Here is a 288,358-nt window from a genome sequence, read left to right on the forward strand (position 1 = left end):
CTGTGTACCGGGTCGATTGACAGGAGCAACCCATTTCTTATCTTTTCATCTCTTCCGCCACCACATCATCAGCCGCCAGGTCGTCATAAACCATTTATGCGATTCCCACAGCAGAATCAAAGGTAGAAAGTCTACTAGCCTTGACCAAGACGCGAACATTCTGTGACAGTCCCCTGATGTAACACTTGATTCTCTTGGCTTCAGTGTTCACCATGTCATGCACCAGCCTATACATGCGGTTGAATTCAGTAGTGTATTTGCGGTGTGTCATCTTACCCGCATTCAGATTCAAAAACTTCATTTCAGCCCTCTCAACCTTAGCATCAGCACATAATTGTTTCATCACCATCTCTTTCAGGTCCTCCCACCTCATCACCTTAATATCTTCTTGAGTCTCCCTCTCCTCCACAGTCTCCCACCAGTATATAGCCTCATCTCCAAATGACTGAGTGGCATAACTCATAGCTTGATCAGGACGGCATTCGCTAATTCGGATATCCTTGTCCATGATGGTTATCCAGTGGAGAGTAGCGATTGCATCCCCTAAAGCAGTCAGCTTTGGCGGGTCGCAACCCTTGAACGACTTGTAGTTACACCCACCTCGGCCTCTCTTTCTGTCATCAACTTTCACTAACCTAACCTCACTCGACTCTCCTTTCTCTCTCTCATCATCCTTCTTACCGTTCTCTCCTGTCTTCTCAACAGTCCTTCCATGGCTCCTAGAAGATCCTTCTGGATGCAGTGTCACACCCCCATCTAAGGTCTAGGAGTATGACCAACAGTTGGTACCAAAATTGTAAATAAATCAGAGTTACTATAGCGGAAGTCTTTATAAACATGTGGATTTATATAAAATATTTACATTCACAAAAGACGAGATTTAAAAGTTCCCGTTTAATGTTTAGGATTACTTGTTTTAGTTTACAAAACCACCAGTCATTAATATTTAAGTTTATCAAAAAGATCCGAGCCATCGGATATCTTGAGCACTTTGATCTTCAAGCTCTAACTTTGATCACCTACAAAATGTTAAGAAAATACGTCAGCAACGAATGCTGGTGAATATGATGGCGCTAAGAATATTTTCTTTTTACTTTATTACCCCTCGAGACTATGCCTGCCTCGGCCCATCGTGGCTTAGGAATAACAAAGTTAAAACAACGCAATTATGAAGTCGAGTCTCTACACTAAATATCTCAGCAAACACCACAGCGTTCGACTTAGTTAAGTACCTGTATGAATACATATGGTCGTGCTCCCCGCAGGAAAGCATCCTACGACCAGGTGTGGTGCGATGTGCCCACCGTGTAATACCACATATGTAAGGATCCAGACAAACGTATACTACAGCCTGAGGGCTAGGTTTATACTCTTATTTATAACGGTTTTAGAGACACAAAGTCCCTTGTAAATCATTTTCATATAACACATTTGACTCATTTTAAAACAAGTTTGTAAAGTTGGGGCGTATTCACCTTTTTCAATTTATATCGGCTTCAAACACTTTCCGAGGGTCTTTCCCGTTGCTATCTCGCACTTATAGTACGAATATAACCATTTGTTAGTCGGATATACAATCTGGCTTAAGACATTTAGTCTTATTTTATAAACTTTACCTCGATGAACCTTTAGTTCAAAATCTCTTATACTTTAAAACCGTTAGTTAAAAAAATATTATAAACCTTTAGTTTATTTATAACACCCTACGTTTCTTCTTCTCTAAGAGACGTATTATTTTCTTTTTTTATTATTTAAGAACAGTTATTATTAATTAAATAATATTTTCATAGCAAAGAATTTCATATAATATAATTACACATTGATATATATATAGATATAGATATATATACACACATTCATAATTCTATCTTTTTCTTTTCTTTGTTATGTTTTCTTTTATTTTATCGAGGTATCGAGTATAACCTCGACTTAAGGTTTAAAGCTTTTATAATACATTATTATTATTTTATTCATGCATTATGCCTACCTTTGCTCGGCTTATAAACCCTAAATACTCGAGCAGCAACTCAACACCTTTTCTCCTTCTTGCTCCACTTCTTCTTCTCGTCACTTTTCTTCAGGTCGCGAATCGATGAACTAGCATGCCAATCGATGAACTCCAATATTTCACCACTTGTCGGCACGCTTTACGAGACCAGTCATCATGATGTCGGGGAATGACAAACTCCTTCTTGGTGAGTACGTTGGTGGAATGTGGTACGAACAATCGAGGAACGACACGATTATCGAGGAATAGGGGCAAGCTTTTCGAGGAGGATCGATAATATGATTGTGGGATTCTAGTGAGATGTTAGAGAGAGAGAGGAGTGAGCTGATTTGGTGTTAAGTTATGAGATCCCGACCTTGCTATTTATAGGCCAAATCAACAACGTCATCGCGATACGTGATGGCCTTAAGAAAGCCCGTCGCGTATCGCGACGTACCCTTGCTGTGTCATCCCGTAGGTCTGCCACGTTGCAGACGTTGTTCCACGTGTTGACACATGGCGGACGGTGTGCCACGTGTGGCCACCTGGTGGGACACGTGGCAAACGGTGTGCCACGTGTGGTGACGTGGCAGGCCACGCGTCTCGCTGTCAGACAACCCATCGCGATACGTGATGGGTTTTCTTTCTGATCCATCGCGTATCACGATGGGTCAGGAAAACCAGAATTTTTATTTTAAACCCTAAAGTTTGGATTTTGTCAGTTTTGGCCCTTGACCTAGAAAACTTATGATTTTGAACCCAAAACTTTCACAATGTTACATCATCCCCACCTTGAAACAAATCTCGTCCTCGAGATTGCTTCTTTAGAATTGATGGGGGTATTTCTTTCTCATTTCGGATTCAAGTTACCAGGTATACTCGGGTCCTCTTCGTGAGTCTCATTTGACCTTTACAATTTTCAACGTTCGTCTTTTTAATTTCTTTGTTATCGAATCTTCTATTTGAATTGGTTTTTCAATAAATATTAAATTCTCGTTTATTCTACATCCTTTAAAGTCATCGATAGAGATTCGTCGGCTAAACATTTTCGTAGATTTGAAACATGGAACACGTCGTGTATCCCTTGCATTTCCTCAGGTAGTCGCAAGCGGTATGCAACATTACCAATTCGTTCGAGTACCTAGAAAGGTCCAAAGAATCGAGGACTCAGCTTTCCTTTCCTTCCGAAGCGAACACCGCCTCTCCACGGCGAGACTTTCAAAAGAAATTTGTCACCAACATTAAATTCTAACGGCTTACGACGAAAATCGGCGTAACTCTTTTGGCGATCACGTGCCGTCTTAAGTCGTTCTCGGATTTGAAGAATCTTGTCGGTGGTTTCTTGAACTATCTCGGGTCCAGATAATTGATTGTTTCCGGTTTCAGACCAGCACACGGGCGTTCTACATTTACGACCATATAATGCCTCGAATGGTGCAGCTTGAATACTTGTGTGATAACTATTGTTATACGAGAATTCCATTAGGGGTAGGTGGTCATCCGAACTTCCATCTAAGTCAATAACACAAGCGCAGAGCATGTCTTCCAACGTTTGAATTATCCTTTCGCTTTGCCCATCAGTTTGTCGATGATAGGCGGTGCTAAGGTTTAGCTTGGTGCCAAAGGCTTGTTGGAAGCTTTTCCATAAGTGAGACGTGAAACGACTGTCTCGATCAGAAATTATAGAAAATGGTACTCCATGCAAAGCAAAGATGTTGTTCACATAGATACGCGCTAATCTATCCATTAAGTATGATTCATTGATGGGTATGAAGTGCGTGGATTTTGTTAGTCAGTCCACGATAACCCATATAGCATTATGTTGTCGAGTCGTTTTCGGGAGTTAGTGATGAAATCCATTGTTATTAGCTCCCACTTCCATACGGGAAGTTCGGGTTGCTGAAGCAATCCTGAACGCTTTTGGTGTTCAGCCTTTACTTTCAAACACGTTAAGCATTTTGCCACATGCGAAGCGATGTCCTTTTTCATCCCATTCCACCAGCAGTTTGGTTTGGTATTTGGGTACATTTTGTCACTACTGGGGTGCATCATGTACTTGGACTTATGAGCTTCACTCATAATTTTCCCACGCAAGTCCCCAGCGATTGGTACCCAAATCCTATTACCGAGTCTAAGGATACCATCGTCACCCTTGACTAGCGAGTCAACGGTGCTGTTACGTTTTTCATCGGAGATTTTATTTTCATGGATCGCTTAAGTTTGACCAGATTTGATTTGTTCGAGAAGATAGATTTGAAGTTCTAACCTTAATGCTCTGACTCTTTTTGGCTTTTCATGTTCTTTAAGACTCAAGGCATCAACCACAACGTTAGCTTTGCCTTAGTGATAGATGATCTCGCAATCATAGTCGTTTAAAGTTTCCATCCAGCATTGTTGGCGCATGTTAAGCTCTTTTTGATCGAAGATATGCTTTAAACTTTTATGATCAGTGTACACGATAAATCTTACTCCCTAGAGATAGTGCCTCCATATCTTCAATGCAAAGATTATGGCACATAACTCTAGATCGTGAGTTGTGTAGTTCTTTTCGTGCCCCTTGAGTTGACGAGAGGCATAAGCGATCACTTTCTTTCGTTTCATTAGTACACATCCCAAACCAGAACGAGACGCGTCACTAAAAACAACAAAGTCCTCAGTACCTTCTGGCAAGGCCAGTATAGGTGCTTGGGTGAGTTTTTGCTTAAGTATATCGAATGCCTCTTGTTATTTAATTCCCCATTCGTATTTGACATTTTTGCGAGTTAGAGAAGTTAGGGGAACGACTATACGAGAAAATTTTTCAAAGAACCTTCGATAATAGCCAGCCAAACCCAAGAAACTTCGAATCTCAGTTGGCGACTTTGGAATTTCCCACTTCGAGATAGCTTCAATCTTAGCGGGATCCAGTTGAATACCATTGACGTTGATGACGTGCCCAAGAAATTGTACTTCATGCAACCAGAATTCGCATTTTGAGAACTTAGCATACAATTTATCGGTTCTAAGTATTTCAAGTAAGGTTCGGAGATGAATTTCATGATCAGCTTTAGACTTAGAATAAATATGTATGTCGTTGATGAATACGATAACAAATTTATCCAAGTAAGGCTTGCAAATTCGATTAATCATATCCATGAACGCGGCTGGAGCATTAGTAAGTCCAAATGACATGATCGTGAACTCACATTGTCCATACCTTGTTCGGAATTCAGTTTTCGGAATATCTTCGGATTGAACTTTGAATTGATGGTAACCAGAACGAAGATCGATTTTAGAAAAGAAACTGGCACCTTGGAGTTGGTCAAAAAGATCATTAATTCGAGGAGTGGATAACGGTTCTTGATTGTAACTTTGTTGAGAGCACGATAGTCGATACACATCCTCATGGATCCATCCTACTCTTTGACAAAAAGTATTGGCGCTCCCCATGGCGATGAACTCGGTCGAATGAAGCCTTTCTCAAGAAGCTCGTCGATTTGTTTCTTTAGTTCCTTCATTTCAGTCGGCGCTAAGCGATACGGAGCCTTGGCGATCGGAGAAGTACCGGGAATAAGATCGATCCTAAACTCTACTTTACGATCGGGAGGAATTCCAGGAAGTTCATCAGGAAAGACATCAGAAAAATCGGAGACTATAGGTACGTCCTTTATCTCCTTTGGTTTGGAATCTTCGGTGACGTAGGCCATGAATGCTAAGCATCCTTGATTCAAACATTTTTTAGCCCTAATCATTGAAATTATGCTAACTTGGCCTGCGTCTTTGTTCCCTTCAATTCGAATGGTTCGTTTATCAGGGGCTTGAAGTTCGACGGTTTTGCTATTGCAAATTATACGTGCATGGTTGTTGGATAACCAATCCATACCAAGTACAATATCAAAACCAGCAAGAGTCATTGGTAAAAGTTGGATAGGCAGAATATAACTAGTTAAGAGAATTTTTCTGTTTTCAAGGGCTTCGGAGATTTTGACTATTTCGTCGCTAGCAGTCTCGATGCTTAGAGTTTTATTTAATTTTGTTAAAAGTTCGTTTAATAGACTACAGAATCTATAATCTATAAAACTTAAATTGGCACCCCGAATCAAACAAAACTCTAGCATATGTGTCGTTGACTTGAAACGTACCGGTGGTGGTTCCGACATGTCAGCAGCCTTTTTCGTGTCCAAAACAAAGACTCTTGTGTTTCCCTTTTTGTTTTGACCACTTCCACCAGCACCACCAGTTGCGGGTTTCTTCTTGGGGCATTCAAAGCTCAAATGTCCCATTCTTTACAATTATAAAAAGTCATCTTCTTTTTCCAGCCGTCAGCCGTTGCGTGGCTGGGTTGTTGACATGATTCACAAGATGGAGCGAAGTTACATCGACCCTTGTGGTATCTTTTGCATGTTTTGCATGGCGTGGCACTAGAATTGAATCGAGTTGGATGTTGGTTTACGCATTTGGCCTTGAATCGGGTTCTTCCTCCAGTCCTTCTCTGGTTGTTAGTTGATACGACCTTCTTGTCTTCTTCCTTATTGGGAATCATGCCGCGCATCAAGTAACCAGCCAATTCCATTGCGGAGTCGGCGGTTTGTGGCAAGTGTGACCTCGACAGTACTCGTGAAATTTAGTGTTATACTTCCGAAGGTTTGTTCCTACAACCTTATGGTTTAGAAATTTGGTTTGGATTTGATCGGTCTCTTGCATAGGACAAAACTTCGCCATCAGCATCTCTTTGAATTCTTCCCAAGACAGATTATACAACATTTGTCGACCTTTGCTCATTATCATCGTGTTCCACCACTCCAGTGCTTCGCCCTTGAACATCTGAGCAGAATATTGAATCTTTTCTTGATCAGAACATTTGCTTATGATTACAATTGATTCCATCTTCTCAAGCCATCTCACGGTCGTAATGGCTCCTTTATCACCATGAAACTCTTTCGGTCCAAAGTATTTGAAATATTTGAACGAACAACCACTGATCTTCAGTTTCTTAAATTCTTGCCTAATTCCACCATCAACATTCGACTCGTGAACAATTTCTTCTACATGGGATGGTTTAGGTCAAGATTTAACGGATTTATGGGAGAGCTCAACGGATTGAGAATGTTTCGATTGTTTGTATTGAGATCTCGCTTCAGATTCAGCCCTAACGGCTTCTTTTATCATTCTTTGAATTTGATTCATATATTTATCAGGAATTGGTTAATCTTGTTCTTTCTCGGGGTCTTTCCCCTTTTCTTTTTGATTATCAGCTTCTTTTCGAGCTTTCTCAATATTATTACTTTGTTGAGACATTATTCTTTCTTTCTTTTTCAACTTTTCTTTTTATCTGAAATCTTAACAATTTTCTTTCTTTAAACACATATTTTATTTATTTAACATATGTATATATCGTATATGATATATACATAGATTATTACATCATACAAACATATATATATATACATCCATACTTGGTGTATATATATTTATTCTTATCCATACATTTACACATACATCACACAAGGTTACATTTAACACACACTTCCTTTCCATCACCCATCTTCAATTTCTCATGAACTTTCTCACCACCTTGGTCAACTTGTTACATTTTCGAAGAAGCTTGTATCCTATCTTCTTCTTCTTCTTCTTCTTCTTCTTCTTCTTCTTCTTCTTCTTCTTCTTCTTCTTCTTCTTCTTCTCATCCATTGATATTTTCTTCCTCAAGTCATCTGTTTCGTGCAAGGCTCGATTCAGGTGCTCTTCCGGCGATTGAGGAATTTCATTGGGATATCCATATCTTGCGGAGGGTCGCGGTAACCCATCATGACTACATCGAAATGGTTCTTTGGCTCCGGATATGGAGATGCGGTCACATCAGATGAATAGTTGAAAACGCCTCGGCAGCTTTGTTTTGTTGGCGGATTACATCTGCTTGCTCTTCCTCTGTGGGGATCGTGCCATGGTAGGGTTGAAAGCTTGATGATGCTTTGTTTCTCAGTTCCTCAAGGTATTGCATATAAGGATCGACAGAGCCATAAATCGGGTTTGGGGGAGAGAGTGATCCTCCATTAGGGTTGATACTTCATTTAGGTTCTCAGGGTATTCCTCTTTCGGGTCCTCTTCAGATTCTTCCTTTGGATCCTCTTCTTCATCAGGTTCTTCTTCTTCCTCCATTAATTGAACAGTGTCTTTCACAATGGGGGGCATTCGGAAACTCTCGTAGGGCATCATTACTCTCATCTTGGGCTTGCCGGATGGTCCTTCGTCTTAGTTGGGACGGGATTCAACTGAGTCAAAGGCAGAGCTTCCAGTGTGCCATCTACGCTGATCAGAATGGCATTGTATCTAGTCAGATGAGGGAGATCTTGGTTCCTCCTTGATTGGTCGGTTGGAGAGAAAAGCATATGATGGGTGAGGATTTGGTGGTAGGTATGTCGAAACTCCAGTTGGGTAATACGGTGGTACTTCGGATGGTTGATATTATTTTTTTGTGGTGCCCTCTACTTCTTTCATTATCTGATTCTGATCGGGTTAAGGTTGGGCTCTTTATCTAGATGATTTGCGGTGGTCTTTTCTTCTGGTTGTAATGACTTATTTAAAATGCCATTAAAAACAAATTGGTAATTAAAATATAATTAACAATTTCACAACTAAATTTGTGATGAGAAGAAAACCCGCCACCATACCATCAAACCGTTTTCCACTGATTCCTATAGCTACTATTTTTGTTCGTTGTAAAATCAGTTATCATATAACTGTATTTTATAGACTGTGTTACTTATTTGTTGGTGAATGCACTAATTACATATCATTTCTTTTATTTCATCTTCAACTTTAGGTTTTGCTATTGTGTTTTTTAGCTTTTCGTTATTATTGATAAAGTAAATGTATACATATGGTTGTATGTGTAACTTTTAGTATTAGTTTTATGTTTGATGTTGTATGTACCTGAACTACATTTTAATTTATGTTATGTTGTTTAAAAGTGAATGGTTTGAAGATGCACATAACCCGCTCGAGGAAGTGCTTCAACCAGCCATGCTTCTATGTAATTTGCATAATCCCTATTATCCCTCAACTTTTCTTAGCTGTAGATGTTATTGGTGTTGCGCAAAATGTATCACCAACAATGACCATTGGAAGGAAACTTGATAACGAGCGAGTTCCAAAATGTGATGTAACTATAGTAGATAACACGTAAACCCAATATTGTTTGTTGCTTTAACATTTTTATCCTTTTTTACATACGTGAAGTTTAATTATGCGTCTTTAGGAACAAGTCAGTAGTTGTCTCTTTGTGGGACCCACTTGCCACCGATGTTGGTTAAAAACTACTAGACATGGTTGAAGCCTCATCGAATGTTGTAACCAAATCATTAAGAGTATCAGATTTCTGAGGTAATCAACAATTACATCAAATTGCATTTTAAGTATACATGGTTTCTCTTTTAACAATCCTGTACATTTGATCATTTGAAGCAGGTGTATTAACAGGAGATGAAAACACAAGTACGGTCTAGCTTCACCATAGATGATCTTGATTTGTGGGCACATATACAAGCAAGAGGTTGTAGGACCCAGGTAACTGGGATTAAATTTTCGGACCTCAACTACCCAGTGAGCGGGGGACTGGACCATCTTTTACCAAGTACATTCAATCACTAAAAAGGGTATGCTATTATTGTAATTATAATTATGTAGGGGTGTTCTTCAGGTTTATTAGTTGGGTTTCCGATATATTTCTAACAATTCTATGAATTACATAAAATGAGTAGTGTTCATTTTGATCACTCTTTCTGTTTTGTAACTTAATTGTCTGATATAGTCTACCTTTGTATATATTGCAGAAGAAGCAGATGATGAGCGAAATGATCTAAAGCTTCTTTTTGAGGATGTCTCTCGGTGTTTGGCTGAGCCAAAAGTAAGTTTATTTAAATGCCATGTCATAGTGGGTCAAATGGGTAATTTTTGATACATGTCAACCAGGTTGGGTCATGTTGACTGCTAACATTTTTAATCCAGAAATTGAATTGTTCCATTTAATGTTGGAAAATATGATTACAAAGATTATATTATTTCAAGAATATTCTAAAATTTTAAATAAAACGATTTAGAGGTTTCATACATTCTAACTCCATGTCATTGATAGAAGTAGCAAGGTTTGATATCGGGTCAAAATTGTTGTATTTTTGGTTCGTGTCTAATCGGTTGGGATGATCTTATACACTTGTTTTCAAAAAGATAATAAATTATTTAGATAATTAGTGTGTAAACGTGATTAGAAATATCATATTATTTTCATTGTTCTAAAGATTGTGGGTCGCTTGAAATTGGCTTGTTTGTAACTAATCGAGCTGGCTTAGTTTGTAAACAAGCATAGCCTAAGGCCCCGAGCTACAGTAAGTTCGGCTTGCTGGCTCGCTCGCTTGTTAGGATTGTTTAGTGGTTCGTTGTCTCATTTAATTTCAAGCCCAAATTTGAAATTGTATAAGTTATACCCCAAAAGTATAATTCAAATCATAATATACATATATATATGTATATATATATATGTATGTATATTATAAATTATAAATTCTATAGTTTATTATTTATGCATTATGTGTATGTTGAAAATATTAGTTTTTTTTAATATACCAATCAGTATGTGTAGAAACATAAAATTATTTTCTATAAAGAAAACTAGCTGGCTCGTGCTTTTTACAAGCGGAGCCCCAGCTCAACTTGTCTTGGCTCGTTTGCAGCCCTACTTTAGGCGAGTCTTGACCCATTTCTTTTTAGCTAACTTTTACTTTATTATACTCATTGTTATGAACACAATCCGCATCAACCCATTTGTAAACGGGTTGAAATCGTCGCCTATTTATTAAGATGATTATTGATTTTCATATATATTAGCAGCGTATAACCCGAAGCAACGCCAAGGATGTTAAAGACTCAGCATCAAAAGCTGAGAGGGAATTCGCATGGAATCAGTTCAAGAAAGCCGACAACAAGTTGCAAGAACTTATTAAGAAGACCCAATTTGAAGTTGAATCTGCTAATGAAAAATTATTGAGACTGATTGCTGACTTGGAGCAATCGTAGTCATTAAATGTATTAAAAAAAGGATTCTAGGCTTACAAGATCAAGTAGCAATTCTAGAATATGATTCAAAAAATAAATGAAGAACTTTCTCGACTCAATAATGAATTGGAGGCGTTGAGAGGTGACTAACAGTTCTATTACTCCTGTGTTACGTCATTGTATGGTGGCATCATAAAAAAAGAGTCATTCGAGTGACGTGTCGATTGTCGAGAAGGTAACTAAAAGTTATCTAATAGAATGAAATTGAAAAGGAAAAGTATGCTCTAACTGCAATTTCATTCTTTGCAGGAAATAAGAAGTTCCAAGAGAAATGCCATTGAAAGCCAACCGAGACTTTTTACATCCAAATTTAAACTTCCAAAGTTAAAAACCTGAAATCATTTGGGCTAATATTAGTATGTTAATATTTAGTTTCATAATTTGTTTTAGCCTGTAGATGTTAAAGTTACAATTATATGAAATTATAGGGTAAACTATTCAACCCGGTGAACCTCTAGGTACAACCTGGTTAAACCGACTGTACCATTTTTTTTAGCTTACTCCAAGAGCAGTAACAAACTGGTTTTTAAAATATTTTTGAACCATAACTATCTAAGTCCATGTTAGTTATATGACAACCTAACTACAAAGTCAACCAGTGGCCAATTGATTTATATTTCTAGAGTTTTGTTCTTTATTACGTAAAGGCCAATTGATTTATGATAATTTTCATTTTGTAGGACATATATGAAATTGTGAACAACTGAACACGCTACAAGAGAGAAGCCACATATGTGGGATGATAGGAAATGGTATGACCCATGTGAAATAGGACATACTCGTGAAATCTCAAACCTACACTTGATTGTATTTGTAGTTTTTAATGTTCTGGAATGGAATATTTGTAGTTTTTAAATGTGTTGACATATTTAAAAAGTCAAACAACAGATTTAAAGTTAAATACATCTTTGGAAATGTCTCACGGGTCTGTTTTTTTTTATCTCAAATGTACACTTGATTAACACATCGCCATGTCAACAACATGAACATCAACATTCCCATTTAGTTGATGAACGACCATGAACAAAAGTATGTTTATTATATGTTCATGTTTGTGTTCAGTTGTACGTATTGCCAACATGTTGTTTAAAAGATACCATCCAAAATCCCCAAAATGCCCCCGGCATCATAGTTCTTTGTAACCCGCTCGGAATTCATGATAACGGTATATATGCCATTTGAAACCAACTTCAAACTAAACCGAAAAACATAAAAGACCCTTTACTTATATTTCACATAATTGTTACATTATGAGTCATATGTCTTCGGTACGATTTGTCTTTAAAAAGTCAAATTCCAGTTTTTATATTTTAAATCAATTATATGTTTTCAACAGGGCAGTTTAACCATGTAAAATTGACCATGGGAATCAAGAACCAAATGTTACTGACCGAATTTATGTTATGTCCCCGCTGCAACGCGCGGGCTTTCTTGTTGATCAGTTCTTCATGTAAGTAATATAAAACATGATAAATATTAAACCTATGAACTTGTTACAGCATGAAGAGTAGTAACCGCAGCAGGGTATAATGTAGTTGACATGTTTGTCATCTTGATCGAGCTCCCCTTTAAGATGTATAGTTAAGGATGGTTAGGGTTCTTGAGAGGAACCCGGTTTAGAAGAGAGAGGAGACACATGATTTCTTATGTGTGTGGGATTAGGTTATGATGTTAATTTATTCTCTCTATATATACACCCAAGGGGAAACCCTTTATTAGCTATTAAGAGTAATATGGTCTATCAACAATTACCAAGCTAATATATAATAAGGTATAATTAATTATTTTGATCTATTATTATATAAATGATAATGATGGCCATATAAATAAATATATAAAATATATTTATTCTTACATTCTCCTACTTGACCGAGTAATCATTTATTATGAGAATTAGATAAGCCTGATCAGGAGTTAACACTCGTTTTAGTTTTAAACTCAAACTGGAGCAGAGAAATACAGTCATTGAATTGAACATCAGCTCAAGACCCCCATTAATCATACTGCAGTCCTTATTTAAAACCTAAGTAGTTATGATCAAAATTTTCAAGTAAACCCTTCAGAACGTTTGATTTGTATATTTAATTCGTCTATATGTCATTATGCATGCAAAACATATTAAGAGACGTACAAAATCAAAACTGGTGAGGAAATTTAATAGTTAATCATTCATAGTACGATATGTAGTTGTACGTGGTCATTAATAAACCCCTCATGATTATAAGCGCTTTCATAATACTTATGGGTAATAGACCTTTAGTTATAGGATCCTTAAGCATATCATGAATGTATTCGATATGAAAATTTAGATTCCTCAATTCGTTCATAAACGAATAATTAATTTCATATCAAAATTTAATGCAGCACCTATCAAACTGTTACTGTTTGAGAAAACATGATAGCTGACGTTATCACAATTAGTCTTCAATATATAAGTTATTTGGAGTTTAATAAAACTTATGAGTCCACTAGTAAATAATCAACAACATTTATTGACAACAACGTTGTAATTAATCAACATATTATGTTGTTATGACTTAGGTTGTTGTTATCAGTTCATTATGACTCCTCCATGAGATAGATTTATCTACTGACATAAGAATATATCCCGAAATTACATTTTCTTATCTCTGAATATGACAAAGTTTAGAGTAATATACCGGTTTGAATTCTCACTTCTTCTTTTAATTTATAGTCTTTCGTTTCTTTTAAAGATAATTTAATACTCTTTTAGATGTTTCACATTAATCTAGGCATCCAGTGTGTTACAATTTTGAGTAATATCTGAACGAGTATAGACTTGAACCTACATAAGGCTTCTACTTAATGAAGCATAAGGTAATAATCTCAATGATCCTATTATCCTCTAAATAGAGCAATATTGTTTGTTACATGTGTAAGGACCCATTTAAGATAAAACTTATAGAACAAAACTAATGTCCCTTTGGGTCTATCTCAGAATGTTATGATATCTATTATGTAAGGGATATCTTTGAGATATTCCATATCAAAGTGCGGAACAATGATTTGACTTATGTAACATATACTTGTTAGAAGAATGTCATCTATATAAGGACAAGTTTGTTTTTAGTTGCTCCCACTCATCTTGAGGTAGGTACATTAATCCACTTGGTTTTTGATGAAAATAATTGTATAAATATTTCATCAAATTTTGATGTTTATATTAACCCATATATGGATTTTATTGACTTATAGACTAAATGTTCATTAACCTTCAGTTTATAACATTTAAGTTGTTTTATGAGCATGTAGATATGTAAGTCAGTTATTAGGGAAAGTTGTTTTAATGTTCTTCTAACGTAGCTCTTTAACTATTATAAGCTACTTGAATAATGAAGATCCTCAAAGAAATGTTTTATAATATAGGTTATAAGATTCTTTGATGATTTATTCCCTTTTGAATCTATCCTTTAATAATCAATTATGCTTCTTAGTGTAACGTTTGTGTTAGGATTTAGTTTAGTTATGAACATCTTTAGGTGATTCAACCAAATCTCAAAACGTTAGCGACTTATTGAGTCAATTATGATTAATGATAACGGTTCAATTATAAGGGGTATGATCATTAAACTTTCCAACATCCAATTCAACTTTAGTTAGTGTGACATTCGTCAATTTCGGGTCACTTTTGTTATGTAAACCCGACCCGTTTGTAACCCGAACATTTCAAATATATAAAATATTGGATCTTGTCATTTAAAATATATAAAATATTGGTTTTTTTATATTATGCATTGTTTGACCATTTAAACATACCCATTTTTATGCAAACCAAAAAGAATCTTTATACCCAACCCTTCACTCCCTCCCTATATATACACACCCATCTTCTTCATTTTACTCTTGCTACATCTCCAAAAACTCTCTCAAAACTCCATAAATTCAAGGTTGTTATTTCTTATGTATTCTTGAAGTTTTGACTTCTCAAGTCAAACTAACTATAGTCTTTCATTCTAACTTGTTCATCTAACATTACAAACTCTTGAATATGGTGGTACAACATATATATAATACACACCCCTTGTTTCCTTTATTTGTTACTTCACCGACTTTGGTTGGTTAAGTTTTGAATGTCATAAGGCAAGGCTTCATGGAGGACTTCGTGTTCTTGATATATATTTACACACATATAACTTATTATACATATCACTTATGACTAACTTCTAACCCTTTAGTTTGTTCATCTTATTTACAAGTTCCATGGTGTGGGTTTGTTTAAGACTAACCTCGGTTTAACCGAAACTAGTCCAAACCGAAAACCGAACTTTTGTTTACTAGTTTTGTTAAAATAGTTGTTTAAACATGTTTATTGCTAGATTTGAGTTTCAAAAATCATTTTTACAAGTTCTTTGATATTAAGCATATGGAATCCATCTATGAACTCGTTGGGAGATGGAAACCGAACTAAACCGAAACTTTTGCTTAAAAGACTTGTAGTTAACTTTTTTTGTTGTAAAATTCAAATTTTCTTCATTTATAAACCAATATACAAGTTCTATGATATTTGGGCATGTAGAAACCATCTATGAACTATTTGTGAGATGGAGACCGAACCAAACCGAACTATACCGACTTTTACTCGCTTAAGACACACAAGTGTGTTTTTAGCTATCAAGACTTGTATATTTCTTTAAAAAAATAGTTTACAAACTGATTTTAATTATTTTCTTAAGTACTTGGAATAGTTGGATCCAACTTGATCTCATAACATAGTTTGGACCGACAAAACCGAACACTCGCTTAACGTGCGTTGTTAGTTCTAAACAATAGATCTACGTACTTGGTTAAGTGTTAGTATGTTTTAATGAGTTATCTCATAACAATTAATATTTTGGAAAGTTGACTTTGGGTTTGACCATTTGTCAAGACCCGAACCGACAACCCGAACCCTCGTTAAAAACCCGTTTTAGTATCTTTAACCTAATGGAACTTGCATTTTAGCATTTTCCCCACCTTATTACTTAACATTGGTTAAGTAAATATTAAGGTTAGATACTTTAACCCGGTTTTGAGCAAACTTACATTTTTTAAAAAGGTTATTATTATAAATTCTTAAATAGTTACATTTTAAACCTTGAACTTTAATTGATTAGTTTTTGCAACAATTATTTTATTTAAAGATCTTCAAGACAACCTTTCTAAATCCAAGACTTTCTTTTATTTAGGCTTCATACGTTAAACTCGTCGTTCCGGCAAATCTCCAAATAATCAATCTTTCAAGTTTATTACTTGAACGTGAGTAACTTCATACCCCGTTTTCTATCTTTTATTTTGGGGGTGACATTTCAACTTATCTAAACTAAATATTTTATACTAGGGTCTTAAACCACAAACGTTGTTGTATACCTTACTTGAATAATTGCTCGATTTGGTGTTCTATGCTTATTTGACTATGTGTTTATCGTTTTTGGATGGTGGAACTATAAATCCTAGACCATTTGGCAACCCCTCATGGAAAGGTGTCGTTAACGTAATGTAATTAACGATAACTATAAAATCCTAAACTATTTGGCAACCCCTTATAGTTGGGTGACGCTAACTTGTTAGCGATAACTATTTATCCAAGTTTATAGCTATTATTTATGGTTTTGTATACTAGTTTTGTGGCTTTTCATACTATATATCTATTGTTCAAACTTATGAATTGCTCACCAACCTTTGTGTTGATAAACTTTATTTTATGAAATGTTACAGGTTTGCATCTAGGTTGATTATGGAGTTCGGTGAAGAAAACGTCACAAATACCGTTAGGATATTAGCAAAAATGAACAATATTTGATTTGCTATATTTTGTTATATTTTGTTGTATCTGAGTTATGAATATTTGGTTATGTGACATTTTCGATGTTGTGAAATGAAATGAGTTTGTTAAATATTGTCGCTTTAAATAGTGTCATGCGCTTATGAGCAATCGTTGCACCCCGGCATGTTCCGCCGCCTTTGGTCGGGGTTTGACAGATTGGTATCAGAGCCATGACAATTAAGATAGATGGTTAGACGTAACGACCTAGAATTGTTATGCTTAGGGTGCTATACGTGTGCTCATACGTGTTTACTCTATCTAATTTTTCATATCGCATGTTTATTTATTAACTTGTTTAAAATTCACCAATATCCTAAATGATCACATACACACACTTTCATAGTATTTCCAAGGTATCCTTACCTTAAAACGCAAAAATTAGATTTTCATTGTGTTTTATGGATTACAAGATTAACATGGATCCCGTTGTTTCAAATCCCTTAAAGGTTGGGTTTATTTCGGGTTTGTAGCCATCATAGGAAACGAGAAATTATAAAATGACCATTTGACAAAAAGATTCCCAGAATCGAAGGTGATTTACTTACCTGGGATGGTTGAGTTATAATGCTCGTTTTCTAGGCCATAAATCGTGTTATAAATGTCAATACTTTAAGTAGTCGAATGCGAGCGTTCCCGTCGCCATCCTAATTTTCGGTGTTAAAACAATAGAACTACGGTGATTTCGTGGACTTGACATGACGCTGTATCTCGATTTATTGTGTTATTATCGTTATTTGAGTCAAAAACATGAAAAAGTTTCGGTGGTTCGTACACATGTTTAGACTCCAATATGTTGTTTTATAAAACTTTTTAGTGTTGGAATATCAAGTCATGGTGGTTCATGCACGATTTTTCAAACTCTATAAATCTCAAAATCTCAAATTTTTAAGCTTTAAATTCTTAAAAAAAAAAAAAAAAAAAAAAAAACCATTTACTATTGTTTTTGGTTTTGTTATTTATAAACAAAGTTTTATATTTTATCTAACACTAACATCTTCTCCATACTAACTCTAGGATTCACAAATCAAAAATCGAAATCTTATTTTATTTTATACACCTTTATATTCACTTCCTTTTTACCCAAAAACTTATCCCATTTTCTTTATAATTTTTTAGCATGTCTCCGCTAAGACGCCAACCGCGCAAGAACTACACTCGACGTATGGCCGCCATCATCGCCAAGCAAATGGTCGTTGTGATTCCTGAACTAATAACCCAAATACAAGTAAACCAACCCGTACCCGTTGTTGCACCTATTGAGCCCAAACACGCATCCTACCTGCTTAAACAATTTACTAGTGCCAACCCGTCCGAATTCTATGGAACCAACTGTGCCTACGTTGTTGCAGTGGTTCGAATCTGTGGAGAATGTGTTTTTACACAGCGAATACCCCGAAGCGAAAAAGACAAACTTCGCTTCAAACATGTTTAGGGGAACCGCCCTAACTTGGTGGGGTAGTGTCATGCACCTCCAAGGTACGGATTTGGCCATGGCTCTTCCATGGGCCGAGCTCAAGGCACTGATGAAGAAGAAATTCTGTCCTAAACACGAGCTCCAAAAGCTTGAGGTAGAATTTTGGGACCTAAAAACAAGAAGGTGGTGATAACGCCGCTTACTCGCTCCGTTTCCACGAGCTAAGCGTTCTTGTACCTCACTTGGTCACCCCAACCGAACGTGAAATTGACAAATATATTGGGGGTTTACCGATGAAAATCCGGGACTCAGTCATGAGTTGAAAACCCGCGAACCTTGAGGAAGCCATCACGTTAGCCGGTTGGCTATCGGAAAATCACGTGAATGAGGGTACCCTAACCCTCAAGAAAACAATCGAGAAAGCCAAAACCGAGCCCGCTCCCCAAGCCAAGATTGAACCCGCACCACAAGCTATAAACTACTCCAACTCCTCCCGACACAACAACAACAACAAGAAGAAACCCAAGACTAATTACCGAAACTTTGCCGTCACCCAACCTCAACCACCACAACAAGCCCAAACTCTTCCCCAAAACCGAAAACCTTATATTGGTAACTCCGCACTATGTAACACTTGCCAACTTCACCACCCAACGAACTCGCCGTGTCGCCATTGTACAATTTGTAACCGATTTGGTCACTTCCCCAACACATGCCGATCCACCCAACGAAACCAACCCAACCAACCTAACCCACCAACCCAACCGAGAAACTTTCCCCAAAATGCCCAAAACCGCTATGCACCATACCCATCAAACCAACCCCAACAACCCCGAGCTTGCTTTAATTGTGGTGATCCCAACCATTTCCGCCAAAATTACCCACGTTTAGCTTTTGCCAACCAAGCTCAAACCGTAACCATACCATACTACCAAACACAAGCTTACCAAGTTCAAACTTACCAACCCCAAATTCCCCAACTCAATGCACCACTCATCCAACCCATCCAAACAATCCAAGCACCACCTCCACCTCCACAACAAGCACATCAAGTCAACCATGGTAATCAAGGGCGGGCGTTTATGATGAATGCAAATCAAGCTCAAGTGGAAAACGATGTTGTGAACGGTATGTTTTTGGTGAACTATCATTTGGCTTCTATTTTATTTGATAGCGGTGCCGATAGAAGTTTTATTTCTTTGAAATTTGAGTCGAAACTTGCGATGTCTCGAACTAAGCTTTCCCGACCGTTCTCTGTTGAAGTCGCCAATGGAAATTCTATTACCATCAATTCCGTCGTCCGCAATTGCTCTCTTATTCTTTCTAAGCATAAATTCTCCATCGATCTCATCCCGATGCAAATGGGTAGCTTCGATGTCATAGTAGGCATGGATTGGTTGTCTTTGCACCGTGCCGAAGTCGTTTGTTTTGATAAATTCATTCGCATTCTGCTTGTCAACGGCAAGGTTCTTAAGGTCTTTGGAAACACAACGTCTCGAAGGCTAAATCTCATGTCGTGTGCTCAATTGCAAAAGTACTTACGCCAAAAGTACGTTCCGTTTTTAGCTCTCTCGGTGACAAAAGACAAAAAGGAAAGGAAGATCCAAGATATTCCTATTGTGCGTGATTTCCTTGATGTCTTTCCCGATGATGTTACCGGTCTTCCTCTCGTTCGTCCGATTGAATTCCAAATCGATCTTGTGCCCGGCGCGATTCCCGTGGCCAAGGCTCCTTATCGTCTAGCCCCGTCGGAAATGCAAGAACTATCAAACCAACTCGAAGAACTTTCCGATAAAGGCTTCATTCGTCCAAGCTCTTCTCCTTGGGGCGCTCCTGTTCTCTTCGTGAAAAAGAAGGATGGTTCGTTTCGTATGTGCATCGATTATCGAGAACTCAACAAACTTACAATTAAAAATCATTATCCATTGCCACGTATCGACGACTTATTCGACCAACTTCAAGGCGCAACTTGTTTCTCCAAAATTGATCTTTGATCGGGTTATCATCAATTGCGTGTTCGTGAAGAAGACATTCCAAAAACCGCTTTCCGTACTCGATATGGACATTTCGAATTTTTGGTTATGCCCTTCGGGTTAACAAATGCACCCGCGGTGTTTATGGACCTCATGAACCGCGTTTGTAAACCATTCCTTGATAAATTCGTTATTGTCTTTATTGATAACATCCTTATCTTCTCTAAATCCAAAGCCGAACATGAACATCATTTGCGTTCCATTCTCGAGCTCCTTAGAAACGAACAACTCTATGCCAAATTCTCCAAATGTGAATTTTGGCTCGAGGAAGTTCAATTTTTGGGACATATCGTAAACGACAAAGGTATTCATGTTGATCCCGCTAAAATTGAGGCTGTTATGGATTGGAAAACTCCAACGACTCCCACGGAAATTCGATCCTTCCTCGGTTTGGCCGGATATTATCGGCGTTTCATTCGGAATTTTTCCAAGATCTCTTTGCCTCTTACCTCTCTCACCCATAAGGGACAACCCTTCGATTGGGGTTCGAAGCAAGAGGAAGCCTTTTGTACTCTCAAGGACATGCTTTGTAATGCTCCTATTCTAACTCTTCCAGATGGAAACGAAGATTTTTTTGTATTTTGTGATGCATCCCATCAAGGACTTGGTTGTGTTCTCATGCAACGAGGTCAAGTCATCGCATACGCATCAAGGCAACTTAAGGTCAACAAGAAGAACTATACGAATCACGATCTCGAACTTGGTGCTGTCATTTTCGCTCTCAAAATATGGAGACATTACCTTTATGGAACAAAATGTGTGGTTTTTACCGATCATAAAAGCCTTCAACACATTTTTGACCAAAAAGATCTCAACATGAGACAACGACGATGGGCCGAATTACTTAGTGATTACGACTGCGAGATTCGCTACCACCCCGGTAAAGCGAATGTTGTCGCCGACGCCCTAAGTCGAAAGGTTAAGGTTAAATCCGTTCTGCTTCTAAGCGTCATTGTTCAAACCGATATTCAAATTCGTATCTTTCAAGCTCAACGCACCTCCGTTGAAGAAGGTAACATGTATGACGAAATGTCATGTGGAGCCGAACTTTAACTCGAAACCAAACCCGATGGCCTTTTGTATTTTCTCAATCGTTTGTGGGTTCCCGATCGCGATGACCTTCGTACTTGTATTCTCGACGAAGCTCATAATTCGCACTATTCCGTTCATCCCGGTGCGGATAAGATGTACTTCAATCTTCGTGCTACCTTTTGGTGGCCGGGTATGAGAAAGGACGTAGCGTTGTTTTTATCTAAATGTCTTACTTGCTCGAAAGTCAAAGCCGAACATCAAAGACCTTTTGGTTTACTCGAGCAACCAACGATTCTCGTTTGGAAATGGGAAGACAATGCTATGGACTTTATCACCAAATTACCCAAAACCCAAAAAGGCAACGATAGCATTTGGGTGATCATCGATCGATTAACCAAATCTGCTCATTTCATTCCGATCCGCGAGAAGTATTCTGTCGAGCAGCTTGCTCAAATCTATGTTCGGGAAATCGTGTGCCGACACAGTTTGCCATTGTCTATCATCTCCGACCGCGATGCCCGTTTTACCTCTCATTTTTGGCGTTCACTTCAAGAAGCTTTGGGAACACGTCTCGATCTTAGCACCGCTTATCATCCTCAAACGGACGGTCAATTCGAACGTACAATCCAAACACTCGAGGATATGCTACGAGCATGTGTTCTTGATTTCGGTGGGAATTGGGATTCTCATCTTCCGTTCATCGAGTTCTCCTACAACAATAGCTACCACTCTAGCATTGATGTGGCTCCTTTTCAAGCTCTTTACGGTCGTAAATGTCGTTCCCCGATTTGTTGGAACGAAATCGGGGAAGCTCAAATCACGGGACCTGAAATGGTCCAAGAAGCCACCGACGTCATTGATCAAATCCTTAAAAATCTCCTAACTGCTAGAAATCGTTAAAAGAGTTACGCCGACAAACGGCGAAAACCGATCGAATTTAATATTGACGATCTTGTCCTTCTAAAAGTATCTCCTTGGAAGGGGGTAGTCCGTTTTGGAAAGAAGGGTAAACTATCTCCTCGTTTCGTTGGTCCTTTTAAAATTCTTGAGCGTGTTGGGAAAGTAGCGTATCGACTTGAACTACCGCAAGAACTTGCCGGTGTTCATCCGACATTTCATGTTTCGAATCTCAAAAAGTGCCTAGCCGAGGGTAATCTTCATATACCCCTCGATGAAGTTCATGTTGATGAGTCTATGATTATGGTTGAACGACCCGTTGAGATTATGGATCGCAACGAGAAGAAAACCAAGCGTAGTCGTATCCGGTTAGTAAAGGTTCGTTGGGAATCACGGCGTGGCGCGGAGTTTACTTGGGAACGAGAAGACGCAATGAAAGAGAAGTATCCACATTTGTTTGCATCGTCGTCTTCATCTTAATTTCGGGACGAAATTTCTTAAAGTAGGGAATACTGTGACATTCGTCAATTTCGGGTCACTTTTGTTATGTAAACCCGACCCGTTTGTAACGCGAACATTTCAAATATATAAAATATTGGATCTTGTCATTTAAAATATATAAAATATATAAAATATTGGTTTTTTTATATTATGCATTGTTTGACCATTTAAACATACCCATTTTTATGCAAACCAAAAAGAATCTTTATACCCAACCCTTCACTCCCTCCCTATATACACACCCATCTTCTTCATTTTACTCTTGCTACATCTCCAAAAACTCTCTCAAAACTCCATAGATTCAAGGTTGTTATTTCTTATGTATTCTTGAAGTTTTGACTTCTCAAGTCAAACTAACTATAGTCTTTCATTCTAACTTGTTCATCTAACATTACTAACTCTTGAATATGGTGGTACAACATATATATAATACACACCCCTTGTTTCCTTTATTTGTTACTTCACCGACTTTGGTTGGTTAAGTTTCGAATGTCATAAGGCAAGGCTTCATGGAGGACTTCGTGTTCTTGATATATATTTACACTCACATAACTTATTATACATATCACTTATGACTAACTTCTAACCCTTTAGTTTGTTCATCTTATTTACAAGTTCCATGGTGTGGGTTTGTTTAAGACTAACCTCGGTTTAACCGAAACTAGTCCAAACCGGAAACCGAACTTTTGTTTACTAGTTTTGTTAAAATAGTTGTTTAAACATGTTTATTGCTAGATTTGAGTTTCAAAAATCATTTTTACAAGTTCTTTGATATTAAGCATATGGAATCCATCTATGAACTCGTTGGGAGATGGAAACCGAACTAAACCGAAACTTTTGCTTAAAAGACTTGTAGTTAACTTTTTTTGTTGTAAAATTCAAATTTTCTTCATTTATAAACCAATATACAAGTTCTATGATATTTGGGCATGTAGAAACCATCTATGAACTATTTGTGAGATGGAGACCGAACCAAACCGAACTATACCGACTTTTACTCGCTTAAGACACACAAGTGTGTTTTTAGCTATCAAGACTTGTATATTTCTTTAAAAAAATAGTTTACAAACTGATTTTAATTATTTTCTTAAGTACTTGGAATAGTTGGATCCAACTTGATCTCATAACATAGTTTGGACCGACAAAACCGAACACTCGCTTAACGTGCGTTGTTAGTTCTAAACAATAGATCTACGTACTTGGTTAAGTGTTAGTATGTTTTAATGAGTTATCTCATAACAATTAATATTTTGGAAAGTTGACTTTGGGTTTGACCATTTGTCAAGACCCGAACCGACAACCCGAACCCTCGTTAAAAACCCGTTTTAGTATCTTTAACCTAATGGAACTTGCATTTTAGCATTTTCCCCACCTTATTACTTAACATTGGTTAAGTAAATATTAAGGTTAGATACTTTAACCCGGTTTTGAGCAAACTTACATTTTTTAAAAGGGTTATTATTATAAATTCTTAAATAGTTACATTTTAAACCTTGAACTTTAATTGATTAGTTTTTGCAACAATTATTTTATTTAAAGATCTTCAAGACAACCTTTCTAAATCCAAGACTTTCTTTTATTTAGGCTTCATACGTTAAACTCGTCGTTCCGGCAAATCTCCAAATAATCAATCTTTCAAGTTTATTACTTGAACGTGAGTAACTTCATACCCCGTTTTCTATCTTTTATTTTGGGGGTGACATTTCAACTTATCTAAACTAAATATTTTATACTAGGGTCTTAAACCACAAACGTTTTTGTATACCTTACTTGAATAATTGCTCGATTTGGTGTTCTATGCTTATTTGACTATGTGTTTATCGTTTTTGGATGGTGGAACTATAAATCCTAGACCATTTGGCAACCCCTCATGGAAAGGTGTCGTTAACGTAATGCAATTAACGATAACTATAAAATCCTAAACTATTTGGCAACCCCTTATAGTTGGGTGTCGCTAACTTGTTAGCGATAACTATTTATCCAAGTTTATAGCTATTATTTATGGTTTTGTATACTAGTTTTGTGGCTTTTCATACTATATATCTATTGTTCAAACTTATGAATTGCTCACCAACCTTTGTGTTGATAAACTTTATTTTATGAAATGTTACAGGTTTGCATCTAGGTTGATTATGGAGTTCGGTGAAGAAAAACGTCACAAATACCGTTAGGATATTAGCAAAAATGAACAATATTTGATTTGCTATATTTTGTTATATTTTGTTGTATCTGAGTTATGAATATTTGGTTATGTGACATTTTCGATATTGTGAAATGAAATGAGTTTGTTAAATATTGTCGCTTTAAATAGTGTCATGCGCTTATGAGCAATCGTTGCACCCCGGCATGTTCCGCCGCCTTTGGTCGGGGTGTGACGGTTAGGAAGGTTACATAAGCATCAAATTTAGTAGGTTTTAAAACCTAGATGGCCTCCTAAGTTGATTATTGGGTAATTTTAAAAGTCTCAGATTTATGGATTAGCTCTTAGTTAGGTTGCTATCATTTTCAGGATTCTATTTGTGTAAGATTTGACGCGGTATGGTGTACAAGAGGTGTAATTGGAGTAAAATTTAATATCTCTCTTCCCCCCGCCTCTTGTACTTCTAACAAATCATTATAAAGAGTTTTACTACTCCCACTGACCTTAGAAACCTTTAGAAAATTAGCATACTTAGGGTCAGTATTTAAAGACCAATAGATTCTAACAGAGAAACAAGTTAATAATATAAGTTTTTGCAGTTTCTCTTAGTGAGGATTAATTTAGTAAGAAATCTGAATTTTTCGACGTTTAAGCAACAATGAAACTTTTGTAAGAGTAGTAGTAAATTCTAAAGAGATAAGTTTTGTTGGAATAGTGTTATGATGGAGCAGTGTCTTGCACAAGAGGTGTATTTGAGATAATATCAAGTTTTCACTCCCCCACCTCTTGCAAATCTTGTAAGTTATGATTGAGACACTTAAGGCTCCCACTGATCTTTAATATCTTTAAGAAAAATACAAGAGAAGTTTTAATGATGTACATGACGTGGGAATCTGTCATATATATGTTAGATTTGATTTGATTCCATTAACGTCCAGATGTCATAATAAACTTAAAGGACATATTTAGAAGAAATCGTATTAAGTATATATGAACGGATCTCTTTATGACCGCGGACCATAGAATACTGATTAGATACAAGTAGATAGCATTTTAAATGATAAAAGAATTATGTCTGAATATTCCGTTTGAATAAGTTTCACGAATGTCAGTGAAATATAACTTATGGTGGACCCATACTTATTCCTTAAGCCAAGTAATGTTTAGAGCATTTAACACATGATTTAAAATCACTAAAAATGAGATTATATGAAAAATTACCCTCATCAACCATGTCATGATTTCTCATGAAATTTGGTTTTAATAGATGAATATTATATGTCTCATTTGTCTTTCGTTAAATTTTTATTTGCATTATAACAAAAGTTGTGAAAGTATACATTATCATCTAGTTCTATTTTATAAATGTTTCAATCCATATATTGATAACAAATAATATAAGAGTTTAAGGTAAGAGTGACTTTATGTTGGCTATGCAAACCTTATAACTGTCATAATGTAACTTAAGTATTAATACTAAATTCAGATTAATCTTCAGAATATTTAAGGTATCATAAAGTGTAATTAAAAGACAGTTTATCATGGTTCTAATAACCTTAACATTTAAATTTGTCACTAACACTCATGTTAGTTATTTGTTGATTTCGGGTAAACATATAGAACTAGACTCAACAAATCATGTGTTAATGGGAATATTAGGATTAGCATACTTATATATCATTATTATACAACTATCAATTTTAGCCAGCTGTTCTTTTGAATTATGGATAGTCTTGTAATATCTATGCCTAATCTAATGGCATATTTTTGCAAAGGGACTTCTCCTTAAGAAACCTAAAGCTGGAAGTAATACTTGTATTTTGTCTATGAACCTTAGAGTTGTCCTCTTTTAGGTTTTAGTGGTAGTGAGTTGAATAACATCTTATTTCTAGCACCATACATTTCTTTTCGTGTACATATGTTGCTGATCAACACACTCATTTTCCTTTGTTACTTCTGAGTGTTATAGTTGATTCGTAAGGCACCAAATTGTACAGCTGAAAATTTTAGTATGTAATGTACTAAAAAAATGTATTTATTTCCATGTGTAAGCCCTTAATTTTATGGGTCATGGTATTTTACATTATGATGTATTCGGTAATGCCATTTAACCTTATAATTAGAATTTTCAAGAAAGAATGCATGCATCTTATGAGTTATTTTGATTAGTCTTAGGAAAAACTAAATCAAGAATAACTATAGTGATAGCATTTATTTAAATAAATTATTGATTACCATTATTATAAGAGACATTATGATTGACGCATCCCATTTGTTATTCTCTAGTTTTTAATACAATGATTGTTATTAGAAAGAGCAGTAGGATAGCAATATCATGTCTTAATGAATAATTAAAATTGAGAAGAGCTAAATGTTATTAAAACTCTTTATGAGACAAAATTCAATTGTATATTAAGATTAGAGTGGATGATTTGGATGAGATCGTTATTTATGGAAGAAAATATAGTGAGTAATATTATGGGATATTAAAATAATATAGATTAAAGTTTATGATCATTAGATTAACGAAGGATCATTAATATGAGGATCACTATATTTTATTGAAGATGTGATATGTCTAGTATTAACATCAAACTAATATACTATAATTAATAGTTCTACTTAAACAAAAAATAAATCACATTTGGGCAGAATTAAAATTTATTTAAGTATATGTGCAACACAATTGTAACACATCACCTTTGGGCAGAAGTGAGACAATTAATTTAATTATGCACGGGCTAGTTTTTCTAAATAAAAATGTAACAAATCACCTTTGGGCAGAAGTGATACATTTGTATCATGTTAGGCAAAACTAACAAAAGCTTTTCAGTTATACTTGAATGATATGGTAAATGTAACTCATCACCTTTGGACAGAAGTGTTACATCAAAAGTTCATTCAAGTTAAGCCTTTATGTTTTGTAAAATTTTATAATATTTAATGTTTACAAAACATTTAATTAGTTAATAGCGGAAAATGTTTAGAGTAAGGATTTTTAAGTTTCCGGTATGACCTTATTTTGCGGAATTAATTCTCGGAAATTTTGGGTTCCCGAGAATTTCCAGTTTTCGGCTTTTAGTGGGTTTTTCAGTATTTGGGTGTTTACATGATTTTATAGAGTTTTATGGAAAATGTTGATTCCGGTATTAGTGAATTTTCGGGTTTATGGGTTACGACCCAAACCATTTTAGAAACTCATAAACTTTTAGAACACATAAGCTATTTTAAGCCCATAATACATGATTTTTAAATAGCCCGTGAACCCGTAAACTGGTTTAAGCCCTTAACCCATGATCTTTATTAACTAAATTAATAATGATAAGATTTGGTTCAATTCTTTTTAATGATTAATAATTATATTTGTTTCCTATTTTAAGGGGATTCAAATCTTTTAAGAAAATATTAAAACTTCTAAGTTATGCAAGATTTGAAAAAATATTTCCCTAAATAATTATTAACAAATTTTAATCTAGATTTTGAACCAACATATGTATAATTTTCGATAATAATGATGAACACGAAGAACATCATCGAAAATTTTAACAGTTAAACATAAAAATAACTTGGAATCGAAATCTTTAAACATTAAATTAACAGATTTCGAAAATATTAGAGTTTACTAAATATGAATTTTAGCAATTTTAAACAGTTTCATGTATTGTTTTCGTAATAGAACATGGAAAAAAAAAGAGAAACCTTAAAAATTAGGGTTTATCAAGTTTTAGTCCATGTCTTCTGATTCAATTCCAGATTTACTGAAAACATGAAGAACTGATTAATCAACATCACTCTGATACCACATGTTGATCAATTCTTCATGTGAGTAATATAAAACATGATAAATATTAAACCTATGACCTGTTACAGCATGAAGAGTAGTAACCGCAGCAGGGTATGATGTAGTCGACATGTTTATCATCTTGATCGAGTTCCCCTTTAGGATGTATAGTTAAGGATGGTTAGGGTTCTTGAGAGGAACCCGGTTTAGAAGAGAGAGGAGACACATGATTTCTTATGTGTGTGAGATTAGGTTATGATGTTAATTTATTCTCTCTATATATACACTCAAAGGGAAACCCTTTATTAGCTATTAAGAGTAATATGTTCCATCAACAATTACCAAGCTAATATATAATAAGGTATAATTAATTATTTTGATCTATTATTATATAAATGATAATGATAGCCATATAAATAAATATTAACAATTACCAAGCTAATATATAATAAGGTATAATTAATTATTTTGATCTATTATTATATAAATGATAATGATAGCCATATAAATAAATATATAAAATATATTTATTCTTACATTTCTTACTAGTATTTTAATAATATATTAAATATTATTCTTAAAAAATTCAAGATGTTACATGCATTTTTACTTTAAATTCTGATATGTTGGCATTTTTTAATGAAGCACCTGTCAAATAAATCAAATCCTCCATAATCTTACTTGAGAACAAACTACAATATATACTTTACCAAATTTCACATACCGTTTGATAAACATTTAAAAGAGTAACTTTAACATTGTTTATTTTTGAGCCGTAACATCAACATTTAGTTTTCAAAATGAATACTTAAGTGTATCCTTAATTGATTTAGATGTCATTTAACATCATTTGTGGGCCCTCTTTCACTAATTTTATACTGGGTTGATTTAAAAAAGGTTATCACAATATGATCACAAATTGTTCAAATATGCTTTTGGAAATAATACATTTAACTATTAAAGGCCAGAAACTAATTATATTAGAACATATGTATATGAACTAGTAGGTACCCATGTAATGCTGCAAGGCGACAATGTGCTACGCTATACTTGTTTGTGATAGTTTATGTATTACCCGATTTTAGCATCGCAATGCAATAATACATGTAAAAATATTTTCTTAATATTTCCTTTTTTTTCACTACAGTTTTCCAAAACAACAATTTTAGAAGTCCAAGTTGTGTAAAGACTTCATCATACACGTGACATGTTTCTTTATCACTCCTAGAAGATTTAGAAGAAGTAGATCCGTTTGTTTGTTGGTTGGTTACTAACTTTAATAAAGAAAAAGCCGTCTCATCACCAACAATTGCAAAATCATAAACAAAATAATAAATTTAAGATCAAATATTTGACATTAATTATGAGTTAAGATCAATTTAGCTGGTTGATAGCAATTGACACCAATACCTTTTCAAATAAACGGTTTTTGATAAAAAAAAAAAAACTAAATTACTACCTTTCTAAAAGATTCAAAAGATGTCATAAAATGGATAGTCAACTTAGTTAGATTTTAATCAACATAATAACAAATAAGTATTTTTCATAGACGTAGTTTAACGTGAACCATTAGAAAAAAACTTAAAAAAGAACAGAAAAAAATGAATTACATACCAAGATCTATCCCGCTTGATATCATTCAAACATAACTCATCTAGAACATCAAAGGTTAGTCAAATGAAAATTAATTTTGTGTCAGTATGCTATTACAAGCCACTGAAGTAATCTATAACAATCCCACTTGATTGATAGCATTCGAACTAACTTATATTTTCCTGAACAAAGCCGAGTTACCCGTGATTGTTGCAGCAACTTTTGTCCTTATTGTAAGCCCTTTAGAGACGTCCATGAGTTCCCATATATCTGCAAATGGAGTTCCCTGCAAAACCCAAAACTTTCATCTCAGTATATGCTACCTATATCCAAATTTTAGCAATAAAGTTTCACTACTGTTTTAACATACGAAACGTTTTTCTACTATAAAAACCACTATTATTTCAATTTGCTTAAACTGTGTGACCAAAGTAGAACAATTATGAAAATTAATTATTGTTTTTCACAATTACATGTTACTTCACGTTACAATTAAAGATAATAACCAAGTTTCACAATTTTTCTATTTAGGTTATTTACTTGTAATAATTTGAAAACTTTTAGTAGTATTATTGGAGGTAAAGGTTAGTTTTGGGCTCAAAACGAAACAAAAAATCGGTTTTTGAGATTTAACCGTTTGGTTTCGGTTTTACCATTTACACTTAAAATATTTTGGTAGAAAGAAAGAGACCCAATTTAATGAACTTGAGCCTAAAATTGAGTCAAAATCTTTTTGTTAACTAATGATTAATTGACTATCATACATTGATTGTCCCATAGAGCAAGCTTTTTTATGTCCCTGTTTCTAAAATGTCACCTTCATCGAGCACCATCTATAAAGGGACCAGCCGCCAGACCCTCACCATCCGCAAATAAATAAAAACATCACACTAATTCACGCCCAAAAACTGACCTATGACCGCCAAGCTGGATTGTTAAAATTCTAAAATAGGTACCTCCAAAATGTATGGCACAGTATATTTCATTTTCACTTCTAACAAACATAAATATTTAACATTAGATCAAAGAAAAATAAAAAATAACACAAACTTTGATATTACTTTCCAGAAAATGGATTAAAATAGAAACCAAGAAGCAAAGAATGGAAATAAAATGAATATGTTTTATTAGAGGAAGATTGAAAAAAGGAAAAAAAAGTGTTTGCGGGTCAAGGCGTCAAGCTACCCAGCCCGGCCCATTTGAAGTTGACCGTTTCACGAAGCAAATAATAAAATTAGATAAACATAATATTTACTTGTAAATAAAACTGAAAACGAACAAGCGAGTGTCTGCTATTCAAACTAACGCAGCCCGAACTGTTTAAAATAATTAAAAACCAAGCAAAGTAAGGAATTAAAAATAACCATGTACCTTTATCCGTTGAACCAAAAGGATATATTCATCATTATCATTTTTTAGTCTTTTAGTTTGACTTTGATGCTTCATTAATCATTGAGATGTCATGGTCACTTAAACCATGAGACTTCGCCACCTTGTAAAGCTCATTTGCAGCAGTTGCAATTGGTGTCGATTGACGCACAGATTTGACAAACCCATAGGAAGTCTGATATCCTTCAAACAGAAGACCGTTAATATGGGTGGTTAATCAATAAATATATAAAAAAAAAATGAGTGTTTGGTATTGAAAAATGAGGATCATTTTCTTAGAACACACCTAAAGTGAGACCAATATGAGACAAGCTCCCCAAAGAACCCTTGTATTTTGAAACAATTTTGAACCAGCTAAAATCTAGTTTCAAACCGATTAAACCAGCCTTTTATAAATAACAAGAGTTAAAAGATATGTTTCTGAACTGAAAGTGAATTACCTTATCATCAAAGATCCCGAGATTAATTGATTAGGGTAAGGTTGAATTCAAAAGTTTCACCAATTCATTTGCTTTTGCCCTGTCAACATATATTACCTTAAATCTAGAAGTGGTTATCTAGAATATTTCTTGATAGATGATAAAAAAAAATATATAATAAAAATAAACACACCTAAACTTTCTTTTGTACTGCTTATGGGTTTATGTCGGGCCATTTTGCATACCCTAGTTGTGATATTCCTGCAAAAAACGATACAATGTCAATAATATAATTCATTTATGGAAAACTAAAGAAAAATGATATTGGAGGTATAGGTTTATTGAGGAACCATAGAACCACCTATTAGATTGACCATTGTTGCCTTACAAAACCTGCTTTGACCAACCAGACCAACGATTTAGCAAGTCTTGATTATAAAGTTGTTTTTTAAAACCAAGCATTCAGGTCTTGATGGGTATGCAAACTTAAACTCCAGCTCACCTATAATAACATGTATATTTGTTCCATGTTTTTTTGTTGAGTTTAATTCCTAAAGCAACACCATTCCACAGTTGACCGTATACGCCTCTAACTTGAAGTACTTGAATAGATACATGCACATTTTAGATAACAACCACCCAAATTTTTATTTATTTTAACAACATAAAAAATATTCTAAAAAGTAATAATGCTTACAGCCATGATGTCAACAATTGCATATGCATCTGTATCAAATCCAACAATCTCCATTTTGTCATCCTAAGCGATACATTATAAAAACAAAACTAGATACGAATGAAGTCGAAGAACAGTAGTTAGGGTTTACAGAAGACGATGTCTCCCCTCCCCTTCTGGTGTCTCTCTATACACACGCAGATAAGCAATTCAAAAATTCAAAGGCACGGTAATAAGCTATTCACAATACTAAGATGCAGTACAAGTTATACAGGATGCATAAGAAGTTGTACATATCTTAATTTTAAGAGTTTTGTTAAATGACCATTCTGCTCTTTCTATATGTATTATAATATAGATAGATAACATAATTTGAGTCGGGTTACAAAAGATAATTCCCTGGTTTCAAAAGGTCAACATTGATAAAAAAATCACAATTAACATATAAAGTTCTTTTTGATGTGTATAAAAGGGCACACTATACGAACGAATCCCGCTTCCCAATTCCAAGTTACTATATTTACTAATTTTCCAATCGATGGCTCATTGCTTATGTTTCCCTCTTTGTCTTCTCTACTTGTTCAAAAGCATATCTGAAGGGATGTGATCCTCATACACCATCCTCACATGTCTATACGTCGGTTGTTCGATTACGGTTGCTATTAGTAATAAACGGAAAACATAAATTAACAATAAACAATCGATCTATAATAGTTGGAATGACAACAATTGATTAGAGTCAGCAACTGATATTAGTGGCTAAGACTAAGCCTATTATATCTAAAAATATACTTAATTTTAAAACTAAAAGTTTATTCGGGTTGACCTGAAACTTATAAATCAAACCCGAAAACCAACTCGAATTACTTCGGTTGGGTTCGGGTTAGTTTGGGTTCAAGTACGGGTTTTTTCAAGTTTCGAGTAAAAGTGTCAGCCCTAATACGAGCCTATACGAGCCGTATAGACAAATTTTCAATGGTGCTATACAACACATGAAATGGTCGAAAAGAAGAACGTTTAAAATTGCAAAAAAAATATGATACAAATCAAATAACATATCAAAAAAAGTTTCAAAAAAATTATACGGTAGTATAGGCCTATACGGATCGTATAGGCCTATACAACCCGTATAGGGCTATACTAGGTAGTATAAACGATGGCCGACAACATCTGACACAAACTGACACGATTTATGTGTTATACGACCGTATAACCCTATACGAGCTGTATAAGAAAAAAATGTGTGGAAGGATTCTAAGCCCATCCAAATTATGTACACTTGGTTTATATGCAAAAAAAAAACATATTGAAAAGTTACACATAGGACAGAGAGTGTAAAAGCTCCTCGATATCATTGGCAAAGAATCCAATTTCATCATACAAAACATGATCTGTTACTCAAAGATAAAAAAGTATTATCATGCAAACTAAGTTTTATATTGGATTTACGGATTTTTCATACTCATGTGGGTTTAGGTCTTTTCAGACTGATCAAAATGGATCGAATACAGAAAAGTCAAATGCCCTAGTATTGTCATAGAATGATTAATTTGGGATATTAGTGTTTTGGTAATCTGGGGCATTTTGGGTATTTTGGAATTTCTGTAGGTGTTTGTTATTTTTTGCTGAAGGCTGTAAGTTTGATACCCCTTAGACTTTATATATCTATATTGATAACCTTATTGGAAACGGCTGATTGAGGAGTTCGAAACTGAAGAAACACTAAGTGACCCCGGCAGATTACGGATAATCTGGGGGTTAAATAGATGTTTCCCACGAGGGTTAGGTCCGGCAAGATGGTTATTCTTCGGATGACCTGCAAAACAGACACCGTGAGCTCGTCACTGAGAATGGGGGGGGTACCTCCTTGTGACCACCCTCCGGCGTGAGAATCAGACTAGATTGCTCTTGAATATAAGTGTATATTAAGAGAAATAGCTAGAGAGAAGATGATGATACCGTTCCAAGGTATTGGAGTATTTATAGCCGAAGGTAGGTGTCCAAGAAGGTACGGCCGGCTGTATTATATTCCTTTTCTACCAACTGTGGGCTACGCACGTGCCGTGCTGGTGGTTGGTGGGTAGGCAGCGGCTGATAGTGACATGGCCGGCTGTGTACTATTCCTTTTCCACCAACTGCAGGCTATGCACGTGCCACGACAAGGGTTGGTGAGTAGGCAGCGGCTGATAGTGACATTAAGTACTAGAGCGTGCTGCTCTTCGTACTGTTGTCAGTGAGCTGTCGCAGCTTTGGTCAGATCTTTTGTCCATACCTTGGCAGGTATAGTACAAAAGGTCCTCCAGTAGCGTACGGACTGGCTCATTTGGGCGGGAGAAATCCCGGCTTTGGGCGGGAGTATTCCCGGCTTGCTCATTCCCTCTTCAGGTGACATTACTGAATTATTTGAGAGTTAGTGCCTTGTGCGTGTAGCCTTGCTGTGCGGGTAGCCTTCCCTGATGGCTAGTATCCGTAGCTGCGGGAACAGGCGGAGTACGTCACCATTGGGAGGCTTTTCCTTCGGGAACAGCTTGCGTACTGCGCCTAAGGACGTCGCGTCTCTGAGCATGGTTGGTCCTGCGGATCCAGTTGGTCTTTGCGCAGACGTCCCTCTTTAAGGTGAGTCTTGCGAGTTCAACTGCGCAGACGTCTCTCTTCGAGGTGAGTCTTGCGGGTCCAACTGCGCAGACGTCCCTGTTTAAGGTGAGTCTTGCGGGTCCAACCGCGCAGACGTCCCTGTTCAAGGTGAGTCTTGCGGGTCCAACTGGGCTCTGCTGGGACCACCTCTTCAAGTCCCCCCAGTCCAATGTTCTTCTCATGAATTGTTAATAAGTGAGGTGAACTTTTGGACTTAAGCAAGGGGTTTTGAAAAGGGTTTAGTTTTAAGGTTTTCTATGGGGATTCAACCCGCGGAAGTCATAATGTCACGTGCAGAAATTCCCGACTTTTCTGCTTGATCTTTGGGTATGATGCGGGTAGGTCTGTAACCTCCTCGCAAGTCAGGAGCGTTGAGTTCCACTTGTGTAGATTCTCCATGAGGTTTTGGTAGTTTTAAACATAGTGATCAATTATGTTAAACAACCAATTCCATCTTGGAGCTTCAAACAATCTAGTTCTCAACGTTCCCGCTATGCGGGGATGTTATTTTCGTTTCCGCAAGCATGGCCCAGAAGATCCTTCTTGGTTTCAATTCCCTGCGAGTGCTAAGTATGTGAAGGGTTTTGCCTTGACACTGTACCCGCACTCGTCTTATAGTTACTTTACTTCCAAGGTATTGTTGGCTTCAATTCCCTGCAGGTGCTAAGTATGTGAAGGGTTTTGCCTTGACACTGTACCCGCACCTGTCTTATAGTTACTTGGTTGCCAAGGTATTCTTGGCTTCAATTCCCTGCAGGTGCTAAGTATGTGAAGGGTTTTGCCTTGACACTGTACCCGCACCTGTCTTATAGTTACTTGGTTGCCAAGGTAAGGGGGTATAGTCCCGCTTACTTTTGAATCTTTTTGATTTTTTTTGAAATTCGAAGAGTTGGTGAAAGGATAAGAACAGTCTAACCGTTGAAGGGACGTCAGCGTGGTCTGACGGTTTCTTCTGACAGTTTCAGGACGTGCATGAAGTTATGGTGACGTGACAGTATATGGTCATTCCAAACGCTTTTTCAGGCGCGTGGGCGCTAGTTTTCGGGCGCGTGGGCGCGAAGTTTACGGCGCGCGTCCTGTCAACAGCTGTTGCCAGCTTGCTTTTTCCACGTGTCATAGTTTCATTGCACCTGCGCTTTTCCGTCTCTCCCGCATTAAATTCATCGCATTCATTGCGATGAGTATATAAAGGGAGGAGAGGATGCATCTCAATTCACAGTTTCACTTCATCTTCTAAGCGATTTCCGACGAATACTCTAACTTTTTTCGAGCATTCTCCTGAAATCGTTCTTCTTTCCATCCTCCGAAACATGTCTTCCATTCGTGATCCTGAGGCTATTGCCGAGGAGTCCGACGTGTACATCAAGAACCCGACGTCTGACAAGGACGATAAGAGTACTGCTGGGGAGTGCCAGTGTGCTCTTTCCGTCGACGTTTATCAGTACATCGTCAGGAAGTTCATGCTCGAGCCCTTCGAGCCTGAGTTTCCTGAGCCTCACCAGACGGTGTACGATGCCCCCAAGGGCAAGATAGGGGTGTATGCTGCATTCTTCATCTATGGGAATCTCAGGTTCCCATTGACGAAGTTTGTGTACCGTGTTTTGGAGAGACACGGTGTACATCTAACGGAGGTGCACCCGATGGCGATCGCAAAGGTTCGCCATTTTGAATGGGTGTGCCATATTCTGGGCGTTGAGCCCCGCGTCAACCGCCTGATGACCTTCTACTCTTGGAGGTGCATCCAGGGCTGGTATACCTTGGTCAATCGGATCAAGGGTTTGAAGATCTGTGCTACCGAGCGCAGTCTTCGTTCTTGGAAGCGGGAGTTTTCCGCTCGCGTCGTCCCGATTGCGATGACGTTCAAGAACGGGAGGGCGCTCCCTAGCCTTCACGCCTCCAATTACCAAGAGGCGGAATGGTTCGCCAAGATCTCCCAGATCCAGACTCCGGTATACCGCTTTGCGGAGTCTGGATGGTGATGCTTGGGATGAGCCGGGTATGGAAGGATGCTGGGGCAGAGGCGCCACAGATTCCCATCGTCCTCGAATACGGTTTGAACTCTATCCCTTACGGTATGCTTCATATCTTTTTGCTGATTTAGGGTTTTTCTTCTAACTGCTTTTCTGTTTATTTTAAGAGGGGAACAATTTGCAGTCGCTTCTGCAACCGCGTGAGAGCGGTGGTCCCGCTCGGCTGGGTACTCGTGCTCTCGACGAGAACGAGTTGCCCATCTTGGAGCAAACGGCGGATCGGTTTGTGGAGGTCTACCCGCCGGGCCACGAGATTCTGAGCGCCAGGCGGCCAGGTAAGGGACTCTAACCCTCGCCCTCTCAATGCTCAAACCTCTGCTGGAATTCCTCTAATTTTGTCATCTTCTGATGAGGAATCCACAGATGGTCCTTTCTTCATGAGGAAGAAGAAAGCTGCCGGCGTGAAGGGCAAGGCGAAGGTTGCCTCCACTGCCGATCAGGGGAACCGGTCTGAGTCGGAGACCGAAAGTGAGGAGGCGGCGGGGAACCCTGGTGGTGGTGAGACAACTGTCTCGGAGGTTGAGACAGCTGTCACCCCCGATCCGCCCAGTACGACGACGGTGACCGGCGTGAAGAGGCCGGCTCCATCGGGTTCATCTCCGCTTGTCAGAACCTTCAAGCTCAAGAAAACTCGTAAGTGTAATTTAATCTTACCCGCAATTCTTTCCGCCATTGTTTTTAATATCGTCTTCATGCAGGCGTGGATGCTACCGCATTCCAGAGTGGAGCGGGGAGGAGCGTCTCTCGACCCATGACGGTAGGTTTGGTCAACCTACCCGAGGCGATGACCCAGGCGGCCGCGCCTGTTTCAAGTGTTGGTTCAGTTGCTCACCCGGTTGAGGCAACTGTTCCAGTTGTGACGTCATCTCCGCCGGCTGTCAGTGCCATCTTCACTGCATCCTTCACTGAGCCGGCGGTGATTTTTTCTGCGGGCTCCTCCGCAGCGGCGGCCACGGTTGTGAGTTCACCTCCCGTGAGTTCACCTCCGATGGTCTCTACCGCGGCGGCTTCAACCGTGCCCCCGGCACCGGTGACTACCTCGTCTCCGGCCGGTTCAGCAGGTATGTTTGGGGCTTCTAGCCAATCTCTGCCTCCTTCCCATCTGCCTGAACTCTTGGATGGATATCCCTTAGGTTCGGGTGATGAGTTCGGCGGCTACCGGCCTGTTTTCGACCCTACAGGTGCGTAGGGTTATTTTGGCCTCTTTTTTTTTTATATCATCTTTTCCTAACTGTTTTTTGTTTTTACAGTGTCGGATTCCAATGAGGTGTATGTTCCACGGTGGAACATCCGCCGGGGAACAACCCTTCGGACGGCTGTGGACTGCGTCGAGTGGGCGCGTCACGCGGCCCCAAGTGGCGCGTTGGAGGAAGCCTTGTCTAGCTACCAGGAGGGTAGGCTGACAAATGAGCTTCGGATTCTCCTTGCCCGGATGCAGCCGCGCGTCGAGTTGCTTTGTCGTGAAAACGACATGTTAAAGGCGACGCGTATCCAAGAAGTGGCTCAGGCGCGGGCCATCCGGGAGGAGAACAGGAGACTTTCCGCCGTTGCTGCGGAGAAGGAAAAGGCCTTCAAGGCCCTCGAGGTTGAAGTTCAGGCCCGTCTCGAGGCTTGTTCCAAGGCTACTCAAGCTGTTAACGAACAGCTTAGGTTGGATAAGGAAACTGCGCGGAACGCGACCGAGAGGGCCACCAAAGCTGAAGCTGTTGCTGAGCCTCTGCGCGCTGAGAATGAGGAGCTTAAAGCTAAACTAGAGAGGCTTCAGCAGGCTCATGATGCCTTGGCCATGGAAGACGCCAAGAAGCTCCAAGAGATCTTGGATCAGAGGGGTATGCTTGACCACACTGAGCGTAAGCTAAAGTGCGTTGAAGAGGCTGCTACTAAGGAAGTGTTGCTTGCCAACCTTAACAAAAATGAAGCCGAACGCGCCCGTAACTAAGCTCAAGCTGCCCTCCAGGAGGCTCTGATTACCAAGGAATGGCTTCTACGAGAAGCGTTGTCGCAGGTATGCGTAGTTTCATAATATCTTTACGCTTTTCTTTGTACTTAGAAAAGGTTTTGATACTTTGTATTTTTTCTTGTAGGTTGTGCATCGGATCTTCACGAACACATCTTATGACGATGCCATGAGCGCAGCCCTCAACGCTTCCCATGAGGATGGGGAAAAGGCTGGTTTCTTGCTTGGTCTGGGGTTTGTTGAGAAGGGCATCCCGCCTTCCAACTTCCCTCTTTATGACGTGGACACTGAAGCTGCCTATGACCAAGCAGTAACCAGTATGCTGCCTTCCCGCATCCGGTGGTGGAGAAGGTGAACGAAATTGCTGCTGCTGATGATGGGCTAACCATTCTCAAGACTTTCCTTGATCCGCCACAGCCAACTGATGGTGCGGGTACAAGTGGGTTTGGAGGGAGTGGTCCTGAAGTTTGAACCTTGAGATCCCTTCCCACCGTTAGGATAGATTTATATTTCTGTAGGCGGGTAGGTACCCGGCCATTCTTGTAATGCTTGAATTTTTTATGAAATATAAATGTTTGTGCGGGTAGGACCGCCAATTTCACTGGATGACTTGCTTTATAAACGTTATATGACTTGCTCATGCATATTATAGCTTAATTTGGCACTTGTTTTGCCCCATAAACAATATATGATTCGCTCGTGCATACTTTAGTTTAACTTAGCAATTTTCCAAGTGTTTTGAATAAGTTAACCGTTCGACGCGCGGTTGTCAATAGGTTAGTGTTCAGTTTCCTCTATCATGATTGTGCGGGTAGGACCGTCACTTTCATTTAGTGGGATGACCAATCTTCACCTATAAATGACCTGCGTGAAGGTTTGCCGTTTTTTGTGTTTATGCGGGTTTTTCCGCCGTCCACACGCAACGACTTCCCCACTTATTTATGCGGTGAATACCGGCATCATTGTTTTGAATAAGTTAAACCTTTCGACGCGCGGTTGTCAATAGGTTAATGTTCAGTTTCCTCTATCATGATTGTGCGGGTAGGACCGTCACTTTCATTTAGTGGGATGACCAAACTTTACCTATAACTGACCTGCGTGAAGGTTGTCCTCATCTCTTACAAATTTTTGCCGTTTTTTGTGTTTATGCGGGTTTTGCCGTCGTCCACACGCAACGACTTACTTCCCCACTTATTTATGCGGTGAATACCGGCATATCAGTCTGGAAAGTTCATAAGTATAAATGTAAGACCATCAGCGTCAATGTGGTAAGGAGAATCATTTCCATTAGAAGTGGCTCTGGGCCTTTTCTTTACAAGTTTGGAATTGATCTACATGCAACCTATGTAATTGAACTCCCATGTTCTTGGGATGGGGGTGTCATCGAGCCTTTCGAGCCGATATTCACCTGGTTCGGAATCTCGTTGTTTACGCAGTATGTAGTCTCCAACATTGAAGCTGCAGTTTCATTCGTGTTTTCCCCAACTGGGGTTCTACACGCATTAGCCTGCTCAGCGTTCATTACGCCACGAGGTGCGTGAGTTTCCCATCTCTGACAAATGCTTCGACGATGTCCTTCAAGTCTAAGCATTCCTCGGTGGTGTGCCCTCTTGTCCTGTGGAAGTCACAGAATTTGCTTTGATCAGCGTTTGGACGCTGTCGGATAATTGGAGCCTTTGGCCTTGGGAGCCTCTCGGTGGCGAATATCTCGGTGACACTTTTGGTGAGTGGCGTCCATCTGGAGTTCCGGTTCGCCGACTGCATGTTATCCTTTCCGCCTAACCGAGGGTGCGAGCCGGATGAGGTGTCAAAGTTTACCCTTGACTGCCAAATGCCTAGCTTCCTCTTTTTGTTTAGTCGGGCGGTGAGGACGTTGTTTTCTCTTGTTTTCTGGGTGTAGAGGTTTGTGCTCTGGGGAAGATCTCTACCCAGTTGCTTTTCCGTTTCCGCGAAGCGTTTAGCTGCTGTCATGATGGCATCCCACGTGGATGGCATGCCGTCTTTACCCGTTAAGGTGCGGATGAGCTCTGGGTCCTTCGCGCCCTGGATGAAAGCAGCGCGAACAAGATCTTCGCTAATAGTGCCTAGACTTAGCTTCTTTGAATTGAAGCGCGTGATGAAGTCTTGTAAAGACTCATCTTCCTCTCGGATGCAGTTGAGGATCGTCCATTGCTCTTCGGTATACTTTCTTTGTTGACTGAAGTGTTGGCTGAACTTCTGCTGGAAGTCCGCCCAATCGTAGATGTGGAGGACCGGTAGACGGTCAAACCACACTCTGGCTGCTCCAACCAGCGTCATCTGGAACATATAACACCACGTGGGTTCCGTCCAGTTGCTGACGGTTGCCCCCGCTATGAATCTGTTCAAATGATCGTCTGGGTCGGATATACCATCATAAGTGCCGATGTTGGACATCTGTTTGGCACTTCTCGGGGCGATTGCTTCCGCAATGTCCCTTGCAAACTTGGACGTTCCCGCATTTGCAGCAGTTGGTCTAAAGGTTTTGGAGAAGTCACGTGGGTTTCCCCCCGCGTTCCTTGGTTTGAAGGTTTCTTCGAAATTCCTTCTCGGTTGGAAGTCCGTTTCCTTACGCTTCCCTTTCGCCCTATGGCGAGGGTTTGCGTCGGTGTCGGATTCCTCCCGATCATCGTCCGAGTACTCGCACTCACTGCTCATGTTGAGCTGTTGTCGAGTGCTTCCAAATTCGTCAGCCTGTTGGATGGAACGTAAGCGTTCGTCCAACTCAGCTTGGAATTCCTTCTAACGTGCTTCCGCCCACGCTTTAACTTGTTCAAGTGTTTGGTGGGGGAGCCTCGTCCGTTGTCTTTCCACCTGGGTATCAATGAATCTCAGGGGATGATTGTTTACTGCACTTGCCCCGGCTTGGGTAACCGGGGTAGTGTTCGTAAAATTTACTGCACTTGCCCCGGCTTGAGTAACCGGGGTAGTGTTCGTAAAATTTGTGTAGTCGCCGGTGTTCCTCCCAGTAGCTGGGGTTGTGATTACCGGGGTTTCTTGGTCACTCGCTGGCCTCGGGACCGGAGTAACGTTAACCATCTTTCCAGAAGTTTTGAAAAAACTGAAAAAGAATAAGTTCTAGCTTTTATGCACGGATGGCGCCAATGAAGAAACACTAAGTGACCCCGGCAGATTACGGATAATCTGGGGGTTAAATAGATGTTTCCCACGAGGGTTAGGTCCGGCAAGATGGTTATTCTTCGGATGACCTGCAAAACAGACACCGTGAGCTCGTCACTGAGAAGGGGGGGTACCTCCTTGTGACCACCATCCGGCGTGAGAATCAGACTAGATTGCTCTTGAATATAAGTGTATATTAAGAGAAATAGCTAGAGAGAAGATGATGATACCGTTCCAAGGTGTTGGAGTATTTATAGCCGAAGGTAGGTGTCCAAGAAGGTACGGCCGGCTGTATTATATTCCTTTTCTACCAACTGTGGGCTACGCACGTGCCGTGCTGGTGGTTGGTGGGTAGGCAGCGGCTGATAGTGACATGGCCGGCTGTGTATTATTCCTTTTCCACCAACTGCAGTGTAACACCCCGAAACCGCAGCGGAAACGTAAACGGGATGCAACATACACATCTGATATCAACCACATTGTTTATAAAGAAAACTGAATACATTAATATACTTCAAATTACATTATCTCGTATTTCATTAACGTCTAGGTGATACACACATCATACAATACGATACATAATTCTATTTATTATAATGTATCCTAACATTCCGCACGCAAATCTTACACACATCAAGCACTTAGCACGTAAGCAATCACTTCATCTTAGTTGTACCTGAAAAGCATGTGAGAAAACGGGTCAACTACGAATAGTTGGTGAGGTTCACAATTCGAGTAAACCATGATAAATCATTATCATAAAATAATATTATTATCGATGTAATTATGCTGAGCCCACAAGTGAAACCTCTGACTATCACACACAACCCTGTGGCATACTCCGCCCACGAACCTGCCCCAAACCGCTATGTCTAACATTACATAGCAAAATATATATAACACCCAAAATAGACATGTGCAACTGGCTGGGAAACATCAGCAAATCCATGCCGGACCAGTTGGGTTTGTCGGACCAATAGTACTATCCACACTCTACCGGCTTTCAGTTAATCACTCGTGTTCCGGGGCCTTAGAATGTTAGCAACTCAGACAATTACCATCTTAGTAAATTTCCGTACGATTCCCGTACAATAAAATATATGTAAATCCACGCAAATCCATGCGTTCAGTATGTACTTAAACATTTCAGTAGGAACATGCTTCCGCCCCGAGAAAATATTTAAAAACAATTCAGAAAAAGGGGCTCGTGAAACTCACCTTAGCACATGCAAGCAGGTAACAACAATCATTATCAATTAACACGTCCAATCTGTAATATGATCCCTACGATCGTTACTATACGCTCATTATTAATATAACTTTAACCGTGTTAACCGGTACATCTGGGGACACTGTTAACCCAGCACTGTACCCGTTCTGGGGGCAAGGTTAACCCAGAAACACTTCTCCGGACTCAGATTGTGATATCGTTTAGAGTTCCATGGTCATAATTACTATTAGTTATTTTTCTCGTTTTGCGTGCCTAGCACGGTTATCCGTTTTTACGTTTCAAAAATGAGTTTGGTCACACACGACCCGAAAGTAGTGGTTGACTGATAATTTAATTAAAGTTGTGAAATTTGAGCTCGGTTTAGACGCCCCGATTGGCCACGGGACCCGTTTCCGTCTTTGGCGTACCGGAAACTGTTAAATCGGTTAAAAATACCCAAATCATCCGAATTTACTTTCGGATGATTCATTTTTACTTGTTTAATTCTATTATATGAAAATAGTTCATTTTTAGGGTTTTTATACACCAGTCAGTTCGTTAGACGAACTTTACCGGTTTATGCGTTTTAGACTTTAAAAGTTTGTTTTTATCTTCTTTTTAGCACAAATAATTATCCGTTTAGTCTCGGATCTTGAAATTTTGCACAAATCACTTTTTGACAGTGGGGAATTTTATAAAAATATTTCCAGAATTAATTTTTATATTTAAAATTTATTTATCTATTTTTAAACACCATTTAAACACTAAATATGTCGTAAATACCAAACGATCTTAGGAAAATCCCAAATTTCTCCTGGATGTCCTCTGCCATCCACATAGTCCCCTGTAATTTTTCCAGAACCAAAATCTTCCTTTACATGCCATTTTCACTAAAACCGAGCTAGAAAACCCTAGAACTCGTTTAACCGAAAAGCCCACTTAGACTTCTCCAACTGACCTAAAATTTTTTGTGTAACATATACATGATATAAAAAGCTTATCTGGAATTTTCCAGAATTTTTCATGATATTTAACTATTTGTCACCATTTTTGGCCAAAACCGAGCATTAAATTCACCAAATATTCATCCTTTATCCAAAAATTACCAAAAATTCACAGAACTCATATTTTCATGTGTAGATCATCCCTGTAAAATTTCATGACCTAACTCTAAACCTACCACAATCTGTCCAAAAACTTCAAAACCGAACATAACCGAATATACCTTTCGTTTTCCGCCACTACAAGCTACAAACTCGTCTTTCCGCCTTATCTACCACTAAACACAGAACCTACAACCAACATACCACAATACCAAGCAAGTTACACTCACGATCAAGCCTCTTACACTATAGTTTCGGTTATGATTCAAAAACAAAGATTTAAACCGTAAAAATTCGTTTTTGGTCCGTTTAACTCTTTTCTTGGACCAAGATCCCTTGTATAACCCGTATACATCACTTGATCATGCAAGAATCGGTTTTCATCTTTGAAACCTCATTTTCTTGCAAATAAACTCAAGAAACGAAGATGGAAACGTGATTAACTCGATTCTTTACCTTGCTTTCTTGCTCCAAGGTCTCGGTTTTGGATCATGAATTTGAGAGAGAAGAAAGATTTGTTGAATGGTTGTTAAAAAAAAGAAATGAAATGAATGGGGGTAACCCATTGGGTCCGGTCGCAACTAAGGAGGGGTGGGGTGGGACCCACCTCTTCATTCCTATCCACACATTTGGATTCTCGTAATCCGGATAATGTTTTGGATAATCTGGTTCGATTCGTTTTTCGGTTAAATGTTTAATTCGGCTTAAAACGAGGCTTAAAACGGTCGTTTTTCGGCTTAAAAATGAAATTTATATAAAACCGATTTAAAAACTTCAAAAACTTAAACCATGACTTTCATTAACTTAAAACATCATATTATTAATAATTGCGCATCTTTTTCGGCTTGATCGATCGTCTCTTGCTCGGTTTGGTATTAAAGGTTTCGTTTAATGTATCGACGTATCATTAAATCGAAATTCTTTTTCTGTGCCGTACTTTACTTATCCCGAAGCATTAATGCTTCGTAACATCACTAAATATTATAGATATCGTCTATAATTGAACCCTCGATTCGTTCGGGTTTCAATAACTATCGATCGATTGATCGCATATTCAATACGATGAATTATATATTCACGTACAATAGATACAGTGAACCATGTATTCTCGTATAATTACTTTGGTAATTCATGTACCCGACATTAAATATGACGTAACTATTGTCTACCGGTTAGGGTATACCGGGTTTCGTCGGAATCGTTACATGCAGGCTATGCACGTGCCACGACAAGGGTTGGTGAGTAGGCAGCGGCTGATAGTGACATTAAGTACTAGAGCGTGCTGCTCGTCGTACTGTTGTCAGTGAGCTGTCGCAGCTTTGGTCAGATCTTTTGTCCATACCTTGGCAGGTATAGTACAAAAGGTCCTCCAGTAGCGTACGGACTGGCTCATTTGGGCGGGAGAAATCCCGGCTTTGGGCGGGAGTATTCCCGGCTTGCTCATTCCCTCTTCAGGTGACATTACTGAATTATTTGAGAGTTAGTGCCTTGTGCGTGTAGCCTTGCTGTGCGGGTAGCCTTCCCTGATGGCTAGTATCCGTAGCTGCGGGAACAGGCGGAGTACGTCACCATTGGGAGGCTTTTCCTGCGGGAACAGCTTGCGTACTGCGCATAAGGACGTCGCGTCTCTGAGCATGGTTGGTCCTGCGGATCCAGTTGGTCTATCTGTTTTGAGAATGTAAATGGATTGTCGATTAATTGCTAATAAATTTCAATTCAATGTCTATCCGTTTTACTCTTGCATTCAATCGTCAAACTCTTCTCTATTAAACCCTGGCCATCCCATTCTATCAGTCTCTTCCCTGTGAAACCTTCTTCGGAGCTCCTAATATCAACCCCCCGTCATAGACGTCCCACACTCACTCATAGTGTGAATTTCTCCCCCTCCGTTCATCTAAATCCTCAAGGTACATATGCATTTGTAATTTCTATCATAAACTTTGTTTGCTTATGTGTTTAATTATTCGTGTAATTTGCAAATTGATGCACCGAAGGATGATTGAAGCTCGATAGATTGAAGTTTCTATTCTAAGAGCTGAGCTGTTTGGTTATTGTTAATGTATTTTGTAGATTAAAGCTAAACTGTTAATTGACAGGGAATGAGTTTAAGTTATGGAAAAGAGAAAGAACTAAATCTTTTCATCCTTCAGACAAGTGTGTGCACTTTGCAATATATACCACGTCATAGGTAACACAACTTTTTTTCATCATTTAGTGTAGTTTATTATAAGTACGTAGCTCTATAGAATCACATTTAGTCATTTTTCAATGCCAACAGTGCAAAGGAAAAAAGGTTATACCAGAGAAGAAAGTCCTTGATGTTCATGTTGAAAAGGGAATGCAAAGAGGTCAATAAGTTGTTTGAAGGTCAAGCTAATGAAAGTGTAAGCCAATTTGTATCAATATTTTGGTTGTTTAATTTGTTGATCTATAGCAAGTTCAGTTAAGTTTTTGTTATGAATTTCAGATTTATGGTTGAATTTGACTAATTGTTGATAAGCCCATCATCTAACTGTATTTATTTGCACATTTTACTTACTAATCAACCATTAGTTTTTTCTTGCCACTTTCCTATTGCTTAATAATATGAAACTTATATTTATTATTATTCACAAAATGTGTAGGTTTTGTATCATATTGAGGCTTTGAAGGCTATAGGAGTCACTATAGTGGTTCTTGCTATCAACTCTTAGCCAGTGGTAAAGTTTGAAGCTTTTCGTTTCTTTCACATAATATGATTCATACAAATTTTAATATTATCTTGTTTTTTAGGTGATGCTGAACTTTTTCAAAGATTTTGAGGCAAAACTCGGGATGAAAATCTTGTGTTCACAAGAGACTGAACCAGTAAGAACTGCGGGCTAAATTGCTTTTGTCAGAGACACTAATTGTTAATTCCGGTGAACCGTGTTTTTGTTTTTTTACGGACTTTCAATATAATTAAATATGCTTGCTTAGGTGGATAAACGGTGTGATCTTGAGACATTCCATATTCAACCATTATTTTAAATGGTTTATTCATGTTTATTGGGTTTACCCGAAACCAGAACCTATTCAATAATACTTGGTACTTGACTCGAATTAGTACGGGTCAGGTTCGGTCTTGTTTGTTTCGGATTCGAGTTTACCTGACTCGAATGTCTTGAATTAGTACTATACTTTAATTTGCACGAGTCGGGATCAAGTTTGTTAAACTTGGGTTTGAGTTTTTATGAATACGGTTCCTTTCGGGTTTGGCTAATACTTTTCTGGGTCGGGTTTAACGGGGGAGTCTGTTTTTATTCATAATAAGCAAGAACTTAATGCTTTTCTTGAGGTACCTTAAAAACCATATGCTTTTTACTTTCTGTTTTATTTGTTTTTCAAGACTCATCAATGTAGGTAATCAACAAAAATATGAAAATGGATGCAGCAGAGTGTTTTATTGTTGTGAACCTTGTTGCTTTTGAAATACCTGTAATTTAATCTTTTTTATTTTTTTTTTCTAGATTTTGAACTGTGTAATGATTTCTATGTAGTTTTGCGTATATATTATTTTTATGCTCAATGATTATTTTGATGTGATACAATCACCAGCAAATTTTGGTGAATTTGGAATCATGAGGACGTGTACAAGAATGTTCGGTGTATATGGGATTCATTTGTTCATTATTCCCATAAGTTTTAAAATTCTTAGTATTTTTCATTGTTGGGTTGAAGTGGCAAAGTTTTATTTTTTTGGAAAATTGGAAGTTAAAATGTCTTACTTGCCCATTATACTAATTACATATTGATTGTAATACTTGTATTCTGTTTGATAATTCTTGGAGCTACTTATGAAATTTTAATGACTAAAAAAAGTTTACTGCTGTTGAAAAAGATTATTGAAGTTAAGCTGCAAAGGAATGCTTTGAGTGTTCTAGAACCACTCTACTCATGAAGAAGATGATTAGTATGAATTTGATATTTCAAGCAGTTGCTATGATTTTAAATTGTTGATGAGTTCATTAAGTTTGTATGTTAAATTTGATATTTCATGAAGAAGATGATTAGTATGAATTTGATATTTCAAGCTCAAATCCTTGTAAATTCCGAAAATACTCTTAAAATAACTGTCAGTTATAAGTTGGTTTGTTCTTTCACAGCTACCACTATTAAGTTTAGCAAACTAAACAAGCCCAAAATTCGTTAAACAAGACCATGCGGCCATCTTTTTTGTTGAACTCTGGTAATCAAACTGTTTTTTTAAGTTTTGGAAACATGTTGGTTATAAAAAAACCAAAGCTAATCGGTTTTGGTTAATTCGGTCAGCGGTTCTCAACATTTTTGGATAACCCGTCGCAAAGCGCGGGCTCTCTGCTAGTGTGTGTGTGTATATATATATAGGTTCAGGATCATGTGAGAACCATTTTAGACCACAAAAAACCCAAAAAATTTAAAAAATCATAAAACAAAAAAAAAGTAAAAAAAACCAAACTTCTTATTTATCATCTCGGTTTCATTAAAAGACACCATCTCGGTTTAGCTAAATTATGCAAATATGTATAATATGTACATATATATTTTTTCATACACATATGTACAATTTAAGATAATGATAATGTACATATTTGTACATTACGTAACTAGAGATTAAATGAAATTATACAAAATGTGTATAATACAAATTTTTTTTATGAAACTGGAATGAAATATAAGAATTTTGTTTTTTTTTTTTGCTTAAAATGGTGGTGGTTGTTCCACATGTTCTGGTTTTAGTTTATTGTTTTTTTAATATATAGGGTAGTATAGTCATTTACTCCACCCATCCTATTCTTGTCATCCTCCCCCATCATCTTCAACTTTTCTACCATATCTAACCAAATTCAAGAGAGTGTCTTCATTTAAACTTCTTTCTTCAATCTTCCACACTTTCAAAATGTCTTCCAAAGCCAAGAGAGTTTTAGATTTTTCTAATTTATCTCCTTCTAAGGAACAGACTGAACATTCCATCAATGTGAAGTACGCTGATTGCTTGTTTTCTTGTGTTCAATCTTCAAGCCATGATTCTGTTCAAATGGATGAATCCGGTAATCCTAAATTTGAACCCCTCACATTAGTCAACAATAATATCACTTCTCATCTTTCTGATCAAGAAGTTATAGTTCCAGCCTCTTCTCCTGTTAACCAACATTCAAATCTGGTTGCTCCGGTTACGTCTGATTATCCTCCTCCGCTATCTGAAGAAGTTATTGTTCCAGCCGTTGTGGTTCTTCAAGATTTTGGGTTTTGCGTATTGTGTGATGCTCCCCACCCATATTCAAGTTTGAATGCTGAGGTTTGCTTGTTGTGGAAGTGGTCTTGTCTCAGTCCAGTTTATGAAAAATGAGGTGATTTCAGCCCTGATGAATCACCTTAATTTATTGTTGTTTACTATCATCTCCTTTTACTAGTTTTATTTTAGGATGTTTTTTTATTTTCTATGGTCATGTGTAATTTTGATGTATCTTTTTTGTATAAAATTTAATCTAGATCTTGTTAATTTTATTAATGTTGAAGCAGTTATTTTTTAAAGATGTTTATTTCTTCTTTATTGTTATTGTACTACATAAGCATACTTATTTGATAGTTTAATACAAAGCATATGTTTTTAAATACATGCATTTAACGTATGTTCTTATATACATGCATTTAACATATGCTTTATCATATAGCAAACCATGCTATATTATTTACACGGACATTTTTTTTGTTACAAGGTTAAACTTTTCTCCAACAAAACCATGTCATAATGCTAAACTTATCATAGAGCAAACTCTGTTATAAGGTTAAACTTTCTTCAACCAAACCATCTTATCTTGTTTATGTAGCTAAATTGTTATTTACTCTATGCTATTTTCATCACTAAAAGTTTTTACCACTACCTTGATTTTTTCACCACTTTCGCCTATTTGTTTTGTTTGCACTTTTTTATATTGTTATGATAAACAAACAAAGAAACAAAAGTTTTACCTTTTTGCCATTTTTTATTTGACATCTTTGATCTTATTAATCTTAATTGTATATTTGAGTGGCCTCTGTTATTTGAAGAGGGTCCCCATTTGAAGTGTATTCCATTTGTTTATTTTTTTTACCTATTTTGTACCATCTAGTTACTTTTACTAAGTGGTCCTTGTAAGTAATTGGTCCAACCTTTTTGTTTAATTAATGAGGTGATGTTTTTATATGTGACATGTAGTACAATATTTATAGTTTGTCTTTTCATTGATTAGTGGCGGCTGTCTAATAATTATTTTCTTTCTAGAATATCAACTTCTTATTCTTTAAAATCAAACTCTCACCCTTTAACTAATATACACCTTCCTTTACCTACCTTCCATTAATCATATTATCATAAGTTTTTTATGTTTATTTTAATGGAGTTTGTCCCCGGAGTTGACCCCCATCCAGATGGTAATACATTAATTACCCCTACAAAACAAGTTTTCTATATCCATTTTTATGAAGGTAGTTCAACCACTTATCTTAACAACTTAATTAATGATGTTTCACAACAAGGTGCTTTTTATTTTTGCTGTTCTTTTTTTTATGTTTTTTTTTTATAAATTTTCTTGTTTAATTGTTGTAATGTGTATAAATTTGCAGGCATACTCGTTACCAATGGTACATCCGTAAGGGAATACGACGTCCCAAATTCTTTAGACCGGATTCGTAGTGACAAAACATATGTACCATAAGATGGTGTCCCATCTCTTGTTTCGTTAGACTCAATCAGTATCAATGGTGTGGTTACAAGTTTTATAAACATTTTAATAAAACATTTTATCTTATTTTATTGTTAAAAAAGTTATATCAGGTTTTCAAGAAGAGGATTCCTATTATTTTTTTTTCTTCTAATGGTACCAAATTTTGGCGTTCAAAGATTGATAACAAATTAAAACTCATTCAAGGTTCTGTTTTCAACAGTTGGGAAGATGTTGTTGACATGTATATTAAATACGCTGCTGAATCGCGTTTTTTTGTTCGAAAAGTCAAACTAAGAAATTTAAAGGTGTGGTCACAAACAAGTATTTAAGGTGTAACAAATGTGGTAAAAAAAACGTTTATTTGATTTAATGTTTGAACCCTCTATGTATGTTAGGCAAAAGACATTCACTATAACTTATTGCAAGGCCCACATATCTGTTTTATTTTGTCACAACACACATAAGTTTATTCTTTTCAAGTTTGTAGAAGATCACAATCATGCTCTTGATGACACTTGTGATCGTGATTTAACTAAGATATCTAAAAAGTTATCATATTCAACCAAACAATTTATACATCAGATGAGTATACTTGTATCCATAAAAGGTGGTCATCATAACGTTAGAGGTACTACTATTGATTTCAAGAACCTTTACAATGGGATAAGGATTTTAGTAGGTGATCAAGATTCCCAGTTAGTTATTGACAGGTTGAAAGATCATTATGAGGTTTGCCCCGAGTGCTTTTTTGATTTCAAGTTGAAAATGGAAAATTAAGGTTTGTTTTTTGGGCAGATGAGATATCGAAGTTAAATTACAAAGCTTTTGGTGATTTTTTGGCTTTTGATGCCACTTATCAGACTAATAGGTTATTTTTTTAATCCTTGTTTTATCTTTTTACTTTTTTGTAGTTTAGAATTTTTTGTTATAAATCTTCAATTTTTTTCCAGGCCTAAAATGATTTTTTCCCTTTCACCGGTGTTGATCACCACAAAAAATGTGTTACATTTGGTGTCGGGTTGATCAGCAATGGGACCACCGACTCTTATAAATGGTTGCTTCAATCTTTCCCTAATTGTCATGATCAGCAGCCAAAATTAGTTTTAAGTGATCAGGATCCATCCATGCGGCAAGCCATTGTTCAAGTATTTTCTGAGTCCCGACATAGATTATGCATGTGGCACATAATGAAAAATTGCCGGCCAAGGTTATCATCTATGTTCTTACTAAATAAGTAGTTGTTTGATGTGTTAGAACTAGTTTTTACTAATTAAATAATGTTTTTATAATGTTTTGAATTTGTTTTAATTCCTTGTTTTAATATAGGTATGTGGTGATCTTTTAGAAAGCACTGATATTCGTCTGCGTATACATCGGTTGGTTTGGAATTTGTTTGTCATACCTGATTCTTTTGAGTCCAGGTGTGTAACATCCTAAATTTGATAATAATAAATAAAGAAATTATGTTCATTTAAATGTGTGCTAATATTTAATTTAAAGATTTATGTAAACAAAGGAGTATGGACTTGGATTAATGGAAGATGGATTATAGGGTGGTGATGGGCCTTAGGTCCATGGACTTAAGAGAGTATAAATACTCCCTTAAACCTCCCTAAAACCCTCATTTATTTTCTTTCAAATTCTCTACAAACTCTAAAACACACACATACACCTCCTCACACACGGCCATGACCAAGAAGAAGGATCCAAGACCAAAACCGAGCTAGATCTTGATAGATCTTGGGAATACAAGCAAGATACAAGATCATTGTTGCATATCAAAGCTAACCATAGCCTAAAAACGTGTAAAGGTATGTTTTTTATACTTAAAGGTTATGCTTTTAGGAACGGTGTGCCCTACAACTTAACCCTAGAGCAAATTGGGTATAGAGGTTTCATAAAATTGCAAACTTGATGTTAAAAATGGACTTAGTAACTTATTAGTATATATGGTTCATGTTAAAAAACCCTATATTTAGTTAGACTGGATTTGTATGCAATAAAGGTTGAAACTTTTTTGATGCACAATCTAGATCTAGCCTAAAACGGGTTGAAAACGATAAAGGTTCAAGCTTTATGAATACCCCGGGCTAAATCCTAGACAAGAGAAGAAATAGAAGCGTTTAGGAGCTGGTATGATGCTATAATAAAGGTGTGGGTGATAATATATAAAATGAATGATGGATGGACATGTACAGTAGCGTAGTGGGTGTATTCGAATGAGCTGTCATTCAAATACCACACCTGCTAGTATAGTGTTCACATGCAATCATACAAGTTTACCCCATCAAATCAGATACATTTCCCCTGCGAGTATCCTTCCATTCGAACACCAAAAAGGGAGAGCAAGAAAGGTTATACTAGTGTGCATTAGAATGCCAAACAATTCGAATACATACAACTCGAATACAATATGATGTTAACATATATCTATTTGAAGGGAAGCAAGCCTATTCGCATACATTATGTATTCAGTCCATTCGAATACATAATGTATTCGAACATAGTTCCATGCCAACTCCTATTCGATTACGGGAAAGGAAGAAAGAAAGATTTCTTAAGTGTTGTCTATTCGAACCATGAGCATTCGAATACACGTTTGTATTTACAACTAAGACCCATTCGAATACATACATGGTGTCCGAATACAATTGTATTCTAGCATCTAATCATTCGCATACAATATATGTTGAGGTATAGATTGTATTCGAATACAAATGTATTCTAATACATTGATGCCCTAATGAAATTGTATTCTATCTTGAGGCCGTTCGAATACTAGGACAACTCGAATAAAAGTTCCTTGTGTGAAGTGCCCACTTGAATACAAGGTTGCAATACAAGCCCATTCGCATACATGTATTTGAATATATCTTACATTCGAATGCAACAATACCAAAGGCTCATCCAAATACAACTCTATTCTAATACCAATCCTATTCTAAGGTAGCCTTATTCGGATACAAGTCATGATCGGATATATAAAAGAAGGGTAGTCATAGAAGAAAATAATATAAAGGCATGTCCATTCGAATACATATTGTATTCTAATGACATGCCTATTCGAATATATATAAATGGTATTTGAATGCATGTAAATTGCATACAAGAGTGTTCACATAACTAAAGTAAGGGGGCCAGTCTATTCGGTTGCATGAGCATGCCAATGCATGTGATGCATTCTAAGTATGCCAATTCAAATACAATGAAAAGGTTGTAATTTGAAAACATTAAAAGGAAGCTTCTGTAATTCGATTGCAAGGCCACTAGAATAGACTATACTTAGCCATTTTGGCTTAAACCCAAATAATATGATTAGGGTAAGCATTGACATACGTAATTAATGTACAGTTAGCCGAGCTCAATTAAAGAAGGGATTAATCATTGACGGCGAACGTAACAGGATCCAGGCGAGTTTCTAGCCTCACTTCCTTGTTATGTTTTGTAGAATGTGTGCATACTCAATATGAATGTTAATACACTTACCTTGAGTGGTAAGTGTATGTATTTAGGATGAATGTGATAGTTATGTTATATTATGAATGTAAGCTTGACAGTACGTGAACATCTTGGATATTACACGTATTGTTAAGGGAAGTATTATGTGGCAAGTATGAAATGAGTATACGAAAGAAAGTATGTATGAATAATGCATGTATGATATGTATGTATGTTTGAATGTCATAAAGATAATTATAAAGAAAGGTAATGTATGGTTGTATGGTAACGAAAGGGAACCGAGCCCTAATAATACTCGAGGCAAGAGGGAAGCGAACTCTAATAATATTCGAGGCAAAAGGGAACCTAACCCTAATAATATTCTAGGTAAGAGGGAACCAGGCCCTAATAATACTCGAGGCAAGAAGGAACCGGTCCCTAATAATACTCGAGGAAAATAGGGCGTAATGCTCTTAAAAACGTAAAGTATGAATATGAAAGAAATAAAGTATGAATGTAAGTAAGTGTATAATAAACGAAGGTATGAAAGTATAAAGTATGAAAAAAAGTATGTAATTATGAATGCGTTGTATGCTGTACGATTAACTAGAACTCACTCAGTGTAGCTGACTTTTAGTATGCACACAGGTGAGTAGAATGAGGAAGCTAGCTTGAGCGGGGCACATGGCAGAAGAATAAGAGGCTGGCATCTGAAGAGTCATGATGTTTTATAATTAATGTTTTATTTGAAAGACAAGGATGTTCGTTTAAGACATGTTTATGAATTAATATGTAATGTTTATTGAAAGATTTATATTCTGCAAAAGTTTTTAATTAAATCTGATATATAGAACTGTATTTATAAGTAATTCCAACGTCCAGATGTTGGGCACCGGGAACGGGGCCTACAAGTTGGTATCAGAGCAAAGTTTGAGAGAATTAAGCATCCTACATGCTTAGACTCGAATAGAGAATGTGGTTTAAGTAAGAAAGGAAAGAAGATGTCATTTCAAGATAACCATATGCTACTCAAGCAAGCTAAGTAAAGGTAAAATGTATGGTTAAATAATATGTAATGATGTTAGCTTAAATGATAAAGAAAGTATATGTGCATGTTAGGGATATGATTAATTGATTGTTTGCTTGATTAACTATTTAAAAGTAGAGCTTAGCACAAATGGACTCATAAGGGGAAGTGTATAGGACACAGGAAGTAACGTGATCAACTAATCACAGATGGCCACTGTTATTACCTGTTAGCCTTACTATCATTTTACTAAATAGTTCCTTGCGTGATGATGTTTGTATTTCCTTATAGAATACGAATGGTTGGAGCTAGGAAAGTTGCTGGACAAGAGGTCGTACGGGACGTCGTGGTAGACCACGTAGGGTTCGAGGACCTTCTGAAGAACCAGTTGTTAACTCCTCTAATGGGCCAAGTGAGACTCTACGAGGGCCAAGCAAGAATGAAGGGTATCAACTTGACCCTCTGTTCAAGTGCCATTACTTAAGCTGTAGCCGTTGCAATGAAGGACCTTCAACCTAAAAAGTCTGCTGGAAGCCATGCACGAACCGCTGAGAGGTTAGGAGAGAATGGTAAGAAGGATGACGAGAGAGAAAAAGACGACTCAGGTGAAGTTCGGTGTAACGATTCCGACGAAACCAGGGATACCCTAACCGGTAGACGATAGTTACGTCATATTTAATGCCGGGTACATGAATTACCATAGTAATTATACGAGAATACATGGTTCACTGTATTGATGGTACGTGAATATGTAATTCATCGTATTGATTATGCAATCACATGATTATGAATATTTCAATTCTTAGTGTTATTACTAAGAGTGTTAATGTCCCACCGAATACTATTATGACTACAAGTATTAGTTATAAACTAAACATGAATAGTAGTCGTAATGAATTAGATCCGGTATGAAGGATATGTTTGTTTTTTGTGTTAAGGGGATTATTAATAATTTACTGATGGTAAAGGGAGGAATAGATTAGCGAGTGGAGAGAAAAGATCGAAATGGTTAAGGATATTGGTAAGAGTCTAGAACATTGTGTAGTGAAATATGCTACAGATATGTTGGTAGATTATGTTGTATCGTGATGGAACACGATGGTACAAAATTATAGTTAGAAAATTATTGCTCAGATGATATGGTCAGGATTTAAAATTCTTGTGCTAGAGCACTTTTATTCGAGTAATTAAGTTCAGAGATTGGGAACTGAGCTATGAAAGATAGAAATGTTGTGTGCTGATCACTTAGAAAACGCTAATAGTTTGAAGGAATTGTCATGTCTGGTAACATGGCTAATTACTTCTGAAACTAAGCGAAGTGAGCGCAATATTGGGGACTAACTCCATCAATAAGGAGTATAGTCAACCCTGTAAAATATACAACCTTTGGAAGGGTTGTGTCACAAGCCAGCATTGATATATTTAACTCTATGGGAAGCGGACTGGAAGGACGTTAGGTGAGACATCGAGTTTTAAAGAAGAGAAATGATAAAGGTATAGTGCAAGATAGACATTTGAATAAGTAGGTATGTCCTACAACCTAGAATTATACTAAGACTAATTCTGGTGTGAAAACATGAACCGCATGAAGGGTCCTTCCCTAAATGTGGAAAATATGGTTATCGGCAGGAAGAAGAATGTCGAGTGATAGCAGGCCACAGGTGTGGTAAAGATGGACGTAATGCCCCAATTGTAGAACCAATTGAAGCCATGTGAACCGGCAACCCCAACCCATTCGTGTACAACCACTCTGAACCCAACAGCTTCAATAACAATCCATCTAAAGAAATCGAATTATGCCAAACAGTTGTACTTGCTATGAGTGTGGCAGTACAGAACGTTTCAAGAGAAATTGCCCAAAGTTGAACCAAGGTGTAGTTGGAAGACGAGCCTCATGACAAGCATCAACCTCTGATCAAGTAAGGAGCCGAGCTTTTGTGAGTAATTCGAATAAAGCACATCATGATCCAAAGGTGGTATTAAGTATGTTGTAGTTTTAATTCAATAGGCACCAGTGATATTCTTGCGGTCGTTGATAGAAGTTAGTTCCTGTTAATCTCCTATCATTTGGAAAGATACCGATTAGTGAAACTATAGAACCCTATACTGTAGAATCGCTAACGGTAAATCCCTAATGGTTAACTGAATTGTTCGGAATTGTCCTATTATTCTGAACGATTAACCTTTCCTTATTGACCTACGACCACTAAAGTTAAGAAGTTTTGACGTAATAGTTAACATGGATTGGCTAACTCAACATGAAGCTGAAATCAAATATGAAAAGAAGATGATTAGAAGCTCTCCTTCGGACGATGAAGCGATTAGATACAGAGAAAAGTGTACGGTATTATGTTACCACTCTAATCTCATCTTGAGATGTTATAATATTTACGACAAGAAGACGTGGTGTATTTAACAAACGCGATTGCCAAAGTATTTAAAAGAAAACATATAGAAGATGTTTCGGTGATACGTAAATATCCAGAAGTTTTCCCGGGAGAACTTCCTGGATTACCGCCAACCCGACAGGTCGAATTCAGAATCGATTTAATACCTCAAGCTGGTCCTGTTGCTAAAGCATCTTACCGACTTGTGCCAACTGAAATGCAAGAATTATTGGATAAAGGTTTTATACGACCTAGTTAGTCACCATGGGGTGCACCAGTGTTATTTGGGAAATGAAGGACGGAAGTGTTAGGATATGTATTGATTAGGGAGAATTGAATAAAGTGACGATCAAGAATAGGTATTCACTTCTTCGAAGTAAATGATCTGTTTAATCAACTGCAAAGGGCGATTTATTTTTAGAAAATTAGTCTTAGATATAGTTATCACCAAATGAAAAATCCAAGAGGAGGACGTTGCAACAACAGCGTTTCGGACTCGCTACAGCCATTATGAATTCTTAGTTATGCCTTTCGGGCTAACAAATGCGCCGGCAGCATTCATGGAACTCAGGAACCGAGTCTGTAAACATTATTTTGACAAATTTGTCATAACATTCATTGATGATATTTTGATATATTCGCAACGTAAAGAAGAGCACGAACGACGGTTAAGGAAAATTGTGGAAGTGTTAAAGCAAGAGGAGTTGTACGCGAAGTTTTCGAAATGTGATTTTGAAGGCACAATCCCTTGGTCATGTTGTTAAGCAACAAGGATTTCACATAGATCCAAATAAGATGGAAACCATTAAAATTGTGCCAAGCGCCGATTTTAAGTCTCCCCGATGGAGACGATGGTTTTGTCGCATATTGTGACGCATCGCGTAAAGGGTTAGGATGCGTGTTGACGCAGTATAATAAGGTTATAGCCTATGCTTCCCGACAGTTAAAAGTACACGAGAAAAATTACACTACTCATGACTTAGAACTGGGAGCGGTTATCTTCGCACTTGAAATCTGGAGACATTATCTCTACGGTACGAAGTGCACCATCTTCACCGATCATAAGAGTTTGCAGCACATATTTGATCAAAAGGAACTGAAAATGAGGCAACGAAGATGGGTCGAGTTGTTAAGCGATTATGACTGTGACATCCGTTATCACCCCGGTAAGGCTAACGTCGTAGCCGATGCCTTGAGTAGGAAAGATCGGGTTAAGTCATTGCGAGTGCGAGTACTGGGGATGATAGTCCAGTCGGACCTTTCGGACCTAATTCGAGTCGCTCAACGTGAGGCGTTGAAAGAGGAACAATTGGAAAATGAGGGACTTTACGGCAATGAGAAGAATGTCGAATAGCGCGTGGACGAAATTCTCTACTTCAAAAATCGGGTTTGGATCTCGACCCTCCATGACCTTCGTGAATTAATCATGGACGAAGCGCATAGATCGAAATATTCCATACATCCGGGATCGGATAAGATGTACAAGGATGTGAAGGAGCCATTTCTTTCAAATTGATTCGAGAAACAATCAATCGGATTTATAATATTTATGATAAGTTGAAAGCAGCGCGAGATTGGCAAAGGATTTATGCCAACATTCAAAGAAAACCATTGTCACTGGAAAGAGGTGACAAGGCATTTTAAGGCATCACCTTAGAGAGGTGATATGAGGTTTGGCAAAACCGAAAATAGCTCCTTAATATATTGGACCTCATGAGACTATCTCCATGATTGGTCATTTAGTTTATCGATTAAAGTACTCCAGGGGCTAAGTACTATACATAATGTTTTGCCATGTATACGGATTGAAGAGTGCCTAAGCGATGAGACAACGAAAGTACTAGTAATAGAGGTACTCATAGAAGACATGCTTGATATCATAACTAATTCCGTAGGGATAGTAGACGGGAAAACTAAACAGTTTGGACACACCAAGCTTTATTGATTAAGATTAAGTGGAATTCACAGCGAGGACCAGATTATACCTGGTAACGCGAGGGTGAATTCTGAAGGAAAAACCCCCACCTTTCCCTCGGAAAGGGATAGTGAGCGTGTAAAATTCCGAGGACGAAATTTCTTAACGGGGGAGAATGTAACGATTCCGACGAAACCAGGGATACCCTAACCGGTAGACGATAGTTACGTCATATTTAATGCCGGGTACATGAATTACCATAGTAATTATACGAGAATACATGGTTCACTGTATTGATGGTACGTGAATATGTAATTCATCGTATTGATTATGCGGTTAATCGATCGATAGTTATTGAAACCCGAACGAATCGAGGGTTCAATTATAGACGATATCTATAATATTTAGTGATGTTACGAAGCATTAATGCTTCGGGATAAGTAAAGTACGGCACAGAAAAAGAATTTCGATTTAATGGTACGTCGGTACATTAAACGAAACTTTAAATACAAACCGAGCAAGAGATGATCGATCAAGCCGAAAAAGATGCGCGATAATTAATAATATGATGTTTTAAGTTAATAAATGTCATGGTTTAAGTTTTTAAAGTTTTTAAATCGGATTTATATAAATTTCATTTTTAAGCCGAAAAACGACCGTTTTAACCTCGTTTTAAGCCGAATCAGACATTTAACCAAAAAACGAACTGAACCAGATTATCCAAAACATTATCCGGATATCCGAAATCCAAACATGTGGTCTAGAATGGAGAGGTGGGTCCCACCCCACCCCCCTAAGAATCCCGATCGGACTCCCCCTTACACCCCCTTTTCTCATTTCTTTTTTTTACAACAATCCATCCAAGCTCATCAATCCTCTCAAGATCATGATCCAAAACCGAGAGTTTTTAGCAAGAAAACAAGGTAAATAATCGAGTTAATCACGTCTCCATCTTCGTTTCTTGAGTTTATTTGCAAGAAAATGAGGTTTCAAAGATGAAAACCGATTCTTGCATGATCAAGTGATGTATACGGGTTATACAAAGGATCTTGGTCCAAGAAAGGAGTTAAACGAATCAAAAACGAATTTTTACGGTTAAATCTTTGTTTTTGAATCATAACCGAAACCATGAAAGAAATGGCTTGATCGCGAGTGTAACTTGCTTGGTATTGTGGTATGTTGGTTGTAGGTTCTGTATTTAGTGGTAGATAAGGCGGAAAGACGAGTTTGTAGCTTGTAGTGGCGGAAAACGAAAGGTATATTCGTTTATGTTCGGTTTTGGAGTTTTTGGACAGATTGTGGTGTGGTTGGAGTTGGGTCATTAAATTTTTCAGGGATGTTCTATATATGAAAATATGAGTTCTGTGAATTTTTGGTAATTTTTGGACAAAGGATGAATATTTGGTGAATTTAATGCTCGGTTTTGGCCAAAATTGGTGAAAAATAGTTAAATATCATGAAAAATTCTGGAAAATTGCAGATAAGCTTTTTGTATCGTGTATAAGTGACACACAAAATTTGAGGTCCGTTGGAGAAGTCTAAGTAGGCTTTTCGGTTAAACGAGTTCTAGGGTTTTCTAGCTCGGTTTGAGTGAAAATGGCATGTAAAAGGGGATTTTGGTTCTGGAAAAACTACAGGGGACTATGTGGATGGGAGGGGACATCCAGGAAAAATTTAGGATTTTTCTAAGATCGTTTGGTATTTACGACATATTTAGTGTTTAAATGGTGTTTAAAAATAGATAAATTATATTTAAATATAAAAATTAATTCTGGAAATATTTCTATAAATTTCCCCACTGTCAAAATGTTATTTGTGCAAAATTTCAAGATCCGAGGTTAAACGGATAATTATTTGTGCTAATTATCAAACTTTTAAAGTTAAAACGCGTAAACCGGTGAAGTTCGCTTAAGCGAGCTGACTGGTGTATAAAAACCCTAAAAATGAACTATTTTCATATAATTGAGTTAAACAAGTAAAAATGAATCATCCGAAAATAATTGGGATGATTTGGGTATTTTTAACCGATTTAACAGTTTCCGGTACGCCAAAGACGGAAACGGGTCCCGCGACCAATCGGGGCGTCTAAACCGAGCTCTAATTTCACATATTTAGTTAAATTATCAGTCAACCACTATTTTCGGGTCGTGTGTGACCAAACTCATTTTTGAAACATAAAAACGGGTAACCGTGCTAGGCACGCAAAACGGGGAAAACAAGCTATTAGAAAATTTTACTGTTGAACTCTAAACGACATCACAATCTGAGTCCGGAGAAGTGTTTCTGGGTTAACCTTGCCCCCAGAACGGGTACAGTGCTGGGTTAACAGTGTCCCCAGATGTACCGGTTAACTTGGTTAAAGTTATATTAATAATGAGTGTATAGTAACGATCGTAGGGATCATATTACAGATTGGACGTATTAACTGATAATGATTGTTGTTACCTGCTTGCATGTGCTAAGGTGAGTTTCACGAGCCCCTTTTCCTGAATTGTTTTCAAATATTTTCCCGGGGCGGAAGCATGTTACTATTGAAATGTTTAAGTACATACTGAACGCATGGATTTGCGTGGATTTATATATACTTGATTGTACGGGAATCGTACGGAATGGGTACAGTACTGGGTTAACAGTGTCCCCAGATGTTTCTAGAAGTGTTTCTGGGTTAACATTGCCCCCGGAATGGGTACAGTACTGGGTTAACAGTGTCCCCAGATGTACAAAGAGGTGTTTCTGGGTTAACATTGCTCCCGAAATGGGTACAGTACTGGGTTAACAGTGTCCCCAGATAATATTATATTATGATATTGATTTATCAAGGTTTACTCAAATTGTGAAACTCACCAACTATTCATAGTTGACCCGTTTTCTCACATGCTTTTCAGGTACAATTAAGATGAAGTGATTGCTTACGTGCTAAGTGCTTGATGTGTGTAAGATTTGCGTGTGGGATGTTAGGATACATTATAATAAACAGAATTATGTATCGTATTGTATGATGTGTGTATCACCTAGACGGTAATGAAATACGAGATAATGTAATTTGAAGTTTAGTAATGTAATCAGTTTTCTTTATAAACAATGTGGTTGATATCAGAGGTGTCTGTTGCATCCCGTTTACGTTTCCGCTGCGGTTTCGGGGTGTTACAGAAGTTGGTATCAGAGCCATTGGTTATAAAAGAATTAGGATGTCTTTAAAAGATACCTAAAATATAACCAGTAGCTCAAGTATTATAGGATCTGAATATCAACTAATAATTTATAGTGACGAGAGCTGGATGAACTTGGACGGACAAGTGAGTAATTATGGTCCGGAACATAATAACAGACTTGTCCGCACGAGGGAACTCAGGGTAAGTCACGGGGAACATTAATAGGTAAAAATGGCAACATATGTGTAAAGTATATAATATTATTTATGCGTGCTAATGTGTGTATATATATATATATATATATGTATATATATCTTGTGGTTTCATGTATTGAGAAATAGGACCCGGATAAAGAACCGGGGGATGAAATAATAAAAGTATCGAGGATGCTGAAATTTCTAGAGCATCGGTTGATAATGAGTCTGACTTATCGGGCCATAGTTATGATAGTACCAAGTTAGATCTCCCGTTTGACATTAACCAGAAATATCTAGTAACCGTCACTCCCAACCAAAATTGATAAATCCCTTACCCTACCAACACCGGTACCGTATATCCTAATAACCCCCTATGTTCACCCGAACCGCCAACCCTCACGTACGGACGGACCTGTACCTGAACCCATTCTTGTTCCATTAAAATAAAAATAAAATAATAATAATAAAATGGATAATAAATCAGCAGATAAAAATAATATATAGAAATATATATATGTATTTCTCACCCCCAAACATATGAGACATGCCACCTCCAAATCGAGAATTACTGATTTTAGCAAACCTAGAACGCCTGAGGACATTGACTGAGCAAGTGATAGAGTTTCCCATAATAGTAATTAATAATATTTGAAGGCAACCCATGTTGCGCGATCACCTTAAACCTTGCAACTCCCTATACTAACCTTACATCCGTTAGATGCCTATACCCATGTATACTCGAATAGAATGATTACCCATACACAAAGAGGTGTTGGAATCATTATAGCATGGTTGGTTGTTCGTTCGTAGGTGGTATACCGTGTATGCCGAATATACGAATGGACACGGATATTATAACTCCGTGGTATGTAATCGTTTGGTGCTCACGGTGAGCATGTATCGGTTATGCTGACATGCAGAAGGATATTGAAATCAAGCATATTAAACATTAATCTTTGTTGAGAATGACCTATATGTCAGTTGGTGACAAGGGTTATGATACATATTTAAACGTTAACCGACGTCAGGTTAAGTCCGTATGTTATTATACTTGTGGGACATATGTACTAGATACTGGTATGTGTAATATGTATGATAATATTTGGTGTGTATGTGTACCTGCTGTTATGATTGAACTGGTAACGAGTTATACGGTGAGATTAGTATTGATTACTGCGTACGGGATGAGTACGGCAGAATGACATAAAAGAGTAACTCCAATGATGGAGATTGATATGATTCAGTTGATTGCTCAAAGATAGCAGATGATGATACCGAATGTCGTATCACAGATCACTGCTAGTGTTGATGCAAATGTGATCGCAGACTTATAGATCGAGCAATCACATGATTATGAATATTTCAATTCTTAGTGTTATTACTAAGAGTGTTAATGTCCCACCGAAAACTATTATGACTACAAGTATTAGTTATAAACTAAACATGAATAGTAGTCGTAATGAATTAGATCCGGTATGAAGGATATGTTTGTTGTTTGTGTTAAGGGGATTATTAATAGTTTACTGATAGTAAAGGGAGGAATAGATTAGCGAGTGGAGAGAAAAGATCGAAACGGTTAAGGATATTGGTAAGAGTCTAGAACATTGTGTAGTGAAATATGCTACAGATATGTTGGTAGATTATGTTGTAACGTGATGGAACACGATGGTACAAAATTATAGTTAGAAAATTATTGCTCAGATGATATGGTCAGGATTTAAAATTCTTGTGCTAGAGCACTTTTATTCGAGTAATTAAGTTCAGAGATTGGGAACTGAGCTATGAAAGATAGAAATGTTGTGTGCTGATCACTTAGAAAATGCTAATAGTTTGAAGGAATTGTCATGTCTGGTAACATGGCTAATTACTTCTGAAACTAAGCGAAGTGAGCGCAATATTGGGGACTAACTCCATCAATAAGGAGTATAGTCAACCCTGTAAAATATACAACCTTTGGAAGGGTTGTGTCACAAGCCAGCATTGATATATTTAACTCTATGGGAAGCGGACTGGAAGGACGTTAGGTGAGACATCGAGTTTTAAAGAAGAGAAATGATAAAGGTATAGTGCAAGATAGACATTTGAATAAGTAGGTATGTCCTACAACCTAGAATTATACTAAGACTAATTCTGGTGTGAAAACATGAACCGCATGAAGGGTCCTTCCCTAAATGTGGAAAATATGGTTATCGGCAGGAAGAAGAATGTCGAGTGATAGCAGGCCACAGGTGTGGTAAAGATGGACGTAATGCCCCAATTGTAGAACCAATTGAAGCCATGTGAACCGGCAACCCCAACCCATTCGTGTACAACCACTCTGAACCCAACAGCTTCAATAACAATCCATCTAAAGAAATCGAATTATGCCAAACAGTTGTACTTGCTATGAGTGTGGCAGTACAGAACGTTTCAAGAGAAATTGCCCAAAGTTGAACCAAGGTGTAGTTGGAAGACGAGCCTCATGACAAGCATCAACCTCTGATCAAGTAAGGAGCCGAGCTTTTGTGAGTAATTCGAATAAAGCACATCATGATCCAAAGGTGGTATTAAGTATGTTGTAGTTTTAATTCAATAGGCACCAGTGATATTCTTGCGGTCGTTGATAGAAGTTAGTTCCTGTTAATCTCCTATCATTTGGAAAGATACCGATTAGTGAAACTATAGAACCCTATACTGTAGAATCGCTAACGGTAAATCCCTAATGGTTAACTGAATTGTTCGGAATTGTCCTATTATTCTGAACGATTAACCTTTCCTTATTGACCTACGACCAGTAAAGTTAAGAAGTTTTGACGTAATAGTTAACATGGATTGGCTAACTCAACATGAAGCTGAAATCAAATATGAAAAGAAGATGATTAGAAGCTCTCCTTCGGACGATGAAGCGATTAGATACAGAGAAAAGTGTACGGTATTATGTTACCACTCTAATCTCATCTTGAGATGTTATAATATTTACGACAAGAAGACGTGGTGTATTTAACAAACGCCATTGCCAAAGTATTTAAAAGAAAACATATAGAAGATGTTTCGGTGATACGTAAATATCCAGAAGTTTTCCCGGGAGAACTTCCTGGATTACCGCCAACCCGACAGGTCGAATTCAGAATCGATTTAATACCTCAAGCTGGTCCTGTTGCTAAAGCATCTTACCGACTTGCGCCAACTGAAATGCAAGAATTATTGGATAAAGGTTTTATACGACCTAGTTAGTCACCATGGGGTGCACCAGTGTTATTTGGGAAATGAAGGACGGAAGTGTTAGGATATGTATTGATTAGGGAGAATTGAATAAAGTGACGATCAAGAATAGGTATTCACTTCTTCGAAGTAAATGATCTGTTTAATCAACTGCAAAGGGCGATTTATTTTTAGAAAATTAGTCTTAGATATAGTTATCACCAAATGAAAAATCCAAGAGGAGGACGTTGCAACAACAGCGTTTCGGACTCGCTACAGCCATTATGAATTCTTAGTTATGCCTTTCGGGCTAACAAATGCGCCGGCAGCATTCATGGAACTCAGGAACCGAGTCTGTAAACCTTATTTTGACAAATTTGTCATAACATTCATTGATGATATTTTGATATATTCGCAACGTAAAGAAGAGCACGAACGACGGTTAAGGAAAATTGTGGAAGTGTTAAAGCAAGAGGAGTTGTACGCGAAGTTTTCGAAATGTGATTTTGAAGGCACAATCCCTTGGTCATGTTGTTAAGCAACAAGGATTTCACATAGATCCAAATAAGATGGAAACCATTAAAATTGTGCCAAGCGCCGATTTTAAGTCTCCCCGATGGAGACGATGGTTTTGTCGCATATTGTGACGCATCGCGTAAAGGGTTAGGATGCGTGTTGACGCAGTATAATAAGGTTATAGCCTATGCTTCCCGACAGTTAAAAGTACACGAGAAAAATTACACTACTCATGACTTAGAACTGGGAGCGGTTATCTTCGCACTTGAAATCTGGAGACATTATCTCTACGGTACGAAGTGCACCATCTTCACCGATTATAAGAGTTTGCAGCACATATTTGATCAGAAGGAACTGAAAATGAGGCAACGAAGATGGGTCGAGTTGTTAAGCGATTATGACTGTGACATCCGTTATCACCCCGGTAAGGCTAACGTCGTAGCCGATGCCTTGAGTAGGAAAGATCGGGTTAAGTCATTGCGAGTGCGAGTACTGGGGATGATAGTCCAGTCGGACCTTTCGGACCTGATTCGAGTCGCTCAACGTGAGGCGTTGAAAGAGGAACAATTGGAAAAGGAGGGACTTTATGGCAATGAGAAGAATGTCGAATAGCGCGTGGACGAAATTCTCTACTTCAAAAATCGGGTTTGGATCCCGACCCTCCATGACCTTCGTGAATTAATCATGGACGAAGAGCATAGATCGAAATATTCCATACATCCGGGATCGGATAAGATGTACAAGGATGTGAAGGAGTCCTATTGGTGGCCGAGTTTGGAGAAAAATATGGTTACGTATGTTGGTGAAAATTTAAGTTATGCAAGAGATATGGCTGCATACCGAAAACCCTTGAGAACGCCACAACGACAGAAAATTCGCCAATGATAGTGGGAATAAATTACAATGGGTTTCGGGACGCCAATTCCCAAGATATATCAAAGGCATGAGGTAAATTGGGTAATCGCGGATCGATTAACCAATCCTCGCATTTCATCCCAATCCATGACGATACCACAATGAATTCTCGCCCAAATTCCTGATGGTGAAATGGTATCTCGTCATGGAGTACCATTTTCAATGATCTCAGATCGGAATAGTCATCCTACCTCCATTATTGGAAGGCGGGGAAGGAAGCATCGAGAGCTTGAAACTTTCTATGGGTGAAGTAATTATCACCAATTTGTTAAATTGAAAATGGGCGTCAATCAAGCCATTTCTTTCAAATTGATTCGAGAAACAATCAATCGGATTTATAATATTTAAGATAAGTTGAAAGCAGCACGAGATTGGCAAAGGATTTATGCCAACATTCAAAGAAAACCATTGTCATTGGAAAGAGGTGACAAGGCATTTTAAGGCATCACCTTAGAGAGGTGATATGAGGTTTGGCAAAACCGAAAATAGCTCCTTAATATATTGGACCTTATGAGACTATCTCCATGATTGGTCATTTAGTTTATCGATTAAAGTACTCCAGGGGCTAAGTACTATACATAATGTTTTGCCATGTATACGGATTGAAGAGTGCCTAAGCGATGAGACAACGAAAGTACTAGTAATAGAGGTACTCATAGAAGACATGCTTGATATCATAACTAATTCCGTAGGGATAGTAGACGGGAAAACTAAACAGTTTGGACACACCAAGCTTTATTGATTAAGATTAAGTGGAATTCACAGCGAGGACCAGATTATACCTGGTAACGCGAGGGTGAATTCTGAAGGAAAAACCCCCACATTTCCCTCGGAAAGGGATAGTGAGCGTGTAAAATTCCGAGGACGAAATTTCTTAACGGGGGGAGAATGTAACGATTCCGACGAAACCAGGGATACCCTAACCGGTAGACGATAGTTACGTCATATTTAATGCCGGGTACATGAATTACCATAGTAATTATACGAGAATACATGGTTCACTGTATTGATGGTACGTGAATATGTAATTCATCGTATTGATTATGCGGTTAATCGATCGATAGTTATTGAAACCCGAACGAATCGAGGGTTCAATTATAGACGATATCTATAATATTTAGTGATGTTACGAAGCATTAATGCTTCGGGATAAGTAAAGTACGGCACAGAAAAAGAATTTCGATTTAATGGTACGTCGGTACATTAAACGAAACCTTCAATACCAAACCGAGCAAGAGATGATCGATCAAGCCGAAAAAGATGCGCGATAATTAATAATATGATGTTTTAAGTTAATAAATGTCATGGTTTAAGTTTTTAAAGTTTTTAAATCGGATTTATATAAATTTCATTTTTAAGCCGAAAAACGACCGTTTTAACCTCGTTTTAAGCCGAATCAGACATTTAACCGAAAAACGAACTGAACCAGATTATCCAAAACATTATCCGGATATCCGAAATCCAAACATGTGGTCTAGAATGGAGAGGTGGGTCCCACCCCACCCCCCTAAGAATCCCGATCGGACTCCCCCTTACACCCCCTTTTCTCATTTCTTTTTTTTACAACAATCCATCCAAGCTCATCAATCCTCTCAAGATCATGATCCAAAACCGAGAGTTTTTAGCAAGAAAACAAGGTAAATAATCGAGTTAATCACGTCTCCATCTTCGTTTCTTGAGTTTATTTGCAAGAAAATGAGGTTTCAAAGATGAAAACCGATTCTTGCATGATCAAGTGATGTATACGGGTTATACAAAGGATCTTGGTCCAAGAAAGGAGTTAAACGAATCAAAAACGAATTTTTACGGTTAAATCTTTGTTTTTGAATCATAACCGAAACCATGAAAGAAATGGCTTGATCGTGAGTGTAACTTGCTTGGTATTGTGGTATGTTGGTTGTAGGTTCTGTATTTAGTGGTAGATAAGGCGGAAAGACGAGTTTGTAGCTTGTAGTGGCGGAAAACGAAAGGTATATTCGTTTATGTTCCGTTTTGGAGTTTTTGGACAGATTGTGGTGTGTTTGGAGTTGGGTCATTAAATTTTACAGGGATGTTCTATATATGAAAATATGAGTTCTGTGAATTTTTGGTAATTTTTGGACAAAGGATGAATATTTGGTGAATTTAATGCTCGGTTTTGGCCAAAATTGGTGAAAAATAGTTAAATATCATGAAAAATTCTGGAAAATTGCAGATAAGCTTTTTGTATCGTGTATAAGTGACACACAAAATTTGAGGTCCGTTGGAGAAGTCTAAGTAGGCTTTTCGGTTAAACGAGTTCTAGGGTTTTCTAGCTCGGTTTTAGTGAAAATGGCATGTAAAAGGGGATTTTGGTTCTGGAAAAACAACAGGGGACTATGTGGATGGGAGGGGACATCCAAGAAAAATTTAGGATTTTTCTAAGATCGTTTGGTATTTACGACATATTTAGTGTTTAAATGGTGTTTAAAAATAGATAAATTATATTTAAATATAAAAATTAATTCTGGAAATATTTCTATAAATTTCCCCACTGTCAAAATGTTATTTGTGCAAAATTTCAAGATCCGAGGTTAAACGGATAATTATTTGTGCTAATTATCAAACTTTTAAAGTTAAAACGCGTAAACCGGTGAAGTTCGCTTAAGCGAGCTGACTGGTGTATAAAAACCCTAAAAATGAACTATTTTCATATAATTGAGTTAAACAAGTAAAAATGAATCATCCGAAAATAATTGGGATGATTTGGGTATTTTTAACCGATTTAACAGTTTCCGGTACGCCAAAGACGGAAACGGGTCCCGCGACCAATCGGGGCGTCTAAACCGAGCTCTAATTTCACATCTTTAATTAAATTATCAGTCAACCACTATTTTCGGGTCGTGTGTGACCAAACTCATTTTTGAAACATAAAAACGGGTAACCGTGCTAGGCACGCAAAACGGGGAAAACAAGCTATTAGAAAATTTGACTGTTGAACTCTAAACGACATCACAATCTGAGTCCGGAGAAGTGTTTCTGGGTTAACCTTGCCCCCAGAACGGGTACAGTGCTGGGTTAACAGTGTCCCCAGATGTACCGGTTAACTTGGTTAAAGTTATATTAATAATGAGTGTATAGTAACGATCGTAGGGATCATATTACAGATTGGACGTATTAACTGATAATGATTGTTGTTACCTGCTTACATGTGCTAAGGTGAGTTTCACGAGCCCCTTTTCCTGAATTGTTTTCAAATATTTTCCCGGGGCGGAAGCATGTTACTATTGAAATGTTTAAGTACATACTGAACGCATGGATTTGCGTGGATTTATATATACTTGATTGTACGGGAATCGTACGGAATGGGTACAGTACTGGGTTAACAGTGTCCCCAGATGTTTCTAGAAGTGTTTCTGGGTTAACATTGCCCCCGGAATGGGTACAGTACTGGGTTAACAGTGTCCCCAGATGTACAAGAGGTGTTTCTGGGTTAACATTACTCCCAGAATGGGTACAGTACTGGGTTAACAGTGTCCCCAGATAATATTATATTATGATATTGATTTATCAAGGTTTACTCAAATTGTGAAACTCACCAACTATTCATAGTTGACCCGTTTTCTCACATGCTTTTCAGGTACAATTAAGATGAAGTGATTGCTTACGTGCTAAGTGCTTGATGTGTGTAAGATTTGCGTGTGGGATGTTAGGATACATTATAATAAACAGAATTATGTATCGTATTGAATGATGTGTGTATCACCTAGACGGTAATGAAATACGAGATAATGTAATTTGAAGTTTAGTAATGTAATCAGTTTTCTTTATAAACAATGTGGTTGATATCAGAGGTGTCTGTTGCATCCCGTTTACGTTTCCGCTGCGGTTTCGGGGTGTTACATTCGGTATGTCAAAGTTGATGACAGAAGGAGAGGCCTAGGCAGGTTTAACTACAAGTCATTCAAAGGTTGTGACCCGCCGAAGCTGACTAGTTTTGGAGACGCAATCACTATTCTCCAATGGATAAGGTTATCCAAATTAGCGAGTGTCGTCCCGACCAAGGTGTGGGTTATGCTACCCAATCATTCGGTGATGAAGTAATGTACTGGTGGGAGTTAGTTGAGCATAGGAAGAGTCGGGAAGATATTAAGGCCCTGAAATGGGATGACCTGAAGGAGATAGTCATGAAACGATTTTGTGCTGATGCTGAGGTAGAAAGGGCGGAAATGAAGTTTCTGAACTTAAAGGCGGGAAAGATAACACACCGTGAGTACACTACCGAATTTAACCGCATGTCTAGGTTGGGACCTGACATGGTGAACATGGAAGCTAAGAGGATCAAGTGTTACATAAGAGGATTGCTGCAGAACGTTCTCACGTTAGTCAGGTGCGAATAAACCTGCTACGTTCGACTCTGTAGTGGAACTCGCTGAGATGGTTTATGATGACTTATCTGTGGAAGCTATAGTGGTGGTGGAGGAAAAGAAGGTTAAGAAATGGGTCAATTATGCTAAACAACCCGGTAATCAGTTGTGGAATTCCAGGGACAAGAAGCAGAAGGTATGGGAGAAGAAGTCGTGTAAAATTTGTGGTAAGATGCACGGCTGTGAGTGTAGGTGGGGTATTGGTTCTGATACGTGTCATAAGTGCAGGAAAATCCATGCTGGGGAGTGCAGAGTTGAATCAAATGTTTGCTATAAGTTTGGAAAGGCAAGGCATTATGCTCATGAGTGTAATGCCAAGCCTGCATGTTACAAATGTGGCAAGCCCGGTCACATGTTAAGGGAGTGCACCGATGATGGAGCTTGGGGTAGTGGAAAGAAAGATGCTGAGCAAGTAAGGCCAAAGACCAGAGCTTACATGTTGACTCGGGAGCAACCCAAGCAAATTCTAGATGTTGTCACATGTATGTTCTAGTAAACGGTGTTTCTACTTTCGTATTGTTTGATTCAGGTGCGAATAAGAGTTTTATAGCTACAACATTTAGTAAATTAGCTAAAATTAAATATTTCCGAGTGCCTGAGACTTTTATAGTAGAAACCGCTAGTGACACCTCGGTTAAAACAATGAGACTGGTTAAGGATTTTAAGATGAGTTAGAGGGACGTGAGTTCACTGTTACCCTGTATGTTATGACCTTAAGATGGTTCGCTGTAGTTTTGGGAATGGATTGGTTATCTGAGTTTGAAGCTCAGATAGTATGTAAGAGTAGGATAATAAGGTTAAAGTCCTTGGATGGTATTGCGGTAACGGCCTATGGTGATAAAGAAAGTTCAGGGCTTAATGTCGTTTCAATGATAAAAGCCGAAGGTTTTTTACGACGAGGGTGCGGTGCCTACCTGGCGTATGTTTTCAAAGCTACGGCTGAGACGAAAGAAGTAAAGGAAGTTCCCGTTGTGTGTGACTATCTAGAAGTGTTCCCTGAGGACCTTCCGGGGTTGCCAACGGAGCGTGAGATAGAAGTAAACATAGACTTAATACCGGGAGCCCAGACCGTTGCGGAAGCACCCTACCGTCTGGCGCCGTCCGAGATTAAATATCTGTTGTCCCAACTGCAAGAACTCCTCGACATGGGTTTTATTAGGCCAAGTGTTTCCCCGTGGGGCGCACCGGTGTTGTTTGTTAAGAAAAAGGATGGAAGTATGAGAATGTGCATATACTATCAAGAATTGAACAAGCTTACGCTAAAGAACAAATATATGTTGCCACAGATTGATTATTTGTTTGATCAACTACAAGGTTCGAGCTGGTTCTCGTGCATAGACCTTAGATCAGGCTATCATCAGCTGAAAGTGAAAGAGGCAGACATCCCTAAAACAGCGTTACGGGTGCGGTATGGACACAAAGAGTTCCTTGTTATGTCATTCGGTCTAACGAATGCTCCTGCAACATTTATGGACATGATGAATAGGGTATGTCGGACGATGTTGGATAAGTCGGTCATTTTTTTGATCGATGATATATTAATTTATTCAAAGAGCGAGCCTGACCATGCAGACCATCTAAGAGAGGTATTGGAGATTTTGAGAAAGAGAAGTTGTACGCTAAGTTTTCTAAGTGCGCATTCTGGTTGCGAGAAGTGCAGTTTCTAGGTCACGTGATCAATCCTGAAGGGATTACTGCGGACCCGGCTAAGATTGAGGTGATAACCAATTGGAAGACTCCGCAAAACCCGACTGATATACGAAGCTTCTTAGGGTTGGCTGGCTACTATAAGAGATTCATTGAAGGCTTCTCCAAGATTGCTACACCGTTGACCAGTATGACCCGAAATTCTATAGTATTCAGTTGGGGTAAGTTCCAAGAAAAAGCTTTTGAGGAATTAAAGAAAAGACTCACGCAAGCTCCATGCCTTGCTCTACCCGATGGTGACGAGGATCTGGTTGTTTGTACTGATGCTTCGCATCGTGGGTTAGGTTGCATATTGATGCAACAAGGAAAGGTTATAGCCTATGCGTCCAGACAATTGAAAGTTCATGAAAGTACTTATCCGACACCTGATTTAGAGCTAGCAGTAGTAGTACATGCTCTCAAGATATGGAGACATTATCTGTATGGTACTAAGTGTACTATTTATACAAATCATAAAATTTTGAAGTACTTCTTCGAGCAAAAAGAGCTGAACATGAGACAGAGGAGATGGTTAGAATTGATAAGTGAATAAGATTGTGATATCAAATACGATCCTGGTAAGGCTAATGTGGTCACCGACGCGCTAAGCTGTAAGAACGAGGAAGTCATTGCAACAGCGAAGTCGTATAAGTTGATTGTTAGCTCAGATCTCTTTGAAGAAATCATCAAGGTACAGTCTGAGGTACTTGCAGATGATGGACTAATGAGGAAAGAAATAATTGTTGGGCAAAAAGACTAGCTGATGGAAAACACGCATGGTGTTAACATTAGATATGACCGTATGAGGATTCCACGTCATGAAAATCTTAGAAGTCGAATCTTAGATGAAGCTCATAGTCAAGATATTCAATCCATCCGGGATCCACCAAGATGTAACAAGATTTGAAAAGAGATGATTGGTGGCCGGGGATGAAGAATGACGTGGTAGATTACGTCGGTAAGTGCTTAACATGCTTGCAAGTCAAAGCTGAACACCAAAAGCCTTATGGGAAAATGCAACCGTTAGAAATACCAGAGTGGAAATGGGAACACATCACCATGGATTTCATAACTAAGCTACCTCGTACAGTTAAAAATCATGATACCATCTGGGTGATTGTGGACCATTTGACGAAAAGTGCTCGCTTTCTACCTATACGAGAAGCCATCTTGTCAGAAACGCTAGCAAATGTGTTCATAAAGGAAGTTGTGGCTAAGCATGGAGTGCCATTGTTGATCGTGTTCGATAGGGATACCCGTTTTACTTCTAGATTTTGGAAGAAGTTCCATGAAGCTATGGGAACATAATTGAACATCAGTACGGCGTATCAACCTCAAACAGATGGACAGTCTGAAAGGACTATCCAAACCCTTGAGGATATGCTACGTGCTTGTTGTTTAGACTTTAGAGGAAGTTGGGATGATCATCTGCATCTGGCATAGTTCTCCTATAACAACAGCTACCATTCAAGTATTGGTATGCCACCGTTTGAGATGTTATATGGAAGACGTTGCAGAATTCTTGTATGCTGGGGAGAGATTGGTCAAACGGAGATTGGAAGTTTGGAGGTTGTTCAAGAAACTTCTTCAAAATTTGATCAGATCAAGGCAAGGATGAAAGCTTCACAAGACCGTCAGAAGTCGTATGCTGATAAATGTAAACAAAGGAGTATGGACTTGGATTAATTGAAGATGGATTCAAGGGTGGTGATGGGCCTTAGGTCCACGGGCTTAAGAGAGTTTAAATACTCCCTTGAACCTCCCTAAAACCCTAATACCCTCATTTCTTATCTTTCTAGTTCTCTACACACTCTAAAACACACACATACACTTCCTCACACACGGCCGTTACCAAGAAGAAGGATCCAAGACCAAAACCAAGCTAGATCTTGATAGAACTTGGGAATAGAAGCAAGATACAAGATCATTGTTGCATATTAAAGCTAACCATAGCCTAAAAACGTGTAAATGTATGTTCTTTATACTTAAAGGTTATGCTTTATGAATGGTTTTCCCTACAACTTAACCCTAGATCAAATCGGGTATAGAGGTTTCATAAAAATGCAAACTTGATGTAAAAAGTGGACGTAGTAACTTGTTAGTATATACTAGGGGTGGCAATCTTGATCCAAACGCTTTCAAATGAGTCAATTTGAGTTGTTTTAAAAGTTAAATGAGTTGGTTTGGGTAAAATGTTTTAACTAAATGGGTCAAAATGAGTCACTTGAAATTCCATTCTTTTATTTTCGGGACAAAATGGGTCGACAAGTTCAAAGAAATGGGTCGATGTGGGTTAGTGTCCTAAGGAAATGTGACAGGTTTCGGATCAGAATGGGTTTTCATACAAGACAGGTTTTGGCACGAAACGGGTTCCAGATTGGAATGGGTTCGGTTCAGGTTTCAAGCCAACACGAGTTTTCACCAGTGACGTGTTGGGTTTGGGTTTCTTTTGTTTCTTTCTGGTCGATTCTGGACTCGTTTTTGTTCGTTTTTTCAGTTTTGTTTTTGTTCGGTTTGAATTATGTTGGTTTCGTTTTGATTGATTTTTTCAATTTCGATTGATGTGGTTCGGTTTTGGCTTTTTGTTTCTTTGTTTCATTTTCGTCGATTCTTTCGGTTTCGGTTCGATTCTAGGAGGGGTTTATTTTAATGGAACGAGGACAACGTAGAAAACATTTTAGTGTTTTTACTTTTTTTGTTTATGATTTATATTTTGATTTATAATTTTTTAATTATTATTTTTGAATATTTTTTTGAGGGTTTTTGATCTTAATATAAAACCCCTAAAAAATTCAAAAAAAAATAGTAATATAAAAATCATAACTTAAAATATAAATAAAAAACAAAAAATCTAAAAAAACTAAAATGTTTCCGCCGTTATTCTCGTTCACAAAGGAAAAAAAACCTCAAAACCCGGTTCGACTGACGTGTTGTGCTGCGTGTAGCTTGTAAAATAGTAACCGATTGAATATTTAGCTTTTGCACGAAATCGTGTTTTAAATTTATAAAAGTGATTTCTGCTAAGACTAAACACGCACAAAATAGGCAAGTGTGCCTATTGTATATATGTAGAATAGTATTGGAAAGAACCAAGTATCGATCCGTGGACACAAATGTTTCCAATAATGAATCTTTGTTTTAGTTTAATCTAAAAGTTTTAATCATTTTTGGGTTGAATTTATAATATATATAACATATAGGTGACCAAAACGAGAAATTCTAAATGAGTAATTCAATTATATGAAGGTTACCATCTAAGATCAAGAATCCACTCCATTTATCCTTAATGATTATAAAGTAAACATGTGATAAACTTGCCGTAATAATATATGGTAGAATAGCCCCTCATTTCTAAGTGAGCATATCGTATGACATAAAAGAAAGTAGCATGCGCATTTTAAAGTCAATCCTTTCCTAATGTCATGCTATCACGAGAATGTCAATTTAAGTTCGCAAGTAGTTTAGTAAAGTAGAAAGGTTAGGATTGACTTCAATTTCTCAATACCAATTCTAACAACTTTGGGTGGTTATAGTTTAGTCACACAACCTCCCATTGGTTGGTTTAAGTAGGTTATAGTTACACATTCCGTTAACATATGATTTCTTTAACTAGCATGATAACCTAAGCAATCGTGTTAATGATGTTATTTCAGAATTACCAAAACTAGAGAAGTAGATCATAACTTATATCTTATCATTTCTAAGTACAATATAAGGATCCATGTTTCGATAAATTATCAAAGAATTCTATCTTTCAAGAAAATGAATCAATCATGAATGATTGTCAATATGATTGTCAATCACCAACTTTGAATTGTTTAATTAAGATAGTGAAACATTTCTCATCGAAAGATAATTTCAAAATAACCATGTACTTTACTTAACCAAATCACATTTTGTATAATCATCAAGTAAAACAAAGTTTCTTCATAGATTTTAGATGGTAAATAGAGTTTATCTCATAATGAGCATGGTTATGAACATTAGAATGGATGATGATAACAAACACATGATTAAACTAGAACAATCTAACCAAATGAGCATGAATCTTCTTTCTTAATGATGATGATGATGGTTGTTGATGATGATCTCCAAGCCTTCAAACTCTTCACTAGATCTTCAATATGAGTGTTAGTGGGTGTTTTTTTTTAAGTGAAAACCGTATAGAATTCTCTTCAAGGCACACTTGATCAATGCAACATGAGCCACTATTTATAGGCAATCTGGAGGAAGAAGCACGACCTCGTGCTTAGGTAGGCACACCCCCGTGCTTTTATTGGCATGTGCTACAATTGTTTTGTCTTTTTTGTAGAGTGTGACCACGGCCCCGTGGTCAAGAGGCACGACCCCGTGCTTTTGTTGTTTGTATTTGTCTTTTCTTGTAGATTTTTGTCTTTTCTTGTGTTTAAAAGCATAGGGCATGCTTCTTGAGGCATGGGGGCGTGTTTCTTGCTTTTCTTTTGTTTTCTTCCGTTTTTCTTCATCTTTCACTTGTTTCATCGTTTGGGGCTTGGGTTTATATGAAATTGTATTTTATTATGATAAGTAGCCTTCTGTGCTATGTTATTTGATTGAAGTTGCATTTTTTAGAGGTTATTTGATGCTCAAAATATGTATAATTTTATGTTCATCAAACATCCCCACACTTGAACATTGCTTGTCCTCAAGCAATCTACTTATAAATATTCTCTAAAAATAGCAAGTTAGGACCATAGCTTAAACATCCACAAAAGAGTTCCAAGAAAATGGGAGAAATATAACCATCCTTAAATCATAGGTATATAACATAAAAAGATGATTTGTTTTTATGGTTCAAAGGTTTAGGTTAATGAAGATGGTAAATACAACTTCTGCTGATCGTCAGGAGTCTTATGATGTCTTCAACGGTTAGCTCCTTTCTTCTCCCGATATTTTTTTTTAAACTAAACCCAGTGACTCTTTTAAGGTCAGATGATCAAGACCAGTTTTGTCGAGGATGTGAATAAGTTCTTCCTCAATCTTGTGTTGAACATAACTTCCAAATCTAATGGATCGTTTGGATTTGAGCCTAATAGCCCCCACCCTCATTAGCTCGGTATATTCATGCTAAGACTGAGTTTGACTTTTTCTACATCTTCCTTCGTGAGACTAGTTTCCGCAACCTAAGCATCGTTCGTATATTTTTTGCTCTTCTTTTAATTGCGGTTTTGGAAACTCCACAAAATGGTGGCCTTTGTTCGTCTTGGCTCAACTTTTTCCTCACCTCATTGCTAAAGAGAAAAATTCTCTCCCTAAGTTCTGGAGGCAACCTAGGTTTTGCTAAATGTATGCAGCAAAGGAAATTGAAATCGAAAGAATGCATTTCCAGTTCTTTAGGGTCTGCCGGTAAAAGACCAGTGTTGCATTTTACCGGTGAGAGGGATAAAGTGGTGTGATAGAGTTTTCGGGTTTTGTGATTTTATTACCTTCTTCCTTATACAACGCTTCATGCGGTCTTGAAATGAATAATTCCGACAAGTACTAATTCACACGAAACATATGACTCACTCAAAGCTTCCGAAAAAATATTTATATGGCATGAGGTTTATCTCATAGTAACGGAGGAATTGGGTATAAACGCCATATTTTTCATAAACTTTTTCTCAGTATTACAAAACTTCTTTTTACTTTTTCACTTTTGTTATAGTAGATTTGTAGTCGATTATCTTGCAAAAAATTTTATTGGCCTTTTCTTTTGGTTTTGTTAAAAATGGTCTTTATTTGCTACCAAAATTTTGTTTATTAGAGAATCTTTTATAATTAATTGAGCAAGCAATTCGTCCTCAATGTGAAAGGATTAATAAAAAGATTAGAATTCTAATTAAGTATGGTAGGTTAAAATGGAGAGGTACTTTCCTATGGTTTAACGAAATTTTGATAGAGCGTCCCCTGTTTATCGCCCGTTTTCCTGTTTTGTACCTGTATTATGTAAAAGTGCACCAAACACAAACAACCAAGCACAATTTTTGCTGAAAATTGGGTATGGAATCATCCATTCCCTGCCCAAATGGGCTAAGTAAGTATCTAATATAGTGTCTTGGCATTACCGGCCATAAAAATTATCCAACCAACCAAACAAACAAAAGACAGAAAATAAATTGTTCAAACAAACATAATAATAATGTCATGAAATACTACAAACCCATCCATGCCCATACCCTGACCTACCGTTGCCGCTACTACTCAGTTGCCCGTGTCTGGGTCAAACGATCCCCACTGCCTGTCCATGCGATATCCTAAACGATCAATCTATAGCCTCGTTTCTGCATACTCGGTTGCCCGCTGTGCATCGGAGGCAGCCATATTTTATGTGATCCTGTAAAATGAGGTGGTAGTGTTAGCTGAGAATTGATCGATGAGACCGTATAGGCTCTCGAATGAGTATAGGCTATCGTTAGACGAGCTGGGGCCGACCCCTGGTAAAGATGGGCCTCCTCGCTGATGGTAGGTAAGGCAACAGCTTTGTCTAGGCGGTGATCCTCCTCTCCTCTTGGGCACATCCTGGAGTAACATCTCTACCGAGTCTTCAGGGTCCCAAACCTGGTTATAAGCATCATAAAATCTCCACACATCCGGGTTTTGACCAATCCGCTGGAACATCTACATGCTATTACAAATATCAAGGCTAATAATAATTGGATCTGGGCTTCGGGTTCCTTTTCTGTCTACATCATAGGCTCCATAGAGATTATAGATCCATGGCCCACCAAAAATCGGTGTATTCCCTTTGGCATTCGCATTTGTCATGAACAACTTGCAGATGAAATAAGTGATGTTGCATGGTATGCCATTCTTCATGCAATATAGTGCCCAGAGATCCCAAAATTAACAACCCCCTCACTTTGACCTCTAGCAGAGGAAGTGTGACTAAGCAGGCGGTGAATTTATTTCATAAGTGGGTCACGTAGTGCCGTGCTCTTTGAACTGTTTGCTTTGTAGTTTTCGGTCCCGTAGCTCAGTTTTTCCCATGCTTCTAACCTTGTGTTTCCAGCTTCAGCATCATCATCAGCATCTTCATCTGCGAATGGTGTTCCTGCTCTGAACCAAATTTCTTCGTCTGTTTCCTCAGCCGTGTATATTCCCTGATCAATCCCAAGTTGAGTTAAAGAAGTTGTGTGCCATTCACCCCGACACCTGAACTCAAAGGCTTCTTCATCCCATATATCCAGGTTTATCGTCTTCATAGAGAAAGAAGCTAAGAATTCCTTTGTCAGTTCTGTTACAGCTTCTCCTGTTTGACCAAAAACTCACTTCCACGGCCCTCTTACAAGGGTTTTGTACCGGTTCCATTGGTTGACTCGTGTTAATGTGTCCCTGCAGGCATAAAACTTTGCCTCTGGAAACCATCGATTGAGGTAGGTGTAACGATTCCGGCAAATTCAGGTATACCCTAGCCGGAATATACCATTTATGTGTTATTTAATACTGAATATATAAATTATAATGTGTATATACGAGTATATAAGATTCACAAGTATGAATTATACTCGAATGTACAGCTAGTCGTATTGGAATTACGATTAACCGATGAACGGTTATTGAAACCCGAACGAATCGGGGATTTCATTATAGACGAAATATATGATGTTTAGTAAGGTTTACGAAGTATTAAAGCTTCGGGATAAGTGAATTATAGCACAGAAAAAGGATTTCGATTTAATGGTACGTCGGTACGTTAAACGAAACCTTTAATATCAAACCAAGCAAGAGACGATCGATCAAGCCGAAAAAGATGCACAATTACCGACAATATGATATGTTAAGTCAATAAATGTCATGGTTTAAGTTTTTAAAGTTTTTAAATCGGTTTTATATAAATTTTATTTTTAAGCCGAAAAACGACCGGTTTGGCCTCGTTTTGGGCGGAATTAAACGTTTAACCGAAAAACGAACTGAACCAGATTATCCACAACATTATCCAGATTGCGTAATCTGAACTTGTGGCCAAGATTGGAGGTGTGGGCCCCACCCCACCCTCCTTACTTACACCGATCGGACCAAGGGGGGAACCCCTTGGCTCCCATTTTCTTTTTTCTATCACCACATTCTCAAAATCCTCTCAACCTTTCACTCATTCAACCAAAAACCTTTGATTTTTAAGAAGATCCACAAGGTATAAACATGTTATTATGGTTTGATCTTGCTTTTTAATTCCAAAATCTTGAGAAAATGAGGTTTCAAGTGAAAAATGGGTGAAAACCCGAGATGAAACCGATTCTTGCATGATCAAGTGATGTATACAAGTTATACAAGGGATCTTGGTCCAAGAAAGGAGTTAAAAGAGTCAAAAACGAATTTTTACGGTTAAAATCTTTGTTTTGATGTCTTAACCGAAACCATGGAAGAAATGGCTTGATTGTGGGTATAACTTGCTTGGTGTGGTTTTGTTGTGCTTGTAGGTGTTGTAGCTAGTTGCTAGCAAAGGCTAGAAAGCAAGATCTTTGCGATCTAAAGCTAGAAACACAAGGTAGTTCGGTTTTTCGTATGATTTGTAAGATTTGGACAGATTGTGTTAGACTTAGAGTTGAGTCATGAAATTTCACAGAGATGATCTACACATGAAAATATGAGATCTGTGAAATTTTGGTAATTTTTGGATAAAGGATGAATATTTGGTGAATTTAATGCTCGGTTTTGGCTAAAAATGGTGAAAAATAGCTAAACATCATGAAAAATTCTGGACAATTTCAGATAAGCTTTTTATAACATATAAAAGTCACACACAAAATTTCAGGTCCATTGGAGAAGTCTAAGTAGGCTTTTCGGTAAAACGAGTTCTAGGATTTTCTAGCTCGGTTTTGGTGAAAATGGCATGAAAAATGAGTTTTTGGTTCTGTAAAAATTACTGGGAACTATATGGATGGCAGGAGTCATCCCAGAAAAATTTGGGATTTTTCTAAGGGCATTTGGTATTTTCGACATATTTGGTGTTTAAATGACGTTTAAAAATAGATAAATAAATGTTAAATATAAAGATTAATTCTGGAAATATTTTTATAAAATTCCTTACTGTCAAAAATTGATTTGTGCAAAACTTCAAGATCCGAGACTAAACGGATAATTATTTGTGCTAAACAGAACATAAAAACAAACTTTTAAAGCTTAAAACGCGTAAACCGGCAAAGTTCGCCTAAGCGAGCTGACTGGTGTATAAAAATCCTAAAAATGGACTATTTTCATGAAACTAAGTTAATCAAGTAAAAATAAATCATCCGAAAGTAATTCGGATGATTTGGGTAATTTTACCCGATTTAGCAGTTTCCGGTATACTAAAGACGGAAACGGGCCCCGCGGCCAAACAGGGTGTCTAAACCGAGCTCTAATTTCACCATTTTAATTAAAATATCAGTAACAACTATTTTCGGGTCGTATGTGACCAAACTCATTTTTGAAAACATAAAGACGGTTAACCGTGCTAGGCACGCAAAACGAGAAAACAAACTAATGGTAATTTTGACTAAAGAACTCTAAGTGATATCACAATCTAAGTCCTGAGAAGTGTTTCGGGGTTAACATTGTCCCCGGATCGTGTACGGTACTGGGTTAACAGTGTCCCCAGACGTACCGGTAAACACGAATTTAAGTTATATTAATAGAAATTGTGTAGTAACGACTTAGGGATCGTATTACAGATCCGGGCCGGTAGCTGTTCACAGTATTACATCTTGCTCACAAAAAAAGGTGAGTTTTCACGAGCCCCTTTTTATTGAACTGTTTTAAATATTTTCCCGGGGCGGAAAGCATGTTTTTATCAACGTGTTTAAGTACATGCCGATCGCATGGAAATGAATGTATTTATATAATGTTTATTGTACGGGAATCGTACGGTAATGTATTAAGATGGTAATTGTCTGAGTTGCTAATATTGTAAGGCCCGAAACAGTGTTCTGGGTTAACAGTGTCCCCAGAGGTTATTAAATGTATTTCTGGGTTAACAGTGTCCCCAGAGGCTATTAAATGTATTTCTGGGTTAACAGTGTCCCCAGAGGTTATTAAATGTATTTTTGGGTTAACAGTGTCCCCAGAGGTTATTAAATGTGTTTCTGGGTTAACAGTGTCCCCAGAGGTTATTAAATGTGTTTCTGGGTTAACAGAGTTTTCACTTGTAGGCTCAGCATAATTACATCATTAATTTATGATTATTAAAATGATTTGTCATGGTTTATTTAAATTAGTGAAACTCACCAACTATTCGTAGTTGACCCGTTTTCTTTACATGCTTTCTAGGTACACCCAAATTGGAATAAGTGATACGTGCTTGATGATGTGTGCTATTTTGTGGAAGCTTAAAGATCTATATTTTGCATTAGATATGTTAATGTACTATCGGTAAAACTTATGTGATAACGCCTAGATGGTAACGAAACTCAGAATAATGTAATACGTTTAAATTAATGTAGTGGTGTTTTCTTTATAAGCAATGCTGTTGATATCAGATGTGTCTGTTGCATCCCGTGTACGTTTCAGCTGCGGTTACGGGGTGTTACAGTAGGTAACCTGGTTTGGGCTCTTCTATCCCTTGCATCGCGCCCGGGAAAGACCAGAAAGGCATGAACGTCGTCCCCATACTCGGCCATCTGCAATTTGTATTCAAATTAGTCAAAATGTATTGAAAATTATTAATATGCTGGAACAGAGAGAAAACCACGGTGCCGTGCTTTTAAAAGCACGGCCGTGCTGCTGCTGTTCTTCAATTTCTTCCAATTTTGAGTTTCTGTTGACCAAAAGGTGACCACGATACGTGTTGTTTAAAGCATAGTCCGTGTTTTTTAATCCTAATTTCAAATTTATCAAGACTCGAACCTTAGTTTTTAACTAGTTACATCAATTGGGTTTTTAGTTGTTGGATCCTCAATCCAAGATCCAAACCCGAACAAATTTTTCCAACAATTTTTAGTATAAAACCAACCTAGTAATTCATTATCTTAGATCTAATCGAATAACCCATCTAATTTTCGGGGTTAAACCCGATTCAATCGATTGGTGAGAAATGGGGGTTAATCTAGACCTAAGAATATGAAATTGAACAATAGATTTGTTAATTTAACGTACCTTTGGTTGGAGAACGAGGAATTGATGGAGAGATTTGTGAAATTGATGAATGGTAGGCGGTTTGTGGTGATGAACGAAGTTGTTTTTAGGGTTAAGTGGGTGGAAAAGTTAGTTTATTGGTTTAAAACTCGTAACTGTTGTGGACTCAAAAGAATGGGCCATGTTTTTAGAAGCACGGTCCCGTGCTGCACGAAGCAGTCAGTTTCTTTGTTTTGCTGTTTATTTGTTGAGTTGGTTCGTTTTTAACTGATTTTCTTTGAGGTTTAGAATCAAGATAGTAATTAAAAGTCCTAGGTTTCATTAAAACATAAAACATAGTTAAACATAGTAGAAAGAAAAGTACAACAACAATCCCGAATCATGAAACGTAACACTAGCAAAAGTAACTTCTTAACAAGACAAATTCGGAACTTCAACGAATACCATTTCCGAACAGGTCTTGGATGTGTGGTGGAGCTCGTTTAGCTTCAAAGAGCTCGGAAAGCTTTTTGTCGAGCTTTGCGATCTCCCGATTAAGATAGTTAAGCTTGAAGGCCACATCCTTGTTGTGGCTATCCACAACATGGAAGTTTTCGAACCGTAGTAGTTCGACTTTGTTGATTAGCTCGATTAATCGAGCTTCGGTTTGGATGTTGCTTTCGACTTGGTCCCTCATGATGCATTATAGCCTTATGACCTCTTCATCAAGATTTGAGGAAGGATCATGTTGCTTGCCTTTCCTCACTGGTGTCCATTCAACTTTTTTGTTTTCCATTTCAGTATTTTTGTGTTTGGTGTGAATGGAATAGTGAGTTTTTGATTTAGGGAATTGTATAGAGACTGGAAAGTCGAGCACGGCCCCGTGCTTCATGAAGGACGGCCCTGTGCTGCTAGGGGAATAAATGTTTCTGATTTAGGGAATTGTATGGAGTCAACACGTATCATGCTGAATATTCTAAAGTGACCACAGACCCGTGCTTCAAGAAGCATGACCCGTGCTTTTTGTCACTGAAATTATTCTTTTATTTTTCAGCCAAACGAGAGAGCTGGAATTTTTAGAATGATGTTTAGTATGTTATTTAAGAGTTTGATCATCCTAAAAATTACTTTTCATTAAAATTAAAAGTCCTAAAACAAATATGGGGTAAGCCCGGTTTTCCTAGAAACATGAAAATATTCGGGTTAATCCCGAAATTCCTAATACGATTTGCCTGGTGCCCTTATTACACATGAAAACAGAAAATTAAGGTTCCTAGATTTCTCTGAAGGTTCTCCTCCGCCGAATGGCCCTGGTGGTGGAAAATACGTGGAACTGAGAACTTGAAACTGGAGTTGTTCGTGAATGTCTCAAAGTTCCATTTTAATATTTTCCACTGATTCGGTAAGTTGTACGAGACACATTTCAGCAAGGAGATTCATTTCGGTGAGTTCCTTGACGAGTTCTTGAAGTTTCAAGAGAAGCTCGGTTTTGGAAACATGTCGGGCATCGTTTCTCGGTTGTCGAGGAACGGGAATTGCTTCACTCATTTCAGTAGGCATGTTGAATTTTCAGTGAAGAGTGTTTTGGTTTTGGTTGGTGCAAGGAATGCATTGGCAAGAGGCGCCTTTTATAGCCAACCAGATACCAGGCATGGCCCCATGCTTTTAGAAGAACGGCCTCATGCTTTTAGAAGCACGACCCCGTGTTTTTGCTCTGACAATTCTGTTACAAACCAGTCTGACTGAGATTTTTGCTGCGAAGATTACGGCGCGCACATTGTGGCACGGTACCGTGATTTTTGAGGCATGCCCCGTGTTTATTATTAATTTTTTTGTTTTATATTTTTTTAAGGTAATTACAAGGCCTAATTTATGAAGGTCTTGGCCAGATCTTACTTCCAATTTTTTCATCAGTTTTGGTGGAGGATTAGTACCTCCGAGACGGTCACGAATGGTCCATCGATATATGGTTTTAATCGATGTCCATTAACTTTGAACCTGTGGCCGTTAGAATTTGAAATCTCAACTGTCCCATAGTCAAAAACTGATTCAAATATGTGTAGACCTGTCCAACGAGATTTCAATTTTCCTGGGAAAAGACGTAAACGTGTGTTATATAACAGTACACGATCGCCAACTTGGAATTTTTTGTTTCCTTTTAGATGGGCGTCGTGTAAACGTTTAGTCTTTTCTTTGTAAGACCAGGAATTTTCATATGCCAATGCTCTTAGTTCTTCTAACTCGTGAATTTGATCTTCCCAGTTTCTACCAGTGGACATTAGATCAAAGTTCACTACTCTAAGAGCCCAGTAAGCTTTGTGTTTTTGTTCTACTGGTAGATGACATGCTTTCCCATAAACAAGTTTGAAGGGTGTTGTTCCTATGGGGGTTTTGTAGGCTGTTCTAAGGGCCCACAAAGCATCATCTAATTTTTCTGCCCAATTCTTGCGATTCATCCCTATATTTCTTTCTAAAATCCTTTTAATTCCTCGATTCGAGACCTCTACTTACCTACTGGTCTGAGGGTGATATGGTGTTGCCAGTCAGTGGTGAACTCCATATCGTGCTAAGACTCTATCCATTAAAACATTGCAGAAGTGAGTACCTCTGTCGCTGATTAGGGCTTTTGGAGTACCGAATCGTGAGAATAACTTTTTCAGAAATCGTACAACTACTCGAGCGTCGTTAGTGGGGAGAGCTTGTGCTTCTACCCATTTAGATACATAGTCGACTGCTACATGGATGTAGTTGTTTCCAAAGGAGTTAGGAAATGAGCTCATGAAATCTATTCCCCATACATCAAAGACTTAACAAATTTGAATGCCCTTCTGAACTATCTCATTCTTGGCTAAGATGTTTCCGGCTCTTTGACAAGCATTGTATGCTTGGATCAAAGCATGTGTGTATTTATATATGGTGGGCCAGAAAAATCCCGCATCAAACACTTTTCTGACTATGGTGGCGGTACAGTGGTTTCCACCAGTTGGGCCTTCATGGCAGTGTATGAGAATATCTAAGGCTTCCTTTCCTGCTACACACCTATGAACAGCCTGATCGGCATCTATCCTAAACAAGTAAGGATCTTCCCAGAAGTAGAACTTAAGGTCGGAAAAGAATTTCTTCCGTTGTTGATGAGTTAACCCTTTTCTTAGGATTCTACAAGCTAGATAGTTTGCGAAGTCGTCACACCAAGGACTTTCATCCTTCTCCTGCATGACTGCTTGGATATGCATGAGAACTTCATGTGGAAAATTATCATTGATAATTTCCTTGTGATGTTCTTCTGAAGCTGGGCATTCTAAGCGTGAGAGATGGTCTGTGGCTACATTCTCTGCTACTTTCTTGTCCTTAACTTCAATGTCAAATTCTTGGAGTAATAGAATCCATCGGTTAAGTCTGGGTTTGGAATCTTGCTTGTTGAAGAGGTAATGTATGGCGGCATGGTCAGTGTAAACTATGGTTTTGGAAAGAAATAGGTAGGATCTAAATTTTTCAATGGCAAAGACTACTACTAGTAACTCTTTTTCTATTGTGGTGTAATTTTCTTGCGCATCGTTAAGAGTTTTACTGGCATAGTAAATTGGGTGGAAGTGTTTTTCTTTGCGTTGTCCGAGTACGGCTCCAACTGCAAAGTCACTTGCATCACACATTACTTCGAATGGAAGGGTCCAATCAGGTTTAGTCATGATTGGTGCGTTGAAAAGTTTGTCTTTCAATATGTTAAATGATTCAGCACATTCTTCAGAGAAGACGAAGGGTGCGTCTTTCTCCAGAAATTTGGTCATAGGCCTAGCAATTTTGGAGAAGTCTTTTATGAAACGACGGTAAAATCCTGCGTGACCTAGAAAACTTCTAATGGCCTTTACTGAAGTTGGGTGCGGAAGCTTAGAGATAGTTTCTATTTTTGCGTTATCAACTTCTAATCCTTTTTGAGATATCTTATGGCCGAGAACGATGCCTTCTTTAACCATAAAGTGACATTTCTCCCAGTTGAGCACTAGGTTTACTTCTTCACACCTAGCTAACATTTTGTCAAGGTTTTTTAAGCCATGATCGAAAGAATCTCCAAAGACTGAGAAGTCGTCCATGAATACTTCCATAGAGTGTTCGATCATTTCATGAAAGATGGCCACCATGCAACGTTGGAAGGTGGCTGGAGCATTACATAGGCCAAACGGCATTCTTCGATAGGCAAAAGTTCCGTACGGACATGTAAAAGTGGTTTTCTCCTGATCTTCAGGAGCAATGGGAATTTGGAAGTACCCGGAAAATCCATCAAGAAAACAGTAGAATATTTTTCCAGATAAACGTTCAAGCATTTGATCTTTGAAAGGAAGTGGAAAATGATCTTTTCTTGTGGCGTCATTAAGTGTACGGTAGTAAATGCAAACTCGCTAGCCTGTGATGGTTCTCATTGGTATTAGCTCATCCTTCTCGTTCATTACAACTGTTATTCCTCTCTTCTTGGGTACTACTTGAACTGGACTAACCCAAGGTGAATTTGAGATTGGGTAGATTAATCCGGCATCAAGGAGTTTGATTACTTCTTTCTTCCCACTTCTTGCATGTTGGGATTGAGACGTCTTTGATGTTGGACCATAGGTTTGTATTCTTCCTCCATGAGTATTTGTGAGTACAAAAAGAAGGACAGATGCCCTTGATTCCATGGTCTTCCATGCGATAGCCTTCTTATGGTTTTTAATAACCTGAAGAAGTTCGTCTTTCTCTTTTTTAGAAAGGTGAGATGAAATAATTACTGGAAGTTGAGAGTCTTCTTCCAGAAATACGTATTCGAGGTGGTTTGGAAGTTCTTTTAACTCTTATGTTGGTGGTTCTTCAATTGAAGGTTTTGATTTTCGTTATATTCGGTGATCTCACATACTACTTCTGATGCTTTGTGATAGTCAGCATTGAGATTTTTGTTTTTTAAAATGGGTCTGGCGATGGTTTCGGTTAGGACTTGTGTTTCTAGTGGGTCTGTGATGGAGGAATCTCGCACATAGCAACTTATGATAGAATCTATGATGTCGACACAATATAACGTGTCATCGTGATGTTGTGGATATTGCATAGATTTTCCTATGTCAAAAGTGATTGCCTTGTCATTGACCCTGAGAGTGAGTTTGCCGGTGCAAACGTCAATAATAGCCTTTGCAGTGCTAAGAAGGGTCTTCCAAAAATCAGAGGTACACTTTTGTCTTCCTCCATGTCTAGAATTACAAAATCTACTGGGAAAACAAACTTGTCAATTTTGACAAGCATGTTTTCAACAATGCCCCGAGGATATTTAACAGATCGGTCAGCTAACTGAATGCTCATGCGGGTGGGCTTTGGTTCTCCTGTCCCTAGTTTTTCAAAGACCGCATATGGCATTAGGTTAATACTAGCTCCTAGGTCAGCCAAGACATTACTAACAGACAAATTTCCTATGAGACAAGGGATAGTGAAACTCCCTGGGTAGGTCATCTTTGTTGGTAGCTTTTTCTGGAGGACTGCAGAGCATTCTTCATTCAAGGTGACGTTTGATAATTCTTCAAGTTTCCTTTCGTTTGTCAGCACTTCTTTGAGGAACTTGACATATTTTGGCATTTGAGCAATGACCTCAATAAAAGGGATGTTGATGTGGAGTTGTTTGAAGAGTTTTAAAAACTTCCCGTACTAAGCTTCCTGCTTCAGCCATCTAGGGTATGGAATAAGTGGAATATAAGTTCGGACGGGCTCCTTGGGTTGTACGGTGCCCATTGGGATCAGTCTTTCCTGCGTTTTATTAGGGGACTCCTTTTCCGTAACTGGTTCTGAAGTTTGTGAGGTAACGGTTGTTGTACCGCTTCTGAGTGTAACAGCGTTAGCTGTTGCATTCGGATTGGTGATTGTGTTGATTGGAAGAGTGTCGGTGGTCTTTGGATAATTGTCGGGCAATTTGTCCGATCTGAGTTTCTAGATTCTGTAATGATGCTTGTTGACTTTTTAGGTCGGCTTCATGTTTTTACAATACTCCGCTGATATCAACAGCTCTTGAGTCGGCCTTCTTTTCTGCTTCATTTGTTTTGGTTATGATTTGGATTAACATTTCTTAGATTTTTTAGTAGCTTGGGTTTTGATGGCTACTGGAACTTTGATCTTGAAATTGGGTTTTGGTTGGAAGGGTTGATTTATTGGTCTTTTTTAGAATCCGGGTAAGGGTTGAGTGTTACCTCCGTCTTTCCAGCTGAAATTATGGTGGTTTCTCCATCCTGGATTGTAGTTATTTCTGAAAGCGTTGTTCTGTCGAGCGATGAAATTGACCTCTTCCATAGCCATGATGACTGGTTTACAGTCACTTGTCTTATGACTTCCTTCACAAGTGACGCAGGTGAGTCTGGTTTTTGATTGTTCGGCTTGAAGTTGTTCGAATTTCTTAGAAATGGCTTCAAGCTGTGCGGTGACAAGAGTGTTGGAATCGACATGGTGTAATCCTTTATGGATTGGTGTAGATCTTGGTGGGTTATAGGCGAAACTCTTCTTTGCTGCTTTGTCCAGGACTTCAAAAGCTTCGTTAGGTGATTTGGATCCTAGGTCTCCACGGCGATTTGGTCGATGGCCGATTTGTTTTGACTGGATTGTGCGTCAAAAAAGTTTGTACTTGTAACCATACACTCAGTCCATGATGTGGGCATCTTCTCAGAAGACTTTTGTATCTTTCTCATGATGCGTGTAATGACTCACTATCATCGGTCTGGAATCCGGTAATGCTGGCTCGGTATTTGGCAGTTTTATCAGGTGGAAAGTATTTGAGGAGAAACTGTTCAACCATCTGGTCCCAGGTAGTGATGGAGCCAGAGGTAAGAGATTCTATCCATTCTAAGGCTTGTCCCCTTAGAGAGAAAGGAAAGAGTTTGAGTTTATCTGATTTTCTGACCAGTTTTGTATTTTAAAGGTTCCTCATATTCATAGGAATCGAGACATATGAGAAAGAGGGTCTTTGTCAAGGAGACCATGAAATTGAACTGAATTTTCCACCATATGAATGATACTTGATTTGATTTCGAAATTTTTGGTGATTTCGGGTGGAGCCCCTCCATTGTCGTAGCCTTTGAGAGTCGACTTGGCATACTAGCTCATGTTTGGCTCATTGTTTTGGGCCGCCATCATTTCTTCGGTTTGATTTTCTCCTGATGTGGTGGCGTCTACTTATTCGTCTTTGATTGTTTCAGTGGTTTCTGAAGTCCATTTACGTGCTGGTCGACGAAAAAGTCGTTCCGATTCAGAAATGGGAGAAACAAGTTCAGGCTTGAAAGTAGAGGACATACATGGTATTAAATCAAATTTAAAATATTTAAACTACGCTAAAGGTTAGTTAAAGTTAAACTATGAGTTAGGCTAAGCTATTTTAAAACTAAACAAAGGTCCAAGTTAATTAAGCTAAAGTAAAGGTTAGGCTAGCCTTAAAAATATATAGTTTAATAGTTAGTAGAAATAAAATAAAAGTTAAAAATTTGTACAATTATAGACAATGATTAAATTAAAACTTAGATCGTTCTTAGAAACATACTATGTCCCCGGCAACGGCGCCAAAAAACTTGATGAGTTGTGCTGCGTGTAGCTTGTAAAATAGTAACTGATTGGCTATTTAGCTTTTGCACAAGATTGTGTTTTAAATTTATAAAAATGATTTCTACTAAGACTAATAACACACAAAATAGGCAAGTGTACCTATCGTATATGTAGAATAGTATTGGTAAGAACCAAGTATCGATCCATGGACACAAATGTTTCCAATAATGAATCTTTGTTTTAGTTTAATCTGAAAGTTTTTATCATTTTGGGGTTGAATTTTAACTTTTTATAATATATATATATATATATATATATATAACATATAGGTGACGAAGAAGATAAATTCTAAATGAGTAATTCAATTATATGAAGGTTACCATCTAAGATCAAGAATCCACTCCATTTATCCTTGATGATTATAAAGTAAACATGTGATAAACTTGCCGTAATAATATATGGTAGAATAGCCCCTCATTTCTAAGTGAGCATATCCTGTGACATAAAATAAAGTAGCATGCGCATTTTAAAGTCAACCCTTTCTTAATGTCATGCTACCACGAGAATGTCAATTTAAGTTGGCAAGTAGTTTAGTAAAATAGAAAGATTATGATTGACTTCGATTTCTCAAATACCAATTCTAACAACTTTGGGTGGTTATAGTTTAGTCACACAACCTTCCCGTCGTTGATTTAAGTAGGTTATAATTACACATTCCGTTAACATATGATTTCTTTAACTAGCATGATAACCTAAGCAATCGTGTTAACGATGTTATTTCAAAATTACCAAAACTAGAGAAATAGATCATAACTTATATCTCATCATTTCTAAGTACAATTTAAGGATCCATGTTTCGATAAATTATCAAGTATTCTATCTTTCAAGAACATGAATCGATCATGAATGATTATCAATATGATTGTCAATCACCAACTTTGAATTGTTGAATTAAGATAGTGAAACATTTCTCATCAAAAGATAATTGCAAAATAACCATGTACTTTACGAAACCAAATCACATGTTTTATATAATCATCAAGTAAAACAAAGCTTCTTCATAGATTTTAGATGGTAAATGGAGTTTAGCTCATAATGAGCATGGTTATGAACATTAGAATTGATGATGATAACAAACACATGATTAAACTAGAACAATCTAACCAAATGTGGATGAATCTTCCTTCTTAATGATGATGATGATGGTTATTGATGATGATCTCCAAGCCTTCAAACTCTTCACTAGATCTTCAATATGAGTGTTAGTGGTGTTTTTATAAGTGAAAACCGTATAGAATTCTCTTCAAGGGACACTTTATCAATGATACAAGAGCCACAATTTATAGGCAGTCTGGAGGAAGAAGCACGGCCCCGTGATTAGGTAGGCAGGCCCCCGTGCTTTTATTGACATGTGCTACAATTGTTTTGTCTTTTTGAAGAGTGTGACCACGGCCCCGTGGTCAAGAGGCACGGCACCATGCTTTTGTTCTCAGTATTTGTCTTTTCTTGTAGGTTTTTGTCTTTTCTTTTGTTTAAAAGCATGGGGGCGTGCTTCTTGAGGCATGGGGGGGTCGTGTTTCTTGCTTTTCTTGTGTTTTCTTCTGTTTTTCTTCGTCTTTTCACTTGTTTCTTCGTTTGGGGCTTGGGTTTACCTGAAATTGTATTTTATTATGATAAGTAGCCTTCTGTGCTATGTTATTTGATAGAATTTGTAGTTTTTAGAGATTATTTGATGCTAAAAATATGTATAATTTTATGTACATCATCGACCCTAACCTATTTCGACCCAAACCAAAACAACCCTTGACCTGTTTTGACCCAAACTCATTCTGAGCCATACTCGTTTTGACCCATGACTCATTTCAACCCATTACTCGTTCGACCCAACCCAACCCATTTTCCACCTCTAGTATATACGATTCATGTTAGAAAACCCTATATTTAGTTATAATGGATTTATATGCAATAAAGGTTGAAACTTTGTTGATGCACAATCTAGATCTAGCCTAAAAAAGGTTGAAAACGATAAAGGTTCAAGCTTTATGAATACCCGGGCTAAATCCTAGACAAGAGAAGAAGTAGAAGCATTTAGGAGCTGGTATGATGCTATAATAAAGGTGTGGGTGATAATATATAAAATGAATGATGGATGGACATGTACAGTCGCGTAGTGGGTGTATTCGAATAAGCTGTCATTCAAATACCACACCTGCTAGTATAGTGTTCACATGCAATCATACAAGTTTACCCCATCAAATCAGATACATTTCCCTCGTGAGTATCCTTCCATTCAAACACCAAAAGGGAGAGCAAGAAAGGTTATACGAGTGTGCATTAGAATGCCAAACTATTCGAAAACATACAACTCGAATACAATATGATGTTAACACATATATATTTGAAGGGAAGCAAGCCTATTCGCATACATTATGCATTCAGTCCATTCGAATACATAATGTATTCGAACATACTTCCATGCCAACTCCTATTCGATTATGGGAAAGGAAGAAAGAAAATTTTCTTAAGTGTTGTCTATTCGAACCATGAGTATTCGAATACACGCTCGTATTTCCAACTAATACCCATTCGAATGCATACATGGGGTCTGAATACAATTGTATACTAGCATCTAATCATTCGCATACAATATATGTTGCGGTAGAGATTGTATTCGAATACGAATGTATTCTAATATAACTGTATTCGAATACAAATATTGAAGCCCTAATGAAATGGTATTCTATCTTGAGTCCGTTCAAATACTAGGACAACTCGAATACAAGTTCCTTGTGTGAAGTGCCCACTTGAATACGAGGGTGCAATACAAGCCCATTCGCATACATGATGTATTTGAATACATCATGTATTCGCATACATCATAAATTCGAATACATGATGTATTCGAATATATCATGTATTTGAATATATCATACATTCGACTGCAACAATACCAGTGGCTCATCCAAATACAACCCTATTCTAATACCAATCCTATTCTAAGGTAGCCTTATTCGAATACAAGGCATGACCGGATATATAAAAGAAGGGAAGTCAGAGAAGAAAAGAATATAAAGGCATGTCCATTCGAATACATGTTGTATTCTAATAACATCCCTATTCGAATATATATAAATGGTATTTGAATGCATGGAAATTTCATACATGAGTGTTCACATAAGTAAAGTAAGGGGGTCAGTCTATTCGGTTTCATGAGCTTGCCAATGTATGTGATGCATTCCAAGTATGCCAATTCGAATACAATGAAAAGGTTGTAATTCGAAAACTTTAAAAGGAAGTTTCTATAATTCGAATGCAAGGCCACTAGAATAGACAATACTTAGCCATTTTGGCTTAAACCCAAATAATATGATTAGGGCAAGCATTGAAATACGTAATTAATGTACAGTTAGCCGAGCTCAGTTAAAGAAGGAATTAACCATTCACGACGAACGTAACATGATCCATGTGATTTTCTAGCCCCACTTCCTTGTTATGTTTTCGGGGCTGTGTGCATACTCAATATGAATGTTAATACACTTACCTTGAGTGGTAAGTGTATTACTTTAGGATGAATGTGATAGTTATGTTATATTATGAATGTATGCTTGACAGTACGTGAATGATCTTCGGATATTGCACGTATTGTTAAGGGAAGTGTTATGTAGCAAGTATGAAATGAGTATATGAAAGAAAGTATGTATGAATAATGCATGTATGATATGTATGTATGTATGTATGTCATAAAATAATGATAAAGAAAGGTAATGTATGGTTATATGGTAACGAAAGGGAACCGGGCCCTAATATTACTCGAGGCAAGAGGGAACCGAACCTTAATAATATTCAAGGAAAGAGGGAACGTAACCCTAATATTATTCGAGGTAAGAGGGAACCGGGCCCTAATAATACTCGAGGCAAGAGGGAACCGGACCCTAATAATACTCGAGGAAAGTAGGGCGTAATGCTCTTTAACACGTAAAGTATGAATATGAAAGAAAGAAAGTATGAAGATAAGTAAGTGTATAATAAACGAAGGTATGAAAGTATAAAGTATGAACGAAAGTATGGAATTATGAATGCGTTGTATGTTGTATGATTAACTAGAACTCACTCAGCGTAGCTGACTTTTAGTATGCACGCAGGTGAGTAGAATGAGGTAGCTAGCTTGAGCGGGGCACATGGCAGAAGAATATGATGCTGGCATTTGAAGAGTCATGATGTTTTATAATTAATGTTTTATTTGAAAGACAAGGGTGTTCGTTTAAGACATATTAATGAATTCATATGTAATGTTTATTTAAAGATTTATATTTCGCGAAAGTTTTTAATCAACTATGATATTTAGAACTGTGTTTATGAGTAAATCCAACGTCCAAATGTAGGGCACCGGGAACGGACCTTACAAGGTGGCATTGTCTAATGGAAAAATTTGGGTTACAAGACAATGACTGGTTTAATGCAATGTTTGGTATACGAGATCGGTGGGTTTCGACTTATTTTCGAGATATCCCGTTGTGTTATTTAATGAAGACTACTTCCATGTGTGAAAGTTCAAACGAGTCATTTAAAGTTAACTCAACTAGCTCCAACACCCATATGCAGTTCATGTTGTGCATGGAATCTAGATTGGACAGTCAACGTTATTCGCAAAGAGGTTCTGAGTATAAGACGTAATATGCTTCTTTTAAAGGTTCTACTGGTGAAGTAATAGAAAAATATGCATTTGAGTTGTACACACAAACGTTTTTTTAAAGAAGTTCGGAAAGAGATAACTAAAGGGAAGCACTGTTCTTATTTAACAAACACCGAAGCTGTTGATGCCCAAGTTTTATACTCCGTTACTCACTTGGACAAGAGAAAGGATGTAACGAACGTCTTCCTAGTACGTTCCTTATATTTCAATATAAATTATGTTTTTTGGATCATATGCTATTAAATAGTTTTATTGTATGATATACTTGAAAATTAACGTATGTTTTTAATCGTACAGGTTACATTTGACCCTGTTGACAACTCTGCGTCATGTTCTTGCATGGGATTTACTCGTATTGGTTTTTTATGTCGACATGTTTTTTGTGTTTATAAGATGAAAAAGTGGATGAAATTCCTTCGAAGTATATAACTCCGAGGTGGAAACAGGATGTTCTCCCCCAAAGTGTTTTTTCACTTTCCAATCGTTATGGTGTTTATTCTAATCTTCAAAGTGTTTTAAAGCTTGAGATTTTGAATACCATTACTGAGTGTGTTGACATGTTAAGGTCAGATTTTGAAGGGCTTAACTCTTTTGCTTTGAAGATTAAAGATTTAAAATCCAATATTTTTCAACATTCTTGAAACAATTCAGATGCCTTGGATGACAATGAAAATGTTTTGAAGATACTATTGGTAAACTAAGTGATGGTGATAATTAAATTGAGAATCCTGATTCCATTCGAACTAAAGGTTGTGGCAAAGTTCGTCGAATTGTTGGTGATAGTGAACAAAATGTTGAAAAGGCTAACAAAGCTCCAAGGTTATGTCGTAGTTGTGGGGAATACGTTAATCATGATTCTCTCAATTGCCCTTTAAATAAAAACAAAAAAGAAGAAGAGCTCCAATGTTGCTTCAGTCCCAAGTGATAATGTTTAGGATGTATCTCTAACTACCGTTTTTTTTTTCATGGATCCATCTAGTTGTGGAAAGATGTGTGTCACTTAATAAATCTATTATCCTAGGCAAGCATGTTATTTTGTAATAGTTTATTTTGTCTAATACTTATGCCAGGTTTGCTTATCAAATTATGTACCTTTGGTTCAAGCATATTATTGTGTTTATTGTACTCAACTATCTTTGTTGTTTTCTATTTATTGATCCATGCACTTTTTTATTTTTGTTTTAATGTGTTGTCTCGTACCTAACACATCATACTTATAATACATCATATCTTACCATCTAACCTCCGTTTTTTATTATTAACGGGAGATATCATAACCTTATTTTGTCCGCATAATAACTCTCAATCTTTATAATTATCTCCACACCTCATCGAAGGTTAGTGCCTCTTTCGAAATTGAAAGTAGAACCTTCATCGGATAGGTTCTTTTTTCCTAAAAGAGAAAACTATCCCTCTCTAAGAATTTATTCGATGAATATTGAACCAAAGGTTGTAGATGTTTAACCAAAGATACCAAAGGTTGAAGATGTTAAACCAAAGATACCAAAGGTTGATGATATTAAACTAAAGAATCCAAAGATTGAGAAGAAGACAACTGAGTTTTGTCACCACACATCTGTAGATGGTGACGAATGGACGTGGTATTACGATTTTAACAATCATTTACCTAACATCACCGCCACGTATACGCACTCAACTCCCTCATTCGACTTTTTTCCTTGTTAAAGTATCTATGTTCTTACCTAGTTCTGAAATTATGCATGTGCCAATTTTATGTTTTACGTTTTTAATTTGTAACTTTTAAGTGTATTCTTATGCTGTTTGTTGTATGAAACTTTATATTCACCCAAAAGGCGGCAAGAGTAAAAACGATGGCTAGGATTTTAACTTTATGTTCTTGTATTGTTGCAAACTTTTTATGTCAATTTTATGTTCTAATACTTTACACTATTCCCAAGAATCTACCCCCGTCATTTCAATCGTACTAGTTGGTACATCCTTTTATTAAATAAGTATTTAATATTACCAACCAACACTCTTGTTAAATACTTCTTCTTACTCATTTTCTATTTACTCTATTTTTCTACCTCCACAAACTCACTTTTACCATCCCGAGATGTATATTTGCTATTGTCATTGGGTTTCCACTATACGTACGTCCTGGACGGATAACAATCATGGCCGTCGTTTTTACTCCTTCCCTTTTTGGTATTAATTATATAAGTTTTTATTTTTTAATTTATTATCTTAATTATTTTCTTTTCTGTATCACAAGAAGGAAAGTGTGGTTATTTTGTTTGGCTCAATCTGGAAAGTGTGGTTATTTTGTTTGGCTCGATCAACCTATGTGTGATCATTCTAAACAAATAATCCCTGGTCTGCTGAAGTTGAAAAATAAGCTCGAGCTAGATTCCAAAGTTTTGCAACGTCAACTTCATAAGAAGAACATTATTATTGCTATTTTATCTTTCCTTTATTGTCTCTCATGTTTTTCTCCCTTTAATTTTTCAGTATGTTTTATCCCTTTTGATGACAACCTATGTTTTACCCATTTTATTGTGTTATATTAATAAATGGGTTCAAGTTCTTATTTATTTTTCTAGTTCCTTAATGTGAAATAATGTATTTGAAGAGGTATGTACCCGCCTCAACACCGAGCGAGGCGGGTCAACCCACAAGATATAGACAAGAGGCTTGAAATCAAGACATTATGAAGGCACAAAGCCAAAACCTATGCGCATGGCGCATATCACATATGCTCAGGCATCACATGCTCAGGCATCACATATGCTCACGCATCACATATGCTCACGCATATCACATATGCGCGTGGCGCATCCGCGCGTGGCGCATATCACATGCTTGCGCATATCACATCTGCGCGTGAGAATAAAGAGAAGACCTCGCGCATCCTCAGGATAGGCGCGTATCACACATGCACATAATCAACCTCGTCCTTATCCAAATCAGGATTAGGGCAACCTTGATTGTGCACGTCAGACAACCTTCTAGAAGGTATCCTTTTAAGGAATAAGAATATGCTGATGTTGACAGCTGCCAATGAAAGGTGGACAACTCAGCAAAACCCATGTGCTACCACGTGATTATAACCAATGAAAAAGCACCAGGTGTCCCAGAGGACACGTGGCGCAAAGCAATTAGAGGAGGCCAACAAGGCCCTAATTAGGTCTGAGCCCAATCATGGGAAACCCTAGTACTATAAATACCACATCAACTCCACAAGGAGAGGGACATCCAATTACATCCAATCACACAGTATTCAGCTATATTAAGCAATACACTCCAATTTCCTTACTCTCATATTATTATCTTCTCCTACAAACACTTATTCTCACACCGGAGGGTTACCCCAAAGAGGACCCCTCTGTCCCTTTCTGAGGGGTAAGTTTACGGTGCTGTTCATTTTGTAGGTGGAAGAACCCAGATCCCAGAGAACCATCGGTGAAATAGCATAATCACACCCGAGGAAAGTAGATCGTCTACCAGTGAGTCGATCCACGTTTCTTCATTGGCGCCATCACCTGTTACAACGGCAACAAGATCTCATCAGATCTCTAAAAAAACAAATTTTCACCATGGTTTCTGGCGTTCGTAACGTTGATCAAGTTCTGGAGGATATTGAACGTGAGGATGTTAATGAGGGACAGCAGTTTCTGAGGGTGCCGCGTGATTCTACGCGCGCCACCAGTAACCGTCCCTTCATCACAACTCCTCATGGCCAGACTGAAACTCCTCCAAACGATCTCACGTTACAAAATCTTGCCGGCGCGAAACAAAAAGGACCAATGGGTCCAGAAGATGAAACCAGTGACCCCAAAGAATGGCTCATAAACGAGCAACGACGTCTAATGGACAAGTACAATGAGCTGGTCAAACAAAAAAAGTCAGCCGACTTAACACAAAGGCTAGCGTTTGACAAGCAAAACGTTCATGGAACAAAAAGGGTGCGCGCGCCGGAAGAGGGTCATTCTGTTCACACTGCACACACTGAGTTTAGTGATGAAGAAGTGCACAGCATGAGGAAGACGCGAGATACTCATGCAGGAGGCTCACAGCTCCACGCGCACGTGAACATGGCGCCTGGAGCCAAAGCCGATCTGGATCTGCACATACCGTACAGCCCACCAGTTAGAGGGCAAGTGGACGTAACCACACCGTACAGACCAGCCATCTTGGTGAAACATTCAAAGTTCACTGAGCGCATCGCGAAGGCCCCCATTCAGCACAAAACCAAGATGCCAAGTGGTTTGGGCAAATATGACGGCACAACAGATCCAGACGATTTCTTACAAGGGTTTTACAACACTGGAAACCTAGAAAGCTGGACGATGCCAACATGGTGTCACATGTTTGCTCGCTGCCTCACGGGCGCGGCGCGTGTCTGGTTCGAGAGCTTGCCGACTGGGCAGATCGATGGGTTCGAGGAACTATTGGAAAAGTTCCAAGCCCACTTCGTACAGCAGCGCAGACACACGCGCGACCCTGATGACATCATGCACTGCGTGCGCAAGAATGATGAAACGATTGAAGACTACATAACTCGTTTCAATCAGGAGTCTCTGGCAATCGGAGGTATTACTGAGCAACTCTTGCGCGTGGCCTTTATACAAGGCGCGCGTAGTGATCAACTCCGCCGAGCTCTCGTAAGTAGAGATGGCATGCCAACCACTTGGGCCAAACTAATGGAAGCATCGCGAGTCTTCGCGAGAATGAAAAACAAATTGCCCAAGATAGGGCAAGAGAAAAAGCGCATCAAGCTGAGACACCGCGCAGCAACGAAAGAAGGGGCAAACAGAACTCTGTATGGTCCAGGTTGCAACCAACCAGTTTTTCTTCCGCAGAAAAGCAGGTGCAACCAAGCTCACCCCAGCCCCAAAAAGACGTTCGTAATCGCGGGGAGGGTGACAAGAGGGAAGGCGGCAGATATCCTAACAGACCTCTGCCAAGAATATGGACTCCCCTCACTAAAACGCCTTCACAGGTGTTAAGCACTGAGAATGTCCAATTCAAAAGCCCCAAGCCACTACACTACAAGGGACCATCAGACAGTGGCAAGTACTGTGAGTTTCACAAGTCCACAGGGCACAACACTGATGCATGCCACCACTTGAAGGATGCAATTGAAAAAGATGTGAAATCAGGCAAGCTGGCTCACCTGGTAAAAAACTCAAGACCAGAAAATGAACAATCAGGAGCCTCAGCCAGCAAAAAGTACAAAAGAATCTGTGTAGCCGAGGGAGGAAGGCAAGGGCAAATTTCAAGAAAGAGAAGTGCGCAAATCCAAGGAGATTGGCGCGAGCAACAAGTAATCTTCCCAAGAATCAGGGGAGGCCCTTCTATCAGCAGTCCTCTTGTCATCACTACACACATTGCTCATTATGAAGTGTCAAAAGTCCTGGTGGACACTGGCAGCGAATCAGACATCATGTATGAGCAATGTTTCAGGAAACTGGATCCGGCAGACCAAGCAAGGCTTGAAATTGTGAATGCACCAATCTCTGGTGTTTCAAATGAAATCATTCATCCCCTAGGTCAAATACAATTTGAACTAACCATGGGGGATGAAAAACACAAGCGAGCCGAAGTTGTCAACTTCTTGGTCTTGCCCACCACTTCATGCCACAATATGATCTTGGGTAGGGGAACGATTGCCCAATTCAACGCCATACCGTCGCCAGCGCACGGCGCGTTGGGGTTCCCAACACCAACAGGTGTAACTTTTGTATACCGAGATCATTTGTGTGCAGTGACAAGTACTCCGCGGGAAGGGAGAATGAAACTTCCAATGGCAGACAACGCGCCAGAGGAATGGATTCTCAACCCAAAATTCCCGGAGCAAACAATCACAATTGGCGCTACGATATCAGACGACACGAGGTTGAGAATGAAAAGATTGCTCACAGCATATATGTCGGTCTTCGCGTGGCAACACTCTGATATGACTGGGGTTCCGCTGGACCTGGCGCAACATTCTCTCAACACATTCAAGTCTGTAGAGCCAATTGCTCAAAAGAAGAGAGTCATGGGGGATGAGAAGGCGAGGGCCATGAATGAGCAGGTTGAGGATCTATTGCGCGCAAACATCATCCGCCCGATACGATACCAGACATGGGTAGCCAATCCTATGATGGTAAAGAAAAGTAACGGGTCGTGGAGGATGTGCATTGACTTCAAGGACCTCAACAAAGCGTGCCCAAAAGATTGTTACCCCCTCCCAAACATCGACGCAAAGGTGGACTCCGTGGCGCCATTCAAGCTCAAATGTTTCCTGGATGCCTACAAGGGCTATCACCAGATTCAAATGGCACCACAAGACGAGGACAAGACCGCCTTCAGAACCGACAAGGGTGTTTTTTGTTACACAAAAATGCCCTTTGGTTTGAAGAATGCGGGAGCCACCTACCAAAGACTTATGGATGCCGTTTTCAGCGAGCAAATTGGAAGAAACCTAGAAGTCTATGTGGATAATTTGGTGATCAAAAGCAGGGAGGAAAAACAAATGCTCAAAGACATCGAAGAAACCATTGGGCGCCTAAAGGAAGTTAACATGAAGCTCAATCCGAGCAAATGCACTTTCGGCGTACAAGAGGGAAAATTTCTAGGTGTAATGGTCACCAAGGATGGTTTCAAGGTGAACCCTGAGAAGGTGGAGGCCATCCTTGACATGCCCTCGCCATCCACCATGAAAGAAGTCCAGAAGCTGAATGGTAGATTGGTATCAATCAACAGGTTCCTAGCGAACCATGCAAGCAAATCTACCCCATTTGTCAACACATTGAGAAATTGCTTAAAGAAAAGCCAATTCAAATGGACTCCTGAGGCCGAGCAAGCTTTCAATGAGATAAAAGAATGTTTGATAAATCTGCCCGCGCTCACAGCTCCACTTCCTGGTGAAATTTTGACATTGTACCTATCAGCAGTAGAGCGCGCCATCGGCGCAGTATTGTTGGTGGATCGCAAGGGAATCCAAACACCAATATACTATGTGAGTCGGGTGCTGACAGATCCTGAGACGCGCTACTCCATCATGGAAAAGTTAGTTTTGTCACTAACACACGCGTCGCGCAAGCTTCATAGATATTTCAATGGTCATCCCATTGAAGTTCTGACTGGTTACAACATCCAGCAAGTTTTGCGGCGCCCCGCGCTCTCGGGAAGGCTGACAAAGTGGGCGCTGGAATTAGGTGAGCACACGATCGCCTATAAGCCCCGTCCAGCAATAAAGGGACAAGTCTTGGCTGATTTCATTGCAGAAGTCCCCGAAGGAAAAATTGAAGAGGCTCAGCGCGAGGTAGACCCTCCGCGAGCCAATGATGAAGAAAATGTTTGGAGATTATTCACCGACGGAGCGTCAAACAACGAAGGATCCGGCGCAGGCATCAAGCTGGTGGATCCAGAGAATCAGGAATATACTTACGCCATCAGGTTGGACTTCAAGAGCACCAACAATGAAGCTGAGTATGAAGCCCTGCTGGCTGGCCTGCGCATCGCGCACAAATTCGGAGTTAAAAAGCTAGAGGCCCATGTTGATTCATACTTGGTAGCAACACAGGTCAATGGCCTTTATGATGCCAAGGAGAACACCATGCCTCTGTATCTAGAGCAGGCGAAAAAGCTCATCGAGCAATTTGACTGCTTCAGAATCATTCATATTCCGCGCAGTGAAAACAAATCTGCTGACGCGCTGAGCAAGATGGCATCAACCAGCTTCGATCACTTTGGCAAAGATGTCAGGGTAGAAGTAATGAGCAACCCGTCGGTGGGAGCGAAGTCTGTCCTTGTAACTCATACAACCCCTTCATCATGGATAACTCCAGTAATGGAATTCTTGAAGGAGGGAAAAGTACCGGACGATCGCGCACAGGCGAGGAAGATAAGACACAAGTCGCAAAACTATGAACTGCTTGATGGTACATTATATCGACGCTCTTATCTTGGACCGCTCATGAAATGCCTAGATGCTGAGGAAGCAAGTTATGTGATCAGAGAGATACACGAAGGAATCTGTGGAATACATGCTGGCCCGCGCATGGTGGTTGCCAAGGCAATGAGCGCAGGTTACTATTGGCCAGGCATGTACTTGGACGCTTTAAAAGAGATCCAAAAATGCAAAGCGTGTCAGAGCTATGCGCCAAACACCATGCGGCCAAAGAACAACTTGATTCCGGTGACCTCCGCATGGCCTTTCCACAAATGGGCAATCGATATTGTGGGTCCCCTACCGCAAGCGCAAGGGCGAGTAAAATTTTTGGTAGTGGCAGTAGACTATTTTACAAAATGGGTTGAAGCCAAGCCACTAGCAAAAATCACAGCCGAAGCGATGAAGCAGTTTATCTGGAGCCACATCATATGCCGTTTTGGCTTGCCCATGGAAATTGTGAGGGATAATGGCAAACAATTCACTGACAAAAAGATATCCAACAGGCTCAAGGAATTACGCATCAACCAAATCTTCACTTCGGTATACCACCCTCAGGGGAATGGCCAAGTGGAGCGCGCGAATCAAAGCTTGTTAAATGGGCTGAAGAAAAGGTTGGAGGGAGAATCCCATTCTTGGGTCGAAGAGCTACCTAATGTCCTGTGGGCACACAGGACATTAAGCAAAACCAGCAATGGCGAATCCCCGTTCAGCCTAACCTATGGAACGGAGGCTATGATTCCAGCAGAAATTGGATGCCCATCCCATAGAGTGCTCATGATGAGCAAGATTGATAACGAGCGCGAAAGAAGGTTGGATCTCAACTTACTTGAAGGGCACAGAGAGGCGGCTATCATCAGTGAAGCCAAATACAAGAAAAAACTGGAAAAATATTACAACCAGCGTGTGAAAGAATGCCACTTCAAGAAAAATGATTTTGTCCTTCGAAACAATGAAGCTAGCCGCGCGATACCCCCGGGAAAAATGTCCCCCAATTGGGAGGGACCTTATCAAGTCTCGGAAGAATTGGAAAAAGGCGCATACGCTTTAAAAGATTTGAATGGAAAGAAGATCCCGCGCATGGAACGCGGCACAGCTTAGAAAATGTTTCATGTAAAAAATGTCAAGTTTGTAATCAAGGCTTTTTAAGCCATTATGAATAATGATACGCGCTATCTTCTCTTAATGTGGATTCTATTACCTTTTGCATACATGTTTCACACTTCCCTTTATTAATTTTGAGCAATATGACAACATTGTATTGACATCAAAACGAAATAAAAACGAAGTAAAACATACATGCGCGAGCTTCAAGCTCAAACGCGTTAACGAGTCTTAACTCTAAAACGTCAGGGCCTTAGCCCAATTCTATTACCTTTTGCATACATGTTTCACACTTCCCTTTATTAATTTTGAGCAATATGACAACATTGTATTGACATCAAAACGAAATAAAACGAAGTAAAACATACATGCTCGAGCTTCAAGCTCAAACGCGTTAACGAGTCTTAACTCTAAAACGTCAGGGCCTTAGCCCAATAATGTGAGCCTTAGCTCAGGGCCTTAGCCCAATAATGTGAGCCTCAGCTCAAATCACTCACAACATCCATCCTACATACTGCGCAGCCTGACCATAAAAATACCTAAACACAATTAAGGCAAAACAAATGCCAAAACATAGTTGTTAAGGTCTCAGGTCGAGGTCGCGCATGCAATTGTAATGGATATCTGAGCAACGCATATTGATACGTAAAGGCTAAAAAACTCATAATTCCATATAATAAATGCGCGATAACATCGCGCAAAAGAGGAATAATGAAAACGCCTAGGCACGTGTCAACATAATCAAGATATGGCAAAATCACTTACAATATGACAAGGATTAAGTATAATAATTTCCTTACAACCTTGTCCTTATTTCAACGTGCAAGCATATCTTATATTCAACAAGCAAACATGCAATATAAAGAGATGAATGGGGAATGCGCAAGATGCGAAGAAGGGAAAAACAAAATTTCATTCCAAAGCATTGAAATTTACAAGTTTACAAGATGATAAGATACAAACTACAAATAAAAATAAAAAACATGAAGGGCTTCTCAAGTCTCCACGTCGACGTCAGCCTCTTCATAGTCCTCATCACCGCCCTCAGCATCTGGCGCAGCCCGCTCCTCGTCATCTCCAAACTGACCATAGTCAAGTTGTTCATCCTGAATGGAGTCTTCTATCACAATAGTGTCAGGAGCGGATCCTTTGGCCACGCCAAAGCCGCTAGCAGGAGCAACATTCCCCGCGCCATCATCGCCGCCACCAGCCCCTTCGCACTCGTCAAGTAATTTCTTTAGCGCGCCGAGATCGGGCTGGTCAGCAAGCGCGGATATCTGCAAATCATAAGGAAAAATATGAGTACAAAAAGACTTGGAAAATAAGTCAAGGTTATCTCATTAAGGTTAAAATACTTGCGCAAGGATGGGAATGGGAGTATTCAAATACTTCTCCCCCATCGCGGCCATGTCCGCGCAGGCAACGTCGCTCTGATAAGGGTACTCGGATGGGTTCTTCTTCAACATGCCATATTCATAGCCATCCGTAAACCCTTCAGCTCGACCCACCAAGCGCGCGGCAGCGTTGCAATCCATCACAAGGGCCTGAAACTCGTCTGAGTATTTCATCGCGTAAGCGCAACGAGTCATACCCTGTGAGATTAGCCATTGGCGATCCTGCGCGAGGGAAGCAACAGACGTCTCAAGAGCAGGAATCTGAGAGTTTAACAACTCAACAGTTTCCTTAGTCTGTTTCAGCTCCTCTTTGTCGGACGCTGCTGCCGCCAGGACTTCTTCTTTTTCCGCTCGCGCAAGCTCGAGTGCTTCCTGGCTAGACGCTGCCGTCGCCAAGGCTTCATCTTTCTCGGCCTGCGCGGCCGCCAGCTCCTTCTTCTGGCGCGCAACCTCACTCTCCAGCGATGATTTGTCAGTTATAGACTGGACAAGAGCTTGGTCACGCGCCTCCGCGTCCAGCTCCAAGTCGCGCACTCTACGCGCGTACTTGGCCGCGTCCGCCTCGGCCGCCTGCAGCTTCTCCCGCGCAGCCTGTAGCTCATGCCCGCGCTTAACGAACGCAGTGTTGGCACTTGCTCTGTTCTCACTGAGCTCTGCTTGGAGCTTCTCAGCTCTCTCTCGAGCATCAGAAGATGCCAAGCAGATACTTTAGCCTCTTGCTTAGCTTCCGCAAGAGCATCACGTACCTTTACGTAATCATAGCGAAGCTCTTGGGAGGCAGCAAAGAAAGCCGACCCAGCAAACAGATGATCTTTGAGCAAGTCATCGCGAGCGCGGGCCTCCTGAAACCTCCTTTCAGCTGGAGGCACAGAATGAGCCCAGAAGTCCTCACACACACCCATGGACTGAAATGAGCTGTCCTCAGTAATGTTCCATCTCGGGCGGTAGATGTGATCGGCTTCCTGCAAACACAAAGTAATGATCTAAGTCATCAAAACACTAATATGGAAGTCCGCGCAGCGGAGCAAAAACGAACTTATACCTGCGGGGACGAAGCAGAAAAGTCAGCGCCAGGCCCACGAGAAGACGGCGCCGCGAAACCTCGTGGCGCTGCAGGGCTGGCGCGGCCGCTGTCGGAGCCTTCAGCATGAACCTCCTCATCCTCCTCTGAAACAGGCCTTTTCTCCTGCGACCTAGAATCAAAATCAGTCTCGCGAGGAGGGCTGTGCGCAGGAGGAGGTGAGGGAGGTCTCGACGCCGCCAGACCGGCGCGTAAAACGGCCTCCTGCTCCTTAGTAATCCCGATGAGGGGAGATTCATCAGGAGCAGGAGCAGAGCCAACGGCGCTGGCACCGGCGCCAGGAGTGCCGCCAGCAGCTTGTACGCCAGCAATGACTCCTATGAAAAAATCAACAAAAATAAATGGTTCATGACTTGATCTAAAAGAAAAAAGTCAGAAAATAAAAGCACAATACGTACCTTGGCGCAACTCCGTTCGCGAGGCAAACATCGCCATGAAGTCCATTCTACCCTTTTTCGAGGGTAAAACAGGGGACTTCGAAGCGACCTCCGGCGCAGCCTCGGCATCTTGTTGCGCTTGAGGTTGATCCACCAAGGTCGCCGGCTCTACAAACATTTGAGTGAGCAAAGATTCATTAGTAATTCTATCAGAATCGCGCTCATAGAACCATGAAAGATAAGCAAAGGATAAGCAAAGTATACCTGTCGAAGGCGCAACGCCGCTTCCCTTTTCCACCGCGCGAAGGGAGGAGGTAGTAGCACCATACCTCGTGTGGACAGGAGGTCTGCCCACTTTTTGAGGCAGGGAAGACAAGGAAAACTTGGGGGGAAATTCCTGGGTTTTCTCAAATCCCCTCGCCTGAGTAGGAGGATCCTGAGCAACAGGGGCAACATCTTTCTTCTGTTTCTTACTGGCCCCTGCGCCAGTTTTCCCCTTAGCTTTACGCTTTAGTTGGGGCGCCTCCTCCTCCTCCTCCTCTTCCGCGAGCTCCAGCTCGTAGTTCTCAAGCGCGTCTACAATACGTGCAAAAGAAGTGTTAGCCAAATTTGGTATTATAAAGGCAAATGCATAAGTACAAAGGCTTACCAGGCGCATCGCTGTCAAAGAGAAATCCCAGATCAACAGGGATGAACATGTTATCGAAGCGATCGGGGAAGCCAACCTCCCCAGCGCCCAGCGCGACGGAGCCACCCTCCATATGCTCATCATAGGCGGCGTGGACATACTCCTTGCTGACTGCACAAAACAAGTCAAATGATATCAGCAAAAAGATAAGTATTCGCGCAGAAGTAATGCAATGAGATTAACTTACACAAGCCGTCAACTTGGATAACGGGCTCAGTCGCGCTGTCAGCCCACCTCCTGCTCATACCAACCCCCACCAGCGCCTCCTCGCAAATTTTCTTGGCGGGGGATGGTTCGGCAGTCAACTTTTTCACCCAGGCGCCAGTTGGGTTCTTGAAGACACCCACATCCGCAGGCGCAGAAGAGATCGCGCGCATGGTCATGCGGATGGGGATCACACCAGCCCTGATATAGAAAAACCTCTCAGACCAGTCATGAAGGCTCTTGAATGAAACAGTGCAGCACTTGACCTTCTGACTGCGAGGAATAAATGAGAACCAAGAATCTTGGATCTTGAGCTTATAAAAAAACTGAAAGCGCCGAGGGGTGGGCTCCTCGCGCTGAGATTTGCACATGAACTCAAAGTGAGTCATGCACACGAGTCCAAACGGATGGACTTGGGATATATGAATCCCATAAAACCTAAGCAGCGCACCCACAAACCTTGTCATCGGGAGACGAAGGTTGCAGTGGGTGAAAAAATGGCAATAAAGGGAAATATAGCCGGTAGGCGGGTCCGCCGCCGTTTGCCCGGCCGCCGGCAACATGCAGCCATACTCAGGGAGAAAACCCTGAGTATCGATAAGGCTGTCAAGATCGGCCTGCCTCAGTTTGCAGGGGATCTCATCCCACTTCTTCACCACCTTGGTCCTCCCTACCTCCTCCGATGAGGCCTCAGCAGCCCTCTTCCCCTTGCCGGTCTTCTTCAACGTAGACATCACTAACGATTTCACACGGCAATGGATGGGGGAGATTGTGTTGTCTGAGCTATCAGACATACAACTGTAAAAACGCACAAAAGATGCTTCTGAAGAACAGAGATCTGGAAGCAGAAAGGTAATCGGAATAGAATGAAAGAAAGGAAAGCTTTGAGTAAAACAGCAAAGAAGATGAAGAATAAAAACTCTAAGGGCTGGCTTTTATAGGCCCAGGAGAGAGAAAAATTGGTGCTGATCGGACTTCACGCGCCCCCACTCACAGGTGTAAGCCAACGCGAGCGCGACACGTGTCCCTGACACTGTGTGAGGGGACACGAAAAGAAACTATACAGCTGCTGCCAGAGTTCACGCGCCACCACTCGCACGAACGGACCAACGCGAGCGCGACACGTGTCCCTGACACTATGTGACGGGACACGAAAGGCAACTGTAGCACCTCGAGCACACGAAAGGTCTGACACGTCTCCATCACTGACGCATGTCAGCAACAACCAACCACGTACAGGGACGATTCGTTTTCAACCAAAAGGATAGAATTTCGCGCAACAATGATTAATAAGAAGAAAAAGACAAACCCCTACTAAAAGAGCAAACTATTAAGTCTAATATCTATCTTACCTCGCTCGCGCGAGACAAGACACACATTAGACTAGGGGGGCTTAAAGAGGTATGTACCCGCCTCAACACCGAGCGAGGCGGGTCAACCCACAAGATATAGACAAGAGGCTTGAAATCAAGACATTATGAAGGCACAAAGCCAAAACCTATGCGCATGGCGCATATCACATATGCTCAGGCATCACATGCTCAGGCATCACATATGCTCACGCATCACATATGCTCACGCATATCACATATGCGCGTGGCGCATCCGCGCGTGGCGCATATCACATGCTTGCGCATATCACATCTGCGCGTGAGAATAAAGAGAAGACCTCGCGCATCCTCAGGATAGGCGCGTATCACACATGCACATAATCAACCTCGTCCTTATCCAAATCAGGATTAGGGCAACCTTGATTGTGCACGTCAGACAACCTTCCAGAAGGTATCTTTTTAAGGAATAAGAATATGCTGATGTTGACAGCTGCCAATGAAAGGTGGACAACTCAGCAAAACCCATGTGCTACCACGTGATTATAACCAATGAAAAAGCACCAGGTGTCCCAGAGGACACGTGGCGCAAAGCAATTGGAGGAGGCCAACAAGGCCCTAATTAGGTCCGAGCCCAATCATGGGAAACCCTAGCACTATAAATACCACATCAACTCCACAAGGAGAGGGACATCCAATTACATCCAATCACACAGTATTCAGCTATATTAAGCAATACACTCCAATTTCCTTACTCTCATATTATTATCTTCTCCTACAAACACTTATTCTCACACCGGAGGGTTACCCCAAAGAGGACCCCTCTGTCCCTTTCTGAGGGGTAAGTTTACGGTGCTGTTCATTTTGTAGGTGGAAGAACCCAGATCCCAGAGAACCATCGGTGAAATAGCATAATCAAACCCGAGGAAAGTAGATCGTCTACCAGTGAGTCGATCCACGTTTCTTCAGTATTCTCAAATTATATTTCAATCTAATCATAGTTCATATGATAACATTTGCATACACGTCAATGAACATATGTTGATACAAACATATCTTTTATATCATACATGTACCATCTAAATGTTCATTTGGCCTATTGTTAATAATTATTTTTATATTATTTTATAAACTATAATCGACCTACTGTATGTTTTTATCTTGTGAATTTATATTACACATATACTATAGTTTCAAAATGTTTTTGTAATGTTGTTCGTTGAGCATTTTTATTGAATTTTTCATATTATTTTAATCCCAATTTTAATACACATATCATAAGATCTTTTTCTACTATTTTAACCTTTTATAACTCTCCATACCATGTCTCCTTTATTACTTTTGACTGTTCACTTCCTTTCCAAAACCTTTTCAATCCTCCTATTATTCAACTCACTAAACATATTCACGTTCATTTAAAGGTTGTAGGCATGTGGCTATTACACTTTATCACCCATTTAACCGCTACTTTTTTTTATTATAATATTTTAATGATACCTTAGTCCACCCTTAAAAATTTACATCAAATCATATTTTTGGGGATTATGTAAATCAATTTCCAATGACATTTAACTTTTCCCTTTTCTATTCCCCTTAGATTAAGGGGTGTGGGGGCTTTAGTGGGGGCTTTAATGGGGACAAAAACCAATAATATTATGACGTGTGGCAGAGAGAGAAACTGGATAAGGGGGGTGTTGGAGCCCCTGGCCCCTGGTGTGGAGGGACTCCAGCATGGGCTCCGGCAAAATTTTTTTTTATTTTTTTATAAATATATTCAAACAACGTATTATTAAAAAAACTCATAAATTATTAAAAAAAACACACATTAATAAAAAAACACATTAATATCTAAAAATAAAATAAAAATTAAAGTACTAAAAAGAAACATTCTTCTTATTCTTCGGCTTGGTTTTCTTCGATCAACCTCTTTCGGATACGTTCCTTTTGCTTTTCCATTAGCATTTGATCGACCGGATTTAGGTTACTGAAGTCTCTAGTAAGAAAGTCCAAATCTCTCATTCGAGTTTTTTCCTTTTTGTCATAAGAGACCACCTCCATGGTTTTGTTGAATTTATTGAGGGATTCAACAAGATTGGCGATGTTTACGGCTTCCCCCTCAGCCGGTTTTTTCCCCTTGGCGTCCCTTCCCAATGGCCGCCTCCTCGGTGGTGAAGACGTTTCCTCCTCCGCAATGTTTAGGTCGAATCCAACGCGGCAATCCGACCCGGTTGAAGTGCTATACGCTCCAGACGAACTAGTTTTAGTCCGTTTCGGCCCTACTTCCGCATCAAAGTCCGGCGCCACCAGCTCAACCCACTTGGAACACCTTTTCAACCTGTCCCACAACTTTAAATCGTCCCACGTCTTCACCATCCCATACCTCCGCAAACACTCCTGCTTCCACTATTCGACCGTGAAATTGTAAAACGCCAAATCATCACTGCCACTTGGTCTCATACGACCGTTGTTCCTGTTGAAAAGATTAGTAAACAAGCCGACAAATTTTCTGATTTCGAACCACCGACCCGAAATCATATCGGCGTTCCGCTATGTACTCCCAACGAGCATGTAGAACGTCTCCCTAACCTTTGTCCAAAAAATCTTTCTCTGTTGGTAGTCGGCTGCAAAATGAATAAATAAATTAGATTTCCAATTAACTTTTTTATTAAAAATCTTTTTTAAAAACGTTAAAACAATTACCGCAACGCCGATTCTCAGAAATGACTATCCAAGCCCGACACAAGGCTTTCTTCTCATCCGATGACCACGGAGTGGTTTTCCGTTTCGTCCTCGGAGTCGAAGCGGTCCCGACCCATCCGTTGCAACTGGTTTTTTCCGGTGGACGCGTCTTTTTGGTTCCGTAGCTTCACCGTGTGATTCTTGTGTCTCCGGAACAACAAAGTTAGGAGACGGTTGTGTGTTGGATGGTTGAAAGCCGGATGATTCTTGCGGCTCCGAATAAAACATCGGTTGGTGCGGTGACGACCTTAAATCGTCGTCAAGATAATCTGAATCAAGGTTTAGGAACCAATTTCCAGCCATTTTTTTTAAAAAAAAGTTGAGAAGATGAATTGATTTTGGGTGAAGGTTTGAAGTTTTGGTATAAAAATGGGTGAAATGGGGTATAATTATATAGAAAATATATTTTTTTTTTGTTTTTTTCGGCTCCCCAACGGTCCAAAAAACACCAAAAGGTGTGCTCCTCTCTCTCTTCTCCCGCTAACCGGCTCACGCCTGCCTTGTTTTTCCCGCTAGAGCCCCGTTAGCGCCCCTGGTGGTGTGGTGTTAGCGCCTGGGGACGCGAGCGGAGGGGCTCTAGCGCCCCCGTTGAAGCCCCACACCCCTCAGTCTTATATATTCACATTCATTTAAAGCTTGTAGGCATGGGCCTGTTTTATTCACCCGACACTGTATTACCCATTTAACCACTTCTCTTTTTTTTATTACATTATTTAAAGACTCCTTAGTACCCCGTATAAAGTTACATAAGTTTTTTTCCTTCGTAATAATACCTGTTGTATCATAAGTTGGATATCCTACCTTTAAGATTCTTTTAACTTAACTTTAAGTCAATTATTATATTGTTTTTTTACTTCCAATCATATGTTCTACTGTAATCTATATTTATATCGATGTACATACAAGTAAGACAGGTATCCTAATGTCAAACCCCGACCAAAGACGGAACATACCGGGACGTAACGCATTGATTGGACAGTAGTTCAAAAGACACTGATTGAAGTGACAATAATTATTTAATCCATTAATATCAAAACAAGTACACATCTATAATAATCAAAACAATTACATCATATTTACTGTTTGGATAAATATCCTAAGGTAAAAGCTCATATCTTCAATCTTGATTAATGTAAATTTACTTGTACCTGTAGCATGTATAAAAATAGAGTTTGTCAACACGAATGTTGATGATAATACATAAGTTTTAGTTGAGATACATATATAGATAAAAACCACAATTCATATGTTAATGTTGAGCATCACAATTCCCATGAAAAATGTAAACAACTAAATAGATGTTGACCCGTTCCTATTGATACGAAATCAAAGTATTATATATACATTTTGTATAAGTTGAATAAAGCGTAAGGATTAATTATTCTCACAAGTGATTTTTTATTATAAAAAAAACTGCTAATATTTATTACATAATTATGTATTTAAACAAAAAAACCTTATTTTTGTGGTCGGCTTGTTTAGACGAATAAAACTATTCTTAGTTTAATTCTCTTTTGAAAATTTAGGTTTTAAATCTAGAAAACATAAATTTTATAAATATAAGTAAAACTTGTATGTTTATATTTACATGTACGGAAAACATTAATCGAGAATTATTTTGAAGGTTTAATGAGGTTTGGTTTGTTAACCGAGTGAGAATTGGTATTGATTTACAAAATATTATTAAAGGAATAAATTTTTAAGCAAAAACAAATAAAATAAAATTAAAAACACAAAACAGAGCCCCCAGGGCTCGAACCCAGGTCCCTGGGCGGCTCAATGATTTAACACAACACACACCAGCCAACTGGGCTGGTGTGTTAACTTGTTAAAAGAATGAAACAAAAGATAGATAATCAGAACTCCAGATTGGTTCCCAACCCTTTAGAACCCTAAATCGATAAAGCCTCAAATTGACGAGCATACACCCTCTGTTGATTCAAACTAATAGAGGGGTTTTAATACTCAACAAAAACCGATCACAACCATATATAGCAATTACCTTAAACGAGTACGAATTGAATGATAACGGCGAGTTAGGGTTATCGGCCACGAATGGGTTCAGATGTCGATATTACACGACTCTTAGGTTGCAATTGGTTTAGGGTTATGATTCGTAATGGTCTGAGGAGTTGAGTGCGAGTTTAATTGAATTTTAGACGAGTATATATAGGGATTAGGGACGAGTTTAGGTCGCGGTTCTTTAAGGTGAGAATGGCTGTCAATTAGTTGTCGATTAACCCAATTAAGGTATGATTTGGACGCGTTTTGATCACTTAACATTTATACAAGGTCAATCCCGTGATTTCTAGCAGATAATATGGATCAAAAACACAATGGGAGGGGGTCAGCTGGTGACGACGGGAAAGAGAGAAAGGAGGGAAAAATGGGTTTGGATATTTTGCAAATTAGTCCCTACTCTATAGGTGTGGATTCAAAAGTGGTAATAAGTTAGTTAGGGGGTATTATAGTATATTGTTCATAGTTATTATTAATAAATAAATAAACGAAATATATATCCTATAAAACGAGGGCGAGAATTTATTTAGTAACGACCATTCGAATAATAAATGAGGCAAAAGAAAATAAACGGGTCAGGTTTCGGATTTGAAAAGTAACGAATGTTACACCTAATTAGCATTTGCATACACATCACTGGACATACGTTTTTACAAACATATGTTTTATAACATTCATGTACCTTATAACCTATAATCGGTTTACTGTTAATGGCTCCCCTACTGTTAATCCTAAATTATTTTTAATTTTCTAAACTATAGTCCTCCTATTGTATGTTCTATCCTCTTGTAAAATTACATTACACAAAGACACTACACTTTTTTGTGTGCTGTTCGTATAAACTTTTTATTGAATTATTTGAATCCCATTTCCTAAAAAAAATTTTGAAGATATTTTCCAACAATTTTGACCCTTTACAACTGTCCACGCCATACTTCCTTTTGTACTTTTAACTGTTCACGTATTTTTCAACACCTTTTTGCATTTCTCGTATTTTTCATTTCTTTACTATTTATTTTTTAATACTCATTTCACAATAAAGTCATTTCAAGGTTTTCCACAAAACCTATAATGTACTTTTCTACTTTTTTTTACATACCCATTTCCCAGTTCATTTTTTCCTTCTCCTCTATAATATTAGATAATCATACATTTGGTATTTTTTAAAGAAATAAAACATAAACAAAACTATCAAATATCTAGAAAACGCAAATAAACCATAATAAAGTCTTGAACCATAAGATGTTACAAGTTTCAACAAACTACCCAAGAAAATTACCCCCCGTAATACAAGTTCATACGTTCTTACTTCAAGTTTAACAAAAGTACCAGTTTTACTTAACTACAACCATAACAACATCAATCTAGACAAGTTCATACCACTGACTTCAAGTTTAACAAAATACCCCATTGTACAATCAACACAATATTTTTCAAAAGCAAATAAATTACATACCTCCGGCCTCATTTATAATTTCTTCTTGCAGCCTGTTTAGACCAGACAAAAGAATTCTTGTTAACATTTTCTTCCTTAAACCTTTTAGCTGACTTTTTTTTATCATTCCTTGTCTAGAGAAACCACTTTCAAAGGCATCAGGCTCACCCATAAAAGTTTCCATGTGTCACATCAACACTCTCCCACCTTCAACTGTATCATTTGTAATTACCCACTTTACCTGTATTCTTTCAACCCTATATGCTTTTATTTACTGGCTTTTGAGATGATTCCATGACGACAAACATGTATTTCTACACAAGTCATACAAACAAATAACATGTGTGTTAGTTTTAATAACTAGAAAAAGTAATTTACTTTTATGTTACATGTATCGCAATTTCTTACCAGCTTGTATGCTGAATCTTTTAACTCAAACATGACATTGTCTTTTAAAGTAGCCAACAGAAATAAATTTGGGAAGTGGTCGATTGCATATATCGATGGCCTTTTAATTTTAAGGTTTAACACCACAACATAATACTCGCTATCTTCGACAACTAGGAAGTATACCAAATCGATTGTCTTGAAACTACTTACACTCAGTTCTGACCTCATTGAAGAGTAAATGTTTTCTGCAAACTTTGCTTCTCTTATTTTTGGGATCAGATTTTTCAGTGCTTAGCATCCAATCTTCCAACTATAATTAAATAAACTAAATTTAGATTATGAAATCACATTTACTTTTTGAAAATTAATTTAAAACTTACCACTACGTTAGTGATCAAGAAGTATCTTCTTTGAGATATTTCTTGTCCGAACATTATCTCTTGATTCAGCAACGCCGACCACAAATCCACGATTTTCTTGTTTACCCTCCCTTCAAATTTAAAGACCTAAAGTCACCCACTTCAGCAGTTAACCAATGGATCAGTTTGAAGACTATCTTCCTGCATTTATCCACGTTTTATCAAATATTTTTTTATAATAACTCATGAATTATTATTGTTTTTTGATATGAACTTACGTTGATGGTAAACCATTTAGTTATGTCCCTACTTTCTGAAATAAAAAAAAATTCAATAGTTAGTTATCCCTACTAATAATAAAATATGTTCTTGACGCATGTTTTCTTTTTTTGGTTACCCATACTTTTGTTTAATCATTTCGTCTCCAGTCATTAAATAATCCTATATATTCTTTCTTCCATAGTTGTTATTTTCCTCTCCAAATCTGCCACTCCTCCCATAAATGTTAACTTTTGAATCTTTTCTGCAATCTTCCCCGAATTTGGTTTCAGCTTTTTTGACTCCATATATAAAATCACTCCACTCATATCCCCTCTCACCTTAGACTGTTCACCTATAATTTAATCACGTAGATTAGTTGGTAACATATGTTTACACAAGTTTAGTAACACATGTATTGTTAACGTATTTTTTCTAATAATCTGCTTTGTATTAGTTTTATCCCTGTACCTTTGACAAATAATATGTACATAGTATAAGCAACTTTTTTGTTGTTTTTTAACAATTCTTTTCACAGTTTCCATAGTCTAGTTGTAAAAAAATTTTCAAATTACATTTCACTATTAAGCTACGTTTATCAAACAACTATTTTTTGAACTTTTGTTTATTAACTTATGTTTTGTTAACATATATTTTTAAAACAAAGTTTTGTATAAGTTTTTTCCACTACCGTTATTTTCACCGCTTACGCCTGTACCATGCCCAACATTTCCAACATTATTGTTCGCTTTTGTCATCGTTGGTTTACCTACAACTCCAGTATCATTCCCAGCATTCCCAAAACCACTATTATCCTTTATCACACTTGGTGTATCTACAAGACAAACACGTGTTTTTCATCAAATTTTACAGTTTCACGGTTTCTAAACATAATTACAGTGATGTTATTTTTTTACCTATCTGCTTCATCCCTAACCTGAAAGACGGTTCATCCAAATCCTGCTCAAACCCATCTAAATATTCAAATATAAAAAAATAACAGATAATTAAAACATAGTCCTACCAAAAACTTACCGTTAACAATGTTAAAGGTCCACAAAAATACTTGTTGACGTTACATCTTTTCTATCCGATTTTGCATTTTTCAAGCAATCGAATATTTACGAACCCTATTCTATTTTTTTAAAATTTGTTTTTCGGTTTATGTAATGCATGATGTCTTCTCTACATCTCCCTTGAGTTTTACATTCTACCATTAAGCACAAAAGAATCATTAGAAAGTCTAGTCGGAACATGAATGTATCTTTGTCTTCAGCTTTTATAATCTTGGCTACAATTTCACTTGGTGCAACATATTGGCGGTGGTATCTCTCTCTCCACTTTGTGACACTCTTGTGACAGTTTGGATAGTATGTTTGTGTTTCTATTTTATCCCCTTCACAATGTATTCCAAAAAACCGCGTAATTGACTTTTTATCTACCTTAATACTACTAGTTTGCACCTCTATACTCATTTTTCAGGATTGAAGTTATCAACTACAAAATGTGCTAACTTAGCTGGTATCACGTCAACATTAAATTTCAACTTCCTTCCAAACCCCATCCTTTTCAAAACCTTTTTTTTGATGTCTTAAGTCCCATATACACGTCCATATTGCGATGGAGAAGACCTTGTCCTTATTCCATGCCACCTCACTTTTTCTGAATCCTAACTTCTTCCTTTTTCCCTTTCATCTTTACAACTTTTTTTGTTTTATCCAGAAACCTTTTCCTTGCTCAATCAACCTTCACGTCTATTAGATTAGCATACGTTAGTTAAGTTAAGTAGCATACCAAGTTGAAACTAAATTTTAAACAAACGAACTTACAAATCCTGTTTATCATACATACCTTTTTTGTTATTCTCTACCTCCTCCCACTCAGAATCTATGTCCTCAGAAACTGTAAAAACAACTCCTTTAATCTCCAAAATACTTAACATATTGTTTTTTATTGATCATAAAAACTTACCTAATCTTTTTTGTTTAGCCTCCTTCGTAATCAGGTTGTTGGTCTCAACTTCATCAGAATCTGCTTTTTAAAATTTCATTAAAACATTATAAAAAGTAACCATTTTTAATTTTTAAGTATCATCAACTAAAGTTAATATTACCTGAAGAATTATTTGCTTTCTCTTTAACTTCTCGACATTTGTTCTTTTTAGTTTCCCTCACCACATTGCCTGTAATTTTTATCTTCTTTTCTATTCCATTTGTCGGCGACATTTCCATGACCTCAAAATCACTCTCATCACAACCCGTTTATTCGTTTATCAACAAAAGCTTGAACCATTCAAAAAAGTGTTCTACTACTCATCCATAATTTAATTTTTATGTTGTTTCTTACCAGTTAAAATTAATTTCACTTTTCTTCCTACACCCTTCTATACTCTTTTCACGTTTTTCAAAATTCAAGCTTTCCAAGTTTCTTAATTTTCTTTTTGTTGGTGTCATTCTTTCATTCAACTCTTTGTCGTTTTCTTCTAATATGTTTTTCAAAATTATTAACATTTTTAAATAGGCTAAAATTATTATGTTCTTAACATATTATTTTAATATTAACCAAAATTCCTTTACTCATTACCTGAGTCGAGTGTCTTGTTGCTCTTATCTTGTTTACTTCCATTTTTTCGGTTGATTCTACAAAAATTGGATTCTCAATAGTGTTTCTAAACCTCTTTTTATTTGTACTTGTTTTATTCACAAGTTAATTAATATTCCAATTTTAAAACAAAAAGTCAATAAAAAAAAATTGTTCCTGAACAATCTCACGTACTCCTATGTTTTTTATTGGAAATGCGAGGTTGTTTCTTCGCTGAGGTATCCCATAAAATTGGATCATCAAGTGACTTCCTAATTTCCCCTTTTGTATTCTTTGAAATGTTTCTGCTCCTTCTGTCAATCAAAAAATACTTTTTGTGAAACCTTTTCTTACTATTCTTCATCTTTTAGAACCTATGTATTTCGTTAAACAATTTTCTATCAGTGTCGCATACATAGAAAATATAAACAAATAGTATCACCAACGAATAAAATCGAAGTTTCTAGTAACTCTATTAACATTAAGACAATCTATATAGACTAACAATATAAACAGATTTACAAAAATAGACATACGTTTTTGCTGATTTTTTTTAAACATTGCATCTATTTAGATCATATAATCAACCAAGCACTTTTAATGATATACATACATATTATCACCAAAGAATAAAAAATAAGTTTACAATAACTCTAATAACATTATCGTAATCTCTATAAATTAATAATATCAACATACATAATAATATAGACATATTTTTTTTCTGGAATTTAAAATCAAAGTCTAAAGTTTATTAACATCAGATACAAAGAGATATTAAGCTCAACACATTAATAAAAATAAATTTTCAATGCTTTTAATTGATAATAATAATCAGAATAAAGTTGAGTACTTCAAATCAATAGTTAAAGAGAAAACACAAACTTCTCAAATTCCTAAACGCAATTTAAAACAATATACACCAATAACCCAAAATAAACATATGTTATCTGACGTTTTTTTTTTCAACAGCAAAGTATTGTGATCAAGAATAAACACAACAATGCTAATAATACAAAGACCTATTAATATTGTTAGTGCAAAATGTCTAATGCTAGGTCTTGTGCAGTTAAAACGAGATGATTTTGTTAGATCTATATGTTAAGGCGAAAAGTTCCAACGTATAAGACTTTTACGGCGTATAAGTGTTATACGCCACAAACTTATACGGCCTATAGGTGTGTGTATAAATAGCTTGATCATTGTCATATTTTGTAATATAGTGTAATCTTTTCCAGAAAATATTATCACGTGTACTAATATTGTTAAATGAATATAGAGATAATTACTTGAGTTGACATGTGTTTAGTTTATTTACTATATGTTTTCGCCATATAGTATAGTATAGTATAGTATAGTAAACACATCGTTTCCGGTCCGTATCATATTGTATCTACACGTATATGATGACGTTTTATGATTCGGCTCCCGGTCTTTCAAGTGGTACCAGAGCTTATCGCTCGCGTTACTACTCAATTTACAAGTCAAAGTTATAGACGACACTTATTTCTTTAATTAATCACTTAATTATGGATCAAATTCAAATTCATCTCAGATTCTTGTTCTCAATCATCTAGGGATCATTTCCGCAAGAGTCAAAATATAAAATTCTTACTAATTGTTCAAGATGAAGATCATGATTAGTTTACGTATGCTGCAGCGTATAAGTGCTTTGATCTCCGTGTAAGACTGCATGTTCGTATAAGTGGATTATCAGTATAAGTTGTTTCTCCATATAAGTGGATTACCCATATATCATCTGATCTCCGTATAAGTTCTGGTTGTCCGTATATGTTGCTGAGCCGTATATGTTCATCTGTTGATGTATATCACATTTTCCGTATAAGTTGGTTCAACGTATATGTTCAACATAAAGGTATAAGTGTTAAAACGTATAAGATACTTATACGCTATATAACCTTTAGTATAACATATAAGTCTTACACGTCTTATTACTTGTACGCCCTAATACTTATACGCTGGGTCTACTGATTTTCATGATTTTGGTACAACTATGGAAGAGATGAATGCTTTCGTGTCACAACCTTCGGCAATACTTCAGAACATCAATCTAGAGAATGAGATGGGCACGTATACTAAGCCACCGTAGCTTTTAAGAATGGAGGATTATCCGAGTTTGGCGGATAAATTTGAGAGGTATGTGCAAGCTGTTAATTACGATGCATGGGAAGCGGTTGAAGTGCAATACATCATTCCACGTAACGAGAACGGTACCGACTATCGTTTATCCCGAATATCTGAGGGTGATAAAGCAAGATTTCTTCAATAAAAGAATATGATGAATCTTTTTCAACAAGCCATTAAGTCTGAGATTTTCCAACTATTACAACACAATGGCTCGTGTCACTCGATCTGGGAAGCTTTACTTAACAAGGACAGAGGGAATCTAGATATGAGGAAGTCTAAAATAACTCTGTTGAAGAAGGAATTTGATATCTTCAGCATGGTCAAAGGAGAAAATGACACAATTGATTAAGAGGTAATGTTATCTGGTCAATGCAATGAAGAGATTAGGCATTGATAAGCAAGAGTATGAGTATATTGATAAACTTGTTGATTCTCTATCTGACGAGTGGGAGATATTTATTATGATTCAATAGTCAAACCCGATTGCATACGCTAGATTGACTCTATATCGATTCATTGAAAAACTGGAAGCACAAGAGCTCGAAGTCCGCAAGAAGCAAATAATGAAGAGTACTGCGGTAACTCAAGACATCGGGTTATACTTCAATTCTTCACAATCTGTGGTGGCTCCTAACCCGAAAATTCAAATTGCTTTTGTCACTAACAGTAGCTGTGGTGGTAGTTCGCAACCAAGTCAATTTCAACCAACCAACATACCACACTACAAAAGCATTTACACTGGAACAAATTCTTCTTCTGATCGATCCTCAAAACCCACGAGGTCATCATTCGATGTTATGCAATGCAACATAGTTGTTAACATCAAGAACATCAATGGACTTACTGCTGAGAATGTTCAAGAACATATGGCTTTTCTAGGATCCGTTCTCAGGTCATATAAATGTTAAATAGTGGGACAAATTGGAAACTATAACATGACTAAGGAAGATTATGATCAAATCCATCCATAAGAGATGGAGATGTTGGATATTCGTTGAAGCATGGCTAGTGTTGTCAGAAGAGCTTAAAGATTTAGGAAAACTGCTAGAAAGAATTGTCTTGATGGGACGACTTCAAAACTAGGATTTGACAAATCAAAGGTCCGATGTTTTCAATTCACAGAGATAGGATATTTCAAGAGGGAATACACGAACCCAGAAGTTGGAGAAAATAGTCCTAATCCTTTATCATCAAATCTCTCTTGCACTATCTGAATTATCAAAGAAACCCGAGGCCTTGTCATCAAAAGCTTGTCACGCACAACTAGATGAAGGTTTCAACTGGAACTCTATCGTTCACAGGGCAAATGTAGCTGAGGTAATTGTTGAGGATCAACAAGATGGAGAATAGGTAAATTTTGTGAATGCTGGTGAAGCAGTGGAAGATGTGGTAAATGATGATGATGCAGTAAAGGATGAGATCAAAGCATCTAATTTCACTGATGCCGAAAGGACTGAGTTTGATGGAATTTATGATTATCAAGAGCAGAACAACACTAAGGGAATGCTAAGTGATCATGAGGAGACAAAATCTCCTAAGAGTTTTGATTCAATTCCAAATGAATTTTTTAAATCATTTTTGCCACCTTATTTGTTTGAAAGTTTTGCAGGTTGGTTTAATGGAGAGGAAGTGCCTCATGGAAATGATTTTGGATTTGATGAAGAAGATGAGATTGAGATAGCTAATGCAATTCAAGCAGCTGTAAAGATTGAGGAAATGAGTGATGAAACTGTGCCAGCTGAATGTGTTCATAATGCTTAGTGAAGAATAAAAAGATGAAGGTGTTCCAGCAACAGTGATGAAGTGAGTAATGAAGATGTTGAAGAAGAGTCCATTCATAATGCTTACATGGCTGGGCAGGTAACATTTTCAACTCAAGAGGTTAAACATGTTTGTGAGTCGTGTGTTGAAAAATATTTTATTATTGATTCAATAAAACCGACTACAATAATGTGTTTCTTGATTATTAAAGTATTAAAGAAGCTTATGACAAGATTCAAACGTGTGAGAAAAACTTGTTGGTGAAAATCCTACAAGATGAGAAAATAATTTCTATGCTTAAACACACGGTTGAGGATAAACAAATTGCTATTAATAGGCATATTGATGAGAAATCGGAAATTAAAACGGAACTTCAACCGATTAAAATTGAAACTAAAAGGGTTGAGACTAAACTAAAAAGTTATTCCGCCTCATCATATGTCCTTGATCATATTATCCCAAAACAATCTGTTAATATTTCAAGGGACAGAAAGGATGATCCAAAATATCATGTTGTACCGCCCCCTCTTTGGAGCTCTAATGTTCCAAAAGAACTAGAAAGGTTCTTCAAGGCGATGAATGTGGTGACCGGTTCACCACATAATGATATTTCATCATCTCTTTCATATGAAGAGCAACATGGTAAGTCCTTCAACAACTCTGAGTGTGAGACCGAGGTGGGTAAGCAAGCTGCAGAACATGTGTTGTCTAAAGCAAAAACAGAAACTCAATCAAACGATATAACTAGTAATCAAAAATTTAAATTTGCTAAACCTAGTTTTTATCACAAAAGACAAAGTATTGGGTTCAAAGAGGTTAAATCCAATGGATTTAACAAAGAGTCTGTAAAACCGAAAAATGGTTTTCAAAAGATTGTTTTTGTTAAAGGTGAGACCTCTGCTGAAGAGAAAGAGGCGATCTTTTGAAAACAATCTAATGATGACTTTTATAGACTTAAAGATGAGAGAGATTGGGAAGAGAATCAAGTTCTTCCAGTTAACAAGTTTGTTGACCGGAGGGAATGCTTTTGTTGTAATGAGGAAGGACATTTGTTTTAATCATCTCCAAAATGATTCTTTCGTTCCCAAGAGAAAAGGCATGTGGTAAACAAGAAACCACATGTGAAAGGTTCATTGTGAGACCTACTTCTCCACGCATAAAGATTTTAAAATGGGTTGTGGAGAAGGAATTGTTAAAAAACAATTTTGAGGTCGGTGAGTCTTCAAATATAAAGAAAACAAATGATGGTTTTTATAAGAATTCATGTTCTACTAGGCAGAACTGGGTGGTAAAGGGTAAAACTAAAAATAAACCTGTTAGTTCAACCATTGAGAAAGATAAATATGTTAATTCAAACATTGAAAAAGATGTTAAAACTGAGCCTTCTAATTCTAGTTCGTTTAAATCATGTTAATAAGTTGACTTGTTGACTGATTGTGAATATGATGATTTTTAAGATTTTTTTAATAATAAAATATAACAACCCAAGACCAAGAAGGCTTGGGTTTCCTCATTTCACTAATCGCTTAATTTTGTAGGGGCTTCCAATACCCAATGACTCACGTTGGATTATGGATAACGGAGCCTCTTGACACATGACTGGAACTCTCCATTTTTTGAAGAATGTCAAATCTATTCGGGGAGGTCATGTGGGATTTGCGGAAAATCATGGTGGTCAGATTGTAGGTCAGGGCCGGTCCAAACATTTTAGAGGCCCAAAGCGAATTCATTGATGGCCCTGTTTTATAAGAAAAATATTATGACATATGGAATTATAAAAGAATAAACTATCATAAAGAGTGTAAATATCAGTTGAGTGATGGAATGATGGATATCAGTATGTTCAACATATAACAACCTGTTTTGTTTTATCAACCTTATTGCATGCAACCGTAAAGTTACAAATTCATGTATAATCAGAAGGGAAGTGGATGAATTTGATTCAATTAAATGTGAATTTAAAGTTGAAAAAATTTAAGGGAAATGGAAGCCTAACTGTGTCTCTTCTTGTAAGAACAATACAACTTGATGCCCATCATTCCATTTACAATTTCTTTGGGTCAATAAGGCGTTTGAAAAAATAAAAAAAGAAAAACAAGTAGGAGAGATTCGAACTCTGGCGAAGAAATACTAAAACTCAAACAACAGGCACGTTAACAACCGAGCCAAGAAAATTTTATTAGTTTTATAACAATTAAAAAGTCAATAACATATGTTTATGTGTTATATATACATTTTTAAAAGCTTAAACGGGGCCCTGAAATATTGGAGGCCCTAAGCTAGGGCTTAGGTTGATTACTAGTAAGGTCCGACCCTGTTGTAGGTGAGGGTACTTTGTCAATTGGAAGGTGATGTTTGAAAATGCGAACTACATCACTGAGTTGGAGAATAATCTATTGAGTATTTCATAAATTTGTGACAAAGGCTTTTCTACTCACTTTAACAGTCAATAATGTTTGATTCTGAAGCCAGGATTCAAGATAAAGAATGAATGGGTAGTGATGAAGGCACCATAGGAGAATGATCTATATGTTCTAAATATGGGTGTAGCATCATCTACTTAATGCACTGTTCAATGCTTTGTCACCAAGGCATCAATAAAGGAATCTGTGTTATGGCGTCGACGGATGGGTCACATCAAAATTCATAAGATGAACTATCTTTTTAACAACCAACTTGTTGAAGGGGTAAACGTCAAAGGTTTTCATTTGAGTACCGATTGTTTGAGTTGAAAGAAGGGAAAACAAAAGAAGAAGTCTCACCAGACGAAGTCTATCAACTCAATCAACTTACCTTTCGAGAGGCTACACATTGATTTATTTGGTCCCATGAATGTCAAAAGTATCACTGGGTAACTCTACTTCTTGGTGGTTACTGATGATTACTCATGTTTCTCGTGGGTGATGTTTCTTGATTCAAAAGATGAGACCTTTGACAATTTAATGATCCTATTCAAAAAACTTGAGATGTTATATAATTTTGCGATCAAAAGAATCATAATCGAAAATGGTACCGAGTTCAGGAACAACTGAATGCTTCAATATTGTGATGAGCGTAGTATTCCGCATAAATTCAGTGCTCCTTATACTTCACAATAGAATGGAGTTGCTGAACGAAAAAATAGGACTTTGATTAAGACAGCAAGGGCAATGTTGGTTGACTCTAAACTACCATTTAGATTTGGGTCAGAAGCAGTTGCTTCGGCTTGTTATACTCTCAATAGCGTTCTAACGGTAAAGAAGTACGGCAAAACTTTTTTTGATCTGCTTAATCGACGAAAACCGAACTTGAAGTGGCTTGAGCCGTTTGGATCACAATGTACCATTCTTGATCCTAATGGTAAATTTGGTGCTAAGTCTGTGAAGGAATTCTTTGTTGGTTATGCTAGTCCATTACGATGATTATTATTACCTAGCATTAACTTGATTGTGCAAGTGTAGCTTGTTGACTGTCAACGTTATGATACTCCAATTCAAAAAAGGGCGATACATGGATGTTTGATTATGACAGTTTGTGGAGTTGTTTCTCATTTCCTAAATAGGAAATCACTTATGAAGTCGCCACACTGTTATTTCAACAACATTTGTGTGAAGGGTTTAGTGAAGACATTACACCACAAGAAGTTCAACTTTTTACTGATAACCTGATACCAGATGTTGGTGACCTTTCTGAAGAAACACAGGCTACTCCATCCTTTGATGATAATGGTGAAGATCATGATGATGTGATTGAATCTTTGGTTCAACCAACATCTATTTCTAATGAAATGGTTGGAGAAGAAAATGTCAATAATCTTCCAACTGACGTGGTGGTCCTTTATGAAGTTATTCCTCGAACATTGTCTTATCACTCGGAAGAGAACAATATTGGTGAACTTAATACTGGAGTACAAACTCGAAGTCAAATAGACCAGAGCTTTCACTGTTACTATACACAAGTTGCTCCTCTTCAAAATCGGTTCTCGATTAAATGTTTTATCTCGCTAATAGAGCCGAAGACCTATAAATAAGCATTGACAGAAGAAAGTTGGGTCAATGCGATGCAACAGAAGTTATTACAGTTTGAAAAGTTGGGTGTGTGGAAACTTGTTTATCTACCCAAAGACAAAGGGTGTATAAATACCAAGTGGGTTTTCAAGAGTAAAAGGAACAAAAATGGAATCATTGTTCGAAACAAAGTTCGATGGGTGATTCTTGGATTTAATCAAAGGGAAGGACTCGACTATAATGAAGTCTATGCTCCCGTGGCTAGATTTGAAGCAATCAGAATATTCTTGGCTTTTGCATCTTGGAAAGGATTCAAGGTTTATCAGCTAGATGTAAAGTCTGCTTTCCTTAACAGAAAATTAGGAAGTCTATGTGGGACAAAAACTGGGGTTTGTCAATCTGATCCATAAAGACAAGATGTATTTGCTTGACAAAGCTCTTTACAGATTATATCAAGCCCTGAGAGCTTGGTATGAAACATTGTCTCAACACCTGTAAGACAATAGCTTTGTTCGCGGCAACGTTGATTGTACACTCTTCATAAAGGAAGTATATGATCATTTACGATAGTCCAGGTTTACGTTGACGATATCATCTTCGGGCCGACAAACGATGTTCTATGCAAGGAATTTGAGGATGTAATGAAATCGAAGTTTGAGACAAGCGCAATGGGAGAACTGAAGTTTTTCTTGGGTTTACAAGTCGAACAGATGTCTGATGGTATCTTTCTTCACTAGAAAAAGTATGTCAAAGATATCCTAGAGAAGTACAATATGGCTGACTCAACGCCAATCAGCACTCCAATTCTTCTTAATCATGGAATTGGTCCTGATCCCACGGGGAGAAGGTTGACGAGACGCTTTACCGTTCTATGATTGGCTCTCACATGTGTCTCACTAATCAAGGTTGGCCATCATGTATCCTACTTGTTTGTGCGCCCGATATCAATCCAATTCAAAAGTCTCTCACTAAACGTTAGTGAAGCGGATACTTCAGTATTTAAAGGGATGTCCAGGGGTCGGTCTTTGGTATCCGAGAGACGATGTTTTTGAGCTGAGAGCTTATTCTAATTCTGATTATGGAAGTTGCAATTTGAATGCTAATCTACCACCGCCGATTGTGATGGTAGCAGGTTGGTGACATGGCAGTGTAAGAAGCAGACGATTGTATCCCTCTCTATCTGTGAAGCTGAGTACGTGGCTGCATCTAGTTGTTGTTCTCATGTTTTATAGATACAACAGCGATGGGCAATTACGGTTTGAAATTTCTTACTACTCCCATTTTTGTAGATAACACTATTGCTATCTACATAACAAAAACTCTGGTAAATCACTCTAAAACTAAACATATTGAAATACGGTATCACTTAATTCGTGATTTCTACGAAAAGAAGTTGATAATCGTAGACAAGATTCACACCAACGAACAAAAAGCCGATCTTTTTACTAAAACTTTTGATAAAAACTTATTTTCATATATGTTGGGAATTAATGGTATTAAGAATTTGGAAGGTGGGAAAGTGCGTGATCCCTAGGTTGTTTGAACTCTGAATCAATCCTAACACAGATCTGATCTATGTATAATAATTAACTCATACGGATCTAGTTCATTGTTACACTTGATTGTATGTTATATATATATATATATTACTTGTATGTATGTAGGTGATTAATAATATTAGTATGAAGATGAAGCTTGAGAGAGAATTGGACAGCAATTCGTTAAGTTAAACTCCAAAACTTTAATTAACAGTGACAGAGGTCACTATATATAGAATATGGACCTAGTTCGTTAACATTCCATAACGAACTAGAGTCCACTTCGTTACATACATTAGAAAGTAAATACCTTAACGAATCACCCCCTGATTCGTTAAACATCCTTAACGAGTCAGGAGGGAAATTAACTTAGATCTAGTTCACTAATCATCCTTAGCGAACTAGACAATACTTTAGCGAACTACAAGGATAATATAATTGTTTATTACATAAATAAAACGAAAAATACGTTAATGATAAATACAAAGATTCGAGATGCAAAACCGTGCACTAACAGACACCCCCTCGTCTTGAGCACTTTGTCTTTACTTTACTTGAAGAGCTTAGACTGCCAATCTCTGCAACTATGAATCTCGTTCTCATAACATACACGCACCACGCGTTGAAACTGCATAGCCAGATCATAGTCTTCATTGCGCTTGATCAATATCTTATTCTTGTGTAACACGTCATTGTCGGTCTCAGTTAAATTAACTAACCACATCGGATCGTTGATCTTGGTTAGCTCAGTCTTTAAACCTTTACCAAGGAAAATGACGGCCTCGCCAGTACGATTGTCGTAATACCAGCAGTTGAAAGATAAATAATGTGTTGATTCATCGGCTTCACCACCACACGTTTCATTGTATTCGGCGGCTTTACTTTAAGTACCAGCTTTTTCCAACCTGTCCCTGGGTCGATCTTATCGATACGCTTACGGATTGGAATCTGTGGCTTAAAAAATTTAAAACCGTGGTTTACCTCAAACAATAAATGTTGGTGAAACCAACTTGCATGATGATTCCCGCCACGATTAATGAATGGACGATACGCCAGAGTACGTACGTCCCATCTCGGTAATGAGAGAACATCAGAAATCCTTTCGTATTACTGGACGCCTTTCTCCCATTTGATAATACCCACTTTCAGATCAGAATCAAAAAGCCAAGAAACAATATCACCTTGTACTTTCGACACGGCCTTGAATGTAGTCTTCTGGTTGGCTTTGGCACGTGCAGCAGCTTCTTCTTTCTGTTCCTGATCCACTTTCAGATCTAAGAATGTCATCATCAGTTAGATTCTCAAGCGAGTCAAATCTTGTATCAACGACATTCTTTCCTTTGGACGTCTTCTCAAGATGATCTTCTGCTTCTTTGATGGTTTCTTCATTAAATATAGGAGCACCCTGATCAACATTGGTATGTTGGAACAGATCAGGGTATTCCTCAGCAGTCACATCCTCAACCTCAACCTCCTCATTCTCACAAATAAAACCCGTACTCATCTCTACATTTGGATCATTTAAGATCTCATCATCATTAATTACCTCAATATCGGGCTCAACTTCTAACACAGTCAATTCGTCTTCATTTAGACCAAGCAAGATAGCAATATGCTCTTGTGTCAGCGACTTCTCAACAAACTGCCCAACGACTATCTCATCAGCATTAACCATGCTTCTAATCACCCCCCACCATCAATAAATAATACCTTATCGACCTCAATCATCTCAATTGGTTTTGCAGCCGAATAATCATGATAAACAATAACTTGCTTGCCTGAATCATCAAAAGAACTCGTACCTGCACCAGAGGCTGGGTCTTGTGTTTGTTTAGTCTCACCACCAACATCAGACTCGTCTGGATCTTCATAATCATTTTTGAGCTTTTTCAGCGCATCATCTTTGCACGTAAGTTGCAAAATAAGCCCCTCTTGTTATTTGATTTTCACCCCCTGAGACTCAACAATCTCACGAAGGGCCTTTGTTTATTTTTGACAGTAAGAAACATAGCTAAGTAGCTTCTTCTGATTCTCCATCATACGTTCTTGATTCATACGATCAGTAGACATTCGATTTTCATACAAATGTAGAAGACACACTACCATGCTCATCTACTAATCATGAGGTGATGCAGCTAAAGAAAGAAGAACTGGCTGAAATGGACCCATAGGACGACTAAGCCTTAGAAATGAAATATCTGGTGGAGGCATCATCGTTGGTGTAGGAGGAATCACCGAAGTAGCAGTCGTCAGCCTTGGTATAGGAGATAAGACAGAGTGAGGAATCATACCAAGCTGTGGATCCGACGTAAGCATAGTCGTCAATGTAAGCTCCGGGGTGCTAGTAGTGAGCGGCACCACCGGGCGTTGAGGAGTGGACGACCTTGGAGGTTGAACTCCAAACGAGATGCTAGCCCCAGCCGACACTCGACGCTTTGATGAACCTTCTTTCACCAATCCCTTTCCTTTCCTTTTATGATGAGCAGCTATAGCACCAGCTAAAGCTGCTTCAACCTCAGCAGGTTGTAAAGCAGGAACATCACCCATAACATTACCAGTACCACCATTACCACCATCATTGCCACCTGCATCATCATCACCATCATTACCCTCATTCCTACCTGGTCCCTCCTCATGCTCGGAATCCGAATCATCATGTATCCAACGATCATTGTCAGGACATACATAATCAGGATTTGCTGGATGACCAATCAATCTTTTAAATCTGGGAGGAGGATATTGACGGTACAGTTTCAATCTTCTCATGGTGTCTGTCTTCATGTTGTCCAGAAAATGCTTATCGTTCACTTCATTCGGGTCGAGCACCAAATCCCTGATAGCATCGTTCACGAACAGTTGAACGAAACACGGATACATCAAAAACTTCACGCGTCTTTTTCAAGGAATACAATTTTCTTTCAGATGATCGAAGACCATTTCAGAAAAATTGTAACGCTTGTTCAAAATTAGTGCAACAAATGCCGATTGTAGCATAATGCGGCATTCGTCAAAACCAGCCTTACGTCCACCAAGGCAGTGAATAAGAACATGAAGTAAGTACTTGTATTGATGACACAAGTATGCATTGTTATACATAGACGCGGTAAGACTACTATCATAAAACAAACGTCCAAACAGTCATTGGATCAGATCCTTGTGGTATTCGCTCGGGTCGTCAATAGTATCATCAAATCGTAGCACCCTTCGAACAATTTCAACAGAGACAGCAACTGGTTTGTTGTTAACCTCGGCAGCAATATGGTTCTCAGCTTTCACATATTGAGCAGTGTTCCAAAATTGGCGAATAATGCTGAACCGAATATATGGATTAGCAGTAACCGCGTAATGGATACGAGAACGGCATATATCTCATAAACTACAAGACCAAATGGGTTGGTTCCACTTCTGGAAGTAATTATTTTGAGTTAGAAATCTAACCAATTGGTCTTGCATTAATTGGATTTGTCATGAATCGGGAATAATAAATAACATTCTGTCACGCATGATAATGATTGCTGTGTGTTTGCTGTAATGTTTTGATCATTTTGATAAAACCGTATATCATAAAAATATAATAAAAATATTTCTAGAAACCTAACGCACGTGTGCTTCTATGATGATTTTTGGTGATTTATTTGACATGTTAGGATTTATCAAATAGAGTCACCTTGTCGAGTGAAAATCTGTCTGGACAATTTAGCTGCTAAATTACTTGAATAATCATGAAAAGTGCATAACTGATCGATGTTTGCTATGTTTTGACTAAATTGCCCTTATGGGGGATATTTGCTGGTATTGAACGATGTTAATACTTGACACTAAGTACTTGTTCACATGTGTAACTTATCACCAATGTGTTTGTCGAGTCGCACTTATTTTACAAACGAAACACGAAACGCATCTCATGCATTTGTTGTATGTGTCGAGTCTAGGGACTCACTCATAGTTCAATACTTAGAAAAATCTCGTTTTTGTTTTTAGAACACTAGTGAGGATTTTCTGTGACGCACACCTTTCTCGGATCTTTTTGGTTATCTTCACAAACAGTGAGTTTCACGGCTCCTTTTACTCTCTTTTTAAACGCTTTTATTAGGGGGATATAACATACTCCACGCTTTAGATTTTCTTATTCTTTATATATCACTTGTAAGGTTAAGTGGCAAACAAACCAACCAAAGTCCTTCATAAGATCGAACCGGTTAATATTTGTATAATAGCCAGTCACTCTTTAGTAGTACTTCTGGGTTTAACAAACCCCACCCAACTCTAAACTCGACTGTAGGTCGAGTGGGTGTAATCTTGGCTAACACATTACCATGGTCGTGGTTGACATGGTGGCAAGGAAATTGAGAAACAGTCAGCTTCGGTGTCGAACACTTAGTAATACATGCTTGATAGGTTAGCTACCTATTGACATATAATTGACATAACACTATCGGGTAACGCTAAAAACACAAACACTTTATTTATATAAACCTGTGAACTCACCAATCGTGTGTTGACACTTTAGTATGTTATTCTCAGGTAGCCGAGGCGTGCGCGCGGTTTAGGACATGCATTCGCTAAACACCGTTGTTTTAAAAACTTCTTTTAATTTTTGTCTTGATAACTTGGGTTTTTAAGTCGTTCTGTGTGGCGCAACTGCTTGGTTTACAATTTACGCTTCCGCATTTCATTTAAGACTTGATGTCTTGTCGGTTTTGAAAACTTTTAATATGGTGTTTGATTGTAACTAATGATTCCGATCCTGTTAGTTCACACCCTCTGACGGTAAAACTCCGTTAGTGGATTTTGATGATGTGACAAAATGGGAGCAACGGGACATCCTGAGCTTGTTGATCTTGTGGTGCATCAACAGAAGGATCTTGAGCAACGTTATCAGTCATTGAACTATATAAATAAACCCGAAAAATAGTAAGAATTATACTTAAAAATAATAATACTTAAATAATAAAAAGTGAAAATGCATATTTATGGTAAAATTTATTTTTGTGGAATTTTAAATTAAAAGAAAATCATGTCATTCGTTAAGAATCAGACTGATTCGTTAAATAAAATTATGAATCATCTGATTCGCTATCAAGTAAATATGTAACGAATTAGAATTTAGCGAAATACTATTGAAAGATAACGAATCAATCTCTAGTTCGTTATAAATAACGAATTAATTCTCTAGTTCGTTATAAATAACAACTAATTCGTTAAAGTTTAACAAATACACATCTGATTTGTTAATAAATTGATTCGCTATTCTAGTTCGTGTGAGTTACTTAACGAATTGAATAGGAATGAGTTCCAATTCGCTAAGTATAACGAATGGCCATCACAACTTAATCTTTGACTTTCTTGGTCAAGGTCAAAATTGATAAGAACACTGAAAGTCAAAATTGCAAATCGGAAATCAATTACGCCATAATTATCGATGAGTAGCCAAACAAACGACCATAAAGATCTCGGAAACTCATAACGATTCAAATGGTATTGATTTGAAGGTCCAAAACATGATACAAGTCCAGTCAATTAGGGTTTTGAACAAAGCATAAAAACCCGAAAACAATAAACAATCATTGACCCAACAATCTATAATTAAAAACTGATAGAAGACTATCATGAGATTCTGAAATATATTCTAATGCTAATGACGTCAAAGTTATAGTCTGTTACATGTAATATTGCTCATAGATTAATGTTCACATAAACCTTAAAACCCGAGAATAAAATCTCATAATTAACCCATCAAACCAAGATTAAATTTGATGAAAATCACAAGGATATACTTAGCTATACCTTAGTAACTCAGTGATATAATCAAAACAATGAACATCGAAGGTCAAGAATTCTGGAAAAAATCGGCCAGTGTACCAGTGAAAGTAAGAAAGAAGAAGGTGAATAGTGTGACGAACCACCTTCACATTTCCCTATATAGACTGACATAACACGCTTTCCAAGGTAATGAATCAGACGATTCGTTTGAATTTTCAAGTAGCGAATCACTTGATTCGTTAAGTTCAAAACATACGTGTCATAACAAAGTAAGTTTAATTCGTGGCTAGTTCGTTAAATATTTATAACGAGTTGGGTGTGTTTCGTTATAGAGTGCGGAAGCGAATTAGGGGAACGAGCTAGGATGTAATTCGTTAAAAACACCTTAATTCATAATCCATAATTAACGAATTATACCATTATGTAATTTTAAATAAATAAATAAATGAATTAATATTAATTAATTAATCAATAAAATAAAAAAAATTATTAACTAACTCAATTAACTTAAAGAAATTACCGAGATCCCATACCTTGATAATTGAATACCTTAAATCCGATTCACGTTTTGAAAACCGAACTTAAAATAAATTAAATAATCATCAATAGTAGCAGAGCAGAAGCTGCTCCCGGTACATCGATTTAAATAATAAATAAATATTTAAATAATATATAAAATGTAAACTCTTTCTGTATTTTGAAATTTTCGACATAAAACTAAATATTTACCAGAAAATTATCGGACAATTTAAAACAAGAAAAATATTTTTGTATTTTTGTATGATTTTTCAAAAGTAGTACATATTTTTTGGATTCTTGTCGAGTTTGAGCAGAGAATCATATTGACCAAATTGCCTTTCCATCACAACTTTATATTTCAGCGATATTGTGACTGGTGTTAAGTCGGTCATTGGTATTGTTGTCCACTTAAATCTAATAACAAACTTTCAAGTGTTTTGTGATATGATTAATAGTTCAATTAACGCACAGAATATCAGAAACTATCAGCCTCTAATCTCGGTTCAAGCTTAATTTGATTTTTGCCATATCACCCCAACTTGACTTAAACCATTATATTGCTGATCAAAATTTGAATTTTATAAAGATTTATGAGCAATGCATTGAGTTTCTGTTACTATGAGTGAATATGCACGAGTCCATCTATCGGCTTACATACATTGTATCCCCTGGGGTCTGTTTCTTAATGGTATTAAGACGCGCGCAAGGGAGGAACAAAGTATGACTAACAGCGGATATTGATCAAGTCAGTAATTTGGATTTGTACGAAGTACAACAGTGATCAAGTTTAATGACTTTGGGTTTGCTCTAAAAGCGAGTGAAATATTCATGCATATGAATACCGAGATGATTAAGCCGCATAAAGACTCACAGTGTCCAGCACCTCAAAGCTTGTTATTTGCTTTATTTTATTTTTGGGTGATCAAACAAATATAAGGCTTGTGTATGAAAGGTTATTACATTTTTGCCATCCTCACCGAGACTTTTTCTAGAGACTCACACCTCTTTCAATTTGGCATTTCTTTATATTTATATCACATACTTTACTCTACTTGTTTGTTTTAGGACCTACCAATGCACCAATGCAATTAAGCACACGGTCTTTTAAGCTTATTTCTTGCTGGATATGGGGTCAAGATAGTCAATGTACTATCATTTTCTCTTTTCGCTTCAAAAACTCAAAATTTTGAGGAGCAGAAAACAAAATAAAGATAAATTTAATCGCCCCAGTTAACTTAAGTCTATAAATAAATGGTTGTTCTATCAATCAACAAGTGAATAATATGACCAAAACATGAAAGCATGCTTCACAAACTTAAATAACCGACATAATTTTCAGCGAGAAAATAATCTAAAAAGCATAACGAACGCCCCAACTACTTTCCATTATCAGTTTAATGGCTAACCCAATCATTTACAAGTAAATGTCATGATCAAACATATACAAGTACATGTCCTTCAAATTTGGGTAATTGACATACTTTTCAGCGAACATATGCAAAAATCATTTTGGTTTTTCTCTATACATACTTTAAATCACAATCTTTTTGTCTTTTCGGATTTTTCTGTACAAACTGAAAACATAATCTTTTTAACTTTTCAAAATTTCAAATATTTTTGGATTTTCAAAATATTTTAAGACAAAAAGTAAAGACAAGAAATCACAATATTTTTGATTATTCCGGATTTTCTAATGTTTTTGGATTTTAAAATTTTTAGTGTTTTGGGTTTTATCTGTACAAACAAAAGGCACAATAGTTTTGTATTTTCAAATTTTCACCCCCTAAAACCTAAAACCATAAAAAATTTAAAATAAAATTAACAGAAAAGAAAGATAGTCATCCCTGTTTCAGGATATCAGCGAGGGTCTCCAATCCATTTAAACCAAGCAAAAATTGAAAACGCGTTTTATCAAAGGCTTTGTAAATAGATCAGCTTTCTGAAAGTCCGTATGTACTTTCTCAAGGTCAATTAATTTCTTCTCAAAGCAATCCCGTATAAAATGATATCGAATTTCGATATGTTTTGTTTTTGAATGTTGTACGGGATTCTTTGTGATAGAAATTGCAGAAGAATTATCAATCAAAATAGGAGTAGTAAGAAACTTCAAACCGTAGTCGCGAAGATGTTGTTGTATCCACAAAACCTGGGAACAGCAACTCGAGGCTTCAACATACTCAGCTTCGGCGGTTGAAGTGGAGACCGTTGTCTAAAAATTGACACCCTACCGTCGTTGATTTGAAGTTGATCTTGCAACCTCCATAGTCTGAGTCTAAAAAGGAAGTAAGATCAAAGTTATCATCCTTGGGGTACCACAACCCGATGTCTGGATTTCCCCTCAGATACTGAAGAATTCGCTTCACCGCAGCTAGGTGAGTCACTCGGGGACTTGCTTGAAACCTAGCACAAAGACAAACATCAAACATAATGTCGGGGCGAGAAGCCGTTAGATACATTAAAGATCCGATCATTGCACGATAGAGGGTAGGATCAACTGTATCCTCCAATTCATCCGGTGTAAACTGTGACCCACGGGGAGAGGAGTTGAAGGGATTTTTCCGGCAGATATCTTGAATCGGCTCAAGACATCGTTCACATACTTCGTCTGATGAATAAAGATTCCGTTTGCAGAATGGTGTACTTGCAACCGTAAGAAGAAATTCATTTCTCCCATCGAGCTCATCTCGAACTTCATTTGCATGGACTTCTCGAACTCCTTACACAACGTGTCGTTTGTAGACCCAAAGATAATGTTGTCGACATAAATCTGGACTAGAAGAAGATCATCACCAACAGTCTTATGAAATAAAGTGAAGTCGACAGTCCCTCGTTTGAAGCCATTATCAGTAAGATGGTCGGCGAGCGTGCCATGCCAAGCTCTCGGGGCTTGATGTAGACCATACAGGGCCTTGTTTAATCGGTAAACTCGGTCCGGATAATCAGGATCTTCAAAGCCAGGAGGCTGTTGGACAAACACTTCCTCGTGTAGTTCACCATTGAGAAAAGCAGTTTTAACATCCATTTGATGTACCTTAATATTCTTATAAGCAGCATATGCCAGGAAGATTCAAATCGACTCTAATCTTGCAACTGGTGCATACACTTCTGTATAATCAATACCCTCTTGTTGATGAAAACCTTGCACCGCTAAGCGTGCCTTGTTTCTCACGATCATCCCTCGATCGTCTTTCTTATACTTAAATACCCACTTAGTCGGAATAGCTTTCTTGACTCTAGCAGGTTTGTCGATTAAATCCGAAACACCCAAACGTGCAAATTGCTTAATTCTTCTTGCATAGCTTCTACCCAAGAAAGATATTATGGTGCCTTAAGAGCTGTTGTCGGTTGTACTTAAGAGAGAAAGCAAGTGAATTTGGCAAGATTTACAATTCTCGATGAATGTAAATCAGCATATGCACACAATACGTTATTCTCACTTGATGACGTGTTTGTACGTCCACATCAAGTTCTCCAATGATGTTTTCCTGTGGATGATATCCATGAATCCGAAGAGTGGGATTCTCAGGAACAACAACATAATCAAATAAGTTAGTGTAATGTTCACCAAGTTCAGGAGATGAAACATTATCACTGTCAAGTTCAATAACTGTATCATCAACTTGATTGTCATCTGATGAAGAAGTAGATACATTATCAACGTGAGTAGCATCACATGGATCTTCAGTTGGAGCTAAAATTGGAGCTTCAACATCATTAGAACTTGAAAATCTTGGAATTGCCGAATGATCTTCAAAATATGCTCGAACCAGATCTTCATCGGTGTGCTCAGTTGAAGGAGTAAATGAATTAAATAAGCCATCATAGTCAAACATCAAGTCGGGACCTTTCCCTTGAGGAGGAGTGGTGTACTTTTGACAGTCCACATGATACCATTCCTCAACACAACCAGAAGTGAAATTAAATACTCGTTTCTTTGGTGACGCATATCCCAAGAAATATCATTTAACGGCTTTTTCTTCAAATTTACTCGCATCCTTCTTCAACATTGTACAAGGACACCCAAAATGTTCCAGGTACTTTAAGTTAGGCTTTCGATTGTTTAAAAGCTCGTATCTTGTTTTCTTGAGTCGTTTAACAGTTAAAACCCGATTAAGCGTATAACAAGCTGTATTCACCGCCTCATTCCAGAATTGGACGGGAAGCTTAAAATCAGCAAGCATAGTTCTTGCAGCTTCAATCAAGGTTCTATTCTTTCGTTCAACAACACCGTTTTGTTGTGGTACATAAGGTGCACTGTATTCTCGGTGAATTCATTTTTGAATGCAAAGAAATCCAACACAGTATTCTTGAATTCAGTACCATTATCACTTTGAATTCTCCTCACCTTGATTTTGTATAGTGATTCGATCTTAGTGATAATGTTTTGTACCAAAACGGGTGTTTGATCTTTAGAACTCATAAATAACACCCATGAGTATCTTGAATAATCATCAGTGATAACAAGGCAATACCAATCCCCAGAAATACTCGCACGATTCACCAGACCAAACAAATCCATATGAAGTCGTTCAAGAGGAGTATTAATGGAATTCAATAACTTAGAAGGATGAGACTTTTTCTTCTGCTTGACATTCTTGCATGCAATGCAGTGATCAGATAACTTAAAGTTCTTCAACGAGACACCCTCAACTAAGTCATTAGCCATTAAATAATTCATCTTACGAACATGTATGTGACCCATTCTACAATGCCATAGAATAGAGTCCTTCTCGGTTACTTTGGAGACAAAACATGTTTTGATAGACGTTGATACTTTAGAACTCATATTTAAGACATAAAGATCATTTGATCATGGTGATCGCATGACAACCATGTCCTCGGGAATCACGTATCCCGGTTTCAAGATAAGATACTCTTTATTAGTAAATATCGTGGTGTACTTCTTATCACAGATTTGCGACACACTCAATAAATTATGGTCCACCTTGTCACAGTAATTAACCTTTTCAAAAGTAATGTGACCATTTGAAACTTCACCTTCCTGTGAGATCATGCCCCCAGAATTCCTAGCAAACGCCACATAACCCCCTTAAATATTTCTCACATTTGTTAAGAGGTTGAGATTTCCAGTGATATGACGAGAACATCCACTATCCATTATCCAGTTCTCACCAGAAATGGTCTTAGATGTACCCTACACACAAAATAAAAGTGATTAGTTCAAAAAGGCAGCCCAGGCCTCAGTCTTGGGCACCTTTTGAGTTTCTCTTTGATCATTAACTTGAACAGATTTCAACTGTTGTTCAGCCACTTGAGTATAAGTTACTGGCTTCTTAGACTTTCATCTTAAATAAGCATCTTGAACAATGTTTGAATTTGTGTTCTTACATATGGGCGCAGTTGGAATGAATTTCGGTTTCACTTGACCATGGGTTTCATTCACATTAATTAACTTTCTAGGATTCACGTTTGAAAACAAATGTGTGTATCATCCTCACACGACATAGGTCGTTTTAAAATCTCCTTTATCACAGGAACTGGTTTTGAATGTTCCTTGACAAAAGGATGGAGAGTCTGAGATCTCTGTTGACCATAATTTCTCACCACATGACCTTGTTGACCACACAAAAAGCGACTTCGCATGTCAACATGACCATGTTGAGGTTTGGCAGAAACATACATATGCAACAGAAGGTTGATAACTTACATTTTCAGTGAAACGTTTGGCCAAATAATCAGAAGTTACAGACTTCTTTTTCATATGAAAGTCAAGGTTAGAACAATTGGAAAAACTTTTCAATGTATCTGTTCCAGTAGATTTTACAAACTGAACCTTTTTAGCCTGTTTTAACAATTGTCTTGCTTTAGCTAACGGATCTGATGAGTTCGATGTTATGGCACAAACATATTGACGTTCCAACTCTTTCAACTTGTCAGTTTCATTGTAAAAGACACTCTCAATTAATTCAGGTTTAATGATACTAATCGGGATATCTTTTTCAGTGAACATTGTATTCATCCCTTTTAACTTAAAAACTCTAGCAGATGATGGCTTAGAACTTGGAGGATTAATGAATTGCATCAAGTCTTCATCATAAATTTTTGGTTTTTCTAACTTCTTTGCCTTCATAGGTTTGACCTTCATTTGTTCTTCCTTTTTCACATTAGGCTTGTTTGAACCATACACACCTTCGTCAAATTCATGAGGCTCACAGAGAATATGATTAGAACTTGGAATGTTCTTGTTTTTGTGTATTACCTCTGGTTTAAACACATCCTCAACAATTACTTTGTCAACATTTTAAACAAAGACTTTGTTGCTTTCCACGTGAGATTTTTGAGGTGCAAGTTGAGTTTTAACAGTTTCAGTTTTAACAAGTTTAGCAATTTTTGAAATCACAGGTTCTTTCACAATCACCTCTTCTTCCTTTTTAGCGAAAGGATTTACTTTATAATCATTGTGAAAATGTGGTGGAATTTCAACAAATCCTATACCTTTCTTTGAATCTTTTTGCTTTCCAGACACTTCGTTTATTTCGTTTAGGTAAAAGGAAGAATTCCAAAATTTACCCAACTTGTTCTTTAACTCAAGAATCTCATTCTCAAGCTCGGTTATCTTTGAACGATGTTTCAAGATTTCTTGAAACTTTTGATCATTAATTGTCATTTTCACAGATAACTCAACCTTGAGATCGTGGTTACTTGTCGACAATGCTTCAATCTTCTCATGAGATCTCATTTGAGATTCAAGAGATTGTCGATAAGTATCCTTTAGTGAAGCAATTTCTCTTACTAAATTATCATTATGATTCTTTAAAGATTCTAACTTAGGTTTGTTCGTTTCACATTCAACACATGTTACTTTATCAGATGATGTAGCAGAGATAGAATGATTAACCTCATTGATCTTGGCCATACAAGCAAAAAACAGTTGGATGCTTGTCACAAGAGTCATCAGAATCAGATTCAGAATCATTGTCAGAGGACAACTCACTTCCATTTGCATCTTGAAAGTCTTTAGTTAGCCTAAACATAGCCAAATTTTCTTGATTCTCGTTACACAGCAATCGTTGTGACCAATCATTTCCATCAGCTAACAATTCTTGTCACCCAGAAGTAGATGGTTTCTTTTCAGCATCATTACCTCGTGATGTAGAAGAATTTTGATTTTAACCACGAGGACCAGTATACTCCTTTTTCGGTTTGTCACATTCTTTTGAAAAATGCCCGAACTCTTGACAATTGTAGCACTTCACTTTTAACTTGTCAAATCCCAATTTCTTGTTTAAGGCATAAAGATCTTTGCCAGTCCTTTGCATGAATCTCTTAACCTTACAAACAATCATAGCCATGTTCCACTTCAAGTCCATGATCTCTAAATCATCTGGATCAATCTGATCATAATCTTCATTAGTTAGATCACTTGTGGCTATCTTACTACTCACCAAGTTCTCATATGAAGACAAGAAGGCTGTCAGAAAAGAAAAATTTTGTTCAGCTTCTTTCATGTCTACACTAGGTGGTGGAGCAAATGGATTTGTAGTAGATGAATTTCCGGACCCAACAGAAACACCAAGTGGTCCAGAATTACCAGCAGTGTAAAAACATGCTCTTGGATCATTATAGATGGTTGTTTCATTTTCACTTGCATGCTGTATATGAAATGCAGTGATTGGAGAAATAGTTGAACTTAGAGGCATACTACCACCATAGAAAGCAGGATCTTGACTTTCTTTGGAGGACTTCTGACATTTAAGATCGTATTCTATTGCTTCAATCTTTTGCAAGAATTCTGTTGTAGTCAAGTCTTCATTCAATAAATAGTTATTCTCTTTCAGAACCATTAAGAACGTAGAATAAGAACTTGGTAGTGCACTCTTGATAGTGTCAATCTTGTCAACCTAGAAATTTCCAATTTCATTTTGTCCATCTCAGCAATCAAGTGATTAAACCTAGCAGTCATCTCCTCAACTGTTTCTCCTTTCAACAAGTTAAAGTTTCGAAATTGAAACTTAAGCATTACCTTCTTACTCTCAGCTGTATTTCCCATACTTCGCATACGAATTTGTTGAAATAGAGAAGCACAGATCTTTATGCTACCCACTTGGTGAAAGATGTTTTCGGGTAAAGCCATAATAAGAGTAGAATAAGCCTTTGTTTGAATCTCTAATGCTTTCTTCTCTTCTTGTGAATATTGAGAAATAGCTTTAGGAGTAAAACCAATAGTGTCATCTCCAATCATTGGAACAACATATACCTCATCTATGCAATATGAGCAATCAGGGTGAACAGAACCCAAATGAGCATGAAAACGGGGTTCCTATTTAACAAAATCACTAAATTTCATCAACCTTGGACATTTCGAATGTGAGCCTATCTCAGTATCAGGTTGCAACATTTGTTGCATTAACATGTTTTGTGAAGCTAGTGCATACATACCAGTCATGTTTGTTGAATGAAAATGTTTTTAAACTCTAAGGGTTAAAGTTGAAAGTAAGGTTAACGAACTGTGAACAGTTGTAACGAACTGTGAACAGTAATTAACGAATCACAACTTAACGAAGTTAAGATGGATTAGGTAACGAATCAGAATTGATTAACGAATTGATCAACAAATCAGACGGTCAACGAATCAGATGGTCAACGAATCAGATGACAGTACTTTGACGAATTAGAAATAGTTTATAACGAACTCAATCACGAATTAAGTCAAATAACGAATCAAGTTGGCAACGAATTTGGTGATTCTATATAACGAATTACGAAGTGTAGCCTTAGAGAATTAAGTAACAAAAAGTCTACCGTTGATAACGAATCAAACTGATAACGAATTAGCTAAACGAATCACTTAGGATAAGCTTGGCGAATTAGGTGACAAAGCAACTACCGTTGATAACGAATCAACTTATAGTGAACAGTTTGTTACAACGGTTGTAACAAACTTCTGACAACAAATGCAACGTGGCAAAAGTTGTTATAAACAATTACCGAGGTGAGACACGTGTCACACGAATCAGGTAACACGAATTAGAATACGTAGCGAATTGGTTCACGAATCAACCAAAATGCATAACGAATTAGCTAAATATGTTAACGAATCAAGCTGTGAGATTAACGAATCAGACTTGAATGTTAATGAATTGATTTAAATCTTCAAATCTTCATAAGTAAATTTCCAGATTTTGGAAATCTCAAGAACACAAACCCAGAATACAAATTCGTAATACTTCATCAATACTCAACCAAATCGCACACTTAAACTACCAAATTACTCGTAACCACATCGCGAATTCACTACCATTCATCTCGTTATCAATAAACTCTTAATTCGAATCCGATTTGACCAAAACCCAAACTCTGTTTTTGGCTAACCAGATCTAAACCAATACACACTCCAATTAACACCAAAACTCAATTCCAGTTCATAACCACTTCCTAATACTTTATCATTCTCAAATCCGAACCACAACATCCATAATTCTTCCAATTAAATCTAAATTTGATCCAAAATCAAATTAAACATAAACTTAATACAAAACTATCAATTATTAATCCAATAACATCAATTAACAGTCAAATCAAGCGTAAACGAGAGCACCGAAAGCTCTTATACCACTTGTTTGAACTCAGAATCAATCCTAACACAGATCTGATCTATGTATAATAATTAACTCATATGGATCTAGTTCATTGTTACACTTGATTGTATTATATATATATATATATTAGTTGTATGTATGTAGGTGATTAATAATATTAGTATGAAGATGAAGCTTGAGAGAGAATTGGATAACAATTCATTAAGTTAAACTCCACAACTTTAATTAACAGTGACAGAGGTCACCATATATAGAAGATGGACCTAGTTCGTTAACATTCCATAACGAACTAGATTCCACTTCGTTACATACATTAGAAATTAAATACCTTAACGAATCACCCCCTGATTCGTTAAACATCCTTAACGAGTCAGGAGGGAAATTAACTTAGATCTAGCTCGCTAAACATCCTTAGCGAACTAGACAATACTTTAGCGAACTACAAGGATAATATAATTGTTTATTACATAAATAAAACGACAAATACGTTAATGATAAATACAAAGACTCGAGACGCAAAACCGTGCACTAACAGAGGTTATGGATTCCGACCTTGAGTAACTATTCATCAAAGTCATGTTTCTTTGTAAATATTCTTTCTTTTAATAGTTTTTGGTTTTAAGGGGAGAAATGATTTGGGAAAATACAAAAACATTTAAAAATCTTAAAATACAAAAACATTTGAAAAACAATAAAATCCAAAAACATTGAAAAGCATGAAAAATACATATACAATAGAAAATGCTCCTCAAAATGAATTTTGAAGCATAAAAGGAAAATGATAGTACATTGATCATCTTCTTCCAAGTACCGGTTAAATGAAGTATAAAAGTCTATTGCTTAATATTTGGTGCATTGGTAGGCTTTTAAACAAACAAGTAAGGTAATAAGTGATATAAACCTAACTAGCCAAATTGAAAGATGGGTTAGAATTCTATCAAAAGTCTTGGTGATGAAGGTAGAAATATAATAGATTGTCATACTCAAGCCTTATGTTTTAGTAGATCTCCAGAACTAAAGTTTAAATAAAAGTGTTTTAAGCATCTAGTATATAATCTACACTTCAACGGTGTATGGTTTTATGGCCTTAAATCCGGTATTGATGGGACGCTTTAGGTTTCTGGAACCATTGGGTCTTTATGCGGTTTATCATCTGGGTATTCATTTTGGTGAATATTTAAAAATGTGCTCAAAGAGCGAACCCTAAAAAGTCATTAAACTTTATAACTTTTTACTTTGTACAACCTACACTTCTGACTTGATAAAACACGCTGTTAGTGTCTTTCCTGTATAACGATTACTACACAACTGTCGCAACCCACACCGATAGGTGTTGACAAGACAGGTTAACGACTTGCTATTTTACGTTAAGAATAATATCGTATCAACGGCAGAATCACTAACACAATATATGTTGATTGAAAATACAAAAGTAAACAAACACAGACTGTACTCAAAAGATTTCCATTTATAGAAAGATTATTACAAACGGGAATCAATCAGGGTTAACATAAAGGGAATGTGTTTGTCAGGACGTAAAAAAGAATAACCGTCACAATCAACGTCAGGAATAATATCGGCTTTCTTAATCGTATCTGTCGCCTGCTTTTTTGGCATGCCCTAATTATTCCTTTTATAGGCCTACCTGACAGCTGTCATTCCTTCAAAAAACCCTAATTAATAATACATATTCAGTAAATCAAATTACAAAAGATTCTAAGTGTAAAACCGGTCTTCGGTTAAGCTTCGCAGCTTATGTCTTCTTCGAGCAGACCTAGTAACGAAAGTGTGCTGGGGAACAGTTCTCCGGGTAGACTTTACTTAGAATATTTTCCTTACAAAATATTCACCTAGCAGACTTCAATCTTCTTGACCATAGCAAAGTATGCCTGATATGGTCCTACGAGCAAACTTGTTCTTCCGAGATCCCTTCAACTCTTGTTAATGAATAACTTATTGAGCAAACAGAAGTGTGCTGGTAACACTGTAGACTTGTACTGGTAATACTGTAGCTTGCTCAGAGTTGAACCTTGCCCAACAAAGTCCTTACGATAAATCCTTATAAACTTTCTTCAAGCATGCTCGGACCACTGTTTATTAATGAATAACCTTGCTAGATCTTCCAAAATACTTGGCTTCATTAGCTTGGTTTAACCAAGAGCTTGTTGGGAAACAAACCTTGCTTGGCAATGAAGAAAAACCTTGCTAGAAATAGTGAACCCTGCTCGGATTGACACTAAAGAAGACTTCAAGAAGATAACCTTGCCCGGAAGGCAAAATACCTTGCTAGGTTAAGTAAAAGCTTGCTCGGAGGCCTAAGTGTGCCTGATGTCCATACTTAGCCATTTTCAGGGAGGTTGAGAATATTCCAATCTTCCTTAATCTATTTTCTTATCCAACAATCTCTCCATAGACTGGAACACCCTCAGCTGTAACAAAACACCCTTATGGTTACATACACTTAGTCCAAAATACACATCAAATTTTAAAAGTCAAATTATATAACATAATCAAAACATTACAAGTGGAAATTCTGTCCAGTGGACATTACAAAGCAAAACCTAAGCTAGAAACATATTCTCATCTTCTGGAGCTTGAGGCTGCTTGTCTTCTTCCCAACCTAGCACTTCCTTCTCTCTCCTTGAACATGAATAGTAGTTGATGATAAGGGTGGTTTTCAGGTAAAGTCCATTCCATAATGTCCTTTTAATCATCATCATGCTGGAAAGTTAAGTCCTCATTTGTTCTGATAATACCCAAGGCAAGTCCTTCCGAATTTCTGAGAATGTAGAAATCATCTTCTTCTTTGTAATCAGTTCTAGCAATCCTACCATTTCTCTGGACTTCCAAGTTGGGCCTTGTCATCCTCTTTCTCATCCTAATGAAAAACATCATGTTTTCCAATGGGTCTCTCTCCTTCACCTTCGAAATAACCAATCTCAGCACTTGTGATCTTCTTCATCCTCTTTGCCCTTCTAGTCTTTTCATACTCAGACAATCTCCATTTCCTCTTCTTATTCAGCAAAGGGAATCCAGTTCTAGCCTCTTCGTTGAGATATTTAGATAATTCATTCTTTTGCCTTCCTGCAAGTCTGCTCCTATCATGATTGTCGTACAGATCCAGACTTGCCATCTCCTCAAGTTGTTCCCATTTAAACTGAGCAAAATCATCCTTGAAGATGATATCCCGCAAATCTCCATTCCTCATAATAACTTTCAATGATTCAGATACAGAGTCATAAAAGAGCCTCTTGGGTAGGTCCACATCAGATGGTGGCCTATTTTGTCTTTGTTGTGTGGCTCTTGCTGCAGGAATATGTGCTCTTAAGGCTGAGGGCCTGGAAGGTATTGCCTTTTTGGGTTTAGTGGCCCTCAATGCCCCAAATTTCTTCTCATACATAGAAATTATCATTTCTACAGGCATTTCCATCAAATCCTGAATGTTATCATTCCCTTAATTTGCCAATTTCTCAATCATTCTCAACATAGTCTTATTTCCAAGCTGACCAACTGGAACAAATCTAACTCCACTAGGTCCAGCTTCAAAATTTTGTGGATTCCTTTGTTCAGCCTCCAGTCTCTCCCATTCATTTTTCTATTCATAGAACAATTGTTTCAATTGAGCTTTTCCCAGGAGATCAAATGCCTTCTCATCCATTCCTTTGGTCATCATTAACCCTTTAAGGGTTCTGATTTGTTGATTCAAGAATTTGGCTTGAAATGACTTAAGGATGATTTAGGAAGATTGGAATCTTCTCAACCTCCCCAGAAATGGCTAAGTATGAAATCCGAGCACACTTATACTCCCGAGCAAGGTTTACTTATCCTAGCAAGGTATTTTGTTCTTCGAGTAGAGTTATCTTCTAGAAGTATTCTTTAGTGTCAATCCGAGCAGGGTTCACTATGTCTAGCAAGGTTGTTCTTCATAGCCAAAAAAGGTTTACTTCCGAGTAGGCTCATGGCTAACCAAGCTTTTGAAGCCAACTATTTGGAAGATCTAGCAAGGTATTCATTAATAATACAGTGGTCCGAGCATGCTTGATGGAAGTGGATAAAGAATAATCATAAGAACATCATCGAGCAAGGTTCAACTCCGAATAAGCTATAGTGTTACCAGCACACTTTGCTTTGCTAATAAGTTATTCTCTAGCAAAGAGTTGAAAGGATCTCTGAAGAACAAGTCTGCTCGTTAGATTATATCGGGCAAAGTTTGATATGGTCAAGAAGATTGAAGAATGCTAGGTGAGTATTTTTCTAAGTAAAGTCTACCCGAAGAACTGTTCTCCAGCACACTTCAAGGTTACTAGGTCTACTCATGAAAGACAAAAGGCACAAGCCTACTCGGAGAAGACATCTGATACAAAGTCTACCTGGAAGACTTTTCATCTACCTGGAAGATGGTAGTAGATGAAAAGGGGGGAGCCAGTGGATGAACATGAATACAGAGCAAAAATTGGGTCACTGATGTATCTTACTACTTCAAGACTAGATATCATGTATGTTGTTTGTGTCTGTGCAAGATTCCAGTCAAGTCCTAAGGTTTCTCACATGAATGCAGTCAAGAGAATCTTTAGATATTTGAAGGGAAGACCTAATTTGGGAATTTGGTATCCAAAGAACCAGTCATTTGATCTGATTGCCTACACAGATAGTGACTATGATAGGGGTAATATGAGTAGGAAGTCCACTTCAGGAGGGTGTCAATTTTTGGGTGGTAGATTGGTGTCATGACAATGCAAGAAGCAGACCACCGTGTCAATCTCAACTGCAGAAGCTGAGTATATTGCTGCATCTACCTGCTGTGCACAAGTCCTCTGGATTCAGAATCACATGCTGGACTATGGTTTGAATTTTCTAAACACCCCTATTTACATTGATAATACTACTGATCTTTCATTGTTAAAAATCCTGTGCAACACTCCAAGACTAAGCACATTTAAATCATATATCACTTCATAAGAGACTACAGTGAAAAAGGTTTAATTGAAGTGAAAAGAGTTGATACAAGTGATAATTTGGCTGACCTGTTCACAAAACCACTTGATAGAACCAGGTTCAACTTTCTTCTGAAAGCCCTGGGCATGATCAACTCGAATGAAGTCTGATTTATGATCTGGTCTAATAATTGTTAAGAAACATGCTTGATCATAACATATTTTGAAAATGCAAGAGCAAGTTGTTAATGGTGTAGAGACATGATAATACTATTCAGTTCAAAGCTTTATAGAAGCTTAAAAGGATATTTTCAATGAAAAGTCTCAGAGTTACTTTTTCTTAAAATCATGTCATTTGCTCAAGCTGGAAGGGCGTATACATATATGTTTGGTCCTATCATCTGTTCTCAGATTGAAAATATAGCCATTAACCTGGAAAACTGAAAGCATTCGGGGCAATTGTAACTTGTTTTCTATTCTTTTACTTAAAATTATGTCAATAACTCTGTTTTGAAAGGACATGTATTCACTTATATGTTTGGTCCTGTTAACCACTTATGGTCAAACATGATAGCCATTTACCTGTCAAGTAATAGATATTGGCGTGTCTGAATTTTAAACTGTGTTAATGTGGGAAATGATAGTACATTAACTAGTTAGCCAATCATATAGATTTAATAGGCTGAAAATGCACTTAGTACAGTCATTGACATTTGTGGTTACTTTTACATGATGTATAAAATCTAAGGTGATATAAACATAAAGAAATTGCTAAACTTAATGTGGAGTTACATTGTTGTCTCTGCATGTTTCAAGATAAATCTTTCCAAATGATAGGCAGAAAAGTGATTATCCAGTCATACGCAAGCCCGTTGGTATATGGCTTCCTAAATGAAATATTTACAAAAGAATGACAATGAACAAATGTGAACTACCTTATTTTAAATGTTTTGTTAATCAAAAGTGGATAAATGTTCACAAATTTTTACAAAGAAAATGCAAACATGAGGGTTAATTATAGAACTACAGGGGTGGAGGCAATCATATAAGTCCTTTAAACGTTCCGAATGAAAGGCCTGTAAGTCCGACTTGCGTGGCATGTAAGTCCAACGTTCAACCTCACATATGTTTGAAAAGAAATATCTAAATTTTAAAACTGTTCTGTCATTAAAATTTTAAAACTGTTCTATCATTAAATGTTCTGTCGCATATGTTATCCATTTAACTTTATGCATATTAATTGAAACTTAATCATATCACCAATGAGATGAAATTCATGTTAAGTCTAGACCTGCTGTTAACCTGTCTATACTGTCATAATAATGCTAAGAATGAAGTATTGAGAAAGCTATTTAGTCAATATGATCCCATACTTGAGATCTTTTCAACAAAATAAGGAAATTGTTTTGAAAATAAACATGACTGGAATTTGATCTCTTAATGCACCATTTGCTCTTAAACAATGATTTTTATTGATAAATATAATTGATATTGTGTTTAAGTCATAAAGTGTTGCATTTTACCTTCAAAATGTTGAATATGTATTTTCGGGTAAGGTTTGATGTTTTATAACATTTCTGAGTATACTTAAATGTTTTTGTCTAAGTTTGTCAATTTCGAGCATGCCTTGAAGTATTTAACATTTTTCGGGTAGAGTTCACTATTTTACATGAATTTAACTTTCCGAGCAGGGTTGATATTTGTCTATGTTTGAATATGATGTTTACTAGCAAGATTTTGTATAGTTAGGACTTTCGAACATACTTTAGTGATTTGATTGAAAGTACATATGTCTCTAGCAAACTAGTTGATATGATTGATTGCACTGTTCACTAGCAAGCTTCGTTGGTTTCTAAACTTTCTAGCAAACTTAATTGTTTATAGGTTGTTTAAGTTAGTATAGCAAGCTCTGTGATCAGATGTGATATTCTAGCAAGCTTTAGTTATTTTGGACTTTATAGCACACTTATGTGTTTGTTTTAGTGTTTAAACTCATTTCCAACAAGCTATGTGTTATTTGTGATTATGATTCTTTGAAATTACAAGTGTGTTCGGGTAAACCTAGTTTCCCGGGCACACTTTATATATCGGGCACACTTTGAAATTTTCAAATGTTCCTTTAATATACTTGGTAATTTCAAAAATTTGACTTTCCAAGTACACTTTGTGTTTATAATCCTTATCTAGCACACTTTGTATTCTTGAAGTTTTTCGAGCATACTTTACATAAAAGTATACTTGATTGAATATTTGTGAACTATTTTTCATTTACGGGTAGATAAGTTGATCTATTCGAGTAAGGTTTGTAAGAAGAAGTATATCTAACAAATTTATTTGGGTATCTTAATTGATACCTAGTAAGGTTACTTATTTGATATTTTATACTTTATTATTTGTCTTCTGATTCAGTTCTCGGGCAATCTTTTATTTCGAGTAAGCTTATTTCACTTAAAGTAGATTTATCTCTAAAGTAATATTTTGTTTGAAACGAGTAAGCTTTGTGAAAGTGGAAGATTCCTAGCAAGGCTTGTAAACTCTAAAATGAACTTTTCAGAGCAAGTTTTGGTAAATAAACTTTATCGAGTAATGTTTTAAATGTGAACATTTTAAATGGTTAATAGTACTGTTTGACAGCTATTAACTCACTACATGACAAAATGCATTTAAAACCCACTTTCAAAAAGGTATATAAGAAGGAGTTAGAGAATTTTTTTCCTACTTTCTCTCTCACCCTCGTTTCAGAAACACAACCGCCTAATTGCGATAATCTCAATTCTCTAACCCTAATTTACCAGCCCACTTTTTCAGACTCGGTAAGCTTTAATTAAGTATTTTCCGACAACTATAAGTCTTAATGGGCTGTGATTATGCATATTTACTAACTCTCTGTTATGTGTGTTGGTTATAAATTTGTTGAAGATCAGGTTCTTAATGAAATTTTCCTCTATCTTCTTTAAATTATAACGTGAAATTACACAAAGTTGTGAACTTTAGGACTAATTTCTGCTTTGAATATGTTTGTTTGTGTGTTCAGATATGGCAAATCAAGGATATCCAAGATATCCCTTTGAACAAAAGCACAACATGTGTGCCTTGTTGCAGGTCACTCCTGACAATGAGGAAGTGGCTATCATGATAAGGTGGCTGATAAGATCAAATATCCTTTTTGCCCTGACAGAGTGCCCTGTCATTTATAGAAATCATTCATTAGATTTTTGGCGCTCAGCACATTTGATAGATGATGTAAATGGTAGGAAAATTGAGGCTACCGTGGCAAGACAGGAAATACATGTTACTGAAAGGTTGAATAGAAGGTACTTGGAACTTCATGATGATGATCACAACCCAGTCAACTTCAATACTGCTAATCTGCTAAGAATATTCAAACAAACTATGGGATATCAGGGGACAGTGCACGAAGGACAATTTGAAAAGGGCATGTTCCCTATTTTATACAGATTTTTGATCCACCATTTGATCCAGGGATTTGCCTCGAGGAAATGATCTTGGACTCTAATTAGTCATGCCTTAGAAAACACCACTGTTGCTATTGTCTATGATCTACCTTTCAATTTCTCCAAGATGATCTTTGATGGGATGGTAGGCATTTTAAAGAAGGCTGAAAAAGACAGATTTTTAGCATATCCAAGATTTCTGCAGATAATGTTTAACCATGAGCTACACGACTTGCCCACGATGGGTACAACTCATGTTCTGCAAAATCCCAACACCTACAAACGGATTGCTAATCCGGGAAGTACCAGCAGATTCAATCCAAACACTCCATATGAGACTTTGCCATGGTTGATGAATCATGACTTGGAGATCATGCCAGTACCTGAGTTAAGCTCAGAGATGGAAGAGGAGGATGCTGAGTTGGAGGATGATGATAGTGATGATGATGATGATGATGGAGATGCAGGGGATGGAAATGAAGGAGGGATGAAGGAGCCATAATTGACGATGTAATTATTTAGGGGGAGAACCAACTGATTCCAACACCACCATCCACATCTTTAGATTCACCACCTCACTTACCACCTAGCTCACCACCTCACTCACCACCACCTACCCAACCCAATCCCCACCACCAACCCTAATCCAAGACTCACATGACACACTACATCAAACCCCTCATGATAACCTAAACTTATGCTCTCCCACTAACCCAATCTGTCCACCACAATCCCAAACACAAACCCTTTTACCAGAACCTTTTTCTTTCACACCACCCACTACCCCTCCCCATATTTCCAATATTTACAAAAGAAACTTTGATTTGATAATTGAAGCTGTACGGTTGAGGGGAGAGAATGCAGAATTGAGAAGTGAAAATGATGAGTTGAAAGCTTAGTTAGCCCAGGCACATTCAAGAATTCAAACCTTGGAGCAGGATGTTGAGAAGACCTCAGCTGCCCCAAAACAGGGGGAGAATATTTCACAATATGAGGCAACTGGAGCTAATATGGAGGTGAATCAGGAAAATGTGAATGTGGATACAGGGGTTGAAAATGTGAATACTGATGGTTTGACCTGTATATTTAATGCATATGATGATAATGAGAGTGATGATGAGGATATTGGTGTAAGAATGATATTTGAGGAAGATTATGAAGCTTATCAATCTGGAGGTGAAGAACAAAATTATGATGTGAATAATGCAGTTTTAAACACTGTTGAAAGAGAAGATGATGATGTATATATGGATGATGAAGTGGATATTGTGAATGATGATCAAGTGGCTACAACTAATATTGTGACAGATGTAGCAACTGATGTGATGACTGATGTAATGACAGCCACTGATGCGCAAACAGATGTTTTGATGGATGAGGGAGCTGCTACTGAGGAGCTTGTTCTTACGGAACCAGAAACAAATCAATTAAGTTCCAAGAGAGTAGAGCATGATTCTGAAATGAGTGAATTGGAGAAAGATATTGATGAATTTCCTTCTGAAACAGAAAGTGACAAAAAAAGGAGATTAGCCAAAGGCAAAGCAATTGCTGAGAAGGAGGATGAACCTATTAGGGAAAATACTGATGAGGAAGAGGAAGTAGATGAGGTTGTTGCTGCTGCTGCTGCCAAAAGGCTTGACCAAGTCTTAAATGAAACAAGGGAGAGGAAGTACATTGCCCAAACCCTAACAGCAGAGGAACTGGCAGAGCTAAAAAGCTGAATAAGCCGATGAATGATTCTAATATGGAGCTAGATTCTGAAGTTGTTGGTGAATCTATAGCCTCAATCTTTGTTAAAAAAATGGGCTGAACAAATTAAGGAAGATAAAAGAAAAATTCATCTGATTGGAATTTTGAGGATGATGCAAGGTATGGAAAGAAATATACAAGAACGAGGTTTAGTCCTGATAAGTATGATCAAAGTAAGGACAAATCAACAAAAAGTACTAGAAGGGATAATGAAAATGAATACTTTGTTGAGAGTCTTGAGGAGCAACAAAGTCCTTTAAGGCCTGTTCCTATTCAGATCGTTAGGACTGAGGACTTACCAAATCCTGATGGTGATAAAATTGATGCTGTTAATGTGTCAACTGAAGAGGATGATACAACTGAAGATGATAATGATGATAACCAGGATAATATAGCTGATGACATTGATATTGTGTCCCCACAAGTAGAATTGTCAAATGCACAAAGGGCAAATATCCAACAAAGTCTTGTTGATGCAAGAAGGAATAATCCATTAATTGTGAGTCTGATCAGACATGGATTCAAATTTAAAGATCTTGCCTCTCTAACTGATGAAGAATTGCAAAGAAAACTAGACAATGACAGGGATACTATAAAAAAATGATGAAAAAGAAGAACATGGATAGTCTTAAGTTCAGAGAATATCTTTGAAAACACTACTTCTCTGAAAAAGACTTATCCCACTTCAAATTTAAAGATCTTGAATAGGCATACAATACAACATGAGAAGATGTTGCAAGAAAATAAAAAAGAAAAATTTGCAAGAGAAGCAGCTTTTGCTGAGAAGATTGAAGAGTTGAGAAAGAAATATGCTGGCAAGTGTGGATATTTACTTGATAAGGGTATGGCACTAGAATTGGTGAGCAGCTTATCTAAAACTGCTGTTGAATCTCGCTATAACATACTTCAAGAGAAAGATAAGTTAAAGGGAGATCAACCTGAGTCCTCTGTTAGGCAGTCAAAGGGAGATCAGCCTGAGTCTCCTACAAAGAAAAGAAGAATCATGACATTGAGAGAGAAACAAAATGCTCAAAGTGAATCAAAAAGGGATGAAACACAAGAAGCTCCTATCCCAGTGGAAGTAAAGCCTGAACTGGATGAACCCATTGATCCATGAGATAATGAGGAAATGATCAAGATTTTGAGAGATGTAATGATAAAACAGAAGGGGATGAATGAGAAAGTTTATGACAACTTGGGTAAAGTACAATTGAAAGAATTATTCTATTTGCAGAAAGCAGAATGGTAGAAAGTTCTGTTGGAAGGTACTAACCCAAGAAGTTTTATTGGAGGACGATTTCTCCCTACTGGATTGTTGAGGGATGATAGAGTTTTGGATATGATCGGTTGATTGCATAGAGATGCAGGTGAAAATCTTGCTGATCTTGTTAACTTTCCAGTTGAGTTGATTGAAGCAATGTACAAAAAGACATTTGCAGTTGGAGGGCCTACTAAACCGATGAAGTCAATTCCAACTAGGCCCTCTATGGCAATACCCAACAACAACCAGAGGTGAATCAAGTAGAGGTGGAATACAAAGAGGAGAAAGGCATCAAACTGATATTGATTTTCCTATAAAACTCTATTATGATTTGGTCTCTCAAACTCTGATAGTAGTTATGCAAAGTAGACATTTAATGGACATAATTTTCAAAGATGACTTTCCTGAATTCAAAAGAGAGAAGTTGGAGAAAATGGCCAGTATTGAATTATATGACTATCATGATACTGAGAAGTTGGCCGGGAGACAACAAAATGAGTTGTCAAAATACCTGAAAGGTGAAGCTGAGAAGGGATTTCCTCTGCTGAATCAAAGGAAGATATGAGAATTGAGGAAGCATGAGAGGACAAGAAGATTGACACGTATGAGGAGGATAAGGGATGCAAAATGTGATTATCTTTCAAAAGTCATACGCAACAATCCCTTGTCAGACATGAATACGTGTATAAGTATGAGGAGGAGAATGATATGCCCAAACCATGAGTTCAGAAGAATGGGCATATTGCTGAAGTTGAATACAAAGAAAATGATGGCCACTACATTCTTCGAAATTCAGATGGACTTATCTTTGGAATGATCAGAAATGATGAAGACCTGACCTTTTTGCATAGAGAGGACATGAGGGCTATAATGGAAATAACGATTCCTGAGAATCACCCTCATCATCGAATTCTCTCCATCTTTCAACAAAGGGCAGGAACAGTACTAGTAGATCGAAGACAAGCAGCCTATAATGCGAGAAGAAGATGATTCTTAGAATAGGCTTTGCTTTGTAATGTCTACGGACAGAATTCAAATATGTAATATTTTGACTTTTTGATTATGTAATTTGATTTTGATTTGATTTGTATTTTTGACTAAGTGTATGTAACCTTAGAGGGTTTTGGGACAGCTGAGGTGTTCCAATCTTGGGGTGATTGTTGAGTCAATAATTTGACTTGAAATGACTTAAGGATGATTAAGGAAGATTGGAATATTCTCAACCTCCCTAGAAATGGTTAAGTATGAAATCCGAGCACACTTGGACTCCCGAACAAGGTTTACTTATCCTAGCAAGGTATTTTGTTCTTCGAGCAGAGTTATCTTCTAGAAGTCTTCTTTAGTGTCAATCCGAGCAGGATTCACTATGTCTAGCAAGGTTGTTCTTCATAGCCAAGCAAGGTTTACTTCCGAGTAGGCTCATGGCTAACCAAGCTTTTGAAGCCAACTATTTGGAAGATCTAGCAAGGTATTCATTGATAATACAGTGGTCCGAGCATGCTTGATGGAAGTGGATAAAGAATAATCATAAGAACATCATCGAGCAAGGTTCAACTCCGAATAAGCTATAGTGTTACCAGCACACTTTGCTTTGCTAATAAGTTATTCTCTAGCAAAGAGTTGAAAGGATCTCTGAAGAACAAGTCTGCTCGTTAGACTATATCGGGCAAAGTTTGATATGGTCAAGAAGATTGAAGTATGCTAGGTGAGTATTTTCTTAGGAAAATACTCTAAGTGAAGTCTACCCGGAAAACTGTTCTCCAGCACACTTCAAGGTTACTAGGTCTACTCGTAAAAGACAAAAGGCACAAGCCTACTCGGAGAAGACATCTGATACAAAGTCTACCCTGAAGACCCGTTTATAAACTTAGTAAATTTCTGAATATGTAATTTGAATATGTATCAATCATTAGGGTTTCTAGAAGATGGGACAGCTGTCAGGTGGTAGCAGGCCTATAAATAGAATAATTTAGGGCATGCCTACGAGAGACAAGGGACACGGATTTCAGCCTTTACTCTTTTCAGACTAAAAAGAATATTTTCTGATATTGAGTGTGACGGCTGTCCTAGGATTGTACGGATATACTTTCCAAACAAGAAACCCTAATCGATTATCATTTGTATGAATCATTTATATAAATGGTAATCTTTTGAGTGATTGTTTGTGTTTGTTACATTTTATTAATCCTCAAGCAACAACCCTGTTTGTTTCTGATTTCGCCATTAACAAATAGTTTTGTTACCCAAAATAACAACTGCCATTAACTCTCTTTTCGACACATTTATTGTGTGAGTTATGACTTGATTGTGAGTGTGAGTGATTTTTCAGGGGACCGACAAGTGGTATCAGAGCTTGTTCGTTGCTGATTCGGGTGAAGATATTGTTGCTATTTGAAGATCTGAAGAAGAAATATGACGTAAGCATAACACTGTTTCATTGAAGTGTGACATCAGCTGTTCTATTCTTCATTCTTTTCTACATCTACAAATTTCCGGTGTCTTCTTTTACTTATTTAAAGTTTGCATCTTTATTACTTAATCTTGCTCCAATCGAACCAGATTTATCAGATCTGAAGAGTTGTCTCTCAGATCTGATTATTTGAAAACTCGACTTTTACTCTGTTTTTGTTATTCTCTGTTTCTGTTTTTCAAAATACCAAAATGTTTGGTTTTGAAGAGCAAGAAGTTTCCACTAACAAAATACCTAGACTGTACAAACAGGAGAATTTCACCAAATGGAAAGTATTGTTCGAGGCTGCTGTGGAATTCAATCAAGAGTGGTCCACAAGCAGCTTATGTTGCAAATGCTACTGCTGCCATGCGTGATAGGATGAGGAAGGTGGATGACAGGGCCTTAGCTATGATCAAGCTAGGACTGTCCTGGGAAATATTAACCAAGGTTGCATATCACACAACAGCTAAGGCTATGTATGATGCAATCCTTGAAATGTTTGAAGGCAACACTGAGCTAAAAAATATCAAGAAACAAAGACTTAAGCAACAACTTGAGAGATTCAAGTACAAGGAAGGAGAAAGATTAAAATCGATTCTTGAGAGATTTTTGGCCATTGTGAATGACCTGAGAACAACAGACTATGTGATGACAGTCCTTGATTTGACCACAAAACTGCCGAACTTAATGACCAAAGAGTGGTACACAGCTAGCAAATTCATCCTACAAAAGCCCAACTTTGAAGCACTTAAGTTGGATGATGTGATATGTTTCCTCCAGGCTGCTGAGATAGAGATGATCGAAAACGAGATGATCAAGGAGGAGAAGCCCTGTTTTCAGGTGTCGAATGCACTGATTGCACCTATGGGAAATCTGTCTACTAAGAATCAACATCAAATTCCCATCATTGAGGAACCAAATGAACATGGTTTTGATACACCTAAGTCATTCATTGGTGGGAGTACAAGTCACCAAGGCAGTCAGTCAAGATTCAATGTTCAACTTATTGATGATAATGAAACTGCCTTTTTGACAAATGGACATGTGCCATATGGTGGTGGAAGCAGTTCACAAGGAAATGATACTCAAGCTTTATTTTCCATGTTTACAGAGTCATATAATGCATTTGTTTCTAATAACTTGATTCACACAAGTGTTATCCAAGATGACTTGGAGCAAATTGATGCTGATGACCTTGAAGATATGGACATCAAGTGGCAGGCTGCCATTTGGCTCTTAGAAGCAAGAGGCTATACAATAGGACTGGTAGATCTCTTCTATCAAGGCCTAATTAAAGGATTGGATTTGACAAGTCAAAGGCCATTTGTTATAATTGTCAACAGCCTGGTCACTTTGCTAGAGAATGCAACCAGCCTAGAAACTTTCAGATGAATTAGTTCCAGAATCAACAACCAAGAAACCAGCAGTAATACCAACAGAACCAACCCAGAAACAACTACAACAACAATCCTAACAACTTCAACAACTTTCAACAGCCCCAAATGAATAATCAACAGGTTGTTCCTCATATTCAAAACTAACAAAGAAATCAATGCCCTCAAACTGCTCAAACTAATCCAACCGAAACAATCAAAATCAACCATGAAATCAAGGGAATGTTGCAGTTGTCACTCAACATAAAGGGAATTTTGATTGGAGTGATCATGCAGATGACATCACAAGGGAAATGTTGATTTGATGGCAAAGATTGAGAATGAAGCTGAATCTTCTACTTCACAGGTACCTTCACTTTCTTCAACTGACTTACTTAAAACAACAGATGCATTGAATATGAAGGTAGGTAAGTTGGAGAGTGAATGCTTTAGAAAACAAAGTATTATTAATGGGTATGAAGCAAGTGATTTGATCAATGAAGAACAGATAAAGAGTCTTGAAGATGATTGTGTGAGCAGTTATAGGACTCTGTCAAGGTATGTGATTGAGATTGATGGCTTGAAGAAAATGATTATTGAAAAGAAGGTGAAGACTGCAAAGTTACAAGTTGAGATTGAATTTCTAAAGAACTTGGTTTTTACAGGATACATTTGTGGTATATTGAACCAAGTGAAGGAGGAAGATAAATACAAAGCTTTTCCCCCACCATTCAACAACAATTATGTGTTCAAAGTTGATAAAGAAATGAGAGAGGGATATCTTCAACAATTTAGAGATGTCTTTCAAGACAAAGAAGAATTTGTTGATCTTTACAAGAATGTTGAAGTGAGTAAAGAGGGAGAGTTTGTAGTAAAGGAAGATGTAAAAGAGGACAAGTCTATAGGAGTGCAAGTCACTGAGGATGACTTTGATTATGATGATCTAAATGTAGATGACTTAATTGACTTAAGTGATCAGATCACAAATGAAGAAATTAAAGCTGCAGAAAGAGGTAGAAGACTGAAGGAACCAGAATCAATAGACAAACTTCCATTATTGCCACCTCTGACACCAAAGATGAAGAAACAAAATGAAAGAATGAAGAGAGAACATGTGTCCTTTGACATATGTTAAAGGCAAAAGGTTAGTTACAATGCTGCCAGACCACCAAACAGAACTCCATTGAAGAGGTTAGAAGAAAAGAAAATGAAAAATGCAGATGAAACATGTCACACCCTGACCAAAGGCGAAACATGCTGGGGCGTAACGTATTGATTGGAAAATAGCTCAAAAGACACTAATTAAAGTGATAATAATTATTTAATTCATTAATATCAAAACAAGTACACAATTATAATAATCAAAATAATTACATCATATTTATTGTTTGGATAAATATCCTAAGGTCAAACTATTGTCTTCAATCTTGAATAATATCAACTACGTGTACCTTTAACATGTATGAAAATAGAGTTTGTCAACACGAATGTTGGTTAGAATACATAAGTTTTGTTTATATATATATATAGAGAGAAATCTCAATTCATATGTAAATGATGAGTATTACAATTCTTATGAAAATGTAAATAACTAAATAGATGTGGACCCGTTCTTATTGATACGAAATCAAAGTAGTTGGGTAAATGTATGATCATGCTAGATGAGGATGAGATACCAACCACCGAACATAAAATAAACAATTAAGCACATAGGGCATTATCATAGAGCATGCAATATTTACACATAAACATATTTTGAATTGTGTTTTGAATAGATTTGAGAATAAAACATAAGTAAACTTGAATAAGGTATACATGCTACACCCAAAATATAAAAGATGGGGAAAATAGGTGGTATGTAAACTCACCTTAACGAGTGGAATGTAAATGATGAGATGTTGGTAAGAAGATAAGATAGAGTCCACGGAATACGTCGACAAAGTTCCTAAATATAAACGAAAAAAATATAATAATAAGAATTCTGCAGAATTTGGGTTTGATGAGTCTTAAGTGAAGTTTGAATATAATTAGTTTAATTATCCATATTATTTTTTAATGTTTCGTTATTGTTAGATATTTAAACAAGTGGAGTAAATATTATATATAATACAGAAAAGAATTAAAAGGCAGCCTTTAATATGATTCGACTCTTTAAATATTATTATTAAAACTATTGATGTATAATATGAGAAAGTTGAATTTGTTTTTAATATGGAAGATGGTTAGATTTATTAAGCAAAAGAAGTTATTGTCATTATACTTGTTATATGTATGCCATATATATGTATATTACAAGGTTAATAAAAGCCCAGATGTACGAAAATATTATTCCGGAGTTCGTTTTATGAAGAAAAAGCATATTTAAGAATGTATACATGTATTGTTCTCATAATATTAGATTAAAAGTGAATAAAATAACTAATAAAATTTAAAAACATCAAAACTGGGCCTGGGGGATTCAAACCCGCGCCCCAGGACGGTTCTAACCTTAATGTAACATGCGCTGGCCATCAAGCCAGTGCTTTGACTTGTTCACTACACAAAACAGAAAATTTATAAGCACAAGACTGGTTCATGTTTTTCCCCAATTAAAACCCTAGACCTTAAATCCGTTTAATAAACTATTGTTTGTTACAATTGTTTTAGGGTTAATGTTAATTGGCTAAAAACGATTTGAAATAAAAAATTAATTACCAATGGTGGTCACGGATTGAGGGTTATCGGCGAGAGAGGTTGTCACGGCTCTTGAATTGACCAACGAAGGTCTTAACGGCTTTGTGCGTTGAAATTAGGTTAGGGGTTAGGGTGGCGCTGCCGTGAGGATGATGTGGGCACGTTTAATTGCGTTTTGATCGTGCATTTATAGTGTTATGAGGCCTAGGTTAGCCGCGAACGAATTCAAGGAAAATTGGCTGTCAGTTACGTGATTATGGTATGATTTAGACACGTTTTTGACCAATTAACGACTTGACAATAACCGTTCCATGATTCCTGGCGTGGATATTTCGGGTCAAGAAAGCAGGGAGGGGTGCTTCTCAACGGGAAGAAGCAAAGAAGAAAAGAAAACGAAAATTAAATAACTTTTAAATAAATTGCATTATGGTCCCTGATCTATAGATGTGGATTCAAAAGTGGTATTAAGTTAGTTAGGGGGGTGGGTGTTGTTGCATATAGTTCATAGTTATTACCAATAAATAAATAAACGAAGTATATATACTTAAACGAATGCAGGAATTTATTTAGTAACGAACGTTCGAATAATAAATGAAGCAAAAGAAAAATAAACGGGTCGGGTTTTCGGGTTTTAAATTTGACGAATGTTACAAAACAGTCATTAGTGATAACTTCATTCCAGTTTACCCAGTTTTCTCAAGCCATGAAGTATTTGACATTGGTGAAGTTGAAACCTTGGAGGAGTATGAGAAGAGACAATCAAGGAATAAGGAAGCCTGGATGAAGAATCATTTAGCTTGAAGAAAACCACTTTTGTGAAGAGCAATATTGAAAGACAAGATATCAAGATAGAAGAATTTGTTCCTTTTTCAATTGACTTTGATGGGTTGAAGACTCAGAAATCACTTGGTGTCAAACCACCTATACCAAGTGAGATATTCAAGAAGGGAAGTGATCAAGAAAGATTCAAAGGAGAAGTGTGGTGCAAAATATGTGATGAATATGGTCACCACATTAATTCTTGCAATGAAAAGCTCAACTTCAAACCCTTTCTGTTCCATATGAGACAAAATTTATACATGATTTTATTCTATACAAACAGAAGTATGATGAATACCTGGGAAAAATAAAGGTTAAGAAAGAAAAAAAAATTGATGTTCAGAAGGCTGCAGAGAAGGTTAAGAAGGAAAAGAAAATTGATGTGAAACCAAGGAAACATGTGGCTGAACAATTCAGAAGAAACAAATCACCCAAGAAGTCTGTAACTTCTGTCAAAAAGAACTTTCAACCCTTTAGAATTATCCCCAAACAAGACACAAATTCAGTTAAGTATGATGGTTCTCAAGGATCACCAAGTGCTGATAAGAGAGAAAAGAAAAATGTTTTCTCAAGAAGGAAACCAACTAAACTAACTGGTGATGAAAAGTTCTTGTTGAACATGGTTTTGAACCTCAAGGATTTCTTTAGAAACCTAAGGTTGAATCCAAGGAGGAGAAGAATACTGAAGTAAGAGAATATTCATGACCAATTGACTATGCAGTCCAAGAGTGTGTCAGTGTATTGGATGATTGCCACTGACAACATCATTTGTGAAAACTCCAAGAGAATGTGGTTATGAAACAGATAATTTAGATAATCTTGAGATTATTCATAGAGATCCTGAACGCATCACACTCACTCTCAATGCTGCTACTGTTAATGAATCTGATGATTTGCAAGTTGAAATAGCTTGCACTTCGTCACCCAACTAATCAATCTCTTTTGATTTGTGCAGGAACCATCCATTCCACTGAATGAAGTATGGTATATGGATAGTGGGTGTTCCAAGCACATGACCTATGACAAGAGGTCACTTGTCAACTATGAAGAGAAGTTTGAAGGACCAGTAGCATTTGATAGTGATAAGAATGGAGGTAGAATTGTTGGAAAGGTATCTTAACAAATGGAAAAGTCATATTTGACAATGTCTTCTACGTTGAGGGATTACAGTATAACCTCTTGAGCATATCCCAGATGTGTGACATGGGTTATAAAGTAGGATTTGATGATTCTCACTGTTTCATACTAAGACTAGAGTATGTAATTCCTCCAGACATGATCATGATGATGGCCCCAAGGAATGGCAATTTATATGAACTAAATATGAAGGATGTTGTTTCAAGGGGAGGTACCTGTTTTGTTTCTAAAGCCACAGAAAATGAGTCAAAATTGTGGCATAGGAAATTGTGTCATGTGAATCTGAAAAACATGAACGAACTTGTGAAGGGTGAGCATGTAATTGGCCTACCTACAAGAGAGTTTAGATTGGATGATAACTGTACTCATGCCAAAAGGGAAAGCAGCACAAGTCTTATCATAAGACAAAACTCATCAACTCAATTGATCAAGTACTTGAAATGCTTCACATGGATCTCTTTGGTCCCGTGAGTGTCTCAAGCATAGGAAAGAAAAGATATTGTCTACTGATCATTGATGATTATTCAAGATATACTTGGGTTTATTTCCTAAGTACAAAGGGTGAGACTGTAGAGTTGATTAAAGGGTGTGTAACAAGGATTGAGAATCAACTGGATAAAAGGGTTAAAGTGATGAGAAGTGACAATGGTACTGAGTTCAAAAATGGAGTTATTGAAGAGTTTTGTGCTGAAAAGGGAATACTTCAACAATTCTCAACTCCTAGAACTCCTGAACAGAATGGTGTTGCAGAAAGAACCATGCTAGCAGATGCTAACCTACCAGTTACATTTTGGGCTGAAGCCATTAACACAGCCTGCTATGTTCAGAACAGGGTACTTTTCAACAAAAAGCACAACAAAACTCCTTATGAAATCTTCTTTAATAGAAAGCCCTATATCAAGTTTCTCAAGCCTTTTGGATGCAAATGTTCACTCTTGAACACCAAGGATTATTTAAACAAATTTCAAGCTAAATCCTTGGATTGCTTCTTTGTTGGCTACTCTACACACTCAAAGGCCTATAGGGTATATGTGAAAGATAATTTAGTTGTGATTGAATCATCTGATGTGATCTTTAATGAAAATCAGTTCAACACAGTTGATGGTGCAGGCGTCTATTATTGAATTCACCCGACCCAGCATGGGTGTTTGACCTTGAAAAATTGGCCAAGTCTTTCAAGATCTACCCTGAAGACTTTGAAGATTCATTTTACAAGACCAGTGTGATTGAAGAGAGAAATCAGAAAACATTGGACTGGGAAAAGTTATGGAACAAGGTTGCTAGTAAGAAAAGTGAATATACATTCATAAAGGATTCCTCAAGTGCTAATGCTGACCAAGTTCAAGACAATGTTCAAGAACATAATCAGATACCAGAACATGATCAAGCAACCAGTAATTCAGACAATCAAGCAGTGCAGAATGATCAAGTTCATAATGGGGAAAATCCAAGCAACCAAACCAGTAAAGAGGAGGATTTTACATCAGCAAGGTTTCTAGATTTATTTGAAAGATTAGATTTGTGAAACAATGGTGCATCTACCTCAAGGCAGAACAATGAGGAAGCACCTGAAGTTGACAATGAAACAACTTATTTGATTATTGGTGAACCAGACCTGAATGAATCAAATCTTGACACTGCTATGTCTGCAGAAATGATAGTTCAAACCCCTTATGTTGTAAAGAATCATCCTTCTGAAAACATCATTGGAGATATATATGAAAGAGTAACAATAAGTCATTCTGAATCTGCAAACATTTGTTTGTACTCCTGCTTTCTATCCGAAATAGAACCAAAGGACATTGTTCAAGCTCTAAAGGACAACAGTTGGGTAGAAGCAATGCAAGAGGAGTTGGCACAATTCAGAGATCTACATGTTTGGGAGCTTGTGGACAGGCCAAGAAACAGATATGCAATTGGAACCAGATGGGTTTTCAGAAATAAGAGGGATGAAAGGGGTATTCCAACTTGATGTTAAATCTGCCTTCCTAAATGGAATGATAGAAGAGGAAATGTATGTAACTCAGCCACCAGGATTTGAGGACCCAGTGTATCCCAACAGGGTGTATAAGTTAAACAAAGCCTTGTATGTATTGCATCAAGCTCCAAGAGCCTGGTATGATGAGTTGTCAAATATTTTCTTGAAAATGGTTTTCAAAGGGAGCCATTGACAAGACCCTCTTTTACAAGAAGAAAGGTAGAGATTTGTTGTTGTTGCAAATCTATGTGGATGACTTTATTTTTTGGTCAACTAATGAACAAATGTGTATGGATTTTGAAGAGTTAATGAAATCCAAGTATAGTATGAGCTCAATGGGAGAAATGAACTTCTTCCTTGGATTGCAAGTTCAGTAGAAAGCTGATGGGATTTTCATCTACCAATCTAAGTATGTGCAGGACATCTTAGGCAAATTCAAATGCAATGATTTGAAGATTGCTTTAATTCCTATGGATAAAAAAGAGAAGATGGTAGCAGATGAAAAGGGGGAGCCAGTGGATGAATATGAATACAGAGAAAAAATTGGGTCACTGATTTATCTTACTGCTTCAAGACCAGATATCATGTATGTTGTTTGTGTCTGTGCAAGATTCTAGTCAAGTCCTAAGGTTTCTCACATAAATGCAGTCAAGAGAATCTTTAGATATATGAAGGGAAGACCTGATTTGGGAATTTGGTATCCAAAGAACCAGTCATTTGATCTGATTGCCTACACAGATAGTGACTATGATGGGTGTAATATGAGCAGGAAGTCCACTTCAGGAGGGTGTCAACTTTTGGGTGATAGATTGGTGTCACGGAAATGCAAGAAGCAGACCACAGTGTCAATCTCAACCGCAGAAGCTGAGTATATTGATGAATTTGCCTGCTGTGTACAAGTCCTCTGGATTCAGAATCAAATGTTGGACTATGGTTTGAATTTTCTAAACACCCCTATTTACATTGATAATACTGCTGCATCTTCCATTGTTAAAACTCCTGTGCAACATTCCAAGACTAAGCACATTGAAATCAGACATCACTTCATAAGAGACTATAGTGAAAAAGGTTTAATTGAAGTGAAAATAGTTGATACAAGTAATAATTTGGCTGACCTATTCACAAAACCACTTAATAGAACCAGGTTCAACTTTCTTTTGAAAGCCCTGGGCATGATCAACTCTAATGAAGTCTGATTTATAATGTGTGCTTGATTGTGCAAACTGACTATTTTTTCAAACTATTAGTGAATCATGTGTATGTGTGTTTGATTATGATACTTTATGATGTTTATCTATGTAAATTAGGTATCATTGATGCTTATAATTGTTTATCAGTTGACTGATAGGATGTCATGATAAGTAGTTTAAATTGTAAAAATTGATTATATGCTTATCTGATGTCATGATTGAATGTTTTAATATGTGAATAATCTAATCAGATGATGTTGTTAGGATCTGTTAGACTATAAATTGTGTGAAGTATGCTTATTTTGATAATGTCATTTATGGTTAAGATTTGAATATTCTATGCTTGTGATTGTGTCAAAATGTGTTTATGAGTCAAAATGATATGCACGACTAAAAATTGTTAAGAAACATGTTTGATCATAACATATTTTGAAAATGCAAGAGCAAGTTGTTAATGGTGTAGAGACATGATAATACTATTCAGTTCAAAGCCTTATAGAAGATTAAAAGGATATTTTCAATGACAAGTCTGAGTTACTTTTGCTTAAAATCATGGCATTTGCTCAAGTTGGAAGGGCATATACTTATATGTTTGGTCCTATCATCTGTTCTCAAATTGAAAGGATAGGCACTAACATGGAAAACTGAAAGCATTTGGGGAAATACTTTCACTTAAAATTATGTCAATAACTCTGTTTTGAAAGGGCATGTATTCACTTATATGTTTGTCATGTTAACCACTGATGGTCAAACAGGATAGCCATTTACTTTTCAAGTAAGAGATATTTGGGTGTCTGAATTTTAAACTGTGTTAATATGGGAAATGATAGTACATTGACTACTTAGCCAATCATATGGATTTAATAGGCTGAAAAGGCACTTAGTACAGTCATTGACATGTATGGTTGCTTTCCCATGATGTGTAAAATCTAATGTGATATAAACATAAAGAAACTGCTAAACTTAAAGTGGAGTTACATTGTTGTCTCTGCATGTTCCAAGATATATCTTTCCAAATGATAGGCAGAAAAGTGATTATCAAGTCATACACAAGCCCGTTGGTATTTGGTTTCCTAAATGAAATATTTACAAAAGAATGACAATGAACAAATGTGAACTACCTTATTTTAAATTTTTTGTCAATCAAATGTTGATAAATGTTCACAAATATTTATAAAGAAAATGCAAACATGAGGGTTAATTCTAGAACTACAGGGGTGGAGGCAATCATATAAGTCCTTTAAACATTCCGAATGAAAGGCCTGTAAGTCCGACTTGCGTGGCATGTAAGTCCAACGTTCAACCTCACATATGTTTGAAAAGAAATATCTAAATTTTAAAACTGTCCTGTCATTAAAAGTTTTGAACCAAATCCAGGATATCAAAGTCAAATTGGGGTGATCTGGAGAAATCCAAATAAGCCTTCAAAATAGATATGGAGCATCAGAAAACAATATGTGTTATCCATTTACCTTTATGCATATTAATTGAAACTTAATCATATCACCAAAGAGATGAAATTCATGCTAAGTCTAGACCTGCTGTTAACATGTCTATAATAATGCTGAGAATGAAGTACTGAGAAAGCTATTTAGTCAATATGATCCCATACTTGAGATCTTTTCAGCAAAAGAAGGAAACTGTTTTGAAAAGAAACATGACTGGAATTTGATCTTTTAATGCACCATTTGCTCTTAAACAATGATTTTTATTAATAAATATAACTGATATTGTGTTTAAGTCAAAAGTGTTGCATTTTACCTTCAAAAGGTTGAATATGTATTTTCGGGTAAGGTTTGATGTTTTATAACCTTTCTGAGTATACTTAGATGTTTTTTTCTAAGTTTGTCAATTTCGAGCATGCCTTGAATTATTTAACATTTTTCGGGTAGAGTTCACTTTTTTACTTGAAATTTAACTTTCCGAGCAGGCTTGATATTTGTCTATGTTTGAATATGATGTTTACTAGCAAGCTTTTATATAGTTTAGACTTTCGAGCATACTTTAGTAATTTGATTGAAAGTACATCTGTCTCTAGCAAACTAGTTGATATGATTGATTGCATTGTTCACTGGCAAGCTTTGTTGATTTCTAAACTTTCAAGAAAACTTAATTGTTTATAGGTTGTTTAAGTTAGTATAGCAAGCTCTGTGATCATATGTGATATTCTAGCAAGCTTTAGTGATTTTGGACTTTATAGCACACTTAGGTGTTTGTTTTACTGTTTAAACTCATTTCCAGTAAGCTATGTGTTATTTGTGATTATGATTCTTTAAAATTACAAGTGTTTTCGGGCAAACCTAGTTTCCCGGGCACACTTTATATTTCGTGCACACTTTGTAATTTTCAAATGTTCCGTTAATATACTTGGTAATTTCAAAATTTTAACTTTTCAAGTACACTTTGTCTTTATAATCCTTATCTAGCACACTTTGTATTCTTGAAGTTTTTCGAGCATACTTTACATAAAAGTATACTTGATTGAATATTTGTGAACTATTTTTCATTACAGGTAGGTAGATAAGTTGAGCTATTCGAGTAAGGTTTGTAAGAAGAAGTATATCTAAGAAATTTATTTGGGTATCTTAATTGATACCTAGAAGGTTGCTTATTTGATATTTTATACTTGATTATTTGTCTTGTGATTCAGTTCTCGAGCAATCTTGTATTTCGTGTAAGCTTCTTTCACTTAACTTAGGTTTATCTATAAAATAATATTTTGTTTGAAACGAGTAAGCTTTGAGAATGTGGAAGATTCCGAGCAAGCCTTGTAAACTCTAAAATGAACTTTTCCGAGCAAGGTTTGGTAAATAAACTTTATCGAGTAAGATTTTAAATGTGAGCATTTTAAATCGTTAATAGTACTATTTGACAGCTATTAACTCACTACATGACAAAATGCATTTTAAACCCACTTCAAAAAGTTATATAAGAAGGATATAGAGAAAATTTTTCCCACTTTCTCTCTCACCTTCCACTCTCTCACCCTTGTTTCAGAAACTCAACTGCCTAATTGCGATAATCTCAATTCCCAAACCCTAATTTACCAGCCCACTTTTTCCGACTCGGTTAGCTTTAATTAAGTACGATTAAGTCTTAATGGGCTGTGATTATGCATATTCACTAATTCTCTGTTATGTGTGTAGGTTATAAATTTGTCAAAGATCGGGTTCTTAATGAAATTTCTCCCTATACTCTTTAAATTATAACTTGAAATTACTCAAAGTTGTGAACTTTAGGACTGATTTCTGCTTTGAATTTGTTTTTTGTGTTTTCAGATATGGCGAATCAAGGAAATCCGAGATATCCCTTTGAACCAAAGCACAACATGTGTGCCTTGTTGCAGGTCATTCCTAACAATGAGGAAGTGGCTATGATGATAAGGTGGCTAATAAGATCAAACATCCGTTTTTCCCTGACAGAGTGCCCGGTCATTTATTGAAATCATTCGTTAGATTTCTGGTGTTCAGCACAATTGATAGATGATGTTAATGGTAGGCGAATTGAGGCTACCGTGGCAAGACAGGAGATACATGTTACTGAAAGGTTGATTAGAAGGTGCTTGGAACTTCATTATGATGATCACAACCCAATCAACTTCAATACTACTCATCTGCTAAGAATATTCGAACAAACTATGGGATATCATGGGAAAGTGCACGAAGGACAATTTCAAAAGGGCATGTTCCCTATTTTATACAGATTTTTGATCCACCATTTGATCCAGGGCTTTGCCCCGAGGAAATGATCTTGGACTCTGATGAGTTGTGGCTTAGCAAACGCCACTGTTGCTATTGTCTATGATCTACCTTTCAATTTCTCCAAGTTGATCTTTGATGTAATGGTAGGCATTTTAAAGAAGGCTGAAAAAGACAGATTTTTAGCATATCCAAGATTTCTACAGATAATGTTTAACCATGAGTTACACGACTTGCCCACTATGGGTACAACTCATGTTCTGCAAATCCCAACACCTACAAACGGATTGCTAATCCGGGAAGTACCAACATATTCAATCCAAACACTCCATATGAGACTTTTCCATGGTTGATGAATCATGACTTGGAGTCTTGCCAGTACCTGAGTTAAGCTCAGAGGAGGAAGAGGAGGATGCTGAGTTGGATGATGATGACTGTGATGATGATAATGGAGATGCAGGGGATGGAAATGAAGGAGGGATAAAGGAGCCATAATTAACGATGTAATTGTTCAGGGGGAGAACCAACCAATTCCAACACCACCATCCACACCTTTAGATTCACCTCCTAACTCACCACCTCGCTCACCACCACCTACCATAACCCAATCCCCACCACCAACCATAATCCAAGACTCAAATGACACACTACATCAAACCCCATCTAAAACCCCACCTGATAACCTAAACTTAAGCCCTTCCACTAACCCAATCTCTCCACCACAATCCCAAACCACAAACCCTTTACCAGAACCTTTTTCTTTCACACCACCCACTACCCCTCCCCATATTTCCAATATTTACAAAGGAAACTTTGATTTGATAATTGAAGCTGTACGGTTGAGGGAGAAGAATGCAGAATTGAGAAGTTAAAATGATGAGTTGAAAGAAAAGTTGGCCCAGGCACATTCATGAATTCAAACCCTGGAGCAAGAGGTTGAGAAGACCTCAGCTGCCCCAAAACAAGGGGGAATATTTCACAAGATGAGGCAACTGGAGCTAATATGGAGGTGAATCAGGAAAATGTGAATGTGGATACAGGGGTTGAAAATGTGAATCTTGATGGTTTAACATGTATATTGAATGCATATGATGAGAATGAGAGTGATGATCAGGATAGTAGTGTAAGAATGATATTTGAGGAAGATTATGAAGCTTATCAATCTGGAGGTGAAGAACTAAATTATGATGTGAATAATGCAGTTTTAAACACTGTTGAAAGATAAGATGATGATGTGAATATGGATAATGAAGTGGAGATTGTGAATGATGATCAAGTGGATACAACTGATATTGCTACTGATATTGTGACAGATGTAGCAACTGATGTGATGACCGATGTAATGACAGCCACTGATGAGGAAGGAGGATGAGCCTATTATGGCAAATACTGATAAGGAAGAGGAAGTAGATGAGGTTGCTGCTGCTGCTGCTGCCAAAAGGCTTGAACAAGTCTTAAATGAAACAAGGGAGAGGGAGTAAATTGCCCAAACCCTAACAGCAGAGGAACTGGCAGAGCAAGAAAGCTTAATTGAACAAGACAACATTTCTAAAGTCTTACATCAAGAGAAGGAAGAGGATCAGGAAGTGATTGACATGCTGATTAATATGAAATGAGCTGAAGAGGTGGATAACTCATTAGCTTTGGTCTTTAGTGTATGCAATCAATCTCAGAGTCAACCCCAAAATGAAACTAAATCAACAGCTAAGTCGATGAATGACTCTAATATGGAGCTAGATTCTGAAGTTGCTGGTGAACCTATAGTCTCAATATTTGCTAGAAAATCCCATATCAACTTTCCTCTTCAAAAACTTTCAGAAATCATTAGCCTTCTTGTCTTGACTTGTATTGTAAAACGGAGCGTTGATTAGGTCACTGAGATCTACTTTAGTAGGATCCAAAGTCCTTCATTTTCCTGTAATACTCGGTAGTCCCGGACTTCTGTTTCACCCACCACATCTTCTTATCAGTATCAAAACCCCATGACATAACCCTAGAACGATCACCATATTTATCTGAAAAACCCTTCTTAAAAGTAATGATAAACATATCTGGATGATCAGAAGACTCCACATTCTGATTAGAATTCTTCATCACAAGAATTTTCTTTTGTAATAAATCATATTGTTCAGCAAATTTAGGTATGATTGAGAGATAGTGCTCCAGTGACTCGGATGCGTCAGCATGTGTAGAGGTATGTGCACTGGAGATCCCGCCTTGATCGACAGTGGTTGATTTCATAACTGGGTCTTCACTTCTTTTGAACTCGTCCCCAAATTTCTGAACAAGTCTCTATAGAAGGTCTAAGTACTTAGCAGTCAACCCACCCATGCTCGACTGAAGCTCTTTGATCTTGGAGTCTTTGTCAGAGTTGCTAGCTTCTAATTCTTGCATACGTACATCTTTTACCACTGAATCTTGTTCGAGTTCAAAAACTCGATGTTGTAAAGCTTGCACGTCCACAGGAGCATCTTCAAGTACAACCCCATTTCCTTTATTCTGTAGATAAGTGTCTTGCATGGCCAGAATTTGAGCAATTTTCTCTGAAGCACTAGAACTTGACTTACCAGTCAGGTTTGATGATCCCGATGGCTCGTCAACAAAGGAATATCAGCTTCAAAATCAAATTCTTGAGCAATGTCATCAAAAATCTGTTCCTGAGATTGACCCTCAGTTGCGGATGGATTTGTATCAGCGTGAGTCTCAGTAGTGTCCAACTCACGTTCTTGTTGGCTTGGTGTTGTTGTAGTTGTGGTTTCAGTAATCAGAACACCTGGTCTTGGATCTTTCTTTCATCTTTTACGTGGAATAAAATCAGCGTCTGATTCTTCTTTAGTATCTTCATCTTGTGTTTCAGCAGCTGCTTGAGGAGGCTTTAAAGCAGTTGACTAAAGTAATTCCTTAAACTTCTCAAAATCCTTTAATTGCTCAGCAGACGAATCAGTTTCTGTTTCATGATGTTCTGTCTCTTTGTCATCTGAAATGACCTCAAATGTTGCAATACGCCCCTGATCCGGTGCCACATGCTCTTCAGCAACCTGAGCACTGACTGACACAGTCTCAGTTTCAGCAAATCTGCCAAACTTAACTAACTCATGAAGGCCTTGATAAACGAAGTTGGACCCTTTCCTAGACTGCTTCATCAATCCAAAAGTGTTGGGTCCCATCGACTTCATATCTAGTGTTTCGACAGACCTAACAAGATCAATGTAATGTGTATCAAATATCATCTGTAAGAACCAATGATACATAAGAAACCTCTTCTTCTTCTTTCCCTTCAAGTTGCTCATCATCTCATCAGACATGGATATTGGAATAGTTGTAGTTCTAGTCCATGATCAGAGCAACTACATCCGACATCTGAATGTGGCTAATATCATCGAATCCTCCTTTTCGTCCCGACACACAAGTAAAGAAAGTGTGTATCAAAAACCTCCAGTACGGATGAAACAACTTCGTGATAGCAGGAGGATAGGATTCCTCGTAACCCATCCTGACCAGAACTTTAGTAACAGCTTCAGTCGGATATTCCATTGGATAGTCAGGTTGATCTCCAAATAAAAGAACCTCACGTATAATGGCCTATGTGATGACGACCGACTTCTTTTGAACTTTGGAGTCTATAGTAACAGCTCCACCTACTCCTCGCTGGTTGATCGAGGCACTATTCTAGAACTCTGTGATCTTTTACTTGCATATGACAGGAGTTTCTCGTAAAGCGTGAGAAATCCTGCAAGTGTTGAGACCGGCGATCATGGACTTAAACTCCTTGTGTGTCAAAGGTGGATCAAACAAATATCCAGTTATATTGGGAGTGTCGATGAACTTTAGTGGTGCTTGATAAGCCATTTCTGCAACAAACTAGTTATGTTAGCAATTTATTATATCACTTGGTCAACAACCATAATTTTAAGGGTATAAATTTAAGTTTCAAGACATTTAGGACCAGTTAAGGACCATAAGTGAAAAATAGTGATAATTTTATAATAGATTTCGTTCAAATGATTGTTCTCTGTCCACACAGGTGGATTCAGTCAAACAATGGAGTTTTCGGTCAAAGGCAAGAGTTTTCTGTCCAATCCCACCGAGAACAAGAGTTCTCAATAAACAATAAGAGATCTCGGTCAACATGAGTCAACTGAGAACTCTTGGTTTGACTAAGGGTTCTCGGTCAAACTAATTGGAAGAGAAACCCTTGAGTTCTTCCTCATGAATCATGTATCTTCTCCAGAAGAACCAAACACGTCCACGGATAAATAAAACTTGCAACTAATTTTTAAAACCTTAACCATGGAATAATCAAAACGAATGTCTAATATAATGTGAGTTCATTATATGAGTTGTCAAAAAAAGACCCGAACAATCATCTATATCACATCTCATTCAAACCCATGCAGTATCAAATAGATCATCCGTCGATCCCCTACCTGTTATTAAACAAAGAACAATCAACACACAAAGCACACTCTCAAATTCTTAATGATTAGCTAGAGGGTTTAGGGTTTTGTGCCAGGGAATTATTGGAGAGAAGATATTTTTGAAAATAATGAGAATAATTGAGTTTTGTGGCTTATTATATCCCAAAGAACTGTAGGCCGAGAACCTAGATGGGCCTAACCAGAGGAGCCCAAACTAGAAGTTTAGCCCAAAACCAAGTTATCATACGAACAATAACTAGACCCTAGGCCCAAGTTGTTTTAACTAAATTCAAAAATGGCCCTTTTTATAACACTTGTTTCGAGGAGAATAATTTCGAGATGATAATAAAATTTGAATAGAATAAAATAAAATAAAATAGCTAAAATAAACCATAAGGAATCACAGTTTAAGATCATAACATGAAACACGTGTCTTCTAGAAATTTAGCAAATTTGGGATCAAATTTCAGCTTTTGATAAGAGTGTCGTCTTTATGAAAAGATCCAAAAATGGAATCTTATTGATTAAGGTGCTTTCACAAGGATTCATTTTCAGCAATATTATGACATAAGAGACAGGTTGATAGCAGGTATAACAAACTTAGCATGATTTTCATTACGTCAGTGATATGGATTAGGTGCAGTAAGGCATAAATCTTAGATGGACATCGCTTATGGACCTGTGATGCCTCCTATCTCTTCTCAAAGCGTAGTTGACTTTCCCAAGATCACCCCAACTTGACTCCAACCCCCTAGTGCTTGATCAAACTTTTATAGAAAGCAAGAAAAACTTTTAAGCTTTAATGTTGAACGTTGTACTTAAATGCCTTTCATTCAGAGTGTTTAGGACTTATTTTAATGCCCCACCCTTGTAGTTCTAGTTTGTCCCTTTAAGCATTTGAAAAACCACGAATTTTAACAACTCAATATAAATTTATTATTATTATTATTAATATTATTATTATTTAATAATAATAGAAAAAATAGCATAATATTTTTGGAGATCAAGACACTAATGGGCTCGTGTATGACTGGGTAATTACTTTTCTGCCTATCATTCGAAGAGATGTATATGGAGTCATGCATTTCTTCAAAATGACTCTCCACAGTGAGTTTAGCATATTTAGTTTATATCACTTCATCGTTTACACATCATGGAAATCTACCATACATATCAATGACTGTTCTAGAGCTTTTTAAGCTTAATAACTTCACCCGTTAGACATACATAAACAATTTATCTATAATTTTCTCAACGTTGAATCAATTTTCATTTGAAAATATTTTGAAGCTTCAAAAAGCTGTTAACTGAATAATCATCACTTCCTAGAGAGTTACTGAAGACACATTTTAAAAACTCAGTCACCCCGGTCACTCTTAGTTTTCAGTCAAATGGCTATCCCGTATGTCCACAAGTGGTTAACAGGACCAAACACATATGAGAATACATGTCCCTCCAACTTAGAATTATTGACATAATTTGAAGTGTAAGAATTTAAAAGCGAAACCACATCACAATCGCCCCGGATGCTTTCAGTCTTTAGGTGAATGGTTATCCTGTGAATCTATGAATAAATGACAAGACCAAACATATACAAGTATATGTCCTTCTAAATGGAGCAACTGATATAATTTTAAGCAAAAGTGAGTAACTTTTAGTAATTTTAATAGTAAAAACACACACACACACACTCTTTTTGGATTTTAGTTTTCTCCCTCTAAATTTGTGCAAAAATAAAATATGTACAAATTTACCCTAAAAAATACTCAATCCTCGAAGCGAAGCATTTTAAGAAAACCGACAAGAACATTAAATCTGGCTGTCCCGAACGGTTTTGTAAATAAGTCCGCCACCTTATTATCAATGTGAACTTGTTCAAGATGAATCAAATTACGGTCATAACAGTCACGAATAAAATGTATTTTGATATCAATGTGCTTGGTTTTTGAGTGTTGAACCAGATTCTTAACAATTGCAATGGCAGCATCATTATCACAAAAGATAAGGGTGTCAAGAAATTCCAACTCGTAATTCAGCAATTGATGTTGCATCCAGATAACCTGTGAGCAGCAAGCTGACGCAACAACATACTCATCTTTTGCAGTCGATGTGGACACCGTTTGTTGTTTCTTACATTGCCAAGAGATGAGACGATCGCCTAAGAACTGACAACCAGCAGATGTGGATTTCCTGTCAATGTCATCTCCACCATAATTACTATTAGCAAAATCATATAAATCAAACTCTGAGTTTTTGGGATACCAAAGACCTAACTTCGGTTGTCCCTTCGGATATCTAAAAATACGTTTAACAACAATTAAATGAAAGAGTTTAGGGTTAGCCTGGAAACGGGCGCATTGACAGACAACGAACATGATATCAGGGCGACTGGCAGTGAGATACATCAGGGACCCGATCATCTATCGATACTATGTTTGATCTACGAGATTCCCCTTAGGATCAGTGGACAGAAGAGGCCTTTCCGCCATGGGAGGGGTCACACTCTTGGAATCTCGAAATTCAAATTTGGCAAGCATATCTTCAACATACTTTCTTTGAAGCAGCAAAATTCTCGTCGAACTCTGACGAACCTGCAACCCTAGAAACGTTTCATTTCCCCCAGCGAGATCATTTCAAACCTTTTCTTCATCACCTCTTCAAACTCAGAACACAACCCAACATTGATTGATCCAAATATAATGTCATCCACATAAATTTGAACTAGAATCAAATCTTTCCCAACTGTTTTAAGGAACGGAGTTTGATCAATGGTCCCTCTTTTATAACCAAGACCCAGAAGATGAGCTGTCAACGTAGCATACCACGCCCGAGGAGCTTGATGAAGACCATATAGTGCTTAATCTAACTTGTAGACATGAGTGGGATTCTTAGAGTCTACAAACCCCGATGGCTGGTCCACGTAAATCTCCTCCTTACATTAGCCGTACATAAATGCGGTTTTAACATCCATCTAATAGACTGTAAAACCCATGAACGATGCATAAGCCAGAAAAATCCGAATGGCTTCGAGTCTAGCCACGAGAGCATAGACTTCAATGTAGTCTAAATCTTCAACCTAACGAAAACCGTGAATGACCAGGCGTGCCTTGTTTCTAACAATAACCCCCGTGTCATCTTGCTTGTTTCGGAAAACCCATCTCGTATCCAACGCTTTCTTTGCCATCGGCAGTTCAACCAATCTCCAAACCTTTAACTTATCAAACTAATTCAATTCTTCATGCATAGCATCCACCCAACTTGGTTCTTGAAGATCCATTTCTACCCACTTTGGCTCAACCTGAGAAATAAAACAAGAAAACAAGCAGCTATTTATGTGTCCGGTCTGACTTCTGGTGGACATGCCTATTTCAAAAGGACCAATGAAATTCTCAATCTGGTGATTTCGCTGAATTCTTGATGGAATTGATTGTTCGGGAACAACACCGGTAGAAGGTAAGTTTGACAGATTTTCATCAACCTCAGTGAGAGGATTCTTCCATCTAGAGGCTGCCGTACTATGTGAGTACGAGGTGATGGCGACGTATTCATTTCGAATAACATCGGGAAATAAAATCCTTCAGAAAATTTGACGATTATGACTCTCCCCCTCAACGACTAGAGTATTTTCTTATGAAGTTGGTGAGGACACAGTTTCAGTAACTTCTTCTTGTTGAATTACAAACACGGGCGGAGAGATATTTGGTGATTCTGAGTGATCATCATCCAGAACTGGAGATATATGCTAGACAGCATGCAATTCTTCTTTCTTACTATCTACGGTAGTGGCACCCGAAATTTCCGTGTCGAAGACAGGAAGCACATTGAATGGTTTGAAGAGTTTATTGTAATCAAGAAGCCAGTCGGTACAAACACGGATATCGGTTTCATTTTCTTCCAACCAACTTACATCATATGATTCAAGAATCTTCTTGGTTGACTTATTGTAGACTCTGTAGAAAATACGACCAGCATAACCAACAAAGTAACAGTCGTAGGTTTTGGCCCTAAATTTTGGAGTTGACTCAAGGTTCAATGGAGTACATGGGAAGCCAAATGCTCTAAAATGACCAACCATAGACTTGTGACTATAGACAATCTCATATGGAGTTTTCATTTAAGACTTGTTGATTAGCACCTGATTTTGAACACAACATGCAGTATTAATAGTATCTTCCTAAAAGAATAGCTGTTTTGGACAAAAATCTGCTAAGGATAATGTATCTATATTCGTAATTGTGAGGTATGGTGCTATGATAATAATAATGAATATGTGAACAAAATTGAGATGAACACCGTGATTTGTTGCGAGGAAAATCCCCTTGATCTTGTTTAGATCAAAGGAAAAAAAAACCCCCGGTGATGACAACTCGTCGATCACCACTTTATTAATATTAAAAATAGGTTACAAATGGTGGAGATAGCGATCAGTGTTACAATGGAAACTAAGTGTGAGCTATGAATGAGAGATTGCTCGAGAGTGTGTGTAATACATGTGTGTTCTAACTGATCATTATATCGGTTATAAACGAAAAATAATAACAAACTAAATCCCTATTTTCATGCCACCACTCCACTAGCCGTTCATCATCATTGACCACGTGTGGAAGTCTTCCAGTAGCGCAAGAATAGGACGACTCAGTTGTAACACCCCGAAACCGCAGCGGAAACGTAAACGGGATGCAACAGACACCTCTGATATCAACCACATTGTTTATAAAGAAAACTGAATACATTAATATACTTCAAATTACATTATCTCGTATTTCATTACCGTCTAGGTGATGCACACATCATACAATACGATACATAATTCTATTTATTATAATGTATCCTAACATCCCGCACGCAAATCTTACACACATCAAGCACTTAGCACATAAGCAATCACTTCATCTTAATTGTACCTGAAAAGCATGTGAGAAAACGGGTCAACTATGAATAGTTGGTGAGTTTCACAATTTGAGTAAACCATGATAAATCCATATCATAATATAATATTATCGATGTAATTATGCTGAGCCCACAAGTGAAACCTCTGTTAACCCAGTACTGTACCCGTTCCGGGGGCAATGTTAACCCAGAAACACTTCTAGGGACATCTGCGGACACTGTTAACCCAGTGCAGTACCCATTCCGGGGGCAATGTTAACCCAGAAACACTTCTAGGGACGTCTGGGGACATTGTTAACCCAATACAGTACCCATTCCGGGGGCAATATTAACCCAGAAACACTTCTAGGGACATCTGGGGACACTGTTAACCCAGTACTGTACCCCTTCCGGGGGCAATGTTAACTCAGAAATACTTCTAGGGACATCTGGGGACACTGTTAACCCAGTACTGTACCCATTCCGTACGATTCCCGTACAATCAAATATTTATAATTACACGCAAATCCATGCGTTCAGTATGTACTTAAACATTTCAATAGTAACATGCTTTCCGCCCCGGGAAAATGTTTAAAAACAATTCAGAAAAAGGGGCTCGTGAAACTCACCTTAGCACATGCAAGCAGGTAACAACAGTCATTATCAGATAACATGTCCAATCTGTAATATGATCCTTACGATCGTTACTATACAATCACTATTAATATAACTTTAACCGTGTTAACCGGTACATCTGGGGACACTGTTAACCCAGTACTGTACCCATTCCGGGGGCAATGTTAACCCAGAAACACTTCTCTGGACTCAGATTGTGATATCGTTTATAGTTCAGTAGCCAAATTTCTATTAGTCGTTTTTCCCGTTTTGCGTGCCTAGCACGGTTATCCGTTTTTACGTTTCAAAAATGGGTTTGGTCACACACGACCCGAAAATAGTGGTTGACTGATAATTTAATTAAATTTGTGAAATTAGAGCTCGGTTTAGACGCCCCGATTGGCCGCGGGACCCGTTTCCGTCTTTAGTGCACCGGAAACTGTTAAATCGTTTAAAATTACCCAAATCATCCGAATTATTTTCGGATGATTTATTTTTACTTGTTTAACTCAGTTATATGAAAATAGTTCATTTTTCAGGGTTTTTATACACCAGTCAGCTCGTCCACCCGAACTTTGCTGGTTTACGCGTTTTATATTTTAAAAGTTCACTTTTATTCCAAATAAATATCCGTTCATCCTCGGATCTTGAGATTTTGCACAAATCACTTTTTGACAGTGGGGAATTTTATAAAAATATTTTCAGAATTAATTTTTGTATTTAAAATTTATTTATCTATTTTTAAACACCATTTAAACACTAAATATGTCGTAAATACCAAACGACCTTAGAAAAATCCCAAATTTTTCCTGGATGACCCCTGCCATCCACATAGTCCCCTGTAATTTTTCCAGAACCAAAATCTCTTTTTACATGCCATTTTCACGAAAACCGAGCTAGAAAACCCTAGAACTCGTTTAACCGAAAAGCCTATTTAGACTTCTCTAATGTAACATCCTAAAATTTTAATGATGAATAAAGGAAGTTATGTTTAGTGATTTCGCGTAATTAATTAATATCGGGTAAGGAGCGGGTCTTGGACTTGGATTAATTGAGATGGGTTAAATGAGAATGGGATTTCAGGGATATAAATACCCCCAAAATCCCAAAATATCTTCATTTTTACCATACTCTCTAACACTTCCAAAACACGCACACCACACACCTCAACCGCCGGCGGCCGGAAGAGAGAGGCGAGATCCGAGAGTGTGAGAGAGAGAGACTAGTTGTGATTAAGCAAATAAACAAGACCCAAACAAGCTCAAAAAGGTATGATTCTTGATCTTTGAAGTTTAAAGATCCGAGCTTTTAGTGTATAAACGACCGAAAATGGTCGGGAAGCGTATTGGGTGATGTTGAACCGTAACAAGGGTGTTAAAATCGCTCGAAATGTTGGACATAAACCGAAACTGCGGTTATCTGGGCAACATCGCCTTCATCTGGGCAACTTCGCCTTCAAAGCGATGAACTTCGCCTGCAGGCCAAGTTCGCCTGATGAACTTCGCCTGCAAGCTAAGTTCGCCTGATGGCAACTTCGCCTAAAGCTAAGTTCGCCTGATGACAACTTCGCCTAGAGCTAAGTTCCCCTGAGGCTTAACTTCGCCTAAAGCTAAGTTCGGCTGATGACAACTTCGCCTAAAGCTAAGTTCGCCTAAGGTTTAACTTCGCCTAAAGCTAAGTTCGCCTAAGGTTTAACTTCGCCTAAAGCTAAGTTCGCCTAAGGTTTAACTTCGCCTAAAGCCAAGTTCGATTAGAAAATAAATTAAAAACCTAATGAAAAATGTGTTAAGACAGTTAATGGAAATAAAATTTTTCCAAGCTGACCTGGCAGCTCGACCCCAGCCAGGGGCTCTGCCCCTTGGACCCTTCTAGGGGCTGCCGCCCCTAGACCCCGCTGCCAGGGGCGCTGCCCCCGGACCCCTGTTAGTTGTGGGTCATATAAAGATAGAAATACATTATGAGAAGTGATAGTTAATTGATACGTATACTTGTTATACAGTCAGCCGTGCACAACGGAAGAAAGGGATTACGATTAACGGTGAACGTAACCGTGTTCAGGTGAGTTTCTAGCCCCATTTATGTGTTACGTTTTCGGGGCTGTGTGCATACTCAATATGTTTGTTAATACACTTATCCTAAGAGATAAGTGTATGCCTTATGTGGATAATGTGAAATGTATGAATGATTGCTTGATGGTACGTGAACGATCTTCGGATATTGCACGTACTGTCAGGTTGTAACGCTATGTATAAGGTAAGTATGTTATGTATGTTTATGTGTATGAACATGATAGAGATAATAGAAGAAAGAAATGATAATGTATGGTTGTATGGTTACGAAAAGGGTACCGAGCCCTAATAATACTCGAGGTATGATGTATGGTTGTATGGTTACGAAAAGGGTACCGAGCCCTACTAATACTCGAGGTATGATGTATGGTTGTATGGTAACGAAGAGGGAATCGAACCCTACTAATATTCGAGAACTAGGGAACCGAACCCTACTAATGTTCGAGGAAAGAGGGAAACCGAGCCCTAATAATACTCGTGGAAAGAGGGAAACCGAGCCCTAATAATACTCGTGGAAAGAGGGTACCGAGCCCTAATAATACTCGAGGAAGGAGGGTACCGAGCCCTAATAATACTCGAGGAAGGAGGGTACCGAGCCCTAATAATACTCGAGGAAAGAGGGTACCGAGCCCTAATAATACTCGAGGAATGTAGGGCGTAATGCTCTTTATAACGTAAGATATGAAAGTAAGTTAATACAAAAGAAAGTAAGAAAGTATGAAAGTAAGAAAGTATGAAAGTATAAAAGTATGAATGAAAGAATATAATTTTATGTGTATGGTATGATTATGTGATTAACTAGAACTCACTCAGCGTAGCTGACTTTTAGTATGCACGCAGGTGAGTAGATTGAGGCAGCTTGCTTGAGGAGACACGTGGCACTGAACAAGAGCCTGGCATCTGAAGACTTACGATGTTTAAATTTTAATACTTTAATGTTGAAAGACAAAGGATGTTTTGAGACAAGTTATGAATTATGTAATGTTTTATGAAAGTTTTATATTCCGCGTAAATGTTTTAATTAACTCTGATATTTAGAACTGTGTTTATGAGTAAATCCAACACGAAAGTAGGGCTACCGGTAACGGGGCCTTATATCTAACTGACCTAAAATTTTGTGTGTGATTTATACATGTTATAAAAAGCTTATCTGGAATTTTCCAGAATTTTTCATGATATTTAACTATTTTTCACCATTTTTAGCCAAAACCGAGCATTAAATTCACCAAATATTCATCCTTTGTCCAAAAATTACCAAAAATTCACAGAACTCATATTTTCATGTATTTAACACCTCTGTAAAATTTCATGACCTAACTCTAAACCATCCACAATCTGTCCAAAAATCCATAATCGAACATAAACCGAATATACCTTTTGTTTTCCGCCACTACAAGCTACACACTCGTCTTTCCGCCTTATCTACCACTAAATACAGAACCTACAACCAACATACCACAATACCAAGCAAGTTACACTCACGATCAACCCTCTTACACTATAGTTTCGGTTATTGTTCCAAAACTAAAGTTTAAACCGTAAAAATTCGTTTTTGGTTCGTTTAACTCCTTTCTTGGACCAAGATCCCTTGTATAACCCGTATAAATCACTTGATCATGCAAGAATCGGTTTCATCTCGGGTTTCCACCCTTTTTCACTTGAAACCTTATTTTCTTGTGAATAAACTCGAGAAAGGAAGATGAACACGTAATTAACTCGGTTTTTACCTCGGTTTTCTTGCTCCAAATATCGGTTTTGAGTTCATGAAAGTGGAGAGGAGAGTAGGATGTTGAATGTGTGATGAGAAAAAAAAATAATAAGGGTAATGGAACCCTTGAGTTCCGATCGGAAATATGAGGGGGGTGGGGTGGGACCCACCTCTCCATTCTTAGCCACATGTTTGGATTCTCGAAATCCGGATAATGTTTTGGATAATCTGGTTCAGTTCGTTTTTCGGTTAAATGTCTAATTCGGCTTAAAACGAGGCTAAAACGGTCGTTTTCGGCTTAAAAATGAAATTTATATAAAACCACTTTAAAAACTTTAAAAACTTAAACCATGACTTTCATTAACTTAAAACATCATATTATTAATAATTGCGCATCTTTTTCGGCTTGATCGATCGTCTTTTGCTCGGTTTGGTATTAAAGGTTTCGTTTAATGTACCGACGTACCATTAAATCGAAATTCTTTTTCTGTGCCGTACTTTACTTATCCTGAAGCATTAATGCTTCGTAAAATCACTAAATATTATAGATATCGTCTATAATTGAACCCTCGATTAGTTCGGGTTTCAATAACTATCGATCGATTAATCGCATATTTAATACGATGAATTATATATTCACGTACAATCAATACAGTGAACCATGTATTCTCGTATAATTACTATGGTAATTCATGTACCCGACATTAAATATAACGTAACTATGGTCGGTATACCTGGTTTAGTCGGAATCGTTACATTCAGTCCTCCAACTGTTATATCTAACAAACACAACACCATTCAAATACTACTATTAGTAAACATATAATACCACGAATCCTTGATCCTTTAGAATCAGGAACATATCATAAGGATAAGTGATCCACAAATTGAACAAGGAAAGAGGATCCTCAGCATAAATTCTATGCCCTAACAATTGCCCCCAAAATGGCGGGTGTTTATGCTTTACAGATGGCATTTTGAATTTTGAAATCCATGCAAAACGATTAACCGATTACACAGCTGCCAGAAGTAAGTATTATCCAACCCTTATAACCACCGATATATGTGATCCCTATAAGCCATTTATAATCACATATCCCGTCCGTTCATCAGGTATCCTTCTTTTCTCTATCTATTCTTTTATTATTCTGATAAACATGTCCATCGCTTCTTCTTCTTCTTCTTCTTCTTCTTCTTCTCCCTCTAAACACTCCGACCAGTCCTCCGATGGTTCCGAACTGACGAAGATGCAGCCTCAATACCTTATCGCCAATACCTCTATGGATATTTGTAAGTTCATTGACCCCGAGGTCGATGAATACCAGTCACTGTTTCCATCGGGAACTATTTTCCGACCGTATGACTCCACTGTCTTATGTGATGTATATTCTCAGAATTTGGTGTGTTTTCCAGCTTCCCCTTTTCTCATAGGTTACACGTATCCGTTCCCTCCTTTCACACAGAGCTTCTTCGAATCTACTGGCATGTCATATATTCAGGCTATGCTCATGGTTTGGAGAGTCCTAGGCACTATTGAAAGAATCATCGAGGAAGAGAAGATCGATTTTGGCATCCAAGATCTTTCTCACCTTTATACCTTAACAACCCATGGTTCAAATCGGTGTTTAGTAAAGTGCAAACCTTGTCAACCCAAACCCATCTCAAAAGTGACCCTAAACTATTCCTACTAGAAGAATCAATTTTTCTTTATGGATCGTATCTGTAGTCCCAGGGGGACTGATTTACCTCTGACTTGGGTTAAGAAGGGTAGGATCCTGGATCCTTAACAAAGACACAATTTATGATAATAGACCTAACTCTGAATCCTTTCTTTCTTCTTATTTGCAGTTGAGAACTTTGCCTCTTTGGCCAAGCTACCTGGGACAGAAGATAGAACGAAAAAAATTCCTTGCCCTGGATACCGAGGTTCGGACCATTCAAGTAAGATTTGTTGAAGCTTTCTTCCACATCTCATCAGATTCCAAGTAAGATTAGTATTCGTATAATAAGTAGGAATAAATAAAGTAAGATGAAATACTTATCTTGTGTTTGGCTTTTGTATGTGCTCATAAATCCCAGAAGTCTGCTAAAAAGTTCTCATTGGAAGACATTGACAGCATGATTACTCCCCAAAGCATCAAGAAGGAGGCTTTGAAGAAAGCAGCCACCTCCAAACAAAAGACCACAACCACTAGAGCCAAGTCAGTTGCTTCCAAAAGAAAGAGATCCTCCGAGCCCGAGACCCACTTTGACATGATCCTCACTGTAAGCATCCTGTATCTTGACGTCTTGAATTTAAGGATCCAATATCCTTCTAACTTTCACTTATCTGTTGGCAACAGGCTGTGAATGCATGCAAGGACCACTACGAGAAGATCGTGAATAAAATGAGCGAGAGCCTCTCGGGAATGGGAAGCGCGGTCGTTGCAAAGATAAGGCCATGGCTCAGCTCTCCAAGGATAAGAAAAGACCGGAGGATCAGCTATCCTTAGCTGAAGCCCGACACAAGGATGAGGTCAAACATGCCACAGAAGAGGCTAAGATGTGGGCCACGAGAACAGTTTTGCAGGCCAGGATCAAGATGGCAACAGAGGCCGGTGATCCTTCCTTTGACAAGGTTGTTTGGGATGTTGAGAAATGGAAAGCGAGTCTGGTGGCTTTAGGTGGTGAAGAGGACGTGGCGATGCTGGATGGGAACGAAGCTGGAACGAGTGGAGCCAAAGAGGTGATGGATGACGAGGAAGGAGCAGGTGTCGCAGAGGGCGAGGAGGCTGCGTAAATGGGCAATGAAAGATGATGAAGATAAGGACTGAGACCATTTTTTTATTTTGTTTTTATCATGTTTTCAAGGATAATGGTTTGTAATAAACAATTGTAACTAGGTTGAAGGATCAGTGATCCTTAAGACAATTTTAATGGGTGGCAAATGTGGATGGATCCTAGATGTTTTTGGGGATGAAGCCATTGGTGCCCCTGTTCTCTTTATTTTCCTGCACTCCATGAACAATTAGTAATACCTGCTTAACCCTGATGAATGGTCCATCTTTAGTATGGTGAAATCTGGGTTAAAGATTTTGGATAAGTCCAGGTGACTTATGTTTAATAATAATCTAAAACTTTTGACTATTTGGTTGTAATTTATTATTTTGAAAGTTTCTTTGATATCGTCTTAGCTTTATTGAAAGTTTAAGAAACAATCTTGAGTAAAACATTTTAGGATAGAATATCCTTAAGAAAAATAATTAAAAGAAAATTTTTAGGATAGAATATCCTTAGAAAAATAATTAAAAGGAAAATTTTTAGGATAGAATATCCTTAGAAAAAATTCAAAGATTTCAAACCAAATAGATTTATAAGGATCTTTGTTAAACAAATGTGAATGGGCAAATAGAAATTATACCATAAGGTCTAATCAGACCTAGGTTACCATAAGTAATGATCCTTCCTCGGTCCTTGTAGAAGTAAGTTTAAGGATTTTGAATCCATAAGTCTTGATCCTCGTAGTTGAAGTTAGGATATCTGTTGCAAATAACTTATAAAATCAATTGGGATTAGACCCGTCAAACTGGGGACAAGCCCATTAAATAAACTGGGGACAAGCCCGTGCAACTGGGGACAAGCCCGTGTAACTGGGGACAAGCCCGTGTAAGTGGGGACAAGACCAAACTGGGGACAAGCCCAAAAACTGGGGACAAGCCCAAATTAGGGACAAGCCTAATTTACGGATGTTAACTGGGGCCTCGCCCAAACCAAGATTTAGCCCAAAAGTGAGAGAACATGAAAATGCTATAAACCGGTGATATGGTACGTCTACCATAAATCGTAGGATCCTCCATATAGCCGAAGAAAACGAAATTGTCAGCTACTAAGCGTGTACTGGTCCCGCTGCCCCAGACTATACGTTGGATAGCGGGCGTTACAGGAGAGAGTGTAGAAACTCTAATTCATAAGAAAGGTGAAAACCTTTAAACCTTAGAAGATATAACCATCAGGGGTCACACCTTAATCGTAGGCTAGGCCAATGGAAATAGTAAATTACATTAAATGTAGAGGAGAGGTGGCCAACCTCTTGATCATTGAATATCTTATTAATACCCTGCATTGTTACTTAAAACTTGGAATATACAAATGTTAAGAATATGTTATCCTTAAATAAATAAAAATCTTAAATGAATAAGTGATCAGATAGATATTACCGATTTTAGGATCCTTGATCCTTTAAAGACACTTGATCCTAATCAGAAAAAGTACTTCTTGAGTTGGATAGCATTCCATGCTCTTGGTAACCTATTGCCTTCCATAGTGAGCAAATGATATGCCCCCTTTTCGGCTTCCGACTTGATCAGATAAGGACCTTCCCATTTGTGTGCTAGCTTCCCATTTGCCGGATTTGTTGTATTTTGGAAGGCTTTCCTCAAGACCAAATCTCCTTCTTGAAATCTTCTTATCCTTATACTTTTGTTGTATGCCCCAGTTACCCTTTGTTGATAGGCCGCCATTTTAATCTTGGCTAGGTCTCTGAGTTATTCAATAGTATCCAAGTCTTCGATAAGGATTTCTCTATTGGCCTCAGGATCACGGATGCTTGTTCTGGCTATAGGAACCACCATCTCTATAGGGATTACTGCTTCTGATCCAAACACCAATGAGAGAGGTGTTTCGCTTGTTTCATTCTTGGGTGTTGTCCTATCAGCCCAAAGAACATAAGGTAGCTCTTCGGCCCACTTTCCTTTCTTGGATCCTAGTTTCTTCTTCAAATTGTTGATGATTATCTTGTTGCTTGATTCCGCTTGGCCATTGGCTTGAGGATGCACTGGAGTAGATGTAATCATCTTGATGCCTCAACAGTCACAAAAGTTAATGGTTCTTTTCCCGATAAAGTGGGAACCATTGTCACAAATAATTTCTGATGGAATACCAAATCTAGTAATAATATTTCTTTTAATGAAAGATATCACCTCTTTTTTGTGGACTTGAACAAAAGCTTCTGCTTCTATCCACTTTGAAAAGTAATCAGTCATTACAAGCATTAATACTTTTCCTCCTGGTGCCTTAGGTAGCTTACCCACAATATCCATGCCCCACTTCATGAAAGGCCATGATGAGGATATAGGATACATAGGTTATGCTGGTTGATGAAGGATGTTTGCATGTCTTTGACAAGCATCACACTTCTTTGAGTATTCCATGGCGTCTCTTTTCATTGTCAGCTAAAAATATCTTGTTCTTAGAATCCTAGAAAACAAAGCTCTACCTCCAGTGTGATTATCACAATCTACTTTGTAAAAGTCTTTGAGTACCTCTTGAATTTCAGGATCCTCGATACACCTCAAGTATGGACCTGCAAGAGATTTTCTATACAGAATATCATGTAATAAAATGTATTGTGATACCTTGAGTTTGTGGATGGAATTTCTCCATCTTAGATGTATTTTTTGATTGGGAGGATTCAGGATCCTTGATTATTTGAGGATGATGGATCCTAAAGTACGATTTGTTTATCAGTTGTTATCTCCCCAACTTCTTGTTCTCCTATTGCTGGAAAGAGTATATGGATGATCGGGATCTTTATATCTTCTGGAATTTTCAAGGATGAGGCTAAATTTGCCAAAGCATCTGCCCCAGCATTCTCTTCCCTTGGTACCTGATCAATACTAAACAATTTGAAGGATTTTGCTAATTCCTTTAACAACATATGAGCCTTAAAATGGTTTGCTATTAATAATGAATCTATATATACTTGAAGATATCTGATTCTCATGCGTTTGGCTAATTGCAAACCTGCGATCAAGGCTTCATATTATGCCTCATTATTTTTCGCTTGGAACTCACAGGCTATTGACTGGGGTAATATGTCCCCCTGTGACGATTTCAGTAGGATACCCATTCCTGTCCCTCTTACATTGGAAGCTCCATATGTGAAGAAGATCCAAGGATCCTTGGTTTTATCTAGTTGCTAGACTTCTAAATCAGCTTCCTTTTGTATATCACTGCTGAAATCAGCCACAAAGTCTGCGAGTGCTTGCGATTGGATGGATGTTCTAGGCTCAAACTGAATATCATATGCACTCAGCTTCACAGCCCAAGCACATTCTTAACAGGATAATTAGTTCTCAAAATAATAGTATGCATTTCAAAGTAATGTCTCAATTTAATGGAAGCCATAATAAGTGCAAGAATTTGTTTTTCTAAATGTGAATACCTGGCCTCCACATCTAAAAGAATTTTACATACAAAATAAATGGGATGTTGTACACCTTCATGATCCTTAACGAGGACGACACTTACTGCATTACCTGAAACCGCTAAGTATAGATATAAGGATTCTCCATCCACAGGCTTCATCAGAGCTGGTGCTGAGGATAAGTAATCCTTATTTTAGTCACCATGTAACCTAGAAACTTTCCAGGCTTCATCAGAGCTGGTGCTGAGGATTCTCCATCCACAGGCTTCATGATCCTTAACGAGGACGACACTTACTGCATTACTGCATTACCTGCTCGGGGTTGCTTCTATCCCTCTTTTAGTCACCATGTAACCTAGAAACTTTCCAGCCTTGACACCAAAATGGCATTTTAATGGATTCAGCTTCATGTTGTACAGATCCAGGAAGTTGAAAGCTTCTTCAAGATCTTTGAGGTGATCCTAGGCTTTCTTCGATTTCACCACCATGTCATCTATGTAGACTTTCATGGTTTGGCCTAACTGATTCTTGAACATCATGTTGACCAATCTTTGATATGTTGCCCCTGATTTCTTAGTCCGAACGGCATAGCAATATAACAGTATATGCCGGTAGGAGTCATGAATGTTGTATCCTTTTGATCAGATGGTTCCATCTGAATTTGTTGAAATCCAGAGGAAGCATCCATAAAGGTGAGCATCTCATGTCCTTCTGTTGCATCCACCATGGAATCTATATGTGGTAGCGGGAAAGGATCCTTGGGGAATGCCCTGTTTAAATCAGTAACATCGACACACACCCTCAACTTTCCATTCTTTTTAGAAACAACAACCACATTTGCTAACCATCGAGGATACTTAACCTCTTTGATCATACCGGCCTTAAGAAGTTTTTCAATTTCTTCATCAATGATCTCGTTCCTCTCAGGAGCGAATTTCCTTCGCTTCTGATGGACGGGTTTAACAGATAAATCAAGGCCAAACTTGTGAGTAATTACTTCCTTAGAAATACCTGTCATGTCTGAATGTTTGAAGGCAAACGTGGACTTTCTTCGCTTTAGGAAGGACATTATATCTTCCTCGATCTCACTAAGGATACTGGATCCTAGGAACACTTTCACATCTGGATCCTCGGGATCCAAGGACACCTCCTTTATATCTTTCTCCCGAGCTTCCTGCACGTCCCTAGGATGCTGTTGTGGTTGCTATGCTATCGTATGTTTGGTTGTTGGCTTCATAGATAAAGAATAGTGGTTCTTGGCTTTGACTTGATCACCATCTATCCTTACTACTCCCCAAGCAGTTGGCAGTTTGATGCATTGATATTAAGTAGAGGCCACTGCCTTCATTCCATGTAGCGAAGGCCTGCCCAAAATAACATTGCAACAAGAAAGGTTATCTATAACACAAAATTTTTGATAAGAATTTAACCCAATGATGTATATTGGGAGTTTGATGTCCCCCAATGTTTTCTTGGTTTCGCCACTGAAATCGACTAGCACCGATGTCCTTGAGATGATCTCTGAGTCTGGGATGTTCATCTTCTGGAGCACATCGTCTTAAATGATATTGACCGAGCTTCCAACATCGACTAGGATCCTGCGTACATAAGGGTTAGCAATAAACAAAGTAACAATCAAACCGTCATGATGGGGATCCTGGATGCTTGTTTATCTTCTTCATTAAAGAAGATCCTTTTGTCTGTTGTTAAAGTGGTGGATATAACCGGTCACTCTCCATTATCCAACTTGGTCTCTTTGGCCAGCCTCTTAGCTGCTGAGAAAGAAGTTTTACATATGTCTGAGCCATCGAAAATGAAGTTGATCACTTGAGCATCTGGTGGGGGGCGGTGTTTCTTTTTGAGGAGCCTCTTCAGGATCCTGGATCCTGAACTTTTTTCTTCCCAACAGTTCTTTAAAATGGCCCTTACTCAGGAGGTATCCAATTTCCCTCCTTAAACCGATGCAATCATCCGTCATGTGGCCAAAATCCTCATGGAAAGCACACAATTTGGATTTATCTCTGAAGGTGGTTGACTTCTCGTTCCTTCGGGACCACCTTTCCTTCTCCCCTAGATCCTTCATGTTACAAATCAAGCCATGGGTATCTACGAGGAAGCATTCTTCTGAAATGTTGGGGTTATAGTCATCATCATCTCCTTCTTCAATAGCTCGAACGTTTTGATTGTTGAATTTGGAGTATGGCTTCGAATTGTTGTTTTTGTATGAGGATCCTTTATTCTTATTAGGGGATTCTTGCTTAGTTTGTGCCCCTAACCATTCCTTGATCCTTTTGTCATCTTCTAGTCAGCGTATGAACCTTAGTGCTCTTCTCCTTACTTCATCTAAAGTCCTGCAAGGAATCATCACAAGATCATCATAAAAGGGGGGAGCTCTTCCAAATTCCCATATTGAATGCTTCAACAGCAGTAGCCATGTCATGATTGGGGATTTCAAGAGCTTCCATGCCAAACCTTGTAAAAAAATCCCTAAGAGATTCATCACTAGGTTGGATAACTGGGTATAAATCACTAGTTAACTTCTCAAATTTCCTACTACAGGAAAATTAACTGTTGAACAAGTTGACTACATGTGAGAAAGAAGTAACAGAAAAGGGAGGAAGACTTAGCAGCCATTTCAAAGCAGATCCGATAGTGTGGCTCCAAAACCTTTGCATAGACAAGCCTCCTTGAGCCTCTCAGGAATCGGGTTGATTTCCATCCTTTCTCTGTATTGAGCTACGTGCTCTTCAGGATCAGTGTCCCGTCATACACTTTCATGTTGGGGGTTTGAAAGCGTTTCGGGATCTCCGTGTCACAGATTAGTGGAGAAAATATGGACAATTTGTGGCTTCCCTCAGGTATCTCAGGAATTGGACGGATCACCCCTGGTACGCTGGATATCATATCCTTAAGTTTCTGCAGTTCCTTAGCCATAGCTTGGTTGATACCTGCATCCTGCATGGAACCACGGTTAGCATTTTAAGGATATAGGATCATACATGTTACCTCTCTATTGTGTAAAAGTCAGCATTCCAGAAGAGTGGCTGAGGTAAGAAATATCTGCTACAGGAGTTGGTCCACCCGAAGCAATGGTCTGCATGGGGACTATATCCCCTTCATGGACTTCAGAGGACCGTTGATGTTGAACTCCTAAGGCTCCTTGATCTTGGAAGAAAGATCCTTGATTGTGGATGAAGGATCCTAATGGTTGGGAGTTGGATAATCCTTGAAGATATGATCTGTAGGATCCTAGTTGAAGGATCAATGATACTTGCTGAAAAGTTGAGGATCCTTGAGCTAGCTAACCCATGGACCCTGGTTGAAGGATGGATGATCCTTGCTGAAAAGTTGAGGACCCTTGAACTAGCTGACCCATGGACCCTGGTTGAAGGATGGATGATCCTTGCTGAAAAGTCGAGGATCCTTGAGCTAGCTGACCCATGGACCCCGGTTGAAGGATGGATGATCCTTGAGCCTGCTGAGCCAAGAATCCTGGAGTAGTAAAATCCAGCATCCTAGGCGCTAGAGGAGTCTGATCCTCTGCCGTCCTCTTAGTCCTCTTGAGGTCTTCTATCTCCCGAAGGATCCTCTGGTTAGTCTTGTTTTGCTGCTCCATGTATGCTTTGACCTGCGAAAACATACTGGTAGTTGCCTCTTGTTTCCAGTAGCAGCAGCCCTTGGTGCTCCCGTTAATGGAGGAGGCATCGGTGGAAAAGTTCTTGAGGATAGAGGAACCGAAGATTTCATGATTAATGAAGCAGAGGTTGATTGAGAGGCCATTGAAAATGATATATGGGTATGAAAAGGTTGAAAATCAATAGGGTATTTTCTGGATTATAGCACCAATTGCCCCACGGTGGGCGCCAAATTGTTTTGGACAAAAATCTGCTAAGGATAATGTATCCAAATCCGTAATTGTGAGGTATAGTGCTATGATAATAATAATGAATATGTGAACGAAATTGAGATGAACACCATGATTTTTTGTGAGGAAAAACCCCTTGATCTTGGAAAAAAAAACCTCGGGTGATGACAACTCGTCGATCACCACTTTATTAATATAAAAAATAGGTTACAAATGGTGGAGATAGCGATCAGTGTTACAATGGAAACTAAGTGCGAGCTATGAATGAGAGATTGCTCGAGAGTGTGTGTAATACATGTGTGTTCCAACTGATCATTATCTCGGTTATAAACGAAAAATAATGACTAACTAAATCCCTATTTTCACGCCAGCACTCCACTAGCCGTTCATCATCATTGACCACGTGCAGAAGTCTTCCAGTAGCGCAACAATATGATGACTCAGTCCTCCAACTGTTATATCTAACAAACACAACACCATTCAAATACAACTATTAGTAAACATATAATACCCAGAATCCTTGATCCCTTATAATCAGGAACATATCGTAAGGATAAATGATCCACAAATTGAACAAGGATAAAGGATCCTCAGCATAAATTCTATACCCTAACAATAGCGGCAGTTTTGAGTCACACAACATGGCTCTAGCTGCCTCAATAAGATTCCTGTTTCTTCTTTAAGCCACACCATTCTATTGCGGTGTCCGAGCATAATTGTATTGTCGAAGCACCCCCTTCTCAGAACAGAAGTAATTCAATGAAGCATTCTTGAATTGAGCCGATTTTCCATAAGCGCCACGAACCTCTTGATCAATTCTTCAGTTTCACTCTTATTTGACAAGAAAAACACCCAAGTGAAACGTGAGTAGTCATCAGTGATAACAGGACAATAAGAGCTGCGAGAAAGGCTCAAAACATGAACCGGACCGAAAAAGTCCATATGCATTAATTGAAAAACTGATGAAATGGTATTAATAAATTTTGGTTTATGAGTTTTTCGACTGTGTTTACCCAAGGGTAAACCACGCACCAAAACATTTTTAGCAAGACGGTTTAAGTTTTTCACATTAGCATGACCAACACGACGATGACAAAGAATGGCATTATGTTCTGATTTGAAAACAAACAAGTTATTTCATCAGGAACATTTTTGTTCATGTCGATCACGTAAGCGTTATCTTTTCTTTGTGATCGAACAAGAATCCAGTCTTCTGGCATGATGATACCAGGTTTTAAAATCAAGCACTCTTTATTAGTGAAATGAGTTGAGAAACCTTTATAAAAGATTTGTGACACACTTAACAGACTGTGCTTCAACTCTGGAACAATGTTAACATTTTAAATTTTAGAACACCATTACTTACAGTACCCTTATGCGTAATATTCCCCTTTTCTCTTCCCGCAAGGGAAACATACCCACCATTAAAGATTTGAATGTTGTGTAGCTGGGAAATGTCTCATGTCATGTGCCTGATACAGCCACTATCAACACACCAAGGTCTGATGATACTCCTCCAAAGCTGTAGATGTGGTGTAAAACCCACATGTTTTTCTAATAGTTTTTACATTATTTTGTGCTTAAATGTTAACGAATATCAATATTTCTTGCGTGAATTTACACGTTTGTGTATATGACAAGTCACATGTTGAAGAGAGCGAGAAAACGAGTTAAATGGAGAAAGAATCAGCTAAAACAGAGCTCGGATGAAGCCGGTACGCGCATACGAAGATAAACGAGCTGGAGTCAAAAAACGTCTGAAAATGGCATGCCCGAGCCGCGACCAGGTCATACCATTCAAGCAGCATGTGGTGGATTCCAACATGTCCCAAGGCTGCCAAGAACAGCCAGAAATCATAAAAACGTCTATTTTGTCTTCTAGTGGGCCTTGTGGACTTGTTTTGACATATTTTATATTAGGAATGAGGTGTTTAAATATATATTTAAACCCTAAAACCCTATGAATGATTTATAAAAAATTTTCCAGCCATCTCACACCTGCTCTAAGGGAGAAACCAAGAAGTACAAGCTTACGGTTCTATCTTTTATCCTTCGGTTGTCGGTTTTGATTGTTTTAACGATTTTAATTTCGTTTTTTAGTTTTAATCATTCAAACCTTTTGTAATCAGATTTATATGAACATGTTCATCACTATTATATATATTTTCTACCGTTCATTGATTATGATTGGCTAGATTGGTTAGAATCACCTAGGTTTGATGTTTAACGGTTGATTTATCACTTTTCGGGTGCTGATTTCGTGTTTGATTGTTTAGTTATTGTAAAGTTCATAATTTGTGATATTATTCCATGAACCTTTCTTCCATTAGATGTATTTTAGGTTGCATTATCCCCGAGTAGTTGACTATTGCATGAATTTGTTTCGTGCAGTCGTTAATTGCTAGTTCAGTTAATACTGAGTGTGTTGATTGATTGTGGTAGACGCGTGCCATTAGGGTTTATGTTTCTTGAATCATTTAGGTCAGTAGGATCATCCTCTTTGAGTTGGACCAAAACCTTAGGGGTTATTTTATCTCTCTGCTTTGGTTGATTTAGTTACCCGTTGCGAGACCACGTGCGATTTTCTAGCTATCGACTAGGTTAGTTTGTAAGTTGAGTTATTTTATCCTTATTATTGAATTACCCCTCTCTTCCTAGGTTTGTAATTAGCTCGAGCCTTTGTGAGGATTGTGATTTTGATACGGACCATGTAATAAGTCATTAGTGTACGTAAATAAACAACCGTAAATTAAAAAGCTAAATAGACGTTGTTAAGGTTTTCTGGTAAAACTGACCATAGGGACCCAGTTGCCTTGATTAGATCTATCTTAGTTCATCTTTAGACGCCGGTTTCAAACACTTGTTAGCATCTGATCCATCCTATACCTGTTAAGTCATCTTACCTAGGTGATTCGTTTTCTTATTATCGTTAGTTCCGTTAAGTTTTACCATTAGCTAAGTTAAGTTAGTTAAGTTTAGTTAGTTTAAATAATTAAGATAAATAAATATATTATTTAGGCAGGACTTAGATTAGGGTTAATTATCTGAGCCGTTCTCACGTGTCTTTGTGTTCGACATCCGGACTTCCAATAGACTGTGCTGCTACGCGACCGGTACACTTGCCGTTTGTGTGAAGTTTAGTTACGATTGTTTGGTTTTATAAATTTAAGGCTTAGTGTTTGCGAGAATTAGTTATTAATATTTATATATAGCTTTTCGCAAATCAAGTTTTTGGCGCCGCTGTCGGGGACACGGTTTGAGGCGATTGGAGAACGACCCGAATTGAGGACCTGCTTTTTATAGTTTTGTAGATATATTTAGATTAATATAGTTTATTTTAGTTTTCTATTAAATAGTTTTATTTTAGTTTTAATTAGTTTTCTTCTACTACTATCTGGTGCCCGTGATCCGTTTCTGTTTTAGTGTGCAGTAATGGAGACTTACGAGAATGGAGTTAAAGAACAAAAACGTTACACCATTTGGCAGATGGAGATAAAGAGGATTCTGGAGTGCAAAGAGAAAAATCGAGTGAAACCCCGGTTACGTTTGATGTTTGATTTAAGGGGGAACCTTCTAGGTTATGAAAACTCATCCGGTGAATTCATTGAACAAATACCAAATCCGGATGAGGTAATGTTTGATTGGTTACGCATCATCCATGATACAAATCCAAATGCCCCATTTCCAACCCAACAAGCTTTAGATGGAATTTGGCTTGCTTAAATAAGTCAGTCACAACTTAGTGAGCCGATTATAGAAATTGAGAAGTTGGGGATGGAAAAGCAGTTAGAGGAGTATGTTCCTTCATGGGAGGACGAGTTTAGGGGTGAGTTTGGTGACGAGTTGGTGGATTTTACAGTGATGGATGAAGGAGAGTTTGACCCACTTGGTGATTTGAAGTTGCTCGAAGATTTATTGTATAACGAGCCAAGTGTGGTGATCAAGAAGGAGCTTTGTGTGAAGAGCCATGAGGTGGTTGGTGATTCAGTCTTCCCACCATTGCACTTGGATTGTGAAAAACCAAAACATGAACCGTACTCAATCTCCATTCGGGACGTGTCGAGGTTTAAAAAGTTGGTTAAAAGAATAAGGAGGATATCTAGGCGCAGATATCATGGTGTGCAGAAGAGTTCGTCACTCCCGTTTCACTTCAAGGAATCATTTTTGGGGGAGTCTACGAGTTGGTTGGCCAAGTTCACGTTGTATGTTTGGTCCCATGAGAGCGGTGCAGTTGGTTTCTTCCCGACCAGTTGTAAGAGGAGAGTGTTGAGGAGTATTGATGGGAAGCGAATAAAGGAGAAGCCTCCTGATTGAGGTTTCGGGAGCAAGTCCGACTTAAGACTATTGTTGGGACTTATATTTTAGACCGACGCATCGAATTAATCTTTGGGTGAAAAATATATTATTTTGGTCTCAACCAAGGGTGGATGGCTTGAAGACCAAGTCATGCTAGGCTAGTATAAATAGATGTTTTTTATTCATTTGTCTAGGATGAGTGACTGTATTGTGTATGTATGAAAAATTAGGGTTTTAGCCCTTTGAGAGTGCCGTCAGGATGAGCTCTCCTGGTGGCGGCTGAGATATTTCTTAATTGATTGTATGTATGAATGTATGTATGAGTGTTTCATCTTAGTGTGAATCATTCGGCTAATATTTCATACTACCTTTTCTATCTTGTTTGTCTTTTGATTACAATTGTTCATCCTACTTTATTGTTGATTGTTAATCAAATCAGGCTCTCTCCCAATACACCTCATCCGTCCAACTGATATCATCATTCAAGAGTGAATCTGAGTAAGATTCGATCCTAACCCTAGATCTGAGCTCCACGCCATTGATTGGTACTGACTATTTTCACGCTTCCGCACCGGGGCTCGGAAATGTCAATTGGTATCAGAGCCTGGGTTACCGAATCGTTCAGACTAACCGCTGAACATATTCATTTCGCTCTTGAATCCACCATGGACGTTAAACGATGAAGTTTGTTGAAATTATTTTTGGGGGTTTTGAAATTATTTGATGATTCGGAGAAAAGTATATGGATTGATGTTTGGGTTGATGACTCGTTTGGAGATCCAACATCAATTTCATATTTATTTGGTCAAAACGGTCCAGATCTGATGTAACAGTGTTATTTGGCTCGTTTTGGGGAAACACTGTTCATCTGATTATTTCTAGATCTGAAAAGGTTGATTATGATATGAAGATAGGTTTCTTTGATTTCGAGATGACGTGGATAGGGCTATAGTGATTAATTTCAGATTACGAAACTTGTTTCTGGATTTGAAAAAATAGGGTTTTGTGTGCTCGTGCTGCACAAACAGTAGATGTTTGTTGAAAAATATTGCTGATGGTACAAACTGATAAGGAGAATGTACAAGTCAAGAACGAACAGGTACTAAAGGCAATTTCATCATTGTTTGTTGCAGCAGATGCAAAGTGAATATTCGAGCAGGTTCTGCAAGGGCAAATCAGTGATTGATGACGCAGAAATGAAGTTTTGATGTCTCGAGCAAACTATGAAAAAGTAAGATTGGACTCGAGTATGGAAAATGACTATGTGTTGCTTCGAGCACAGGAGGTGTTTTGCCCAAGAACATCTTTGTTTGGCTCGAGCACAGGTTATTTCGAGCACATCTTATATCGAGCACATCAAATTAGAGCATACTTTGTGAAACCCAGAGCATATCCTTTGTTCTCAAGAAAACTATCTTCTTTAAGTCTCAAGCACACTTTGTTATTTATTCGAGCAGACTCTTTTTCGAGCATACTTTGTTTTATCTTGAACAATTATGCTTGTGAAGAGAAAACTCAAGTTTGTGTCAAGCACACCCTTGCTCCCGAGCACACTTTTGCTCCCGAGCATGCTTGGTGTTAAGTAAAAAAATGAAAATTCACAAGTACTCCCGAGCACACTTGTACTCCCGAGCACACTTTTGCTCCCGAGCATACTCGGTGAAAAATTGAAAAATCACAAGTGTTTAGCTTTCCGAGTACACTTTGATTTCCGAGTACACTTTGATTTCCGAGTACACTTTGTTTCCGAGTACACTTTACCTTCCGAGTACACTTTGCTTCCGGGTACACTTTGTGCTAGGAATATACTCGGAGTATACTTTGTGCTAGGAAACAGAGTTTAGGAAACAGAGTTTGTGAAACATTTCAAAGTTTTGAAGAAACTTTTGAGATTTTTAGTACCGTTGACCATTTGACCAAGCTGTTCTCTACGGAAGATATATACCAGGGGTGTTTTGGTAATTTTTCTCCAATCATCAACAAGCTTATGGAATTCAAACCTCATCCAATTTCACGACTTCATCAAAAGCTTTACAAGAACAAGTGTTGACCAAACTTACGGATTTAATCACTTTTAGTGTCAACCAACTTTTGAATATGTTCATTTGAGATTTTTACAGTCTTGATGAGGATGATCAAAATTGTTTCACCCACACTTGATTTGAAGACACATTTATTAAAGACAATTGCAACGAAATTGGGGGAGTAAAAATCTTTGAATTTCATTGCAAATGGCTAGCTTCAAATCAAGTAAAAGACTCAAGTTAAGAAAAAGTTGATCAAGATCAATAATCCAAGTTTTTTCAAAGACGTTTCATCATTTGTAAGTTTTCAGATTTCCTAGTACAGATGAGAAGATAGAGTCATCACGAGTAACAAGTTGAAAGGATGATCAGTATAGTTCAACCTCCTATGAAATAGTCACTTGAACAGTCAAGAACGAGTTATGGTTTACTTGAATTCTATTTTAATTCAGGGAATGGTTTGAAGATAATTTACAAGGGAAGAAACGGTTTTGAAGAATTGAAGATTATTTGATGATCACATTGAGTTTATTTCTTTTTGTGATGACCTTGTTTCTTGAAGATGATCTTTGAAGTTCAAAGCCTCGTTCATATGCCCATACAACTATATCCAGAAGTGGTATAAGAGTGATGATTCGAAATGAATAATGGGAGAAGCTTAACGTGAGGGGGAGAATTTCAATGAAAGACAACGAGTTATGAGGTGATCATGGAAGAAATTCGATGGCATCGGTCTAAGGGGGAGATTGTTGGGACTTATATTTTAGAACGACGCATCGAATTAATCTTTGGGTGAAAAATAAATTATTTTGGTCTCAACCAAGGGTGGATGGCTTGAAGACCAAGTCATGCTAGGCTAGTATAAATAGATGTTTTTTATTCATTTGTCTATGATGAGTGACTATATTGTGTATGTGTGAGATTTAGGGTTTTATCCCTTTGAGAGAGTCTCTGCCGCCAGGATGAGCTCTCCTGGTGGCGGCTGAGATATTTCTTAATTGATTGTATGTATGAATGTATGTATGAGTGTTTCATCTTAGTGTGAATCATTCGGCTAATATTTCATACTACCTTTTCTATCTTGTTTGTGTTTTGATTACAATTGTTCATCCTACTTTATTGTTGATTGTTAATCAAATCAGGCTCTCTCCCAATACACCTCATCCGTCCAGACATCATTCAAGAGTGAATACGAATTAGATTCGATCCTAACCCTAGTTCCGAGCTCCACACCGTTGATTGGTATTGACTATTATTCACGCTTCCGCACCGGGGCTCGGACTCGAAAATTCGTTGTGTGAGTTTATTATTCAATAAACTTAGCGCTTCCGGGAGGCAACCCGGTAATATCTTTCCTTATTATTTTATTTTCATTTTTATTTTATTTCTGAATTTTTCCGGGTGTTTCTTGTCTTACTTGCAGGTTATTCCTTGGTTGGTTAATGACGGTTGATGAGCTAGAGTTTTAAACAAGTGTCGGGATGCAATTTGCTTAAGTATTACCACTTTTTTTCGTGAAAGATGACGTTATTTGAAGATAGTTTGCTGATCCGGTTTGAATTGATGAGCGCGGAACACGACTCACGAGGCATATCGTCTATTTACCAGGAGATTTTGTTCCAATTTATTAGTTTGTTTTTATTTTTTGCATAATTTTACTTGCAATTTCCTTTTTTCTCACATTGAGGACAATGTGAAATTTAAGCGTGGAGATGCGAAATTGATGTGTTCGGCAAAGATAAAAAAAATAATTGAGAACCTAAAAGAAAAATGTCCCAAAAATTTAATGAAAATTTTTGCAAATAATGGAAAATGATAGTAAAACGGAAATTGGTTTTTCAAACTACTAATAATATGAGATAATATAAAAGAAAACGCACTTAACTTGGGATGTGAAAGGGCAATTTGATAAAATGGGTAAACGGAAATCTTTTGTGGGTAAAGCGTTTTGTCCGTGGAAAATAAGTAATGAAAGGTCGGGCCATACTCAAGCCTCAGTTCTTGGTATAAAATGTGAAAATATTGTAATTTTTAGTTTGAATACATTATCATATGATGCTTGGGTAGTTTTAACGTTAGAGTATGCCAAGTAGCCGGTGATATAAATCTTAAATGGTTTACTTTTAGTGTTTTACACTTCATTGGCGTATGGTTTTATAACCTTAATTCTTGTATTGATGGGATGCCTTGGGTCCGGAGACCATGGGTCTGTATGCAGTCTATTCATCTGGGTATTCACAATTCCTAAGTGGGTTTGTGAATATTTAAAATAAACCTATTAAAGAGCAAACCCGCAGTTTTATGCCACATAAGTCAATAAACATGATCGCTACGTACAAAAAGTACAAATACACTACTGACTTGATCATCCACGCTGTTAGCCATGTGGGGTCCCCTTGCTCGCGTCTCATTACCAATAAGAAACAGACAACAAGGGACATGCTACATGTAAACCCTACAGCTGAAATTTTGCATGATCACCTATGGTGATTGTTCGAGGTATTGCTTGATAACGGGGGTATGTCATGTTGTGGGGAACACTAGCTAATTAATTTATTATACCTTAATCGTATCTAATGGCTGCTTGGTAGACTTTGATGCTTAAGCTTAGGTGGATAAACAATACCCTTGATCGTCTTAACTATTCATATAAAAAATAGAGCAATAAAAGTTTTACATCTACTAATTTTGAGGTTTAAGTCAAATTGGGGTGGTCTGGTCCGGTAAAAGCTGAAAATAAGCGGATCTTAATTGTGTAAACCACTGAGTAATATAATTATTGGATCTTATTTGTCCCGGTAAAGAATAAGGCATGGGTTTAAGTGGACAACAATATCGGCAATCGCAGATTTTACGTTTATCTGAGCGTTAAAATAACCTGTATGTTTTTAAAACCATATTTTTTGATTATGATTCCATTTCAAATAGCTTTTTCAGGGACGAAAAAGGTTTAAGTGTGGGGATGTTTGATGTGGTGTAAAACCCACATGTTTTCCTAATAGTTTTTACGTTATTTTGTGCTTAAACATTAACGAATATCAATATTTCTTGCGTGAATTTACATGTTTGTGTATGTGATAGGTCACATGTTGAAGAGAGCAAGAAAATGAGTTAAATGGAGAAAGAATCAGCTAAAACGGACCACGGAAGAAGCAGGTACGCGCGTACGAAGATAAACGAGCTGGAAATTGAAAAACGTCAGAAAATGGCATGGCCGAGCTACACGACCAGGTCATACCATTCAAGCAGCATGTGGTGGATTACAACATGTCCCTAGGCTGCCAAGAACAGCCAGAAATCATAAAAACGTCTATTTTGTCTTCTAGTGGGCCTTGTGGGCTTGTTTTGACATATTTTATATTAGGAATGAGGTGTTTAAAAATATATTTAAACCCTAAAACCCTATGAACGATTTTTAAAAAAGTTTCCAGCCATCTCACACCTGCTCTAAGGGAGAAACCAAGAAGGACAAGCTAACGGTTCTATATTTTATCCTTCGGTTGTCGGTTTTGATTGTTTTAACGATTTTAAGTTCGTTTTTTAGTTTTAATCATTCAAACCTTTTGTAATCAGATTTATATGAACATGTTCATCACTATTATATATATTTTCTACCGTTCATTGATTATGATTGGCTAGATTGGTTAGAATCACCTAGGTTTGATGTTTAACGGTTGATTTATCACTTTTCGGGTGCTGATTTCGTGTTTGATTGTTTAGTTATTGTAAAGTTCATAATTTGTGATATTATTCCATGAACCTTTCTGCCATTAGATGTATTTTAGGTTGCATTAGCCTCGAGTAGTTGACTATTTCATGAATTTGTTTCGTGTAGTCATTAATTGCTAGTTCGGTTAATACTGAGTGTGTTGATTGATTGTGGTAGACGTGTGCCATTAGGGTTTATGTTTCTTGAATCATTTAGTTCAGTAGGATCATCCTCTATGAGTTGGACCAAAACCTTAGGGGTTAGTTTATCTCTCTGCTTTAGTTGATTTAGTTACCCGTTGCGAGACCACGTGCGATTTTCTAGCTATCGACTAGGTTAGTTTGTAAGTTGGGTTATTTTATCCTTATTATTGAATTACATCTCTCTTCCTAGGTTTGTAATTAGCTCGAGCCTTAGTGAGGATTGTGATTTTGATACAGACCATGTAATAAATCAGTAGTGTACGTAAATAAACAACCGTAAATTAAAAAGCTAAATAGACGTTGTTAGGGTTTTCTGGTAAAACTGACCATAGGGACCTAGTTGCCTTGATTACATCTATCTTAGTTCATCTTTAGACGCCGGTTTCAAACACTTGTTAGAACCTGAGCCATCCTATACCCGTTAAGTCATCTTACCTAGGTGATTCGTTTTCTTATTATCGTTAGTTCCGTTAAGTTTTACCGTTAGCTAAGTTAAGTTAGTTAAGTTTAGTTAGTTTAAATAATTAAGATAAATAAATATATTATTTAGGCAGGACATAGATTAGGGTTAATTATCTGAGCCGTTCTCACGTGTCTTTGTGTTCGACATCCGAACTTCCAATAGACTGTGCTACTACGCGACCGGTACACTTGCCGTTTGTGTGAAGTTTAGTTAGGATTGTTTGGTTTAATAAATTTAAGGCTTAGTGTTTGCGAGAATTAGTTATTAATATTTATATATAGCTTTTCGCACATCAGCTGTTCTTGCACGATGTGCGAGATTTTTTAGACTTTGTTACCCAGTCACTAGTTACACTAGGTGACCCTGACTCGTTTAAAGTTGTCACAGGTTTCCATGACATATCTTTTCGATCATCTAATATTGAATTCGATGCCTCTTTTACGAATGGTTGACTTGGTCTCTAGGGTTTAAGTGGGAGACACCAAAAATTTTGTCTTTTCCACTTGTTTAGGTTTAGAAGTCGTGTTCGTTTTTAGACCGAAGCACTGTTTCTACCACCTCTACGAAACATGTTAGGATTGGTTTGATGAGGACTAAACCTATCAGATTTGTTTCTGTTCCAATCATCGTTAGAGGGATTAGCCTGGTTATACCTAAAATCACGCTTATAGGTATTACGAGGCATATTCCTCTAATAGAATCCATAGTAAGGAACGTATGGACGATTTGGACAATTTCTAGCAATATGACTGGGAGTGCCACAGTTAAAAAAAGTTTGACATTTTATATACAATTTATTTTGGTCAACTCCTTGTTTGGACCGATTGTGTGGACCAGTTTGCTTTACCTGATGTTTACCGTTTGACACATAATTTGACTTACCACCTTGTTTGTCATTAGAGCATCCCTCTTTAACAAACTTAGGCGGTGAGTATTTATTAGACTTTTTCAACCTCTTAATCTTATTAAAAACCACATTATCAGAATTCAAAGTTTTAACGGAATCAACCACACATGTAATTTTGCTCTTAAAAATAGAGCCCACACAAACAGTCGGAATAACAGAATTCAAAATAGGTAAATTTAAAGGAACATAGGAATTAATGTCTTTATTATTTGAAATACAGGAGTCATCATCCTCATAAGTCCAATCCTCAACCATTGCCTTATCTAGACATGAGGCAAACACATTAGAATCGTTTACTTCTGAAGTGGACGCAGTAGCCTTTAATGAGTCGACCTTTTCATTTTTAACAGGTTTACCATACTTCATGTTTTTCACCTTTTCCTCCTACTCTTTGGTAAGAGGAAGACTAGTGTGGTTATCATTATATGGTGGGGGGTAGCTGACTATATCCTATACCCTAACCTTCATTCTCTTTCCACCATTACTGATTTTCAATCATGGAATTGCTACCGTACTAGAAACATCAAACTTTCTAAAATCATGTTCAGCCCTTTTGAGACTTCTAACTTAGAGGCTTCCAGTTCAGCAGTTAACTTAACAATCTTTTGTTTGGCATCAATATGGTGACAACATTTCAAACTAAAATCAGATTTTAGCTTGGAAAAATCCTTTTTTGTGCCTCAATTTTATCTAGATAAGCCTTTTCATTTTTCTTAAGTTTATGGTTTTCAGATTTTACCATTTCCATTTCTCTAACCAAGTTATTGATGTGAAATTTTAAAGATCTACTTTATCAGTAAAAGCTTGAGAGCATGATGGAGAACTTACCTCGGACGAATCGGAAGAAGTGAATGCCATAAAAGCAAACTGAAGTTCTTTGACTTGTTCCCCAGCAACATTTTCTTCTTCAGCATCTTCAACATGAGCAAAGTTGGTAGTCTGATTGTTTATTTTGATAGCAGCCTTCTGATCATTCTAGGAGAACTGTTGAGCCACCATACACCGTTCACCTTCACTCAAACTACCCCCACGGTCTCCTCTAGCATTGCCCACAGGAACCAACGCTCTTTCCATGTTTCCTTCCTTAGCTGGATTGGTGCACTGACGAGAAAAATGACCTAGCTCGTGACAGTTGTAACAAAACATCCCAGAGTGTATTTATTAAAACCCACCTTCTAATTATTTGGCACGTTCCAATTATTTCTCCTTGTTCTCTTAGTGAATTTCTTGGCACAAAACACAGCCGTGGAGATTTGCTAGGAGATATCCATCTCTTCTACATCATCCGAATGAATTTGATCAAGCTCAGCAGCAACTACGGGTTGAACCAGATCTCTAGCAAGGAACACATTGTAGCAGTTCATGAATCCCGCCATTAACGCAATGTTCTCTTGAGTTTCCTTAAAAATAGAGGGAATCTGACTAGAACCCTGACTGGGAGAAGCACCAGATGATTGAGGTTTAACATTTGCAACAGGAGATTGAGCAGGTTTAGTAAAGAAAACTGGAGCTAGTTGTGCAGAGGCTTGGGATAATTGACCCAGAGCAAACTTAAACAATGAAAAATTATTTTGAGGTTGAGACTACTATTATTACCTTGAGTAGCTTTGAACATAGAAAAGTTGTCTTGTGAGATAAGTGCATTGTTTGAGGCAACACTGAAACCAGCTGCGTTGTAGGAGTTTGCATGGTTTATGGCACGTTGTTTGTCATCCATGTCACACGCCTTGATGATAGCATAACCTCAAAAAGTGTAAGCCTGTTTAAATATTTTGTCTTCTTGATAACTGAAACGTTCATATCCCAACTTTGTGGCAATGAGTTCACCAACTTAGTTTTTATTTCAGTAGTTGGAAGGTTGACACTTGCAGATCTCATCTCAGTCACAAGAGCTATAAATCTATGAAGTTGAGTTTCCAATGACTCTCACTAAATGTGATTGAACATGTTAAATTTTTGTCGCATGAGATCTTGACGACTTCTCCACATGTCTTCATTCCCTTCATACACTTCAATCAATGCTTCCCATAGTACCTCAGCAGATTGCAGTTCGCTAAAACCCAAAGCAATCTCAGGTGAGAGTGCCATAGTCATGGTTGAGAGTGCCCTTTCATCTTCCTCTATCTTAGCAAAATCATCATCACCAAACAACTCAACCGGCTTCACAGCAATTTCTTGAGAGTTCTCACGTTGGTAGGTGATGACTTGGGGTCACCTAACAATACTTCTCCAAACCTTAGCATCTTTCATTTTGAGATGTTTCTCGAATCTGAATTTCTACTCGCTAAACCCCTCATGAGACAGCAGATAGGGTATGCGAGTAGTGGTTCTTATTATGGAGTCCAGTTCTTGGTGAAGTGAAGCAGTAGATGATCCATTACCACTGGTTATTTGGTCCATCTTATATATACTAGTTCATTTATCTTAAAGTCCAAGAATCACAGCCCAAATATAGAAGGTCAGGCCAGGCCCACGTGTAAAGTTAACTAGGAACAGATTATGTCACAGTCAGCGTTGACCGAGAACCCACGTTGACCTAGAACGAAGATGACCGAGAACGATGAATGACCGAAAACCCTTGAATTTAGCCGAGAACACTTGGTTTTGGCCGAAACTCTAGTTTTTGGCTGGAAACGCTTGTTTGTCAGCCGAAAACGATCAAATCAGGCCGAAAACTGTGAAAAACTGCCGAGAATACCCAGGAATACGATTGACCAGTTGGTTTGGTAACAGCCAAATCCCTATATTGGCGGGATTTAAATTGTTTCCAAAGATAAGGCAATCTTTGATCAAAACAGTCTCTGCCCTTCTTCTCCGATTAGTACCTCGCCGGAAAAACACCTACACCACCAAACACATCAAGATCTTGAATCTGTTAATATCAAACTGAGCCTTGAATGATTTAAAAGGCTCTGATACCAATTGTATGTCCCGAGCTTGGATCTTTTAATATGATATCAACAAACCTAACGTTATTGCGGAATATAATGTTAAGTTATTCAATATAAACAAAAGTAATACGTAAAGAACACGAGATCTGGCTTCAAAACACACGTTATATTAAGGTCGGGTGCTTAAGCACAAGGTTACATAAAACTCGTTCAACACATTGATTATGAATGCCCAAGCCTACAACCCTATACATAATATCTCTTTATAGGGGAAACCAACAACCTAGCCCAACACAAAGCCCAAAGCCCACCGAGATCACTAAGGGATCTTGTTTACATGAATACACCCAAACACGATACTCATTAACATAAGACTAAGTACAAACCACTAAATGTAGACCCAAGAAAACAAACTTGTTTTTAATTGATGTTTGTTGTTGGTTAACTGATTTTGACCTAAGTTTGGATTAGGAACGTATAAGTGGATGTTATACGGTGTATAACTCCAATGGACTTAAACGACGTATAAATTCTAAAAGCTTATAATATACGTTGGGACTTACACATTCGTGACTTACATGTTGAACTGACTTACACGTTAACATACATAAACATTCTTAAACACTTACACGTTTATGACTTACACGTAATAACATACATACTTACACATTGATAAATACATACACGATCCTTATACTTAGTCATTTTTTTAAATTGTTTAATTTTTCTATAAAAACTTCGAACATGCTGATTGTCTGTTTGTGTGTACAGATGGTGAAAGATTATAATGTTAATCATAATATTTGTGCATTTTTGGACGGAACAAGTGACAAGATGGAACAGTTTAGGCCGATATTGGAATTCTTTCAACGTTCGAGAATTCTAAAGGCGATTACGGCTAACACATTTGTTATAAAAGAGATCATGGAATAGTTCTGGAAGAATGCAAAACTTGAGGAGGAATGTATAAAGTCAGTGGTGCAAAAGAAAGAGGTTATCGTGTCCGAGCAAGTATACGTGACTTATTAGAGATAGGTGATGAGTCAACTGACCCAACTGCTTTGGATGAAAGGATGGACAAGGGATGTTTGTTAAGGATGGGTTACCAGAACGATTTGAAGAAGGTTTCTTATCTGAAAACATGATTGTAAAGGTCGTTCAAGTTCTTGTTTCATGTGATTGTGCATTGTTTGGGACATCCTAAAACAAGGTATGAGGAGATATTGGACCATCAAATGTTCATGATGATTGCGCTTTTCTTGAACTTGAAATATAACTTTTCTAAATTTATATTTGAGCATATGAATATGTAATTCGAGAGAAAATGGCTTATGTATCGGCGTTTCATTCAATTGATTGTTGATCTTCAATTCCCTGAAGTGGTTAAGGCTGGAGAAGAAATGAAATTGGCTCACATGTCTCTAAATGGATTTTCCAAGTTGAACTCTTATAGGATGAAGTCGAAAAAAGAAATTCATGTGTTTTGTGCTATCTTTGGGCACCTACGAGATCCAGAGTATGTTGCACCTTCTGATAATAAATGGGGGAAGGATGTAAGCGATTCTGATATGGAGAATGAGCTTGTTCATTTACAGAAGTTCGTACCAGTTGGGGGAGGTCGATGGTTTGTAAAGTCTGTGGCCGAACTTGCTGATGAGGTTGAGGGAACTCATAAGGCCAAGAGGAAATGAAAGTGAGTTGTTAAAGTTGAACAAGTGACACCTCCTGCTTCAGCTACACAACAACCATCTTTTGTTGGTGCTGATCTGAATATTGATATAACTAGTGAGGAAACGAAATCTAATGTTGAGATTCAAAGGAATATTTTCGCTGATCCTCGTGCATTGTTTGAATTGAAAAAAGAGAGGTGTACGAAGAAGAAGTTTGATAAACATGAAACATATGTACCTGAGTCTAGCCAGCCAAAAAAGAAACGTAGAAAGCATATAGCTAAAAAGGCAAAATCTTATTTAAGTTTGGTTAATGAACCAGAGGATTTGAATGTTGGAGTTGCTCAAGATCAGGAGATAAACATTGAAAAGACTCATGAACCATCCATGGAAAATGTTGAATTTGAAAATATGCTTGTATTTGAAGTGAGCTTGGATGATGCGATAGATAATCTTATGAAAACTCCGATAGCTCAGAAGTTTATTCCTCGATCTACATCAGTTGTTGAAGAACCAGTACATTAAGAGACTCCTAAAGCTGATCCTAATGTTCACAACAATCTGTTGGTAGTTATTCTGATCCTTATTTGTTGTTGGATGGATCGTCGACAATGGAATTCAATGCGTTGAAAGACGTAGTTGATAATCAAGAGGTTTGGATCACAAGTTTGGCTTAGGAGAATGACAAATTTAGAGTTGAGAATGTTGAAATCAAAAAGGAGATTGGAGGAAAGTGAATGAAAAAGAAAAATACAAGACGATTTATTGTATGAGCATATAAAGTATTTTCTGATTATTGAGAAGAAGCTCGGTATTGACTTAACTCTGAAGTGGATCGTGCTGAAGCGAGCGACACGGTATTTGAACTTGTGTATGGTGGAGATATTGGTGTTGCTGAGTGTATATTCATAGCTGATTATGATAATGAAAGGGTACTGATAAAGGAAAGTCTAAAATTGAAGATCCTATTATTGTTGATGACAAAGAAGATGCCTCTGTGCAGGCTGGGGGATCTAGTGATATAGGTATGCAGGTGGATAAACTTGTGGTTGATATTGCTCCAACTGTGGTTGTACCGGTTGAAAAGACAGTAGAGGAACCTACGGTTGTTGAGGAAGCCAAATATAAAGAAGAAGAAGAAGAAGAAGAAGAAGAAGAAGAAGAAGAAGAAGAAGAATAAGGAGAAGGAGAAGAAGAAGAAGAAGAAGAAGAAGAAGAAGAAGAAGAAGCAGCAGCAGCAGTAGCTTAGGATGAAGAAAAGTTGGATTTTGGTGACTCACCTGACGATTTTACTGACCTTGATCATGATGACGATCCACAAGGCGGTGCTGGTGCTATGTCTAGAAAGGCTGAGAAGAAGTTTGACTCTATTGGTGGTGATGTTCAAACTAATGAACCACAACAGTAGTTTGAAACTAAAGATACGTCCATAGAGAAACCGTTGGAGGAATTAGAAGATCTTGATCCTTTGAAATTCAGAATATCAAATATGGTGGATGAGTTGGAAGAAGGGGAGATACCAGTGGATAGATCTGAGATTGCTCAGATGTTATATGTTTCAGTTGATGATCTGACATTTGATTTTGAAAAAGACATCTCCGAGGAAAATATAAATGAAGACTGGTTGAATCAAGAAGTTATATTTAATGAGAGACCAGAGTCTGTTAAATATGTGGGAGAATCGAAAGAGTTTGATGCATTTGATGAAGTTTTTGATGAAGGGATTGAAATGGAACCGTATCTTTCTAAACAGAAGATGAAATTTTCAAAGGAGGAAATGAAGGGTTGGTATTCTGATCGTACTATTAGGCCAAAACAAGTATACTTGAACCCGATGAAATATTACAAGAAAACACAAAAAGGTGTGGCGTTGGAAAAGTGTGTAAGCATAGCTTATTTGAGTAAGATTCAGAAGATTTCTATACGAAGACTATTTGGAGTTCAATACTTCAATAGTTTGATGGAGCTGAAATTGTTGCCATGGTTTGATGTGTATGACATTTATACACATTATGACCTGCTATACAAATCGAAGAGTGGTCATGTTAAAGAGATATGGGAATTTATTTTGAATTAAGCAAAAAGGGGATTCAAGAAGTGGACACCTCAGGTCCTTCGAGTGTTTATGTCAAGGGGTAGAAAGAATTCCGAAGGTGAATTGATCAGAACTTTGAGATATACTCGACCATATTCGCTACGTGTTATACCGTTATACCCAATGGAACAGGATTTCCATCCTTATTTCCTTTGTTGGTCATACATGGCAGTAACTGATGAAGCAATCATATATTTGGATCATGGTGATAAGAGTATGATGTGATACTGATCCAATGTGGTTGGTGAATTTCTCTCAGAAAGACATAGAAAGGAACAAGATACAATGTTTAGACGGCAAAGTGAAGACTCAAGTAAATCAGTTCCAGAAGGTCATTGACTTATGTTTTGAGAAGAATATACATTCTGGACGTGCTTAGGAAACTAATTGAAGAGAGATTAGTGCAGAACAAGAATGTGTTGAGGAGCAGGTTACTCAGGCTTCATGGAATCATTTTCAATATATGCCAAGCCGGGTACCTCGTCCAACTTCACAATTGAAATCAACAAAGCCATCGTTTGAAGAAGCAAGGAAGCTTAACGTAAGAAGCATCTTGGGATTGATTGAAGATGCAAGGACCTAGCACTATCCAAGGGGGAGTTTGTTAGTGAAAAATGTCTAATGCTAGGTCTTGTATAGTTAGAACGACTTGATTTTGTTAAATCTATATGTTAAGGCGTATAAGTTCCAACGTATAAGACTTATACGACGTATAAATAGGTGTGTGTGTGTGTATAAACAGCTTGATCATTGTCATATTTTGGCAGAAAATATTATCATGTGTACTGATATTGTTAAGTGAATATAGTGATATTACTTGAGTTGACATGTGTTTAGTTCCTTTACTATATGTTTCCGCCGTAAGTATAGTATAGTAAACGCAACATTTTCGATCTGTATCGTATTGTATCTACACGTATGTGATGACGTTTTATGATCCGGCTCCCGGTCTTTCAAAGATCAAAATAAAAACTAAACCAAATTTTAAGATCAAAGAGTAGTGTATAATTCAATAGAGATATGTACAGTACATATAAACAAAATAAGAAATTATTTAAAATTGAGTCAAAATCAATAGAAATAGATAAAAAGATAACTTTAAAAAAAACAAAAAGCCATTAATAACCGTGAACACCTAAACGAGCTTTATAAACACTAAATAAACCTGAGAATTTTCACTACCCGTGTAATTTTTCTTCAATAACCACATTTGATAATTAAAAAAAAATTCAAAAACCCTAAACCTTCGTAACATACTTTACAACATTGGTTTATCAAAACGATTGTCGTGTGTTATACTGTAATCGTATGATTATTGAGTTTTAAATCCTAGCCTCCAAAATTAGTTAAAGATCCAACTAAAAATAAATAGATTATAATTTAAACATACCAAAGAAACAAAAATTTTAGTTAAAACACACTATCACAGTGCAAATATACCGAAATCAGCTCCATCAACTTGTGATTTTTGATTGTTTTTTCTCTCTTTGAACTTCGCCAAAGTAGAAAAGAAGATGAACAGGTTTTGTTGAATTTGAATGTTAAAGATTTTTATAAATCAATATCACCCTAGAATATTGAAATTAACTGACGAATATGCTACATTAGAATTGATTAACGAAATAAAGTTCTTTTTTAAAATGGCAATATTACCCTTTTCAAATTTTATCAAGATATTTTAATTAACTTCAAATTCAATTATTTCATCTTTCAATCTCAGCCACTCATCAAACAAGATCAATGGTTGATATAGGGTTTCAATGGCTTTTGCAACCGGAGTGGGTTTTTATTAACCCTGCCTATATATATATATATATATATTCGCCATTATCCCTACAAAGTAGTAAAATCTAACCTAGATTTGTTAATATTTTGTCGAAGTCGATAGCATGACTCCCGATCTTGCCATTTTAGTTCATAGAATAGAGGCGAAGTACCTCCATTGCAGATTCTACGGGTTTTACTAAGTTAACTTTAAGTCTATGACCGTTTACCTTAAAGCTATGTCCATCCTTTTGTAAGGCCCCGATCCTGGTGCCCCACTTAAACGTTGGATTACTCATAGTCACAGTATTAAATATCTTAGTGAATTAACACTTTTTGAAGAATAGATAAATGTCAACCATTCATTACATAAGTCTTAAAATTTAAACAATATAAAGTATGTCTTGAAGTTCAAAGATCGTTAATTAAGTCTTTAGATGCCAGCTTCTTTATTCTTCTACCATGTGTCCCTCTTCAAGCCAGCTGTCTCATCCTACTCACCTGTGCACATACTAAAAGTCAACTACGCTGAGTGAGTTCTAGTTAATCAGCCAACATATTATATATATATATATATATATATATATATATATATATATATATATATATACATATATATATATATATACATATATATACACACACACATACATACATACACTTTCATACATTCTTTTAATTTTTTCTATAGCATTCATATATCATTCATACATCATTTGTAAAACAATCACATATCATACACTTACCACTAAAGGTAAGTTTATTAACTAATCGCATCGAGTATGCACACATCCTCGAAAACAAAACAAGAAAATGGAGCTAGAAACTCACCTAAGCTCGGTTCCTTTATGAGTTAACAGTAACTCCATTCCTTAACTGGGCGCTGTTAGCTTTATAACAATTACACGTATCAATTAACTATCCCTACCCATATCATATTTCTAGTTTAATATAGCCCTCAAGGAACGGGGGTTCAGGGCAGCACCCCAGGAAGCAAGGTTTAGGGGCAGCAGCCCCCCAGCAGGGTCCAAGGGGCAGCGCCCTTGGCTGGGGTCGAGTTGAATGAATAACGAATGACCAAGGCCATTCCTGAGTTCTCGGACACGAATGAGGGACTCATTCGTTACAAGAGCACATGAGTGTATCTTATAACGAATGGTTTGATTCGCTGTCTCATCTTGACGAATGAATGGATAATGAATGAGTAAGATCATTCGTGACTTCTGTGAGACGAATGAGAAGTTCATTCGTTATAAGAGCGCACAAATGTATTGTATTCGTTATGACGGATTTAACGACTGACCAACCATTCGCTTATCATAACGAATAAGCATCTGAAAGTATCCAACTTTGACTCTAGTTGTCAAAGTCAAAATTGGTAAGAACATAAACGGTTAACAGGCACCAGGATTTATAATAAACCCTTGAATCACGATGAAACAACACGAAACTTGCATCAGTTGACTTACAAACACATCGCCTACTAACCCCAATCAACCAAACACCTAAAAATTTCGTTTTAATGGTGCATTCGATTGATATATATATATATATATATATATATATATATATATATATATATATATATATATATATATATATAGTAGGAACCCGCGCGATACTGCAAAGGTAACAATATTTAACAAAAAAAATCGTTTTCTGTTAGTATATCAATCATCTGATTGCATATTGTAGCAAATGTGTTAGTTTTTCTTTTTTGTAGCAAAAGAACCGCTTTAAAACCAGAATAAATCGCCACTTCTAAGATCAAGACCAACAAACCGATACGCGCACCTCTACTCTGCACATGTTAATTGGAAAATGATAGTTTTTGAGGGACATTGTGTCTATGTAAAAATGTAGTGTTTTAATATTTATTTCCCATTAAGAGTAGCCGATATAGGGGACCATTTTCTATTTGAAAAAATATAGTGGGTCAACGATCTAAATTTGTAATATTTATTCTCCATTAAGACTATATGATGCTAGCAATATTTATGATGTTTCCATAAACCGAAATACAAGTTGACCATTGACAAAAAACTGCAGGCCTAATCAACAAATTATATAACCAAATTACTATCTTATAAAGAAAACATAATCTTTTTATAAAAAATATACCCAAATAAATATACAAAGAATGTAATATTAAATTCAAGTGAAAAAACAAATTGGTCAACCAAATGTGCATGTGCCATATGCATTCTGCCAAAATATTTGCACCCACCATAGCAAATGGGGTGGTGCTTTTTGGTATGAAGATTCAAGAGTTCTCCGTGAATACTCTTCACCAATTAAACTACACCAATCTACCAATTAAACTACAGATAGGGAAACGCAATAGATACGGGATACATATAGAAAAAACTAAACCGCATATTTTACTAAACTTACCAATGAATTGGAAGATGCGGAGCTAATGGAATCGCGATAGGTAAAATAATATTAAAAAAAAAACTATGTGTTATATATGGTCGTCTACTTAGAGGTACACAAATCGGTTTTTAAGAGAATCGGTCCCGCGAAGGAACTAGTTCCGGTTTTGTTTAACAAAGTCAAGAACATAGTATAAATGGAACTAGCCAGATAGGTTCAGGTTTTTGACCAGTTTCGCCGATATTATCGGTTTTTAGGCATTTATGTTCCGATTTTTGCAAATATGTAGATTTATAATAATGAGAATATCCTATAGAAGATGCACTATAATGCTTTTAGGGTCAGGTTCTTACCATAAAATCATATTTATTGAATAGTATTTCCATTTAAACATCCTATCTTAGATCATCGAAATCGCCCGTTTAACTATTTCTTTAGTGACAACTTAGTGCATCAAACATGTGTTTTTTAATAAAAGATGAGAAAAATGTTATAGAGCTCTATACTAAATAAATCAGTATTTATCCAAAAATCTATAAAATTTAAATAAATAAGCATGTTGGTAGTAAAATATATTATCAACTAATCTCGCAGTTTGAACCACCTTAAATATTTTTATGACTACAAAAATACTACCCTTGTTTACCTCAAACTGTTGACCCAAATCCATTTACGTCACAGCACATTTTGACCTGAAACAAGTTGACACTTTTTTAAAAACAACCAATTAAAAAAAGTTGTGTTCGAATTAATCTACAAATATGAATGTCGTGTTCGGGTTAATGTGTATGATATGATTAATGGGTTTCGATTGCATGCAATTTCATGTCAAGCATGACCCGCCAACAGCGAAAACGACCCATTTTAACAATATTTTTACAAAGAAAAAACTTTTCAAAATGTATTCAATATAGGTTAAAAACTCAAATTATTCAAAATGCACTCGATATAGGTTAAAAATTCAAATTACCTCAAATTGTTGACCCGAATCTATTTATGTTGGAACACAATTTGACCCGAAAGAAGCTGTGACTTTTTTTTATAAATGACCCATCTAAAGAAATTAGAAAATCAAAAAGGAATTAAGTTGACACTTCTTATAAACGGCCCATTTAGACCCGGGCCAAGTTAACACCTTTTTAAAACGTCACATTTATACCCGAACTAATTCTACACATAACTCGTGAATTAACATGACGATTTTCTTTACCAATAGGTTGACCAAAATTCTCATGAGCTGATGTAGTCAACTAATGCAAAGTCGCTAAGTAAAGTGTGAGCTTTAATTACTTCAACCAAGTACTCACATATAGCCCAAGGTAAACCCTCTCCCCAAACAACAAACTAATGTAAAAAAACTTTAAACAAGAAATATAAAAATGGCACCTCTAGACTTTGGTTTCCGCAAATGAAAGTTTTTGTGCATTAGTTAAATTAATTTGGCACATTAATTTGATATAATAGATTAAAAAAATAAATAAATATGTGATCATTCTTACATATGCATTGACGAAGAGATAGCAAAGATCCAGTTGTCTTAAAAATGGGATCCATTTTGTATTAGTTGTGGTTGTTTAGAATCCTCAACAATGCGTATTCATTTGCACGACATCAGTAGATGCTTCAAACTGATATAAGCAAGCAAAATATATGTTCTTCAATAAATGAACTCAACTAAACAGTTAATTTGTTCATCAACAACATAATGTTTTTTATTGTCTATAAAATTAATAACATTTAAAAATTACCTGAGCATCACATATCGAAATCCCATTATGAACATACGCGAAAAAAGCAGTCAATGCTCATCAACCCATAAAACAAGCTAAATAAATAAACAAAACAAAGATTCTTTACATATCAAATTCTGTAAAGAAAGTGTTTAAAGAGCAGCGATGAAAATGATTGACATATTACTCACCAACAAATTCTGAGTTTTATAGAATATTTTGTTGTTTGAAAAAAACTTTTTCATTTGTTATATGTAAAAAATTTTACCAAAACTTCAATTAACTACAAATTGTAACCACAAGTTCACAAACTAACCTTATGCGTTAATCAGATCATCTCATGAAGCTACTAACAAAATCCAACAGACCTAACCTAAAAGATAGAAACAACATTGTTAATAACAAAAAAATATTGACAAAAACTGACAGAAGTTGTAACACCCCGGCTAAAGCGGAATACGCCCGAGTGTGACGTACAGATTGCTCAAAACACATGTGACACTATTAAGTGACAATATTATCATTAGTTTATTTAAACATCATGTACACAAGTTTGTAACAATAAATACAAGGAAAATAAAAGAATAATTAACAATTTGTCCATTTGTTGATATAACCTAAGTACTAATGTCTTCGTCATTGCAGCGTTCTCTAAATAAGGTACCTGTAGCATATATATAAAATAATGTCAACTAAATGAGTAGTTGGTGAGTTCACACAAGTTATGATATAAATACATAAATATCTACAATTCCATGAACAAGCCTAAATGAGCAAGTAAGGTCCTTTCCAGTTGGGATTGTGCACCAACGTACTCGGATAATAGCGCAAGTAAGTGTCTTTTCTGTTGGTAACAACCAACGTACTCGGATCGGGGGTCCCTATTCCACTCATAACATCGAGGTCCTGAGTGCATAGGGGGGCGTATGATCATACTTAATGAGGAAACCATGAGCACGTAATCTTTGAGCAAGTAAGCAAATAAACACACAAGTCCATGTAGCGAATTGTAGTTTGTAAATAATGAATAAACGAAATTGAAATTTGGATAGGATATATATGCTACCCCCAAAATAGTTAAAAAGGGTAAAAGGGGGTGTGAGAAACTCACATTTGAGATTGAAGACAACTTGAAATAATAACCAAAAGTGCGTTTCGGGAAATTGAAACGATCGAACCTCACAAACTATAATTAAAAAGGAAATACAAAATTTAAAGACTAACTATCGGGATTATAAAAGTTAAATAATATTAGTTTTAGAAATTATGCATTATTGAAATATCTATTTCATTAACTTATGGAAAAGGAGGACTTGGAGATTTTTAATGAGTTTAACAAAAATGAATAAAGTTTTTATAAATCATTTGATGTTTATTAGTTGAAGATGATTTGTAGATAAATAATTATAACTTGTTAATATAAGATTAATATCAATATTAATAACAATTAATGATTAAATGTTTTATTTTATTCTAGTAACATAATTAATTAATTAACTTAAAAGTTTTGCATGAATTCTTTTAAAGAAATTATAAATATTAGTTTATGTTGAAATAAAATAAACAATAATTAACTTACTCACTTATTAATTTAAAGATATGAAATATGTTATATCTATTGTAAAATATTTTAAATAAAGGAAATTTTTATAAATCGTCTTATTTGAAAGAAAGTTTATAAGTTTATGATGATCAACAAATCATAATATTTACATAAATATATATATTCATGCTTGTTCTTGCAAAATAACTAGGTTTGATCCAAGATTTAGAAAAATCAAAGTGTTTATCTTGGATATCCAGGATCATAATGATTCTTAAAACCAAAATATAATATTTTTATGATAACAGTAACATGATCATAAAGAACAAATTATGAACATTCAACATTAAATCAAAATAAAAACTATAAAATGCATGGAATCATAAAACTTACTTGTTAGTGCTTTCAATATTAAGAAAATAGTGGATTGGGGTGTGAAAATAATGGAGGATTTGTCCTTCTTTTATAGTGAAAATATGGAGTTGTTATGTATTATGGAATTCATGAAAATTAATCATATTTAATATTATTAAAAACAAAAATTAAAATGGTTTAAAAGGTTTTCAAAGTGTTTAACTCTTTTAATAAATTTTATTTAATTAAAACATTCATTGCTTTATTTTTATTAATTAATTAAAAAAACATAATCTGAAAGAGATGGTAATAATAATAATAATCCAAGATTTATTATAATGATTTGCATGGGAAAAGTTCATGAATAAATTATCTTGATTATGAATGTTTTAGATGAGTATGCAATACTACAAGGGTGGTAAAAAGTATATTTGCATAGAAATGATCACATAAAATACATGAAACAAAAATTGAGATTAATTAATAATATTATAAAAATATAAAAATTTAAGTAGAACAAAACCGAAAATTTAAAATGGGTCCGGGTTTTCGGGTTTGAAAATTAACGAATGTTATAGGATTCACAACTTTTAGAAATTTCGTCCCGAAATTAAAATAAAAATAAATTTTAAAAGAAAACAACTAATACATGTAGTTGTTAAAGGTTTAAACATTTTTATATATACATATTTAAATAAAAAAAATAACGCCGATTTTTGAATGAATCGAAAAATGCCACAAATGGGAAATATGACAAGTACACTTATATATAGGATGTACCAGCGGCGTATCCACCATGCCCTTATCATATTGTATTTGTCCCGTTCCCCAAAATCATTCCAAATTTCGAGTTATTTCACACAACCGGACTTATTATATTTTCCATGCGAGGACTTTGATAATTACGTGTCGACCCATAATTACCTCTATCGTCGGATGGTCCATATAACTTTCTCTATTGTGTGCGGTTTTAAGGAATAGCCTTTAGATCATTAAATAAAATACACATATAGAACATTGAAAATAAAAAATAATGAATTAAAATGGTAAAAACATTACAAAACACATTGTCAGATCATTCATGCCAAGGGCAACGTGAAAACACTAAGTCAAGTAAATAAATTCATCGTGTCTAAAGTAAGTAATCGTTGTCGAACACGAAATAAACTTGGTAATGAAGTTAAAGAATGAAACATTTGAATTATGAACATCGTAACATGTAATTGAAATAATGGGGTTGAGAATAACGTGGTAGGTAAACGTAGCATTTAACCAACGAAATATGAGCATGTAAATTTGATAACGCATTGGGTTCGAGAATAGATTGGATAAACGAAACTGTTATATATCAAAATATCAAAAAGTATAACGAATGTAAATCTTTGAATAATATTCAACGTAACTCGCGGCAACATTCAGATGAATAAACAATTACATCTTACAAACATGTAAATTTATAATAAAGTGAAATGGGTGAACGAAATTTAAATATCAAAACCAGATAGGTCTATAAAAAGAAAATTTCCAATAATAACCTTAAGTTTATCAAAGTAAACAATTGAATTTTTTGAAAGCAAAATAACGCATTTGTCTCAGATTGATGAAATCACGAACAAACAAATGGTTCAAATAAAACATTGCGTGGAATAGAAGTAAACGAATAATCCAAAACAATTTGTGTGATAAATAACATAACATAAACTCAGCATGTACATGTGACACAGTTCCGGTTCTAAGTAAACGAATTTATTACGAGAGAGTCGGTCACAAATATGCAAACGTAGAAATAATATGAAAATACGGTTTCTGTTAGGTAGCTATGTACACATACATGTTCATGGTCCCAATTTCCCCTTAACTGGTACTTTTAGGGAAAAATTGGTCATGGACCACGGGATTTGAAATAACAAGCGTAAATCGATTTAATAAGACGAATAAGAATGATGTACCAATTTACATTTCGTAAAAATACAAACGAATATGGACCATGGATCAATGAACTTCTTAACAATATTCTAAAGAAGTGGATAAAAATCACTTTGGGGTAAGTTCGAAACATACGTGAAAGAGAAAATAAATAAAAGTAAATGTAACTTGCGACGCTTGTCTTCTCGAATGTCGATTCATTTGGGGTATGAGAGGTTGACATGGGAGGTGGTGCCATGATTTCTTAGCCGAAACTCATTGGTGTTAATGAAAGGGAATGAAAAGAGAACTTTAATCTTATGAAAACCGGTTGTAAATCGTGATGCTTTTATATCTCATGATAAAATAAAATTTATTCTATTTTACTTAGGCAAAAAAAATTTATTTTTATTTATTTATTTATTTTTTTTAGCTATCGCTAAGAGTTACAAATTTTATGAAATTTTAATCTTAAAGACAAATATTTTCTTTTGATCAGCAACCTACAAAAAATGATTGTCAAATTACATGACTTGTTGAATGAAAAAAATAGTTTCAAAGGGATCAAAACTTGTTTGAAGCAAATATTTTACTTTAAATATTATTATATTAATAGTAGTAACGATGATACTAGTAATAATAATATTACTAATAATAATAATAATAAAAATATTAACAATAATAATAATAAAAATTTTGATAATAATAATATTGATAATTACCGTAATAATAATAATAATGATGATGATGACGGTGATGATACTAATAACAATAGTAGTAGTAATATTAGTAGTGATGATAATGTTAGTAACTTTAATAATAATAATAATAATAATAATAATAATAATAATAATAACAACAAGAGAGATAATAAATTCTTTTGAAAGGAAAATCCATTTGGCTGAAAGTAAAAAAAAATAACTGAGGATTTGAGATTAGGCGCGGTGTGTTAGTAAAAGAATTAAAATGTAGGATAGTATGCAAAAGGAAAAAAAATATATAGACGAGTTTGATGAGTTTTGTAAAAATCTAAGTATTGAAACCGGAAAACCGTGTAAGGTCGACAAAGGATGCGGGGTTAGGATATTGCATGGCAGAAACAAGTCAGGCCTTCCACAGTATAGCGGGTGTGCTAGGGTCACCACAATGATAATAGGCTTGAAGCATGAGGTCAAACATGTAATTGAGACAAATGGTTAGGTACAGGTCTTGCAGATGGGTGAGTGGCGTTGAGTTTGGGTGGGTTTTAACAATATGTGGTAATTGAATCTACCACAAATTGAAGTATATCAAGGTTTCAGGGAAGTAAAGTGGTGGGATTTACACATACCATACAAAGGGTGTGTTTCAGCATGAGGCCTTTCGGTTGGGTTTAGTTTGCGTTTCCATGAATAGTGCTGAGTTCGAATTTGAATTTACTATAGCGATGGAGGTGGGTGTGGTTAAACGTGGAGTGATCAGGATCGCGGAGGCCATTTTCTTGATAACTTGGATTGTCATTTCGCCGGTTGAGTGCGACAACTAGGAAAACGACAAGGCGTGATACGAAACGTGAGGAATTTGCGTGACTTGGGACGTAAGTTTAAAAACGAATAATAGATACATCAATGAAACAAGTAAAGAAAAGAGATCATACGAAACAAAATTTGAAATTGAAATTGGAATTCCCGTGAGACGTCATGAGTTTTCACATTCAACAAACGAAAATCTAAGAAATTATTGAATAATCATATGAAATAAATATTAAACTTAACGATAAATTGTAGAAACGAATTTTAAATCGAGTGTTCATGTACCACCATAACTTTCTAAATTTTCAATTCTAAAACATAAGTGTAAATGAATATAACAATAAGGTAATCGAATTGAAATTCGACCATTCATATATCACCATGACCTTTCGAATTTTCATTTATAAAAAGTAGTAGTAAATGAATAAAATAATATAGTAATCAAATCGAAATTCAACCATTTATATATCACAATAACTTTTTGAATTTTCAATTCTAAAACATATTAGTAAATTAACAAAGGAATCGTTTGAAATTCGGTTATTGCTTTGCAAACTTTTAAAAGTTTAAGCCGCAAATGAGCGTATAAATAAAGAAAACGTGTCACAAATTTTTTTAAAAAAACTTAACTATTCTCGTAAAAAAATGTGCAATTAAATCCAACCGAAACCTGGGTATTCGTGTACAGACTTCCAGTTAAAACACATTGTAAAACACAGAGGATTGCAACCATATTCTTTTCACAAAGAGAACATGGTCGCGTTTGAAAACTTAAAGTTGTGATTTATATGGCGTTGAATGTGGCATGCTTTGGCTTAGTAGAGTTCATGCTATTTCCTAACTCTCTAAGTAAGCAACCGGGTCCCGCGTCTGATTGGGATTTATACGCATTGCTTATCCTTAGGTTTCAATAACCTTGCTGTCAAGAGTTTTGGAAAACAGGCACGTCCCCCTTACAGTTACTACATACCCGCCATATAGAACCATCTTTAAGAAGAATAAATCTCGGAACACCACAATAAAAATCAATAATTGAAAATGTTGGAAAACTATTTGTTTTTAGGCATAAGCCATGGACTTGTGTGTGCTTGTGTAATTGAATTACTTGAATCATCAGTATAATAGTATTTGCGTACATGAGGCATAAACAAATCAATAATAACCAAATAATATGCGTTGAACAATCAAATTAGGCTCACATAATTTCTAATCATGCATCCTAAATAATTAAGCAAATAAACTATAACCAACTATCTTATAGTCACGCCTCTTGTACCAATCTGTAACACCCGGTCTAAAGCGGAATACTCCCGAGTGTGACATACAGATTGCTCAAAACACATGTGACACTATTAAGTGACAATATTATCATTAGTTTATTTAAACATCATGTACACAAGTTTGTAACAATAAATACAAGGAAAATAAAAGAATAATTAACAATTTGTCCATTTGTTGATATAACCTAAGTACTAATGTCTTCGTCATTGCAGCGTTCTCTAAATAAGGTACCTGTATCATATATATAAAATAATGTCAACTAAATGAGTAGTTGGTGAGTTCACACAAGTTATGATATAAATACATAAATATCTACAATTCCATGAACAAGCCTAAATGAGCAAGTAAGGTCCTTTCCAGTTGGGATTGTGCACCAACGTATTCGGATAATAGCGCAAGTAAGTGTCTTTTCTGTTGGTAACAACCAACGTACTCGGATAGGGGGTCCCTATTCCACTCATAACATCGAGGTCCTGAGTGCATAGGGGGGCGTATGATCATACTTAATGAGGAAACCATGAGCACGTAATCTTTGAGCAAGTAAGCAAATAAACACACAAGTCCATGTAGCGAATTGTAGTTTGTAAATAATGAATAAACGAAATTGAAATTTGGATAAGATATATATGCTACCCCCAAAATAGTTAAAAAGGGTAAAAAGGGGGTGTGAGAAACTCACATTTGAGATTGAAGACAACTTGAAATAATAACCAAAAGTGCGTTTCGGGAAATTGAAACGATCGAACCTCACAAACTATAATTAAAAAGGAAATACAAAATTTAAAGACTAACTATCGGGATTATAAAAGTTAAATAATATTAGTTTTAGAAATTATGCATTATTGAAATATCTATTTCATTAACTTATGGAAAATGGGGACTTGGGGATTTTTAATGAGTTTAACAAAAATGAATAAAGATTTTATAAATCATTTGATGTTTATTAGTTGAAGATGATTTATAGATAAATAATTATAACTTGTTAATATAAGATTAAATATCAATATTAATAACAATTAATGATTAAATGTTTTATTTTATTCTACTAACATGATTAATTAATTTACTAATTAATTAACTTAAATGTTTTGCATGAATTCTTTTAAAGAAATTATAAATATTAGTTTATGTTGAAATAAAATAAACAATAATTAACTTACTCACTTATTAATTTAAAGATATGAAATATGTTATATCTATTGTAAAATATTTTAAATAAAGGAAATTTTTATAAATCGTCTTATTTGAAAGAAAGTTTATAAGTTTATGATGATCAACAAATCATAAGATTTACATAAATATATATATTCATGCTTGTTCTTGCAAAATAACTAGGTTTGATCCAAGATTTAGAAAAATCAAAGTATTTATCTTGGATATCCAGGATCATAATGATTCTTAAAACCAAAATATAATATTTTTATGATAACAGTAACATGATCATAAAGAACAAATTACGAACATTCAACATTAAATCAAAATAAAAACTATAAAATGCATGGAATCATAAAACTTACTTGTTAGTGCTTTCAGTATTAAGAAAATAGTGGATTGGGGTGTGAAAATAATGGAGGATTTGTCCTTCTTTTATAGTGAAAATATGGAGTTGTTATGTATTATGGAATTCATGAAAATTAATCATATTTAATATTATTAAAAACAAAAATTAAAATGGTTTAAAAGGTTTTCAAAATGTTTAACTCTTTTAATAAATTTTATTTAATTAAAACATTCATTGCTGGAGGTTCATAAAAATTGGATTAGCCCAATCTCTATGGTGTGTGATATCACAATGGTGCAAAATGCCCGAGTTTTTCTTATTTAGTTTTCAGGATTTGTTGGAGGTTCCTAAAAATTGGAGGGTATCTAGTAGCAAAGCAAACGTTCTTCAAGCGGTTTGTTTGATTGCGACGTGGTGTTTGTGGAAGAAGAAGAATGATCTTGTTCATAGTAGGGTGCCGATTCAACTTTCGTGTTTAGTTTAAGAAATAAAAGTCCTGGGCTTTCTTTGGGTTAAAAATAGAGGAAAGATGAGGAGTCTAACTTGAGAGGATTGGTGTCGTTTTAAAGTGTAATTCTTGTTTTTGAGTGTTTATGTTGGTGGTTTGTTTTAGTGCTTGTATCTTTTCTAGCTCCTTGCAAGGCATTAATATAATTTCTTTGTTGGTCGTTTAAAAAAAAACATTAATTGCTTTATTTTTATTAGTTAATTAAAAAAACATAATATGAAAGAGATGGTAATAATAATAATCCAAGATTTATTATATTGATTTGCATGGGAAAAGTTCATGAATTAATTATCTTGATTATGAATGTTTTTTAATGATTATGCAATACTACAAGGGTGGTAAAAAGTATATTTGCATAGAAATGATCACATAAAATACATGAAACGAAAATTAAGATTAATTAATAATATTATAAAAATATATAAATTTAAGTAGAACAAAACCGAAAATTTAAAATGGGTCCGGATTTTCGGGTTTGAAAATTAACGAATGTTACAGAAGTGGCTTAAAAAAAACTGAAAGAGAATAAGACATTAAAACTGAGGAATTGGAAAAAATAATAGTTAATTATGGTAAATAACTCTCCTAAAATATTCAGCAAGACAAGCATTTGTGTTTGAGTCATCTCCGCAAATGACTTTACTATTTCATCTACACTAGTTAACAGGTCTCAGAAGTAAGCTCGATTAAAAGTGTAGATAAGCATAAGATTTTGACTTTTGCTAATCATACCCGGAACGGGTTCTTTAAAATACCCGGTTTGTGAACCTCTATCCACAGCTACATATATTCTCGTGTCTAGTTCAGTCTATTATTCAGAATCATGTGTTTTCTCTCATCCAATCATAGCCCTTAACCTTCACAAAATATTAAGGCAAGTTCAATCAGTTTACTACAACCAAAGTTAGCTCCTATCATAGAGCACCATACAACTAAATTGAAAGAGAACTTTGAAACGTCAAAAGAAGTAATATTATATCGATCATACAGCACAATAGCACTAACTGAAATTTTTGTAACTTAGGTGCTGTTTGTTTTTGCAGACATAAACTGTCTGTAAGCTGATTTCATCTGTTTTTATGTCTGCAGCTGAAGATGTGGTCTGAAGCTCTGTAAGCTGAAAAAATAAGACTGTTTGTTTTAATAAGTTAACACTGTCTGCATAAACTGAAAATACAAACACATTAATTAATAAATTATTTATTAATTCATTAATATCACCAAGAAAGGGAAGTACAAGGAGTTCCAGAAGACGATGTAGAAGAAACTCCATTGTTACTATTCGAATCACCACCGCCACAAACGTCTTCGTCGTCGCCAGAAGACGTCTCCTCCGTCTCCAACCGTGACGGCGACGTGTCCGGCGTCTCAAACGGCGTATTTCCGGCGACCCTACTCTTTCTCCCATTTTCCTCACCGTTGTACACCGGATTCGAAATGGATGGGTGGCATGGGCGATTAATCCCATCGGGACCGGAATGGCGGGGGCTCAATCGTTTATCGCGTTCAAGGGTTCCAACGGATCGATGACGGTGAAGACGTATAATATTAGCTCCTACTCGTCAATTGTTGAAGGGAAGATTGCGTTTGAAGTGCCGGAGGCTAGTGCTGAGTTTTCCGGTGGGGTGATGAGGATTTTTGCGACGATGAAGTTGCCGGAGGCGATGACGGAGGTGAATCATATCTGGCCGGAGTTTATGGGATGCTTATTGTTGTTTTTGGATGGTTGGAGAGGAGGCAGCAGGAGAGCAGGTAGGGTGAAGATGTGTGAAGCAATAATTTTTAGCTTCTTTTTTAAGATAAAAAAAGCTGATTTCAGATCTTATCTTAAAAAAAAACAAACAGTCTTCATGGGTGATGTCTGCGCGCCTGCAGACATCACCCCTCCTGCAGATGTTTTAATCAAAAACAAACACAACCTTACATTCTATCAGGAACTTATGCAAGAAGCTAAATATAAAAAAATCACAAAAATTGAATGTGTAAACAAAACCAACATATTAGAATATGCGGTATCATGTAGGTCGAATTTAACTTGGTAATGGGTAAAGATGGATCACCTTTAATCACACAATTTTCTTCAATATGTAATACGTGACCCATTATATAAATGAACCAAATTTTATTTTGATTTAAGCCAAATCAGCCCCGAAACAAAGGTTACTAAATTACACACTTTGACTATTAAATAGTAAAAAAAAAACTTTAATAAGTTTGTTTTTCTTTTTTTTTCTTTTTTTTTCCTCAAAAGTCTGAAATACCTCTGTTAACACAAAGCAGCCCCGAAACAACATATCGTTCATTTATGTTCAGCCCCGTTCTCACCAAAAATCACTCTTTTTGACATGTATGCCAAAATGTCATTTATGTTGACAATTGAAAAACCAAAGTTCGGAGTACTTTGAAATTAGGAAGAAAAATCAATAGTACTTTATAGTTTTTTTTTGTTTAAATTCGCTATTTTAACCCATAAAATTTTCTGGCCCAAATATATCAGGCCAAAATGAAAAAAAAATGAAAAATTAAAACCGAAGGCAAACATAAAACCAAATGCTTCTCAAAACTCCAAATTCCAATTTTTCGGTTTTTAGTTCGGTTTGAACTTAAAACAGACTCACGTACGCTACACCTCTAGTAAATAATATATCTAGATTATTATAACAAAGTAATTGAATAAAGTTAAGTGAAGCTCAAATGTACTAACCTTAATATTTGCCAACATAACCTTCAACCGACCGAAGTCATTACATGAAGCTCTCTTATATCGCAAAATGAGACTTCTTCCCCACAAGTTGCATTCCCATTTGTTCTTCACACCTAAAATAAGAAAAAAAGAAAGAAAAAGCTCAATAATCAAACCACTAACATAAACTAAGTAGTACTAGTTCACTCTCTTCATACCAACATTCTCCATTGCGACAATAATTGTCTTCTTATTTGGAACTCGTTTGACTCCGACTTTAATGTCAGTTAGTGTAAGCCTCACGGAGTCCATTTGACCCCTTAATGTATCAGGAGAATCAACAAGAACCTACATTTATGAAACACATGCTTACATAAAGTTAAAAAAAAATAATGAGGTTTTAGACCAGCCAGAACAGTTAAGAAACTATAATCATTTGAGACACATCAAACTATATAAATTATAATAACATTTTAAATAAGTTTTCACCAAAGTGTTTCCGTTTATATTAAATTTGTATATCAGTCAGATCGTAGCAAATGGGTTAGGCTCTGCATAATACCATTTTTAGTTGTACAAACTTGATTAAAACTGAGCCGAAGGAAGCATAGAATAGGTCCAAATTCAAACAAATGTACCTAAAATTTACATATAGAAATATCAATTTGATTAAATGCAATCAAACATGCATAAATGAAAAGTAATTGTTAACAATTTGATATATGCAGTATTAAAAGTTAATGATATGGAATATCAAATTTGATTTCTCTCAAATAGGGATAAGCTCGGTACCAGTACCGAAAATACCGATCCCGAAAATCCCGAATTTTTGGCATCGGTACCGAAATATTCGGTTCAGTACCGGTACGACCGCACCGGTCCTAAAACTCAAATCTTTGGTACCAATATGATACCGGTACCAATCGGTACCATTACCGTACCGTATCGATCCCGAAACTCAAAAACTTTGGTACCGATTAGGTACCAGTACCAGTACCGAATTTGCTCATCCCTACTATAAAATCCTTAATTTTGATATATATGAATGGTATATTATACATAGAATTATTTAACATTAACATGATTCCAAGTAAAGCATAATATCAAATAATAGATAAAATAAAAACCTTATGTGCAGGAATTTAAATAAATAATAACTACCAGCAAGATAAAGTTATTTGACTTGAAATTGGCAGGTCCAATTCTAATGTGCAGAAATAGAAATTGGTGACAAGCACTCCATCTTGCCATTAAGATCTCCTCATCTCTATTCCTCTCCTAAAAACATGATTTTTAACAAACTAAAAACACACGTTGTGTTATCATATAGTAAGTATGTAATCAACTAAAAACGTACCATGTAAGAGAGAGTCTTTCACCTAAATTGTTTTATATTTTAATTGGTTGTAACATTTAGTGTTGAAGCTGTAAACTTTCCATTCACTTCACTGACCTGCAATCTGATTTCAAAAAATAAAATTAAGATAGAAAAAATGAACTGATAACCTAATGTTTAATAAACAAATTACAAACACAAGGAACTTCATTCCCTTGGTAACCTCACTTTTCTTGAGATCGGCACCACAACTCTCCTAGTTACGGTCGTTGGTAGCGGCTGTGGATGCAATGAAAAACAACTGGATGTTTAAATCAGAGAGGATAAGGGGAGGATGTCTACATACCTTTAGCTGGCGATGGAGAGTTCGCACAGTGGATCTACAACTGAGAATTGGATCTGGATGGTTGGTATGAAATAGGAAATTCAAAATTTTGGAATTAGGGTTAGTGTTCATAGGCGGGAAGTAAAAAAAAACAGGGTATTGAGAATCATATGCTATTGAGAGTTGTACATTAAGCTTATAGACATGTAAAACTCTTAATTTTAAGAGTTTTGTGTAAATGACAACTTTTCACTTCCTATATGTATATTTATATTGTATATATATATATATATATACATATTCGGTTCTTTGTTTGATTAATTAACGTATCAAATGTTAACGAATTTCATCAAGAATCATCACGTTTGAATAGTCTTTACCTAAAAAATCTCAATCAATCAAAGGGAATTGATTTTAAGGGTTTTTTTTGGTATGAACGAGCCGAGCATAAACGAACTAGCTTTTCGTTATAAACTGTACCTTAGACGAATCGGTTTCATGAACACAATCTAGTCTTGGTGTATGTCTTTCTTGTCAAGATGTTCTAATACCCACAAGCTCGGTTCTTTTCCTTCGGATCTTGGTCCGAGATAAAGGAGGGTAATTGTATGTGTTTTTGAGAGTGTATGGAGGCTAATGTATTAGAATGAGGGTTTTATGGTTTTAGGGAGGTTTAAGGGGTTTATATACCCTTAAGCCCATGAACCTAAGACCTATCACCTTCTCTAATTCCATCTTTTAAATGTCCAAGCCCACACTCTGATTTGTTATTTATCTAAACTAAATAAGAACACATTATTAAACAAACAAAATTTCTTTGGTTAATTATAAAAGTAGGACATTATACCTTTTGAGCAAGTTCAACGGCTCCATAATCAAAAACTTCCTTATTCGTAAAAGGACCGGACCATCTAGATTTTAACTTTCTAGGTAATAAACGAATGCGAGATTTATAAATGAGTACCTCATCACCTGGTTCAAAATGTCTTTCACTTTTTAGTCGTGCGTCATGAAGTATTTTCATCCTCTCATTGGAAATCCATGATTTTTCATACGCTTGCATCCTTAATTTTTCTTCGTGAAGCTGATGGACTCTATTTTCTCCCACGAGTTTCATATCAAGCTTGGCAGTTTTAATGGCCCAATATGCTTTATGCTCGAGTTCAATAGTAAGATGATACGCCTTTCCATACACCAATTTGAATGGTGTTGTGCCTATGAGAGTCATGTATGCAGTACGAAAAGCCCACAGAGCGTTGTCAAACTTCTCCGACCAATCTCTGTGATTATAACTCATAGTTTTCTCCAAGATTCGTTTGATACCCCAGTTCGTAACTTCCACTTGACCACACATTTGCTGGTAGTAAGGTGTAGTGACTCGATGATGAACTCCGTATCTGTCTAGTAACTCTATCGCTTATAAGTGCCTTGGTAATACCAAAACGAGAGAATAATTTATTCAAAAACTATATCATCCTATCATCATTAGTGGGTAAAGATTGGGCTCTGGCCCAGGATATGGTGATGACCAAATGATGTTGGAAATGGTCCTATAAAGTTGACGCCCCAAACGTCAAATATCTCATAAACATGATATGGCCTTTGTAATATTTCATCTCGGGGTGGGTTATTGTTGGCACGTTGGCATACATCGCATGAGCACACCATTTCGTTTTCTTCTCGGTAGATCGTAGGCCAATAGAAGCCGACGCCAAATACTTTATTTGAAGTTTCCGATGGTCCATGATGACCTCCTGATAGACCCTCATGACATTGTTTAAGGATCGTGTGTGCTTAATCCCCATATACACATCTTCGAATAATATTATCAGCTCCTCTGTGGAATAAATATGGATTATCCCAGAAGTAGTATTTGATATCTGAAAAGAATTTATTCCTTTGTTGATACGTCATTCCCTTAAGAATGATTCCACTAGCTTTGTAGTTTGCGATGTCAGCGAACCAATGAAGTTTTCCTTCATGAGTCTGGATATGCATATGAAATTCATGGGTAAATTGTCGCTTATCTTGCTCCCCAATTTTTTGTTAAGTTGGGCATTCCAAACAAGAAAGATGATCATGAGAAACCTATTACGGACGAATAGATTTCAATTCATTCCTTAATGAATGGCCAATAAATATAATGTATGGGTTCATTCGATAAACATATATAACAAATGACCACATAAACATATGAATGGACTGGTAAATTACCAAAAACCCTTTTACATTAACAAGAATAAACTATAACAAGAAACTAATACCTAGACGACAAACAATTCACTAACAAACTCCCCCTCGTCTCGTGCTCTTTGTCTTCGATCACTTGAATCTCTTTGTCTTCCAGTCTGCAAAATTATGAATTCCAAATGCGTTGCAAACATGCACGACACATTGGAATTGCATAGCACGATCATAATCTTTAATCTCAGCAAAACGGTTCTCATTCTTAAATAACGCGTCATTGTTCGTTTACGATAAATTGACTAACCACATCGGATCGATAACCTGTATGAACTCCGTCTTTAATCCCATACCGAGTATGATAACGACTTCACTGGTTTGGCTATCATAATACCACCGATTGAATGTATTGTAAAGACTCTAAGAAAAGTCTTTACAGGATCTCGTCGATGTAGTTTCTTGTCGTAACCTGTGGTTTATAGAATTTAAAACCGTGATTTACCTCAAACAATAGGTGTTGATGAAACCATCCTGCCAATTGATTACGACTATGATTCACGAACGGTCGGTTTGCTAGCATTCATACATCCCACCTTGGTAATGTAAGAACATCGTTGATGCATTGATAGTACTGTAGACCCTGTTCCCCCTTAATGATGCATACCTTAAGTTCAGAGTCATAAATCCAAGACATCATATCACCTTTGACGGTCTTCACATCTTTGAATGTTGTCATTTGGTGAGCCGTTGCACGAGATTTATCTTGCCTGCTGTTTTCTTGCTCTGCATATCGATAAACCTCAATCATTTTCAAGAATCGAGCTTTATTGCGTACCTTGAACAAAACTTCGAATGCTAGATAAATCTGATCCAGTTTCGAATACTTTCTCTTTATTATTCTTGTTCTTCTCAAGATGTTCTTCAGCCACTTGTACATGTTCAGTGGTGAAGAATGGAACAACCTGATCCGCATTGGTTCACGTGTATAGATCAGGATACCCTCAGCTTTCACATTCTCAACTACAACGGCATCAAAATTAAACGACTTATCCCGATATGGGATACTCATGTCAAACCTGACCTCCTCATCATCTATCACTTCCACATCCTCCTCGTTTTCTAACGCGTCCAATTCATCATCGTTCAGACCAAGCAATAGTGAAATTTGATCTCGGGATAAGGAATAATCAATGAATTCCCCTTCATCGATCTCATCGCATTATCCGAGCTCACGACAACACCGCGCTTGCTCACCACCACTAGTGCCAGCATCGGGATCTTTGTCTTCATCATTTCCCTCCAACTTCTTTAACATATCGTCTTTACACGTGAGTTGAAGGATAACTTTCTCTTGCTCTTTAAGCTTCCCCGCCTGAGCAGTAATAATTTCACGCAGCTCACATATCTCTTTTTGGCAATAAGAGATGTGGCTCACCATATTGCGTTGATCCAACCTCATCTGCTCTTGGAACTGACAATCGATAGCCATTTGGTTCTCCTAAAGATGAATTAAGTTCAACAACATTTCCATTTGTTGAGGAACTGGCAAGTTTAACCATTTTGGAGGAGGTAGCTGCTTCGGGCCTTGTGGATGATTGAATGACATATACGAAAAGTCCATAGGCTGCATCGTTGTAGGCATCGGTGTTGGACTTGTTCCAATCGTTGTAGCTGGAAATGTCGGCATGGGAGATAGCGTAGATCGTGGAATCAAAGCAAATATAGGATCGGATGATGTCGTCGTCATCAATGTAATAGCCGGGGTACTAAAAAACAGTACTAACCGTCGGTGCTTGTGATATAGCCGACGACCTTAGTACAAAAGGACCAATCTGCACACCACTACCTATGTGAACTCTCGTCTTCTTGGGTTGTTCTTTCATAGGAGCTTTACCCTTTCGTTTCCGTTAAGCAGCCTCAGAACTAGCTGCCTCAAACACTTTACCACCACCATATCCGCTATTTCCACCATCACCTCCGTCACCACCATCATCACCATCATTGTTCCCACCTAGTATATCTTCATGGTACGAAACAGAATCGTCGTTAATCGAACGATCATTAGATGGACATTCATAATCAGGCCTCGCCAAATGACCTATCAATATTTTAAACCTTGGTCTGTCCTCAACAGATTGTTTCCGATACATCTTCATATGTTTCATCGTATCCTCTATCATGTGATCTAAAACCATCACATCATTAACCGACGTCGGATCAAGGACCAAGTCAGGAATCAGATCATTAATGATAAGCTGCAAGAAACGAGGATACATCAAAAACTTGTTCATGTGATGACGAACTAAGCAGTTCTCCTTCAGATGATAGAAGATTAACTATGAGAAGTTGAACGGCTTGTTCAGAATCAAAGAGACAAATACAGATTATAACATAATCCTGCACTCGTCATATCCCCCTTTACGTCTACCAAGGCAGCGAATAATAACATGAAGCAAATATGTGTATTGTTCGCACAAGTATGCTTTGTTGTACTGTGAATGGTCAAGATCGCCTTTGTAGTATAACCGCTGAAATAAGTCTCTGATCAGTGTCTTATCAAACTCACACTAGTGATCAATCGTATCAGCAAACTTAAGGACCCTTCGTATCACATAAGCATCTACGACAATCTTCTTGTTTTGAACTTCAGCCATGACATGCTATTCAGAATCCATGTATTTAGCACTATCCCCAAACGGACGGATATTGCTAAAATGTACTAGAGTATCAACAAAGATAGCATAATGTATACGTGAGCGACATAAGAAAGCGATTATGTACCCAAACATATCACGGCCCACAAAATATCTTGCAGGAATGCACAAATGATGTGTTTCTTATCGTATGTCAGCTCAACGACGGCAGCGCAGCTTGTGTTGCTAGAGCTTGTGGTTCCTGTGGAGCTTCTTGAACAACAGGGTTTTCTTGTGTTGGAACATCATCAACATTTTCGTCTGCCATATTTGTTACACAAACCCAAGCATTAGTAAAACCAAACATAATAAATATATCTAAGTTTCACTAAAACTTAGTGAAATTTTGTGTTCTGTTCAAAATGTTATAAAACTTATTCGTTATCCATTCGTTATGACGAATGAGTCCATTCATTATTACGAATGAGATGATTCGTTATAGGACACAATAATAAATATCCTTAATTAAAATTGTGCATAACGAATGAGTTATTAACGAATAAGCCCATTCTTTATTCATAACAAATATGCCCTGATAAATATCATAAATTGACTCTCAAGAATCAAAGTCCAAACTGATATCAAGAATATACTCAACATGCAATTCTAAATTGAAATTGATTGAAAATCATACAAATCAATGTAAATCTAATAACGTTAGACTCGTAAGACCATCGCCAAACAATCCTAATCAACTCATGGATTAAACACATATGTTTATGTTTAAACAAATATGTTATGTTGTTCATTTGATTCAAACAAAGTTGGTTCGTTTAAATCACCAAATTAACCCCTTATATGTTTATTAATTTTGACGAAAATCATATCGTTATGATTGTCATTACCTTATGAAAACGACTTGATTAGCAAAAATTGATTTTGTGATGGTGAAAGTTTTGAAAAATTTTCCCAGGGGTTCTCTTAGTGTTTGTGTAAATCGAGGAAGACGAATGGGTTCAATTTTCTTCATTTGGGTTTATTTATGATGTCAGCTTTACACATATCCCCAGAGGCTCATTTGTTAGTTCAGAACTAACAAATGGCCTTCCATCTGTGTATTTAATAGTTAATAAAAGTTAACGAATAAACTTTAACATATTAACATAACGAATATCAATCTTCTCATCATTCATTCATTTTCCCAAACATAGGGAATGAACTATAACGAATGGTGACATTCATTATCAATTTTCACAGCGAATGAGCTTCATTTGTTATCAATTAAGTTAACGAATATGTTTCATTCATTACGATAGTATAACGAATGGCGTATTAAATAAAAATGTAAAAGATGGAATTTCATTTCAACATTCCAAAGAATAAATATGTATCAATACTAGTGTTTTGATAAACGTTTACCTTAAAGCATTTTGCCACAAAAGGTAAAAACCAATACCTTAATGTGTTTTACACGAAAACACATAACTTAAAACAAAGTTAACTTAAAACCTGAGAAAACCTTTTTGTATTTTATTTTTCCAAATTATCCTTTAGCTCGGAAATAAAAAATAAAGCAGAAATAAAATATTTTTGATTTTTGAATATTTCTGAATTAAAAACAGTTATATCTAAACTATGAAAACAATATATATCTTTGTGAGTCGAGCAAAGAATCGTATTGATTGGGAAATCATCATAACATGTTTATTCTTTGACGTTATCATGAAGGGCGTTAAGTAGGTCATTGATATTGTTGTCTATTTAAATATGATAACAAACTTTCAAGTAGTTTTGTGATGTGATTAAAAAGGCACAACACATCATAAACTATCAGCCTCTAATCTCAGTTCGGATTTAATTTGATTTTGACCATGTCACCCAAACTTGACTTAAACCATTATGTCTGAAGATCAAAATATATGATTTTTTATTGTTTCAGCAAACTTAGTTCATAATCCCCACTACAATATATACCCCAGTTATCAAGCAATACACCAAGCTTCCTATACTGTGAATGAGTATGCACGAGTTCATCTATTTGGCTTACAGACATTGTATCCCATGGGTCCATTTCTTACTGTTATTATGACGCATGCAAGGGAGGAACAATGTATGACTGATAGCTTGTTTGATCAAGTCAGTAATAAGTTTTTACGAAGTACAGCAGTGATCAAGTTTATTGACTTAGGGTTCACTCTTAAAGCATTTATGTATTTAGATTATGAATACCTATATAATAAGAGACATAAATACTCAGAGTGTCCAGAAACCGGATGCATCTCATCAATACATGATTTGATGCCATAAGACCATACACCATTGAAGTGTTAACCATAAACTAGATGCTTTTATTTTAAATTTTTAAATTTGGTGATCAAACAGACATATTGCTTGAGTGACAGGTTATTATCTTTTTTCCTTCATTACCAAGACTTTGGAGGAGACTAACACCTCTTTCAATATGGAAATTTGTGTTTATATTGTAGGAATTGGTCTGCCCAAGACAAATGCAGTATTGATGTGGCTAGTGCGTTATGAACCAAGTCGGGTCATACCCAATAACAAGCTAGACCAACACCATAGATATTTGTTTAAATGATGTGATCATAGTAAATAAATATCAACACTTGATTTTGGAAATTAGTTTCCTAAGCAATTGCACTTGAAAGGATAGTAAATTATGTGGATCATTTATTCTAGAGAGATTAATTTTAATGTTATTTATTTGGTTAAGTAACATTTAAAAGAGTTATACATGTACATGTTGCATCAACTTTATAACATGTATATTATGTTGTATGTAACAAGTACAAGATGCATGTGATATTTTAACAAAATTTGAAATTCAAACCCCATGGTGGGACTCACATGTGGCTAGCCACTTTAGGCCTCACCTAACGTAAACACATGCAATTTTGTCTTGGTTATTACATCCATAAAAGCTAATAACTCTTTTCTCTCACTTAACTCTCTTCAAGCTTTCATTTTTGCATGAACTCTTTCTTTCTTTTCTCTGGATTTCGGCCAAAAGTGGACCAAGAAGAGAGGTTAAAATCAAGTCAAAATACTAGCTACAAGGTGTTGGTTGGTTGCTTGAAGGGTATGCAAGTTTGAGGCATTCGTTTTGAAGGATTCCATTCAAAGAGCATCATCTACCTTTATCTTCCTTACTTTTAAAAGGTAATAATAATAATAATAATAATAATAATAAGCATTCTATGGAAGAAATGTTAATTTGGATGTTCTTGGTTTTGAGTTTTGATAGCATGCATGTCCATTTTTGGATCCGGGTTTTGGTTTTATCTTAAAATCGGTTTTATCATGAATAAACAAACAAGATTTAAAAATTTAATCTGTTGCGTTTTTACATATAATGGGTTATATGGACTCTGATAATCTTGTTAAAACCCAACAATGGCATCAAGAGCCGCTTAAATGGGTGCATGCTTCATTGGATATAAAACTTTTGGTTTTCTTGGTTTATTTAACCTTTTGGCTGAAAATTTTATGATTAAGGTTACCCCCTTAGTTTTTCAAGATCATACTATTCATGCATGTGGTTATCATGAAAAACTAATGTCATTTGGATGATTGGAATTTTGTTTGGAAAAAACCCGGGATTTTCGGTTTTAATTAACCTTGCCGAAAATCCTAGGTAAAAGGGAATTTTTTTAAGTTTGTTGCATGTAAACTTTGGATACATGCATGTTCATAACCGAGCCTTGGTCCTTGTGATTTTTGGTTGCATGGTTGTGTTGTATTTTTCAATATTCGATATGGTTGTAATATTTTATTTGGGTTTGTAATTTATTTATTTAATTTGGTTTGTAATAAATAAATTAGGATAGATGTATTTCTTTTACTAGAAAATGGTATTAGGACAAATTTTGTAAAAGAAGATATATAAAAGTTTGAGTTTTGGTTTTGGGCCTTAAATGGGTTTCATAGCCCAAGATGGGATTTAAGCCCAATGACCAAAGCCCAAATTTAGAGGCCCAAAGGAGCTAGGAGCTAAGGTTGGAGCCCAAGCAAGCCCAAGTAAAAGAATAAAAGACAACACAAAAGGAAAGGGACTTGAAGCATAAGGACGCGGGATCAAGTGGGAGTGCACCGCCTCTTTGCCATGTGTGTTGCATACCCCTCACCCTTGACCATTATGGCACACTTGTTTCGGTCAACAAGTGTTGCCAAACAAACGGCTTTGGTTATGAGCATATTTGTGTGGTTGCTTATTTTATGCTTGTTTAGTTGATTTAATATTGTTATATCTAATATTAGGACATAGATAGTTAACAAATCAAAACCGACAAATTTGAATAAAATTGATTCCTTAGAAGTCATTAGGTAATAAAATTTGTTTTACTGAAAGGGTTAATGATTTCATAATAAAATGGGTTTTATGAAAAAGAATTTGAAAATGGTTTTTCAAACTAATGCACCATACATTTGAATGCATGCAAATGCAAGGTAAATAAATGTTTTCTAAAACTAGAATTTAGAAAACATAAAATCCCTTTAAAATTTTAAACAACTTAAACACCATCCTTTTATATGACACTCGAATCACTTGGGTTAGGTCACGTAACCGCATTTAAGGAAACTTGTGAGTTTGAGGTGGATTTACAATACTTGTGGGATAAAGGTCACCTAACCACTTGTATGTGTAAACTCACACGTGTGTGTAAGAAGGACAACTTGATTTGGAAACCATGTGAGTAGGGTCACCGAGGCATGGCGTACAAAGGTGTTGATGGGATTAAACATGCCAACTAAACATATGATGTTTAACCGATCCCATAAAGGTAGAAGTTGCAAAGGGTTGCAATCGTCAAACGTTGACTACCTTGTTAATTTGAATAGTAGGTTAAAGGTCACCTAACTACTATTTGAATGAAACGTTGGGTTCTATATTTTTATCATCAATTGTCTTAGAAACATTAAAGGGTATTAACGATTAAAATTTATTAATGATATCGAAAATACTAAAATTGAGCTTTATTTAATTATAGTTGGCCGCAAACAACCTTCCACCTAATGCAATTATCCCACCCGTCCATCACCTATCACTAAGAACTATACTTGAAATGGATCGTCTAAACTAAAAAAACATCATGGATTGGTTTCGAAACTTGAGAATTGTTCTCAAGAAAGAAAAGAAATCCTCTGTGTTGGACGACCCTATTCCCGATGAACCTAACGTTGACGATGTTAATGCCTATAACGAATGGCTTAAGTACCAAGAGGACTCGGTGCAAGTTTCTTGCCTCATGTTGGGAACTATGATTCCCGAGCTTCAAAAAGATTTAAGAATCATGGGGCATACGACTTGATCACCCAATTTAAGGAAATGTCCCTTACACAAGCTAGGGTGGAACACTTCGAAACGGTTCAAGCGCTTCATGCATGCCGTATGGAAGAAACCCAATCCGTCTCCTCCTATGTACTTAAGATGAAAAGCCACATTGATCGTCTCGAACGGCTTAATTGTCCCGTCTCAAAATAGTTGGCCACGGATTTGATCCTCAATGGCCTAACTAAAAGATTTGAGTCTTTTGTCATTAACTATAACATGAATGGATGGGACAAGAGCATTGGTGAACTTCACGGAATGCTCAAAACGGCCGGGACTGGAATGGGAAAGAAGGTTACACCGGTTCTCATGATCAATGAAGGTGGCAATAAGAATATGCATCATCTGGAACCTAAAGCAAAAGTTGCCAAAGTGAAGGGACCCGTCAAGGGAAAGGGGAAGGGAAAAACTAAAGTGGAACCATCCAAACCGAAGGAGAAGAAGCTAAAGGTTAGCTCCGAGGACCCTTGTTTTGGTTGTGGAGAGATAGGACATTGGAAGAGGAATTATCCAAACTATCTCAAGGAGTTGAAAGCAATTAGGGATGCGGGGCAAACCTCATGTACAACTTTCATGATCCATATTGATCTTAATATTATTTCTAATAACACATAGGTATTGGATATCGGATGTGGAACTCATATTTGCAATTTGTTGCAGGGGTTCAAAAAAATAAGGTTTTGAAGAAAGGAGATACAAATCTCTACATGGGCAATGGAGCAGAAGTCGAAGTTGAAGCCCAAGGAGATTTTGTTTCAAAACTTCCAAATGGTTTGGAAGTTATTTTGAATAATGTTTTGTATGCTCCTAGTTTTACTAGAAACATTATCTCTGTTTCGTTTTTAAGACAATATGGTTATGATTTTAAATTTATGGACAATGCTATTAATGTTTCTATGAATGATATCTTTTATTTTAAAGCTTTACCTTATAATGGCATTTATGAATTGGTTCATAATAACACATCTTTTAATAACTTGTTGTACCAATCAAGCACCAAGAATTTCAAAATTGATTTGAGTAAGACATATCTTTGACATTGTCGACTTGGTCACATAAAAAAGCATCGCATACATACACTTCAAAAGAATGGTCTTTTGGAATCAAATGATGAATTATTTGATAAGTGTGAATCTTGTTTAATGGGAAAGATGACCAAGGACCCCTTTATTGGAACTAATGAAAGGGCTAAAGACTTATTAGGAATCATACATTCGGATGTTTGTGGTCCTTTTAAGACAATGACAAGAAATGGTGAAAGATACTTCATTACCTTCACCGACTATTATAGTCATTATGGGTATGTGTTCTTGTTAAGACACAAAGATGAAGCCTTTGAAATGTTCAAAGTCTTCCAAAATGAAGTGCAAAATCAACTCAATAAAACAATCAAAGTACTTCATTCGAATAGAGGAGGTGAATACCTTAATGATGTTTTTCTAGATCATCTTAGGAGATGTGGGATCATCTTATAACTTTCTCCACCCGGAACACCACAACATAACGGTGAGTCCGAATGGAGGAATCGAACTCTATTGGATATGGTTCGATCTATGATGGCTTGAAGCACAGTGCTGTATAATTTTGGGGTCTCGCATTGCTTTCGGCAACCCGTATTTTAAATATGGCACCAACCAAGAAAGTGGACAAGACACCTTTTGAAACATGGCATGGAAGGGTTCCATCATTATCATATTTGAAGGTATGGGGTTGTGAGGCTTATGTTAAGCACAACACCCTGAACAAATTAGAGATTCGGTCCACTAAGTGTATCTTTGTAGGATATCTCAAAGACTCTATGGGATATTATTTCTACAACCCAACCGAGCAAAAGGAATTTATTGCTCGAAAGGCCGAGTTCTTGGAAACTAAGTTCCTTATGAAAGGAACTAGTAGAACGGTGGAACTCGAGGAGGATCGAGAACCACAGGACAATACATGTTTGGTTGACACTAGCAATAAACAAGAGGTTGTTGAGAATGATCAAATGGTTGTTCAAGACACACAAAACGTTCGCAAATCCGGTAGAACTAGCCATCCACCCGAAAGATATGGATTTTTCATGGATGGATGCTATGTGGTAGATTCGGATGAACCCACCACATACCGTGATGCAATGTCACAATCCGATTGTGAAAAATGGCTTGAAGCCATGAACGTTGAGATGCAATCCATTCTAGACAACCAAGTATGGGATTTGGTTGTACCACCACCTAACTCCAAACCGGTTGGTAGGAAGTGGGTTTTCAAGGAGAAAACCGATATGCATGGAAACTTGGATACTTATAAAGCAAGATTTGTAGCAAAAGGTTTCACTCAAACTCAAGGGGTTGGTTATGATGAGACCTTCTCGCCTGTGGCAATGCTAAAGTCTATTAGGATATTGTTTGCCATAGCCGCATACTATGACTATGAGATTTGGCAAATGGATGTCAAAACTGCTTTCCAAAATGGACATCTTAAAGAAGATGTCTATATGATCCAGCCCGAAGGTTTTGTTGATCCACAACATCCTAACAAAGTATGCAAGTTAAAGAAATCAATCTATGGATTGAAGCAAGCATCTAGAAGCTAGAATCATTGTTTTGATGAAGAGAAATTTGGATTCATCAAAAATGCTGATGAGGCTTATGTGTACAAGAAAGCTAGTGGGAGCATCATTACCTTTTTAGTATTGTATGTTGATGACATACTACTATTTGAAAATGACATTCCAACCATGGAAGGCGTTAAAAAATGGCTTGGAAGTTGTTTTTCCATCAAAGGTCTTGGTGAAGCCGCCTATATTCTGGGGGTAAAGATCTATAGAGATAGATCAAAGCGGTTGATAGGTTTGAACCAAAGTGCATACATTGATAAAATCTTGAAAAGGTTCAATATGGAAAACTCTAAGAAAGGTCTAGTACCTATTCAAAGAGGAAAGATATTGAGTACGTCTCAATATCCAAGATCAAAGGATGAGCAAGAAAGGATGAAAGGAGCCATCATGTATGCAATGATATGCACTAAACCGGACGTGTCATGCGCTTTAAGCATGACGAGTAGATACCAGCAGAATCCTGGAGATAGTCATTGGATGGCTGTTATGAGTATTTTAAAATACCTTAGACGGACTAAGGATATGTTTCTAATATACGGATCTGGTGTGGAAGAGCTCGTTGTAAAAGGTTACACGGATGTAGTTTTCAAACTGATCGAGATGATTCTCGATCATAATCGGGATATGTTTTCGTTATGAATGGTGGGGCTGTCTCTTGGAAGAGTGCAAAACAAGATGTGGTAGCGTTGTCCACCACAGAATCTGAATACATTTCCGCCTCATTGGCAGCACAGGAAGCTGCGTGGATAAAGAAGTTCACTGCTGACCTAGGGGTGGTCCGTACCATTCAGGACCCTCTAGAGATCTTTTGTGATAACGAGGGTGTGATTGCTCAAATCAAAGAACCTCGTGCACATCAAAAGACGAGGAACAATGAGCGGAGGTTCAACTACATAAGGGATGAAGTTGAGAAGGGAAATATATGTATTCGCAAAGTTCACACTGATCAAAACATTGTGGATCCACTCACGAAGCTCCTTGAAAGGCCAAAGCATGAAGGTCACACTTGTGCCTTAGGACTTCGATATTCTAGTGATTGGATTTGATCTAATTTTATATTTGGATATCGGAACAATTGTAGTTTTACTCATTAACATGATTATGGTTTATGATTATGACATTTTGAGTTATGTTCCATTTTACAATGTTTAAATCCATGAATATGTTAATTATTCTAAAGGTCCGTAGTCGGTCATATTTGTGGCAACAAGTATGAAAGTAAGACTATTATGAACTTGGATTGGTGGATGTTCATAAGGTACGAATATAGAGCAAGGATTGCTACCAAAGTTCATTGGTATTTGTGGGAATCAAATATTGGATTGACCCGCTCTCAAATATTACTACATGGAATCTTTGTGATTGATCATAAGTAAAATTTGAGTGAGAAGTGAATATCATAGTATCCTCCGACCTGAGATACATATTGGGTCTTGATTTTCACCAAATATTATACTTTGACTTAGTTCTTCACTGTTCTGAAACATGACAGTACATAAGACTAGGCTCAGGTGTAGTACAAGGTGATTGTGAGAGACATATGTAGTCAAGAAGGGATTTGTCCCTCTTATTCGTTAAGAGTAAGATGTCTAAGGCCTGCTAAATTAAATCAACAGAGAATGATCAATCTATGCCTTTAGATTTGACATGACATCTGTGACAAAGGGATAAATGATTGATTTACCTAAATCATTTTAATTAAGGGACTTGAAGGCGATATGTTATTGAATGGCACTTCGTCATACGTATTAGGGGTAGTGAACCGCAGTTAGTCGGTATTCACTATTTGCATCAATCTTTTATGTATCTTGTGCAAGTGGAAGATTGTAGGACTCGGTCTACCCAAGACACATACAGTATTGATGTGGCTAGTGCGTTATAATCCAAGTCGATTCATACCCAATAACAAGCTAGACCAACAACATAGATATTTGTTTAAATGATGTGATCATAATAAATAAGTATTAACACTTGATTTTGGAAATTGGTTTCCTAAGCAATTGCACTTGAAAGGATAATAAATTATACGGATAATTTATTCTAGAGAGATTAATTTTAACGTTATTTATTTGGTTAAGTAACATTTAAAAGAGTTATACATGCACATGTTACATCAACTTTATAACATGTATATTATGTTGTATGTAACAAGTACATGATGCATATGATATTTTAACAAAATAAATTCAAAACCCATGGTGGGATCCACATGTGGCTGGCTACTTTAGGCCTCACCCAACCAAAACACATGCAATTTTGTCTTGGTTATTACATCCATAAAAGCTAATAACTCTTTTCTCTCACTTAACTCTCTTCAAGCTTTCATCTTTGCAAGAACTCTTTCTTTCTTTTCTCTGGATTTCGGCCAAAAGAGGACCAAGAAGTGAGATTAAAATAAAGTCAAAATCCTATCTACAAGGTGTTGGTTGGTGGCTTGAAGGGTATGCAAGCTTGAGGCATTCGTTTAGAATGCTTCCATTCAAAGGGCATCATCTACCTTTATCTTCTTTACTTTTAAAAGGTAATAATAATAATAATAATAATAATAATAATAATAATAATAATAATAATAATAATAATAATAATAATAATAATAATAATAATAATAATAATAATAATAATAATAATAATAATAATAATAATAATAATAAGCATTCTATGGAAGAAATGCTAATTTGCATGTTCTTGGTTTTGAGTTTTGATAGCATGCATGTCCATTTTTAGATCCGGGTTTGAGTTTTATCTTAAAATAGGTTTTATCATGAATAAACTAACAAGATTTAAAACTTTAATCTGCTGCGTTTTTACATATAATGGGTTATATGGGCTTTGATAATCTTGTTAAAACCCAACATATATCACATACTTTACCCTAATTGTTTGTTTAATATCTACCAATGCACCAATACAATTAAGCACACAGTCTTTTAAGCCTATTTTTATACAAAATTTTAAGAATAAAATGAACAATGTACTATTATATTCCCTTTTTGCTTAAAGACTCATTTTTGAGGAGCACAATTTTTTTAATGTTTTGGCATTTTTGAAATATTTTAATGTTTTTGGATTTTCTTTGTACATTCGAAAAGCACAATGTTTTTGTGTTTTTCCCATTTTCTCACCCCAAAACCAAAATATTAAGGAAACAAAACAAACAAAACTATACAAACGAAAAGTGATTATCTGAGCTTAAGAATACCGGCAAGAGATTTTAAACCGTTTAAACCAAGCAAAATGTTAAATCTCGTTTCATCAAATGCCTTGGTAAAAAGGTCTGCCTTCTGAAAATCCCTGTGCACCTTCTCTACGTCAATTAAATTTTTGTTTTTTCATATCGATCACGAATAAAATGATATCTAATACCAATATGTTTCGTTTTAGAGTGGTGCACGGGGTTCTTCGTGTTACAAATAGCAGTTGATTTGTCAATATAAATGGGAGTAGTAAGAAACTTCAAACAGTAATCCCACAAGTCTTGCAGGATCCATTAAACCTGTGAACAACAACTCGGGGCTGCCACATATTTTTCTTCTGTGGTTGAAGTGGAGACCGTTGTCTGCATCTTACACTACCAAGAAAAAAGCCGGCTTCCTAGAATTTGACAACCTGTTGTTGTAGACTTGAAGTTGATCTTGCATCCTCGATACCATAACCCAATGTCAGGATTACCCCTAAGATAGTGAAATATACGCTTCAACGCCACCATATGACTCACTCAGAGACTCGCTTGACACTTGGCACACAAACAAACATCAAACATTATATCTTGACGTGAAGCAGTTAGATACAATAAAGAACCTATCATAGTTCGGTAAAGGGTCTAATCAACGGTATCCTCCAATTCGTCCGGTGAAAAATTGTGACCCACCTAAAGAAGAGTAGAATGGACTTTTCCGGCAGTTATCTTGAAATGGCTCAAGACATCATTCACATAGTTCGTCTGATGAATGAATATTCTAGCGTCAGGCAGTTGAACTTGCAGCCCTAGAAAGAAATTCATCTCTCCCATCGAGCTAATATCAAATTTTGTCTGCATCGTCTTTTCGAAGTCCTTACATAACTTGTCATTTGTGGAGCCAAATATAATGTCATCGACATAAATCTAATCGAGAAGTAAATCTTCTCCGACAGTTTTGTAGAAAAGAGTACAATCTACAATTCCTCGTTTGTAGCCACTATCCGTAAGATGGTCAGCAAGTGTGCCGTACCAAACACTCGGGGCTTGGTGTAGACCATAAAGAGCCTTGTTTAAATGGTAAAAACGGTCTGGATAGTCAGGATCTTCAAAACCAGGAGGCTGTTTTATGAACACCTTTTCTTGAAGTTCCCCGTTAAGAAACGCACTCTTAACGTCCATCTGATATACCTTAATGTTCTTGAAGGCTGAATAGGCCAAAAATATACGTATCGCTTCCAGTATTTGTTGGGAAATATTTAATGGTTTGCGCTTATGTATTTGGGGTTTGATTTTGGGCTATTAAATGTAAACCGAATCATTGATTTCAGTGGGCTTAGTGTATTTTTTTGCTTAGGCTTAACATATACAATATATATTCATATGTTGTATGTGGGTCATTTGGTTGTTGGTTAGACGAAACATTGACAGAGACGAGAGAGAGAGAGAGAGAGAGAGTGATAGTATTGTAATCATTGTCAAAGGGCTTAAGCACCCGGCGTTGAATAGAATGTGTGTTTTGAAGCATTACCGTGTGTTTATTGTGTTTGTTTGTATTATTTTGAATCAATCCATTATTAGATTATGCCCAACAACGGATTTACGTGATATCACATTGAAAGATCCTTCTGCATGACTTACAATTGGTATTAGAGCCTATAGAACTATTCTAGGCTCGGTTTTAGTGATATCATTGATTCAAGGGTGATTTTTGGTTGATGATTGTTTGAGGAATTCTGGAAATAAATATCAGACGTTCATCGTGTTCATCGGGGCTAGTTGAGATAATTTTGGGAAGGATTTGATTTGACCCCTGCCTTTGAATATAAATCTCATCATTCTCGGGATCTTAGTTAATAACCAAGCTTACCAAGTCAAGAGTTTTAATGTTCTTGGCAACCTCTGATCATTCTCGGATAATTATTGAGGGTTCTCGGTATAAAGAGGTTGATCTCGGCTATAGTTACGTGTTTCGGGCATTGTTGATCACTCTCGACCATTTTTTGAGGGTTCTCGGGCATTGTTGATTTTTCTCAACCATTTGTGAGGGTTCCCGGGCATTGTTGATCATTCTAGGCCACTTGTGAAGGTTCTTAGAAATTTTTGATCGTACTCGGTAAATTGTGTGGTTCTCGGGCACCTTTAATCGTTTTCGGCCACTTTTGGGTGTTATCGATCACTATTCATGTGTTCTCAGTCAACTTTCAGTCTTGTTGGGACTTGGGTTCTCTGTTTGGTTATCCGTTATTGGGTCTAGTCTCATTGGGCCTAGTTGTTGGACCAGTACATCTTTAGACTATTCAATTGCATTATAAACTAAAACGGACCAATTAACAAACACATCATCAAATGTTGCTTTAGATCAAGAATTGGATTCCATCTTGGGAACCGATACTCGTGTTCCCCATTTACTGTCTTATGAGGGGTTCGCGGAGTGGAAGTTTAGATTCGAGAAGTATGTGAAGATGAATGATGAAAATATTTGGAGAAGCATTGTCTGGGGTCCGCAAATTATCACCTATAAAAGAGAGAATACTGATGAGGTGGTCGTAAAGCACGTCAAAATGTACGTCGACTCGGATGTGGAGACACAGCCTCAAAGATTTATAACATTAGTCACTGAAATGCAATATACAAAAAGACAAAGGATCAAAGCTGGGACATGAATGTTTCAGTGATAAAAAAGACAAAGGATCAAGCCCGACTAACATTGTCAGAAGTGATGGCAATCATTAAATCCTGTGACATGGATGATAAGCAGCGTGCCATAAATCATGCTAACTCCTACAATGCGGCTGGCTACAACGTTGCTTCTAATAATGTTCTCATCTCACAAGATAACTTCTCTATGTTCAAATCCTCTCAGGGTCAGCATGCTCAGCCACATCAATATCAAAACAACTTCTTAATGTTTAAGTATGCTCATGGTCAATTCACTTAGCCACCACCACAGTCTACTAATGGATTCTTTCAACAACCTAGCCTACAACTAATCCTCAATCAACAATTGGATCCTCCTGTCAGTCTTCTACTCCTATTTCAAAGGAGACTCAAGAAAACATTGCATTTATGGTAGGTTTCATGAACTGCACAATGCCTTTGTTTCTAGATATCTGGTTTAACCAATTGTAACTGCTCCACATGATCAAATCCATCCTGATGATGTGGAGGAAATATATATATATCTTGGCAAATAGCCATGGCAGTGTTTAGAGCGAAGAAGTTTACCAATAGAACAGGAAGAAACAATTGGAATGAGCCAGCTAACCAGAAGGTGGGATTTAACAAAGACACTCTAAGGTGCTATAATTGTCATGAGCCGGGTCACTTTTCTCATTAATGCATGAATCCAACCATGGAGGGAAACAATTTTCAAATGAGGGTCAGCGGGGATTGGTGGCTCAACAGTTTTCAAGTAAGGGTGTGCGGGGATTGGTGGGTCAATCGTTTTCTTGGAATGAGCATATGGCAGCTCTCATCATCAACAATCAGAATGCTAACTTTCCCTGGATTGATGTCACTGAAGAAGAAAATGATGCAGAGGAACAAGTTAAGGATATTTAGTTCGCCTTCATGGCCTTCACTTCTTTTATACAGAAAATCTACACATAATAACAAATAATTCACCATCACTTGCCAGTTTGATCAAAGAGCACCAAATATACACACTAAACCAATTTTCAACTAAAAACGCTCAAGTCTTAACTTTTAATTTATAACAACACACGAGAGGGTTATTTCTATTATGCCAATATGGTGTTTATACATCAAACTTTCTAGATCATAACAACTTAAAAGATGGTCCTGTTTTATCCTATCATCATCATCCAAGCTATAGCATTCTTAACACTTCAAACAACAAAGTTTCCATAATTAGCATGTAATCAACTTAATAATTATCTTGTCAACTCAAAAATTTTAATAATAATGTTTACTAATAGAATTATAATTATAAGTCATTAATCATTCATATATCCATGTGTTCAATAATCAAGCCAAACTATTAAGCAATTTGCACCAAATCAAAAAGTTTCCTTTATTGGTAAGTTTACCAAACAAATTTCTAGTTTGTTCATTATATTAAAGTCATGGCATCCTAGAGTTACTAGTTACTTTCAATCCATATTCAATCAATGCTTGTAAAGACAAAAATATAATTTTATAATATAATCATATAATTAAACCATATGTGCATTCAAGTCGATTCTTGCCAAAATAGTAAAATAATAATAATCTCTACGTTGCTAGTCAATACTTTTAACAAGGTTCCATCAATCATTATACAATTTCACATTCTTATTATCACAATCAATTAACACTTTATGTATATAATCTTGGTGTATCAACTAGGTGAGTTTCAATTCACAATTAGCATTTAATCATGTATCATACAACTTGTTAACTAATGACAATTTTAAGCCGAATCCAAAACCCACTTATCAAAATAATCCATGTTCTTCCTAAGTCTTTAATTCATGTAAGATTATGATCAAATCCAAGTGTCATAATCGATTTCTACAATACAAACAATCTTATTAACATGAGTGTATGCATGTATCATACACACTCACTAACGGCACAATCACACACACACACACACACACACACACTCACGGCTCAATCACACACACACAAGCATTCACTAATTTTTGTTTCTATGGGTGATTCTAACCCATTTGTGTGAAACATTACTAAATCAAACTTGATTAATCAACTATATATCTTACCTTGGATTTTGAAGAAACTAGTAAGATGATGAAAGAAAGATCTTGTGTGTGGGTGTTTCCTAGCTCCCTAGCTTGATTCTTGCTTCCTATAATATCCACTGTAGTGTGTGTTCTTGATCAGGTGTGATTGTGATTTGGGTTTATGGTGGTGTAAGGGAGTGGTGGTGTGTCGTGGGTATATGGAGAGGGAGAGGGAGAGTAGATAAGTTGTATACTAGGATGGCAAGGTGGATTATGGTGGGTGTTACTACACACCATATTTATAGGCTTATGAGGACATAGTTTTACAAGTAAACTATGGGTGGTGGTCATTCGTTTTGAGAGAAACAATGGGAGGGCACATGGGTTTGGGTTGGGATCTTGTGGGTAAATTAATCAAAGTCTTAAACATCCTAGTTTACCTGTAATTAATTTTAGCTAATCAGTCGATCTCCGTTTCAAATGATTTTGAGCAGGTTTGATCCGATATTGAATTCTTGATAATACGAGTTAAAGAAACTTAATTTTGGTGGTGGTTGGTTTCGAGTTCATACAGTGTCCTACACTGTCTTTTGTTCGCTAATTTTTCTAGTTTTCATGATTCGAATCTTATAAAATTAAGTTTATGTACTATCTCTAGTATTCTAATATAAATTTAATTTTTCGAGGCCATTTAGACACGTTTAGGATTTTATCCGTTTCTAAGTCGTCACCCGATGTCATTTTGCGCAGTGTTCGCTACGCGACAAAATTAGGCTTTTTCAAACTTTATTAAATATATCTCAAATATGTTTGGAGTTTTTGGACTAAAATAATATCACTTATTTATTATATTATTTTATTTACGTATGTACAGTTATATTAGTCACTGACTTAGGCTAATTTTTAATTGGGTGTCACATTCCACATCCTTTAAGAATTTTCGTCCCGAAATTTTTTGGAAATGGTATCGGTTTCGGACAATACAAGGGTATTTATGTTTCATCTGGTCTAAACATTCCCTATTGAACTCGGATACAATTTATGAATTCTTGGGGACATTGACTAACTTGATTCAATTTCGCCTATGCTTATGAATGTTCAAATTCATAACTTATGCAGGTTCTTCTATGAATTGAATCATGATTTTCACACGGACTCTTGTTAATAGGAATTATTAGCGATGTGTCAGATAGACATTTCCTTGAATTTAATACGTGGAATGCATCAAATTTTTTTACTAAATGCTAGAGATAATTCGAGCTTGCATGCTAATGGACAAACTCGATTGGCGATTTTGAAATGTCCTTCAAAATGAAGACTCAACTTCCCTCTAGCTTAGCTTAGTAATGTGATGATTGGCAAACTTTATTTCCGTGTAACACTGTAAGATAATTGCTTAAAGAAGATAAGCCAATGGAAGGAGAGGATCTCATAGAATTTTGGAGACTTAACCTAATCCTTGACATAGAAAGCCATATTTGAGTTCGAATGCACCTGTAAATTCACATATATGTTCTAGAACCGTAATTGTCAATTTACCTTACAAGATTACTCTAGTATTCATTCCGAAGGGAATCTATCATTTCTCCATCTTACCTTTTTCCTAATGGGTAGAGAATGAACTAATCGTTTTGCTATTACCTCGAGAGTGTAGTGCTTACCTAGGTGTTTGTGGGAATTCGTTTATGAAATCTATGATGAATTGCGCATTTAGACTTATGCGTTTGTCTAATACTAATTCACATAAATCTTCATATCAAGGCATCTAAACTTTATTCATTCAGCTTTGATTTCTCTTTCTTCAATTCCTTGTACATTACTAATATAAGTTGTAAGGCATGGTTGTAACGTTAATCCCAACGTACATATATGTGAAGAATTTTCTTTTCTTCTTAATCATTAGCTACAATATTCCTTTTACCTGCATGGTAACAAATATCACAATTGTAATAATTAAGCAGGTCTACCTCAATGGGTTGTCCCATATTAAGTTCTATTTGATTTACAATACATAGAAAACTCTTATGGCTGGTGTAGTTCAATACACTTTATACTATAAAGGGGTTTCTTCAAGTCTTAAGAGTAAAAACTTCAACTCCTAGCACAAAAATGTGAGTTGTATAATGCTTCTTGTGCACATTGAGTTATCATGATGCATAGACTATCATCTTTTGTCTTTCTTCATAAGCATGCATACAAGACCTAAGCGCAAAACATCACAACCACTACATATCTATGTGCTCCTTCTGGGAGGGGCAAGACAATGCATTACAAACTTTTTGCTCAGTGATTGAGAAGCTTCCTCTTATCTTATTGTTTCAGACATATTTCTTACCCTTTTGGGTTAATGTCGTCGTCAAAGGTCAAGCTAATCTTAACTACACATTTTCAATAATTCCCAGTAAGGCCTAAAAATTGTCGCACTTCGTAAGAAACCTTGGTGTTTCCAAATCCTCAATTGCTTCAATCTTTAAATGTATGCCTTTTTTACTGATTATGTGTCCAAGACAATGAATTTCCCAAATCTAAAAATCACACTTAGAGAATTTCTACATTTGACTATTCTTAAAAAGTGTTGTTCATGAATTTTATTGGTTTGTGAATAAATATAATTATATCATCCAGGTAGGATTTGCATATCCTATTCATGAGATTCAGGAACATTACGACTTATTTGTCAATCTGACCGGTATGGCTTACAAACTTATAATGGTCCAATCGTCTTTCTAAAATTTCTTTAGAAAGTCTTCTTCTATTGATATCTAGTTGGTAAATCGATCTTCGGGTATGGATAGGTACACCTTGAAACTGATCAAATAGATCATCAATACTCGATAATCGGTATCAAATTTTAATGGCATGTTTGTACAGTTCCTAGAGTTGTTTGGATAGAGTTCTAGATATCGGTGCATCATCTTGTATAGGATCAGGTCTAAAATTGATCTGTCTTGACGGGAAGTATCCAGGTAAGTCTATGGGTAAAACTTCTATATAAATCTTGACTTGTAGGTATATCTCAAGGCATACGGTATGTGTCTTGGTAACAATCATCGATTCAGTATCACACTAATCACCATGGATTGCTAGAGTTTAACCACCGACGAGTGGTAAACGTACCACCCTTTCTGAACCTATGATCTTAGCATGATTTTTGGATAATTAGCCTATGCCAATATTGAGGTTTTCTAATTTGATAAGTATGTAGATCATTACAGAGGTTATGGGTTTCTATTGGAATATTACAGTCACGGATGGCTATAGAGGTTTTTTTCCATAAGTAAACTTAATGTATACCTTTTTATCTAATATCTATTGGTCTTCTAGCAAGAGATAACCCTAATCGTTTTGAAACCAAACTTAGCTTGGCTCTAGCATCGATAAGTACAAGAACTGAAAAACATAATGGTTATTTATTTGATTCAATGATAACTTAGTGAATCCTTACGAGCTTCCATGGATCTTCCTCTAGCATTCTAATTATTGAGTTTGGGACAATCCTTTTTGGATGTGTCGCGCATCTATAAAATCAAAACAACATTGGGTTTGCTTATTGTTATCTACCGAATTTCTTGTTTACCTAATATTCGACTCAATGTATAATACTATTGGGTTATAATAACTCTTGGAATTATCATAGACACCTTCAATCTTATTCTTCCTAATGCATTTCAAACTATAGCTATATTGCTATTCTCTTTATTTGCCCTGCATCCTTGATTTTATTGCTTCAATGTAGCGTTAATGTATTGTGTGACTTATTGAACTAATTTTTCAAAGAAGGTTGATAACTTAGATCTTCTAATAGCAGGTGTTTGTCTTAATTTGGGTGGTTTGTTATCATTTCAATTATTTTTGAATAGCAGAATTAGACAAAGATCATTATGAATTATTGAAGGGGCATTATAATCAATAACTCAACCCAAAGGATCATCGTGAGAAAATTATCGTACTTGTTAGAGTTACTAAAATAACTACTAAATAGGTGTGAATACGCATCAGCACCAATCACAGGTTTTCAAGTTTTCCTTACCATAATATTTAAACTATAGGATATCTAACTAGAGTAATAAGATGGAGTTACTAGAAGCCAAGTGTTCCATAAATAGGTTCTAAGAGCTAAAACAACAACAATATCAATAAAATAATTACGCATCATGAGAATTTGGAGAGATAGGTTCGCATCCTTATCCACTATTTAGTAATGATTTCTAACGGATCTAGCGTAGAAAGATGAAATATGGCCTAAGATTAGTGGGAAATAGGCTCTACGAGTGTGTGAGAGTAATTTCTCTAAAATAAATATTAAGATTCATAGAAAAGGCACTAGTGCGGTGTACGATTGATGGCACAATAGAGGTTGTTGGGGGTGGTCCTTCAATCTACTGTCGATGTTGCGAATCATGATATTAGTGTGCGAACTAGGCTTTTGTAACATGTTACAAAATCCATACTAAGTAATTGCTAGTAAATAATATATATATATATATATATTCATATAAAAAAAACTTTAAACTTTAAACTTTACAAGTTTATTTATTTATTTACCTATTATTATTATTATTTACATTCATTATATATATTTTTATTTTTTTATTTTTTTTAAATTCTATAATCATTTAATTGATTATACCTTTGATTCGCGATGAGGGAAAACCGTGTGTTTGAATATACGGGTTATAGTTTAGAAATTTTTATCCAAAATTTCTAATTCACTATACTCATTGGCTCTGATACCAACTTCTGTCACACCCCAAAAATCTTAATTAAGAAAGCGGTAGACTCTGACTTAAGTCTTTCGGGTAGTGACAAACACCGTTTTTAGCCAATCACATTTAAGTATACATTTATAATGAAATTTGAACTTTATTTAACCATCATAGTCATTACACGTGTCATAAAGTCAAATTACACGATTTTTATTCAAATTACAAGTTCTACATAAAGTCAACATTTTTCATTTAAAACACACGTCACTATTTCTTCGCGAAGCTTCCCTACTTCATTTAATTACCTGAAAAGCATACTAAAAATCGTTTGTCGACACATTGTGTTGGTGAGTTTGCCTTATTAATCAAAATAGTCAGTATGTATATAAATATATATAAATCAAAATCCATATAATGATCTCTCGTCATTGTATAATAGTATCAATCCCCTGTGTAATGGTCTATCGTCATTACATCACACCAAAATCATATAAAAACCCGTGTATAATGATCTATCACCATTATTATACCACTAACCTGTGTATAATGATCTATCGCCATTATATCACAAAACAATAGAATTTTATCTTTTAAACAAATCGTGTTGTTGTATAGGAGAAAAGAATACAACATGCGTATGACTATCATAGTTGATAACTCCATACGTACCAGACTCAAAATATACCCACTTTTAACCCAACGCGATTGGAAGTGGATCTACCAATATTTCTGGGCCCCTTTCTAGGGTTAACAGTTATTTAGCCAACTAGACTCATCCTGTATTTGACCCGGTTTGTTAAATAAAATGCTTTTAAAAAATCTCAATAAAATCAATGTATAAATAAAGAATATGCTTTTCTCCCCAAAACATTTATAAAAAAAATTAAACAATTACGTTTAAAAACGAGGGGTTCTTAAAGAAACTCACCATTGATAGGTACAACGTCAGATATATCCAAACACGCCGTGCCCTATTATTATAGTACATGTGTTTAATATATATATATATATATATATATATATATATATATATATATATATATATATATATATATATATATATATATATATATATATATGTATGTACTTTAAGTTGTTTGCTCAACATAGAATATTTCACACAAATGTTTTAGTTTTCTTTTAACGTTTATTTTTTATTTTTATTAGTTCAAGTTCTAACAATCTGTTGACGACTTTTAGTTTGTTTAAGTCCAATTTTTCGTTTTCACACAAGTACGCAAGACCCTAACCTATATATAGTTATCTTAATTAGCAAACCATTATATTCTTTAATAATATATATAAATTTATATAAATATGTTTTAGTTGCTGGGAACTAATAAAATTATAAGTTTTTATTTTAGTTGAAAATGACATCGCTTTTGTCAGTTTTGGTTGGTTTCGTCGGTTTTGCATTAAAGAAACAACCGATTATCTTTATGTGAAACTTGGAGTTTAAATTATCAAAAACACTTTTTTATATATTTTAGTCAAGTTTTATTAGTTTTTCAATAAAAATGATACGGTTTTAATTTTAGTTACTGTTTTCCTAAAAACGTCAATTTTAACGTTTTCGTGTCGGTTTTCGCAACACGAACCGTATAGGTTCAAGCTTTTCTCTCTTGACCTTTTCCTATTTAACTTATGTTAAATATAATAATTTTATGACTTTAGGAGCTGTTTTAAACAATTCCGAAAACTCATGTCGGTTCACGTTAAAAGTCCACCTTTTCAACCGTTAATGTTACCGACAAGCTATATAAGTCATAATATCAAAACTAAATCATTTTATACAGAAAATCTACACATAATAACAAATAATTCATTATCACTTGCAAGTTTGATCATATAGTACCAAATATGCACACTAAGCCAATTTTCAACTAAACACGCTCAAGTTTTAACTTCTAATTTATAACAACACATGAGCGGGTTATTTCTATAATCCTTGTTGGGTCTATACTTAGTTGGTTTTGTACTTAGTCTATGCTTGTATGGCTTGTGTCTTGTTTGCATATGTAAACCGAGATCGATGTGTGATCTCGGTGGGCTTGGGCTTGGTTTTGGGCTAGGTTGTGGTTTGCCTATATATACATGTTATGTATAGGGTTTTAGGTTGGCCGTTCACTTGAGATAGTTGAACGAGTATTGTGTAATTGCTTAAGCATTAGACGTGAAATATACGTTTGTTTTAAAGCATTCTTGGTGTGATTAACGTGTTCTTATTTGTTCATCTTGAATCATCTTGTGTTATATTCCGCAATAACATCGAGATATTTGATATATTATATTGAAAGATCCGTCTCTAGGACTAACAATTGGTATCAGAGCCTTTTGAACCATTCAAGGCTCGGGTTTTAACAAACCGTTTTAACAAACCGATTCATTATAGTTGATCCGTTATTAAGTATAGCTAAGTCGTCACCCTGATTCGTCACCTAATTCGTTAAGTTTCACTTGTTGTTTCGTCACTTGATTCGTTAAGTTTCACTTGTTGATTAGTTACTTGATTCGTTAAGGGAACCACCTGATTCGTTAACCTATTTCGTCAAACTAATTCATTAATTTGACTTAATTCGTTGACCCAGTTCATTATAATCTATTTCATGTGACACCATTCCAGATTCGTTAAAACTATTCATGATTCGTTACAAATATTGATTCGTTACTGTCAACTGGTTATCTTAATTCGTTTCAATTACTGTTCACAATTCGTTTGAGTTACCGTTCACAGTTCGTTAAAATACTTTCAAGTTTAACCCTTGATGTTTGATTGTCTTGTCATTTTTCAAAATGTCTGGTATGTATGCTTTAGCTTCCCAAAATATGCTGATTCAACAAATGTTGCAACTGGATACCGAGATCGGTTCACACTCCAGATGTCCACGTTTAATGAAATTTAGCGATTTTGCTAAGTGGGAATCCCGTTTCCGTGCTCATCTAGGGTCGGTTCACCCTCATTGTTCGTATTGCTTGGATGAGGTATATACCGTTCCGATGATTGGAGATGAGACTATCGGATTTACACCTAAGGCCATCTCTCAATACTCTCAAGAAGAAAAGAAAGCGTTAGAAATTGAAATAAAAGCCTATTCTACTCTTACAATGGCTTTTCCCGAAAACATCTTTCATCAAGTTGGTAACATAAAGATTTGTGCCTCGTTATTCCAACACATTCGTATGAGGAGTATGGGTAACACCGCTGAAAGCAAGAAAGTAATGCTAAAATTTCAATTTAGAAACTTTAATTACTTAAGGGTGAGATTGTCGAGGAGATGACAACAAGGTTTAATCAGCTGATAGCCGAAATTGACAAAATGAAGTTGGAACCTACTAAGATTGATAAGATTGATACACTCAAGAGTGCACTACCGAGTTCTTATTCCACATTTTTAATTGTACTGAAGGAAAACAACTACTTCAGTAATGAAGATCTGACTGCAACTGAGTTCATACAAAAAATCGAAGCTCGTGAATATGACCTTCGATGTCAGAAGTCTTCTAAGGATAGTCAAGATCCGGCATTTTTTGGTGGAAGTATGCCTCTGAGTTGGACAATCTCGCCAACCACTTCATTTCTTACACAAAGTGCAAGTGAGAATGTGACAACTATCTATAGTGATCCAAGAGCATGTTTATATTCTGCTAGAAGTTCTGGGTCACCTGGTGCTTCTGGTTCATCTAGTGGATCTGGAAATTCATCCACTGCAAGTCCATTCTCATCTTCATTTAATGTAAACATGAAGGAAAACGAACAAAACTTTGCTTTCTTGTCTGCATTCATGGCCTCATATGAAAATTTGGTATGTAGTAAGATTGCTACTACTGATTTGACTGATGAAGATTACGATCAAATTGATCCGGATGAGTTAGAGCTTATGGATCTGAAATGGAACATGGCGATGATTGTTAGAAAGGTTAAAAGGTTTATGCAACGAACCAGCAAAGATCTTCCTGCTTTGAACAAGAAGGTTGGATTCGATAAACTAAAGGTTAAATGTTATAATTGCCAAGAGTTCGGCCATTTTGCAAAGGAATGTGATAAAGAAGGAGTATACTAGTCCTAGAAATCAAGATCGAAGTTCATCGAGTAAAATTGGGAATGATGTTGTTAAGACTTCGGGAACCACATATTCTTCTTCTGGATCACAAGCTATGCTGACTAACTTGGATGGAATTGACTGGTCCCAAAGAATTTTGTGCAATGATAATCAAGCCAATTTGATTATGTTCAAGACAAATGAAGTTTTTCAAGATGCAAGCGGAAGTGAGCTGTCTTCTGATGATGATACTGAATCGGATTCTGATGATTCATGTGACAAGTTTCCAACCACTTTTGCTTGCATGGCTAAGATCAATGAGGTTAGTTCTTCTATTCCTATCTCTACTAATGTGTATTCTAAAATGGCTTGTGTTGAATGTGAGAAAAACAAACCTAAGTTAGAATCTTTAAAAAATCACAATGATTGTTTAGTGAGGGAAATTGCTTCACTAAAAGATACTTATCCACAATCTTTAGAATCTAAAATGAGATCTAGAGAAAAGATTGAAGCATTATCGACAAGTAATCATGATCTTAAAGCTGAGTTATTTGTCAAAATGACCATCAACGATCAAAAGTTTCAAGAAATTTTGAAACATCATTCAAAGATAACCGAGCTTGAGAATTGGGTTCTTGAGTTGAAGAACAAGTTGGGCAAGTTTAGAAACTCTTCCTTTTTGCTAAATGAAATAATTGAAGTATCTGGTAAACAAAAAGATTCGAAAAAGGGTATAGGTTTTGTTGAAATACCACCACCTTTCCAAAATGATTATAGATCAAATCCTTTTGTTAGGAAAGAAGAAGAAGTGCTTGTGAGAGAACCCGTTGTTTCTGACAAACCTAAACAACTTAAATATGAAAAAGTCAATGCTCAACCACCAACTCAAAAACATCATGTCGAAAGCAATAAAGTATTTGTAGAAAATGTTGAGAAGGTGATCATTGAGGATGTGTTTGAACCTGAGGTTATACACAAAAACCAGAATATTCCATGTTCTAATCACATTTTATGTGAACCTCATGAATTTGAGGAAGCTGTGTATGGTTCCCACACAACTGAAGTGAAAAAGGAAAAACAAGTTAAGGTTAAACCGGTGAAGGCAAAGAAATCAAAAAAACCCAAAGTTTCTGATGAGGATTTGATGCATTTTATCAATCCTACTGTTTCTAAGCCATCAATTGGTCGCGTGTTTAAGTTGAATGGAATAGACACGATGTTCACTGAGAAAGACATTCCGATTAGCATTATCAAACCTGAACTGATCGAAAGTGTCTTTCACAATGAAACTTCCAAAATACAAGATCTTGAACATCAATATGCTAGTGCCAAAACATCACACACATCAGACCCATTGATTAAAGCTAAGAAATTGTTAAAAACTGCTAAAAAGGTTCATTTTGTGAAATCAACTGGAACTGACACATTGCAAAGTTTTTCAAACTATTCTAATATTGACTTTTATATGAAAAAGAAGTCTGTGTCGTCTGATAGTTTGGCCAAGAGTTTTACTAAGAATGTGAGTCATTAACCTCCTGCGGCATCTGTTTTTGCCAAATCTCAACATGATCGTGTGGACATGAGAAGTTTTTTTCTGTGTGGACAACAAGGTTAGGTGGTGAGAAACTGTGGAAAGAAGAAATCTCAGAATCTTCATCCGTTTGTCAAGGACCAATCGAAATCGGTTCCTATGATAAAAGAGAATCTAAAACGAACTGTGTCACGTGATGATCACACTCACATCATGTTTTCAAACGTGAACCCACGTAAGGTAATTCATGTGAACGAAACATATGGTCAGGTAAAACCAAAATTTCTTCCAACTGAGCCAATCTGTAAGAACGTGAACTCAAATGTCATTCAAGCTGCTTATATAAGACAAAAGTCTAAGAAGCCTGTAAAACTTATTCTTAAGTTGTTGAACAACAGTTGAATTCTTTTAAAGTTAATCTTCCAAGAGAAACTCAAAAGGTGCCCAAGACCGAGGCCTGGGCTGCCTTTTTTAACTAATCACTTTCATTTGTGTGTAGGGTACATCCAAGACCGTATCTGGTCAAAACTGGCTTATGGACAACGGATGTTCTCGTCATATTACAGGAAATCTCAACCTCTTAAAAAATGTGAGAAATATTCAAAAGGGGGTTATGTGGCTTTTGCTGGGAACTCTGGGAGTATGATAACACAAGAAGGTGAAGTTTCAAATGGTCACATTACGTTTGAGAAAGTTAATTACTATGACAAAGTTGATCATAATTTATTGAGTGTGTCGCAAATCTATGACAAGAAGTACAAAACCATATTTACTGATAAAGAATGTCTGATTTTAAAACCGGGATATGTCATTCCCGAGGACATGGTTTTCATGCGATTCCCTCGATCGAATGATATTTATGTCTTGAATATGTCTTCTAAGGCGTAAACTTCCATGGAAACGTGTTTTGTTTCTAAAGCAATTGAAAAAGACTCTTCTATGGCATCGTAGGATGGGTCATATTCATGTGTGGAAGATGAATTATTTAATGGCGAATGACTTGGTCGAAGGTGTTTCTTTAAAGAATTTTAAATTATCTAACCACCGTGTTGCGTGCAAGAAAGGCAAACAGAAGAAAAAGTCATATCCGGCTAAGTTATTGAATTCCATTGATACTCCTCTTGAACGACTTCATATGGATCTTTTTGGTCCAGTGAATCATGCTAGTATCGCTGGAGATTGGTATTGTCTTGTGGTTACCGATGATTATTCAAGATACTCATTTGTTTTATTTATGAGTTCAAAAGATCAAGCACCTATTCTGGTACAGAACTTAATCACTAAGATCGAATCACTATACAAACAAAAAGTGAGGATAATTCGAAGTGATAATGGTACTGAATTTAAGAACACTGTATTGGATTTCTTTTGTATTCAAAAGGGAATTCACCGACAATATAGTGCCTCTTATGTACCACAACCAGACGTTGTTACTGAAAGGAAAAACAGAACTTTGATTGAAGCAGCCAGAACTATGCTAGCTGATTATAAGCTTCTGATCCAATTTTGAAACGAGGCGGTGAATACTGCTTGTTATGCGCTTAATCGAGTTCTAACTGTTAAGAGACTCAAGAAGACAAGTTATGATATTTTGAAAAACCTAAAGCCTAAATTTAAGTACTTGGAACCATTTGGGTGTCCTTGTACGATATTGAAGAAGGATGTGGGTAAATTTGAAGAAAAAGCCATCGAAGGGTGCTTCTTGGGATATGCTTCTCCAAAAAAAAGAGTATTTGGGTGTGTTGAGGAATGGTACCATGTGGACTGTCAAAAGTACACCACACCTCCTCAAGGGAAAGGTCCCGACTAGATGTTTGATTATGATGGCTTATTTAATTCATTTACTCCAACCACTGAGCAACCAGATGAAGACCTGATTCGTGCATATTTTGAATATCAACTGGTAATTCCAAGGTTTTCAAGTACTAATAATGTTGATGCTCCAACTGTTGCTCCAACTGAAGATCCATGTGATGATCCTCCAACTTCTTCTGATAATGTTTCTACTTCTTCTGATGATAATCAAGTTGTTGATCAAGTTATTGAACTTGACAGTGATGATCCATCTCATGATCTTGGAGAACATTACACTTACTTATTCGAAAATGTTTTTGTTCCTGAGAATCCCACTCTTCGAATTCCCAATTATCATTCAAAGGAAAACATCATTGGAGAACTTGATGTGGGAGTTCAAACACGTCATCAAGTTTCTTTGTCGAATGAGAATAATATATTGTGTGCTTATGCAGATTTACATTCTTCTGGAGTTGTAAATGTTGCCAAATTCACTTACTTTCTATCCTAAGTTGAGCCAACGACGACTCGTAAGGCACTCGAAGATCCATCTTGGGTAGAACCATGCAAGAAGAATTGCAGCAATTTGCACGTTTGGGTGTTTGGGATCTTATTGATAAACCTACTCGAGTCAAGAAGGCTATTCTGACTAAGTGGGTATTTAAATGTAAAAGAGACGATCGTGGTGTGATCGTGAAAAACAAGGCACGGCTAGTGGTGCAAGGTTTCCATCAGCAAGAGGGTATAGACTACAATGAGGTATATGCTCCGGTTGCAAGATTGGAGTCCATATGAATCTTTCTGGCGTATGCAGCTTACAAGAATATAAAAGTCTATCAAATGGATGTGAAAAGTGTTTTTCTCAAAGGTAAACTACATGAGGAAGTGTTTGTTTTGCAGCCTCCTGGTTTTGAAGATCCTGATTATCTTGACCGAGTTTAACGATTAAACAAGGCCCATTATGGTTTACATCAAGCCCTGAGAGCTTGGTATGGCACGCTTGCCGACAATCTGACTGATAACGGTTTCAAGCAAGGGACTGTCGACTGCACTTTATTTTATAAGAATATTGGTGATGATCTTCTCCTCATTCAGATTTATGTCGACGACATTATCTTTGGGTCTACAAATGACACTTTATGTAAGGAATTCGAGAAGTCCATGCAAACAAAGTTCGAGATGAGCTCAATGGGAGAGATGAACTTCTTTCTAGGGTTGCAAGTTCACCAGTCTGCAAAAGGAATCTTTATTCACCAGACTAAGTATGTGAACGATGTCTTGAACCGATTCAAGATATCTGCCAGAAAAATCCCTTCAACTCCTCTCCCCGTGGGTCACAATTTATCACCGGATGAATTGGAGAACACCGTTGATTCTACCCTCTATCGTGCTATGATCAGTTCATAATGTATCTAATGGCTTTTCGCCCTGACATTATGTTTGCAGTTTGTCTTTGTGCTAGGTATCAAGCTAGTCCCCGAATGACTCACCTGGCAACGGTCAAGCGTATTCTTCAATATCTGAGGGGCAATCCAAACATCGGGTTATGGTACCCCAAGGATGATAACTTTGAACTTACCGCCTTTTCTGACTCATGCTACGGAGGGTGCAAGATTAACTTCAAATCGACTATGGCAGGGTGTCAATTCTTAGGAAGCCGGCTTGTTTCCTGGCAGTGTAAGATGCAGACGATGGTCTCCACATCAACCGCTGAGGCAGAATATGTTGCAGCTTCGAGTTGATGTTCCCAGGTTTTATGGATCCAACAACATCTGCGCGACTACGGTTTGAGGTTTCTTACTACTCCAATTTTAATTGATAACTCTGCTGCCATTAGCATCACCAAAAATCCCGTACAACATTCTAAAACGAAACATATCGAAATTCGATATCATTTCATACGGGATTGTTTTGAAAAGAAATTAATCGACCTTGAGAAAGTGCATATCGATTTTCAAAAAGCCGATCTATTTACCAAAGCCTTGGACAAAACTCGATTTCAATTTTTGTTTGGTTTAAATGTATAGAAGACCCTTGCTGATATCCTAAAACAAGGATAACTATCTTTATTTTCGGTTAAATTTTTTCCTTTTAAATTTTATTTTGGTTTTGGTTTTTAGGGGGTGAAAAATAGAAAATACAAAAATATTGTGCTTTTTGCGTGTATAAATAAAATTCAAAAACATTGAAAAATTTAAAAGCCAAAAACATTTAAAAATTTGAAAAATCAAAAATATTGTGTTTTTCTTGTATTTTATGTCTTTCTTTAAAAATATTTTGAAAATCAAAAAACAGTTTAAAATCTTGAAAAACCAAAAATATTGTGTTTTAAGTTTGTATAGAAAAATCCGAAAATCCAAAAACATTGTGAAGTTTTATATTGTTTATAAGAAAATTGAAAAATACAAAAATATTGTGTTTTTATGTATGTAAAGAGAAAAACCAAAAAGATTTGTGCATACGCTCGTTGAAAAGTATGTCAATTACTCATATTTGAAGGACATATACTTGTATATGTTTGGTCATGATAGTTACTCGTAAATGTTCAGGATAGCCATTTACCTGACAATGGAAAGTAGTTGGGGCGTTTGTTATGCGTTTTACTTTATTTTCTCGCTGAAAATTATGTCGGTTATTTAAGTTTGTGGAGCATGCTTGTCTTGGTCCTATTATTCACTTGTTGAATTGATATAATAGCCATTAATTTATAGACTTAATGTAGCTGGGGCGATTAAATTCATTTTGTTTTATGCTCCTCAAAATTTTGAGTTTTTGAAGCAAAAAAGAGAAAATGATAGTACATTGACTATTTTAACCCCATATCCAGCAAGAAATTAGCTTAAAAGACTGAGTGCTTAATTGCATTGTTACATTGGCAGGTCTTAAACAAGCTATTAGAGTAAAGTATGTGATATAAACATAAAGAAATTCCAAATTAAAAGAGGTGTTAGCCTCTAGCAAAAATCTCGGTGAGGATGGTAGAAATGTAATAACCTATCATACTCAAGCCTTATATTTGTTTGATCTCCCAAAAAAAAATAAAGAAAATAACAAGCGTTGAGGTTCTGGACACTGTGAGTCTTTATGCGGCTTACTCATCTAGGTATTCATATGCATGAATATTTCATTTGCTTTTAGAGCAAACCCAAAGTCATTAAACTTGATCACTGCTGTACCTCGTACAATCTAAATTACTGACTTGATCAAAAAATCTGTTGTTAGTCATACATTTGTTCCTCCCTTGCGCGCGTCTCAATACCATTAAGAAACGGACCCCAGGGGATACAATGTATGTAAGACGACAGATGGAATCTTGCATATTCACTCATAGCAAAGGAAACTCAATGCATTGCTCATAAATTTCTATAAAATTTAAATTTTGATCAACAATATAATGGTTTAAGTCAAGTTGGGGGGATATGGCAAAAATCAAATTAAGCTTGAACTGAGATTAGAGGCTGATAGTTTCTGATATTCTGTGCTCTAACTGAACCATTAATCATATCACAAAAACGCTTGAAAGTTTGTTATAAGATTTAAGTGGACAACAATATCAATGACCGACTTAACACCAGTCATAATATCGCTGAAATATAAAACTGTAATGGAAAGCAATTTGGTTAATATGATTCTCTTCTCAAACTCACCAAAAATCCAAAAATATGTACTGCTTTTGAAAAACCATACAAAAACACAAAAACATTTTCTAATCTATGTTTTTATTTCGGATATTTCTTTTGTAGATATTTTACGTCAAATATTTAAAATACCAAAAATATTTTAGTTTTCTTTTACATAATATTTATTTCTTTTTAAGTTAAGTGTTTCGAAACGTAAAACACATTAAGGTATTCAATCATCGAGATATGGGTTCTCGTTAATTTACTTAAGTTAATTCATTTGGTATCATTATTTAATTAATATTTAATTTAACTGATTTATTTAAATTTATTTATTTAATTTAAAATTACATAATGTAATTCGTTAAATGTGATACGTTAAATTTAACGAATTAAGGCCATTTATAATGAATTGAACTCCAATTCGTTACTCTTTAATTCGCTTCCACCACTCTGTAACGAATGGCTTCTAATTCGTTAAGGTTTTCAAAAATTACTTGTAATTCGTTATGCCACGTGTTTAATTTAATATAACGAATCTCCTGATTCATTATTTCAAAATTCAAACGAATCAGATGATTCGTTACATTGAAAAATGTGCCGTGTGAGACTATATAGGGAGTCGTGAAGGCGTTTCGTTTCCCCATTCACTTTCTTCTTCCTTACTCCTACTGTTACTCTGGCAAAATTTTACAGATTTCTTAAGCATCGTTATTTCATGTTTTGATTATATATTCTTATTCACAAGGTTTCGTCATATTTGATGACGATTTGATGGGTTAATTTGTTGATTAAGTTATCGGGTTTTTTTGAGGTTTTTGATAAACGTTAATTTAACCAATTTGTACTACGATTTGGTACCTAAAATCAATATCATTATACTCGCGATGTGATTCCGAGATCCTTGTGATCATTGATTTTGTCTTATATCGTTGATGATGATTGTATTGAATTCAGTTATGAAGGTTTGACTATTTATGTTCTTGGTAATTTTGACCTTGACTAGTTTAGTCAAACAATAAGCTTAATTGGCCATTCGTTAATGTTTAACGAATTGGAACTCATTCGTGTCTAATTTGTTATACAAATCACACGAATTAGGATAACAAATCATACATTATAACGAATCAGATTTTTATTCGTTATTTATAACGAATTAGACCATAATTCGTTAACTTCTATTAGTGATTCGCTAAACCAATTCGTTAATTATTTACTTGATAACGAAGTAGTGGTTCGTCATAACGAATCAACAATTCGTTATAACGAATTAGCATTTTTAACGAATGACATATTATATTAGTTTAAATGACTAATTATTTTAAATTTTTTAAATATTATTTTAAATTAAAATTTAAGATATTAGTTCAGTTTTATAATTTTAATTATATGATATGATTTTTTTCATTATTATTATTATTATTCATTATCACTGATTCTCGGGTTTGTTAATATAATGCAATGGCTGATAACATGGATCAAGATCCTCCCATTGATGCACCTCCACAACAACAACAAGCATAAGATATTCCCTTGCTCCCCTACGACAAATAACACAACATTTGTGCCTTCGTTGGTACAAACTTTGCTGACGAGAACATTTTTGGTGGGATGTTTGAGTTCTTACGTCGCTCACGTATTCGTTATGCTATCACTGCTAATCCTGATGTGAGGTTCAGCATTGTTCGTCAATTTTGGAATACTGCGAGATATGTGAAGACTGAGAACCAAATTGCTACAGAAGTTAATGCCCGACCAGTTGTGTTATCAACTGAGTCTATTCGAAGGGTGCTGAGGTTCGATGATACGATTAATGACCCAAGTGAGTACCAAAAGACCATATTAAAGGGTTGTTTGGACGATTACTTTATTCCGATGAACTTGATGAGTCCATGTATAACAAGGCATACTTGTGTCCCACATAGAAGTATCTATTGCACGTTCTTATACATTGCCTTGGTGGATGGAAAGGGGGTTTCTACGAATGCCAAATCATGCTTCAGTCGGCTTTCTTTGCATTGGTTTTAAATAAACCCTTCAACTTCTTTGAAATGATCTTCGATCATCTCAAAGAAAATTGTACTGTTGGATAAGTGAGATTTCGAGTAAGTGTTTCCATAATCTTCTTCTGTCCGAAGAAATGATTCATCAAAATAATGAGTCACCAACTTCTCTTTTATTTCTTTTATATTCTTCTTTTTCACTCTGGCTCAGCATTGTCCACTTGGGATTAGTAACAAGATAAAAGTAACTGGCTGATGGGAGACCTGTTCCACGTCTTAGCTTCGACCTCCCAGTCACAGCACAGACATGCCTGACTGAGAAACAACCAACAGCCTTGTTCCGAGAGTATAAAGAACCCCCTCTAACAAAACAAAGTAGCAAGAAGGATGACTCTCGAAGGCTTGGTCCTTATACCGAAACAAGGTCCCAGATCAATTTGCTGAAGCCGAAGGCCAATGAGGAATGGTCCTTGACTTTGCTTGAAGAGGTAAATAAAGTATACTTTGTATACTATGAATAATAGCTCTTCCTAACAAATGGAAGTATGGAGGAATCGAAATCTAGACCTATTAGTCTACGAAGCGACATGCAAAGTTCTTGATGTATCTTCGCTTCATTCAATTGTTCGTTCAAGATGCTAACGCGATTAGGTGCTTGATCCAACACATCTCGATGATAAGCTGAAGTTGGGGAACATGACAGCTGACACTATACGTTGGATGAAGTCGTACCAACAAACTCCTCATCCATGTACCAAAAGATTGATTGGTCATCTGGTGAATCGAGATTATGTATGTCCTCCCAATGATCGCTGGATCCACGAGGATTCGGATTCTGAGCCTGAGGAAGGAGCAGGTAGGAACGCGGGTGATGATAATGATGGTGATGGTGGTAATGGTGGTGATGGTAATGCTCATGCTCAACAACAAGCTGCGGTTGAAGTTGCTACTATAGCTGCTCAACGCAAAAGCAAAGGGAAACAGTTGGTTGGTGAAGGGTCGTCTAAGCGACATGTGTCGGCTAGTGCTGGAATATCATTTGGAGTTCAACCTCCTAGGTCGTCCATTCCTCAAAGACCCGCGGTGCCGCTTACTACTAGCACTCCGGAATTAACTTTGATGACCACGCTTACGTCGGATCCTAGGCTTGGTATGATTCCTCAATCTGTTTTATCTACTTTACCAAGACCTACGACTGTTACTTCGGTGGTCTCTCCTACACCGATGTTGATGCCTCTACCACCAATGGATTTTTCATATCTGAGGCTCAACCGACCTCAAGGTCCTTTTCAACCAATCCCTTCTTTGTTTCTTGCTATGTCTCATGATCAACATATGAACATGGTCTTGAGTTTACTCCATTTGTATGAAAATCAAATGTCTGCTGACCGAATGACTCAATAACGTATGTTGGAGAACCAAAAGAAGCTGGTGAGTTATGTATCCTTTTGCCAAAAAGAGACTAAAGCCTCCGTGAGATTGTTGAGTCTTAGGGGGTGAAAATAAAACAACAAGAGGATCTTATCTTGCAGTTAACCTGCAAGGACGATGAACTGAAGAAGCTTAAAAACGATGATGAAGATACAGATGCTTCGGGTACTGGAGGAAGTGAGCCTAAACAAACTCACGGCTCATCTTCTGGTGCTGGTACAAGCGCAGTTGGTGATTCGGGAAAGCAGATAATTGCCTATCATGATTCTGCAGCTGCTACACCTATTGAGATGATCAAGGCTGATACTGTCATTTTAGTTGATAGGGCGGGGATGGTTAGAAGCATTGTTAATGCGGATGAGATTGCTGTGGGACAGTTTGTTGAGAGGTCCCTAAAATTTTGATTTTGCTTGGTCTAAATGATGATGAGTTAACCATGTCAGAGGCTGAGGATGATGCGGAGGTCGTGAATAATGAAGAGGTCTTTGATGATCCGAATGTTCAGATGAATCGTGAGTTTATTTATGAGGACGAGGAGGTGGAGATTGAGGATGAGTATCCTGACTTATTTCAACACTCTAACGTTGATCAGGTTGCTCCCGTATTTACAGAAGAAAACATTAAAGCAGCCGAAGACCACCTGGATAAGGTATCAAAGGGCAAGAACGTTGTTCATACAAGATTCAATTCAAATCCCGATCCGTCTGTTGCTAACATTTAGAGATGGTTTGCTTATCGGGATAAGAAGGCTCGTAAGATTATTGATGCATTCCGATATGTGGATCAAGAGCTTAAATTTGAAGTTGTCACTCGTGCTCAAGCTAATCATATGACATCCTTCAAGGACGTATCTAAAGTGCGAGGTGACATTATTTCATGGCTTAATGATTCCGATTTAATGGTCTGTATAATCAAATGGGACAATGACATTAAGTATTATGAGAAGATTACTGATGTTCTTTCATACCGCGTTGGGACGTTCGGACCCTCGCGTGTCGACCGTTTTTTAACCGTGGCGAGAATCACCAAGCAAGTTGGTTTCACCAACATTTGCTGTTTGAGGTGAACCACAGGTTCAAACATTTTAAGTTGCAGGTTCCAACTCGCAAGCGTATTGATGAGATTGATCCAAGGACAGGTTGAAGGAAGTTGGTACTTAAGGTAAAGCCGCCAAGAACAATGAAGCGTGTACCGGTGAAGACGTTGAACCAACATATGTATTTATCTTTCAACCGGTGGTATTACGACAACCGAACTGGTGAGGTCATTATTGTGTTAGGTAGAGGCTTAAAGACCGAGCTGATAAAGATCATTGATCCAATGTGGCTCGTGAATTTAACTGAGACAGACAATGATGTGCAATTTAAGTATAAGATATTGATAGAGCGTCGTGAAGACTATGACCGAGCAATGCAGTTTTAACGCGTTGTTCGTGTGTGTCATAAAAATGGTATTCACAGCTACAGAGATTGGCAGACAAGACGCTTCAAGTAAATTAAAGAAAAAGAGCTCAAGACAAGGGGGTGTCTGTTAGTACACGGTTTTGCGTCTCGAGTCTTTGTAATTATCGTTTAATGTAATGTAAAAGATATTATTAATTAAGCTAGTTTCATTAGAGGTTGAGTCTTGTTCATTAAGGATGTTTAACGAACTAGACCATAAGTTAAGTTATCTCCCGATTCGTTAAGAATTTTAACGAATCAGGGGATGTTTCGTTATGATTGTTTATTTAATTTATTGTAACGAAGTGGGTGGCTAGTTCGTTACGGAATGTGTAACGAACTAGACCCATCTTCCTATATATAGACGTTCATTCTCTGCGTAATTTATGTTTTTAGAATTAACATATTGAATCTCTGTCCAGATTTCTTCTCACTCAAGCTTCACATAATTAATCTATTCTATATAATATATACACCTAATACAAACTAATACTAATATATACGACATATAATCTATAAGAGCAACAATGAACTAAATCCATTTATTGTTAATTAAGCCTTAGATCTGAGACATGAGGGTTTCACAAAAATGGTAGACGTGAATGGGTACCTAAGTCTCCGATGAAAGAAGCATCAAATTCCATATTAGATGATCCAAAGGACATGTCATGGTAACCTGTGACAACCGTAGATGAACCAGGTTCACCCTGTGTAACTATGGGCTGGGTACTAAAGACAAATTAATCTCACACGTCGTGCAGGAATAGCTATGGAGGAATATCATAAGACCTTGGTATGTTGATAGTGGTTGTTCCAACCACATAACATGAGACATTTTCCAGCTACACGACAGTCAACCTTTTAACGGTGGGTTTGTTTCCTTTGCGAGATGAGAGAAAGGGAAGATTACGCAGAAAGGTACTCTAAGTAATGGTGTTCTAAAATTTGAGAATGTTAATTTTTTTCCTGAGTTGAAGCACAGTCTGTTGAGTGTTTCATAGATCTGTGATAAGGGTTTCTCAACTCATTTCACTAATAAATAGTGTCTGATTTTAAAACCTGGTATAAATATACCAGAAGACTAGATTCTTGTTCGATCACAAAGAAAAGATAATGCTTATGTGATCGACATGAACAAAAATGTTCCTGATGAAATAACCTGCTTATTTTCTAAAGTGTCAGAACATAATGCCATGCTTTGGCATCGTCATCTTGGTCATGAAAATGTTAAAAATTTAAACCTTCTTGCTATAAACGATTTGGCGCGTGGCTTACCCATCAAAGATTTTGTTACCATTGAAAAGTGTGTGGCTTGCGTCTTGGGTAAACATAATCGCAAATCTCATAAGCCAAAACTAATTAATACCATTTCGTCAGTGTTTCAGTTATTGCATATGGACCTGTTCGGCCCAATTCATGTTTTGAGTATTTCTCGCAGCTCTTATTGTCTCGTTATTACTGATGACTACTCACGCTTTACTTGGGTGTTTTTCTTGTCAAATAATATTGAAACTGCAGAATTGATCAAAAATTTCGTGGTGCTTATGGAAAATCAGCTAAACTTAAAGTTGAAGGACATTCATTGTGACAATGGCACTGAGTTCAAGAATGCTTTTTTGAACTATTTTTGTGCAGAAAAGTGGGTACTTCGACAGTATAGTTCAGCTTGGACACCGCAACAAAAAGATGTGGCAGAACGAAGAAATAGGACTCTTATTGAAGCAGCAAGAACCATGTTGTGTGATTCAACTGCCCTTATTCTTCTGGGCAGAAGAAGTCAATACGGCATGTTATGTTCAAAATCGTGTGCTGATCAACAAGTCACAAATGAAGACTTTATATGAGATTGTCTATGGTCACAAGCCCATTGTATCACATTATAGGGTGCTTGGTTGTCCGTGTACTCTACTGAATCTTGAATCAACTCCAGTTCTGGATGATGACTCCTTAGACTCACCCGATACTACTCAGCCATTGACAGACAATCAACAAGAAAAGGTTACTGAAATTTTCTCTTTACCAACTTCAGCAGAAAACATTCCAATAGTTGAGGGGGAGAGTCCTATTCGTTAAATTTTCGGAAGCACCTTATTCCCAGATGTCATCCATAATGAATAAATTGACAGCAGCTCGTACTCACATAGTACAACGACATCTAGATGGAAAAATCCTCTCACTAAAGTCTTTGACGATCTGTCAACTTACCCTCCACCAATTCTGTTACCGAGCAACCAATTCCATCAAGAATTCAGCGAGATCATCCAATTGATAATGTCATAGGTCCTCTTTGAACAAGTATTGACAAAACTGAGCGCCAGTGCGGAAGCGTGTGTCGTGAACGGACATATACAAACGAGCTCGGTTCTGAGATCAAATCGTAACTAGCATTCACTCTTGAATGATAATAATGGACAGATGTGGAGAGTTCGATTTGATTAACAATCAATAATAGGATGAACAATTGAAATCAAAACAAAAAAGATAGATGTAGTAGTATGATTTCATTAATCCAATGATTCTTATTAAGAAACCTCATACATACATACATACATAATCATAAAAGAAAAACCACCCGGGGAGAGCTCTTCCCCGGGGGCAAACTCTCAATATAATGAAAATATCTCACAATGCACACATGACATAAACAAATGACTCAAATCATCTATTTATACTAGTCTTGTGTCTTAGTCTTTACTCCAACGCCACTTGGATAAGACCAAAGGAATAAAATATAATATAATATAACTCCAACGCCACCTGATTCGATGTGTCGGTTTAAAATATAATACCCAAAAATCTCCCCTTAAAGCAATGCCATCGAATCACTTTCACGACCACCTCATAAGCTGATGCCTTTCATAGAAATTCTCCTCCTCACAATAATCGTGTCCCATTTTTCATTATAAATCATCTTCACTTATCTCTTTTGAATATAGTTGTATAGGCATAAGCTTAAGGATTAAAACTTCAATGATCAACTACGAGTTAATCCGAAACCGCAAAAGGAAATAAACTCAAAATTTTCCTTAAAATGAGTCTTTCACTTGATTTGACCAAAATTTGCAATGAAATTCCATATAATTTTTCTCTTCCAATTACGTTGCAATGTCATAAACGAATGTGTCTTTAAATCAAGTGCTGGTGAACATCTTCAATTCAAACAATCTGGACCATCCCAATCAAGAATTGTTGATAAAATTTGAAATAAACAAACTAAATAAAATACCTTTTGTGGATGAAAGTTGACATTTGACATGGTCAACTCTTGAAATGATCCTGATAAATCAATCATCTTGTTCTTGTAAGCACCTTGTTGAAGTTGTGAAATTTTCGTGATTTTTGCCCAATTTTTGCTCAAAAAATCTTCAATAATAACCAAAATACCCCTTGTTGACCTGACACAGACAACGGCTAAGTTGACCAGAACAGTCACTTCCAAATGGTCACTCATACTTGGCAAACATTTTTCATTAAGAACATACAATCAAAAGGTCAACGGATAAGCAAGTATACATCATCTTGTTCATCTTGGACCGTTTGACTTTTGAAAGTCAACTAGACATGTTGTCGAGTAGGGGTGTGTATAAATAGGCCCGGACTGAAAAACCCAAGAACCCGGACCGAAAAAGACAGAAACCTGGCTCTGTGCCGTCGGTTATTTGTTGGTCCTCTTAATCAGCCCAGTTCGGGTTCGGGTCGGGTATCGGGCCAAGACCCTAGCAAACCCGAATATTTCAGGACCGACCCGAAATTATAAGTTAATTAACCCGAATATTTCTGTGTGCTAATGGGTGAAGTTACTAAGCATAAAAGGCTCTAGAACAGTCATTGATTTGCATGGTAGCTTTCCATGACTCGTAAAAGTTGAAGTTTTATAAAAAAAATATGCTAAATTTACTGTAAAGAGTCATTTTGAAGAAATGTGCATGTCCCCATATACTTCTCTCCGAATGATAGGCAGAAAAGTAATTACCAAGTCATACATGAGCCCGTTAGTGTCTTGATCACCAAAAATATTGTCAAGTTGTTATTTTATATAAAAAAAATCTTATAATATTAAGTTGTTAAATTCAGTTTTTCAAAGGCTTAAAGGTTCAAACTAGAACTACAAGGGTGGGGCATTCAAATAAGTCCTAAGCACTCGGAATGAAAGGCATGTAAGTCCGGAGGGCTTGTAAGTCCAACGTTCAACCTTAAAGTTTAAAAGTTTTCTTGCTATCTGTAAAAACTTTGATCAAGCACTAGGTGGTTTGAGTCAAACTGGGGTGATCTGGGGAAAGCCAAATATGCCTTGAAAAGAGATAGGAGGCATCACAGGTCCGTGAGTGATGTCCATATAAGATTTATGCCAAAATTGAACCTAACTCGTATGTCCATAATGAAAATCATGTTTAGTAGATCATACCTGCTATCAACCTGTTTCTTTATGTCATAATAACGCTAAACACGAATCTTTGTGAAAGCATCTTAATTAATACGATTCCATGTTCGGATATTTTCGTAGAGGCAACCTGTTTTCAAAGACTAAAATTTGATCCCAATTTTTTGTTAAATTACAAGAAGACCGGGTATTTCACTTTAATTTAATTGTGATTTTTGGTTTTATTTTAGCTATTTTAGTTATTTGATTTTCACTTCCTAATTACTCTCGTCAAAACGAATGCTATAAGAAGTCGATTTTTAAAACCATAAATCAAGCGCGTGTTGGGCCTAAAGCCTTTTCATTTTATGTAACACTTATCTTTTTGTTTAAACCTTGTGTCTTGGGCCAGCTTTCTTTAGAAGTGGGCCCATCTGGGTTCTCGGCCCGTTTGGATATTTTTCAGTACAAAAACACTTGGATCTGTATTATTGGGGTCATTTTTCAATCTCATATCTCTAAAAATATCACTGGCTGAAAACCTTTAATCTTCTTGCTAATCAAGATTGACATGCTCTTGTGTTTCAAGTTTTTGTGTGATCTTCACTCATTTACAGGTAAAGGAACGAAAAGGACATCGTGGTCGGTCTTCTGGACGAGTGTTTGATTGAAAGTTGCTTTGTTTTCATATGTTAAGATCTAATTAGGATGGTCGATTGATGTGGTTATGATCCGTGTTGGATTTTGTTATGAGAAATTGCAGGTTTCTGGTCATTAATGGCGATTTCGGCTAGGTGGAGAAGATGACTAGAAGTTCAAAGGGGTTTCTCTGTCAGATAGTTTGACCGAAAACTCATGGTCAAACCAAGAGTTCTAGGTTGACTTCGTTGACCAAGAACTCCCATCTTTGACGAGAACTCCCTTGTTCTCGATGGGGCTGGACAGAAAACCCATTATAGACAGAAAACATGATAGAGAACCAAATCAGACCGAAATCCTTCTATGTGGATAGAAAACACTTCTCAGGACCGAAAAAAATATAAAATCAATATTAATTTACTTTAATAATCTATATAATCTATTTTGTGATGTTTGGTCCCTAATATCTTGTGAATTTCTTATTGTGTCTTCAAAATTTATGATTGTTGACTAAGTTAAATAAATGATTACTAACTTAACTCGTTTGTTGCAGTAATGGCTGATCAAGCACCATTAAAGTTCGTTGATACTCACAACATAGCTGATTGCTTGTATGATCTACATCTGGCACACAAGGACTTTAAATCCATGATCGTAGGACTCAATACTTGCAGGATTTCTAACGTTATACGAGAAACTCCTGTCATATGCAAGAAGATGATCATAGAGTTCTGGAATAATGCTTCTATCAATCAACGAGAAGTAGGTGGAACTGTCACTATTGATTCCACTATTCAAAAGAAGCTAGTCGTCATCTCAGAGGCCATTGTACATGAGGCTCTTTTATTCGGAGATCAACCTGACTACTCAACGGAATATCCGACTGATGCTGTTATAAAGAAGCTCTTTCTTCCATACTGGAGGTTCCTGATCCACACATTCTTTACTTGTGTGTCTGGACGCAAGAGAGGATCTGATGAAATCAGCCACACTCAGATGTCTGCTGTAGTTGCTCTGATCATGAACTGGAACTACAATTATTCTAATTTTGTGTTTGATGAGATAATGAGCAGCTTGAAGGGAAAGAAGAAGGAGATATTCCTTATGTATCCTAGGTTTTTACAGATGATCTTCGACTCACATTATCCTGATCTTATTAAGTGTAGAGAAGTTGGATATGAAGTCTATGGGACCCAACACCTTTGGGCTGCTCAAAGAAAGGGGGTTGTCCTTGAAGCTGCACCTGTAGATTTTAAGGCTTTGCAACGTCGAGTCTTTGAACTTGAACAAGACTCAGTTGTGAAAAATGTGCTGATACAAGAACTTGAAGCCAGCAACTCAGATAAAGAATCTAGGATTAAAGAGCTTCAGTCCAATATGGGTGGTCTTACTGCTATGTACCTGGACCTCCAACAGAAACTTATTCGAAAATTTGGTGATGAATTCAAGAGCAGTGAAGACGTGACATCAAAGACACCCACTATTGATCAAGGTGGTAGTTTCAGTGGTCGTCCAACTATATATATAGATGAATCTGAGCCACTGGAATAGTATTTATTTGCACCATCAAGAACCGCCGAGCAATCAGAAAGACTTCAAAAGAAGATACTCATTATGAAGAATTCCAACCAGAATGTTGAATCCTCTGACCATCATGATAAGTTTATTTTAAATCTACAACATGGTTTTTCTGAGAAGTATGGTGACAAGTCTGGTATCATGTCATGGGGATTTGATATTGATAAGAGTATGTGGTGGTTTAAACATAATTCTGGAATCACTGAGTATTATCGAAAGATGAAAGATTTTGGGTCTTGGACGAAGGTGGATCTGAGCGACCTCATCAATGCTCCATTTCATAACCTGAATCACGACAAGAAAGCTACAAACTTTTGGAATTTCTTAAAAAGAAAAGTCGATCATGGTTTTCCAAATATGACCAATGCTGAGTTAGTTATGAAAAAGGCTAAGGGCGTTTGTGATCCAATGACAGGAAAGACAATAGTGAATTTGATGTGGCCCGCTACCAACAAGGCAACTCACATTCCTCTATCTACTTCGATTCCGAAAGGATCACTGGATGAAATGCAATTCTGGGCATACGACAGTGAAACTATTACTTTCGATATCCGAATGAAGAAGGAGCAATATCATTTTGTTGATCCGCGTTATCTAGTGAAATTTCATGAGTGGGACATCAAGATGTTGAGTAATTTTTGGATTATTACCCAACTACTATTTGAGGCTGCTGCCAAAGAATATACAGGAATGGTGGCTTCCATTATCAGAACGGGTTTGTGGTATGATGGATATAGAGAGGCTAACGTGAACATTATGGAACATGATTAAAATACAAAGCTATAAACCAAGGGGGAGATTGTTGGGTCTATACTTAGTTGGTTTTGTACTTAGTCTATCCTTGTATGGCTTGTGTCTTGTTTGCGTATGTAAACCGAGACCGATGTGTGATCTTGGTGGGCTTGAGCTTGGTTTTGGGCTAGGTTGTGGTATGCCTATATATACATGTTATGTATAGGGTTTTAGGTTATCCGTTCACTTGAGAGAGTTGAACGAGTATTGTGTAATTGCTTAAGCATTAAACATTCAATATACGTATGTTTTGAAGCATTCTTGGTGTGATTAACGTGTTCTTGTTTGTTTATCTTGAATAATCTAGTGTTATATTCCGCAATAACATCGAGATCTTTGATATCATATAAAAAAATCCGTCTCCAGGACTAACAATGCCAATATGGTTTTTATACATCAAACTTTACACATCATAACAACTTATAACGTGGTCCTATTTTATTCTATCATCATCATCCAAGCAATAGCATACTTAACACTTAAAACAACAGAGTTTCCATAATTAGCATGTAATCAACTTAATAATTATCTTGTCAACTCAACTATTTTAATAATAATGTTTACTAATACAATTATAATTATAAGTCATTAATCATTCATATATCCATGTGTTCAATAATCAAGCCAAACTATTAAGCAATTAGCACCAAATCAAAAAATTTCCTTTATTGGTAAGTTTACCAAACAAATTTCTAGTTTGTTCATTATATTAAAGTCATGGCATCCTAGAGTTACTGGTTACTTTCAATCCATATTCAATCAATGCTTGTAAAGACAAAAATCTAATTTTATAATATAATCATGTAAGTAAACCATGTGTGCAATCAAGTCAATTTTTACCAAAATAGTTAAATAATAATAATCTCTACGTTGCAAGTCAATACTTTTAACAAGGTTCTATATATCATTATACAATTTCACAATCTTATCATCACAGTCAATTAACAATTTATGTATATAATTTTGGTGAATCAACTAGGTGAGTTTCAATTCACAATTACCATTTAATAATATATCATAAACTTGTTAACTAATGACAATTTTAAGCCCAATCCGTAACCCACTTATCAAAATTATCCATGTTCTTCCTAAGTTTTTAATTCAAGTAAGATTATTATCAAATCCAAGTGTCATAATCCATCTCAACAATACAAACAATCTTATTAACGTGAGTGTATGCATGTATCACACACACTCACTCACGGCACAATCACACACACACAAACACACACACACACACACACACACACACACACACACACACACACACTCACGACTCAGTCACACACACACAAGCATTCACTAATATTTGTTTCTATGGGTGATTCTAACCCATTTATGCGAAACATTACTAAATCAAACTTGATTAATCAACTATATATCTTACCTTGGATTTTGAAGAAACTAGTAAGTTGATGAAAGAAAGATCTTGTGTGTGGGTGTTTCCTAGCTTCCTAGTTTGATTCTTGCTTCCTATAATACTTAATCTTCCATTGTAGTGTGTGTTCTTGATCAAGTGTGATTGTGATTTGAGTTGATGGTGGTGTAAGGGAGTGATGGTGTGCCGTGGGTATATGGAGAGGGAAAGGGAGAGTAGATAAGATGTATACTAGGATGGCAGGGTGGATTATTATGGGTGTTACTACACACCATATTTATAGGCATACGAGGACATAGTTTTACAAGTAAACTATGGGTGGTGGCCATTGGTTTTGAGAGAAACAATGGGAGGGCACATGGGTTTGGGTTGGGATCTTGTGGGTAAATTAATCAAAGTCTTAAACCTCGTAGTTTACATGCTATGAATTTTAGCTAATCAGTCGAACTCCGTTTCAAATGATTTTAGCAGGTTGATCCGATATTGAGTTCTTGATAATACGAGCTAAAGAAACTTAATTTTGGTGGTGGTTGGTTACGAGTTCATACGGTGTCCTACACTGGCTTTTGTTCGCTAATTTTTCTAGTTTTCTCGATTCGAACCTTCTAAAATTAAGTTTATATATATCTCTAGTATTCTAATATAAATTTTAATTTTTCGAGGCCATTTAGACACGTTTAGGATTTTATCCGTTTCTAAGTCATCACCCGATGTCATTTTGCGCATTGTTTTCTACGCGGCAAAATTGGGCTTTTCCAAACTCAATTAAATATATCTCAAATATTTTTGGAGTTTTTGGACTAAAATAACATCACCTAACTATTATATTATTTTATCTACGTAAGTACGGTTATATTAGTCAAAGAATTAGGCTAATTTATAGCCGGGTGTCACATGATCATAGGTAAAATATTTATCATGTTTTCTATTACTTACATGAAGAACTGATCAACACAATCTTGGTAATTTTTCGATAAACGGGGAATATTTGGTGAATTTATTACCGTTTATTAGCGTTTATTTATGAAAAATAGTTAAAATTCTTGAAAAATTATGAAATTATGTTTGGAACTCAGAAATGTGATGGTAAGACCACTGGTAAAATTTGAGATCTTTTAGATATGTTTAAGTATATTTTGTGCCTTTGGGTTTTAATCGGGTTTTAACGGCTGAAAAACGCACAAAAAGGTATTTTAGCCAAAGACTTAGGTTCTGGAAATTACAGGGGTTATTTAATGGTATTGTGACCACTCAGAAACATTATCGGATTTTTTGGGAATCATTTGGTATAAACGAGTTATTTATCAGTTAATTATAACACATAAAATGAATTTTTACAAATAAATTGCTACGTGTAAAAATTCTGAAATATTTTTATAAAAATCTACAAATTTTAATTTATTTTTACAAAAATTTTCATAATTTATATGTAATTATATAAATATTTATGATAATTTAAATATTTAAATTATATATGTTTTGACAAAACCGATATCATTATGTTTAACGAACTGACTGGTATGTCAAAATGTCAAAAGTGGTCAAATATCATACTTTTGAATGAGTTTGATAAAAAAACAAACTTTTTACGAGATTTCCGGACAGTTTGGGTGGATTGTACCCGTTTTGTATAATTAAACTCGTATGAAAACGGAAACAAACCCTACGACCAATCCAGATACCGAAACCTTAAATTTCTTTCATAAATCAAATCATTTTATCAAACAATATGTTTACTTTAGTTTTTTTAATCTTACCTATTTCCGAAACACGTAAACGATCAACTTGGCCAGGCACGGAAAACAATGAAACTGAGCCAAGTTTGGTTTTGAACATTTCATAACGTACAACGTCACTATCTAAGACTACTGAAGTGTTCTGGGCGTAACAGCCATACCCAGACTATATATATACAGTCCGATTTAGTTTTAACACTGTACTAGTATTAACAGTACACTACCGATTATAGGGTTCAAGCTATAATCGAGACACGCTAGTTACTGATACTTATTACCAGTTCAAACTATGATAAGGTGAGTTTTAGGACCATACTTTCTAAACAGTTTTACGAATTTTTGGGGTGGAAATCTTGATATGGTGTGAATTATCTAAGTACTAACACTTGAAAGTCCCAACAAACACAAGTGATTAACTTCGTGCCGGTGACGTGTGAATAGTGCTATCGGTTTGACAAACCCAACTGACAGGGCCGGTGGTGTATGCCGGAACATGTTAACCCAGTTGTACATTTTCATTTAAACTTGTTACATTTTGCTATGTGGTGTTAGACATAGTACCTGTTTGGGGCAAAATGGATGTTAAATGCCAACGGGAGTGCATGGGCAGGGGTGGCCATGTGTTTTTAGCTCGTTTCGGTTTCACTTTTAGCTTAGTATAAAAACACCATAAACATACATACATACATACATACATACATACATACATACATACATACATACATACATACATACTGTGAACTTTACGAACACGTATATTGTTTTTTTTTCGTACTCGTGAAACTTGAAACTCACCAACTACAGGTAGTTGACCCGTTTTAACATGCTTTTCAGGTGACACGAAGTCGGAAAGATTTGCTTACATGCCCGGTGTTAAGAGTGAAATTGAATCGCTGTAGATAGGTACAAGTATATAATTAATAATAAGCAGCAACAAGAATTGGTTATGTGTTTTTCGCCTAGTTTTAAAACTAGTATCAACCATTGTAATATGATGTAAATTAGTTTGTAAATTTTCTTTATAACAATGTGGTTGATGCCAGAAGTGTCTGTTACATTCCCGTATTACGCTTCCGCAATTACCTAGTCGAGGTGTGACAATAAGTCTACAATAGAAAAACTTGACAATGTGCTTGAAAAAGTCATGAAAGCTTTTAATGATGAAGATGATCAAAAGATTGTCAAAAATGCTGATTTAGCAAGTGAAAAGTTAAGAAATCATAATGAACAGAAAGAGAAGATAAAAAATGAAAAATTTATATGCAAAACCAAAATATCTTTTGGAATTTGGAGTTCCCTTAGACACTGTGAAAATTATGAAAAAGTAAAAAATTATAAGCAATTTCAAGGTCATAAAAGGAAAACTCCTGAAAGAAGAAAATGCAACTGCTCAACACTGTAATGAAAAGAACAAGAGAGTATCCCGAAAGAAGACTCATCTGTCAGATAAAATGGAACCTGAAGTCAAAGTATATTTTGATAAGTCAAATTCTTCACTCTCTAAACTCGATAATGCAAGGAAGAGAAAAAAGCCAGGGTATACATCAAGGAAATCAAAACTAACGTGTTTCAAGGTGCCTGAACCTACAAAAAGAGCAACATTTGAAGCCAAAAATCTTTCAGTCAATGATGAACACTTATCAAATGGACTATTTTATGATTCTAGACCAGATGATCTGAAAATTCTGATGAAAAATGGAGAATTAAGATCGATATCTCTCAAGGAAGATTTCAATGACTTTACTCTAGAACAACAGACTGAAATGGCTGCACTGCACCTGTCTGATTATCAGAAAAGACACAGGTCTACCGGTGCACATCAGAATGATTTGTTAAGATACTTGAGGGAACAAGCAAAATTAGGTTTTCCCTTTCTGAACAAAAAGGAAAGATTAGATAGCATGCAATCAGAATTCGGAAATTAAGATTTGCAGGTTCATCAAGCAAATCCTGCTCTGGTGACAAAGAAAGTAAATGTACTGGAAGTATAATGGATGGTCCTCTCTCACAAGACCATTGCAAACATTCTGTATGATGACAGAAATGAAAAGTTCTTGATAAGAAATTCTTAGGGAAAGGTACTTCATGTAATTACACATGATAATGAACTGAAATTTCTGATTTTGAGAAATCTGAAGAGTATAAAAGAATGGACTCTACCCTTTGATCACCGTTTTTACAATGAAATTTTCATGTTCAAACAAAAGGCAAAAAAAGTACAATGTTCCCTAAAATCACCCAACTAAAAATGTTTAGCAAACAAGAGGTTTTGAACTTCTCATTATGGTTGTTCTGATTTATTAATTTTTTACTTTGATGTGTAATATTCTGGTGACAGTGTTTGAATATGGAACTTTTCTTTTAACATTGTAATTTACTACTTTTAGAATTTGATGTGTATTTTTGAAAAGTGTAAGTAACA

The sequence above is a fragment of the Bidens hawaiensis genome, unplaced genomic scaffold (assembly GCF_021521415.1).
Source record: "Bidens hawaiensis isolate Kalapana, Puna unplaced genomic scaffold, B.hawaiensis_p1.1 tig00011640_1, whole genome shotgun sequence".
Taxonomy (NCBI): domain Eukaryota; kingdom Viridiplantae; phylum Streptophyta; class Magnoliopsida; order Asterales; family Asteraceae; genus Bidens; species Bidens hawaiensis.